The 248,647-nt window shown below is 34.6% G+C and overlaps 7 protein-coding genes across 7 annotated transcripts; 2 read left to right on the top strand and 5 right to left on the bottom strand.

The window, feature by feature from the left end:
- Positions 1-42,417: 42,417 nt before the first annotated feature.
- LOC133328072 (protein SGT1 homolog) lies at positions 42,418-42,988 on the bottom strand. Its single transcript, XM_061536618.1, has one exon. The coding sequence runs from the start codon at positions 42,968-42,970 to the stop codon at positions 42,422-42,424; it is 549 nt and encodes a 182-aa protein (XP_061392602.1). The 5' UTR covers positions 42,971-42,988; the 3' UTR covers positions 42,418-42,421.
- A 710-nt stretch (positions 42,989-43,698) lies between these two features.
- LOC133328075 (deoxyribonuclease TATDN1) lies at positions 43,699-45,350 on the top strand. The gene is made up of 3 exons (XM_061536623.1): positions 43,699-43,867; positions 44,572-45,181; positions 45,245-45,350. Exons 1-3 carry the CDS (start codon positions 43,714-43,716, stop codon positions 45,348-45,350), a joined length of 870 nt encoding a protein of 289 aa, XP_061392607.1. The 5' UTR covers positions 43,699-43,713.
- A 1,559-nt stretch (positions 45,351-46,909) lies between these two features.
- LOC133328071 (U3 small nucleolar RNA-associated protein 25 homolog) lies at positions 46,910-49,150 on the bottom strand. Its single transcript, XM_061536617.1, has 3 exons — positions 48,883-49,150; positions 48,121-48,825; positions 46,910-48,048 (listed from the first exon to the last, which is right to left on the bottom strand). The coding sequence occupies exons 1-3, from the start codon at positions 49,148-49,150 to the stop codon at positions 46,910-46,912; spliced, it is 2,112 nt and encodes a 703-aa protein (XP_061392601.1).
- A 3,414-nt stretch (positions 49,151-52,564) lies between these two features.
- Positions 52,565-187,730, bottom strand: LOC133328069 (serine-rich adhesin for platelets). Its single transcript, XM_061536616.1, has 17 exons — positions 187,649-187,730; positions 94,040-94,101; positions 88,533-88,606; positions 79,935-80,053; positions 79,528-79,863; positions 77,956-78,225; positions 77,765-77,845; positions 77,310-77,603; positions 74,560-74,674; positions 72,663-73,886; positions 68,392-69,372; positions 64,553-64,656; positions 63,918-64,247; positions 62,972-63,301; positions 59,603-61,583; positions 57,525-57,673; positions 52,565-52,674 (listed from the first exon to the last, which is right to left on the bottom strand). The coding sequence occupies exons 1-17, from the start codon at positions 187,718-187,720 to the stop codon at positions 52,567-52,569; spliced, it is 6,630 nt and encodes a 2,209-aa protein (XP_061392600.1). The 5' UTR covers positions 187,721-187,730; the 3' UTR covers positions 52,565-52,566.
- A 46,712-nt stretch (positions 187,731-234,442) lies between these two features.
- Positions 234,443-234,676, top strand: LOC133328076 (probable protein BRICK1-B). The gene has a single exon (XM_061536624.1). The coding sequence runs from the start codon at positions 234,443-234,445 to the stop codon at positions 234,671-234,673; it is 231 nt and encodes a 76-aa protein (XP_061392608.1). The 3' UTR covers positions 234,674-234,676.
- Positions 234,677-237,998: 3,322 nt separating this feature from the next.
- Positions 237,999-240,342, bottom strand: LOC133328074 (probable cytochrome P450 6u1). The gene is made up of 2 exons (XM_061536622.1): positions 239,248-240,342; positions 237,999-238,414 (listed from the first exon to the last, which is right to left on the bottom strand). The coding sequence occupies exons 1-2, from the start codon at positions 240,338-240,340 to the stop codon at positions 237,999-238,001; spliced, it is 1,509 nt and encodes a 502-aa protein (XP_061392606.1). The 5' UTR covers positions 240,341-240,342.
- A 699-nt stretch (positions 240,343-241,041) lies between these two features.
- Positions 241,042-244,844, bottom strand: LOC133328068 (probable Ufm1-specific protease 1). The gene is made up of 2 exons (XM_061536615.1): positions 244,317-244,844; positions 241,042-241,170 (listed from the first exon to the last, which is right to left on the bottom strand). The coding sequence occupies exons 1-2, from the start codon at positions 244,842-244,844 to the stop codon at positions 241,042-241,044; spliced, it is 657 nt and encodes a 218-aa protein (XP_061392599.1).
- Between the last annotated feature and the right edge of the window lie 3,803 nt (positions 244,845-248,647).

The raw sequence follows: 248,647 nt of genomic DNA, 5'->3' as shown, positions 1-248,647 counted from the left end.
AAGTCTTTAAAACAAAAAATCCACGCCTTGTCTAGGTCCCAAAAATATTTTTTAATAAATCCACACCTTGTATAGATCCTTGAGAATATTTATACCCTACACAACTATGTTGTCAGGGTATTATAGCTTTGTGCAACCCTAAGAGTTTGTAACGCCGCGAAATATTGGTGCTAGACCCACCTTTAAGTATACCGATCGTCATATCTTGACTAGATGAGTCGATATAGACATGTGTGTCCGTCCGTACGTCCGTCTGTCCATTATAATTTGTAAAAACGATACAGGCCATAGTTATGGGCCAATCTTCACGAAATTTTGCATGTAGGATGGGTTCTGGCCAATGAAGACCCCTATTGTTTTTGGAAAAGATCGGTTAATATTTAGGGGATGAAATGGACCAAAAACTTTACTTTTGTCGGTTTTTCTGGTCGCTCCAGAGGCCGCAATTATGGCCCAAACACCGCGAATTTTTGCATGGAGAAGCGGATCGGGCCAGAGAATAAGCATGCCTGTTTTGATAAAGATCGGTCAATATTTAGCAGGTCAAATGGACCCTAACTTTTGTGTGAAAAATTACAACATTTGTATTCTATAGCGTAAATATTTACCACTGAAGGACGTAGACCCGAGAAGTTGATAGTATATCCAAGAGGAGTGGTTAATCTTTTAATTGATACCAATTATATTGTCGTAGGTACTCGGATGCGGGAGTTACACTTAAATATTTACAGGTGCTTACGTATTCTGATATTATTTAATAACCTATTACCACACTGGAGGGCGGAAACATGGCGCGAATCGCTTTGAAATGTTCCATGAGGTTCCAGTTATGGTCAAGGACAACGCCTAAAATGTTAGGTGATGATCAGATAATACTTTTTCGGATGAAATGGACCGAAAACTTAATTGTTTGTACTTCTCGAGTCGAAAGCCGAACATCACAACACAACCCACGGTGAAGGGAATCTGGACAAGTATGTAGAGGGACTGTATTAATTATTAGTAACATTTGCTGACCACTAGCCAGTCAAAAGTGTGCAAATATCGCGAAATATTGCCCAATCTCAGAATATGGAACCACAGAAAGTTAGATTTTCATGGAAGTTGCGTAGTGTATCGTATGGTCGGCCCCGTCCGACTATACTGCTCCGCTCATTGGTTTTTTTATAAATCCATGCATTGTCTAAACCCTTAAAATATTTTTTTAAAGAAATCCCTGCGTTGAGGTGACCCTTGTGGTCTTCTTAATGTTTCCCAAATAACTTTCCCAGCACTTTAGACCATCCTCCTTGGCATAGTGACCGTTACCATGGAAATAGTTAAGTAATAGCAAACAATCATTGGCAAGTGATGGTAATAGAGCTTGGTGGTCCATGGAAATTGTTTGCAAAAATTGTTAACACATTTTTATTTTAATTTGTTTTTCTGTTCTTTTTTTAAAACTTTGGTTGTTTGTTGTTGACACAGGACTCGATGAAGTTCTTCGGCAAAGTTTTTCCCAACTACTGCTATGAATATGAAATAAGGTAAACGTAAAAAATATCAAAGTAAGAGAGTGAGCATAAAATGGAGAAAGTGAGAGAGGAGAGAAAAGAGAAAGGATAGACTACGATTGGTATATGCTTGGAATAATAATTAGCATATTATATTTGAAGGATATTGAAGTGGGGAAAATTATGTGAAAATTTGATTGTGATTATTTTTTTCAGATGTAGAAGGGTTCGAATATGGGCACAGTGCCTTACACCCCATGGACCCAGCACCTTTGTTATTTTTCTTATAGAAATTACTCAAAGGATTCGCGAAGATCAAAAGGAACATAAATCCCATTGAAATTGTTATACTATTTTGTTAAATAAAATTTTAATAACGCAACCCCTTACTACCCTCCAACCATCGCCTAACCCTTACCATTTATTTAACCACACACACAATTCAAAATCGTACTCTGCCAGTGCTTGGTTATTAAATGAAAGAATTGTCGTTATTTCCACAACCGCCACTTGTCGTTGTGGCGTTCCGTCGTCTTTCTTGTTTCATATTCTTGCATGAACAAGACCACCAGAATTGGTGACCCACTAAAAAAAAATAACACAAAAGACGTTGTTCGGAGGTTGTGCCATGCGAAAATAAATGCATAAATGGAAATTATGCTATTTCAAGGATTCGCGTTCGTTTTTACTTTGTGGTTAACATACCCTACTGCTCTACAAGAAATACATTTAGAAGCTGTGGAGAATTTGTATCCCTTGAAAAAATATTTTTTTAATAAATCCACTGCATTTAGAGATCCTGGGAAAATATTTGTATACCCTTCACCACACTGTGGTACAGGGTATTATGTCTTTGCATATGTTTGTAACAGGCAAAAATAATCGAGATAGACACATGGTTCCTTTTGAGAATATGCATAGAATCACTTTCTGAGTCGATTTATGCATGTCCGTCTGTCCGTCCGTCTGTCCGTCCATGTATTTTTGTTAACAAAATACAGATCGCATTTATGATTCGATTTGGATGAAATTTGGCACAGCTCATTTGTTTGGCCCAAGGACGAACCCTATTGAAATTGGGAAAAATCGGTTCATATTTAGATATAGATCCCATATATAATTTCGGCCGATTTAAGATAAATGGTGTAACAAAGTCCCTATATATATTTCGATTTACACGAAATTTTGCATAGAATTCTGAATTAGGTCCAGAATGATGTGTGCCAAGTTTCGAGAAAATCGGACCAAATTTAGATATAGCTCCCATATATATTTTCGTCCGATTTTCAGTAAATGGTGTACCAAAGTCCCTATATATTTTTCGATTTGCACGAAATTTGGCATAGAGTACTGAATTAGGTCCAGAATGATGCCAAGTTTCGAGAAAATCGGTTCAGATTTAGATATAGCTCCCATATATAATTTCGACCGATTAAAGGTAAATTGTGTACCAAAGTCCATATATATTTTTCGATTTGCACGAAATTCGGCACTGAATTAGGTCCAGAATGATGTGTGCTAAGTTTCGAGAAAATCGGTCAATATTTAGATATAGCTCCCATATATAGTTTCGTCCGATTTAAGTTAAATGGTGTACCAAAGTCCCTATATATTTTTCGATTTGCACGAAATTTGGCATAGCGTACTAAATTAGGTCTAGAATGATATGTGCAAAGTTTCGTGAAAATCCGTTCAGATTTAGATATAGCTCCCATATATTTTTTCATCCGATTTAAGGTAATTGGTGCACCAAAGACCCTATATATCTTTCGATTTGCCCGAAATTTGGCATAGAGTACTGGAATAGGTCCAGAATGATGTGTGCCAAGTTTTGAGAAAATCGGTTCAGATTTAGATATAGCTCCCATAAATACTTTCGTCCGATTTAAGGTAAATGGTGCACCAAAGTCCCTATATATCTTTCGATTTGCACGAAATTCGGCACAGAGTACTGAATTAGGTCCAGAATGATGTGTGCCAAGTTTTGAGAAAATCGGTTCAGATTTAGATATAGCTCCCATATATAGTTTCGTCCGATTTAAGGTAAATGGTGCACCAAAGTCACTATATATTTCTATTTGCACGAAATTTGGCACAGAGTACTAAATTAGGTCTAGAATGATATGTGCAAGATTTCGCGAAAATCGGTTCAGATTTAGATATAGCTCCCATATATATCTTGGTCCGATTTAAGGTAAATTGTGTACCAAAGTCCCTATATATCTTTCGATTTGCACGAAATTTGGCATAGCGTACTAAATTAAGTCTAAAATTATATGTGCAAGATTTCGTGAAAATCGGTTCAGATTTAGATATAGCTCCCATATATAATTTCGCCCGATTTTAGGTAAATCGTCCACTAAAGTCCCTAGAAATTTTTTTAATTTGCACGAAATTTGGCGCAGCGTAATGAATGAGGTCTAGAATGATGTCTGCCAAGTTTCGTGACAATCTGTTCAGATTTAGATATAGCTCCCATATATATTTTCATCCGATTTAAGGTAATTGGTGCACCAAAGTCCCAATATATATTTCGATTTGCAAGAATTTTGATATAGGGTACTGAATTAAGTATAAAATGATGTTGCTAAGCTTCGTGAAAAGATCCATAGCTAGGCCGTACATAGACACAACGTACTGATGTAATATAAATTAGTCTCTGGCAAGTTTCCCTGAAATCGGTTCAGATGTAGATATAAAACAAATACGCGTCGTCTGTTAGGATATATATATATAGAATATACCCAAAGTGGTGAAGGGTATTATATAGTCGGCCCAGTCCGACTTTACTACTTTCCTTACTGGTTTTTAAAGAATCCGTCCTGTATAGATCCTTTAATTTATTTTTTTTTTCAAAGTCCCTGGTGTAGGGCTATAGTGGCCTTTTCTGACTTCCTGTTGTTACGTTTTTAGTTTATCTTGTTGTTGTCGTTATTTGTACCGCAACAAAATAGCCTTTAACAAGTTCCTAATGTTAATTTGTACAAGTATAAGTCTTTTTGTGCGTGCGTGTGTGTGGGTGTGCGCTGGTGGTTGGCTTTCCTTCTCTGATTTTCTTTTAAATTTAACACACAATCCGCAATTTTGTTGTTTTATGCTCCAATAAATTTGTATTGCCGCTACGACAAACTGTGGGCAATATTGAAAAAAAATTCAATTGTCCTTTTCTTTAGTTTGACGAAAGGAAAGAAACATGAAAAATCATGAACAAATCTGCAACCTTTTAATTTATATTTTGTTAAAATAATTATTAAGCAGTTTTTTTTGTTTTTTTTTCTTTTTTTTTTAAGGCGAAAAAATTCACCAAAAAGGCATTACTCGGGGAAATGTCAAGCGGTTTTTGTTAGTTCGCGAGAATAATGGCTGGGGTGTTTTTGAATGGAGGGGAATTTTTTTCTTTTGTGAATTTCCAAATTTAACGAAGTGGTTGCAGAACAAATGGGACATTGCTTACAGGAGGAAAATGGAGCATGAAGAATGAGCAAACAATTTTAAATTAAATCTTAAAAAATCGAAAAATATGTCGTTGACTTTATATTTCAGAGTGAATTTCACAATAGTAATTGTCCAGTTTTTTTATTTAAAAATATTCCTCGATATTTTTCAATTTATTACAAATTACATATGTGTTGCTCTATCACATGATATCCTTTTTTCTTATTTGATTTTGCCTTTTCATAGCATCATTACATTAAAATTACCGGTCACCTCCTCCATTGTGCATTTTTCCATTAATTATTATCCGAATTGATTTGCATGTCAATCCCGCACCTAAAGAAGCTTTTAATTATGTGGACAGATAATATTGTATGCACAAAGACATAATATGTAATAAAAGAGGATACAAGCAAAAGGAGGAACATTAAATACCCTACAAAAAAACACAGGAACCTCAATTCACCCGAGGGCAATTTTTTCAAATATTTTCGGAAGCATTGCGGATAAATTTTTCTATGTAGTTTTTCTACATAGACATCACACAGGAACCTCAATTCACCCGAGGGCAATTTTTCAAATATTTTCGGAAGCATTGCGGACAAATTTTTCTATGTATTTTTTTTATATAGAAAACCAGTAAGGAAAGTAGTAAAGTCGGACGGGGCCGACTATATGATACCCTTCACCATTTTGGGTATATCCAACAGATGGAATCCGAACAGACGTCGCATTTTTGGAAGACCATTAACATGAAATTAAACATGTCATACCTACACTAAATTAAGGTCAAATATAGAGTTGCTTCTTACATTGGGACAAAATTATGTAAATAAATTTAAAGCAAAATATCGAAATCTAAAGCGACTTCATCGAAACTTGTCACATGTTTGGTTACACTTATTTCAGTATGTTTTTACATTCGGCCATATTTTGAGGGCTTCATTTACTTATATATCCAAATTTCGGGCAAATCGATATATAGGGACTTTGGTGCACCATTTATATAAAATCGGACGAAACTATATATGGGAGCAATAACTAAATCTGGACCGATTTTCACGAGACTTCACACAAATCTTTCTAGACTTAATTCAGAACGCTATGCCAAATTTCGTGCAAATCGAAGAATATATAGGGACTTTGGTGCACTATTTACCTAAAATCGGACGAAAATATATATGGGGGCTATATCTAAATCTGAACCGATTTTCACGAAGTTTAACACACTTCGTTCTATACTTAATTCAGTACGCTGTGCCAAATTTCGTGCAAATCGAAGGATATATAGGGACTTTGGTGCACCATTTACATAAAATCGGACGAAAATATATATGGGAGCTATATCTAAATCTGAACCGATTTTCACGAAATTTAACACACTTCGTTCTATACATAATTCAGTACGCTGTGCCAAATTTCGTGCAAATCGAAGGATATATAGGAACTTTGGTGCACTATTTACCTGAAATCGGACGAAAATATATATGGGATCTATATCTAAATCTAAACCGATTTTCACGAAATTTAACTCACATCTTTCTAGACTTAATTAAGTACGCTACGCTAAATTTCGTGCAAATCGAAGGATATATAGGGAACTTGGTGCACTATTTACCTAAAATCGGACGAAAATATATATGGGAGCTATATCGAAATCTGAACCAATTTTCAGGAAATTTAACACACGTCGTTATATGCTTAATTCTGAATGCTATACCAAATTTCGTGCAAATCGGAGGATATATAGGGACTTTGGTGTACCATTTACCTTAAATCGGACGAAAATTTATATGGGAGCTATATCTAAATCTGAACCGATTTTTCCCAATTTCAATAGGGTTCGTCCTTGGGACAATGAAGTGAACTGTGCTAAATTTCATCCAAATCGGATCACAAATGCGACCTGTACTTTGTTAACAAAAATATGTGGACGGACGGACATGCATAAATCTGCTTAAAAAGTGATGCATATTCTCAAAAGGAACCATGTGTCTATCTCGTTTCCTTTTGCATGTTACAAACATATGCACAAATACATAATACCCTGTACCACAGTGTGGTGAAGGGTATAAAAATCGGAAGACTTCATTTACCACTATAGAAAAAGTTCTCACTGAGGCGAATTTTTGTTCGTATTCGCAAAACCTCAATTCACCTGAGATCTATTTTTTGGTATAGAAAAAAAATTCGCAAGACCACAGTTCACATAACAAAAATTTGGGGGACCTCAGTTCCCACTGAGAGCAATTTTTTCTATAGCAAAAAATTCGGAGGACCTTAGTTTCCACTGAGGGATTTTTTTTCTATATAGAAAAATATTCTAAAGTCCTCAGTATCCACTGGACATCAGTTCCCACTGAGGGTAATTTTTTTCTGTAGAAAAAAATTTGGAGGACCTTAATTTCTACTGAGGGCAATTTTTTTTCTATAGAAAAAAATTCGGAGTTCCTCAGTTCCCAATGAGGGAAATTTTTTTCTATAGAGAACAATTCGGAGAACCTCAGTTCCCACTGAGGGTAATTTTTTTCTATAGAAAAAAATTCGGAGGACCTCAGTTCCCACTGAGGGTAATTTTTTCTATAGAAAAAAATTCGGAGGACCTTAGTTTTCACTGAGGGCAATTTTTTTCTTTAGAAACAAATCTGAGGACCTCATTTCCCACATCTTTTTATCCTCATTGTAGGGTATAAAAATAAATTCTCCCACGAACTTCATTTAATATATGTATGCACACAAAGACCTCAAGATATAATTATGCCAACAACAACAACAAAATAAATCTGTTCATTTTTTTTATTGCATTACACAAACCTACAACAGCAACATCAGGAATCGTTGCAGGAATCTTTCCACGAAGCATGCATGAATTGTTTGCTCAATTTTCAGAGGAAACTTCCCAAATAACCCAGAATCGGAAAAATTTTAATTTCTTTACTCAAAACCAACAACAAAAATGGAAAAACGAACAAAAAAAGTTCTCAGTTCTTAAAAAATCATTTCCATGTGTCGAGCTGTTGCACACAGCTCGTCGGCGGATTTCGAATCTTCTGCTTTGCTTTCATCTGCCAGCTACCACCATTACTTAATCAAAGTAATGAAATTGCAAAAATTATAACCATAATGCAATTTTTTATCTTTGGTGGTAAAATATCATTGATGGCTGGCAGCTGGTTCACAAAGGCGGATGTGTGCAGATGTAAAGGGAATGTGTGAGTGTGTGCGTGCGTGGGTGGGTTTTACAGATTATATATTGACAACATTGTAAATTTAAAATAATATTATATTGAAATTAAATATATAAAAATGTAATGAATTTAAAATTAAAGGAAAATAAAAATGGACCGATTTTTTTAAAGAACAAAAGGCCTCAGTAGTAACATGGGTCTTTCTTTTTTCCGAAAAAAAAATTCTATAGAAAAAAATTGCTCCAGTGAAAAAGTTTTCCTCAGTGGTACCTGATGTATTGCGAATTTTTGACAATAGTTACTGAGGCCTACGAAAAAAGATACCTCAATAGGATATGAGGTCTTACAAATTTTTTTCTATACGAAAAAAATTGACCTCAGGTGAACTAAGTACTTCCGAATGTTATATTGGAAACAATGCCCCCTGTGGGAACTGAGGTCTTCTGCGATTTGTTTTTCTATACGAAAAAATTTACATCGGAGATACAAAAAATAGGCCTCAGCGGTAATTGAGGTCTTGTTAATTGTGTCCAGACGAAAAATATACCTCAATGGGAACTGAGGTCTTCCGTTTTTTATATATACACAAATTGCAATTTTTTCTATACGAAAACAATGCCCTCAATGGGAATCGAGGCCTTCCGATATTTTTTTCTATGCGCAAAAATTGACCTCAGTTGGAACTGAGATCTTGTGAATTTCTTTCTATATGAAAAAATTGACCTCAGGTGAGGTTGTCCATTTTTTTCTACAAAAAAAACCTTCAGCGGGAACTGAGGTCATTCTATTTTTTTCTATTCAGAAAAGAATAAACCTCAGATGATCTGAAACTTCAAAAAGTACATTCCTGACCAGAATAATAGTCGATCTCTGTCCGTGTGTTTAAATCAAGCAAGAAGAGGGTAGTCCCCTCTAATAGACCCCTCTATATTCGCTTTTTTTAAGATTTGGAGCACGTTTTTCAACAGGATTGATTGTAATTTGATATTAGGATTTTTATCGAGCACGTTTTTTAAACCTAATCAATTGTAATTTGGTATTTTGGGTTCTCACAGGGTAGAAAATCTTCCTACCAAAAATGATAAATATTGTTCGAATTTTTAGGGTGGACCTCATATAACGCTACATCCCAAACTTCGGTATTTTGAGGAGTTTGGAGCTTTAAATTGATATTTTGTACTCTCATCGGGTAGTAAGTCATCCAACCAAAAATCATCAATATTGGCCTATATTTCGGGGTAGCCTTCATATATCGGAACGCCTGAATATTCGATATTTTAAGTGGCTTGGGCACCTTTTTCATCATAATCAGCTGAAATTTGGTATTTTGGGTTCTCAAAGGGTAGAAAAACTTCCTACCAACAATTATAAATATCTATTAAAGTTTTGGTATAGTTCCCATATAACCGCACCGACCTATTTTCGGTACATTGAGAGTTTTAGCCTTTTTCAACCGAAATGACTGTACTTTGGCCTTAAGGAGTTTTTGGAGAAAGGTATACATTTTCGTAGAAAATGATTATTATATGTCCATGTACTCGACCAATTTTCGATATTTTGAGGCCTTCAACTGTATTTTTCAACCGAAAAGTCTGTAATTAGGTATTTCAGGTTCTCGTGGAATATGAAATGTTCCAATCAAAAAATTATTTATATAGGATTAAATTTTTTTATAGCTCCCATATAACCGCACCGAACCATTTTCGGTACTTCGAGGCTTTTAGCTGCATTATCCCAACGGCGTCGCTGGTATAGAGGGTTCTTGAAGGTTGACTTACATATGTACAGAAAACCAGTAAAGAATGTAGTAAAGTCGGACGGGGCCGACTATATGATACCCTTTACCACTTTGGCCTTTTTCAAGAAATACATCCTTATAGACCTTAAAGACCATTGACATGAAATTTGAGTAAGTTAAATATGTGATCTGTGTCTATATGTAAACCGACTTAACCCAACGATTCTTGATCAGCCTAAAATTCTATAACAATTAATGCAGGTCCGTCTTTCTGTTGCAATCACTCTAGCGTCTAAACAAATTGAGAATGATCGCCAAAATTCTGCATAAAGTTGTCTCTTGTCTGCAGGTCCGCATTTCGGGTAGCCCCCATATAACGGTTAACCCAGACCCATTTCGATACGTTGCGCGTAATGTTGTGTCTATCGGAAACACTTTAAATTTTTGGTGCACCATTGGCAAAAAATCGCACGAACATATATATGGGAGCTATATCTAAATCAGTACCGATTTCAATAAAAGTTGGTACACGTTAGTCTATCCTAACTTCGGTACGTTGTGCAAAATTTCATGCCAATCGGCCAACATTTGACTCTTTGGTGCGCCATTTTCTAAAAATCGGACGAACGTATGTATGGGATGTATATCTAAATCTGAACCGATTTCAACAAAACTTGGCACACGTACCTTGTGCAAAATTTCGTACCAATCGGTCTAAATTTGACTCTTTGGTGCACCATTTGCTAAAAATCGGACGAAAATATATATGGGAGCTATATTTAAATCTGAACCGATTTCAATAAAACTTGGTACACGTTAGTCTATCCTAACTTCAGTGCGTTGTGAAAAATTTCATGCCAATCCGCTTAAATTTGACTCTTTGGTGCACCAATTGCTAAAAATCGGACGAAAATATATATGGGAACTATATCTAAATCTGAACCGATTTTTCCCAAATTCAATAGGACCAAATAAATGATCTGTGCCAAATTTTATCTCATTCGGATAATAAATGCGACCTGCTCTTTGTTTACAATATAACATGGACAGACAGATGGACGGACAGACGGACATGAATAAATCGACTCAGAAAGTGATTCAATGCATATTCTCAAAAGGAACCATGTGTCTATCTCGTTTCCTTTTGCCTGTTACAAGCATATGCACAAAGACATAATATCCTGTACCACTGTGTGGTAAAGGGTATAAAAATGTAGGTTCATGTTTTGACATAGCCCCCCTATAAAGGTTCCGATCGATTTTCGATATTTAAAGGGCTTTTGCCGTATTTCCCAACCGAAATGACTGTAATTTAGTATTTTGAGGTTTCGGGAGGTTGGTGTACATCTGCCCAGAAAAAAATCATTGGAGGTCCATATTTTTACATAGCTCTCATATAATGATCCGGCACGATTTTCGGAATTTTGAGGGCTTTAACCGCATTTTCCAACCGGAAAGGCTGTAATTTGGAATGACGGGATATTTTGAAGGCTGGTATACAAATGCGCAGAAAATTGTCATTACAGATCTGTGTGTTTGGCATAGCCCCACATAGAAAGGTCTAGCCTAAATCTCGGCAGTTTGAGGGATTTAACCGCATAGTGCTTGAGCCGCATAGTGCCCCTCATAGAAAGGTACCACCTAACTTTCGGTATTTTGAGGGATTTGCCCGCATTTTTTATTTCGCTGCTCAAAGGAGGAATGGAGGCTGGAAGTGAGCGCGGGGATTTGTTTGGGTATAATTAAAAATCAACATCCATCAATGGGCCAATGTAATGAAGATGAGAATGATTATTTCGCAATTTGAAATTTCGAGAGTTTGGTATACATCAGACCCGAAAATAATAATTGGAATTGGAGATAGACGCCCATGTAAAGGCCCCACAAAATTTTCTATATTTTTTTGGTTTTAGCCGCATTTTCCAACTGTAAAGGCTGTAATTTGGAATGTCGGGGATTTTGGAGGCTGGTATACATCTGCGCAGAAAATTATTATTGTATATATGTGCTTTGGCATAGCTCCACATATAAAGGTTCCACCTAATTTTCGGGATTTTGAGGGATTTGGCCGCACTTTTGTAACATAAATGGCTTTAATTTCGCAATTCGAAGTTTCCGTAGGTTGGTATACATCTGCGCCGAAAATAATCATAGGAGATCCCTGTTATGACATAGACGTACATATAAAGACCAATTTTCTATATTTTGATGGTTTTGGCCGCATTTTCCAACTGAAATGGCTGTAATTTGGAATGTCGGGGATTTTGGATACATCTGCGCAGATAATCATTAATAGGTCCATGTTTTGACATAGCCCTCCATATAAATATTCCGTCCTATTTTCGGGATTTTGGTTTTAGCCGCATTTTTCCATTATAGCCTCTGTAATTTGGCATTCCGGGATATTGGAGGTTTGACACATTTTTGGGGAAAATTGTCGATATAGGTCCAAGTTCTGAGCTAGACCCCTCATAAAAGTTTCGCCTCATTTTCGGAATTTGTTCAATTTTTTTTTTTTTTTAATTAGTTCCTTTGTTAACGTAGCCTCCATATTAAGGTCCCGGAATTTTAGCCGAATTTTCCATAGAAGTTGCAGTAATTTGGTATTCTGGGTTCTTGGATAGCGAAAAAAGCCTATCTAGTACATTCTTAGATATCAGTCGATATTTTGACATAGACAGCCTCATTTTGAGTATCATTAAAGTTTTTTTAGGCGAATTTTCTCATCGAAGATGCTTTAATTTGGCATATCGGATCCCTGCTGAATATCAAAACTTCTTTCACTTTCTTCTTTCAATTATTTCAATTTATTGTCCTTTATTTAATTAAATCTAATAATTAATTTTAATTTTTTTCAATTGCAGACAAAAATCGCAATGCCAGTCCATCCATTTCAAGTGATAAGAAATCCAGCCTTGTAGATGCCGTCGATCCAGCCACAGCCAGTAGTAGTGATGCCAAATTGAAGCCAAGATCAAGGTAATTAATCGAAAAAGAAAAAAAAAAACAAACGGAATGATTGCCAGACTAGCATATCGTTCTGATATGCTTGACCAGATGTCATGCTAATTAATTTTCAAAACAAAAATTATTTCTAATTATTATTTTAAATTTTCCAACAAACAAAATTTTGTAGGTCTCTGATACGACGGGCCTCACGTAAAACAAAACAACAAATTAATAATGCTTCGGAGGATTGTAATTTGCAGTAGGCTGCGCATGGATTGATGATGGCGAGGATAATTAGCAACAAAAATATGAAGAGTGGTAATGGAGAGCTACGTGTACTGCTGCTCAAAGGAGACTTGGAGGCTGGAAGTGAGCGCGGGGATTTGTTTGGGTATAATTAAAAATCAACATCCATCAATGGGCCAATGTAATGAAGATGAGAATGATGGTGATGCTGATGATGATTCCAGCAAACAAAAGATATTATAAACGTGCTTTTGTAATTTTGAAAACTTCCCCCTCGATGTACTATCCAAAAACCCCCTCCGCACACACACTAGACCACACATCCTCTTCTCTCCCTCTTCCAAAAAAAGAAAACAAAATTACTGATGATTAGCACAACAACAATTAAAAGAATGAACAAAGAAAAACAAAATGTCGGCCGTTGCAAAGCAACAGCAACCAAAGACAGACAGACAGACAACTAGACAAACAAATACACACACAACCACAAAAACACACACTCTCTCAAAACGTTTATATTTATCTTTGCATACTCGTATTTATATATACATACATATATAAGATAACAACAACAAGAAACCAAAATAAATAAAACAAGAAAAATATTTAATTGTATTTGTTAAAAAAGAAGAAGAAGCAGAAAGTAAATAAAAAATAAGAAGAAGAATGGGGAACGAAATTTAACCTCTAAAACCCGGGGAGCCCAATTAAAGGAAATATTTTTAAAATCGAACTGGGGCCATATACTAGGGTCCTTTGAATGACAATCCTAATTTCAGTATGGATTTCCCTTGGAATAGAAATATTCCCTTTAAGATGACCCATATTTGAAAATAAAACTCCCAAGGTCTCCTGAAGTGGGTTCCCGTGTTTTAAGGGTTAATTATTCATGTCCATGAAAAAATAAATTTAATGAAAAATATAAAAACAAACTTTTTTTAATTGCTTACCTAGGTTAATTAAATGAAAATATAAAAAACAAAAACAACAAGAACAAAAAATCAAATAAGAGCGACCAACAAACAAACAACCAAACAATTTTGTAAAGTTTAGCCAGAGTCTAGGATCAAAAATTAATTATGCTAAGGTAACTATGGAATATTCAAAAAAATTGTATTACAAAATTAGAAAAAAAATTTATTTATTTTTTAATTAGTAAAAATTGCCATTAATAAAAACGATACATTACACACAAATATTTTTTATAGTAATTTCATTTTTAGTTAGTTTTTAAAAATATTTTTTTGAATACTCAATACTTTTTTTCTTTTGCTTCTGAAAAACTCCTGGTAATCGGAGAACTGTTCTTTACCAAAAATTTTGTAAAGTTTTGCCAAAGTAATGGGTCTTTTCACGAAGCTCAGCGACATCATTCTGGACGTAATTCAGTACCCTATACCAAAATTCGTGCAAATCGAATGATTTTCAGAGATTTTGGTGCACCAATTACTTAAAATCGGATGAAAATATATATGGGAGCTATATCTAAATCTGAACCGATTTTCGCGAAACTTTGCACACATTATTATAGACGCAATTCATTACGCTTTGCCCAATTTCGTGCAAATCGAAGGATATATAGAGACTTTGGTGCACCATTTACATAAAATCGGACGAAAATATATATGGGAGCTATATCTAAATCTGAACCGATTTTCAGGAAACTTAACACACATCATTGTAGACCTAATTAATTACGCTGTGCCAAATTTCGTGCAAATCGAAGGATATATAGAGACTTTGGTGCACCATTTACATAACATCGGACGAAAATATATATGGGAGCTATATCTAAACCTGATCCGATTTTCAGGAAACTTAACACACATCATTTAAGACCTAATCAATTACGCTGTGCCAAATTTCGTGCAGATCGAAAGATATTTAGGGACTTTGGCGCACCATTTACCTTAAATCGGACGAAAATATATATGGGAGCTATATTTAAATCTGGACCGATTTCCAGGAAACTTAACACACATCATTCTAGACATAATGCATTACGCTATGCCAAATTTCGTGCAAATCAAAAGATATGTAGGGACATTGGTACACCATTTACCTTAAATCGGACGAAAATATGTATGGGATCTATATCTAAATCTGGACCAATTTTCAGGAAACCTAACACACTTCATTCTTAACCTAATTCAGTACACTGTGCCACATTTCGTGCAAATCGAAAAATATATAGGGACTTTGGTACCCCATTTAAGTTAAATCGGACGAAAATATATATGGGAGCTATATCTAAATCTAAACCGATTTTCAGGAAACTTAACACACATCATTCTAGACCTAGTTCAGTACACTGTGCCAAATTTCGTGCAGATCGAAAGATGTTAAGGGACTTTGGCGCACCATTTACCTTAAATCGGACGAAAATATATATACGAGCTATATCTAAATCTGGACCGATTTCCAGAAAACTTAACACACACCATTCTAGACATAATTCATTAAGCTATGACAAATTTCGTGCAAATCGAACGATATATAGGGACATTGGTACACCATTTACCATAAATCGGACGAAAATATATATAGGAGCTATATCTAAATCTGGACCGATTTTTCCCAATTTCAAAAGGATTCGTCCTTGGGCCAAATAAGTGACCTATGACAAATTTCATCGAATTCGGATCATAAATACGACCTGTACTTTGTTTACAATTTAATATGGACAGACAGACGGACGGACGGACTTGCATAAATCAACTTAAAAAGTGATTCTATGCATATTCTAAAAAGGAACCATGTGTCTATCTTGCCTGTTGCCAAACATATGCACAAAGACATAATACCCTGTACCACAGTGTTGTGTAGGGTATAAAAACAATGTTTTTTTTCAAACGAATAAAAAAGTCGTTAAATTCACCCGGGCCGAACTGTTTATACCCTTCACCATGAGGTGGACATTTAAACTACCAGTAATTGTTCGGGACATTCATAAATGGCGGGCTATGCATTGGCTAATCTTTGATATGAAAATTTGGCCCTCAATTCGGTTCTAAAAATGATCAAAAAACCCTAAATACCGAATAATGGATGTATTATACAGCGCTATATTAAAAAGTGGACCTCAAAATATCAAATTACAGACAATTCGTTGTAGTAACCGTACCCAAACTACCAAAAATACCTAATTATGGCGGGCTATCTTAAAAAGTGGACCAATATTGATCATTTTTGGTGGGATGTCCAATACTTAAAAAAACAATTTACAGCTAATTCGGTGTGGAAACGTATCCAAAACCTCTGAATACCGAAAAATGGCGTTCCGTTATGTGGGGGCTATCCCCCAATGAATGAATTCTGTCCAATGATTTTTTTCTATTCAAAAAGTAGATCAAGTGACTCCGTAGAATTTCTTTCTATTGATGTAATAGGACACGAGGGTCCCGATATATATTTTTTAATAACATTGGGGTTCCAAAAGTTTTTGTATAACAAAAATGGAAAAAATAGGACCTAAGGGTCCCGATTTTTTTTTTATAGAAAAAGTAGACCCTAAGGATCCCAATATTTTCTTCCTATTGAAATGGCACCCTGAGGTTCCCAAATAAATTTTTTCTATTGAAAAAAAAAATTATTGAAAAATTGGCCCGAAGAAAACAATGGAACCTGTGTATCCCAAAACTTGTTGTATAGAAAAATTGTAAAAAATAGGAACCTGAGCTTCCCATTTTTTATAGAAAAAGTAGAAGCTATTGGAACCTGATGGTGTCGAAACTTGTTTTTGCACAAATTTAGAACCTGAGGGCCGAAATGTATCTAGAGAAACAATTGGAACCTGAAGGTCCCAAAGTGTTTCTCTATATAAAAAAATGGAACTTAAGGGTCACGAGATTTTTTTCTATAAGAAAATAGGACCTGAGGGCCACGAAAATTTTTTCTATAGAAATAAAAAATGAAACCTTAGAAAAATAGGACCTGAGGGTTTCGAGAATTTTTTTCTATAGGAGCAAATTTTAACCTGAGGGTCACAAAGGCTTCGACAATTTTTGCTATAGAAAAAAAAAGGATCTGCGGACTCCCAAAATTAATACATGGGGCTCCCAAAATTTATTTCTCTAAAGTATATTTTTCTAAAGTATATTTTCTATAGATAAAAAATAGGACTTTAGGGTCCCGAGAATCTAGAGGTTCCCAAAATTTTTCTGTATAGAAAAAATTTGAACCTGAGGGCCTGAGAATTATTTCTATAGAAAAAATTTGGAACCTGAGGGTCCCGAGATTTTTTTCTATAGAAAAAATTGGAACCTGAGCGTCCCGAGATTCGTTTCTATAGAAAAAATTGGAACCTGAGGGTTTCGAGATTTTTTTCTATAGAAAAACCAGTAAGGAAAGTAGTAAAGTCGGACTGGGCCGACTATATAATACCTTTCACCACTTTGGGGAACCTGAGGGTCTCCAAACTTGTTTCTGCACAAAATTAGAACTTGAGGGCCCGAAATGTTTTCTAGAGAAACAATTGGAACCTGAAGCTCCCAAAGTCTTTCTCTATATAAAAAAAATTGGAACTTAAGGGTCACGAGAGTTTTTTCAATAGAAAAATAGGACCTTAAGGCCACGAAAATTTTTTCTATAGAAATAAAAAATGAAACCTTAGCAAAATAGGACCTGAGGGTTTCTAGAATTTATTCTATTGGAAAAAATTGTAACCTGAGGGTCACAACGGCTTCGACAATTTTTGCTATAGAAAAAAAGGATCTGCGGACCCCCAGAATTAATACATGGGGCTCCCAAAATTTATTTCTCTAAAGTATATTTTTTCTAAATTATATTTTCTGTAGATAAAAAAATAGGACTTTAGGATCCCGAGAATCTAGAGGTTCCCAACATTTTTCTGTATAGAAAAAATTTGAACCTGAGGGCCTGAGAATTATTTCTATAGAAAAAATGAGGGTCCCGAACTTTTTTTTATAGAAAAAAAATTGGAACCTGAGCGTCCCGAGATTCGTTTCTATAGAAAAAAATGGAACCTGAGGGTTTCGAGATTTTTTTCTATAGAAAAACCAGTAAGGAAAGTAGTAAAATCGGACTAAAGTAGTAAAGTCCGACTATATAATACCCTTCACCACTTTGGGGATATTTTACATATGTATCCTAACAGTACGTTTTGTCAATCGGCCTAGGTATGGGTCTTTAGTGCACCATTTACATAAAATCAGACGAAAGAATATATATAAGCTGCAGTAAATCTGAAACTTGACCCACGAAAGGTTAGAGTAACTTCAGTACATTGTAAAAAAAATTGTCTGCTGATCGGTCAATCTTTGAGTCTTTAGTGCACAATTTAAATTAAATCTGTCGAAAATCTATATAGGAGTTATATCTAAATCTGAACCGATTTTCACGAAACTTGTCACAGATCATTCTGGACCTAATTCCGTACCCTATGTTAAATTTCGTGAAAATCGAAAGATATATAGGGACTTTGGAGACCCATTTATCTTAGATCGGCCGAAAATGTATATGGAAGCTATATATAAATCTGAACCGATTTTCTCGAAACTTGGCACACATCATTCTGGACCTAATTCAGTATTTTATGCCAAATTTCTTGCAAATCGAAAGATATATAGGAACTTTGGTGTCCCATTTACCTCAAATCGAACGAAAATATATATGGGAGCTATATATAAATCTGAAGCGATTTTCTCGAAACTTGTCACACGCCATTCTAGACTCAATGCAGTACACTGTGCAAAATTTCGTGCAAATCGAAAGATATATAAGTACTTTGGTGCACCATTTACAGAAAATCGGTCAAAAGTATAAAATTGTTGTCTGTAGAAAAAGTTGGAACCTTAGGGACCAAGAATACTTTTTTATGGAAAAATAGGACCTAAGGGTCCCAATAAGTTTTTCAAGTAGGGCTTGAGGCTCTGTAGGGCTTGAGGCTCCCAAGAATTTTTCCAGGGATACCAATAACTTTGTTACATAGAAAATTGTAGCTGGAGAGTCCCAAGAATTTTTGTTATAGATAGAAAATGGAACAAGATGGATTTCTGGTATTTTGAATGTCCACCTAATGGTGTTTTTAAGGATGTAAGAATTTTCCGGTATTTTTGCCGATTTAATTTTGTCAGCAAATTTCTTGCAACTTAAAATTTGTTCCACTACAAAAAGTTTTCCTGAACTAAATTTAAAAATTTATAATTGTTTGCTTTCATCTGAGTTATTTTCCTAAAGATATATTTACACCTACGTCCACCAACACACATACACGTACATGCACGCATTGAATATAATTTATGCAGAGGTATGTGTGCACAGGTTTATTTTTATACTCTGTGATTTCTTTCCTTAGGGCTGGATTTACTCAATCCTCCCAGCATCTTATACTCGGTGGTGGTGTTGGGGGATCCGGATGATGGGCGGTGACATGCATATATAAATTATCATTTAAGCAGCAGCAGGAGTGGCAGCAGCTGTTGTTAACATGTTAAATTTCCGTTAAAATCATTGTAAGGAAATCGCTCATGTGTAACCGGATGGCGGTGTGGGCCACATGACAAAAAAAAACTGAACAGAAAAACAAAGTGCCGCGCTCCGACCAGAGTCTGAGGGTATTGACTTAATGTTATAGCTATTTTAGCCATGGTTTACCTCTTAACGATGACGATGACAACAATAACAAAAGATATTTGGAGCATGACAACATCATAGCCAGAAATAAATAGAGAATGTTTTTTTTTTCTAAAATCAGGGTGTCACCCTCCAATGATGTTAGAGTGCCCCGCTTAAGAGGCTAATCTGTAGGTATTATTGGTTAGGGTGTTATGATTTGATTGCCTGCAAAAAGGAAAATAAAATTATCAATACACCCTAATGTTATTAAATACTAATATTTTTAAAGCTTCTTCCTAAATAGACTTCCTTTCAGTTTATTAAATATATCTCTCTCTCTCCCTCCCTGGAAGCATTGAAACAGAAAATAACAACGTCGGTCCATTCTTTGCTTTTGCATGGATGTTAATTTTTCTGTGATAAATTAATTTGTTTTCACATATCGTCTTCTGTGCAGAGCTTTCGGATTCCATATTGCTCCTCGAAACTCAAGCCATGACAAATAACACAAAATTCCTTTTTTGAAAGAAAAAAACCGAGGAAAAATGGAAACAATTTCAAAACGACCAAAAATAGATTCACAACCCAAACCATGGAAACCCCATTGTGTGGGGCGTCGTGGGTTGCAGTCATGCTTGATTTACCAAATGTGGAGTATATTGTCGCTAATATACTTGTGGATAACAGCAATAACAAAAAAAGGAAATAAAGGGAGGGGAGCATGTACGGCATGTATGAAAATTAAATATGGTCCCCAATGTAAAATTTATTTTTTTTTTTAAAAAAGACGTTAAGGAATGGCTGAAGTTGAAGCACAAAAATACATTGTTAATGAATAGGAAAGATGTGGCGTGCAAAGCGAGGGGGATGGATGGAGTAGCTATCCACATCAAAACAATTTCCTTTAAATATGAAAATTCACATAAAAGATCTGTGAGGGTTGGAGTGATGCAGAATATTTTTTTGATTTTTTTTCATTAATATTTAAATCCCGACTTTAAAAAGAAAGTTGAATAATTTTTTTTTTTTCTAATAAATTTTTATAGAAAAATGTCATTAACGATTTTTTTCCTATGGAAAAAGGTTTCCTCAAAAAAAAAAATCAAAACTCAACTACGAAGGATTTTTTATAGGAAAAAGCCTTCGATTTTTAAACAGAGTTTTAATTTTTTCTATAGTTTTCAATGCCCTCAGAGGAACTTACGTCTTCGATGCCTTTAGATGATCTGAGGTCTTTCGAATTTTTTTCTATACGAAAAAAAATTTTTTCTATACGAAAAAAATTGACCTCAGTGTGATCTCAGGTCTTTCGAATTTTTTTCTATACGAAAAAAATTGACCTCAGTGTGAACTGAGGTCTACCGAACTTTTTTGCTATACGAAAAAAATTGAATTTTTTTGCTATACGAAAAAAATTGACCTCAGTGTGAACTGAGGTCTTTCGAATTTTTTTCTATACGAAAAAAATTGACCTCAGTGTGAACTGAGGTCTTTCGAATTTTTTTCTATACGAAAAAAATTGACCTCAGTGTGAACTGAGGTCTTTCGAATTTTTTTCTATACGAAAAAAATTGACCTCAGTGTGAACTGAGGTCTTTCGAATTTTTTTCTATACGAAAAAAATTGACCTCAGTGTGAACTGAGGTCTTTCGAATTTTTTTCTATACGAAAAAAATTGACCTCAGTGTGAACTGAGGTCTTTCGAATTTTTTTCTATACGAAAAAAATTGACCTCAGTGTGAACTGAGGTCTTTCGAATTTTTTTCTATACGAAAAAAATTGACCTCAGTGTGAACTGAGGTCTTTCGAATTTTTTTCTATACGAAAAAAATTGACCTCAGTGTGAACTGAGGTCTTTCGAATTTTTTTCTATACGAAAAAAATTGACCTCAGTGAACTGTGTGAACTGAGGTCTTTCGAATTTTTTTCTATACGAAAAAAATTGACCTCAGTGTGAACTGAGGTCTTTCGAATTTTTTTCTATACGAAAAAAATTGACCTCAGATGAACCGAGGTCTTCCGAATTTTTTTCTATGCGAAAAAAAATACCCTTTTTTCTCTCTTCGATTTTTATACACCACACTGTGAACAGGGTATTATGTCTTTGTGCATATGTTTGTAACAGGCAAAAGGAAACGAGATACACATTTCCTTTTGATTTAATGCATAGAATCACTTTCTAAGTCGATTTATGCATGTCCGTCCGTCCGTATGTCCGTCTGTAAATTGTAAACAAAGTACAGGCCGCATTTATGATCCGATTTGGATGAAATTTGGCACAAGTCACTCATCTGGCCCAAGGAAGAATCCAATTGAAATCGGTTCAGATTTAGATACAGCTGCCATATATATTTTTTCGTCGAATTAAGGTAAATGGGACATCAAAGTCCCTATATATCTTTCGATTTGCACGAAATTTGGCGTAGAGTACTGAATTACGTCCGGAATGCTATGTGTCATGTTTCGGGAAAATCGGTTCAGATTTAGATATAGCTCCCATATATATTTTCGTCCGATTTAAGGTAAATGGTGCACCAAAGTCCCTATATATCTTTCGATTTGCACGACATTTGGCATAGCGTAATGAATTAGGTCTAGAATGATGTGGGTTAAGTTTCGAGAAAATCGGGCCAGATTTAGATATAGCTCCCATATATATTTTCGTCCGATTGTATGTAAATGGTGTGCAAAAGTCCCTATATATCTTTCGATTTTCATGAAATTTGGCATAGGGTACTGAATTAAGTCTAGAATGATGTGTGCAAAGTTTCTTGAAAATCGGTTCAGGTTTAGATATAGCTTTCATATACATATTTATCCGATTTTAGGTAATTGGTGCACCAAAGTCTCTGAAAATCATTCGATTTGCACGAAATTTGGTATAGCGTACTAAATTAAGTATAGAATGATGTGTGCTAAGTTTCATGAAAATCGGTTCAAATTTAGATATATCTCCCATATATAGCTTCGTTCGATTTTACGTAAATTGTGCACCAAAGCCCCATATATCTTTCGATTTACACGAAATTTGGCATAAAGTACTCAATTAAGACCAGAATGATGTGGGCTAAGTTACGCGAAAATTCGGTCAGATTTAGATATAGCTCCAATATACATTTTCGTCCGATTTAAGGTAAATGGTTTGATTTGCACAAAATTTGGCACAGCGTAAACAATTAGGTCTAGAATGATGTGTGTTAAGTTTCCTGAAAATCGGTTCAAATTTAGATATAGCTCCCATATATATTTTCGTGCTATTAAATGTAAATGGGACATCAAAGTCCCTATATATATGTCGATTTACAAGAAATTTGGTATAGCGTAATGAATTAGGTCTAGAATGATGTGTGTTAAGTTTCCTGAAAATCTGTTCAGATTTATATATAGCTTCTATATCTGAGCAAATCAAAAATTTAGTATCGGTTGCAGAATGACATGTTTATGGATCCAATTTCATTTTACTGGAAAATTTTTTTGTTAAATATACCCAAAGTGGTGAAGGGTATCATATAATCTACCCCGTCCTACTTTACTACGTTCCTTACTGGTTTATCTATAGTAAAATGCCAAGATTCTCTGAGTTCCTCATATATTTTCCTATACAAAAAATGTCGTTGCGTCTGTCCTCTGTCCCAATTTTATTCCGCAGATGTTTCATAGGAGTTCAAAAACATATACATTTTTTAATCCAAAATTTTTAATAGCTTTTGAAAAAAAAATATTTTTTGCTGTAAAAATCTTCATTACTGAGGGCAATGTTTTTTATAGCTTAATTTTATATCACTGTATAATTATTCTTTAAAACTTATATAAATAAAATCATAATTTTACTTGTTTTATATTTCTTCATTGCTTACTTATTTATTTTCTCTTTAGTATTAAGTCGAGAAGAAAAAAACACCAACTAATTGTTATTAATTAAAAAGTACATTTGTTGTTATGAATAAAAATAGACTACTTTTTTACATTTTTAAAGAACAAATTAAAAAAAAATCAAGAAAATAAATTTCTCTTAATTCCTAACAAAGCACAAAGAAATAATTTTTTCTAGGCACTCACACACACACATTTATGTTCTAACACAACTGTACTACTTTACTACAACAAGAATAGTCCAATAAGGTAAATATATTTATAATTATAAAAAAATGTTTATATATGTATTAAAAATAAAATTTAAATAAAAAAATTATAAAAAAAAAAAAAAAAACATATTGAATGAAAAAATATAAATAAGATATAATGTATTATTTACAATTCGAAATATTACCGTATTCGAAAACGAAACTCTGAAACAGTCCCCCCTTCCATTATCATGTTGTCGAATTTTATTATTTTATTTATTTATTATTTTTTACTTCATTAATTATTATTTTTTCCTTTTAAAAAATATCGTTTGTTTTTTACTAAAAATCGATCTTCACAAATTTTTCTATTTATATAGACTCTGCACTTTACTTCTCTCTACTCTTAGAAAAATATTTACCAATTTAAAAAAAAGTACTATTTACTTTTAGTCTTACATATTTATATATAGATTGTGTTTAACTATATAAAAATATAAAAATTAAGCTAAAAAAATGGAAAACTGTATCTAATAGATACGTTATAAATTATACTATAACAAATATATATTTAAACTATATATAAGATTCGATTTTTGAAAAAAATAAAAATAAAATCATATACAGGGCTTATTTTAAATAAAAAAGCTTTAATTAATAACAATTAAAATTAAACAATAAAAATTATGTATGGAATGTTTTAGATCGGCTGAGTCGATCATGGAAAGATTTTTTTTCAAAATAAATTGCAAAAAGCTTTTCCGAATTTAGTTGCTTACGGTGGTTTCAGCTCCAGAGGACAGTTTTTTTAACAAAAACCAAAAACATTACTCAGTCCTGAAGATTGTTATCCAGTCCTGAACATGCTATCCTACGAATATATATATATATATATTTTATTATACCCTACACAACTATGTTGTCAGCTTTGTTATAGCTTTGTGCAGCCCCAAAAGTTTGTAACGCCGCGAAATATTGGTCCTAGACCCACCTGTAAGTATACCGATCGTCATATGTCGTCTAGCTGAGTCGATCTAGATATGTGTATCCGTCCGTCTGTACATTATAATTTGTAAACACAATACATGCCACAGTTATGGACCAATCTTCACGAAATTTTGCATGTAGGATGGGTACTGGCCAATAAAGACCCCTATTGTTTTTAGAAAAGATCAGTTAATATTTAGGTGATGAAATGAACCAAAAACTTTATTCTTGTCTGATTTTCTGGTTGCTCCAGAGGCCGCAATTATGGTCCAAACATCGCGTATTTTTGCATGGAGAAGGGGATCGGACCAAAGAATAAGCATGCCTGTTTTGATAAAGATCGGTCAATATTTAGCGGGTCAAATTTGTATTCTATGGCATATATATTTACTCCTGAAGGACATAGACCCGAGAAATTGATAGTATATCCAAGAGGAGTTGTTGGCCTTTAAATTGATACCAACTATATTGTCGTATGTGTTCGGATATGAGAGTTACCCTTAAATTTTTACAGTTGCTTACGTATTCAGATATTATTTAGCAACCTATTACCACACTGTAGGGCGGAAATATAGCGCTGATCGCTTTTAAAATTTCCATGAGGTTCCAGACAACGCCTATAATTTGCGGTGATGATCAGATAATAATTTTGGGATGAAGTGGTCCGAAACTTATTTTTATTGTGTCTTTTTTTTCAAGTCGATCTATATGCCACAATTATAGGCAGAATATTACACTGGAGAATGAATCTGGCCAACTAATTTGATGGGCTTTTGTAATGATTTGTCACTATTCAGCGGGTCATGTCAACCAAGACCTTTCTGTGTAAAATGAAAAAAAAATGGATATTATGAAATAAAACATAATTCGAAATAGATGTCATGGCAAGAAATGGGAGCTATTGACCTCTAATTGGTTAAGAGGGTGCAAATATCGCGAAATATTGCCCATTCTTGGAATAAAGATCTGCAGAAAGTTACAGTTCCTTGGTAGTTGTGTAGGGTATCAAATGGTCGGCTCCGTCCGACTATACTGCATCAATTTTTACATCAATTTCCGTAATGAGTAGACCGATATTAATATATATATATATATAAAGGCCCGTCTTCAATCAGTATACCGATTTGATCAAAATATTTAATGTTGCAAAATTTGGACTCAATTCTCATACTCCGTTCGCATTATATTTAAAAATCTACTTTCATCAAAGTTTTGACAATTTTGCGGTTGATGTAACAGAAGCAGTGAACCGAATATGGTATAAGTTTGGAAGTAATATTATGGTTTGTAAAGTTTGAATGAAATCGGTATTCTATTCTATAAAACTATAGCCAGGAAACTAGCACTGTCTTTGTACAGACTGCGTATTATAGGACAAATTTATGAAAAACGATTTATAGCAAAATCGATACACGCTTTTCAGTCGCCGGACTGTTAAAAACTTAATTTCAATCAGACACCCGTTGGGAATACATATGGAAGCTATGGAAGCATTTACATCAATTTCAACAGGGACTTTGGTACACCATTTACATAAAATCGGACGAAAAAATATATGGGAGCTATATCGGAATCTGAACCGATTTTCCCAAAATTCGCCACTCATCATTCTAGACTCAATTCAGTACGCTATGCTAAATTTCGTGCAAATCGAAGGATATAAAGGGACTTTGGTGCACTATTTACCTAAAATCGGACGAAAATATATATGGAAGCTATATCTAAATCTGAACCGATTTCTACGAAATTTAACATACGTCGTTCTAGACTTAATTCAGTACGCTGTGCCAAATTTCGTGCAAATCGAAGGATATAACGGACGAAAATATATATGGGAGCTATATCTAAATCTGAACCGATTTTTCCCAATTTCAAAAGGATTCGTCCTTGGGCCAAATAAATGAGCTGTGTCATGTTTCATTGTAACCTTTTGCCAGTTACAAACATATGCACAAAGACATAATACCACAGTGTGGTACATATAGGTTCTCGAAAATATTGTTTAAAAATCCATGTCCTATATTGGGTCCTTGAAAATATTCTTTAGAAAATCCAAGCTCTAATTTGGGTCTTTGAAAATATTCTTTAGAAAATCCAAGCCCTGATACTTACTTACTTACTTAGCTGGCTTGTTACAGAACGGTTGTTCCATAAGCCGAGCTTAAAAAAGATTTCCAAGCGCGCCGGTCTTGTGCGCAAGTCCACCAATTTGGAAGACCACGTTCCAAGATGTTGTTTTCTACTTGGTCTTTCCATCTAATTCGTGGCCTTCCCCTTCTACGGGAACCATCCGTAGGCTCATTTTTATATGCCTTTTGAGCTGGGGCTTCTTCATTCATCCGCACAACATGGCCTAGCCACCGTAGTCGCTGCAGCTCAATACGACTGACTATGTCGATGTCTGCGTATAAATTGTAGAGCTCGTGGTTCATTCGACGCCGATATTCACCGTCGACGCAGATCGGCCCGTAGATCTTTCGGAGAATTTTTCTCTCAAACACCCCAAGCGCTGCCTCATCTGCTTGCGCAAGTACCCATGCTTCTGATCCATATAATAGCACGGGTAGTATCAGCGTCTTGTAAAGTGTGAGTTTGGTCTGGCGAGAGGTGGCCTTGTTTCTAAACTGCTTACTTAGACCATAGTAGCATCTGTTGGCCATCACAATCCTTCTCCGAATTTCAAAACTGATATCATTCGTTTTATTTATGGCGGTACCAAGGTATATAAAGTCTTTAACTACCTCGAAGCTGTAGTTCTCAAGTTCCACAGTTGGTCCGAGTCTACTGGACGTCTTGCGCGTTGATACCATCAGCTTGGTCTTCTCGCCGTTTACTGCCAAGCCCTGATATGGGTTCGTGAAAATATTGCTTAGGAAATTCAAAGCCCCATTTTGGTTCCTTGAAAAAATATAGGTTCTTCAAAAAATATTCTTTAAAAAATCCACGCCTTTTATAGGTTCTTCAAAAAATATTATTTAAAAAATCCACGCCTTTTATAGGTTCTTCAAAAAATATTCTTTAAAAAATCCACGCCTTTTGTAGGTTCTTCAAAAAATATTCTTTAAAAAATCCACGCCTTTTATAGGTTCTTCAAAAAATATTCTTTAAAAAATCCACGCCTTTTATAGGTTCTTCAAAAAATATTCTTTAAAAAATCCACGCCTTTTATAGGTTCTTCAAAAAATATTATTTAAAAAATCCACGCCTTTTATAGGTTCTTCAAAAAATATTCTTTAAAAAATCCACGCCTTTTATAGGCTTTAAAATATTCTTTAAAAAATCCGCGCAGACCCTTGAGAAAATATTCTTTAAAAAATCCACGCCTTTTATAGGTTCTTCAACAAATATTCTTTAAAAAATCCACGCCTTTTGTAGGTCCTTGAAAAAATATTCTTTAAGAAATCCACGCCTTTTATAGGTCCTTGAAAAAATATTCTTTAAAAAAATCACGCCTTTTATAGGACCTTGAAAAAGTATTCTGTAAAAAATCCACGCCTTTTATAGATCCTTGAAAAAATATTCTTTAAAAAATCCACGCCTTTTATAGGACCTTGAAAAAGTATTCTTTAAAAAATCCACGTCTTTTATAGGTCCTTGAAAAAATATTCTTTAAAAAATCCACGCCTTTTATAGGTCCTTGAAAAAATATTCTTTAAAAAATCCACGCCTTTTATAGGTCCTTGAAAAAATATTCTTTAAAAAATCCACGCCTTTTATAGGTCCTTGAAAAAATATTCTTTAAAAAATCCACGCCTTTTATAGGTCCTTGAAAAAATATTCTTTAAAAAATCCACCCCTTTTATAGGTCCTTGAAAAATATTCTTTAAAAAATCCACGCCTTTTATAGGTCCTTGAAAAAATATTCTTTAAAAAATCCACGCCTTGTGTAGATCCTTGAAAAAATATTCTTTAAAAAATCCACGCCTTTTGTAGGTCCTTGAAAAAATATTCTTTAAAAAATCCACGCCTTTTATAGGTCCTTGACAAAATATTCTTTAAAAAATCCACGCCTTGTGTAGATCCTTGAAAAAATATTCTTTAAAAAATCCACGCCTTTTATAGGTCCTTGAAAAAATATTCTATAAAAAATCCACGCCTTTTATAGGTCCTTGAAAAAATATTCTTTAAAAAATCCACGCCTTCTATAGATCCCTGAAAAAATATTCTTTAAAAAATACACGCCTTTTATAGGTCCTTGAAAAAATATTCTTTAAAAAATCCACGCCTTGTGTAGATCCTTGAAAAAATATTCTTTAAAAAATCCACGCCTTTTGTAGGTCCTTGAAAAAATATTCTTTAAAAAATCCACGCCTTTTATAGGTCCTTGACAAAATATTCTTTAAAAAATCCACGCCTTGTGTAGATCCTTGAAAAAATATTCTTTAAAAAATCGACGCCTTTTATAGGTCCTTGAAAAAATATTCTATAAAAAATCCACGCCTTTTATAGGTCCTTGAAAAAATATTCTTTAAAAAATCCACGCCTTCTATAGATCCCTGAAAAAATATTCTTTAAAAAATCCACTCCTTTTATAGGTCCTTGAAAAAATATTCTTTAAAAAATCCACGCCTTTTATAGGTCTATGAAAAAATATTCTTTAAAAAATTCACGCCTATTTTAGGTCCTTGAAAAAATATTCTTTAAAAAATACACGCCTTTTATAGGTCCTTGAAAAAATATTCTTTAAAAAATCCACGCCTATTTTAGGTCCTTGAAAAAATATTCTTTAAAAAATCCACGACTTTTATAGGTCCTTGAAAAAATATTCTTTAAAAAATCCACGACTTTTATAGGTCCTTAAAAAAATATTCTTTAAAAAATCCACGCCTTTTATAGGTCCTTGAAAAAATATTCTTTAAAAAATCCACGCCTTTTGTAGGTCCTTGAAAAAATATTCTTTAAAAAATACACGCCTTTTGTAGGTCCTTGAAAAAATATTCTTTAAAAAATCCACGCCTTTTATAGGTCCTTGAAAAAATATTCTTTAAAAAATCCACGCCTTTTATAGGTCCTTGAAAAAATATTCTTTAAAAAATCCACGCCTTTTATAGAACCTTGAAAAAATATTCTTTAAAAAATCCACGCCTTTTATAGGTCCTTGAAAAAATATTCTTTAAAAAATCCACGCCTTTTATAGGTCCTTGAGAAAATATTCTTTAAAAAATCCACGCCTTTTATAGGTCCTTGAAAAAACAATCTTTAAAAAATCCACGCCTTTTTTTAAATTTTAACCACATTTATATTATTATTTTATTATTATTATTATTGCATTATATTTTTAAATACAAATTTGAATTAAAACAAATAGTTGTAAATTATCGTCCATTTATGAAAAATTGTCCGTTAATGACTACAAAATGTTCTTAACTCTTAGCGATATTAATTTTCAGCTATACTTAATTAAAACAGCAAATTAAATTAAACAGCAAATATTAAAAAAAAACACAAAACAACAACTTTCTATGTGTACAAAAGTATTACTTACTGTCTGTTTGTATGTATGTGTATGCGTGCAACTCTACAGAGATAATAAAACATTCATTGTCTATAAAAACAAAAACAAATATTTAAATTTGAAAAAAAAATATAACAAGCAACATTCTGTACGTGATATTTATATAAGTGTATGTGTCTGTTCATGTATGTTTGTATTTATTAAATACATACCTACATAAGTATATAAGTATTTATAGATATGTATTTGTTACATTAGTTAGACGAAGAGCGTTTAAATTCGAATTAAGCAACAAAAACCCGAAACTAAAAACCACAATTTATAAAGCTATTAAATAAATATTGATGATGATGGTATTATATACTTAAAAACAACATACATATATACATACATATAATTTAAATTATTTATTAAAAAATATGAAACAAAAACTATGGATTTATATTACACAAATAAATCCATAAACAAAAGCGAAAAAACAACAAAAACCAATGCAAAAGTGAATTGTGATGTATTATTATTATGTTTAGAATCAAAATAATGAAGTTGACAAAAAAGCAGAAATAAATCAAAATAAAAATAAATTGTATTTAATAAATTATCTCTAGAGATTAAATAAAAAACAAATCAAATTAGTTTTATTTTCATAATTGGATATTGGCAATAAAATGAAATGTTACAAAAAAAGGTATTGTGGCGGACTTGAATACTTTAAAGAATATTTTTTCAATGACCTGGATTTTTAAAATAATATTTTTCAAGACCTGGATTTTTTAAAGAATATTTTTTCAAGGATCCACACAAGGCGTGGATTTTTTAAAGAATATTTTTTCAAGGATCTACACAAGGCGTGGATTTTTTAAAGAATATTTTTTCAAGGATCTACACAAGGCGTGGATTTTTTAAAGAATATTTTTTCAAGGATCTACACAAGGCGTGGATTTTTTAAAGAATATTTTTTCAAGGATCTACACAAGGCGTGGATTTTTTAAAGAATATTTTTTCAAGGATCTACACAAGGCGTGGATTTTTTAAAGAATATTTTTTCAAGGATCTACACAAGGCGTGGATTTTTTAAAGAATATTTTTTCAAGGATCTACACAAGGCGTGGATTTTTTAAAGAATATTTTTTCAAGGATCTACACAAGGCGTGGATTTTTTAAAGAATATTTTTTCAAGGATCTACACAAGGCGTGGATTTTTTAAAGAATATTTTTTCAAGGATCTACACAAGGCGTGGATTTTTTAAAGAATATTTTTTCAAGGATCTACACAAGGCGTGGATTTTTTAAAGAATATTTTTTCAAGGATCTACACAAGGCGTGGATTTTTTAAAGAATATTTTTTCAAGGATCTACACAAGGCGTGGATTTTTTAAAGAATATTTTTTCAAGGATCTACACAAGGCGTGGATTTTTTAAAGAATATTTTTTCAAGGATCTACACAAGGCGTGGATTTTTTAAAGAATATTTTTTCAAGGATCTACACAAGGCGTGGATTTTTTAAAGAATATTTTTTCAAGGATCTACACAAGGCGTGGATTTTTTAAAGAATATTTTTTCAAGGATCTACACAAGGCGTGGATTTTTTAAAGAATATTTTTTCAAGGATCTACACAAGGCGTGGATTTTTTAAAGAATATTTTTTCAAGGATCTACACAAGGCGTGGATTTTTTAAAGAATATTTTTTCAAGGATCTACACAAGGCGTGGATTTTTTAAAGAATATTTTTTCAAGGATCTACACAAGGCGTGGATTTTTTAAGAATTTTTTTTTTCAAGGATCTACACAAGGCGTGGATTTTTTAAGAATTTTTTTTTCAAGGACCTATAAAAGGCGTGGATTTTTTTTCAAGGACCTATAAAAGGCGTGGATTTTTTTTCAAGGACCTGTAAAAGGCGTTGATTTTTTAAGGATTTTTTTTTCAAGGACCTATAAAAGGCGTGGATTTTTTTTCAAGGACCTATAAAAGGCGTGGATTTTTTTTCAAGGACCTATAAAAGGCGTGGATTTTTTAAGGATTTTTTTTTCAAGGACCTATAAAAGGTGTGGATTTTCAAGGACCTTTAAAAGGTGTGGATTTTTTAAAAAATATATTTTCAAGAACCTTTAAAAGGTGTGGATTTTTTAAATAATATTTTTTCAAGGACCTATACAAGGCGTGGATTTTTTAAAGAATATTTTTTCAAGGACCTATAAAAGGCGTGGATTTTTTAAAGAATATTTTTTCAAGGACCTATAAAAGGCGTGGATTTTTTTAAGGATTTTTTTTCAAGGACCTATAAAAGGCGTGGATTTTTTAAATAATATTTTTTCAAGGACCTATAAAAAACGTGGATTTTTTTAAGGATTTTTTTTCAAGGACCTATAAAAGGCGTGGATTTTTTAAAAAAATGTTTTTTTTCAAGGACTCATAAAAGGTGTGGATTTTTTAAATAATATTTTTTCAAGAACCTATAAAAGACGTGGATTTGTTAATGAATATTTTTTCAAGGGCCATCTATACAAGATGTGGACTTTATTAGACTATTTTTCATTCGTTCCACTACCTTAATTTTAAAAATATGTATATAGTATTTAAAAGAAACCATCATCCACACACACACTCTAGTCAAGAATAGCTTACCGACAATCCAATCAACTCTCTGCCATACATATTTGTGTATATCATGAATATTGTGAATTATTCATTCGTTTATTATTTCTTATTTTTATTGTTGTTAGTTTTACAAAAAAAAATACATAAAAAAATAAAAACATTTTTATGGTTCTATTCTTTCAATTGTGTATTTCAATGACAGGATTAATTTTTCACTTTTGTGCAACGAACGCCAATGGTGGCAATTATTCTTGTCAAGAGTTTGGCAAATAACAAACATCAATTTTCAATTGAAATATTTCGTTCAATTCAATGATTTTTTATTTTATTTCCACAATAAATTATTATTTAATTCAGTAAATATTTAATTTATACTCTTTGTATCTATCATTGATGGGATTTATGAAACCAGAATTGTAAATGGGAAAAATAATGAGTAAATAAATAAAAATGAAACAGGATTATGATTTGATATATTTTTAACTTAAAAATAGTCATTATATGGGATTTTGATGAAAAGAAAAAATAGTCAATGAAAGATAGAATCAAAGAAAAATTCAAATTATTTTATGGGAATTAGTAAAAAGCTGGATTAAACGAAAATTTTAATTAACACAAATATTTTGCAACTTTTCAATTAAAAAACTAATTGGAATTTTTTAATGGATTTTAAGGGCCTTGCATCAGATCTTAAAAAATATCTTTTAATAAATCATCGTCTTGTATAGATCCTTGAAAACAATTTTTTATAAATCCACGCCTTGTATAGATCCTTGAAAACAATTTTTTATAAATCCACTCCTTGTATAGATCCTTGAAAACTACTTTTAATAAATCCACGCCTGGTAGGGATCCTTGAAAACTACTTTTAACAAATCCACGCCTTGTATAGATCCTTGAAACATATTTTTTAATAAATCCACGTCTTTTATAGATCCTTGAAACACATTTTTTAATAAATCCACGTCTTTTATAGATCCTTGAAACACATTTTTTAATAAATCCACGCCTTGTATAGATCCTTGAAACACATTTTTTAATAAATTCACGCCTTGTATAGATCCTGGAAACATATTTTTTAATAAATCCACGCCTTGTATAGATCCTTGAATCAAAATATTTTTTAATAAATCCACGCCCTGTATAGATCCTGGAAAAAATATTTTCCCCTTCACCGGGGATTATGTTGTTCGGCTTTTAATTGTCATCTATAAATCGACTCGAAAATGATCACCAAAAATTATAGGCGTCGTCAGGGTCTATTTGACTCGCTAAATATTGACCAATCCTGATCAAAACATAATTGCTTATTCTCTGGCCCGATCCCCCTTTCCATGTAAAATTTCACAATGTTCGCGATGTTGGTCCTTTTCACTCTCTAAATATTAACCTTCTTTAACAAAAACAATAGGCGTCTTCATTGTCCCGAACCATCCTACCTGTAAAATTGGTCCATAACTGTGACCTGTATCGTGTTAACAATTTATAATGGACAGACCGACGGACACACATGTCTAGATCTACTTATTTAGTTGAAATATGACGATCGGTATACTTAAAGGTGGGTCTAGGACCAATATTTCACGACGTAACAAACTCTTGGTACTATCTTTAAAAAAGGTTCATTATTTTTTTTAATAAAACGTCCATCATGGTAGTTTTTGAAAAAATAATATCCTTTAAAAACCCCTACTTAAGGGTCATTTGAAAAAATATTATTTAATACTAGCATATGCCCGCTACTTCGTTAGCGAATGTACCAACCTCAACCATCCAACAAAACTTCATACATACCCAACTCTGTCGGTTCATCCACAATTCAAATAGTACCAAATTCTGTACACAGTAGTACTAATTTCCAAAATTTTCTATATTCACCAATCCTACTCTCCCACAGTGATCCTAAATCCAAATTCCAAGATTCCAACTCTATCGCTTCACCCACAATTCAAATTGTACCGAATTTAGTACACGGTAGTACCAATTTCCAAAATGTTCTACATACCCAATCGTGTGATCCTAAATCCAAGTTTCAGGATTCCAATTCTATCGGTTCACTCACAATTCAAATTATACCAAATTTAGTACCAATTTCCAAAATTTTCTACATACCCAATCCTGTGATCCTAAATCCAAGTTTCAGGACTCAAATTCTATCGGTTCACCCACAATTCAAATTGGACCAAATTTAGTACATAGTAGTACCAATTTCCAAAACTTCCTACATACCCCAAACCTTCACCCCCACAGTGATCTTAAATCCAAGTTTCAGGATTCCAACTCTATCTGTCCACCCACAATTCAAATTGTACCAAATTTAGTACACAGTAGTAAAAATTCTTAAAACTTCCTACATATCTCGATCATACACCTCAACAGTGATCATGATTCCAAATTTCATGATTCTAGCTCTATTGGTTCGCCTAAAATTCAAATTGTACTAAATTTAGTACCCATGAATATAAATTGCTTAAACTGAATCCTGACCACAACTCCTACACCTCTACAGTGATCCTGACTCCAAATTTCATTGTTTCTGCTCTATCGATTCAACCAAATCCAAATTGTACCAATTATAGTACGATTTAGTACTTTTCGTACACATCAGTAAAAAATTTCCAAAACTACGTACATATTTCATTCCTACACTTCATTTTTATACCTTCACACAACTATGTTGTCAGGGTGTTATAGCTTTGTTCAGCCCCAAGAGTTTGTAACGCCGCGAAATATTGTTCAGCCCACCTTTAAGTATATCAATCATAACATATCTCGACTAGCTGAGTAGATCTCCGTCCGTCTGTCCATTATAATTTGCAAACAGGCCACAGATACAGGCCACAGTTATGGACCAATCTTCACGAAATTTTGCATGTAGGATGGGTTCGGCCCAATGAAGATTGTTGTTTTTTGGTAAAGATCGGTTAATATTTAGGGTATGAAATGGACCAAATACTTAATTTTTGTCGGTTTTTCTGGTCGCTCCAGAGGCCGTAATTATGGTCCCACCATCTCGAATTTTTACATGAAGAAAGGGATTGGGCCAAAGAATAAGCATGCCTGTCTGACTTTTGTGTGAAAAATTACAAAATTTGTATTCTATAGCGTATATATGTACTCCTGAAGGACATAGGGCCGGCAAATTGATAGTATATCCAAGATGAGTGGTTGGCCTTTAAATTTGGTACAATTTGAATACCAATTATATTGTCATATGTGGGAGTTATACGTAAATATATACACGTGCTTACGTATTCAGATATTATTTAGTAACCCATTACCACACTAGAGGGCGAAAATATAGCGCTGATCGCTTTGACATTTTTAATGAGGATCCTGGAATGGTCAAGGACAACGCCTATAATTTTAGTTGATGATCAGATAATAATATTGGGATAAAGTGGACCGAAAATTTAATTTTTTTGGTGTCGATCTAAAGGTTACAATTGAAAGCCGAACATCACAACACAACTCACGATGAAGGGAATCTGGACAAGTAATTAGAAGGGCTGTACAGAATATAAGTAATATTTGTCAAGAGGATGAAAATATCGCGAAATATTGCCCAAGCTCAGAATATAGAACCACACAATGTAAGATTTTCGTGGATGCAGTGGGGTATCTGCAACTTCCACAACTTCCACGAAAATCTTACGACTCGAAAATCTTGTCGGCCCGTCCGACTATACTGCTCCGCCCACTGGTTTTTAATAATTACTAACATTCTTTGACAGTTCGTTGTCCCCTTTGGGAATAGTTGATGATTATCACACACACACGTCAATTATATACAAAATATATATTTCCATTCATCTACCATTAAATATAACCACATATGGTTGGTTGGATTATAGGCGGAATTTAATGGATTATTTGCATTACCTTTGGGAAAAAACATTGTTGGTAATTCTAGCCCAGTCATATGGAGTGATAAATGGTTTTAAATTATAAACCAGAAATGAAAGGACAAAAATCGAACTTTGCCGACTATATGGTACCCTATATCACTTTGAATATATACAAATAAAATTTTCAGCAGCATTTTGAACATTTTTGTCAGGGGGGTAACAGAAGAAGTGCAAGCAATTTGCAAGAAATATGATGATGTGCATAGTTTGGATGAAATCAATTACTCCCTTTGAGAGCTACAGGGAGCACCAGACAGCCAAACATGCAGATGGATCAGACATTGGTATATGGATTCCAAATTGTCCGAAACGATTTACATCATTCATTCTGAACCTGAGGTAAAAAAAATTAAATTTTCAATATCCTACCCTGCCAAAGGATAAAAGACATCATAGCAACTTATCAGAACCACATTAATTAAAATCCCTAATGTTGCATAGGACTAACCTTTTATGCCATACGATAATTAAATACCAAGTAAAATATTCATAAAATTCTTTACAATATGCAACCTATTCATATTTTCAAATTCAATTCGAATGACATCGTTTTAATATCTGCTTGTGTGGTTTTAAGTTTTTAATTACCGTTAATTTATTTGTTTATACATTTTGATTACATATTTACATACTTACATATATTTACACAATGTAATTGTTTGTACAAATGTATGTCAGTATATGTTTCCTTAATACAAATGGAATTTACCGCGTTCTGGAAATTACAATTTAAACCGAATTACATATATGTATATTTTTAAGCATTTAATTAGTTGCAAATGAACAGCAAATAAACAAAACAATTTTAGCGGTTACACCCCCAAAAAAGCAATAGCATAATAATTATTTAGATAATAATTACAATTTAATTGAAATTTATTTTATTTTATGGCTCGTTGTTTGTGTGGACACCGAAATCCACGTGCCCTTTGTTTTTATTATTTTTAAGGTTGCATATTTTATTATCAACCATATTTAATTGTATTAATGCTTAGGATTATTGGAAAAGGTCATTTCTAAATGTCGATTATTCGGTGTATAGCCGTTGTATGTTAATAAATAGTTTTCAAAATGATTTCGTAACCCAGCAGGGATTAAATGAAGGAAATGAAGGAAATAATAAGGATAAATATGCAACAAGGAATGATGAATAATGATATAAAAGGTTCACTTTCTATACCTACCACGTAATATGAGCTTTCAAACTGCCTAAATTAATCAAATTAAAGCTAAGTTAAAATTTAGACCTATATTGAAAATTTTCTGCAATGATAATTATCTCAGCCCAAGCAAAGAAAGAGCCAAACTACATCGACTTCGCTTAGCAACTGTGCTTGACAGTCATCTAAAATAGCACAGTACCTACCAACTTCATACGTCAAAACATGGTTCTACGCTGTTGATTTTCTGCGAAGAGATTTTTCCGGGGTGCTTGACAAACAGTCGGTTAAAATAAATTACTCGCCTCTTCCAGTCAGTCGCAGAGAGGTTGTTAATCGTTACTGAGATCCTATCATCCTTCTCTCCACGGTTATAGTCTACAATTCGCTCGTTCCGATGTTGCAACCAGTGTTCGCAAAAAAACGGTACACTATCGTTGCAAATGAACAGCAACACAAACAAAAAAATTTTTAGTGTTACTGTTCCGGAGCACAACGAAATTCGTAGTGTACCGCAGTCGGAGCACTAAAAATCGTATTGTACCGCGGTAGGAGCATAAAGTCGTAGTTAATTGAACACTAAAAAAACGTAGCGTACCGCGGTCGGAACACTAAAAACCGTAGTGTTCCACTTGCCGGAACACTAAAAACCGTAGTGTTCCACTTGCCGGAACACTAAAAATCGTAGTGTTCCACTGGCCGGAACACTAAAAATCGTAGTGTTCCATTTGGCGGAACACTAAAAATCATAGTGTTCCATTTGTCGGAACACAAAAAGATGTATTTATTATATTTTATTTTTTGTATCAATAAAATTTATATTTTTATTCTTTTTCAATAGTTTCAATAAATATAAAACTTTTTAAATTTGTATTTGTTTATATTTTATTAAAAATTAGTAATATTTTATTAAAACATCAACAGTTTAACATAAATATTTTATAACTAAAAAAGGTCGTAATAGTGAAAATTCAATCTGATGCCAACTCGCAACTGAAAATTCCATTGGATTACATTTTGGCTGATAATCGATTGCGCTGATCGGAAAAATGTATTGCATAAGACTACCTGTGCAAAAATCATAAAGAATCTGTGGTTTTGTAATATTTATCCCAAAATCATAAAAATGTTTTTTATATCCGCATAATTCGTAAGTTTCTTTTAATGAATAAGCAGGTACAAATTATGTTGATTGTGTGACAATCACAAAATTTTGAATATTTTTGCTAAAATTTCCTAAAAGTATGAATCAAAGATGGATGCAGGTATAATTGTTTTAAGAAAACATTTTTCGTACTAACATTTTACAAGGAGATCTCCCAATATTATGGAAAAATCATGTTCGTTGTGTAAATTAATGAAAATTGTATCCAAAGGTGTATAATTTTGTCACAAAAACTGGCCAAAATACCTATTTCAAATAGAGATTTTCACTTTTGTAATTGCAAATAAAGTTATATTAAGTTTTATTTTTTATTATTTGATCTCATTTTACTTAAAAAAAGACACATGTATGGTACACTACCAGTACAGTTCAAGTAAGTGGAACGCATGATTTTTATTGTTCACTGTTGATTTTCTGTACCACTGCCGGAAGTGGAAGAGATTTTTAGTGTTCCGACCAGCGGAACACTGTGTTCCGTCCAGTGGAACACAACATGTACCGCAGTCGGTACACTACGATTTTTAGTGTACCACTGCCGGTACACTATGATTTTTAGTGTACCGCTTCGGTACAGTCATTTTTTAGTGTACCGCAGAGAGGTTGTTAATCGCTAAAAATATTTTTAGTGTTTGTGTACCGGTACAGTACGTTATTTTAGTGTACCTATCCACCTTGGTACGGTACAGAACACTATGGAACGGTACCATAATGTTTATTTTCGAACGCTGGTTGCAACACATCAAATGTTTTTATCATTTATTCCGCTTAAGCTTCGCTGTGAAACTGCTGACCAACATATTCTAATTTCTTACTCTATGACAAAATTCATCACGATCATTAGGTAGTCCTACTGCCTTTGCTTGGAAATTAGGTTTCTTCACTACTCTATGACAGGTCTCTTACTCTATGACAAAATTCATCACGATCATTAGGTAGTCCTACTGCCTTTGCTTGGAAATTAGGTCTCATCAGGTATAAAACTAGAAACTTGCAGCAGTAACGATGTTCTTTTCTTTTAATCAACATCATAAATTCCCTTGAATATTTGGTTAATAAACTCTCTGCAACTTTGGTAACACGATGGTTATACGAATATATGGCGATCTCTGGCACACTTCCCTTATTCTAATGAGTGCATCCTATAGTGCAGAAAGTATCACTCCATACGGTGTGTCTCTGTTGATTGTTTCCGCTTTCAAGCATTTCATTAATCCACTCAATCAGAGTCGAGTATACACCTGTCTCTTTAAGTGCGGATAGATTCCAGCTGTACATTGTTGGAAGCTCCTTGAATGTCTAAGAAATCTGCTAAGGTGAAGCTGTGAATGTGTATACAATTATCTACCTTGACTGTAGTGGTGTTGTGATCTGCTGAACCTTTACAAATCAAATAATTTTCTTATATGTCTTAAGAAAGGTAGGGTATACGATCTGGAGTCTTGTGGTAAGATTTGTCCTAACTTCCCAGCTGTAGGGATACAGGTCACATTTACCCCTTTAAATAGAATTGGTGCAATAGATAAACGCAAAAACTTCTTAAAAGTGTATATCTGTGAAGTTAATACTCGTTCAGTCGCATCTTACAGCATAGCTGGTATTATACCACCTGATATTGCACATTTGGATAGGTCTTCACTCACTGCTTTCTTAACATCCTCAGCCGCTTTGAGGTTATATTTATGAATGATATATTTATCACTTGATATTGGACATTTGGGTAGCTAATCAGGTCTATTAGGTCTATTCCATACATTGTTTTGATAGTACCTATGGATCCTCAGCTCGCTTAGCCTTCTTAATTTCGCTTTTGTACTCATTGAAATATTCTTCTTGATCATCCGAAGCCGTACAAAGGTTTAGTTAGCTTTATTATAGGATGCAGTTTTTTTCACAAAGCTGCAAGTTCTCTTTTCCACCATATCACTTCTTATATCATCTCAGGAGATTACCACTTCACTCACTGCTTTCTCAACATCCTCAGCCGCTTTGAGGTTATAATTATCAATGGATACGGATGCCATTTTAATTCTGAACATTTCCCAGTTCGTCTTTATGCGATTTATCTAAGGGTGCTGCTCAACTCCGTTAGTAAGAAACTGGAAAAATTTCATCTTGAGATCCAAAAAAAAAACATTTTTCTGATTCCATCCAGTTCCTAACCACAAAATCGTCCATACTTGTGAGTAATTTTAACATAATTACGAATATGCGATTAAATTTAGTACAGCTGATTAATTTGATCCATGTACGTAATTATTTCATTAATGTGAGTCATTCGTATGTTGTTTCCAAAGTCAATTATTCCATCCGCCTTAAAGTTCAGAACGATGCATTACAAATAGTTTATTGTAATCATATTTCAATACACCTCTCATATATTATATGAAACTTTCTCCCTATACACAAACGGGTCTTGGATATCATATAACATAGGCCATATTAGCTACCTTCCTCTCTAGTTGTTATTGTTGTTGCAGACTTATTGCTTTTACACAATGGGCTGAGTTGACAGACGTTAACCGAGAAAGACTCTGGAAGTTTCGAATCGTAGACCCCTCTGTCGTGGAAACGTTCCTCACCAGTTGCTCGTTTTATTGTAAATGTATATAAAACCCCCCATGCAATTTTAAATACACCGGAATGACTAAAGTTTATGACCCAGAGTTCCAGTTCATTTTACATGTGGTCGCATTATCACAAATACTCTGCAGGTCCTGATTACAACTATATATTTGATTTCTTTGGGAAGTTTGTACTTTCAGAGATATGACCCTTTAATGCTCCGTTGAGACCCTTAGATTTTCGCATTTGTTTTCAAATTTATTAAAGTAATATTGGTATCATTTTGAAGCGGTGGAGTTTCTAATAACAACAACTTTTTATTTGGTAAGGTACCTGATTCGAGAGGAATTGGTTTTGCAGCTATTCTTTTATATTATAGTAGTTAATACAATATATTCCGCAATTTTATATAAAACAGTTATAATTTGTGGCCAACCATCAGGTAAGGATTTGGGACTTTATCCTATAGAAAGTCTCCTTCCAAATGTCCACCGCTTCAAAATGACGACCCTATTGTCATTGCCAATTTTGAAACCGGAAATACATTGGTTCCAGAGTACATTTGAAAATCCATATTACAGGAAGTATAGGCATCTGCTACAATATATCGTAATCAGGTTTTCAGGGCCTTACACATAATCCACCTTCTAAAATAAAAACAAAATCACCATTTTAAATAACTTTTTTTGTTAATTTATTAGCAAGTGTTTTAGGTGAGTATTACTAAAAAATATATAAGTATATGTATGAATGTATGGATAAGTAAAAACAATAAACATAATAAAGAATAATTTTTGTTTAATATTAACATTCATTTGTGTGTATAAGACTAAAATTATTAGAAATCTAAACTTATACTGCAATTGTTGTCCAAAAAATAATATTAGCAGTCAACTATTCCCATTTACGGAATTCACAACCCTCTGGTGGTTTCACCTCCACTTTATCTTTACCAACTTCATTCCAATTTGTGCTCAGCACGGTGCCACCCGATTCCATGAATGACTTGTTCATTGCCTTTTGTACTTCCGGCGATGATGTACTGTAGATTTTCTTGAACAGACGCTGTAGAGCCTCTTCACTTTGGGCATCGGCCTCCTCCGCCTTCTCGACTTCTTTGGCCAAGCTATCCCAATTCTTTTTGTGAATTGGTGGTGGAGCTGCAACGGCAGGTTTTTGTTTTACCGCCTCCTCTAGACCATCCCAACGGATTCCAGTCTCTTTAGCCAGAGTGATTTCAACTTTGGACGGGAAGTCTTTATATGAACTACGTTCCACCACTATGGGGGCGAACAGCTTCAAATCCAATTCATAGCCCTCAGCTGTCATATGGACCCGTTGTTTTTCGATTTCCACTTTGTAATTTTTCTCTTTGGCATTTTTGAGCATCACTGTAATGACCACCTTGGTCTCGGATTGATACCAATCATGACGTACCGACATTTTGGAAGTTGATTCTTTTTCTGTTTTTATTTTTTCGGATTCGAGATTTGAGGTTTTGTATGAATTTTTATACTCTATTTTTAAATGTTGTTGCAGTCTTATGAGCAATCAGAATTTCCTCCTTTGGAGCCTTTGTTGTTTTTGTTCGACTGGTTGTTTTTGTTTGGATAATTTCTAGAAATTAGGAAGTGTTTCGAAATAAACAGCAAGCAATTACAGGGTGTATATTTTGACATATGGTAATAGGGTGACCATGACAAGAGAAATGGTAACAAATCATGTTTCAGTTAATTATTTGTTATGCGTATCAGCTGTTGGGCATAGTTAAGGCCAAGGAATAAAATCCTAATTATTGACATAGAAAAATACAAAATTTACAGGCAAATTTGCACACATTTCATTAAAAATTAATATAAATATTGATGGTATGTGATCCGCATGAATATCCAAGAACAGCTGATTCAAAAATTTCGAACTAAAAGTCCCTTTCGCTTTTTGTCCAATTGTCGAGCTTTTTGTTTTGATTCTCAATTTTCTGCCATATCGTGCTGCGTATATCTGCCACATTTGCCGGTGTGCCTTTCTCCATTCTAGTTCGTGGATTTTATGAAAACTCTTTGGAACGGTTTAAAGATGTCCTTGAAATATATTGGTAAGCAACTTTTTCCACAATTCCATCCATAGGCTTCATATAATAAAAAAAATTGTACCTTTCAGATATTGGAGCCAACCTGACAGATCCTATGTTCCGTGGGGTTTACGGAGGCTCACAAAAACATCAAGATGATTTACAAATCGTATTGGATAGATCTTGGAAGCAGGGCTTGCAAAAGATGATCATCACTGTGGGTACATTAAATGAGGCAGACGAGGCATTGGAAATGGCGCACAAAGATGGTAAGTGGATATAAATGTTATTACCACCTGTCGGAACCTATTCTTCAATAAATCTACGCCTTGTATAGGTCCTTAAAAATATTCATTAATAACACTACGCCTTGTATAGGTCCCTAAAAATATTCTTTAATAACACTACGCCTTGTATAGGTCTTTAAAAATATTCTTTAATAACAATACGCCTTGTATAGGTCCTTAAAAATATTCTTTAATAACAATACGCCTTGTATAGGTCCTTAAAAATATTCTTTAATAACACTACGCCTTGTATAGGTCCTTAAATATATTATTTAATAAATCTACGCCTTGTAAATGCCCTTAAAAATATTCTTTAATAACACTACGCCTTGTATAGGTCATTGAAAAAATATTCTTTAATAACACTACGCCTTGTATAGGTCATTGAAAAAATATTCTTCAATAAATCTACGCCTTGTATATGTCCTTAAAAATATTCTTTAATAACACTACGCCTTGTATATGTCCTTAAAAATATTCTTTAATAACACTACGCCTTGTATAGGTCCTTAAAAATATTTTTTAATAAATCCACGCCTTGTATAGGTCCTTGAAAAAATATTATTTAATAAATCCACGCCTTGCTATAGGTCCTTGAAAGAATATTCTTTAAATATCCACGTATTACGTATTATATTTTTTTTAAATCCTACTATATCGCTACCCCATATTTTTATCCTTTGCAGATAGACTCTTTGTATCCATGGGTTGTCATCCCACACGTTGTGGTGAATTTCTACCCAACCCCGAAGAATATTATCAAGGACTGCGAAATAAAATTGCCAACAATCTGAATAAAGTTATTGCCATTGGTGAATGTGGTCTGGACTATGATCGCCTGCATTTCTGTGAAAAAGATACACAAAAAGTGTATTTCGAAAAGCAACTATCTTTGGCAGAAGAATTCAAATTACCACTCTTTCTACATTGTCGTAATTCTCATGAAGATTTTATAGAAATCTTAAAATGCAATAAAGATAAATTAGATGTGTGTGGTGGTGGTGTTGTGCATAGCTTTACGGGGACATTGGAAGAGGCACAAAGTGTTATCGATTTTCATCCAAATTTATATATTGGCATTAATGGTTGTTCCCTGAAGACGGAGGAAAATTTGCAAGTCATTAAACAGCTGCCCAACGATCGTATTATGTTGGAAACCGATTGCCCATGGTGTGGCATCCGGCCATCTCACGCTGGACAAAAATATGTGCAAACGAAATTTCCAACCGTCAAGAAGAAGGAGAAATGGACGGCTGAATCATTGATTGATGGTCGATGTGAACCGTGTCAAATAAGGTAAGTAGGACAAATTTTAATTTCTATAGGCTGAATAAATGTGATGTGTATTTTCGTTTGCAGCCAAGTTTTGGAAGTTATTGCTGGTGTTAAAAACGAACCTGTTGACAAATTAGCCGATATTTATTATGAAAATACAATTAAATTGTTTTTCTCAAAGGAAAAATAAATGCTATACTTTTATAAAAAGCAAATAATTTATTTCTTCATGAAAATGAAATATGCCTTATAAAAAATATCCTTAAAAACAGCCTTTCTGTAGTTCCTTGAAAAAAAAAACTTTGAAAAATCAAGTCTGTGTTGGTCCTTGAATAAAAATTCTTTAAAAATCCACTCTTTGATAGTCCTAGCAAAAATATTATTTAAAAAAATCAAGTATGTGTTGCAAAGTTTGGAAAAATCGGTTACACGTGTAGATCCTTAAAGGATACATTATCGTACGCATCAGCCTGACATACGGACGGACATTTGTAAATCGAATTCAAATTGTTACAGGTCCTTGAAAATCCACGCCTTTTAGAAGTCCTTGAAAAATCCATGTCTTTTATAGGTCCTTAAAAAATTCGCGACTTTTATAGGTCTTTGAAAATCCACGCCTTTTAGAAGTCCTTGAAAAATCCATGTCTTTTATAGGTCCTTAAAAAATTCGCGACTTTTATAGGTCCTTGAAAAATTATTCTTTAAAAATCCGCGCCTTTTATAGGTCCTTGAAAAATTATTCTTTAAAAATCACGCCTTTTATAGGTCCTTCAAAAATTATTCTTCAAAAATCCACGCCTTTTATAGGTCCTTGAAAAATTATTTTTTAAAAATCCACGCCTTTTATAGGTCCTTGAAAAATTATTCTTTAAAAATCCACGCCTTTTATAGGATGAAATCGCTTACTCTCTTCTTTAGTTATCGCATACTCATCAGCCAGACATACGGACGGACATTTGTAAATCGACTTCAAATTGTTCAAAAACCCATATTTCGAAGAGGCACATTTTTACCGTAGCTAGGTGTATATACATCCTTATTAACCGTAAGGCTGAGGGTAGAGAAACATAAACCAGATACGTCATTCTAGACTCAATGCAATACACTAGACAAAATTTTGTGTAATTCGAACAAAGTTAGTGTCTACTTTGTGTAAATTTCACATAAAATTTGCGGTTATTTAAAAATATAATTGACCTTTCAAATAACGCCAATTTTCTCTTATATAACATAAGTTTATATATGTATGATGAATATGTAATGAAACTTTAGAATTCCCTCGAACCATTTGTGCAAAATTTATAAAAATCCGTTAAGTAGTCGCTGAGTTATTTACATTTGAACTCAACGATGATCCGCAGTATACTTACTGTTCGGTGCTGGGCGCCTATTACCTGAAAATGAAAAACACACAAAAATTGACTTTGTAAAAACGGCAATTTTTCTGTCATAGTGGCTGCTGGTGGTTTCTAAAGAAAAATATTGCATACTTTTAGGCGATTTTTAAATTGATAGGTAATTGATTCTGTGATTTTTTTATTTTAGGGGGATATGGGTCCAAAACAGAACTTCGAAAAAATATTAATTAAAAAAATCCACGTCTAGTATTGGTCCTTTACAAAAATTACGCTCTGTCAACTTACGAGACTCTCTTTCCCAATGGAATTTAAACAATCAATTAAAAAATAAAAACTATTTTTATTTATTTTTAAAAAAAATATTTTATTCACACATTATTTACACGCGATCTCATTGAGCTGCATAGACATGTATCGTCTTATCCGATTCCAATAGATTTGTAGCATTCTCCGTACCCAATATACCGTTCAGCTGTAGACTATCATATTTGGTATATAACACAGTTATACTCATTGAATTCTCCAAACCATCACGACTGTTTTGATTTGACGAATGCATTAGATTAATCATTTCCGAATAGAAATTCGGCCATTGGGGTGGTTGATACATAATCAAATGACGTATACCCTTAATGCGTGTACGTTTAAAAAAATGCGAACGCTCCGAATAAAGCATGAAGTGGGCACCACTATGGAAGAACATATCACGAGCTCGAGCCATTTTCTCTTTCTTGGTATATTCACAAATTTGTACAAAATTCACCGTCTCCGCTTTAAAATAATTTCTCAACTGGACATAATCAAAATAATTCGGTACATAAATCATACAATGGGCAAATATGGTACTTTTAAATTGTGGCAGAATTTTCTCAACAAAATATTTGAAACGTTTCTCAAACACCTGTTCAATATCGGAGCATTCTATGCGATGGAAGACTTGTGATATTGGGACAATTACATTTCGAATATCGCCATTTATAATGGGATTTGAAAAACGTATACTGCCCTCATAATTAAAACATTTATTATTGAAAACTCCTCTGAACTCGGGAAGCTCGTGGCTAGTGAACAGCAACGTTTGGCGATAGAATTTCGAATAACCATTTAAACACCATGAACGCACACGATTTATGTCCGTGGCACGCATTGTTTTTGGTTGTAAATGTAAATGATCCACAACATGGAGAAGATTTTCCCAATTTTGTGCCAAAAATAATTCCGCCTGATCCAAAATCAACAATTCAATGGAGGAAAGGAAATCAGCTTCAACATCATTATCACTGGTGCCACCCATGGAAAGACGTAAACCCAAGGGAGATGCTATCAAGATATCCGATGAAAAGAAATCTGTATAGAGTTTTAAGGTCTTCTTTGTCAATGAGATGCCAATGCGAAAATTATCATCGGTATTCCCACTAAATGTCTTCTCATAATCTTCTGGCTTGGGATTGGTTTTTGGAAAATAAATTGTGTCACCGGTAAACTCGTTGATAAATCTCTCCATGTTCATGACCGATTTTGCATCATTGTCTGAAAAGAGGAAAATAAAGGATGTATTATTAAAACCTGGGGCCATTAAGGAACGTAAACAATGGAACTCACCCTTTTCCTTTTTCTTAATAATCTCCGCCATTATGTTAACAATACGATAGGCCGAATCACGGAAGGGTGTGACAATCAAAACCTTTGGCCTAGCCAAACCTTGATCACGATAAATATCATCTATTACCAGACCCTTATTTTTCGCCTCCTCCTCTTCGATTTTTTTATTGTTCAGCATAACACAGGCACGCGTCTTAAATATATGATTCAAAGCATGAATTGTATAAACCTGACGGATTTCTTCAGCATTATCGAAATTACGATATGGATAGTAGACATCTTTATAGGTGCTAACTAGCGTTAAAAGTTCACTTTGGAAATTACTCATTGGCAGATTAATGCGATTAGCTAAGAATGGTTGTAAACCTAGTGATTCTAAATCGCCCGAATTTTCCAAAGCCGGTGGTGGATGTTCATCGATTAGATCCTTATGGCGATTAATTGTAATTTCCGGTGTTGTTATATAGCCATGACCCATTTCTGGCCATTCTATGGCAGTTTTTGTTTTGTCAGCTGTACCATTGATAAGTAACTCCACATCTTCTGCCGAAATTTCTGTTTGCAGATGATTTTTAAATTGTTGCAATTTGGGCAGAACATATTGCATTCTCACTTTCTTGGCCTTGGGGGTCGACTTTGGTTCGGGTTTTTTCTTGGCACCCAGTAGTTGTAGGGGAGCTTCCTTAAAGGCTGGTTTCTTTTTGACTACAACAACAAAGATATTAATGAAATTCATTTGCATTTAGTAGTGGGTCTACTTACCACTGGAACTTAAATCCTGCACCAAATCATCAAATGGATTCACTTCCTCCTCCTCTTCTTCGGACAGACCACCACCCAGTAGCTCATTTTCAAACTCTTCCTTTGTCTGCAAATGTGACTTTTCCAATTCGATTTGTTTTTTCAGCCGCTCAACAGTTGTACTGCCACGATGTTTAAATTTACTATTAACATGATTTTTGGGTATTGGTTTTGATTTTTTGTACTGCTTTTTGTGTTTGGTATGTCGTTTAGCTTTTTGGGCCCCCATTGGAAAGGGTTTTCAAGTTCCTAGGTTTTTCAGTGATAAATATTGAAGTGGATACGTAGATTCTTCAATGAAATGTATGAATGAAGTAAACAAAACAAAAAAACGTGCAACGGTAGTTCAATGTTGTGTTCACTGAAATGAACCATTTGGGTACTAGTAGCAGCTCGTTCCTCTGTTTCCTTTTGAATAACTTGTTCGTTTAGTTAAAAGATGCCAAGGTAGAATGTTAAAAATAGATGCGTCAGTTGTTCTTTTTGGGAAAGGGGACCTTTGCTTGCTATTTTTTTTTTATAGAAGGAGGGACTGAGAATATTATAATAAACAAAACCATAAATAATCTAATGTGATTATTATCCATGCTTTTCAAGGTTGTAGAGACTTCTACTAAGAAAAATAATCGAATAACTTCCAGCAAAATTTAGCAACGATAACAGTTAATCTGTAAAATGTATGTTTCAGTTTTTGAAGATTTCTGTAACATATCGAAACAAAGATTTTAGTCAATTCCAAAGCTAGACAGCGTATCATTTTTAAAATTTCACTTTAAATAGAAATATATCCATTTGTTTTAAAATTAGCTATGATAACATGGATCTAATTTGAAGCGGTTTGGACGGACATTCTAGTATAATATACAGTATTATTCTCAATAACCATAAAGTTGAAGATATAATAAAAAAGGGAAATTCAATTCCATTCATTTCATTTCATAAACCATAACTTAGCCCAAAGGGCCATAAGCGATTCCAAAACCTTCATTACATGGACTATTCCAAAAGCTTAAAATTAACAGTAAATCACTTAATCATACCATAAACAACGATACATGAACAACTCAAAAAAAAAAAAAAAAAGGAATGCCTTTTCGAAACAACACTGACATGAAATTCAACGAAATATATATAAGCACTTTAGTGCGCCCTTTCAATTAAATCGGACAAGCATATATATGGGATCTATATCAAAATCTGAACCGCTATTCACGAAACTTAGCACGCATCATTATAGACTCAATTCAGTACGCTAATATATATATATATATATAAGAACTTTGGTGCACCATTTCAATTAAAACGAAAATATATATGGGAGCTATATCTAAATCTGAACCGATATTCACGAAACTTAACCCACATCATTCTAAACTTAATTTAGTATGCAATGGCAAATTTCGTCCAAATCGAAAGATATATAGGGACCTTGGAGCACAATTTACATTAAATCGGACGAATATATATGGGAGCTATATCTAAATCTGAACCGATTTTTCCCAATTTCAATAGGGTTCGTGCTTGTGCCAAATAAACGAGCTGTGCCAAATTTCATTCAAATTTGATGATAAATGCGACCTGTACTCTGTTTGCAATTTAACATGAACAGACGGACGGAAATGCATAAATCGATTCACAAGGAACTGTTACAAACATATGCAAAAATACATAATACCATGTACCACAGTGTGGTGAAGGGTATAAAAACTATTATTACTTGTAAAAAAATAACCGGTTCGGGCGTCTAAGAACGTGTGCCTGAGAACCCAAAATTGATTGGAAAATACGTTTAGAATCTTTAAATGTCTGAAATTGGTCGGGACCTTTATATATATAGGCGGGTCCTCTATGAATCCTTTGGATTGCTGTTGTATAAAAACGAGATCTTCTTATAAACAATTCTCGCTCAAATTTGTATTCGATGATAAACGATTTTTCATTTAGTTCGGTAGATAAAACACGTGACAAGTTAAGCGAAAGCTTAACACAGCGCCATTTTGTAATTTTTTAAGCTCGTAGGCGTGATTAATTCTTTAAAATGCGTCTTTCTTGTGAGCCGTCCCAAGACGAACTGTCAGATGATTTTGAAAATTGTGAAGTGATTTCCCCATAACAAAATAAAACAACAATAATGTGTATATATATTTTTTTTTTAAATTCATATTTAATTAATGTTTATTATTTTTATTGATTAATTCATTTGAAAAAAGCATATATTGTTTCGTATGATATATATATGTATGGATTATATATAGATAAATGGTTGTTGTGTTTTACTTTTCGTTTAAGCATAGTTAATGGGGGCTGGCTTGTTGGTTAACTCGTTTCATTTTTTATATCGAAAACAGAAAAAAAATAAACACTAAATTAGATTAGGTAATTCAATAAATTATTAAATTTATATACAACGATTTTATATAGTACTTTTCTATAAAAAGAAAGCAAAACAAGGAGTAAAGTAATTATAATAATAATTGTTAGGGAGGGCATTAAATATAATTAACATAATAATATTATTAACAAAACAAAAAAAGAAAGAAAATGTAATAAAGAAGAAAATTACTTAAAATTAGGAAAAAAAAAAAATAAACAAAAAAGAGCAAAAAATAAATATAAAGTTCATAAAGAAAATAAAGAAAACAATAATTAAATTCGAGTTATATTTAGTATAAAGAAAATATTAAAATATATAAAAAACAATTTGGTAATTACGATGATTTTTTTTTAGTTTTTAAAAAACTTAAAAAGTTAAACTAATTGTTTTTTAGCTTAAAGATATTTTTCCAATCTCCACATTTGTTTGTTGTTTATGTTTGCAAAGTATCATTTAATAAGTTAGTAATTATTTCGAATTGTTGTTAAACTTGGTTTATGATACTCTGTGTATGTACGTATTATTTATTATATATAATGTAGACAAATAACTTTGAGGTTATGTTAAAAAACAAATTAATGATTTTCTTTTGTTGAAATTAATACAGAGTATAATTTTTACGAAAGTGTTTTTGTTTTTCTTTTTTTTTAATTCTATTAATTGTGTATGTATATGTATAATAGTAGTATTTTTCATGTATTGATTATATTTAAAATTATTATTTTATTTTCGCTTTTTTGAGTTTAATTGTAAAATAGTTTCAAACTTTTCGAATTCAAACTCTTTTTTAGCAAATTAAATTTAGTTCATATGTTTTGTGTTGTTTTTTCTTCATTAGAGAGGATATATGTTTAGTTCTTTTGTTTTTGTTTTTTTTTGCGTTAATCTTATTATTGTTTTGCTCGTATTGTTTGTTTTTGCTTTTTTTTTTTTGTTTTTGTAAAATGTTAATTCTATAGCTAAGAAATATATATATATATAGGTAATTGTATAATATGTAAATGTATATATATAAAAAATTGAACCGCATGGCGGTATATTGTTTAGAATTGGAGAGGAGAGACTAATTATGACTTCCTTTACAAAAACACATACACACATAAATATATATAAAGAGTAGTTTTCTTTTTGTTGTATAAATTAAATAATAATATTACGATTTTTTGGGGATATGGTTATTTAGTTTTTTTTAGTTAATTCCAAGACATTGGGAGTGTTGTTGGCTTCTTCTTCATTTTTTTCTTATAGAGACGGTTGGTTGTGTTGAACTTTTAATAGATTTTCGGAGCACTGCGATCATTGATTTTTTGGTTGCGTTTTAATGTTGCCCCACGTTTTATTTGATCCATCAAGGATTCATGACAGATACGGGGATCCGGCTAAAGAAATGTTTTTTTAATATAAAAAATAATTGAAAAAAGAAAGAAAAAAGAGATTATTGTTTAGTAAATGTTTATTGAAAATAATATATACCACAAGGCAACGATGCAATCATAAATATACACAAACTTTACAAATTATTTATGAACAAAATTAAAACAGATGATATATTGTTTATAGAGGTTATATGCTGCTATGAAGGGGGAATGATGATAATAATTTCAAAATAAAGAAACGATAATATAAAACAAAATACATGAATTGTTACATATATAGATTAAAAACAAGCTGTAAGGAGAAGAAATATAAACAAAACATATATCGAGGAGGAAATATTTTACAAATACTTTAAGGTGTTCTAAAAAATGAAAACGAGTACACATACATGTATAATTTTAACACTAGGTAGCCGAAGGCAGTCATTTTGACCGTTTTTCAATTTCAAGTACAAAAACAAATGTGTATATTAAGACCCAGCTTTTTAAAATTTGGTGACTTTTTCTACCACATAGAACTACGTTTATTAATCATAGTAGCTGCTTCCTCCCCCCTTTCATTCCCCGTATTCACATGTGCTATACCTATATTGCCTAAAAGCGGTCATTTTGACCTTTTTGAAATATTAAATAATCAAACCACTTTTATTATTGTATAAAGTGCTTTTCTTATATTACCAGATCAGTACAACAACACCGAAACCCATTTGATACTCTAGAAACACAAACGAACACACAAATCGGGAAAAATAAATTTTATATTTCCAGTCGATTTCACTCTTAGAGTAAAGACTTCCTCTTTTTTTAACCTTTTGTCCGCGTCCTTATTTTTTATAAAGGGAAACTCGAGAGCCCTCCCGCATAAAACAAATTATAACAACGTTTTGTATGATTGTAAATAATGTAAAAAATATTAATAAATAAGTTAAAAAAAATTTCTTTACAAAATAAAAATTCTTTCAGAATGAAGTCATTTTGACCGATTTTAGGCAGTATAGGTATATACAAAATTCCCGTCTTTCTAGTGTTAAAGTTTACATTATATGTTTATATGTGCGTTTAATTGTTGCAAGATAAAAATTCCGATAATTTGACAAATATCTGATATTTGTATAGTCGGATGGGACCGACTAAATAATACTAAATACTAGTATGGGTATGTGAATTAGGTGATCATATAATCAATAATACTATGAAAAAAATCGAGCTCATGGTCTGGGGCGAAAAATTCCTTTTGGGGGTATATCAAAATCCCAGAAAGGGATTGCGGCAGGATTTATTTATCTAAATTCCTACATGTACACAAAGCCTTATTTGGCCAATTATTATGAATAAATTATGCGAAATCGTTGATACATGACACTACTTTTTGATATGAGACGTCTTAAATAAAATCAAATGAAAATTTTGTATTGTGAAACATATCATCTTTATATTTCGAGTCATTGCGCCTCTTTTTCGTCGTTATGTTTTCAGGGTATTATAGCTTTGTGTGACCCTAAGAGTTTGTAACACAGAGAAATATCGGTCACAGACCCACCATTTAGTATGTCGATCGTTGTATCTCGACTAGCTGAGTCGATATAGACAAGTGTGTCCTTCCGTCCACACAGGCCACAGTTATGGACCAATTGTCACGAAATTTGCAAGTAGGGGAATACCTTGGCGAGAACCCGCCAAGGTATTCCCCTATTGTTTTTGGTAATGATAGGTTAACATTCAGTTGATGAAATGGACCAAAAACTTTATTTTTTCTGTTTTTAAATCTCCCATAGAATCAGCATAACTGTTTTGATGGAGATGGGTCAATATTTAGCGGGTCAGACTTTTTTGTGAAAAATGATAAAATGTTCATTCGATGGCGTATATATTTAGTCCTGGAGGACGTTGGTCCGAGAAGCTGATAGTGTATTCCAGAGAAGTTGTTGACCTTTAAATTGGTACCATTTGTATTGGGGTATGTCGTTGGATGTGTGAGTTGTACTAATATAAATACATGTGTATAATTATTTTGATATGATTTACCGTTTACCATTACCAGACTAGAAGGTGAAAATGTTTCGCGGATCGCTATGAAGTTTACCTTATCATAAAGGACGACACCTACAACATTTTTGTGTTTATCAGATGATATTTGGGGAATGAAATGATCCTAAAGCTTTATTATTGTTAAGTCTCCTAGTCGCTCTAGCGGCCTTTATTGTATGCCGAGCATCACAAATTATACACGGATAAGGAATTTGGCCAATAATTTAGAATTGCTTTTTTAAAAAGAGTCGGGAAATATGTAGAGGGTCAACTGAACCAAGACTCTTGTGTGTAAAATAGCGAAATTTTAATCGTATGGCTTAAATTTTTACTCTGGAAAAAATTATTCGGAACAAATGACATAGCAGCAAAAATGAGCTGTGAATCGATCAAGAGTGTACTGCCCAGGGTATCATATGGTCGGTCCTGTCCAACTATTCTGCCCCGCTCACTGGTTTACAGTTCTAATCTAAGCCTTCAAAATACCGAAAATGAGACTGTACCGTTATATGGGAGCTATACCAAAAAGTAAACCGATATTAAACATTTTGGTTAGGAAGATTTGATGGTATCAATGCGCAAGACGTCCAGTAGACTCAGACCAACTGTGGAACTTAAAAACCACAGCTTCGAGGTAGTCGAAGATTTTATATACCTTGGTACCGCCATAAACAAAACGAATGACATCAGTTTTGAAATTTGGAGAAGGATGGTGGTGGCCAACAGATGCTACTATGGTCTGAGCAAACAACTCAAAAGCAAGACCACCTCCCGCCAGACCAAACTCACACTCTACAAGACGCTGATACTACCCGTGCTGTTATATGGATCTAAAGCATGGGTACTTGCGCAAGCAGATGAGGCAGCTCTTGGAGTGTTTGAGAGAAAAATTCTCCGAAAGATCTATGGGCCGATCTGCGTTGACGGTGACTATCGCCGACGAATAAACCATAAGTTGTACCAGCTATTCTCGGACATCGCCATTGTTAGACGTATTGAGCTGCAGCGACTACGTTGGTTAGGTCATGTTGTGAGTATGGATGAAGATGCCCCAGCCCGGAAGGCATATAAAAGCAAAACAGCTGATGGTTCACGCAGAAGGGGAAGGGCACGAAAAAGATGGAAAGATCAAGTGGAAGATAACATTGCCGAATATGGTCTTTCAAATTAGAAAATCTGCACAAAAGAAAAGACCGAAGCTCGGCTTATGGAACGAAAGTTCTGTCACAAGCCAGCTAAGTAAGAAGGTAAGTAAGTTAGGAAGATTTTACAGCCCCTGATAACCCAAAAAATCAAATTAGAGCAAATTCTGTTGAAAACGTATCCAAATTCCCCTTAATATCAAAAAATGAAGGCATCATTAAAAGGAGGCCGACCGTAAACATAGGGGACCGAGCTCTATCGTGATTTAAACAGGCAGACATGAAATTTTATTTTTTATGGGGTGTTCGGTTGGGTTGCAAAGGGAATGATAAATTTAATGTAAGCTCCATCTTATGTTAGAGGTAATAATAATAGGACTGTTTCCTACAGAAGGTCAGTTGTTAAGGTCAAAAATATGTTTGTACAATATTGGCGTTGACACGTTTAAATTGACGGAATTTGAACAAATTCTTCGAACATTAATAAAAAGTAATCCAAAAGTTGTAAGCCGTTTGGCAAGTCTTACAAAATAGGTCGGGACAATTATATGGGACATATGTATATTGAAAACTCTCTGGACTGACTTTTACATTATCAGAATCCATTATGCCAGATTTTAATCATGAATTGAAAGTTTTTTTTATATATTTTCATAAATGCAATTTGAAGTCATAAAAGGCGATTTTAATTAAAATTCCAGCTTCTGAAACTACAAACAATTTTATTCTTCGTCAGATGTTTCACAGGGATATACCAAACAAATTTATTACCTATATTGTTTAAGATGTGATGACCGATTTATTTTCATAATGGTATACAATAATAACACTCTAATGTGTTAACAAATCCCTAATAATAAATGAAGGAAATAATTACATGTTTTAATTATGATTTTCAGTTTAGTTGTTTAAAATTATATTTACATATCTGGTGGATTGTTATGGTATCAAAAAATGATTGTAGTGGGATTATAGATTATTAAATAGCATAATTTGCATGAAATGGATATATTGTTGAAGGTGTGGTGGTGTGATAATACAAATCACACCTTTCTAATAAATCTAAAATGATATTAAATTATGAATATTTTCGGGTTTAGAATTGAATGATGTAAAAACCTTTGTGAGAGAGAGGAAGTGAGAACGAGTTAATGAAAAGCCGCAAGCAAGCTATAAACCATGAAAAACAAAAATCAGAAAATAAAAATACCTTTACTTTATATTTATTTTTTACTCTACAATGCTTCATCGGAGATAGTGGCCGAAGATGAATTTGTATCGGCAATTAAAGGTAAATTGCGATATTGTGCACTTGGACGTTTAAGATGTTGTGTATTTTGATACATCTACAATTTCAATTTACATTACAATCACAACGTATAGTAATATACACACGCACGCACACACACAAGAAATCATAGAAAAATACATTTCAGATTTGATGTTGAGGATAAGAGGGGTGGTGGTAGAAGAGATTCAATAATACCGAAAAATATTAAAAAAAGAAAACAAAAATAAAATATTAAAAAATATATAGAATTACAAAGAGGTGGGGAAAAATTACAAGAAAAAATATTTTAAACGTGCTCTCTTCTAATGGCAACCAATTAGAGTTTTTTTTTAACTAATTTTGCTTCTATTATTTTACGTTTTTTTTTAATCCTTAGGTGTTTTATTACTTACCAATGCTTTGCTATTAATTAAATTACGTACAGCAAAGGCTCGACCTGAAAGACTTTGTTTAGCCAATTTTTGATTGAGATTTTCTAAGAATTCAGCTTTTGCTTTCGCTCGTGTCATACCAGATTTATCAATATTTGTGCTGGTATAATCTAAAATATATCGTTTGGTTGTTTTTTTGTTGGAGGTGAAGAAACAAAAACAAATATTGAGTTTAGAATGTGGTTTTTGAGAGATATAAAAAACAAGCGTGTTAAATAACTCAATTGACAATCAAAAAATTTTAAAATATCAAATCATAACATAACAAAAACCCAAAATTATTGTGTGCTTTTTTAGGAAATAAAAATAAAATGTTAGGAATCAACGAACAAAATTTATGTACAGTTGGTAATATAATAATTCCAAAAGTAGAGAAGTAGATATTAAAAAATAATTAATCAAAATTATGGAGGTCAACTGACAAAAAATACAAAAAACGTAAACAGATATTTAATATTTCGATTTTGGCAATTATGAGGTATTTGGCTATTCAAAATCATTGATATTGACTTTATATACACTTTAATGGTATGGAATAACCATAAACAATGATTTTCCAGGTATGGTGAGTTCCAAAAAAAAATTCACCACACCCCAAAATTGGTGGCAAATGAAAGCAGGCGATATGTGCATAACATAAATTAATCTTTAAGGAAGTTAGCAATTTTCAATTCGCCATAAAGGCAACATAATTAAAGATTTCTAACCTGAAACGAATTAATAATATTTTATATCATAAACGATTTTTATGCAAATCCGATCGTTTTCGAGGTGTGGTGAGTTCCAAAAGAAATTCACCACACCCCAAAATTGGTGGCAAATGAAAGCAAGCCATATGTACATAACATAAATGAACATTTAACGAAATGGTCAATTTTCAATTCGCCGCAAAGGCATCATATTTAACGAAATTGAACTCAAAACGAATAAATGACATTTTACATGTAATCGTAAATGATTATTTATGCCAACCCCACATTTTTTGAGAGGTGGTGAATTATATATGAAATTCACCACACTTCAGAAATGGTGGCAAATGAAAGCAGACGTTCTGCGCATAACATAAATAAACATTAAAAGTCATATGCAATTTTCAATTCGCCGTAAAGGTGTCATAATTAATGAATATAAATTCTAAAAGAATTAAAAATATTTTTTAAAGAATCGTAAATGATTTTTATGTCATTCCAATACTTTTTAAGGTGTGGTGAGTTTCATATGAAATTCACCACACTCAAATAATTATGGCGAATGAAAGCAGGAGTTCTGTACATAGTATCTATAAACATGTAAATTCATTTTCAAATTTCAAATCACCATAAAGGTGGTATAGATTCACAATTTGAAGTCAAATAAAGTTTGATATGTGATCGCAAACGACTTTTTTATCATATTCCGTTATTTGCAAGGTATGATGAATTTCGAAAGAAACTCACCACACTCAGAAAATGATGGCAAATGAAAGAAAATTTTTTATAGAAGAACATAAATGCAAATTTTGGACACTTGTAGTACAGGGAAGTGCATTAAATAATTAAAATTTTAAATACAATATACAATTTTTCTAAAATTGTGCTAATGTCAAATGATTGATGAATGAATGAAAATATTACTACAATAATTATGACAAAGTTTGAAAGGGGAGCATGAAATTAGGAAATGCGAAGTTAGGTCAGAGATTTCACAGGTTGGTATATTTTCTTTTTTGTACAAAATGCAGCGGCAGTTTTTAATTTGTGGTGGCCCAAATTTGTTGGCCTAGTGGTTTTGGCAGCGTCATAAGAAATGTTTTTTAAATTTTTTAAAAAATAATTTATAACAAAACTGAACAAGAAAACCAAAGCAGCATGCAGAAAAAATCAACAAAAATGTTTCTCTCCTGATGATAATGATAACGAGGTGGAAAGAAACGTAATTCACAAAAATTAAACTCAAATGAAAATAAAATCTCATTTTGTTGAAGAAAAATTCAAAACAAACTGAGAACAAACGTCAAACTCAAAACAAAATTGCAGGCATAACAAACGTCGTTATCTCACTTGTATTGGCCGTGGTAAATGTCGTCTGTGGCTGATGATGATTATGATGATGATTGTAATATATGGAGGATCCACCATTACCAGAATCATAGTGGCCACCGCTGTTGCCGCCTCCACCACTCATGGCGGCTGCACTGCCACCACCACTACTACGTCGACCACTGGTACCATATATACTGGCTATGGACGAGGGTGTGGGGGAATTACAAATCGGCGATGCCGGCTGAGAATGGACGGATGATGCACCACCCGCACCGGGTGACTGGCAGTGTATTGTGGTGGTTTGTATGAACGGATTGGTGGCTACAAATATTTTCTGTTGAACACTGGAATGGCGTGAGGGTATTGGTGGTTGTTGTGGTGGCTGTTGTTGCTTGTTTGTTGCCACCGAAGAGCTAGAAATTGTCCTTTGCCTATTGCCACCGGCAGCAGAGGATGGTGGTGTTGGTTGTTGATATTGTTGTGTCTGTTGTTGTTGTTGCTGGTTTGAGTGATGTGGCAGTGGCATTGGTGGCCTTTGGCTAATATTCTGTGGCGCCTGATATTGCTGCTGCTGTTGCTGACGCTGTTGATCCTGTTGATGGCCTGCGGATATGGCGGCCGGGGCGTGATATTGTTGCTGTTGGGCTCCTTGGGTAGTACCATAGTGGCTTTGCTGTTGTTGCTGCTGCAGATGTAAACGTTGTTGTTGTTGCATCATATTTCTGGGCAAAGTGGCCGATGAAGAAGCCGCAGCATATGAAGCCAAATTTGTGGTGGCATGGGCTTGCTGCTGCTGCTGATTATGGTGATGATGATGATTGATACCACGTTTAGGCATGGTAGCTGAATTGTTATTGCCATGAATTGGTGGTGGAGGTGGATCTTCAAGCGGTGGGGGACACGTATAATGTGGCTGTTGCTGCTGCTGCTGCGATTGATGGCCACCACTTTGGTAATGTGATATCGACTGATGGGCTGGCAATTGAGGGGACTGAGACAAAGGCGGCTGCTGTCGCTGTTGTTGCTGATGATGTTGCTGCTGCTGATTATTGGCAGTGGGATGATGGTGGCCAGCAGCTGTTATATGTTTAGGCGCATAATATTGAGAAGAATTATATGAATTCGGATTCGTTTGATACAATGGATTATTGGCATTGGCGTTTGTTTCAGCGGCTGCATTTTGTTTTGAGGAATTATTGATAGGAGGATGATAGTGAGAAGCGGTAGAAGAAGAGTTTACAGTATTTACAGTTGAAGAAGAAGAAGACGCATTGGAAGAATTATGGGAAGAGCTACTACTAGCAGTACTATGATGATGATGTTTGGCCTTCACTGAAATACCAGACGAATTGGATTCTTTGGCAAAGGACGATACTTTGGATAATAACGATGATGTCGATGAGGAGAGTGGAAAATGTGGTGAAGCATTAAAACTAGCCGAGGCTGTGAGATGTGTTGTGGCGGTGGAATTGGTATGAGAAGTAGATGAAGAAGATGATGTCTGATGTTGCTGATTTTGTTTGTGTACTAATGTTTTGGATGAAGATGATGTTGTTGTTGCCGACGATGAAGATGATGCTGATGACAATTGTTGTGTTGATGATGAAGTGCTAAAACTACCATATAATTTTATTTTAGAATTTTCAATAAATTTACCGTCGTAGGTTTGCTGCTGTTGCTGTGATACATGAGGCGACATTTGTTGCTGCTGCTGTTGTCCATAATTGCGCATATAAATATCATCCGATCGTTCCCTGCTACTCTGCTGCGAGACTCCATAGATGCCATCACTGTTGCTGTTCTGTTGTTTACTATTTAGTCGGGCATTTAATTGAGCTATTAGATTAGGATTGGTTTTTGGTTGAGCTGGTACATGCGACTGTGTTGTTGGCGTCTGATGACCATTGTTCGGACCGGGGCTATTTGTACGAAAACTCGACATATTATTTAGAATTTTCGGTTGTGCATAGATGCCGCCGGGTGATGAAGTGCGAAATGACTGGAAATGCAAGAGAGAAAGATAAAGAAAGAATAAAGCGAATTAAAAATATTTGTGAAATGGAATTGTAATCAACATAAAAACAAATGTTATTTTCAATATGTAACAGATTGGTTATTGTGACAATGTTAAGCTGGGTAAGCGTAATAAAAATATTCATTCCAAAACTTTCGTGTTAAAAATGGGTGTGTAGTTTTAAAAATTGTTGTGTAGTTTTTAGTGTTAGTTGCAGGATAAAAAAAGTTAGTCGTATCAATAAATTTACCACTTGATACAGGGGGTTCGTTTCAATATTATCACATTATTGTTTAACAGTCAACATTCAGAAAAGCACTCAGACCGACTCAGAGGAAGACTTTTTTATATCACGGAAATAAAATTGTTATCCTCTAGGCAGCTGTGACCTTCAGGTATTGTAAACAAGAATGTCAAGTGTACAGATATGGAAACTTCGATACCGACATTGGCATCACCCGATAAACCGTTTCTGCAGAGGAAAACATCTACTGAGGAGAAATGGAATTGGAAATCCCCGCTGCCAAAGAGGAACCGTACAGAAAGGTATATGGGAGGACAATCTGTTGACGAAGACACAAATTTAATAAGCAAGCATGTTCCATCACCCCTTCTATAGACTATCCACCTCATGTAAAGGGACAGTTTGTCTATAAAAATCAAATCAGTCTCAAAGACATGTGTCAGTGAAGAGATTGAGATCAAAGAAGAAGCAGGAATCCGCTTCAATGGAACTGTCGTTGCTGCAAACTGTTCTACATTCTGTCTAGTATGCATGAGTAGCACCTGTCGCCTAAAAGTATGCTATATATTTGGACTATAAGAACTATAAAGACTCCTCTAAAGGACTCCCTTCAGCTCGTCTATAAACCTCTCTTTTACTTCCCTCAGCTCGTCTATGGAGCCTTCCATCACCCCTTCTATAGACATCCGTCAGCTTTTCTATAAAAATTCATTTCAGTTTGCCTATGAAAGACTCACTTCAGCTCCTCTATGAAAGATTCCCTTCAGATCGTGTATGAAAGACTCCCTTAGCTCGTCTATAAAGACTCCCTTTAGCTCGCCTATAAAGACTCGTCTATAAGGACTCCCTTCAGCTCGTCTACAAAGACCCACTACAACTCGTCTATAAATATCTCTGCTACTTGTCTCTGAAGACTCCTTTCAGATTCTTTTCCTTCCCTTCTTTAAGAACATGTTGGTTTTTTAAATTGGTTTGATTTTTTTGGTGAACAGGATTAGTTAACAAATATGGTATGACTGGTTAGTTTTGAGGTTAATTTTTTTGCTGACAAACATGAACTCAATTCTATTTTTTGTTTTTCTGATGGAATGCAACATGTGTAGCAATTTTCTACTAGCACTTGACTTACAGTTGGTGATTTGGAACCATAAACGATGGCATCACCATTATTATCATAATAATTTTGATGCTGCATTTGTTGTTGTTGTTGGTGGCTATAATTCGATGACAACTGTTGCTGTTGATAGCGTAACTGTTGTTGATTTGTGGAATAGTGTTGCTGTTGGCTGGGATTGGGTGGTGGCAAAGGTGGTGGTGTTTCATCCAAATCGGTTATAATTAAAGAACGATTTATGGGTGGTGGTGTTGGGGGTGTAGGCGTACGAGATTTTTTACTCAATATTGGAGATAAAAGCACCGGAGAAGATTTGGTATATTGATGGTGATATTGTCTCGGTTGCTGTGGATAAATTTTGGGAATTGTATTATTGTTGTGGTTGTTGGAGGACGAAATGATTGGATTATGTATTATAGCAGTGGCGGGACTAGGACTAGGACTAGCTTCTAGATCATATGGTTGTACTTCAACATAAGTGTCATAATAAGCATCATAGTCGGGCTCGTCATGCATTGGCAAGATAATGGGTGAAGCAGGTGCGGTTAGGATGGGTGAATATAGATCATGATGATAGTGATTTAAAGGAGTCTGTGCGTTTATAGGGTAGGTAGGTGGTAAATATATAGATAATGGTTACAGGTGTGGTGGTGTATTGTGGTGATGGTGAAGATGATGATGATGGTGTATTTAGGTGAAGATCAAAAAGCCATAAAAGAAAGAAAGAAAAAAGAAATTAAAAATACAAAATAAAATAATATAGAAAGAAATAAAGTTAAAAATGAAATGATATATAATGAATTATATAGAAGAAAAGCTCCAACTAATGTAAAGAAAGAAACATTATTTTGTTACAACATTTCACCAGATTTTCTAATGGCGAAACAAAGCTCAAAATCCATTTCCAAATGAAGATGAAGATATTTTTGTTTTGGATATAAGCGTGACCACCTCTCCTCACCTGTAACATGGATTGTGTTGCACTTGGCAACATTGGTGGTGGCGATGTTACCATTTGTTGTTGTTGCTGCTGTTGTTGTTGCAGACGTCTTAAAGTTTGTGGTGAAGCTGGTTGATGTCTCAGGCCAGCTGATAAAGCTTTTACCGTATCCGAAACCTTTAACGAAGAACTAGGCATACCAACCGGTGGTGGAGGTGGTTGTTGTTGCTGTTGATTATTTGGTGTCGTTTGACGTCCATCCAAGAGATAGGCCGGTGGTGGTGGTAAATTTTCAGTAGAAGTATTCAACGAATGGGCTTGTAATAAATTTGTGTTGCTTGCATTCGTTGGCTATAATTGTGGTGGTTTTTATTTTAAAGGGAAAATAACGAAAAAAATTAAAAAGAAACACAACAAAATTAAAACAAATAAAAAGTAATTATTAAAAATAAAACAAAGATATTTGAGTGTGTAAATGTGTGTTTTAGAGAATAAAGAGATTAGAGTTGTGTTTTTGTGAGTTTATTTTTGGTTTTGGAAAGTTTGGAATTTTTTCTTCTATCGTATTTACACCAATCCAAAGGGCAGATTTCAAATCTCTCATTCCACATATTGAGCTTTAAAATTTAAAATTTTCTTATCAATAATAAACTTACCGTTGTTGGTGTATTTGGACTAGGTGTTACTGATGAACTGCGTCTAATTGGCGGTGGTGGTTTGGCAGTATTAACCGAAGATCTTCGTGCAATGCGTGTCGATCCTGTTTGGTAATATAAATTTAAGAATTAGTAAAAAGATTTTTTTATATTAATTTAAAGAAATTTATATTAGTTGTTTTAATTTGTGGTAAATAACAGCGTTGACTGTTAGAGATTTTGTTATGCAAATATACATGTTAGACAAGACACCATAATTACTTCATTCTCATAGTTATTGAGTTATACAGATTTACTTTGCCATTTGATATGTGGAACAGAAGACGAAAAACAAACAAAAACATTAAAAGATTTTGAAATTTTTTATATAAGTTTGTGGAGCATTTTTTTTAAAAGTTTAGCAAAAACCTTTTTAAAGGAAAAGTTTGGTTTAATTCCCAAAAATCTGATAAATCGTAATATAACTTAATAAAAATAATACATCCAAAAATATAACACCTAAAAGTATGCTACATCTTTAGTCTATATAAAGACTCATGTATGTTAGGACTTTTACCTTCAGATTATATTTAGCTCGAGTATGTTTTTTTTTTTCAAAAAATCTAAGTTTTTAGTTTCAAATCTATAAGTACTACCATCAGTCCCTCAATATATCCTTTTATTAGAGTTGGATTTCATTGTGGTGCTTTGTGGAATACTGTTGCTGTGGGCTAGGATTGAGTGGAGGCCATTGTGGTGGTGTTTCATCCAAATCAGTTATAATTAGAGACGATTGTTGTAGGCATACGAGATTTTTTATTAGATATTGACGATAAAGGAGTTGACCTATAAAAAAAGTTCCTTCCCTTCAGCTAGTCTTCAGCGAGTCTTTATAAAAGAACAGCTATTTGGGAATTCTTTAAAACGAGCTGGTTTGGATCTTTAAAAGATCACTGTCCAATCAGTTCATCTATAGGCTTCCTGAATTACAACTAATCTACAGAGAAAACTTCCTTTAGTTCGCCTAAATACACTCCTTCAATTCAACTATTGAATCTTCTTCAGTTAGTCTCTAAAGACTCATACGACTAATTTATAAAGACACATCTGCTTCCGTTCGTTTACATAGACTTCCTAAGCTTCTCACTCTCATTCGTCGTCTAAATATTCCCTGAGGTTCAGCTTAACCAGTATCGTCATATTCTAGGTCGTCTTCACAAAATCCCCTCAGCTCGTCTACAAAGACTGCCTTCAGCTCGTCTATAAAGACTGCCTTCTGTTTGTTTATAAAGACTGCCTTCAGCTCGTCTATAAAGATTCACTTCAGCTCATCTATAAAGACTCACTCCAGCTCGTCTATAAAGACTCACTCCAGCTCGTCTATAAAGACTCACTCCAGCTCCCTTCCCTTCAGTCAGTCTTTAAAGCCTCTTTCAGCCCGTCTATAAAGACTCCCTTCAGATTGTCTATAAAGACTCACTTCAACTCGTCTATAAAGACTCACTTCAACTCGTCTATAAAAACTCCCTCAGCTCGTCTATAAATACTTTCTTAGCTCGTTTATAAAGGCTCTCTCTTTAGCTTGTCTACGAATGAATTCTACTCCAGCTCATCTATAGACTCCTCATTTAAGTGCTGCATAGATTTTGCCCCTAAAAGTATGTAATAATTTTAATTAATACAAGATTTTGAAATTTCCTAAAAGTATGCTATAATTTCGATATCAATTTTAATTAACCATGACACAATTAGATGGGAAATTTTCTCATAATCCTTTAATGTTTTTTTTTGTTTTTCTTGTTCTTGTTCCGTCTCATTGCTTATGGTTTTAATATCATGATAATGCTGGTGTTATTATTTTGTTTTAGATTAGATTAAACACAGGCTGCTATTTGAAATAAGGCTTATTTGAGAGGAGAGATTATTTATTTTGATATGCACACATAATCATTCTTGCTTGCAGTTTGTTTAAATTATTCCGTTTATAAATTACACTTGACAACATCATACACACACATATAATTATTTATTGGTATGTATGTATACGTTTGATGATTTATTGATTTTTGTTTTATTATACAAATGTGTGAGTGTGTGTGTAGTGTATTTTAATTTGTTTTAATTAAAATATTCATTGTGTATAGGGATAGGGGGAAAATGAAATGATTCTGTCTGTATGTATTTCAATTGTGTAAAAAAGTGTAATTGATGAATGATATACAAAATAGCTGATACGATCTGAAAACAGTTTTTTATAATGTACACATATATAAAAGGTTATATAGTTGGGGGAATAGTTAGAAGAAACAACGGGGGTATGAAAAGTTAGACATTTCACCAGGTTAGACAAAGCTTTGGTTAGGACAAAACGAACACACAATACATTCTGGGGGAGAGGGGGGTGGTTAAGGAAGCCAAACACCAGGTTTGAAAGAGCAGAGACCAGGTTAAGAGCAGAGGTGAGACAGGTGTATTTTATTTCAAAAAATATTGATACCTTGTCTCAAAACCCATTTTTAGAATATTATTAGCCCAAAATCCAAATTAAAGCAAAATTGTAACTCAATAAAGTAAATGAGAATTATTTAATACAAAAAAATCCAAAAAACCAAATACAATAATTTTTATATTTTAGTATAAACACAACATTTTAGACCAACACAAACAAATATCAAACAAACCCAAATTGAAATTTTTTAAAACAAAAACCAAAAATTATTGACAAAAAATTGAGGAACACAAACCCGACGATAATGAAGCTGGTCTGGGCGTAATGCTCGGCTTGGCAATATTGGATGGAAGTACAGGGGATGTATTGTTATTATTACACAACATAGAAGTAGAAGAAGATGATGACGACACACTATCTTGTTGCTGGTTGTGGGATGATGCTGTTGGTGGCTGTGGTATAGGAGGTGGTAATGGTGGTGTAACAACATTTAATGATGATAATGGCGTTGGACGAGCCGATTTTGTAGATGATGATGATGGCATTGGTGGTACAGACGAGGCTTTCGACGACGAAGAAGCTGTTAAGGGCGATTTGGAATAAATGTGAGTAGAGCTATTTGAGGTATTCAAATTTAAATGGTGATGATGATGATTGTTTTGAGAAGAAGGATGATGGTGAGCATGGTTATGATTTGTAGGTGTCACTACAGATGATATTGATGATGATGATAAAGTTTCTCTATTGCTAGCATACACAGATGAGGATGATATTGATGTTGACACTATGGAGGATGAAGAACATGATATTGATGATGATGATGCGGACACATCCATGGATAATGATTTTAGGCTATTTTTTATAGTTGTTGTTGTGGTATTGGGACAATTGGAATTACAATTAATACTGTGGTGGTGTTGTTGATGATGATTGTTGTTGTTGCTGCTGCTATTACCAGCCACACAATTTGTGGTTTGCAGATTGTTGTGTGGAGGTGATGAGGATGTTGTTGTTGTAGTGTTTGTTTGTTGTTGCTGCTTCTTTAATTTTTCTTTTTGTTTCAATATTTTAGCCTCTAAATCACTTTTAAAATCTAATTTCACTGCACTCGGTGGTGCTACCATTTTTAAGCTACGACGATTGTTGTTGTTATTGATGTTGTTGTTACTGGTGATTATATGACCATTTTTGTCATTACCTTGAAACACTGATAGACTTGGAGGTTTTGGTGGTAATTTCTTACGTATTATAGAGCCATCATTTGGTGTCATTGTCGTTGCATTTGAGGCCGCTGTTGTTGTTGTTCCTGTTACATCATGAACAACATTATCACCATGGCTCAAATGTTTCAAATCGATGCTGCTGTTGTTGTCACAACTATTACCATTATGAAATTTATTTGAATTCATACCTTTTGTTGATGTCGGTGTCGAGGGGCTATTCAATAGCTGCAACTGTTCACTGGATGCCCGAAACGAGGAGAGACGCTGTTTGGCCGGCTGCACCGTGGCCACATGCTGATGATGATCGGGTGAGTCGGTTGGCGATAACGGCAACTCTGTCAAATTGCTGGGCAGCTGCTGTAACTCTCTCATTTCTTGCTGATCGTATTGTCCCAATGCGTAAGGCTGTGGTTTCGTGCGAAGCATAACTATTTCCGAATTTTGCTTGGCATAATCTATGTCCGGTGTCATGGGTGGTTGATGATCATAGATCACCACCACATTACTACCACTATCACTGAGATTGTCGGCATAAATACCATGACGTTGCAGCGATATGGTATCCGAACGATTGTCATCATAACACTGTGAACCCGATGTGGAGGACACAGCAAAATGGGCAAATGTGGGATTTTCATAACCATCACCGGCACCGCCCATTATCGAGCTAGTCTCACTCACATAACAACGACTCAATTCCGAATCTGAGTTATAGGCACCGCCTGATAAACTTTTCAAATTTGTCTTCAACACCACACCACCAGTTTGACTGGTCAGGGAACGGGTATCGGCATTACAATCCTCTGAGGTTGTATCGGAAATATCTGTACCACAACCGCTGCTGTTGGTTTGATTGCTGGCCGTACAGAAATCCTTATCGGCCATTTGTTGGTGTAATTGATGTTGGTGTTGTTGGGATTCACAGATTATGGTGGTAGTGGTATCATCAGTTATTATTGTCATTGTTTCGTTGCAATTGTAGGCATCGTCCAGGCCATCATAGAGGTTCTTGACATTTTTCACGAGGTGTTGCTGGTGCTGCTGTTGGGGTGAGGATGCCGCCTGCTGCTGCTTTTGTTGTTCCTTGCTGGCATCTATTTCACGTTGAAAAGAATCTAATTCGCCAATTAAATTATTTAATTCTTGTAAAGAATCTTCGAAACATTTGTCTAAGAGAGGTTTTGTTTTTTCAAAGGGTGTTTTGGTTTGCCATTGCATTTTATAATTTGGCAAAAGGGTGTTTGGTGTATGTATATATTTTTATATAGTATATGGAAGGAAGAAGTATGTTGGTTTTGTATAGTTGATAGGGTAGGGGACATTTGTGCATTGTTTTTTTATTTATATATTTAATTGTTGTTGTAATATATTCGTAGTGTTGGTGCCATATTTACAACAAGGTGATGTTGATACAATATTCGGTATGGGGCGGGTGGTTTTATATATATAAAATAAATGTTTGTTGTAGATTTGCAGAGTATTGTTGTATATAGTTGTTGTTTGTTGATGGTTGTTGTTGTTGTAGCAAACAAATAACATAAAAAGGGGGTTTTGTGGAAACATATGGGGTTTTTGTTGGGGTAAAAAGAAAGACGAAAGAAAAATAAAAAAGAAAAACAAAATCGTTTAGTCAAAAAACAAAACATAAGAAAAACATAAGTGGGGAGTATCATTTTCTGTGGTAAATTATGAAATAATGGATGGGGGTATGGAGGGATGTGGGGGATATTTATATTAAAAATTAAATGAAAATAACCGAAAAATTTAAAAATTTTAAAAAACTGAAACTAAATTCATTTTCCCTTTTAAATGGAAAACTAATAATTAATTTTCATAGAAATCAGGTATGGTGAGTTTTCTCCAAAATTCGAACTAATCAAAAATCTTAGTTTTTGATAATGATTGGGCACGATTGGTGGCCAATATGAAAGCTACCTTTATAAAGAATTTTAGAAATGTCAGTGAATGTTTTTTTCTGCATGTTTGGTGAGTTTTTTGTAAAGTTCACATTTTCAAGTTGTAAGTCGAACAAAGCGCAAAAGGATTCATCCTGACCCGGTCAAGAAACTCAGACTCTGTTCTAATATTATGAACCAAAAATTGACAATGACCCTCAAAGAGTGGACTATATTTTCAACCATTTTCCCTAGGCATCTGCTGCTAGAAGTAAATATACATATCGCAGATAAAGGACAGACCTTCTTGTATGTAATACATCCGGTACAATGCAAATGCAAGAGTGTCTAAGTCGAACAAAGCGCAAATGATTTATTCGCATCCTTACGAGAAACTCAGACTCTTACATCGTTTCTAATATTATGAACGAAAAATACGACCCCAAAAATAGGACTATATTTTTTATCTATATATTTCCCAGCTGTTAGAGGCAAATATGTCGCAGATAAAGGTCAGACCTTAATACACACATCGACCACTTTCCTGGACATAGACGACTCTTTTAATAAACTACAAAAAATGGGACAAACCAATATTAAAATTTGTAATTCTCTTCAATCAAATATACCCTGAAAATGGGGTCTATGACAAAAAAATCTACGAGGAAATATTCCACACTCTAAAAAGAATCCGTTTCAAGTTACAGGTACTTAGGCCTGCAAAATGCTGTTAGGATTTTCAAAATACCTTTAAGGGTTGTGAATTGTGATATGGAGGCTATCCTAAAATATGAATCTCAAAAAATTTAATTCTGTTTAAATTCAAAACACCAAGGCAAGCCTTGAATCTGGGTTCTACTACAAAAAATCTATGAGGAGATTTTTCACACTCTAAGAAATAAGAAATGAAGGTAGGACCTTTAAAATGTGCAAAAAGGTCTGAATTATTATACTGAGGCAATTATTTATATACTGAGGCAATGACGACAATATGTGGACCTACATTGATCATTTTCTGTCAGAAGGTATTTTATCCTCTGAGTCCTAATTGAAGACATTAAATCTCAAAAATGCTGCAGGAAGCGAGATATGAATTTCAATATATACAAAAGGTGTCGGAATAGTTTTATGAATTTCAATATATTGGCCTATGTTGAGCCTTCTCTGCTAGAAGTTATTTTATCCTCTCAAAACGAAATACAGCAAGAATGATCGGAATCGAGAATGGAGGTAAATATATGGACCTATATTGAAAATTGTTTTGGTATAATATATTTTATATTTTGAAAATCCGATTACAGCCACGAAATCCAAATCCCGGAATCGTTATATGGATGTCAAAATATGGACCAATGATGAGCATTTTTGCTAAAAGGTTTTCTATCCTCCAAGAATCCGATTGCAGCCACGAAACCTAAAGAATACTGCAAGTAGGAAGGTAGTACCTTCAAAATAACAAAAATGTGTCGGAATCGTTATATGGAGGCTTAGTCAAAATATAGAGATATATTGATCGGAATCGTTACATGGAGGCTAAGTCAAAATATATAGATATATTGAGCAGCTTCTGCATGGATGATTTTCATTATACAAAAGGAAGATTTGCCACTCAATGAGAACCCAACATATTAAAATCATATTTGAAATTCTTAAAATACCGACAATTGGAGGTAACTTCGAAAAGAGTGAAGATATTGATAATTTATTATTGATAATTTATTAGCCACCCAAACATAACATAAATAGAAACAAAATACCGAAAATTTGTGTACTGTTATATGGGGGTTACTCCGAAACGTGGGCCGATATTGGCAGAAAGATTCAACAATAAACTTTACACTTTTTACTAAAAAATTACACCGTTGAAGCAGCGAGCGTAGGGGTGCTGAAGGATCTGTTGAATAACTCAGTTATAATTGTCCTCCATAAATACGATGTACAATAGAATGTCTTGTCGTAAAAAGGAGCCAAATTAAGTTTTTGGTTCCATTACAAAATAATCTTACCATAGAAACTTTCGCTAAAATTTAAAGGGTCGGCAGTTATATATGTTTATATACTAATAGGAATACAAAAAACATCCCGTTCCATTTCTTATTCTATTCGATCAATTTCTTTTTTACAATATTTAGAAGGGTGAGCGAATCTAAACCTAACCTCAAAATGAGAAATGAATTTAAAAAACAGGAATGGTATAAACAAAATGAATACCGAAATCAAAGTAAAAATAATTCAACAGAGTTTTTATATAACAATATGTATCTAGTAGATCCATCTATAACAATCTAACAAACAGGATAATATAATAGTGTATTAATATCTATATCACAAAGGGGATCAATAGATGATGATGATAACTAGTTAGTGTGGGGAGGAAAGGTCTTTGTGGACCAAATGAAAGTTATATTCAATAGAAGGGGAAATAATAAAAGTGAAATAGTTGCATATGTTCTACTTACCCACATCCTGAGGATCAATTGGCTGTGATTGTTGTGCTGAGTGCTGTTGGCTGTGATGATTATTTGTGTTGATGGCGGTGCGTGTACCATAAATACCACCGCCGCCGCCTTCAACAACAACAACTGGTGAATGGCGTGCCCCGCCACCAGCAGCAGATGCTGACGACGAAGACGAGGAGGATGAAGGTATTGGTGCATTTTTGGCAGCTGCCGCCTGTTTTTCAAACATGGAGGCTTTTTGTAATACCGATGCCCGGGAACGTTCATCATTTTCAACAACAGCCCCGGATGATGACGAAGTGGAGGTGTTGTCTGCCTCTGCTGATGTAGTATTGGAATTAGAATTATCTTGAATTGAATTTGTTGTATTGGACATGGAACTACTACTGTTAATGGTGTTAGCATTTAATGGTGGTGGCTGAATTTCACTATTAATACTACTACTATTATTATTAGTTGTTGTTCCGGGTGGGGATGCGGTTTCCTGCTGTTGCTGCATATTGACAACACCATTATTGCCGCCGTCATTTTCGGTGATTTTCAAAATATCGCTAGCCTGAGAGGAATTGGCGCTAAGCGGTGGTGTGGGCGAGCAGACATTATAGACAAAACTATTATTACCCGAACCATTGCCGCCGGCAATGATGCCACCAGATGCGGGGGCACCACCACTCAGGGACATATTACCGCTGGCAATACTGGAACCACTGGGTGTACCAGCGGCCGTTGACGATAGGGAATTGTTGAGCAATGGTGAATAGTGGTTTTGGGGTGTTGAACTGCCACTCGAATGGGTGGGAGTTTGTCCAATGGATGGTGTGGCCAACGATGTGGAATCAATGGATGGATGTGAGTGTAGCGATGGTGTCATCGAGCTAGAGGAATGGGAACGTTGTGTTGTTGTTGGATGTTGGTGTATGGGTGTTGATGATGTTTGACTGTTGTGTTGTGGTGTATTCGGTTGTTGTTGTTGTTGATTAGGGTGTGGTTGTTGTTGCAGGCCCGAGGATGCCACCGATTGATTTGAATCATTTGAGTGTAGGGATGATATTGAATCAATGGAGTGTTGTTGCTGTAATACAGCCTGTTGTTGTTGCTGCTGTTGATTTTGGTGTACTGTCGAGGTTGGGGGTGATGATGATGATGATGATTGTTGTTGTTGCTTCATTGCTGCCATATTGGCCAATTCCGACATATTAACATAGGTAGGCGGGGAACATTGTTGTTGTTGTAGCTGTTGTTGATTGTGCACAGCTGAAGCCTGCTGCTGAGCTGATTGTTGCTGCTGCTGTTGCAAATGTTGTTGCTGAGCAAGATGGGCTGCTAGCTCTACTCTCAAAAGCAATATATGTATATATATGCACGCACACATTCACATAACGTGATTGTGTTGCAATTTTTTAGGTGAGTAAATCCAAACAAAAAATAATTGTAAAAGGAAAAACACACAAAAAAGACGTGCAGAGGAGGACGGGGGAACAAAAAAAGTTGTTGGCAATTTTTTTGTTTGTGTTTTCAATACAAAAAAAATGTAAATTTTTATATAAGAAATAACAATAAAGTAGTAAAAAGAATTACACCATAACATGTTTCATTTTATTGTAGCATTGTTTTGGTTGCCAGTTTTGATTGGTTTGTTGGTTAATTGAACACAAACACACACACAGAAAATTCAGCAGCAGCAGTAGGAGTTGGTGATGGGTGGCAGTTTGTGTTTTTTTTTTATTTTGATGGGATAGAAAAGAAAATAAAAAAGCATATTAAGTAAAAAATTAGCACAATTAGTTCAATGTTGAGCTTAATTAAATAAAAAAGAAGAGACTTTCATTTCTCAGCAGGTGGAAATTATTTTGTTTTATTAAAGTGGGTGGGTGTGGTGTGTTGGGTGTGGGTGATAGACAAAAGGAACAAGGACTAAGGACAAATAGGCTAAGGTGTGGGTTGAGGTTTCATTTTTTTAATTAGTTTAGTGACGCCATCGCGTTTACCGTTGACAACATACCTTTGGTTACATGAGCCGGTATCGGTGATGGACACTGACGTTGCATAATATTTGGACCATTGCCACCACGTGTATTGCCGCTGGCAATCAATGGACGTTCCAATGATGAACAACGCTGTAAAAAAGAAAGGGAACTTTTAGTTTACATTATTATATTACATGGGAAACTGTGTCAACGAGAAGGTGAAAGGATTTCAATGATTTTTTAAGAGAAGAGAAATAAATTTTAATGAATATAGTGCAATAATATTTATAGGAAAAAAGATTCCACTGATTATTAAGAGAGCAAATTTAAATACTTCAATTTTAAATTTATTTTAAATGAGTCTTTGCGATAATTATTAAAAATATTTAAAAATAAAATATAACGAATAAAAATTGCATATTTTATTTATTATAATGTACATGATGATATAAATTTTGAAAAACAGACAACTTGTCAAAATGTTCGCCTAAAACTTTAAAGGTAGCAGATATAAACAGATTCATCAGAAAATGTCAATATAAGTGTGTAGCTCTGTCAAAACATCGGTCAGTCAAAATCAAAACCAAAATATTAGGTTGGGGAAAAATACATCCATTAGGCCGGTCGTCGAAAAAGTCGATAAAATCGGAGAAATGATCGAAGTTGATCGGCATGTTAGCAGTCGAAACATCGCCCAGGAGCTACAAATCGATCATAAAACTGTGTTAAACCATTTAAACAAAGCTGGATTCAAAAAAAGCTCTATGTTTTGGTGCCACAACAATTAACAGAAAAAATAGGATGGATCGAATTTCCATCTGCGAAGCCTTGGCCAAACGGAATGAAATAGACCCATTTGATGGTGATGGTGACTGGAGATGAGAAATAGATCGCACAGGATAACCCTGTGTGAAGAGCGGTAAAGCACGGTGGCCAAACCAGGACTAACGGCCAGGAAGGTTGTGCTATGCATTTAGTAGGACTGGAAGGGGATTAATTATAATGAGTTGCTTCCATATGGCCAAACGCTAAATTCTCATCTCTACTCCCAACAACTGGACTGTTTGAAGATATCAATTGACCAGGAACGGGCAGAATTGGCTTCGTGTTGCACCAGGACAGCGCTAGGACACACACATCTACAGTGAATCGCCAGAAACATCCGGAACTTGGTTGGGAAGTTTTAATGGATCCGCCATACAGTCCGGACTTGGCACCAAGCGATTATCAATATTTTTCCTGCATTGCAAAATTTTCCCCCACCCAATATATTACAGATGTCTTTAATAAAATTATTTAGTATTATTGGAATATAACCATTCATGAAAAATGTTCTTGCCGACCAAAAGCATATACGATACAATAGAAAAGGTTCTCAGGATCTTCTAAATTTGCTATCTTCTCACAAAGAATCCTTTCTATTAGAAGTCTGCCTTCTGATAGAATCAGTCTGCCTTCTGTGAAGAATAACTGCCGAAGGCTTCCATTCATAGAGGATATGTGTTCTGGAGTCTTGCTCATAAAAAGAGATGACTGCCTTCTCCTGAGGTTCTCAGAAAGATGTCGAAGAATAATTTGCAGTCTAGACTTATAATAGGGCCGAAAAAGATCTTCTTATATAGCAGCTGCCGAATAACTTGTTATAGAAGACATGAAGAAGGTAATTTCATTTCAAATAAAAGAACCAGAAAGTGTCATCTTTTAAAATACCTAAAGATGAACCTTTCATAAGAAAAAAAATCGAAATGCTATGTTCAAAATATTTGGAACCATATCATAATCTTCAAAGAGATATATTTACCCCTGTACCTGAACGAAGACAATTGAGTTGTCTTTCCATTTATTTTACAAAAAAAGCGGAGCTGTATAGTCGGACGGCTCCGTTTTTTCCCGGCCCCCCGAAATGATTTTTTTTTCACAGTAAATTTATGTTTTCAACAGCGAATTTTTTCATTTTGTACTACCGATGGCCCGATCCCCTTCTCCACGTAAAAATTTGCGATGTTTGGGCCATAATTGCAACCTCTGGATAAAATTTGAACCAAATAAAGTTTTGGTCCATTTCATTGGCCAGAACCCATCCTACATTCAAAATATCGTGAATTGTGGCCTATATCGTGTTTACTTACTATAATGGACAGACGGACACACATGTCTAGATCGGCTCAGCTAGTCTCAAAGCTATTATTTTAACCAGTCGAAAAATTGTATTTTTAATTCCAAAAACAACACAATAGTGTTATATGGTTTTCATGAACCTCTTCTAGCATACATAAGTAATCTGAATTTTTATTAAAATGTAAGGATATTGAAATGTATTTTGAAAAGGGGATTAAAAGTTGTTAGGGAACAATCCAATCGAATGACGTGAGAAAACTAGCAAACATTACTACTGGATATGGAGAAGAATGAAATTGAATTTTGTTCAGAAAAGGGAAATCTAAGAAAATCGAGAGAAACCAGGGAGCATAACATTTTGAAGGATTAACACTTACCACATGAGCTGGTTTCTTTTTTTCAAAGACACACAAAAAACAATGTTATCGAGAACATTAAAATACAAGACAAACAGAAGCATATTTACAAAACAACAACAAAGACAGCATTTAGAAACACAAAAACAATAAAACACCTCTTTAAATATTATTGTAAATGGTTATAATGAACAACATTACAATATGGCCTACTTTAAGGAGTCTCAAAATAGATTCCATTATTTGTAAATCCTTTTCCTCTAGTTCCTTATAACCATTTACGACAATAGAAATGGCTTCATCCAACTTACCACTGGCAGTGGAGGACGATTTAATGCACCACCTGGTGACTTCTGTGTCGATGGTGTATTTTGACCGGAATTGCTACCGGCAGCACTACCATTACCATTTGCATTACCACCCTCGTGTATAGTTTCAGGATTTTGAAAGGTGTAGACAGTTAAGGGAGGCCGTTGATGGCCCTTTTCATAGGCTGATGAAATTGTGTGTGGTCGATCTGTGGCATTGGGTGCTAAGTCAACAGCATCCTGTGAATGTGTGGGCCATGTAGTGACAGCGTGTGAAGGATTGGCAATAGAGGAGGCCTAGAAGAGGAAAAGTAAAGGATAAGTGAATAATTTACATAAAATCAATATGAAAATGAAATGTGATAAGGGGTGATAATGATGAGCAAAGAATGCAAAGCCAAAAATAAAGAAATCATAAAAGAAAGAAAAATAAAAGTGGTAAACAAAAAAATAAAAACCTGTGTTGTCAAGGCTGGCGATGAACAAAAGCCACTATCACTGGATTCACCAGGTTTTAAGCGCATTGATGGTGAAATATACTATAAAAAATAAATAAAAATTTGAATTGAAATAAAAAAATATGGAAATAATATTGCCATGATGTCTCAAAAGAAAAATCTGTGGGCCAACAAAAAATCCCTTTACTTACCTGCGACAATGACCTCTGATAGTGTGGATGGCCGGGTGAATTACTGGAACCACTGCTATTCATGGAACTTATGGAACACACCGATGACTTACGTGACCCCAATGAATTGGAACAACCTCCCTGTGACAGTGAACCGCCACCACCACCACTGGTACTTGGCGATTCGGGATATAGTGTTATCGATGCCTTGGCATCGTGTATTAATTCCTCACTGGCAGGTGGTAAAACGTGTGGTTCTTTGGTAACCAAAGCAATTGATTGCATTGCTTCCTGTGATGGGTGGAAAGAAAGAGATATTGTGTAAGTGGAAAAGTATACAAGTCAGCATGGACAAATGTTTCACTGCGTTGTCTGGTAAAGCTTCGAAAATATGAGATGTTTTCTACAGGGAAAATATTGTCCAAAGGAGCTGAGACATTTCCTTTTTATAGAAAAAATCAGTCCTTAGAGTCATTGATACTTTTTATATAAACAACAGAGTTCTCTGGGATTTTTTCCTCCGTTCTCCGGAACAAAGAAATAATTTTCTATGAAAAATTAATCATCGGGTAATGAGGTATTTTTCTATAGAAAAAAGTCTTCAGTGACAAGGGACCATAAATACTCCCTGGCCTTCTGCGCTATTTAAAGACTTCATGGCTTTCACCTCCTTTGTAAAGACTTCCTGCTTGAGTTCATCTAAAAAACTGCCTTCTTCAGATTATCGATGAAGAATCACTCGACTTTCAACTGCCTATAAAGGCTCCTTGACTTACAGCGCTCTTTTCAAGAATCCTCATAATATAAAGGTCCCCTGGAATTCAGCTTCCCATTAAATACTCTCAGACTCTTCAGCTCGTCTATAAACATTCCCTTCAGCTTGTCTAAAAATACTCCCTTCAGCTCGTCTATAAATACTCCCTGCTACAGCTCGTCTATGAAAGACTCTCTGCTACAGCTCGTCTGTAAAGACTCCCTGCAACAGGTCGTGTATGAAAGACTCCCCGCTTCAGCTCGTCTATGAACGACTCCCTGCTTCAGCTCGTCTATGAAAGACTCCCTGCTTCAGCTCGTCTATGAAAGACTCCCTGCTTCAGCTCGTCTATGAAAGACTCCCTGCTTCAGCTCGTCTATGATAGACTCCCTTCAGCTCGTCTATGATAGACTCCCTTCAGCTCGTCTATGATAGACTCCCTTCAGCTCGTCTATGATAGACTCCCTTCAGCTCGTCTATGATAGACTCCCTTCAGCTCGTCTATGATAGACTCCCTTCAGCTCGTCTATGATAGACTCCCTTCAGCTCGTCTATGAAAGACTCCCTTCAGCTCGTCTATGAAAGACTCCCTTCAGCTCGTCTATGAAAGACTCCATTCAGCTCGTCTATGAAAGACTCCCTTCAGCTCGTCTATAAAGACTCTTCAGCCTTCAGCTAGCCTATAATTATTTCCTTCAAATGTGTAAGACTCCCTCCAGATCGCCCTCCAGCTAGTCTATAAAGAATCCCTTAAGTTCGTTTAAAGAGACTCCCTTAAGCTATAAAGCCTTCAGTCCCTTCGATTAATTATTTTTTCATTCTGAGCTCTTCCAACTCACCTGCAAATGACCCAATTCCGACATCACCTCACATTCCTCCTTAACGACCGGTTGTAGTAAATGTACAAAATTACAATAGCGCATACGCTCCTCAATCATTGCCGAGCGTAAAGATTTCTTTTCAACCTCTTCCAATTCGGCACGTCGCAGAGTGACATCTTGCATATGCGAATCCATCAACGATTGTAAATTATCCGATTGACCTTTACGGGCTTTCTTTTGTAGACGCAGAGTATCTGTAGAACGTTTTTTGAGTTCGGTGCGACAGCGTTTATATTCTTTGGCATGTTCTTTATCGATCATAGCAACAGAACGTTTCCAGTCTTCTAATTTTTCCTGCAAGACGAGGAGATGAAAATAGAAAGGTTAGTATGAGAACTTCGGGAAATATTTCACAATGGTCTTACTTGTAATGGTTGTACCAGACAGTCCATAATTGCGGCTGTAAATGTTTTCAGGCGTGTCTCAACCGCCTTATGTCGTAGGCATACTCGGGTCAGAGCGGTGCCGATTTCTTTTGAAGCTCCTGTACGATAAATAAACAGAAAATTAATTAAAAAGTTTGATCAGAAATATTAAGGAATTTTTTGGAATGTTTCAATATTTTGACCTAGTTTAATGACTAGAATAGGTATATAAAAAATATGTTTTCCCCAATTTTCTGTACTCCCTTTTGGGAAATCTGAATCATCATAAACCAGTCTTGTCCCAATACAAGCCAGTGCATGGAAGGAACAATAGCAACCTTATCATGTTGGGAAGAGGGGACAGCGCTGCCTCCGTCAAATGTGTCGTCTAAGCTTTGTAATGGTGTTGGTCGGTTCGTTGATTATGTAGAACAAATATTTTTCTTCTTTCTGGAAACAAGTTTCAAAGTTTTTTTTCTTTTCGTTGTCGTAAGAGTTCATATGAAAGAAAGTACAAGGAACCAAACAACCAACCAAAGCCCCTCCAGAGATGTTCATTTTTGTCTTTTCTGCTAAAAGCCAATTAGCATGGGCATTTGGGAGGAAGAGGTTAGGGAAGGAAGAATTTAGAAAAAGAAAATAATAATTATTATTATACAGGCCGACGGCGGCGGCGGAGGACCGTATGTAAAATAGTGAATATGTTCAAGTGCTGAACCTGTTTGAGGGGCCGACCAACTAACCAACCATTATCTATTTTTTAGGTCAAGTATAGTTTGTCCTCTTTTTTTTGCCTTTTCGAAGCTGGTTTTCCTGGCTTGTGTCGTTGTTGTTGCTTTTGTTGTTCACAACACGTTATTGACTGGAGGCAATCCTTTTAATGCTAATGTCCGCAACATATCTGGGCCAAGTGAAGAACAAAAAAAAAAACATACAAATCTTGTAGTGTGGGAAAAGTGTCTGAAGGAAAAATATGTGTATGCTAATTTTTCTAAAAGGCAATAAGGAAACCGGATATGGGAGGGGAAATCAGAACCAGAATTAGTTGGAGGGCTGGGAGTCATTAATAGGCGAGCTGAAGATAAGGAAGTCTTTATTGACGAAGTGAATAGCAGGAAGTTTTTATAAACGAGCTGAAGCAGGGAGTCTTTCATAGACGAGCTGAAGCAGGGAGTCTTTTCATAGACGAGCTGAAGCAGGGAGTCTTTCATAGACGAGCTGAAGCTGGGAGTCTTTCATAGACGAGCTGAAGCTGGGAGTCTTTCATAGACGAGCTGAAGCAGGGAGTCTTTCATAGACGAGCTGAAGCAGGGAGTCTTTCATAGACGAGCTGAATCAGTGAGTCTCTTTCATAGACGAGCTGAATCAGTGAGTCTCTTTCATAGACGAGCTGAAGCAGTGAGTATCTTTCATAGACGAGCTGAAGCAGTGAGTCTCTTTCATAGACGAGCTGAAGCAGTGAGTCTCTTTCATAGACGAGCTGAAGAATGGGGTCTCTTTCATAGACGAGCTGAAGAAGGGAGTCTCTTTCATAGACGAGCTGAAGGGAGTCTTTAATAAACGACCTGAAGGGAGTCTTTAATAGACGAGCTGAAGGGAGTCTTTCATAGACAAGCTGAAGGGAGTCTTTCATAGACGAGCTGAAAGGAGTCTTTCATAGACGAGCTGAAGGGAGTCTTTCATAGACGAACTCTAGTTCAGGGAGCCTTTAAAGACGAGCTGAAGGGAGTCTTTCGTAGACGAGCTAAAGTGAGTCTTTATAGGCGAAATGAGGGGATGAGGTGAAGAGATATATATGAGCTGAAGGAAGGTGTCTTTGTAGACGAGCTGAAGGCCATGGAGTCGGTATAGACGAGCTGATGTTCAGGGAGTCTTTATAGACGAGAGAGTCAAGAGAGACTGTATAAACGAGCTGAAGGCCAGAGAGTCTGTATAGACGAGTTGAAGGCCAGGTAGTCGGTACAGACGAGCTGAAGACCAGGCAGTCAGAGAGTCTTCATAGTCAAGACGAGCCGAAGCCCAAGGGGGTTTCATAGCCAAGACGAGCTGAAGTCCAGGGAGTCTTTGTAGACAAGCTGAAGAACAGGGAGTCTTCATAGACGAACTGAATGCAGGGAGTCTTTTTTAGAGGGCTGAAGGCCAGGTATTCTTTATAGGCTGAAGGAAGTTTTTAAAGGGAGTGTCAATGGACGAGCTGAAGTAGGAAGTTCTATAGACTTTATAGAGCATATTTATAGGCTAGTTGAAGGGAGTCTTTATAAATATTTGTAGGTCTGTTGAATCTTAGTTTTTTTCGAGGACTACTAAAGCTTAGATTTTTCCCAAGGTTATTGGATCGTAGAATTATTAGAGTGCTGTTAGAGCGTAGATTTCTTTAAAAAATGTTTGAGGGTTTTTCGATTTTTGTTTTTTTTTTTTAGGAAAACAAATTTTTTGACTTAGGCCATTTCTCCTCTCAACCCATAACATACTCGCGTATGTGTATATTATGTATAATTTTCATTGTCTAATGATTTCGCGTTTGGCGGTTTCTTTTCGCATACATATTGTTTACGATATTGTTTTCATGATTTTAATTTACCATCGTGTAGCAGTAACGGTAGTGGGGTGGGGGCTTGTGGCTAGCTGCCTCATTTTGTGGCAATAGTTTTGTGGAGGAGATGATTAGCTAGCTATTGCCAGTGAATGGAAAAAAAAATTATGTAATAGATTTTTTATTTGCTTTCTGCTGCTTCGACGTTCGTTTTGTTTATTTTTTTGTTTTGATCAAGAAGAAAATCATTTGAAGCCATACATTTGTCAGATTTGTTGTTGTTATTGTTGCTCATTGTAGAATGGCAACATGTTGTTGCCCAGTATTGGCAAAAGTTCTTTTGCTGCCATCACCATCAACTCCTCTTCAATGACTTCCATGTTGTTGATGTTTTCCTTTTGCTTCTTTGTGGTGGAATTTCTTTGTATTTTTTGCTTAGGAAAACACCGACCCCCCAATGGATTTATAAATGAAAAGGAATTTGTGGTTATATTGTGGCCTAATGTTTCATTTTTTTGAAATATTTTTTTCTTTTGAAATCCCTTCTTAGTTTTGTTTATTTGTTTGTATTTTGTTGTTTGCTTTTCATTCATCGTTATTTGGGAAAATAGTTTCATTTGGAAATGTGGAACACAATTTTACAAAGAAAGATCGAAACTACATCCAAGAGGTCATGAGATTTCTTGCCAAAGGTCGTGTGAAACTGTCATGGTAATCAATGGTCTATTAGGCCTTGTCCTAATAAATTGGAACTTATTTGAGTGATTTTAATTGGAAATGTTTTAAAGAAGGGTAGTTAGTTGGGTTGGATTTCTATAAAGTAAAAATATGGAGTTATTTGGGACTATTTGGGAGCTTTACAGTATTAAAAAATATTTATTTCAAGTGCTAATAGAGCATAGATTTAAAAAATATTTATTTTTTTTGACAGCTATTAGAGCGTTTATTAAAAAATATATATATTTCGAGTGGTATTAGAGTGTAGATTAAAAAAAATATTTATAAAATATATTAACGCATCGAATTGTTAAAACGATTTTTCGAGAAAAATCAGATTGTAATTTCATTTAAAAAATATTGTTTTTCAAGATCGATCATAGCCTAAATTTAAACCAGTGAGCGGAGCAGTATAGTCGGACGGGGCCGGCTATGTGATACCCTACACAACTACCACGAAAATCAAACTTTCTGAGGTTCTATATTGTGAGCCTGGGCAATATTTCGAGATATTTGCACCCTCTTGATCGATTATAGGTCAACAGCTCCACTTTTTAACCCTGGTATATTTTTCCAATTTTGTTTTCTTGAAGTGAATTTTTACGCCGTAAAATAAAAAAAAAATGTCACTTTAGGTTTTGGTTGATATTGACCGATCATCATCTAAACAGCCGCTCTAAGTATTTGGTCAGATCCCCTTCACCTTGTAAAATATATGATGTTCTGCATATAATAATTGCCTCTAGAGCGACTAGAAAATCTGACAAAATTAAGGTTATCGGTTCATTACACCCCCTGAATGAAATCACAACTTCACCGAAAACTATGGGGCGTCGTCCTTGACCATAATCGGAAGTTCATGTACAATTTCAAAGCTATCAGCGCGACATTTCCGTCCTCTAATGGAGTAATAGTAATACTATGCACATAGTCACCTTCACCTAATTACGTATAACTCCCACATCAGAGTACATATGGAGCCATAAGTTTGGTATTAATTTGAAGGTCAATAAATTCTCTTGGATATACTATCAAATTCTCGGCAATGTGTAAAAACTTTGTAATTTTTCACACAAAAGTTTGGGTTCATTTGACCCGCTATATATTGATCGATCATCATCAAAACAGGCATGCTAATTCTTTGGCACGATCCTCTTCTCCATGTAAAATGTCACGATGTTCGTACCAGATAAACCGACAAAAATTATGTATTTGGTCCATTTCTTCCCTTAAATATTAACCGATCTTTACCAAAAACAATAGCGTTCTTCTTTGGGACGAACCTATCCTCCATGTAAAATTTGGTGAAGATTGGTCCATAACTGTGCCCTGTATCGTGTTTACAAATAATAATGGACAGACGGACGGACACACATGTCTAGATCGATCGATAGTCGAGATATGACGATCGGAATACTTAATGATGGGTCTAGGACTAATATTTCGCGGCGTTACAAACTCTTGGGGCTGCATAAAGCTATAATACCCTGACGACATAGTTGTGTAGGGTATAAAAATATTTTATTAGAGGGCTAATGGATTCTGAATTTTGTAAAGATTATTTTTTTGAGAACTTTTTAAAAAATATATTTTTTACAGTTATATTTTTTTGGAAAACTTATTTCTATGGAAAAATTTGCATTCGCCCAAGGCTAATTATTTTATATATATAAAAATTAGGTCTTATTAACAAATATGTTTTGGAACGGCTATAAGAAATGTATTATTTTAAAAAGAAATGTATTTTTTTCGATGGCTACTAGAGTCTAAATTTTTTTAACAATATATTTCTCACTCGGGACGGATTTATTTCTATAGATACAAACTCACAGTCCCTTGAGACTTTCTACAGAGAAAATTGGGTATTATTGCATATGCGGAAGCTTTACATCCACCTCGAAGTAGGTATATGTAGTAACGAAGAACAGAAAAAATATGCACCCAACATAGAAAAAAAATTGCAAAGAATCACGTAAGAAGAATAAGAATTTCTAACATACATATTTCGTGTATATGTTTAAGGAAATGGCAAATAAAGCCAACAACAACAAAGCAGAAAAAAAACGAAATGAAAACTTAAATAAAAAGGCATCGCGCGCTTCAAGTCGTTGAAGATACATATAAAAATCAGATCACTGACCGCAAATGACTTATGTAAATTTGCACACACAGAAACAGACAAAAGAAAAACACTGAGGAAGAAAGAAAAATAATACATAACAACAACAATAGCAAGAAAAGTAGCTAGTTGTCTAGTAATAGCAGTAGCTGCAGTGGATGTGGCAGTGTCTGTGGCAGCTGTTAGTTTTTGCGGCTCGGCTCATTTTACTGCCCTGCCGTATGCAGCAGGCAGTCAGTCCAAGTATTTATTCTAAATAGCAACATTGGTCTTTTATGGTTTGTTTAAATGGTCATTAGGAAGGATGTTGGTAGGGTGGTGGCGGAGATTTGATTAGAAAAGAGATGTATTTGCCGGAAAAAAGAAAAGAAAAGAAGGGTCATTGATGGAGTGTAGGATATGTGTACCAAAGGAAATTCGAACTATAAGTATCCGAAAAGTACTAAAATGTTATTACAATGTGTACTAAATAGTACCAAATGTGCATTTGAGTGAACCAATAGAGCTAGAACACTGAAATTGGAAAATAACATGGCTGTTGAAATGTAGGATTGTGGTATGGATGTAGTTTTGGAAATTCGTACTTATGGGCACTAAATGGTACTAACATTGGTACAATTTGGATTTTAGGTGAATCGATAGAGCTGGAATCCTGAAATTTAATGTTCGGGTACTGTTAAGGAGTGGGATTGTAGGAAGTTTTGAAAATTTGTTCTAATGTGTACTTAATAGTACCAAATGTGTATTTGGGTGAACCGGAATACTGATATTTAGAAATAAGGTTACTGTTGGAGGGTAGGATTGGGGTATGGATGATGTTTTGGAAATTCATATTTAGGGTACTATCTTTGGCACAATTTAAATTTTGGGTGAACCGAAAGTCCAAGATTGGGCTATGTAAGAAGTTTTGTAAATTCATACTAATGTGTTGAGGGTAGTATTGGAAATACTTTCTTTAAGATAACAAAAGAATATTGGTGTGTATATTGATTAGCTTCAGACATGTTTAAATAATTCTCACATCCGCTAACGAAGTAGCGGGCATTTGCTAGTATCTTACACATTAAAAATGAGGACAATGGCATACCCTACACAACTATGTTGTCAGGGTATTATAGCATTGTGCAGCCCCAAGATTTTGTAACGTCGCGAAATATTGGTCCTACACCCACCTTTAAGTATAACGATGGTAATATCTCGGCTAGCTGAGTCGATCTAGACATGTGTTTCCGTTCGTCTGTCCATTGTATTTTGTAAACACAATACAGGCCACAGGCCAATCTTCACAAAATTTTGTATGTAGGATGGGTTCTGGCCAAAGAAGACCCCTATTGTTTTTGGAAAAGATCGATTAATATTTAGGGGATGAAATGGACCAAATACTTAATTTTTGTCGCTTTTTTCTGGACGCATTAGAGGCCGCAATTATGGTCTGAACATAGCGAAATTTTACATGGAGAAGGGGATTACGCCAAAGAAAAAGCATGACTGTTTTAATAAAGATCGGTAAATATTTAGCGGGTCAAATGGACCCTGACGTTTGTGTGAAAAATGACAAAATTTGCATTCTATGGCGTATATATTTACTCCTAAAGGACATAGACCCAAAAACTCGACTGTATATCAAAAAGGAGTGATTGACCTTTAAATTGTATTGTCGTATGTACTCGGATGAGGGAGTTAAACTTAAATATTTATAGGTGCTTACGTATTCAGATATTATTTAGTAACCCATTAACATAGAGGTCAGAAATATAGCGCTGATCGCCTTAAAATTTTCCAAGAGGCCCCAGTTATGGTCAAGGACAACGCCTTTAATTTTCGGTGATGATCACATAAAAAATTTGGGATGACGTGGACCGAAAACTTAATTTTTTGTGAGTTTTTCGAGTAGATCTATATGCCAAGTGCCGAACCTAACAACACAACCCACGGTGAAGGGAATCTGGACAAGCAATTAGAAGGGCTGTAGTACTGAATATTGGGAATATTCGGAAAATATGTCAGTGTAAGGAAGAGGTGCCCATGCTCGAAATAAGATCCACAGATAGTTCGTGTTCCTTGGTAGTTGTGTAGGGTATCTTATGATTTTTTAAAGTTTTTTTTCAAGGGCTATTGGTGTCTTGAATGCTTAAAGCGTATTTGTTGGGCTATTAGGGGTAAACATTTAAGCATATTTTTCGGTGGGTCTACATTTTTTAAGAATATTTCTTTCAAAGGCTTTTATGTAGTCGATTTTTTAAATAATTTTTTTTGAAAGTGATTAGAGGATATAATTTTAAAGACTATTTTCTAAGGCTATTGTTTTTGAGGGATATTTCTTGTGTGAATTTTTAAATAAAATTTTTTTGAAAGCTATTAGAAGGTTTTTTTTTTAACGATTTTTTGAGGGCTGTTAGAGATTTTATAAAAAAAGAATATAAGATAATTGATATCTTAACTGTTTTAAACCATTAACAATTGACCAGAAACGGTCAAAATTGAGCAACATGAGAGGTGTCGTGTTCCACCAGGACAACGCTAGGCCACGCACATCTCTAGTGACTCGCCATGCATCCGTCATACAATTCGGACTTGCCACCAAGCGATTATCATTTTTTTCTTGGATTGAAAAATTTCTTTAATGATAAAAATTGGTATCTAGGGAGGATTTTGAAAATCGACTACCAGGAAGAGGTGCAAATAGAGAGCAGTACTTCTGTGAAAGAGGCATTATGAGCATAGACGTTTTTAAGGGTTATTTTTTCATTGGCTATAGAACATTGACTATTTGAAGAATATTTTTTCAAAGTCTATAAGAGGCTAGAGACTGGGTTGGTTTTAGACATTATCATTTTTTAAATCGTCTACTAGAGAGTATCAAATGTTTTTGTACCTTCTAAAGCTATTATAGCAACTTATCAGAATCTCCTTTTCTTTGTTCATTTAGGTATTCCAAAAAATTGACTAAATTGCGTTTTTAATAATAGACCTAATCGGTTCCAATCAAAATTCCAATAAAATTATCCTCTCAGCTAAAAAAAAACACATTTGCGGAGTTTTGACCCCCTCTGTATCCCATATAATAAATACACGTCTATATTAGATTAAATTCTTCTAAATTAAAAGATTTATGCCCAAAGAATGCCAATTATTTTTAGTTACCCAGATTTTCATTTCATTTTTTTTTTCGAATTTTGTTTTTCTGGTTCAGATTTCCACAACCACGACACACAATATTTGAACTTACCTCTTGAATTTGTTGCTGCGTCTGCAATTTTTTGGAAGGCATCCAAATACGATGCGATTGCTTGGATGGCCGCTCTGAAAAAAAGCACAAAAAAAAACAACAACATTATCATAACATTAGAAACCAAATAAACAATAACATCGCCATCTGGGGAGATGATGACAAGAAGTACAAGCAAAATACAAAAAAAAAAAAAGATTGCCATAAAAAATATGTTTAAAGAAAATTTACAAAAAAGAAAGAAAACAATAAAACTTTTTCTCCCCAAAATAAAAAACAACAACTCTCTCGCGCCAGGCAATCTCATGAAAAATCAAGGAAATAATTTAAATTCATATGGTTTGGCGATCGTTCGGTTGGTTGACTTGACTTGGGGGGACGACTGCATTGTTGAACTTTGTAAAAATATTTTCAAACATAAGGAAAATTGTTTAGATGATTTTATGTTTTTATTTATTTTTTTATTATTTTATGTTGGGAGAGGAAACTCCCTGTTAAACAAGGCATGTTTTATTGTGAAGAATGAGGGTGGTGAGTGTTGGCGGGTGCTAATAAATGTTGTAACAACATTATTTTATGTGGTCATTTTGGATAGAATTGTTTGCGCTCGTGTTTTTTATTGCTTGACCACACATTGGGGGCCCCTATGTATATGAGGTAATAACTAACCGATAATCATTAACACTAAAATAGAGCAATGATGGAACTAATAAAACTATGCGGAGTAGGGATTTACAAAATTAATATTTAGAAATGAGAGCGCAGGTTTTCTTTAAAACTGTTTTTTCGAGGCTATTAGTTTGGAAATTTTTAAATTATATTTTTTTGGAGGCTATGCAAGCGTAAAATTTTTAAATAAAATTTTGTTGGACTATACAGGGTGACGTAGATCAGATGATGAATACTTTTCAAGGTCTATATGGTGCATAGATCTTTAAAATAATATTTTTCAGGGACTATAGGGGTCGCTGACTTATTAAGTAAAATTTCGGGAGGGATATTAGAGCGTAGATTTAAAAAATTGAAGGCTTAAAAACCCAACAGCTTTAAAGTGTAGAATTTTTAAAGACTATTTTTTTACTATATTTTAAAAAAATATACATTAGTTTTCGAAAGTTATTAGAGTGTATTTTTTAAATAATATATACCCGAGGGCTATTACACAGAAGATTTTGTAATGCATTTAATTGATGTAAAATTGTACAGGTCGGATTTATGATCCGATTTTGGATGAAATTCAGCACAAGTCACTTATTTGGCCCAAGGACGAACCCTACTGAAATTGGAGAAAATCGTTTCGGATTTAGATATAGCTGCAATATATATGTTTGTCCGATTTTATGTAAATGGTGCACCAAAGTTCCTGTATATCCTCTGATTTGCACAAAATTTAGCACAGCGTACTGAATTGTGTCTAGAACGTTATGTTTTGTGAAAATCGGTTCAGATTTAGTTATAGCTCCCATATATAACTTCGTCCGATTTTATGTAAATTGTGCACCCAAGTGGCATAGTGTATTAAATTAAGTCTAGAATGATGCGTGCCAAGTTTCGTGAAAATATTTTAATATTCCAATTTTTTAATATTTCATTTTCAAAAAATCGTTTTTTTAAACCCTTCACCACACTCTGGTACAGGGTATTATGTCTTTGTGCATATATTTGCAACAGGCAAAAGGAAACGAGATAGACACATGGTTCCTTTTGAGAATATGCATAGAATCACTTTTTAAGTCGATTTAAGCTTATCCGTCCGTCCGTCCGTCTGTCCATGTTAAATTTTAAACAAAGTACAGGTCGCATTTATGATCCGATTGGGATGAAATTTGGCATAGGTCACTTATTGGGCCCAAGGACGAACCCCATTGAAATTGGTAAAAATCGGCTCAGATTTAGATATAGCTCCCATATATATTTTCCTCCGATTTAAAGTAAATGGTGTACCAAAGTCCCTATATATCTTTCGATTTGCACGAAATTTGGCACATCGCACTGAATTAGGCCTAGAATGATGTGTGTTAAGTTTCCTTTCAAAATTGTTGGTGTTGCATAACTATAGACGCACTTTTACAAAATTAGAAAAATTTATTTTTTAAATTTGGAAGACAAATTATTGCAATTTTGGGAAAGCAGCAACAATCAAGGACTCGTTTTTTAGCAGGACAACGCACAAGTTCATAAAAGTTGCCATACTCAAGTATGGTTAAAATCGAAAAATATTAAAATTTCCGACCAGAATCCAATCGAGAACATGTGTGGAATCTTGACTCATCGTGTCTATGCAGAAAACCTCCAATACCAAACTGTATTTTACCTCCAAGAAGTGATTATCGATGAATGGCGGTCAATCGATGAAGACTTGCGAATACTTTTGATCAACAGTGTGATGGATAACATTTTTGAACTTATTCAAAATAAGGGAGGCCCTACCCATTAATTATAAAAGTTATTTTATTTTAAGTTTTAAAAAATAAATTTTTCTAATTTTGTAAAAGTGCGTCTATAGTTATGCAACACCAGCAATTTTGAAAGTGCAGAATTCGGCGAAACCATAAAGAATAAATTAATTATTTTTGTTGAATAATATGTGTTTTTGATCGTTTTATTGTGAACAATAACTTAATGGGTCCATTTTATTTGTCAACTAACATACCAATTGAATTAAAGGTGCGTCTATAGTTATGATACGCAGTGTATTTTCGTCCGATTTAATGTAAATGGTGTGCCAAAGTCCCTATATATCTTTCGATTTGCACGAAATTTGGCACAGCGTAATGAATTAGGTCTAGAATGATGTGTGTTAAGTTTCCTGAAATAGGTTCAGATTTAGATATAGCTTCTATATCTGACCAAATGAACAATTTAGTATCGGTTGCAGAATGACATGTTTATGGATCCAATTTCATTTTACTGGTCCTTTAAAAATGCGACCCAAAATGGTGAAGGGTATCATAGAGTCGGCCCCGTTCGACTTTACTACTTTCCTTACTGTTTTTTTTTTGCTTTGTTTTCGTGGTACACATATAGAGAAAAATGTCCTGACTCCGAATCCGTTCGCGATCAAATTTTTGGTTGGTGCGCGCAAAAGTTATCGAGGTTTTAATTTTGAGCATAAGAAAAAAATCTTAAAATTACGTCGTTTATTATAAAGACCGAAAACATATATATATATATATGACTTCTATACCGGTCAGCGGAGCAGTATAGTTGGACGAGGCCGTCCATATGATACCCTACACAACTACCACGGAACTCCAACTTTCTGCGGATTTTTATTCCGAGCCTGGACAATATTTCGTGATAGTTGCACCCTCTTGGCCGATTAGAGGTCAACAGCAGCTCTTCCTTACACTGACATATTTTTCGAATATTACTAATATTCAGTACAGTCCTTCTAATTACTTGTACATATTACTTTCACCGTGGATTGTGTTGTGATGTTCGGCTTACAATTGTGCCCTGTAGAGGGAATCGAAAAAAAAAGAAATTAATTTTTCGGTCCACTTCATTCCAAAATTATTATCTAATCATCACCGAAAATTATAGGCTTTGTCCTTGACCATACCTCGATCGTTATGGAAAATTTCAAAGCGATCAGCACTATATTTCCGCCCTCCAGTGTGGTAATTGGTTACTAAATAATATATGAACACGTAAGTATCTGTAAATATTTATGTGTAACTCCCACATCCGAGTACATACGACAATATAATTGGAATCAATTTAAAGGCCAAAACGCGAAGGCTTATTCTTTGGCCCAATCCCCTTCTCTATGTAAAAATTCGCGATGTTTGGGCCATAATTGCGGCCTTTGGAGCAACCAAAAATGAAGTATTTAGTCCATTTGATCCCTTAAATATTAACCGATCTTTACCAAAAACAACAAACAATAGGGGTCTTCATTGGCTAGAATCCATTTTACATGCAAAATATCTTTAATATTGGTCCATAACTGTGGCCTGTATCGCGTTTACAAATTATAATGGATGGGCTCACAAGTCTAGATCGGCTCAGCTAGTCGAGATAGGACTATCGGTATACTTAAAGGTGAGTCTAGGACAAATATTTCGCGGCGTTGCAAACTCTTGGGGCTGCACAAAGCTATAATACCCTGACAAGATGGGTGTGTAGGGTATAAAAAAAACTCTGCAATACGATTTTGATGGGCGGAAATTTTCTCATGGGGACGAAAGCCCCGCTGAACATTCCATCCATCTATCTCGAGTCCTTGTGCTTCTTTTCGTCCTTAATTTTTGAACCATAAAGTAAATACTACAAGACGAACTTTTTAATCTCCAAATAATCTACAAAGATGTCACTCATAGAAATGTAGCTAGGGTCTCCAAAAAGATAAAAAATCAGGGTGCGGAGAATGATTAAAATACGCCCATTCTAACGAATACTTGCTGTGAGAATTCGAATGTTTTCAATTTATCGCGAATGATAGTCACAATGAATGAACAAGCATTTGCAATCTCTCGCGAATGTTCGCATTGTACTAATAAATAGTTGTTTTTTTTATAAAAACTACAGCCTGACTATTTTGTAAAAACATTGTAAAAAAAAATTACGAACGACAACGAATATTTTTTTGCTGAAGAACGTTCTTTTGAAAAACTCAAAAAAACAAATATTCGCGAATAGCCAATGAATGTGTATGTAGCAGAAAATGATGAGAATGTGTGGAAAAAACATGCCCATGAGTTCACGAACGTTTGTTGTTATTATTTTTGCTGTTTTGATCATTCGCGAATGTTTGTTATCATTCGTGAGCGAATGTCGGAGAGAATTTCAACCACCAAACGAAACGAACTATCGTTGTTGTATGCTCTCACTCGTTTGTTATGTGTGTGCGAACATTCGTTTGGCGAATGATCGTTTATTCGCGAGAGAATTTTTGCTCACCCTGTAAAAAATTGAAATTCGTGATTAGCAATGTTGTTAGCTTTCAAATTTTTGTATGTCCCTGCTTTTCACCTTTTATTTGTATTGTAATGATGAAAATCTATTTTTCTATACCGCCAACATATTTGCAGTCGCTTAGGATTGATCTTTTTTTCTCGATTTTAAATTTTATCTGTCTAGTCGTGCTGCTTAATTTCATTACAATATCCTGTGAGAATTCTATAGAAGTTTAATGAGTCTACAATTAATAAACCTTTTCAAGTGTCTGGTTAATTTTATTTTTATTAATGTATCCTAACAACAGGTTTATTTTCCTGTCTATCTCCGGCGCCATTAAGCTTTTATGTATCTAAAGGAATTAATTTGACTATTAACAGAATAGCTCACAGTTAACAAAACATTAACATTAACATTAACAATCATCATTAAGTCCAGTCCTTTACTATTGTTGCGGAACAATTAACAAATTGCCAAGCAATTATCAATTAATTGTCATTACAATTAAACGGAGGAATTTGCATAATAATGAAACGCTTGATAAGAAAATAAAAAATGCGAAATAAAATAAAAAAGCGAAATAAGAAAAATCAATAATTACTTACTTTAAACAAGCGTGTAATTTACTGGCCTTGGCAACAAAATCCTCCCATAATGGTGATGTGTTCTGTAAAGAGAAGGAAGAGAAGAAAAAATATTAAATATGAGAGAAAATAAAATTACAAGAGATGATTATGATAACAATAATAATTATATCATCTGACAATAATAGAATAATAATAATATTTGTATATAAAAACCACCTGACCCTCAGTTTATGTATAAAGACTCCCTCTTCACTTCAGCTCTTGTATAAGGACTTCTGTCTGGATTCTCTCTTCATGTTGTCTATAAGAACACCCTTCACTTTCCCATAGATAATTTCAAATATATTTTAATTTACGTAATCTTTAAAAAACTACTTACATTATATTATCATATCATATTAATTAGGAATCCTTATTTTTAACCTATTTAAATTTCCATTACACTCATAAAGTACCCTACCACACCTCTGCTGGTGTTGATGATAAGAACAATTATTACAAGCTCTGCTGGATGATTATGAAAAATATCATAAATTTGTTGGCATTTCACATTCTCTCTCTTTCCATGTATGTATATAATAATTGATGTGGAAATCTTGATTTGCAAATGCTACAATTAGCCGATTTAAAGGGAGGTGGTGCAGAAGCCAGTGCTGCCAGAAGAGACGATATTCATAGGACATGAAGGGCTGCCTGTCGGTTCTACCAATAATTTTTACAAGTGACTAGATAATAACTAGTGACATACAAGCAGAATATTATTCACATCAACAGCATTCATTCATGATGGGTTCTTCTTCTTCACTCATCTGACACCAATTTAGCTTGAGTGTATGTACGTGTGTTTGTGTGAAAAATGTCACTGTATCTTAATACAGATTATATTGAACAATGTTGCATAATAATCATGTATTGTATGTATGTTTGTAAAATTCTATGCAAATGACAGCCGAGCCAATGAGAAGAGACTGACGTCTGATTTGCATCACCATCTCCATCGTCATGTCTGTCAGTGAGAGATTGCATTACCAGGCAACAATACTCGTAATCACATCAAAGGCAAAGAGCTGTTAAGCTGTTGAGTTTTCGATTTTTTATTTTTTTTTATTTTGCATAAAAATCAAAGACAATGTTAAACCAGTGAGCAGAGCAGTATAGTCGGAGGGGACCGACCATATGATACCCTCCACAACTATCACGGAACTCTAACTTTCTGCGGATTTTTATTCCGAGATATTTTATTAGTCGAGATAGTCATATCTCGACTAGCAGAGTTGATCTAGACATGTGTGTCCCTCTGTCCGTCCGTCCGTATGTCCATTATAATTTGTAAACACGCTACAGACGACAGTTATGGTCCAATCTTCACGAAATGTTGCATGTAGGACAGGTTCTGGTTAATGAATCCCCTACTGTTTTTGGTAAAGATCGGTTAATATTTAGGGGATGAAATGGATCAAATACTTAATTTTTGTCGGTTATTCTGGACGCTCTAGAGGCCACAAATATGACCCAAACATCACGAAATTTTACACAGACAAGGGGATCTGGCCAACGAATAGACATGACTGTTTTGATCAAATGGGCCATGACATTTGTGTGAAAAAAGTCAACATTTGCATTCTATGGCGTAAACATTTCCTCATAAAGGATATAGACCGGAGAAGTTGACAGTACATCCAAGAATAGTGGTTCGCCTTTAAATTGATACTAATTATATGGCTGTATGTAATCGGATAATTGACTGACTGACTGACTTAACGATTCATAAACGCCCAGACGAAACGTTTGAAGCTAGAATCTTGAAATTTTGGGTGAGGGTCACTCTTGGTGAAATGTGACAGATAAGGCTGGGTTTTTGGAAATTCGTACTTGAACGGTACGAAAAGTACTAAATGGGATAACATTTGCATTTGGCGAACACGTAGAGCTAGAACTCTTCAATTTTAAATGAGCGTCACCGATGGAGTGTAAAATATATATAGCAAAGGGTTTTTTGGGCATTCGAACTATAATTATCCGAATAGTACTAAAATGTACTAAAGTTGGTACAATTTCATAGCATGTGAATGGATAGAGCTAAAAACATGAAATTTGGAATCCGAATTAAGGCTGAGAGTAGTGTTGCTATAAGGAGGTGGTTTTGAAAGCGTGTACTCATTTATACGAAAAGTACTAAACTGTACTAAATATGGTACAATTTGAATTTGAAAAAAAACGGATGATGCTGGAATCATCCGTCGGAATATAGGATAGCGATATGTAGATAGTTTTTTTTTAATTTTTACCTATGTGTACGAAAGGTACTAAATGGTACTTTTTTTAGTACAATTCGGATTTGAGTGAACCGATAAAGCTGGAATAATGAAATTTGGGCATAAGGTTACTATTGCATTGCAGAAATGAGGTATTTTTGGTAGTTTAAGAAATTCGAACTTATGTGTACTAAATTTTGTACAATTTGAATTTCGGGCGAACCAACAGAGCTGGAATCCTGAAGTTTGGAGTTAGGATTTCTGTTGGGGTGTGCGATTGGGGTACGTAGGAAGTTTTGGAAATTTCTACTAATGTGTACTAAATTTGGTACAATTTGGATTTAGGTGAATCAGTAGAGCTGTAGCATTGAAATTTGGAAATAAAATTATTGTTGGAGTTTAGAATTGTCGAATAGAGGTGTTTTGGTATCCGGAATTTTAGAGTTAGGGATTATTGAAATTTGGAAATAAGATTATTGTTGGGGTGATGTAGTATTGGGGGTATGGTTATAGTTTTGGTAATTTGTACTTATGGATACTAAATGGTACCTGATACAATTTGGATTTACAGCTGAAATAGTAAAAGTTTGAAATTATTATTGCTGTTGGAGTGTAGAATTGATGTATGTAGATAGTTAATGACACTAAATTTGTAATCCTGAATTTGGAAAATAAGATTTTTATAGGATTGTATAATGTAGGTAGTAGTGGAAATTTGCATTCAGGTATACTAAATGGTATTAAATTTGATACAATTTCGGTTTAGGTGAACCGATAGAGCTGGAATTCTGGCATAGAATAGTTGATTTTTTTTTATTGGCCAGCTAACTTATACTTTTCCGGATCCCTTAAACCATTAAAAATTATCCTCAAAATGTGGAAATCTTAAATGTCTCATTTAATGTACTTAAATATTATGTTTTGGAAAAAGAAATCCATTATTTTTATATGAACTATAAGACTTTATTTAACATGCTTCGGAATGTCCGATTTGGGACCAAATATTTTGTTGTATGATTTGAAGGTAACTTCATAATGCCTCTCTCATAGAAGTCCTGTTCTCTATTTGCAAAAAACTCCAGTAGTCGATCTTCATTAAATAAATTTTGCTATGTAGAAAAAGATAATAATAAAATTAAAACTTCCCAACCAAGCACCCAAGTCATTGTAGATGTGTGAGGCCTAGCGTTGTCCTGGTGGAACATGACACCTCTCCTGTTGAGAAACACTGACCGGCGCTACCTTCAAGCGGTCCTGTTCTTGACACTATAGATCAGAAGAAACTCATAATAAATAATCCCCTTGCCAGTCCCACCAAATGGATAGCAGAACCTTCCTGGCCGTTAGTCCTGTTACAAAGACTCCCTATAGCTGATTACAAAGACTCCCTTCAGCTCGTCTATAAAGACTCCCTTCAGTTCGTCATAAAGACTCCCTTCAGCTCGTCTATGAAAGACCCTGCTAAGCTCGTCCATAAAGACTCCCTCCAGTTGGTCTATAAAGTCTACCTTCAGCACGCGTGGAAAGGCTACCTTCAGAATCCCTATTAAGGTTTCCTTCGTCAAAAGAAAATCCCTTTGTATAGAAAACCCCTTTTCCTATAGAGAATCCCATCAGCTTACCAATAGAGGGCCCTACAGCTCGTCTTTAGGGTCTCCCCAGGCCTTTATTTTTTGCGAATTTTCTTAATTGCCTCACTGTCTATTCTTCCATTCATAAATTACGATTCTTTCCTTTCACTCTTTTGGTCCGCCCATTCTAAAGTTTATTTTTTTTCTTTAAGACTTTTTCGTTGCGATTTTGTTTTCATTTCTGTTGTCAAGGTTAATTTTCGTTAATTGAAATGTATGAGTCTTGAGCAAAAACAATGGGCAATGTCATACAACAAGAGAAAAACAACTAAAATTGAAATAATTAAAAATGATAGTTTCTATTCTCAACTGGCTGTTATTCTATTTCGAATGTTTTGTTGTGTTCTTTTTTTTCAAAACCAACTAATAATAAAAATGAGAACATTTTCAAATATCACAATTACCACGAGAGCTATATACAAAACAATTAACGCATTTAGCTATCGTTACTGTTGTTGTTGGTGTATTTTTCATTTTTTTTTTCTTTTTTTCAGACACCATTTGAACTGCGATCTTTATGAGCTTGACTCGATGCTGGTGTTGGTCAATGTTTAAAGGTTGTTGATATTCTAAACAGATAAAGAAAGAAAGAAAAAAACGTAATGATACCCCCTTTGGTAATTAAATACCGTCTCGAATAAATATGATTTCATAGTTATTATTAGCTGTTGCAGCAGCAATAACAACATCAGTATCTTGTTGTTGTTGTTTTTTATTTCATTATTTTGCATATTAATTTGGTTTCATTTTTTTTTATCACAACTGCTACATAAAAAATTGGAACAGCAGCAGTTTATGCACAATACGGTTCAATGTGCATGTGAGCGGAACAAGAACAATGACAACAAGAACAAAAAATTGGCATTGCAAACTGAAGATAATTACAGAATAAAGGTTTTGCGATAAACCCCGGAAGTGGAGTGCAAAAAATTAATTATTTTTTAGTAAATAACCTTGGAGTACATTTGAAAAAATAAAATTAGGTTTTTATTAGTTCCAAGTTAATTAATTTTTAAAAATGTTAATAAACCTGTTAGACTCCTTTCAGCTCGTCTATAGAAACTCCCTTCAGTTTATTTATAAAGCTTCCCTTCAGCTCGCACCCTATTCAGCTCGCATATAAAGGTCTATAAAGGCTCCATTCAGAGCACGTCTACAAAGGCTCGTTTCAGCTCGTCTATGAAAGACTCCCCTCAGCTCTTCTATAGACTCCCTTCAGTTCGTCTATGAAGACACCCTTCAGCTCGTTTCAGCTCACCTATAAAGGCTACCCTCAACTCGTCTATGAAAGACTCCCCTCAGCTCGTCTATGAAAGACTCCCTTCAGCTCGTCTATGAAAGACTCCCCTCAGCTCTTCTATAAAGACTCCCTTCAACTCGTCTATGAAAGACTCCCTTCAACTCGTCTATGAAAGACTCCCCTCAGCTTGTCTATGAAAGACTCCCCTCAGCTCGTCTATGAAAGACTCCCCTCAGCTCGTCTATGAAAGACTCCCCTCAGCTCTTCTTTAAAGACTCCCTTCAGTTCGTCTATAAAGACTCCCTTCAGCTTGTCTATGAAGACTCCCTTCAGCTCGTCTATGAAGACTCCCTTCAGCTCGTCTATGAAGACTCCTTTCAGCTCGTCTATGAAAGACTCCTTTCAGCTCGTCTATGAAAGACTCCCTTCAGCTCGTCTATGAAAGACTCCCTTCAGCTCGTCTATGAATGGCCCCCTTCAGCTCGTCTATAAAAGACTCCCTTCAGCTCGTCTATGAAAGACTCCCTTCAGCTCGTCTATGAAAGACTCCCTTCAGCTCGTCTATTAAAGACTCCCTTCAGCTCGTCTATAAAAGACTCCCTTCAGCTCGTCTATGAAAGACTCCCTTCAGCTCGTCTATGAAAGACTCCCTTCAGCTCGTCTATGAAAGACTCCCTTCAGCTCGTCTATGAAAGACTCCCTTCAGCTCGTCTATGAATGGCCCCCTTCAGCTCGTCTATAAAAGACTCCCTTCAGCTCGTCTATGAAAGACTCCCTTCAGCTCGTCTATGAAAGACTCCCTTCAGCTCGTCTATGAAAGACTCCCTTCAGCTCGTCTATGAATGGCCCCCTTCAGCTCGTCTATAAAAGACTCCCTTCAGCTCGTCTATGAAAGACTCCCTTCAGCTCGTCTATGAAAGACTCCCTGCTTCAGCTCGTCTATGAAAGACTCCCTGCTTCAGCTCGTCTATGAAAGACTCCCTGCTTCAGCTCGTCTATGAAAGACTCCCTGCTTCAGCTCGTCTATGAAAGACTCCCTGCTTCAGCTCGTCTATGAAAGACTCCCTGCTTCAGCTCGTCTATGAAAGACTCCCTGCTTCAGCTCGTCTATGAAAGACTCCCTGCTTCAGCTCGTCTATGAAAGACTCCCTGCTTCAGCTCGTCTATGAAAGACTCCCTGCTTCAGCTCGTCTATGAAAGACTCCCTGCTTCAGCTCGTCTATGAAAGACTCCCTGCTTCAGCTCGTCTATGAAAGACTCCCTGCTTCAGCTCGTCTATGAAAGACTCCCTGCTTCAGCTCGTCTATGAAAGACTCCCTGCTTCAGCTCGTCTATGAAAGACTCACTTCAGCTCGTCTATGAAAGACTCCATTCAGCTCGTCTATGAAAGACTCCCTTCAGCTCGTCTATAAGTTAAGTTATATTTTATTGAGTCTTTTTTTTATCAATAAGATTAGAATTAAAAACAATATAAAGTAATCCTTAAGACTATAATGTATTATCCTAATGTCAAGAAAAGTTATACAGCATCATGCTTCATGTAATAAAAAGACAATAAAATGTAGACATCTTGTGTGTTAATGGACGCCCTTGCTCCCGGGACTTTTACATAAAAGAGAAAATCTTAAATCTAGGGTTTAAAACTTAAAACTAAAACTTAAATCTAGAAATTAAAAAAAAAACATATGAAAAGAATAAAAAAAAATAACAATACAATAAAATAAAAAAAAAAATAATAATAATAATAAAAAGGTACGCAATAGCTACCCACGATGAGTCCCGGCGAGCGCCTTTTCATAAAAGCAGGTAATGCCTGCCTGATCCTCATTTGAAAACCCCAAAGGAGAGAGATACTGTGTGTTTGACAACCCAAAGTTTCTCTGACTATTAATTGCCTCTATCATATGAGCATTTTCATGAAATTCCAATCTTAAATTAAACTTATCCAAAATATCAAAAACGTAGGCGGAAAAACGCTTTAACTTTGATTTGGAATAAATATAGTCATTTGAATATCTTTTATTTATACTGCTAAAATTTTTCCCTATACACAACCTTAAAATTTTTCTCTCCAGCATCTCAAGTTCCTTCATTATCGTCGGTGATATATTGAACCAAATTGGAAATGCATAACTAATTATTGGTCTTATGCAGGTTTTGTACAAAAGAATTTTGGTGTTGGATGGTAAAAATTTATTACAAAAAAGTTTTAGAAAAGAATTAAAGATTATTTGAGCTTTATTTCGAACTTTTCTCGCGTGAACATTAAATTTAAAAAGTTTATTAAACTCAATACCTAAATATGTGACAGAGTCTTTGAATGGAATTTCTGTGCCATTCAAAACAAGTTTTAATGCCTTACTTTCGGGAACAACAAACCGTTTGCATTTCCCAGAAGCATTCCTTATGCAAATGGCTTCACATTTTGAAGGGTTTATCTTGATACCCCATTTATCAAAATATTGATTTACTACGCGGAGATGTTGCGAGACATCTGCCAAAGCAACAACAGGCGATTCGTGGTGCGAATATAGCAAGGAATCGTCAGCATACAAAATACTTTTGGAGTGTTCACGATCGTGGGGGAAATCACTCATAAAAATATTGTACAGATGGGGAGCTAAAACCGAACCCTGAGGGACACCACAGTTCACATCTGAAAGCTCTGACAACTTGTGTTTAAACTGCACGCAAAACTGTCTTCTTGTGAAAAAACTTTTAATCAGCTTTATGATCTGAGGATTAAATCCAATGTTTATCATTTTCGTCAATATTCCATAATGAGAAGCATGGTCAAAAGCTTTTTCTACGTCAAGAAAAACAGCGACAGTACATTTTTTATCCCTTAAATTTAGAACAATATCATTATGAAATTTTGTCATTGCATCAACTGTTGAATGGCCCCTCTGAAAACCGAATTGTGAATTTGGAATATATGGCAACGATATTCCGTTATCCATTTTTTTCCGAATAACTATCTCGAAAAGTTTGCCCAAATTTGAAAGTAAAGATATAGGTCTAAGATTTGAAATTTCTTCACTGTTGGCTTTTTTCTTAATGGGAATAATCTTGGAAATTTTCCAAGAATCAGGGAAATACCCATTAGAAATGCAATTATTAAATATAATGGTTAAATACTCGAAAGCTTTGACGGGAAGTTTGCGAATAATAAAATTCGAAAGACCATCGAGTCCGGAAGACTTTTTATTCTTGATAGCTGCTGAAATGGCCATCACTTCATCTAAGGTTGTAAGACTTTCGCATCCTTCTCTATTTCTGGAATCCACGTCATTTGAAAATGAAACACTATGTTGAGGAAGGTTGGCAATGAAGCCGTTAATGAGTTGTTCTTCAGAAGGTTGGTGTACTGGCATATTATAAATACTTGAAAAGAACAATCTTAAACGGTTGAGACATTCAGCCTCATTAGTAAGCGTTACTCCATCAATTGATAGTTTTTGCAAGGGAGGCGTCTTATGATGTCCAATGATCTTAAAAACTTGTCTATGTGCTTTCGGTCCAGGCTTAATTCCACGGAGTTTTTCCCTGAAAATTGAGACCTGTTCCAGTTCAACTTGTTTCTTAATCATAAAACCTAGCAATTGAATCTGCTTAGATAACAATCGATATTGCGGACTATGTCTATCACTTGAGAGTTGATAAATTCGTTTAAGTTCCTTTTGCCAACTATATTTCAGTTTGTACAGATTCTTAATTCTATCAGAAATCAAAAACTTCCGTCTTCCTAATACGACTTTTTCAGAATGAGATTCAGAAACTGTGCATATAACAGAAGTAAAATGTTGTATATATTGATCAATTTCTCCGTTTGTTAAATTATTAACGGAATTAGGATAATTGGTCAGAACACCCTGCGTTACATCATGTTTAAAATCGCTCCAATTCGTGTTTTGGTGACTCACAAAGAAGGATGGAGGATGTAGAAAAATTTCAACATTTGGAAGCTTAATATTAAGTTTTAAAGGGAAGTGGTCTGAAAATGTGGGCAAGGATGTGGTGGAATATGAAGGGTTTGGTAGATCCGAAGAATTAGAATTTACGATGAAATGGTCCAGGAATGATGAACCATTTGGAAAGGTGGGTTCAGTCGAAGAAATTTTTGTGAACATAAAGGGGTGTTGTTGAAGAAAGTCGAAGAAGCAAGTGCCGTTAGGGTTATTTATAGAATCCCCCCATGAAACATGTTTAGCATTGAAATCACCGCCAACAAAGGTGAAATCGAAACCTCTTGAATAATTTCCTAAACTAGTTAAAGAACTGTTTATTTGTGTATGACTAGAATTCCCAGGGATATAAATGGAGCCTAGTAAAATTTTCCTAGGAACCCCATTAATTGAAACATCTATTGAGATAAATATACAAGGAAAACAGAAATCAGGAATATCTTCAATTTTATACTTGTAATTTAGCCTGAGCAATATGGCAACCCCTTGCGCACTATTGTCCCGAATAAAATTGCATCCCTCGAAACTAACTCTTACACCTGGGCGCAAGTGAGTTTCCTGAAGGAATGCAATGTCAACATCAAACTTGTTGATTAGATTATATAGTTCGAATCTACGGCCATACTCAATAAGTGACCTGACGTTAAATGTAATTAGGTTTAGGAAGCTACGGACCATAAACTTCATTCACCTCGCGTAAAAGACTTATACATTGCTGTATAGCCTCATCCTTTGAAATCGATTTTAACTCTCTTAGAAATGTAGCTATTTTATTTTCAAGCGCAATCGTTTTTGGAGGGCAAATTTCGTTTGCGATCTTTAAGAATTCCTCAATAATCTTGGGTTTGGGAGATGGAATTTGACTACGAGCATTAATAACACCTCGAGATGCATCTGAAAATGAAACATTCGGTCTAATAATTGAGTTAAAGGCATTTAGGACATTAGTATTAGCTTTTTCTTTTCCCTCTTTCGCAACTTTTCTAGCTCTATTCTTTAACTCAACATATTTTTTATACTCAGAGCAACCCCTGAAGCTTGCTGGATGACCGTGATTACCACAATTTACACAATATGGCAAATTACTCTCAGTCTGCACAAATTGGCATTCCCCTCTAGCATGGATTTGATCGCACTTTACGCAGGCGGACTCTCTGTTGCAATTTTTTGACATATGTCCCCATTTCTGGCATCGCCAGCATCGTACGTCACCCAAATTCCTTCGTGGCAACTCCCAAGTTATTAGTTGCTTCAATATATACCTGTGACATTTTAATTCGGACACCGATTTACCAGGAAGCAAAGTTACAAGGAAAAGACCCGTGTCAACATTGTTTTTCCTCGAGAATGAAGTAGTGAACTTGGAGACATTATCAATTGTATCAGGAACTAACCTATCAATATCCGCTTTAATATCTTCAACGTTTGACTCATACAAGAGGCCACGCAAAACCATGGATTGTCGTTTCATCTCCTTTGGTGTAAAAGAGTAAGAATCTAATTTTTTTTCGCGAAGGAGGCTCATTAATTCTGTGTGAACTTGTGTATCTTGTAAATAGAGTTTACTTTTAAGTCTGCTTTTGTTCACTATCTTAAAAACAATATTTCGGGCTTCTAAATCTTTAATTAGACTCTGCATATCTACACCAAAAAGAAAGATTGGGGGACAAAAAGATTTCTTATTACCATTAGGCTTTTCTACATTTGCCGTGTCTTTCAATGGGACTGTCTTATACAACGAGCTATTAGATTTAACATCAATGTCACCTAACAGTGCAAATCTATTAGATGTCGAGGTCAATGTATGAGGTACGTTTTTAGGAATGCTAAATTCAACATTTGACAAATCTACTTTTGCTTTTATATTGCTACTTGCGATTTTCCTTTTCTTCTGCACGAGTTGAAAATCTTCATCAGACAATTCTTCATGATCCATATTGCTATTAGAGTCTAGTACCGAAATTCTTGCGGAATGGTCTTGCATGGGATTTGGGTTTTGCAAATTCTTGACGTCTATTGATGGCAAGTCTTCAACACTTAAAATCATATTCATATTTTTGTGTAATTTACACATTGAAGATGTAGCTTGACGGTTTGAATTCGATATTTCATCATTGTTAGAATCAGGTCTTGGCGATACATGTTCATTGAAACAAGCAGCATGCAAAAGCGTTCCGATTCTTGATTTTGTGGTCTGTCTGCCTTTATCTGGAGGTATGTTCTCAGCAGGATCGCGGACATCTCCGCCCAAAGAGTTCAAATCCATTTCAAAATTTGACAGAAAAGTTTGTTCAGAAAAAAAAAAAAAAATTAAATAATTTTTATTTTTCCGTAAATTTAAAAACACGTCTACTTCGTTCAAAGGCTTTCAGCAAACTCTTCAGCTCGTCTATGAAAGACTCCTTTCAGCTCGTCTATAAAGACTCCCTTCCTCCCTTCAACTCGTCTATAAAGACTCCCTTCCTCCCTTCAACTCGTCTATAAAGACTCCCTTCCTCCCTTCAACTCGTCTATAAAGACTCCCTGCTTCAGCTCGTCTATGAAAGACTCCCTGCTTCAGCTCGTCTATGAAAGACTCCCTGCTTCAGCTCGTCTATGAAAGACTCCCTTCAGCTCGTCTATGAAAGACTCCCTTCAGCTCGTCTATGAAAGACTCCCTTCAGCTCGTCTATGAAGGACTCCCTTCAGCTCGTCTATGGACGACCCCCTTCAGCTCGTCTATGAAAGACTCCCTTCACCTCGTCTATGAAAGACTCCCTTCAGCTCGTCTATGAAAGACTCCCTTCAGCTCGTCTATGAACGACTCCCTTCAGCTCGTCTATGAACGACTCCCTTCAGCTCGTCTATAAATGTTCCCTTTTAGCTGGCCTATAAAAGCTCCCCTCATCTTGTCTATAGAGACTCTTCCTTTCAGTTCGTACACAGAGATTCCCTCCAGGTCTATAAAGACGTCCTTCAATTCTTCTATAGAGACTCCCTCCAGGTAGTCTCTCAGCTTGTCTATTAAGTCGTCCTCCAATTCTACCCTTCAGCTCATCCTTAGGTTCGCCTTTATTTTACTATTTCTATTTCCTTGCCATACGCACACCCACATTCTCGTGTAAAATAAATTAAATAACTTTTGAACTTCTCTCCTTGAAGCTGCTCATTAATTTATTTCAATTTAAGTTTGTGTTTTAAGCCAACTAATGCTCCACAAAGTTCTATGTAATTAGCGAATTTGTTAGCATACTTTTCGGCGTTCCTATCAAAATAGATGACTTGGGATAAAGTTTTGCTCTTAAACTTGTCATTTGCAGCAAGGACTTTTTAAGAGAAAACAAAAATAAATTTAAAATCGATTTGAAGTGGCTCGGGACTAATATTAATTAAAAGTCAGTAAGTTGCAAAAATTAAGAGCATACTTACAGGGGCTTAACTATGGAACATATATGAAGCATATATGACATCTACTGAAAATACGTTTTTTAAAATAAAATGCCATAAAACCTGATTTGGGGTTGATATTCCCACAACTAGAAACTTCACATAAAATGTATTCAAATTCCATTCCCATCGATTTTCAAAAATTAAAAATTTGTAATGTATTTATTTTTTCAATTAATTTTTATATTTCAAGATCACCATCCGCATTCTATAGATTACCAAATAAATAACATACATGAATTATAATAGATATGTATGTATGCATAATCAACTGTGTCAATTAATGACCCTGCCATATTTTATTCATTCAATCAATCAAAATTGAATTTACTTCTTGTCTCAATCACTTGGCATAAAATAGTTGATTATTTTGATTGGCCAGCTAATACAGACACACACAAACACATCTTCCACATTGCTTTATTGCGACGCTCTATAAATAAAAAAAATTAATAAGAGAATCATAAAATATTCACACACAGCATCACTCACATCACAGACAATAAATATTGGCTAATAAAAAAAATTATTAATATTTTTTATTATTGATGGCGTCATATTGATTGACATAAAAGGGGTTTTTATTGATTAAAAACTATGAAAAGTTTATTTTCTTCGAATCGAAAAAGTTCGTTAAATTTTGAAATTTATAAAAGAGATGGAGGTGAAGTCCCTATAGACGAGATGAAGGCGAGATAGTCTTTATAGACGAGCTGAAGCAGGAAGTCTTTCATAGACGAGCTGAAGCAGGGAGTCTTTCATAGACGAGCTGAAGCAGGGAGTCTTTCATAGACGAGCTGAAGCAGGGAGTCTTTCATAGACGAGCTGAAGCAGGGAGTCTTTCATAGACGAGCTGAAGCAGGGAGTCTTTCATAGACGAGCTGAAGCAGGGAGTCTTTCATAGACGAGCCGAAGCAGGGAGTCTTTCATAGACGAGCTGAAGCAGGGAGTCTTTCATAGACGAGCCGAAGCAGGGAGTCTTTCATAGACGAACTGAAGCAGGGAGTCTTTCATAGACGAACTGAAGCAGGGAGTCTTTCATAGACGAACTGAAGCAGGGAGTCTTTCATAGACGAACTGAAGCAGGGAGTCTTTCATTGACGAACTGAAGCAGGGAGTCTTTCATAGACGAGCTGAAACAGGGAGTATTTTATAGACGAGCTGAAGCAGGGAGTCTTTCATAGACGTGCTGAAGCAGGAAGTCTTTCATAGACGAGCTGAAGCAGGGAGTCTTTCATAGACGAGCTGAAGCAGGGAGTCTTTCATAGACGAGCTGAAGGCAGACTTTCATAGACGAGCTGAAGGCAGTCTTTCATAGACGAGCTGAAGCAGGGAGTCTTTCATAGACGAGCTGAAGCAGGGAGTCTTTCATAGACGAACTGAAGCAGGGAGTCTTTCATAGACGAGCTGAAGCAGGGAGTCTTTCATAGACGAACTGAAGCAGGGAGTCTTTATATACGAGCTGAAGCAGGGAGTCTTTCATAGACGAGCTGAAGCAGGGAGTCTTTCATAGACGAGCTGAAGCAGGGAGTCTTTCATAGACGAGCTGAAGCAGGGAGTCTTTCATAGACGAGCTGAAGCAGGGAGTCTTTCATAGACGAGCTGAAGCAGGGAGTCTTTCATAGACGAGCTGAAGCAGGGAGTCTTTCATAGACGAGATGAAGGGAGTCTTTATAGACGAGCTGAAGGGAGTCTTTATAGACGAGCTGAAGTGAGTCTTTCATAGACGAGCTGAAGGGAGTCTTTATAGACGAGGTAAAGGGAACTGAAGGAGTATTTTTGGACAAGCTAAAGGTAGTCTCTATAATAATGCTGAAGGGTGTCTCCTGAAAGGAGTCTTTATAGACGAGCTGAAGGGATTCTCATAGACGACCTGAAGGTGGTCTCATAGATGAGCTACAGGAGTATTTATACACGAACTAAAGGGAACTGAATGAGACTTTATAGACGAGCTGAAGGGTGTCTTTATAAACGAGCTAAAGGGAACTGAAGGAGTCTTTTTGGAAAATCATGATAATCGTGCTGAAGGGTGTCGCTATAGACGAGCTGAAGCGAATCTTTATAGACAAGCTCAAGCTGAAGGCGCATTTACAGGTGAGCTGAAGGGAGTCTTTATAAACGAGCGGAAAGGAAAAAACTGAAGGGTGTTCTTAAATTTGAGCTTAATGGAGTCTTCACAGACAAGCTTTAACAATGAACTGAATTGTGCCTTCAGCATAAAATCGGGCAGCGTTATTAAACGAGATTAAGATCGTGAAGTCTCTAGATGTGGCCGGAAATTCGGGGAGTCTTCGTAGAAGAGCTAAAGCTCAAGTATTCATTTTAGACGGGCTCATTGGAATATTACCGGTCGTGGTAAAGGACACCGTTTCTTACATGACCAGAAGTAGGGAGGGACTATTTACAGATGAACCATGGAGTCTTAATAAACGATCGAATGCTCAGGCCGTCTTTTATAACGAGCTGAATCTCAGGCAGATTTTTTAGACAAGCTGAAGATCAAGGAATCATTATTGACAAGAATAAGACCAGTTAGACTTTATGGAAGAGCTGAAGTTCAGGGAGTCTTAATAGAGTTCTTCGCAAGGGCTTCCATAGGGAGGCCCTTAAAATAGCAATTATAGATTGAAGAGCTTCAAGTGGTCTTCTATAGGAAGAATATATTCAATAGTTTTTCTATATACAAAATATCTTCATGAGATTTTTCATAGACTGAAAAGTTTCAAAATGCCTTGAATAGGAAGATGTACTTCGGTAGACGGAAAATCTACTAGGGTTCTTCTATAGATTGATGAGCTTTTATAGCCAAAAACCTTATTTTAGAATATGGATAGAAGAACCTCAAAAAATTTGAAAGGTATTCTGTAGACAGAATAAATTTGTCACTTACAAAAAAAAAAAAAAAAAAAAAAAAATTCCGATTTTCCATAGGAAAATAGTATCTATATAATTTAAAGGCCAAGAATCTTTAAAAGGTTTCTAAATATTGGTGGCCGTCCAAATGTCTTCTATATTTTGAAGACCTCTCTACTTTGAGATATTATTAAGGTCTACTACATTCAGTAGAGATACAATTTCCCATAGGTTTTCTTTAAATATCAGATTTATATTAAGCCTACTATAAGATTTTCCATTCGTAACCCCTCTTCCCCACTAATCCCATATTTACTATCCTATAATATCTTCCTTTCTTTTATTGACTAAAAAACCCAAACTTGTTTTTATTGACCTTGACTTTGATAGAGAGATTTATATCCGTTTCCTGTAGTCATGGCAGACAGCACACACACATAGAAGCAAACAAATTTGTTTGCTGTTTTTCAATCTATATACCATGAAAATATTATTTTTGTATCCGGAGAGTTATCTTTTAATCTTCCTTCTGTTCTCTTTGTTCCATAACTTTTGTTTTTACAAATTTATTTGTCTTCCATTTTGATGAGGGTCCAATTTCATGGCAAATAAACATGAAATGGATACTGGAAATAAATAATTTAAGTTCATTTGATTCGATTTGTTTATGTTTTTTTTCGGAACACGGGAGTGAGGGGATTAACCTCACAATAAAAATAAAAGTGTGCTTTCAATCAGCAAACATTTAAATGGCAAATGTTGAGGATTTGCGGATTTAATGCAAAAATGAAAAAAAGAAGAAGAACAAGAGCAGTGGTTTTTGTTTTGATATGCAGGGCAAAAAAAATACAGTGAAACCATGTCGAAAGGGACTTTAGTGAATTTTCGAAAAGGTGGAAATATTAAGCAGGAATATTCCAAATGGATATAAACATACTAATAGAACAACATTTAGAATATTTTCTTCACAATTTTCCACATTCGGAAAATTTTTCAAACCATACACCATTTTAAAAAATACAGTGAAAAATACACAATATTTCAATAATATGCGATGGAGAATTGTTATTTTAGCCAAGTTTCAATATAACGATTGTCCAAAATGTTCATGATAACATATGCTATCGATCTCTAACTGTTGTGTTATAGATAAGTTCAACTTCCCGAGGTTTCACTGTAATTTCAATTTTTATTTGCAATTACTTTTTGTTTAAGCTTTGCACTAAAATACCCAAAACAAAAGACACAAGCGGAAATTGAAAACAATTGTTTTTTTTTTTTTTTTTTGTGTCCATTACACGATTTACAAAGCACGCACAATGGTGATTTGGACAATAATGCATATTGACCGAGGACCACATATGTAGTAAACCGATCAGTAGCAGCAACAAAAAAAAAAAAAAAGACAACAAAAAATAAGGTTAAATGCAAAAATTGCCAACCAAATATAGAAATCGTTAAAACAAATAATGACCAGAAAACGCCATACAAACAAAAATGAATTGTCGATAAAACTCCATGACAACAATTGCCTTTTTTTGTCTGGCTATTCATTATTATTATGTTTCGCAATTGGGTAGGGGCTTAGGCGAACACGGGGGAGTTTTCGGCAAATACACATAAAATATAACAACATGCAATTTTATCTAGATTGAGAACACGAGCTACAACATAATTTGCACTGAACTACAAAGAATTTTTAGGTTCTTGTGGAGAATCTTTAAAAAAAAATCTTTAAAAAAATCCACACCTTTTGGAGGATCCTAAAAAAATATTCTTTAAACAAAAACCACACCTTGTGGAGGATCCTAAAAAAATGTACTTTTAAAAATAAGCGTCTTGGATGGACCTTGAAAAAATATACTTTAAAAAACCCACGCCTTGGATAGACCTTGAAAAAATCCACGCCTTGGATCAGGGATGTACGCAGGGGGGCGGCCCTGGGGGACCCGCCCCCCCCCCCCCCGAAATGAATTTTTTTCACAGTAAATTTATGTTTGCGACAGCGAATTTTTTCATTTTGTACTACCGGGCCCCACCGAAATGAAATCCTGTGTACGTTACTGCCTTGGATAGACCTTGAAAAAATCCACGCCTTGGATAGACCTTGAAAAAATCCACGCCTTGGATAGACCTTGAAAAAATATACTTTAAAAAATCCACACCTTGGTTAGACCTTGAAAAAATATTCATTAAAAAATCCACGCCTTGGATAGACCTTGAAAAAATCCACGCCTTGGATAGACCTTGAAAAAATCAACGCCTTGGATAGACCTTGAAAAAATCTACGCCTTGGATAGACCTTGAAAAAATCCACGCCTTGGATAGACCTTGAAAAAATCTACGCCTTGGATAGACCTTGAAAAAATTCACGCCTTGGATAGACCTTGAAAAAATCTATGCTTTGGATAGACCATGAAAAAATATTTTTTAAAAATCCACGCCTTGTGGCCTTAAGACGAAACTAAAATATATTCTTTTAAAAATACACGTCTTTTGAAGGACCCTTAAAAAATAATTTTTTTTTTAAATCCACGAATTGGAGGTCTCAAAAAATATTTTTTTTTAAAAAATCCACGACTTGGAGGTCTCAAAAATATTTTTTTTTAAAAAATCCACGAATTGAAGGACCCATAAAATATTTTTTTTGTTTAAAATCGACGACTTGGAGGTCCCAAAAAATATATTTTTTTTAAATCCACGACTTGAAGGTCCCAAAAATATTTTTTAACAATCCACGCCTTGGAGGTCTCAAAAAATATTTTAAAAAAATCCACGCCTTAGAGGTCTCAAAAAATGTTTTTTTTTTTTAAATCCAAGCCTTGGAGGTCTCAAAAAATATTTTTTTAAAAATCCACGCCTTGGAGGTTTCAAAAATATTTTTAAAAAATCCACTCCTTGGAGGTTTCAAAAAATATTTTTTTAAAAATCCATGCCTTGGAGGTCTCAAAAAATATTTTTTAAAAATTCACGCCTTGGAGTTCTCAAAAATATTTTTTAAAAATTCACGCCTTGGAAGACTCAAAAAATATTTTTTTTAAAAATCCACGCCTTGGAAGACTCAAAAAATATTTTTTTAAAAATCCACGCCTTGCAGGTCTCAAAAAATATTTTTTTTAAAAATCCACGGTCCACTTCATTTAATTTTGAACCGCTAAATATTGACCGATCTTTATCAAAACAAGTATCCTTATTCTTTGGTCCGATCCCCTTCTCCATGTAATAATTAGAGATGTTTGGTTCATAATTGCGGTCTCTGGACCGGCCAGAAAAACCGACAAAAATTAAGTATTTGGTCTATTTCATCGCCAAAATATTAACCGATCTTTACCAAAAACAATAGGGGTCTTCATTGGCCAGAACTATCCTACATGCAAAAATTCGTGTATACTTAGAGGTGGGTCTAGGAAAAATATTTCGCGGTGTTACAAATTCTTGGGGCTGCACAAAGCTATAATACCCTGACAACATAGTTGTGTAGGGTATAAAAATCCATGCCTATTGTAGCCCTTGAAAAAATCCACGCCTATGAAACGTCGTTAAAATATATTTGCCTTTTTTAATCCAAGCCAAAATTCACGCCTATGAAGGTTCGTAAAAACTAATTTTTAAAAAATCCACGCCTATGAAGGGTTTAAATGTTTTTGTTTTTTTTTCTGTTGCCCAGTGTAACGACACATAAATGCATTGTTTATGCTGATTACTTACCGTTACAATACAATAAAAAAAACAAACATCAACATAACCTCAGTGAGTTACTCAATCCCCTCCCATTAATCAGACCACCGGTTATGGTTGTCAATTGTGCTGCTTTGTTTGTTAATTAAACCCCTCCCCCCACACACATTGTGTCTTGTTTACCCCTCTCCTCTTCCCATCATAATTTTAGCCAACTCGTTTAATGATGACGACAACGACCACAAATTGACCATTCCGTTTGTCCCGCTTGTCACTCGATAATGATAATGATAAAAATCGACAGGCAACGACGTTCACATCAAATTCATTATTACGGTGTTTTATATCAATTTGATATGTTTTTTGTTTGTTTTTATTCCATCATACATTCGTTGAATACATAATTACCGGCTAAGAAGAAAAAATTAATTACAAAACCACCAACAAAAAGGAGTTAGATCACTGCATCATAAAATAGCCATAAATAATAAGAAATTGACGGCGATAGTGCTTAGAACACGCTAAGGGAACTCTTCCCCAGTGCAGGAACATACCTTATGTGTCAATGTGTTTATAATGTGTACTTGTACTTGTTCTGTCTGTTGTTTGACAAATGTACCGCCACAAAGCCACTGCAAGAAGTGTGATCCGAATATTTGTGCTATTCGCCACAACAAAGTTATGACCAAGGCGTTTATTTTTGTCACTTCACAAATATTGTCGTCCGGCCGGCCGGTCGGTCGGCAGAAATGAAAGTATAGAAAAAAATAGTTTTTATTACTTGTCACCGAATATTTGCAACTGACCTAAGACAAAAGTATGTAATCGATTTTTATGACGGTCTAGATACATCTTTAGATAGAAGGTAAACCTTAACCACTGAGCGGAACAGTATAGTCGGATGGGGCCGACCATACGATACCCTACACAACTACCACAGAACTCTATCATTCTGCAGATTTTTATTCCGAGCCTGGGTAATATTTCGTGATAGTTGCACCCTCTTGTCCGATTAGAGGTCAATAGCACCTCTTCCATACACTAACATATTTTCCGAATATTGCCAATGTTCAGTACAGCCCTTCTAATTACTTATCCAGATTCCCTTCACCGTGGGTTGTGTTGTTGTAGCAGTTTATAAGAATTGTATATTTTTTCTGTTTAAATTTCCTCCAGTTCTGTCTCCAGATTTAGAAATGCAGCTACCTCCATTGGCTGTAACCACAGACCTTCCGGAGTAAGGTGAGTAGATTTGGCTGGGCAATTGAATAAATGCAGTGTGGTATGAGGGCCAGTACCACATGCTGGGCAGACATCCTGCACCCGGCCATCAATCCGTACCAATACGAAATGAGCCGACTGCACCATTCAGAACGTAACTGGGCCAAAACTACACTGGTTTGTCTGGGCGGCTGACGTTCTTCAGCTGCTATGGATGGGGGGTGAGCTTCGAGGACGGCATTTACTTTGTATCCGTTATGTTATACCGTTGGTTGTGTTGTGATGTTCGGCTTATAATTGCAGAATCAAAAAAAAAAAAAAAGTTTTCGGTCCACTTCATCCAAAAATTATTATCTGATCATCAACGAAAATGGTCAAGTTATGGTCAAGGACAACGCCTATGTTCCTGACCATAACTGGAACCTCATGGAACATTTCAAAGCGATGAGCGTTATATTTCCGCCCTCTAGTGTGGTAATGATTTATTAAATAATATCTGAATGCGTAAGCATCTGTAAATATTTAAGTGTAACTCCCGCATCCGAGTACCTACGACAATATAATTGGTATCAATTTAAAGGTCAAGCACTCCTCATGGATATACTATCAATACTAGCTCGGGTCTATGTCCTTCAGGAGTAAATATATACGCCATACAATACAAATTTTGTAATTTTTCACACAAAAGTAAGGGTCTATTTGAGCGGCTAAATATTGACCGATCTTTATCAAAACAAGTATCCTTATTCTTTGGTCCGATCCCCTTCTCCATGTAATAATTCGAGATGTTTGGGTCATAATTGCGGCCTCTGGAGCGACCAGAAAAACCAACAAAAATTTAGTATTTGGTCCATTTCATCCCCTAAATATTAACCGATCTTTTCCAAAAACAATAGGGGTCATCATTGGTCAGGACCCATCATACATGCAACATTTCGTGAAGATTGGTCCATAACTGTGGCCTGTATCGTGTTTACAAATTATAATGGACAGACGGACGGACGATCGACTCAGCTAGTCGAGTTATGACGATCGGTATACTTAAAGGTGGGTGTAGGACCTATATTTCGCAGCGTTACAAACTCTTGGGGCTGCACAAAGCTATAATACCCTGACAACATAGTAGGGTAGAAAAATATTATATTAAAAAAAATCTATGCCTTGTGGAGGACATTAAAAAAATATTTTTAAAAAAATAAGCCTTGTGGAGGATGGATCTCCAAGCCTTATGGAGGACTTAACAAAATAATGTTAAAAATCCAAGCCTTATGGAGGACCTAAAAAAATAATGTTAAAAATCCAAGCCTTATGGAGGACCTAAAAAAATATTCTTTAAAAATCCACGCCTTGCGGAGGATCTTAAAAGATATACTTTAAAAATTCACGCCTTGCCGAGGCTCTTCGATTGCGAAGGATCTTCTTTATTTCGGTCTGTTTAAAATCAAATTTCTTTGCATAAAGGCCAACGACGGTTCTATATATTGGTCTGATTAAAATCACTTTTCTTTGAATAAAGGCCCAAGGCAGCTCTTTTTTATTTCGATTAGTTTCAAATCGTTTTTCCTTGGATTAAGACCCACGACGGTTCTATATAATTTGAAATATATATTGAAATCACTTGTCCTTGGATAATGGTTCACGATGGCTTTATATATCGGGTTGTTTTGATAAAGGCCCACGACAGCTCCTTACTTCGGTTTGGGTGAAATCACTTTTCTTTAAATAAAATTTTTTTAATCCACGCCTTGTATTGGCCTTTAAATATATATATATATATATTTTTTTTTTTAAATTCACGCCTTATGTTGGTCCCTAAAAATATTTTTTTTTTTTAAATCCACACCGTATTCTTTAAAAAATTAACACCCTATTGTGGTCCTTAATTTTTTATCACAGTTTTCCGAAACTAAAAGTACAACTACCACACCTTGTCATTGACCACATTATATATAAAGTTTGTTTCGAAAAGTCATCTTAATAAAAACAATGTCGTCGATTGTGGAATTACCTCTTGTCACACAACACCCTGCCTCACTTCTTCACTCCCTACACCCCAGCCCGTGCCTACAAAACGTTGTTCCCCTATACAAAATGCAATTCAACATTTTCAATAAAAGTTGGAAATCCGCATGTACACATACATGCATGTTGGTGCATGCAACCCGTATATAATTCGTATTGTGTGGAAGGAACTAAAACATTGTTGCAGAAAAAAATGTTATGCCAACAAAAGTTGTTACTTCTTGTTCGAACGTACGAATTCTGCAAGCAAAAAAGTTGAAATCCATTTATGGACAATGTGTGGACATTTATTCTGCCTTGTTTCAGAAGACATCCTCTGACAGGTTTTTTCTGTCCTGTTTTTTTTTTTAACAACCGGTGTGTGCGTCTCTGAGTGCGGAACATGACATTGAAATCATGAAAATTATCTTGTTATGTAATCATTACAAAGAAAAAAAAAGAAAAAAAAACTAAGTTATTGAAATACAATAAACTGTTATTCTGAAATCGTGTGTTAAGAAGGTCAGGGACAATATTTTGTAAAAAATATGTGATTTCGATTCAATATCGAAGGACCATCCATCCATTGAAATAAAGTTCGAATATGAGTTATGAGACGAGCTAAAAATGACCAGATAATGAATCTCTAAAAGGTCTAAAGACAATTTATAGTTGATCGACCTATGCCAGAACTTCTCTTGTCTCCATTGATAGAGATATTTGGAGTCATATGAGTTATAGACAACCTAAAATCCATTAGGTCATTATCTTCAGATATTTATTTAAAAGTCCAACTATTTTCGATTTTATTTTTATTTTTTAATTTCTTTCCCACATTTTCCACTTACACTGCCAGGTGTCATTTGTCTTTATTCTGCCTTTTCTTAGTCTCCACGCTCTTACTTACATAATATCTGTAGTAATACTCTCCAAACATCTTCATCTTGTTTCCTAACATGTCGCGATGTGGAAAGTGGTTTTAACCAAATAAAGACATCATAATCATCCGTAGCAAATCACTCCACTCCCAAACAGGCTAGTTAATAAATCTTTGGAAATGGATTTCATGTGTACCTTAAGACCGGAGGATGAATCCATCCAACCTACCTACTTCATTACAAACATCCAACCCACTCTCACAGCCTTTAGCTTAGCTTAGAGAGATTACATATTAAAATGATAAATGATGTTATTTGCGGAATGAGGAAAGAAAATAAAACTTAGACACAACTTGTTTGTATTGTGGTCCAGCAAAGTGAGCCGAAGAACGTAGATTTTCAAATGAAATTGTTGTGAAAAAAAAACTACCAAAGAAGGTTGGTTCTATGGGCGACAGAATCATTGAATTAACAAGAGTGGAACGACACTTGACTGGTGTACAGATACTGACAGATGATTTTATTTCTTGTGTTTATATTCAATTGAATGGTCTGTGCCAACATGATGACCATTGGATGGATAAACGATGGCGAACGCGACAGGTAGAGTTGATGTATGCGATTTTCATCATAAAAGTGAAAACAAGTTCTATGATATTTTTATTATTCTGTTCGGATTAAATTGGAGAAATGTACATAACAGTTATGGGAGTTTTACTTATTTTATAATTTCAAAATATTTATTTTCCATAATCTTCGTTTTAAAATCACTGTATTATGAACTTCATATTTTTATAAAGAAATTACGGATGATATGACATTTGGGTTCAATATCAACTTCGCCTAAAAGTATGCACCACACATGGATTTATTTTGTTATTTAACAGCTGTCCAATTTATTTTAAGATTCGGTTTAGGATAATTGTAGTTTATATTTGTATAATCGTATTTTTATAAAAAAAATACGGTGGACATGACATTTAGGTTAAAGGTCAACACTAAAAGTATGCACCACACATAAAATTCTTCTTTTTATTATTTAACAGCTGTTCAATTAATTTGGTTAAAAGAAAATTAAGAAGGTTAACGGATGAATATAACCATTGACTAAAAGTATGCACCACACATGAAATATTAGAGAAAATAAATTATTTTCATTATTTTTATATGAACTATAGGATTTTATTTAACATGCTTCGAAATGTCCGATTTCACTTCATAATGCCCTTCTCATAGAAGTCCTGTTCTCTATTTGCAAAAACTTTAGTAGTCGATTTTCACAATCCTCACTAGATACCAATTTTTGGCCAATTCTAGACGTTTCTGGTCAATGGTAAATGGTTTAAAACAGTTTTATGGTCGATTTTTAGCTCCTGGGCGATTTTATGACTGCTAATATGCTGTTCAACTTCGATCATTTATCAGATTTGATCGACATATTTAACATCAAAAATTCCTGAACGTAATCTTCGAAACCAATATTGCACATAATTGGCTGTTGCAGTATCGGAACCATAAACACCATTCACAATTTTAGCCGCTTGACTTACATTTTCGCTTTTGTCAAAGAAAACCTGTAAAATGTACCAAATTTTCTCTTAGTTCACCTCCATGTTTAACACCCTGTAACTCACAACTGAATGCACCAAACAAAAAATAGCAAAATATTTTTTTACTGCGAAATGTCACCCTTCCAATGAGCATAAATCTGAAATTGGATCGATAATATACGATAAATCTATCAATACAGCCTTCTGCCGAAAAAAATCATGCATTTCTTTTTCCCCAACCTAATATTTTAATTCTTGTTTGCAATATGGAAGTGCTCATGTTATAAAATTTGCCTTAAGGTATGCACCACACATTGAATAGTTTTTCAATTCAGGTTTGAAATATTTATATTGAAGTGACCGAGAGTGAAATGGTGTGGTTTTAGTTTTCAAATTCAGAATACTTCGCTTCGTTTAGAAACTTAAACTGATATACAAATTCCATATACTTAAATTCGTAAAGTCTGCAACATCTGGCTCTGTTCTGCTCCGGTACGACTGTTGGTATTACAAATAACTGAAGACACAAGAAGAAGGAATTGCTAGTTGTGGCGATCCGGAGGTTTCGGTCCCAGCTGCTGCTTTCGATATAAGCCACGCTTTTCAAGATTTAAACACTTTTCCATAAAGGCCCACGATGGCCCTTTATTTCGATTCTGCTATAAATACTTTTTAAATAAAGGCCGACGACGGATCCTTACTTCGGTTTGGTTAAAATAAATTTTCTTTCAATAAAGGCCCACGACGGATCTTTTCCGCCGGTTTTAAGGGAACCCCACCCATTATCCATTTTAATTTTTCAAGATTTTCAATGGGCTGGTAAATCAATACCAATGCTTGTTAAGGTTTGTAACTTTGCACATATATATTTGAAGATTTAAAAGAGAAGAAAAATAATTTACAAAAAAATTTTGTTATTGTTATTGTTGTTGTTTTTTGTAATTAAAAAAAGTCCTTATTTTTGATGGCGGACATGATAACTCCTCACTGGAACATCGGAATCCGAAAATTCCAACGGTGTTAGAAATAGTACATGTCTGGCTCTCGTATGAACTAGGATTATTGACTTCGCCCTAAAATTAACAAAATGGTGGAACTTTGAAAGAATATTTTTGGAAAATCCCCGATTTTTTACCAAAAACCAAGTTAATTAATAAGGAAGATCTTCACCGATTGGCTTTATCCTAGTTCATACGAGAGCTATACACTCCCAGAGAAGCGCTGCAAAATTTGGAACCGATTGGATTATTAGTTTTTGAGTTATCGAGTTTAGAGAAAAACGCGTTTAAAGTTTGAGAAGCCCTTTAGCCGTCACTTGGTGCTGACACAATAAATGGGCTATATCTTCAAGAGTTCTTGAGATTTTCACTTGAAATTTTGTAGGGACATTCTAGATTCGAATTAAATCAAAAAAATTTTTGACCCCGAGAATGGGGGGGTCCCCTTAAATCACTTTTCTTTGGATAAAGGCCCACGACCGCTCTTTATTCGATTCTACTATAAATACGATAGCTCCTTGCTTCGGATCACTTTCCCTTGGATAAAGGGCCACGACGGCTATTTATTTTGGTCTGTTTTAAATCACTTTTCTTTGCATAAAGGCCCACGACGGTTATTTATTCCGGTTTGCTTAAAATCAATTTTCCTTGGATAAAGGCTCACGACGGCTCTTCATTTTGGTCTGATTAAAATCACTTTTCTTTGGAAGAAGGCCCATGAGGATTCTTTATTTCTTCTTGTTTAAAATCACTTTTTCTTGGATAAAGGTCCACGACGGCTTTTTATTATGGTTTGGCTAAAATCACTTTTCCCTGGATAAAGGCTCACGACATGTCTTCACTTTGGTTTGTTTAAAATCACTTTTCTTTGAATAAATTCCCACGACGGTTCTTTATTTCGCATTGGTTAAAACCACTTTCATTTGAATAAAGCCCCACGACGGCTTTTTATTTTGCATTGGTTAAAATCACTTTCATTTGAATAAAGGTCCACGATGGCTCTTCATTTCGGTTTGGTTAATCACTGATAATTATAAATCACTTTCTTAACCAATTGTACTTTATTTCGCCTTGTTTAAAATCACTTTTTTGGACAAAGACCCATGACGGCTCTTTATTTCGGGAACATGTTTACATCATCATTAGAATTTACTTTTCAACTAAAAATTTTGGGCACAACTGTACTAATTTTATTTGGTTCAATTCATCAATTAGTAACTTTCAATTAGTTACTCAATTAGTAAATTTACATTAGAACTTTTTACCGCATTAACCTACATTATGAGAATTTATTTGAAATATATATAATGGAATTGACAATTATAACCCGCTGGGTTAACGAAATCCCTAAACGTACTATAAACAAATATTTTAATTTTTAGGTTATTATAATAAATTTTAACAAAAATATATTTTCACAAGTTATGAATTTAATTTTTATTACTTAAATAAAACGATTTTTGTCCTTAAAAAAGAATTTATGAAAAGGATAGACATCCGGACATGGCTATATTGACATAGAATTGTATTGTGATCAAGAAAATACATATTTTATGTGGTCTTAGAGATTGACATTAAACAGCTGTTATATGGATAAATAGTTTATGTGTGCTGCATACTTTTAGGTCATAGAGAAATAAAAAGTAAATATGTGTTATGTATATATTAAATAAGAATCATAAATAAATATAAAAGTAATAGTTTAATATTTCAAAAATAAATTAAAAATATAAATACAATGCGTGTAGTATTGTAGGCAACGATCACGATCGCCGTGTATATTTCAATATCTCAAAAATAAATTAAAAATAATTACATGTGTGGTGCATACTTTTAGGCAACGTTGACGATTACGACCGAATATGACAGCTGATTTTATAAAAATCACCAGAAATTCGAAACGATATGTGTTTTGTATTAAGATATCATTATACCCTACACAACTATGTTGTCAGGGTATTATAGCTTTGTGCAGCCCCAAAAGTTTGTAACGCCGCGAAATATTGGTCCTAGACCCACCTTTAAGTATACCGATCGTCATATCTCGACTAGTTGAGTCGATCTAGACATGTGTGTCCGTCCTTCCGTCCGTCTGTCCATTATAATTTGTAAACACGATATAGGCCACAGTTATGGACCAATCTTCACGAAATTTTGCATGTAGGATAGGTTCTGGCCAATGAAGACCCCTATTGTTTTTGGTAAAGATCGGTTAATATTTAGGGGATAGAATGGACCAAAAACTTTATTTTTGTCTGCTTTTCTGGTCGCTCCAGACGCCGCAATTATGGTCCAAACATCGCGAAAATTTACATGGAGAAGGCTATCGAGCCAAAGAATAAGCATGCCTGTTTTGATGAAGATCGGTCAAAATTTAGCGGACCAAATGGACCCCGACTTTTGTGTGACAAATTACAAAAATTGTATTCTATAGCGTATTAATTTACTCCTGAAGGACATAGACCCGAAAAGTTGATAGTATATCTAAGAGGAGTGATTGGCCTTTAAATTGATACCAATTATATTGTCGTATGTACTCGTATGTGGGAGTTACACTTAAATATTTATAGGTGCTTACGTACTGAGATATTATATAATAACCAATTTTCACACTGGAAGGCGAAAATATTGCGCTGATCGGTTTGAAATTTTCCACGAGGGTCCAGGTATGGTCAAAGACGACGCCTATAATTTTCGGTGATTATAATTTTGGGATGAAGTGGACCGAAAAGTTATTTTTTGTGTGTTTTTCGAGTCGATCTATAGACCACAATTATAACCCGAACATCACAACACAGCCCACGGTGAAGGGAATCTGGACAAGTAATTAGAGGGGCTGTACTGAATATTAGTAATATTCGGAATATATGTCTGTGTAGGAAGAGGTGCTGTTATAGCCTAGACAGACGACAGCCTTAATTTGCATTAACTGCCTTAATTCAAATTAACTTGTACATTATCCTCATTTTTATGTGTTGTTAATGCACAAAATCAAACTGAATTTATACTGAATTAAGCAATTTCAGTATGGCAATGCTGTAGAAAATAAATTGATTGTTCTCAAATTTGTTTACGTTTACGAAAATAAAAATTAAAAATAAAGGCAAAATTCAACATTTCTTCAAATTTGGAGCTGTTTTATCCTCATTATAGCTGTTAGTTTTCCTTCCTGCCATGTATCAATTTCAAAAAGATGTAATCCTAAAAAATATTGTAAAGAAATGTCAATATTTTCTTCCTACACACAGACAAACAATAGTTTTGAAACAAAAAACTGGTTCATAAATGCAGAAACTCTCGTCTGTCAGGGGTAAATTTTTATTCAAATTAAGAACTTTTTAATGCAAATTAAGGCTGTCGTCTGTCTATGGTATTAACCTCTAATCGGGCAATAGGGGGCAAATATCGTGAATATAATATTGCCCAGGCCCAGAATAAACTTCCGCAGAAAGTTAGAGTTCCGTGGAAGTTGTGTTTTTTTGGCCCCGTTTTTAATTTTTAGGATTTAAAAACCATATCTATATAAAATTTTTAAAGTCAACAACATATCTTTAATTAAAACTTAAAATCTTCCTGCCTTTCTATGTTAAATCATAATTTAAGTTTTTGGTTAAACTTTCTTTAAAAAAAAGGCGCAATAAAACCAAAAAAAAAAAAATTATAACACGCAATCTTGTCATTATATAGAAAAAGTCATTATAGAACCCCAACCATCAACACAACGTAAAATTGTTGTTGTTGTTGCTAAATTGAAAATTGTTGTCATTGTGGTCGTCAAGCTTTCTTCTTCCAATGGCCAAAACAAAACAAAAACAGATGAGTTAAATTTTTTGGAGGGGATAGTTTACTTAGCTATTTATCTGAGTATTTCCGCGCTGGCGGCTAATTTTAGCCAAAAACAAAAAATGAAAAATAAGAAAATGAAATCAAAACGCCAACATCCACACAAAAACATATTCATTGGGGTTGGCTTGTTTGCTCCATATATATGTACGTCTGTATCTGGTTGGGACTGGCGTCAACCACCACACAATTTATTTGAAATGACTTTGAAAATATTATTTAAAAAAACGGCTAAAATTTGTCAAATTTATTTTGTACACTTTATCATGTCTTTTGTCTTTCTTAGCTTTTTTTCAAGCACAAAAAATATAAAAATGATTTACCTTATTTTACAAAAAAAATCTGAAATGAAAACTATAACTTATGTTCACCTTTACCACTTGTCTTCGTAGATGTCATAAAACAAAAAAAGAATTTGACAAAAATGGCCGAAGAGCACACTTCATCATTTCTGTTAGGGATTTTTTCTTATTGTTGTTCTATTTGTGATCTATATAAGTTATAGATATATATTTTTTATGGATATAATGAAGTCAATATATTATCATATTTTGTGCCATGGTACAGTATTTGGGGAATGATCTCTTGTTAGAATATCGCATTGGAGTTCTCTTCAATTGTGAGAAGGGATGGGTCTTGTTGTGAGAATAATAGGGTCGACTTGTTTGTTCGATTGTCAGTTCGATTCTGATTTTATTGAAAATTTTTCTGACTTAAGAACTACCTAAACTTTCTAAATTCTAGAGGTTTTTTTATGGTCAGGCAAACTTCTAAGGGTCTAGAGACGAAAAATCATCGAGGGTTTTACAGATCCTCTAGATTTCCTCTAAATGAAGAATACGTTCGAAGTGTATTTTATATATAGAAAAAGCTTTACATAGGAATTTAATGAACCTTAGATTGTAGATCAAGTGTACACTCATACTAAGTTCGTACTAAATTTGGTACAGTTTAAATTTGGGTAGGAAGAATTTGAATTTGGAGCTGGGATCCTGAAATTTGGAATTAATATTACCGTTGGAGTGTAGGATTGTGATATGTTGGTTGTTTTGAAAATGTGTACTTATGTATACATAAAGTACTAAATGGTACCAAATTTGGTGCAATTTGAATTTTGGGTTAAACCGATAAAGTTGGAATCCTGAAAGTTGGAGTTAGGATTGCTGTTGGGATGAAGGATTGGTGTATGTAGGAAGTTTTGGAAATTCGTACTAAATTTGGTACAATTTGGGTTTGGGGGAACCGATAAATCTAGAATCCTGAAATTGAGAAACTATGTGTCTATTGGTTGAATGCTATAGGTAGTGGAACAATATTTGTTACAATATGGATTTGGTTTAACCCAGCGGGGTTGAAACACTGAAATTTGAATATAAGATTACTACTACATTGTGTTATAAACGAATGTAGATAGTTTTGGAAATTCGTACTTATGTGTACTAAATGGTGCTAAATTTGTCATTGGGATCAGGGTATACAGGAAGAAATTCAGAAATTCGTACTGAGATTTGGGTGAATCGACCGGGGTGGAATCTTGAAATTAAAAAATATGATTTATGTCGGATTGTTGAGGTAGGTAGTTATGGAAATTTGAAACCAGTGAGCGGAGCAGTATAGTCGGACGGGGCCGACCATGGGCTCAACCACAACTACCACAGAACTCTATCATTCTGTAGATTTTTATTCCGAGCCTGAGTAATATTTCGTGATAGTTGCACCCTATTGCCCGATTAGAGGTCAATAGCACCTCCTCAATACACTGACATATTTTCCGAATATTACTAATGTTCAGTACAAACCTTCCAATTATTTATCCAGATTCCCTTCACCGTGGGTTGTGTTGTGATGTTCGGCTTATAATTGTAGAATAATAAAATAAAATAAGTTTTCGGTCCATTTCATCCAAAAATTATTATCTGATCATCACCGAAAATTATAAGCGTTGTCGTTGACCATATCTGGAACCTCATGGAACATTTCAAAGCGATCAGCGCTATATTTCCGCCCTCTAGTGTGGTAATGGTTTATTAAATAATATCTGAATACGTAAGGACCTGTAAATATGTACGTGTAATTCCTATATCCGAGTGCATACGGCAATATAATTGGTATCAATTTAAAGGCCAACCACTCCTCTTGGATATACTATCAACTTTTCGGTTCTATGTCCTTCAGGAGTAAATGTATACACACAAGTCAGGGTCCATTTGACCCGTTAAATATTGACCGATCTTTATCAAAACAGGCATGCTTATTCTTTGATCCAATCCCCTTCTCCATGTAAATGAGATGTTTGGGCCTCTGGAGCGACCAGAAAAACCGACAAAAATTAAGTATTTGGTCCATTTCATCCCCTAAATATTAACTGATCCTTACCAAAAACAATAGGGGTCTTCATTGGGCCGAACCCTTCTTACATGAAAAATTTCGTGAAGATTGGTCCATAACTGTGGCCTGTATAGTGTTTACAAATTATAATGGTCAGACGGACGGACACATATGTCTAGATCGACTCAGTTAGTTGAGATATGACTTAAAGATGGGTCTGCTGGGCATCGAATATTTTTATAGGATCCTCCAGAAGTCCAGCAGAAGTTTTTCTATCTATAAAAGACATGTGGAAAGTCTTCTAGCCATCGAAGATCTGAATAGGGTTTCTATACATTGAAGAAAATCTGTAGATGGTTTTCTAGGATTTTCATACAATGTCTTCCAGTCATTTGAAGGCTTACAAAATGTCGTTTAGCTACAGATGACTTTTAATGGGTCTTTTAGCAATTATATGTGTGTTTATGGTATTCAAGGAATCCAACATAGGAGATCTGGATAAGGCCTTCTGCCATAAAATAACCTGTAGAAGCTCTTTAAGTTATAGAATAATTTGTCTCTTATAGTTATAGGATAAAGGCCTTCAAAATGGCTTCTTGTGATCGAAGATCTGTATAGGGCTTCCATATATGAACAGGTTTTCTAGCTATAGAAGATATGTAAACGGTCTTCCGGCTACTGATGTTCTGTTCAAAGTCTTCTGGCTATAGAGAACTTGAAGGCATTTTAACAATTCTATATGAGTGTTTAAGGCATTCAAAATATAGAAGTCTTGGAACAGGCCTTCTTCCAATAGAAGACATAGTGAACCTCTTCTACTTATAGAAAACACTATTCTATGAAGATTAGAACCATCTTAAAAAATTGTCAACAGACTTTTTTCAATTTCCAAAAAAAAACTTTCCTTCTTCTTTGCAAATTTCGGAACACTGTGCCTCTTGTTTCCAAATATATTTAATTTTTTGGCCAACCTAATTTAACATCTGTCAACTTATTGTGAACGAATTTAAATATTCTGATTCATATGAATCACAACAGACAAAATATACATATCGTTCGGCAGAAGTGTGGGAAGTTCCTTCCAACAAATGGGTGACATTTCAGAAAAACAAAAATTAAAAATTCCAGTTTTGACCTAAAATGATCTGTACAAAAACTATTTGCACATAATTAATTAGAAATTAATCAAAGAGATTCTAAAAAAAACAGCTTCGTAAAATGAGATTATGAGTGGTAAGAGCATTTCCAATAATTGTTATTGGCAAAGGTCGAAAGAAAAAAAAATCGAGATTTCAACTGGGTATAGACCTAGAAGGATTAATTGATCTGGGTTAAGGGAACTATAGAAGGTGCGGATTTATTAAAAAAGGGGCGTGAATTTATTAAAAAAAATTTTAAGGCCTATAAGGGTCGTGGACCAAGAAGGATTAATTGATCTTCATAATTCTTGGTATAGAAGGTGTGGATTTATTAAAAAATATTTTTCAAGGATCATAGAAGGTGTGGATTTATTGTAAAATATTTTTTTATATCCTATAAGGGGAATGAATCTATAAAAAATATGTTTTAAGGTTTATAAGGGGCGTAAATTTATTAAAAAATATTTTCCAAGGCCTTGAAAGGGCGCGGATTTATTAAAGAAATATAATTCATTAACAAAATTTTTCGAAGGACTATTAAAACATATTTTTCAAAGGACTTTAGAAGACTTCGATTCCTTACAATTTCTGGTTAACTAAACCATCAAAAATAATTACTCAAACCACACACCGACGCAAAGATATAGCCACTGGTCAAAAAGGAGCCATAATATTTTTACAACAGAAATAACTATTTTTATAAAAAAAAAAACAAACAAATCTATTTTTAATAAAAAAATATGCGTGGACACAGTTAACAATTTTTTTCACCTCACATAACTGGTCTGGTTTCCCAAAAAAAAAAATAACAAAACAAAAAATAAAATTCAAAAATTTGTTTTTACTCCATTTCAGGTAAAATAAAAACTGCGAAATTGATAGGAAAAAGCCTACGCAGAAATTGATAGGTGTTTTTGATGTTGGCTATTCTCGTTGTTCGTCGTTATTAGCTATGGCGACACTAAAGCTACACATTTGAAAATATAACACCTAATATTGGTGCTGACAATAACAACCATCCAGCTTGCTAGCTATTCCCTAGACAAATCGAAAACAAACAGCTACACGAATTTTGTTGTTTTTGTTATTGGTATTGCAACATTTTCGCAACTAACCAATATGTTTTATGTTCGGTTAGTTGGTTTCTGTATTCTGCGCGTTTCAAATGAAATTAAATTGGAATTTTTTGGAATGAAATGCCAAACCAACAGAATATCCGTAGCAGTAGCAGAATACCGAATAAGACTAGGAGGGAATAAAAGAAGAATAAAAAATTCGAACAAACATCTTTACATGCAAAAAAAAAAACGATAGATAAAAAAATGACGGAGATAAGAGTAGCTCCTCCAGTTAAGGCGGTCGTTCTTCTATATACAAAAGTCCCATAAACGATCTTCTAGAAATAAAAGACATGTAAATAGGGTTTCCAGCAATCGAAGGCCTGTGGAGTATCTGCTTTCTATAAAATAGCTTTAGGAGGTCCTTTAACGTCAGAAGACCATCTACAGCTAATGAAAATCGGTATGAGATATTCTAGCCATTAATACCTGTAGAAGGGCTTCTGCCCGTAAAAAATTTATATTGCTGTAGAATACCTTTTAATTGTTCAAGACCTGTAAGAGGTCTTCTATCCTTTGATCTGCAGAAGGTGTTCTATCCATGGAAGAACTACAGAAAGTTTTCTAGCTATGAAAGACCGGTTGAATATCTTCTAGAAAGGAAGAAAGTTTGAACATCATCTGGGCAAAGTAGATCTGCGGTCTTCTATCCACAGAAATCCTGTTGAAGGCTCTCTAGCCATTAAAGGCCTGTAGAAGAACTCCTAGCCACAGAATACCTGTAGAAGGTTTTTTTATCCATAGATGAAGTGTTGAAGGTTTTCTATCCATGGAAGCAGACATGTTTACGTCCTTTTAGACATAGAATACCATTTGCTGGTCTTTTAGCAAATAAATATCTACCACTAGAGGTCTTCTAGTTAAATAAAATCTCCAGAAAGCGTTTTAGGTATAGAAAACCCTTTTAGCTGAAGAAACCATTTAGGAAGTCTTCTGACTTCAGAAGAATACCTAACTTTAAAAGACCTGTATAATTTCTTGAAGTTATCGAATATCTTTTGGGCGTCTTCCAGTTATAGAAGAACTATAAAAGGTCTACTGGCAATTGAAGACCTCTGTAAAGACTTCCAACCATCGAAGTTCTTCTCTAGCCATGAAATATCATTAGAGGATCTTAAAGCTATAGAATACGTGACAATTGAGGACCAGGTACCAGAACTTCTATATATACAGGACCTCTAAATTTTAAAAATTATATATATGTTGAAGTTATTCAAGGTATAGAATATCTGGAGAAGGCCTTTTTTCATATAGAATATCTGTGGAAGCTTATCTAGGTATAGAAAAAACTTTTCCGTCCATGGAAGGCCAGTAGAAGATGTTCTAGTCTCAGGGGGTCCGAAAAGGTATAGAAGTTCCTTTTTTTTTGCTTGGAAGCTCGATCTTTGACTACCAAAGACCTAACGGAAATCTTCCCACTATCGAAGATCTGCAGAGGGTCTCTTGGTAATAGAAGTCCTGGTATAGAAAAAACTTTTCCGTCCATAGAAGGCCAGTAGAAGATGTTCTAGTCTCAGGGGGTCCGAAAAGGTATAGAAGTCCCTTTTTTTTTTTTTTTGCTTGGAAGCTCGATCTTTGACTACCAAAGACCTAACGGAAATCTTCCCACTATCGAAGATCTGCAGAGGGTCTCTTGGCTATAGAAGTCCTGTAAAAGATTCCCTGCCTAGTGAGTCCTGTATAAGGATTTCTGGTTATTGAAGACCTATTCAAAGTTTGTCTCTAAATACAAAAAACCTGAAGTAGGTCCTTTAGCTATCGAAGATCTATAAAGGTCTTGTAAAATGGATTTATAGCAATACTATACGATTGGAAGATATACAAAATATAGGAGACATGGAGAAGGAAGAATTATTTGTATAAAAAACTTGTGGATGATATTTTTGTTATACATTTCATTCATAGCTGAATGTAGAAGCCTTCTACCAACAGAAGGTATGAAATAGGTACAGAATATGTTCTATAGAAGTTCCACTATTCGTTAGTCAAACGAAGAACACCTCGGTGTCGATTTAGCCATGTCCGTCTTTTGAAATAACTATACAGTTCGCAATATTTAAAATGAAGATGATGTTTGGTATTGCAAATGGAATATATGGGTCCATGTTTTGATATGACCTTCCTTATAATGGTACCAGGCATTAGTCGGTATTTTTTGGGATTTCGAGGCCGGATTTCAATCAAATGAGCAGACATTTGGTACTTTGGGTTCTTATTGTATTGCGAATCTCCCTGACAAAAATTGACGCAATTTTCGAGATAGCCACCATATAAAGGTATGGGGATTTGGGGAAGATTTTTAGACCGATTGGCTGTAATTTTATAATTATACATTGCCATTGAGTGTCAAATCACCGTACCAAAAATTATCAATATTGAACCCCTTTTGCTATATCCTAGTCCAATCTGAGTGCCTGTAGTTCGGGGTATTTCGATTTTTCTCCCAGAAGATCCGATTTCAACATTTTAAATATCCACCTTATTGTGAAGTGTATAAAAAGTTCGGCAACGGAACTTAACGACTTGTTTTTAAAAAGTTTTCTAGCTATACCATAAAAGTTATACAAGGAACCTAAAAATTGAGGACCGTACAATTCCTTGTTTTCTGTTTTATGCCTATCATTGTTAGTGTGTTAAAAACCGTTAATAAAAATTACCAAATTTTCTTGTTGTACACGTGTGTGTGGGTGTACGTAAATATATATCAAATTTTGGTTACAAAATAAAATTATCACGTCGATGTATATGTGTGTGCTCTACTACCTCTGCATGTTGTTTCCATATTTAATAAAATTTTATTATAATTACGATATTCGGGTAAGTTAATTTGCATTGTTGTGTTATCTGAAGAGTTTTGTGGTATTTTAATGTTAAAAAGAGATCCTCCCAATTTTCGAATTATTTATTTATCAGGGTAATTAACATAGAACGAAGAAAATAACGGTTTGTCAAGTAATTTTCGCTGTTAATGATAATTATAGTTTATGCGAGTTTTATGTGAGGGTTTTTGGTAAAAAAAAATTTGAGGTTAGGTGGAAGAGGTCATTGTTATAGGGAAAAATAGAAACAAAGTTTTTTCGATAATTTTCCAGATAAATACGAAATTAAAGGGAAATAATGATAGGAAGTTTTTATGTGAGGGTTCCGGAAAAGACAAGAGTTTATTTTCCAATACTTATCGATTATTATCTTTCAATCCCCAATGGAATTTGTTGACTTTTTCAGACTAGAAAACGACATACCTGAAAATATAGGAAATAAAATAAAAAATTAAAATGGGAAAAATCAATGTTATTTTAACTATCAAAGATATTGGACAAAATATCGAAATTCATATTGAAATAAAAATGTATCCATAAAGGTCCTTATCAAAGATTATTTTACAGAACGAATTAAAACATGTATTAAATAAATTATTGTTATCGATAAATATTGAACAATTCGATAAGAAGACATTTAAATTCTTTACTGTTATCGGTAATTATCGTTATCAAAAAATCGATTATTTGATTCAGTGGTATCGAAAAAACACTTTGTAGAAGGGCAAAAATCTGGTAACCTATTATTATTTAATATTATTTTTTACTAATACCGAAAAATTTATATCGATAATAAAAATTTCGATAAAAAAAATATCTGACCATGGGAATACAGTATATTTGAAATGGATAATTTTTAGTTTTCGATAAAACAACAATAAATTGAGCACGGCTGGGATTTGAACCCTGGTTCCCATGGCATCTGTTGATGTCCGGCGCCTTAGCGTTCAAAACCACCTCCTTATCTTCCTAAGGTTGCACAATACCATTGTAGAAAAATATTGTAGTCTGTATGGAAAAAAAGTCCGTCACTACAAGAAAAATCTGCTCTGAAAAGGAATGTTCTGGTGTGATGCCAAATGTCCGAACCTTGACACGGTTGAATTTAATTCGTAGATGCAATTTCGCAACAATAGTCGACATAAATACAACTTTTCAAGTAAAGACATTTGTAAGCCACATTGCCAACGGCGAAATGTAGTATATGTGATGGGAATATAGTATCTATCCGGCTTTCCTTTTCATTGCAACTTCGATCATGTAGCTCCTCTCGAAAGAGAATTTAATAAAAAATAAATTTTCAAATTTCAAAAGATGTCCAATAAATTTACAGGTTTATCGATAACAATGGGTATCGTGTATTTCACCAACAAAAAAAAAAATTATATGTCTATGCAAAATTCCAAACAAATGAAAATTTAAAAATTCTAGATTTTAGAATATATTTTTTTAAACCCTCCACCTTAGTATGGAGGGTATATTAGTTTTGTTTTTCCGTTTGTAACGCATCGAAATAATCATTTTCGACCCTATAAAGTACATATATTCTTGATCAGCGTAAAATTCTATGACGATTTATACATTTTGCATAGAGTCGTCTTTTGTCTGCAGGCAGGTCAAGTTCGAAGATCAGTCCACCTTTAGGCATAGCTCCCATATAAGGGTACCCCCCAAATTTTCGGTATTTTTAGGTTCTTGAGCTCGTTTTTCAACGGAATTCGCTGAAATTTGGTACTTTGAGTTCTTTTTGGGTAGCGAATCTCTTCACTAAACATTATAAATACAGGTCCATTTTTTCGGATAGCACCCATATAAGTGTACCCACAATTTTGCGGTATTTTGGGGGTTATGATCGCATTTTTTCGACCGAATTCCCTTAAATTGGGCATTTTGAGTTCTTATTGGGTAGAAAATCTCCCTACTAAAAAGTATAAATATAGGTCCATTTTTTCAAATAGCCCCCATATAAGGATACTCCCAATTTTCGGTATTTTGGGGTTCTTGGGCGCGTTTTAAAACTTCGCTGAAATTTAGTACATTACGTTATTATTGGGTACCAAATTACTCCACTAAAAATTATAAATATAGATCTACTTTTTCTGGTAGTCTCCATATAACAGTACCCCCAAATTGTCTGTATTTTGGGGGTTCTGATCGTATTTTTCAACCGAATTGGCTGTAATTAAGTACTTCGAGTTCTTGTTGGGTATCAAATCTCTTAACTAAAAATTATAAATATAGGTCAATTTTTTCGGGTAGCCTCCATGTAAGGAGGTACCCCCCAATTTTCGGTATTTTGGGGTTCTTGAATGCGTTTTTCAATCAAATTCTTTGTAATTTTGTTTTTTGTTGTCGTATATGGTAACAAATTTCCCTCCCAAAAATTATTAATATTCGCCCCCCTTTTACGAGTAGTCCCCATATAACCACCTTTTTATACCCTACACAACTATGTTGTCAGGGTATTATATTTTTGTGCAGCCCCAAAAGTTTGTAACGCCGAGAAATATTGGTCCTAGACCCACCTTTAAGTATACCGATCGTCATATCTCGACTAGCTGAGTCGATCTAGACATGTGTGTCCGTCCGTCCGTCTGTCCATTATAATTTGTAAACACGATACAGGCCACAGTTATGGACCAATCTTCACGAAATTTTGCATGTAGGATGGGTTCTGGCCAATGAAGACCCCTATTGTTTTTGGGAAAGATCGGTTAATATTTAGGGGATGAAATGGACCAAATACTAAATTTTTGTCGGTTTTTCTGGTCGCTCCAGAGGCCGCAATAATGGCTCAAACATCTTGAAATTTTGCATGGAGAAGGGGATCAGGCCAAAGAATAAGCATGCATGTTTTGATAAAGATCGGTCAATATTTAGCGGGTCAAATGGACCCTGACTTTTGTGTGAAAAATGACAAAATTTGTATTCTATAGCGTATATATTTGTCCCTGATGGACATAGACCCGAGAAGTTGATATTATATCCAAGAGGAGTGGTTGACCTTTAAATTAAGACCAATTATATTGTTGTATGTGCTCGGATGTGGGAGTTACACCCAAATATTTACAGGTATCTCCGTATACGTATATTATTGAGTAACCCATTACCATACTGGAGGGCGGAAATATAGCGCTGATCGCTTTGAAATGTACCATGAGGTTTCAGTTATGGTCAAGGACAACGCCTATAATTTTCGATGATGATCAGATAATAATTTTGGAATGAAGTCGACCGAAAACTTAATTTTTTGTGTTATTTTCGAGTCGATCTATAGACCACAAATGAAAGTCGAAGGAATCTGGAATCTGGACAATAGCTGTACTGAATACTCGAAATATTCGGAAAATATGTCACTGTGAGGTGCTGTTTACTTCTTATCGGGCAAGAGGGGGAAAATATCACGAAATATTGCCCAGGCTCGGAATAAACATCCGCAACAAATTTGAGTTCCGTGGTAGTTGTGTAGGGTATCGTATGGTCGGCCCCGTCCGACTATACTGCTCCGCTCACTGGTTTTATATTAAAATAGTTATCTGATTTGTTCGGCGTTTTGGGTTGGATTCTAAGACTTTGTTGTAATCATTCTACCTGCGTTGTAATCATTCTATCGAGTTAAAAATTAGAACATGCTATTCAAGAATGAATTATATAAAACCTCATGGTTATGGCCTTATATAACTGTAACCTCGAAATTGCAGAATTTTGGGGATGCTCCATCCTACCATGCGTCGTCAATATCGGTCCACTTGTTGGGGTTTTTAGGGAAATATCTATAAATATTGCTGAATTTTATATTTTATTTATATCGGCAGGCATTCGGGCACCTCCTCCATATAATGATAATTCGTGAAGGGCAGAAATGAGATACATAACTAAAATATTGGGTTCGAAATTGGTATATATCGGTCATTAATTAGGCATAGCCCACATATAATGATAACCCCAAATATTCGGTAATTCCTACACTATTTAATCAATATTGGTCCCCCTTTTAGGCATATTCTCATATAACTTTGCAATCTAAATTGCAGTACCTTGGGGATTTTATACTCTACCATACGTTATTAGTATCAGTCCACGCTTTGGGGGTTTCAGATTTTTGGAAAAATTTTGAAATTTTTATTTTACAAGAAGAATTCCCTTTTGTAGACTATTTTTTTTTTAAATATGAAATAAAAAATTTTAAAAACAAACAAAATAAATAAATAAACAAATTCGATAACAATGACAAACAACAAGAACATAAAAATTTTGTAATTAACAACTAATTTTGAAGATCAATTAATTAGAGTGAGAACAGTAAAGGGGGAAAGTATTAAAAAAAAATACCCATGATTTGATCTAAACAACAAACAAGAAAATTACATGTCACACAACCAGAATCCAATTACCAAACGTCAGAGAAAAATCCAATAAAACCCCGAAATCTGAAAAACCAAAAATTCAGTCATTTACCGAAAGTGTCTCAATATTAAAAAAAAAATTAATAAAATGTTCGGAAAATTTAAAACATTTTGGCGAAAATCAATTATTTTCTTCATAATAATTTCTAATATCTGTTCGCACTGCAATGGAACTATACACATTTTCCTACCCGAAGATGCGGATATTTTCTCCAATTGTGATGATAAATCAGATGTTTTGGGTCTGGATAGTTTCATGGATATGTCCAATATAAATGTGGAAATTCTGGAGGATAGTGTCAATTTAGAGGGTTACGCTCAAATGATTTGGGATGTTGAGCCAACGGATCGTATAGATTTTCGAGCGGATCTACTGAAATCGGCCCGTGGTGGTTGGCAGCCAACGGTTTTTGCAGTGGTCCAAAAGGATTACTGTTCGACGCTATTTGACGAGGATGGATTTTGGTATAAAGCCTGGGGACAATTTGTCGATGAGGACGATCGTAAATGTATCAACCACAAGGGGGTAAGTTGGAAAAAGGAGGAGGTTCGGTTCCTGTTTTCCATCTTTTTCGTTTTGGGGAAATGTGAAATTTTGAAATATCTGTATGTTTTTAGGTTACATATCATCACGTTCCATTTAATTTGGAACTTGCCGTTGACATTGAGGGCGAAAGGATATCGGGCCTTCATAAAGCCGTTTTCCAATTTGAGGCCTACGATGGCCACGACAATTTACGCAGTGAAGTTTGTATTCAAATGCTTTTGGATATTATAGTTCAGTGAGGTGAATGTAATATTTTGGAATTTATGAAAATGAAAAAAATAATAATTGGAGTAAATAAAAAAATAAATATATTTTCGAAGGCCTAATTAAAGGACTGAATATTCCAAAGAGTATTTATTTAAGGATCATCGAAAGACGTGGACTTTTTTACATTACAAGACGTGTATTTTTAAAAGAATATTTTTTAGAGGCCATTACAAGGCGTGGATTTTTTAAAGAAGAATATTTTTTCAAGGGTCACCACAGCGTGGATTTTTTAAAGAAGAATATTTTTTAGAGGCCATTACAAGGCGTGGATTTTTTAAAGAAGAATATTTTTTCAAGGGTCACCACAGCGTGGATTTTTTAAAGAAGAATATTTTCAAGGTTCACCACAAGGCGTGGATTTTTTAATGAAGAATATTTTTTAGAGGCCATTACAAGGCGTGGATTTTTTAAAGAAGAATATTTTTTCAAGGGTCACCACAGCGTGGATTTTTTAAAGAAGAATATTTTTTAGAGGCCATTACAAGGCGTGGATTTTTTAAAGAAGAATATTTTTTCAAGGGTCACCACAGCGTGGATTTTTTAAAGAAGAATATTTTCAAGGTTCACCACAAGGCGTGGATTTTTTAAAGAAGAATATTTTCAAGGTTCACCACAAGGCGTGGATTTTTTAAAGAATATTTTTAAGAGGCCATCACAAGGCGTGCATTTAAAAAATATTTTTAAGAGGCCATCACAAGGCGTGCATTTAAAAAAAATATTTTTAAGAGGCCATCACAAGGGGTGCATTTAAAAAAATATTTTTAAGAGGCCATCACAAGGCGTGGATTTAAAGGTACAAAAGTCCTGGTTTAAAAAAATGTAAGGTCTCACACAAGGCGTGGATTTAGCAGGACAGAAGTCCTGGTTAAAAAATGTAAGGTCTCACACAAGGCGTGGATTTAACAGGACAGAAGTTCTGGTTAAAAAAAATGTAAGGTCTCACACAAGGCGTGAATTTAACAGGACAGAAGTCCTGGTTAAAAAAAATGTAAGGTCTCACACAAGGCGTGGATTTAAAGGGACAAAAGTCCTGGTTTAAAAAAATGTAAGGTCTCACACAAGGCGTGGATTTAACAGGGCAGAAACAAAAGTGTCACAAAAGGCCTGTATTTAAAATTAAAATAAGGATCAAATGATAATTTTTCAGGAACCTAAACAAGTCATTTTAAAGATTTTTGTTTTCAAGTATTAAATTATAATTTTTTAGGAACCTGAACAAGGCGTGAATTTGAAACCAGTAAAGATACCCTTCACCACTTTGGGTATATTGTACATATGTACCCTTACAATTCCAATATTGTTAATGTTCCTTCGATGGAGTACAACCTATGCTAAATGTAATTACATTCGGGCAGATTTAGAGTCGTCTGCGTACCATGGGACAAATTTATGGAAAACGATTTATAGCAAAACTGATATACGATATTCGGTACGTCGCACTATTAAAAATTTAATATCAATCAGAAACCCCTTCGAAATACTTATAGAAGCTATGGCTACATCTCCACCAATTTCAACAAAACGCAATCATTTCATTCAAGTCTCAATCGAAATCTGAATCAATTTTCCCGAAACGTAGCACACATCATTCTAGACTCAATTCAGTACGGTATGCCAAATTTCTTGCAGGATAGGATATATTGGGTGCACCCTTCACATAAAATCGGATGAAATTATATATACAAGATTCGTGGAATTCTGACTTGTCACGAATCTTAACACTCACCGTTTTAGATTTAATTCAGTACGCTTTGCCAAATTTCATGCAAATCGAAAGTTATATAGGGATTTGGTGCTCCATTTAGATAAAATCGGACCAAAAAAATATATATGGGAGTATAAATATAAATCTGAACCGATTGCCAGGAATCTTAGCACACATCATACTAGGCTCAATTCAGCACGTCGTGCAAAATTCCGTGCAAATCGGAGGATATATTGGGACATTGGGGCCTTAAATCGGACGAAAATATATATATGAGAGCTATATCTAAATCTGAACCGATTTTCACGAAACTTGGCAAACATCAGTCTAGGCTTAATTCAGTAACATATGCCGAATTTCGTACAAATCGAAAGTTATATAGGGATTTGGTGCTCCATTTAGATAAAATCAGACGAGAATATATATGGGAGTATAAATATAAATCTGAACCGATTGCCAAGAATCTTAGCACACATCATACTAGGCTCAATTCAGCACGCCGTGCAAAATTCCGTGCAAATCGGAGGATATATTGGGACATTGGTGCACCATTTACCTTAAATCGGACGAAAATATATATATGGGAGCTATATCTAAATCTGAGCCGATTTTCACGAAACTTGGCAAACATTATTCTAGGCTTAATTCAGTACGTTGTGCCAAATGTCGTGCAAATCGAACGATATATAGGGACTTTGGTGCACCATTTACCTTAAATCGGACGAAAATATATATATGGGAGCTATATCTAAATCTGAACCGATTGCCAAGAATCTTAGCACACATCATACTAGGCTCAATTCAGCACGCCGTGCAAAATTCCGTGCAAATCGGAGGATATATTGGGACATTGATGCACCATTTACCTTAAATCGGACGAAAATATATATGGGAGCTATATCGAAATCTGAGCCGATTTTCACGAAACTTGGCAAACATCATTCTACGCTTAATTCAGTACGTTGTGCCAAATGTCGTGCAAATCGAACGATATATAGGGACTTTGGTGCACCATTTACCTTAAATCGGACGAAAATATATATATGGGAGCTATATCTAAATCTGAACCGATTTTCACGAAACTTAGCACACATCTGTCTAGGCTTAATCCAGTACCATATGCCAAATTTCATCGAAATCGGATAATAAAAGCGACCTGTACTTTGTTTACAATTTAAAATCTGCAGACGGACGGATAGACGGACATGCATAAAACGACTCATATTCTCAAAAGGAACCATGGGTATATCTCGTTTCCTTTTGCCTGTTACAAACATATGCACAAAGACATAATACCCTGTACCACATTGTGGTGAAGGGTTTAAATATATATATATATATATATATATATTTTAGAACCATTACAAACCGTGAAAATATCCATTTAAGTTTTCTTCGTCTTAATAAATGACCTTTAGAAACTCTCCTATGTAATATTACGTATTAGATTCGAATAGAGTCAAGTCATTGCCTTTAATTGCAGAAACAAAGAGGTCTTTAAACTTGTCTCAAATGCAACGATAAGCATATTTTCAAAACAAGCCAAAAATTCATGTTTTTTTTTTTTGTTTTTTTGTTAGTTGTTACACTTTTTGTAAAATGAATGCGAACAATTGGAGGACCGAGGGAAGTTGTCAGCTACGGTTTTTTGCATTGCCATTTATTGTTTAATGTTTCCTTTACGCCTTTCTATTTGCTCGAGTTTGTTTTTTCGCTGGTAGCCCCCCATTTGCACACCTCCCACCACCATCACCACCACCCATATGATTGCCAATATATTGCAATTGTATGCTGGTCGTGGTGTTGGGTTAAAAATTGTGATACCACCCTAGCTCCCTCCTCCCAAGCAACAATGAGACCAACAAACAAAATGTTATTGAGACCCCGAACCAAAAACGTTGATGACAAACAATAGCAACAATAACAACAAAAACACAAGGCAATGAAACCTCCCAAACGCAGTAAACGAACGAACGAATGGGTGGCTCTAAGTGAGCGGTGCTGGTGGTGGCCTGGGTTGGCTTGTTTTATTTTACATTTGACGCGTGCTGAGACCACAGAATAGCGTCTAAAGTTTAAGTTGCCGTTTTTGTTGCTGCTATTGTTGCTATTGTAGTTTTACTTCAATTTCAGCTTCATTCGATTCCATTGAAGCCATTTATAGTTGGTTGTTGCTTGGCTCTGTTTAACTTCTGCCCAAAAAAATAAAACACAAAATTGTAATACCAACCAGCCAGCCAACCAACCCACCAACCCGACAAGCCAGGAATGGGGACAACTGTGACAGTATTTTGTGTGTGTGACATCCATATAGTTTATAGATTCGCTTTATTATACCCTACACAACTATGTTGTCAGGGTATTATAGCTTTGTGCAGCCCCAAAAGTTTGTAACGGCGCGAAATATTGGTCCTAGACCCTCCTTTAAGTATACCGATCGTCATATCTTGACTAGCTGAGTCGATCTAGACATGTGTCCGTCCGTCCGTCTGTCCATTATAATTTGTAAACACGATACAGGCCACAGTTATGAACCAATCATCACGAAATTTTGCATGTAGGATGGGTTCTGGCCAATGAAGACCCCTATTGTTTTTGGGAAAGATCGGTTAATATTTAGGGGATGAAATGGACCAAATACTAAATTTTTGTCGGTTTTTCTGGTCGCTCCAGAGGCCGCCACAATGGTCCGAAAATCTTGAAATTTTGCATGGAGAAGGGGATCGGGCCAAAAAATAAGCATGCCTGTTTGGAGAAAGATCGGTCAATATTTAGCGGGTCAAATGGACCCTGATTTTTGTGTGAAAAATGACAAAATTTGTATTCTATGGCGTATATGTTTACCCCTGAAGGACATATACCCGAGAAGTTGATATTATATCCAAGAGGAGTGGTTGACCTTTAAATTAAGACCAATTATATTGTTGTATGTGCTCGGATGTGGGAGTTACACCTAAATATTTACAGGTATCTCCGTATTCGTATATTTGTTAGTAACCCATTATCACTCTGGAGAGCGGAACTATAGCGCTGATCGCTTTGAAATGTTCCATGAGGTTCCAGTTATGGTCAAGGACAACGCCTATAATTTTCGGTGATTATAAAATAATAATTTTGGAATGAAGTGGACCGAAAACTTGATTTTTTGTGTTATTTTCGAGTCGATCTATAGACATCAAATGAAAGCCGAACATCACAACACAACCCACGGTGAAAGGAATCTGGGCAATAGCTGTGCTGAATACTCGTAATATTCCGAAAATATGTCAGTGTGAGGAAGAGGTGCTGTTTACCTCTAATCGGGCAAGAGGGTGCAAATATCACGAAATATTGCCCAGTCTCGGAATAAACATCCGCAGAAAATTTGAGTTCCGTGGTAGTTGTGTAGGGTAGCGTATGGTCGGCCCCGTCCGACTATACTGCTCCGATCACTGGTTTTTTATTTAATTTTAAATGCTATATAATAAAAATCCAACACAACACATCACACTGGAAAAATAATTATCCGCCACCAAAGAAGAAACTGCAGAAGAAATGTCTAAATGCTGCAGCTTTATTTGTGGAAAATTCATTTATTGTGCGGAGTTCTCCACCATAAAATTGCCACTTAAATGTCATTTTTATGGTCGATTAGAAGACACGATGTGGCTAGACACAAATTACATAGATTGATTTGGATGGGTCTACCAACGTGCCAGCCGAACAACCAACCAGCCTGCCTGCTGTTTATATTTATTGTCTGGTTTTTTTTTTATTTACATAAGAACGTACCACATTGGTTGAGCTTTTTTTGGCCGAGAAACATAACCTAAAAGTTTATTATCGAAATGACACCATAGCTCCGTAACTAAGTATGGGCCATTAATTAGGTAAACAAATGGTTTAAAATAAAATAAGCATATTGATTGTGAAGTCAGATTTCCTATGCAGCTTCGATAATATAATCAATATTGATCTATAAAACCAATAGCCATTGGTTCAGAAATATGTTGTTAAAGCTAACCGCAATTATTATAGACAAATGTTTTGTCCGAAGCTGTCAATAAAGTGAAAGACTTGCATAGATCTTCTATAGGCACAAAGATTCTCAGAAGTATTCATAAATGGAAGACAATAGTAGACAGTAATTTTCACATTGGCATAATACCCTTTAAATGTCCTCAATGGCCTGTTAGATTGATTGTCCGAAGTATTTATTTTCTTTCACAAGTCCTTCTACAAACAGAGGACCTTCCGGAGATTCATAACAAACACATGACATTATAGAAGGGAGATCTTTCAAAGGTCTTCAATACATAGAATAAACCAGTGATCGGAGCAGTATAGTCGGACGGGGCCGACCATACGATACCCTACACAACTACCACGGAACTCAAATTTTCTGCGGATGTTTATTCCGAGACTGGGCAATATTTCGTGATATTTGCACCCTCTTGCCCGATTAGAGGTAAACAGCACCTCTTCCTCACACTGACATATTTTCGAAATATTACGAGTATTCAGCACAGCTATTGTCCAGATTCCCTTCACCGTGGGTTGTGTTGTGATGTTCGGCTTTCATTTGATGTCTATAGATCGACTCGAAAATAACACAAAAAATTAAGTTTTCGGTCCACTTCATTCCAAAATTATTATTTTATAATCACCGAAAATTATAGGCGTTGTCCTTGACCATAACTGGAACCTCATGGAACATTTCAAAGCGATCAGCGCTATAGTTCCGCTCTCCAGAGTGATAATGGGTTACTAACAAATATACGAATACGGAGATACCTGTAAATATTTAGGTGTAACTCCCACATCCGAGCACATACAACAATATAATTGGTCTTAATTTAAAGGTCAACCACTCCTCTTGGATATAATATCAACTTCTCGGGTATATGTCCTTCAGGGGTAAACATATACGCCATAGAATACAAATTTTGTCATTTTTCACACAAAAGTCAGAGTCCATTTGACCCGCTAAATACTGACCGATCTTTCTCCAAAAGAGGCATGCTTATTCTTTGGCCCGATCCCCTTCTCCATGCAAAATTTCAAGATTTTCGGACCATTGTTGCGGCCTCTGGAGCGACCAGAATGTCAGACTACAATAAAGTTTTTGGTCCATTTCATCCCCGATCTTTACTAAAAATAATAGGGGCCTTCATTGGCCCGAACCCATCCTACATGCAAAATTTCGTGAAGATTGGTTCATAACTGTGGCCTGTATCGTGTTTACAAATTATAATGGACAGACGGACGGACGGACGGACACACATGTCTAGATCGACTCAGCTAGTCGAGATATGACGATCGGTATACTTAAAGGTGGGTCTAGGACCAATATTTCGCGGCGTTACAAACTTTTGGGGCTGCACAAAGCTATAATACCCTGACAACATAGTTGTGTAGGGTATAAAAATCCACGCCTTGTTTGGTACCCTGAAAAAATATTTTTTTGAAAAAAATCCATGCCTTGTTTGGTACCCTGAAAAAATATTTTTTTGAAAAAAATCCATGCCTTATTTTGGACCCTGAAAAAATATTTTTAAAAAAATCCACGCCATGTTTGTCCTAAACATGAAAAAAATTCTTTAAACAATCCACGCCTTCTGTTGGGCAACGAAATATATTCTAAACAAATCCACGACTTGTTTTGGTCCCTGAAAAAAATATTTGTCAAAAATCCACGCCTTTTTTAGGTTCCGGAAAAATATTTGTCAAAAATTCACGCTTGTTTAGGTTCCGGAAAAATATCTTTAAAAAATCCACGCCTTGTTTAGATCCCTGAAAACATATTAAAATATGCAGGCCTTGTTTAGGTCCCTGAAATAAATATTTGAAAAATCCACGCCTTGTTCCGGAACCTTAAAATTTTTTTTTTAAATCCACGCCTTGTTCCGGAACCTTAAAATTTTTTTTTTTTTAAATCCACGCCTTGTTTCGGAACCTTAAAATTTTTCTTTAAAAAATCCACGCCTTGTTCCGGAACCTTAAAATTTTTCTTTACAAAATCCACGCCTTTTTTCGGAACCTTAAAATTTTTCTTGAAAAAATCCAGGCCTGGTTTAGGTCCATGAAAAACGTTTTTAAAAAGTCCACACCTTATTTAAGCCCATGAAAAAATATTCTTTGAAATATCCTCGCCTTGTTTGGATGCTTAAAATATTCTTTACAAATTGGCTAATAAACATATTCTTTAAAAAAAAATCCACACCTTACAGGCACCAGAAAAAAATTCTTTAAAAACCCCATTCCTCGTTTAGGAATCTGTAAAATTATTCCTTGAAAAATCCACGCCTTACTGAGGTTCCTGTAATTTTTTTCTTTAAGAAGCCACGTCTTGTTTTGGTCTTGGAAAATATTTTTTTTATCTACACCTTGTGTTGGTCTATATTTTTTTAATCCACTAATATTGTTCAATCGTGTTCGGTATCCCACAAATTTATTTTTTTCACCTCATTTTGCTCACCCAATAAATTTAGATCTCGGCAGCTCTCGAATCGTTTATGCAAATTCCAATTTAAAAAAAAATGTTGCGTGAGAAGATTTAATGACGAACAAAAAGCCACAACACCCCCTTCCCCTGACAGTACATATCTGTCGTTTTTTTTTCAGAGGTTACATTTTTAAAGGAAATATCAATTCAAATCAAATCAAAGATCTAGAAAATAGACCTTGATCTATAAAATGTAACTCGTTTAAAGCTATGCTATGTGTGGCCAGAATCGAAGAAATTACAGGAAACTTGCAACAACTATTTGACGTCCCGTATTATACGTACGTACGCTTTGGTACGTAAACACCTTAATTTGATGCCATAAATCATTTGATCATTATTTAAATAAAGAAAAATAACAAAAATAAAAACGAGAAAACACTCCTATGTATTTAAATCACTTCTCGGCAGCAATCTTTGGTCCGAGGGATAAGATTTGTTGTAATGCGTGTCGGATAATAATAGTTACGATGTGTGTTTGAGTGTGAGATCACTTGTTGCTGCTGCTGTTGAGCCCCATTTGTATTCATTGAAGCCAGCAGTTATGTCAAGTTTTCACTTACTTGCCGGGCAGGCAGGCGAACCGGCAGCCGGACAGACTGACTACTTCGTTCGTTTGGTTGTTCGTCTCATCAACAATTGTTTCAATTACAATTGTGTGTAGCTTTTTTTTTAATTTTCCATTCATTCAACAAATAGACACTTGGATGGACAGACCACAATTTGAATAGATTTTTTGAAAGAGCAAGCGGGATTCTGGTTTTTAAGATTTTTTACTTTAATTCTACTACTGCTACTTGTTGTTGTAATAACAATAATAAAAAAAATTAAATGACTTTGACGCTATTTTTTCTCTGTGAAGGCTAAGCTGAAATGTGCCGACGACACTGATTCTGATTTTCATGACAACTTTAAAAAGTTGTCATTTATTTTTATTATGGAGAAAAACCACCATCCATCCGCACCACACCACCACCATCGTCGTTGTGGACGACGACAGCGACGACCACACAATAGTTTAAATGCAACTTGATTTAAAACTATAAAACAAAACAATTAAATGTCAACAAAAAAAGAAGAAGAACAATAAAACCAATAACAAAAGAAAGGGTCCTCCACAAAGAATGAATTTTCCACCACAAGGCGTGGATTTTTTAAAGAATATTTTTCAGGGTCCACCACAAGGCGTGGATTTTTTAAAGAATATTTTTCAGGGTCCACCACAAGGCGTGGATTTTTTAAAGAATATTTTTCAGGGTCCACCACAAGGCGTGGATTTTTTAAAGAATATTTTTCAGGGTCCACCACAAGGCGTGGATTTTTAAATGAATAATTTTCAGGGTCTATCAAAGGCGTGGATTTTTTAAATGAATATTTTTCAGGGTCTATCAAAGACGTGGATTTTTTAATGAATATTTTTCAGGGTCTATCAAAGGCGTGGAGTTTCTAATGAATATTTTTCAGGGTCTATCAAAGACGTGGATTTTTTAATGAATATTTTTCAGGGTCTATCGAAGGCGTGGATTTTTTAAATGAATAATTTTCAGGGTCTATCAAAGGCGTGGATTTTTTAATGAATATTTTTCAGGGTCTATCAAAGGCGTGGATTTTTTAATGAATATTTTGTAGGCCTTGTATAAGGTCTGGATTTTTTGAAGAATAGTTTTTAGGGTCTACGTAAGGCGTGTATTTTTTAAATGGATATTTTCAGGGTATATCGAAGGTATTTTTAAAGAATCTTTTCCAGAACAAGACGTTTATTTTGTATCATAGGGGTGATTTTTTTTTTTTTTGGAATATTTAGAATATTATTTATTTTTCATAATTTTTTTCCTACACACCTTTTTCTCCCATACCGAAGCAACTAAGTGAGTGATTAAGTGACGGATTGATTGATGTGATGCGTTTCAAATAAATGTTATCCGAACATTATTTTTTTATATTCCTCATTATTAGTTGACAGTTTACTATTCTGCTATCGCTTCAGAACAACACTTTTGATGTTCGAAACGTTGTATTGAATATCAAAAATTAAGAAATGTTAAGAGAATCATTCTCAAACGTGATCGCCATAAATTTTGCTTTGTGACCAGAAGAAACTGAAATTTTTGTGAGAAATTGAAATTGCGCATTTAAACATGGCTTATATCGAGTAGCAGAAAAAAAAAATAATCGTAAATAAATTAAAACTTAAAATAACTATAAAATCCAGAGCCTATATCGAAAAAATGTGGGTGACCTGATTTATAATTGTTCGTTTACAAATTAATGCGATGATGTCAGTGTTTATAAATAATGGAAAATACTGCCGTTTGAATCGGCAATTGTTTGCGATGTTGTTTTCGAAATAATAAATCAGCAAATTTTTGTATACAATGGAAATGAATTTAACGGATTGTGATAATTTACATGGGTACGATATAGGCCAGAAATGATTATCTTAATAAAATCAGAAAAATAATGAGACCTGGGGTGTCCAAGATTTTTTTTCCACAGAAAACAGATAGAGACCTGGAAGCTCCCTGGTTTTTTAATATAGGAAAAAGTGTGTCGGCCTCCATGTTTTATAGGGAAAAATGGAGATCTAATGAATTATGTCTATAGAAAAAACCATCGATCCTTTTTTATTTTTGTTATTTTTAATCCGTGATTTCATCGCGTAAGGACTTAAAGACATGTGTATTTTTTTCAGCAACTACATTTTTGTCAGTATACAATCTAATAAAAACAACGACAAGGTTAATAACATTTCCTGTAACATACCCTACCAACAATTGCCGCCATTATGATTCAAATCAAATTGCGTATTACTCTGACGACAATGTGGTTAACATGGTTTTAATTGCCCTGCAATATTTTAGTTCGGTAATTGACATGATTTGAAATAATTAATAAAAAAATGATTATTAATAGTTTCGAAATTAATTATTTGTGGTTTGTTAATTAAACAATTTGGGCCCAGAGTGTAGCAAAAGCGGGTTATATTTCCAAATAATATTTACTGGGGACTGCACTGTCTATGTGGTTGACAATTGTGATATAAACGAGATTTATTTTCATCTGAAATATAATGAAATGGAAAGTGTGTTGAATGGGCCTTAAAATAGTTTTCAAAAATCCACGGCATACAGTGGACCCTGAAAAAATATTTTTTAAAAATCCACACCTTGTGTTGGCCCCTAAAAATAGTCCTTAAAAATCAACGCCTTGTGGTGGCCTCTGAAAAAAATATTTTTTTTTATAAAATATACGCCTTATTTTTTAATAAATATGGAAATCTCCCCCTCCCCAATAAACTTTTAAAAAATATCCAAGAAGAATTTTATTTTCCTGATTACATGCTCTAGTGATTCGCTTAATTGGTCCGGTCTTCTAGTGTTTAAAATGGTGTTGGTTTATTATACGATTTTTTGTATAAATTTTCTATTTTTATATAAACCAAAATTTACAATTCAGAAAAAAACCAAAACGGAGAATAAAAAAATGGAAATGCTGCAATGCATGTGATGCAGTCATCCGTGGCTTAATTCAACACAACCTCCATGGGCTGGTATAAATGAAGTGGGGTGAGAAAAAAGATATGAACAACAAAAATATAAACGCTGTGTTATGACTTCTTAGTTCATTTACATATCAAAAAAAGGTGAAGATAGAGGGGTGTGAATAGAATTTTTTTTAATATGGAAAAATAAAAACCCTTAAAAATATTCTTAAAAAAATCTGTAAACCCATAAAAAAATATTCCTTAACAACTTTACAACTCGTATTTGTCTCTAAATAAAATATTCTTTAAAAAATCGTGGCTTTCAGATTGTTTCCGAAAAAAAATATTTAAAAAATCTTTGCTTTCAAGTGGTCTCTAAAACCATTCTTAAATAAATCGTTCGACGCCTTATTTAGCTCCCTGAAAACATTAGTTTGAAAATTCAAGCCTTTTATGGGTCCCTGAAAATATTTTTAAAAATATAGACCTTATTAAGGGCCCGGAAATATTTTTTAGAAAATCGATGCTTTATTTAGGCCCATGAAAAAGATCAATGCCTTTCACAGGCTCTTTAAAAATATGTTTTTAAAAAGCCAAGCTTATTATAGGCCTTAAAAATACTCTTAAAAATCCACGCAAAAAATATTATTTACACGTCCACAAATCCTTCTATAGATCCACGATTTTTTTTTTTTTTTTTAAACAGGTCCCTGAAAAAATATTCTTATAGGTCTATCAAAATATATTTTTTAAAACCCATGCTTTTTATACGACCCTACATAAAATATTCTTTAAAAAATCCACACCTATTTTAGGCTCTAAAAATACTTATTTTACTTACATAGCTAGCTTGTTACAGAAAAGTTGTTCCATAAGCCGAGCTTAAAAAAGATTTCCAAGCGCGTCGGTCTTGTGCGCATATCCTCCAATTGGAAAGACCACGTTCCAAGATGTTATTTTCTACTTGGTCTTTCCATTTAATTCGTGGCTTTCCCCTTCTACGAGAACCATCACTATGCTCGATTTTATATGCCTTTTGAGCTGGGGCATTCTCATCCATTCGCACAACATGGCCACCGTAGTCACTGCAGCTCAATACGACTGACTATAAATTGTAAAGTTGTGGTTCATTCGACGCCGATCTGCGTCGACGCAGATCGTAGATCTTTCGGAGAATTTTTCTTTCAAACACCCCAAGAGCTGCCTCACCTGCTTGCGCAAGTATCCATGCTTCATATCCATATAACAGCACGGGTAGTATCAGCGACTTGTAAAGTGTGAGTTTGGTCTGGCGGGAGGTGACCTTGTTTCTAAAATGCTTACATAGACCATAGTAGCATCTGTGGGCCATCACAATCCTTCTCCGAATTTCAAAACTGATGACATTCGTTTTATTTATGGCGGTACGAAGGTATATACAATCTTTAACTACCTCGAAGCTGTAGTTCTCAAGTTCCACAGTTGGTTCGAGTCTACTGGACTTACGGTCTTACGCGTTGATACCATCAGCTTGGTATTCTTGGCGTTTACTGCCAGACCCACTTTGGCGGACTCTTTCTCAATTTGTTCAAAGGTGGCTGTTACCGCTCGCAATGTTCGACCCAATATATCGATGTCATCGGCATAGGCGATTAACATGTGTTGTTTGGTGTACAGAGTGCCATTTCTGTTCACCTTTGCGTCTCGTATGACCTTTTCCAGCAGGAAGTTAAAAAGATCAGACGACAAACTGTCAGCTAGTCTGAATCCTCGTTTGGTATTGGTCCTTTCCGACTTTAACTGCTGATCTTGTGCCAGTTAAAGTTATCCTACATAGCCGTCTTAATTTTGCAGGAATGCCAAACGCAGACATGACTTTAAACACCTCTGAACGGATAGGGCTGTCGAATGCGGCTTTATAGTCCACGAATAGGTGGTATGTGTCCATGTATTTTTCGTGTGTCTTTTCCAGGATTTGGCGCAGAGTGAAAATCTGGTCAATGGTGGATTTGCCAGGTCTGAAGCCGCATTGGTATGGTCCAATAACGCCATTGACCATTGGCTTCAATCGTTCACACAACACACTGGATATCACTTTATATGCGTCTTGCCTCCTTTTTTGTGCACGGGACACAGGATGCTGAGATTCCAATCATTGGGTATGCATTCCTCTAGCCAAACTGTACTAATCAGCTGGTGCATGCTCCTGACCAGCATCTGACCACCAGTCTTGAATAGTTCGGCTGGTAACCCATCAAAGATATTTTCCCTTTCGATTTTTGCATTAAAATCTCCTAGCAGAATTTTAATGTCATGGCCAGGTCAGCGATCATATGCTGTTTCTAGGCGCTCGTAAAATATGTCTTTGGTCTGTTGATCTTTAAATGAGACTGATGTAGAAGAACTTCGCTTTTATACGGATTATAGCAATTCGCTAACCTACTGGAGTGAATCTGGAGACAAGGTCTTTTATTCTCCTGTTAACCATAAATCCGCAGCCAAATTCACGTCTCGTTTCATGACAGCTATAACATAGGGCGTAATCTTCTGATTTACTTACGCCAGTCCCTATCCAACGCATTTTCTGTAAGGCAATAATATCGTCTTTGTATTTCTTGGGTACATCCGCCAAAGCGAATACTGGGCCTGTTCTGTACAACATGCGCACATTCCAAGTGCAGATTCGCAGATCGGTCTCTCCTTAATTTTCCCTTCCTTATCATCCCACCCTCCCTCTCTATCTAACAGCATTAAACCTTTTAACAAATATTGCATATAATAATCTAACAAAAAACAACAACAACTACAATTGTGAGTGATGTAATTTTGAAGTATAACTTTTTTTAAATAACAAACTATAAAAAACCTCATATAATGTAACAAATATACATACTTCGACACATACATACATCTATGTGAGTACAATGTGATATCACGACAATTGAATTATTATGCTAATGATTTTGAGATCACCGAATAACAATCGAATCGGATGGAATTGAATGGATGGATGAATGAAATCACCAGGTATGGTATTAATAATTGAAACTGCTGTCTATATAGACAGGCTAATTCAATTGCCAATACCATTTTCAGAATAAAATTGACTCAAGAAAAAAATATTTAAAAAATAATCACTTACGTCTTCGATATGATACTTATGATCTCATTGAGGTAGAGAGATTGCATTTAAAAGATATTTGTCATCGCAAAATTGAATTGTGAATTGCTTACCTGTAAATAGAAAAAATTGGAAATATTTGATTTAATTAAATATTCAATGGAAATGTATTAGGAACAATTAAATTAATTAAATAGAAGGAAATAACATTTAAGTGAATTGATATTTAAGGGAATTAATTTTGAAGGAAATAATTATTAAATTCCAAATATTTCAAATTGTTAGAAGAAAATATTAACACAATATTTCCATAAGTACCCTCTTCAACCATCTAACAAATCTTCATGAATAGCCCGATCCACAATGATTCTAAATTCAAATTTCAGGATTCCAACTCTATTGGCTCACCCACAATTCAAATTGTACCAAATTTTGTACATAGTAGTACCAATTACAAAACTTCTTATATACCCCAATCCTAAACACCGACAGTGATTCTAAATCCATGTTTCAGGATTTCAAATCCATAGGTTCACCCACAATTTAAATTGTACTAAATTTTGTACACAGTAGTACCAATTACAAAACCGCCATAGTGATCCTAAATCCAAGTTTCAGGATTCTAACTCTATCGGTTCGCCCTCAATTCAAATTTTACCAAATTTAGTACACAGTAGTACTTATTTCCAAGACCTCCTTCCTACCCCAAACCTACACTCCCAGAGTCCTCCTAAATCAAAGTTTAAGGATTCCAACTCTATTGGTGCACCCGCAATTCAAATTGTACCAAATTGAGTACACAGTAGTACGAATTTCCAATACTTCCTACATACCCCGATCCTACACCCCTACAGTCATCCTAAATGCAAGTTCCAGGATTCCAACTTTATCGGTTGACCCACAATTTAAATTGCACCAAATTTAGTACACATTAGTACAAATTTCTAAAACTTCCTACATATTTCAATCTTACACCTCCTCAGTGATCCTGACTCCAAATTTCATGATTCTAGCTCTATTGGTTCACCTAAAATTCGAATTGTACCAAATTTAGTACCATTTAGTAACCATAACTATTAATGTTAAACTGAATCCTGACCCTGAATCCTATATCCCTTCAATGATCCTAACTCCAAATTTCATTGTTCCAGCTCTATAGGTTCACCCCAATCCAAATTGTACCAATTATAGTACGATTTAGTACTTTTCGTACACATAAGTAAAAAAAATCCAAAACTACGTACATATCCCAATCCTACACTCCGACGGTAATGTTACTTTCAATTTTCAGGATTCCAGCTCGGTTTGTACATCCAAATCGAATTTGTACCAAATATAGTACCATATAGGACTTTTTGTACACTTTCCCAACTCTCTTCATATTGACCCCACTTCTCAGCCTTAATTTGCATTCCAAAATTCAAGTTTTTAGCTCAATCCATTCACATGCTACGAAATTGTATCAAATTTAGTACATTTCTGTACTTTTCGGATACTTGTAGTTCGAATTTTCAAAAAGCCCTTTGCTGCATCTATTCTACACTCTATTAGTGACCCTCAATCTAAATTTCAGAGTTCTAGCTCTACTGGTTCGCCAAATACAAATGATACCCTATTTAGTATTTTTCGTACCGTTCTTATACGAATTTCCAAAAACCCAGCCTTATCTGTCACCTTTGGACCAAGAGTGACCCTCACCCAAAATTTGAAGATTCTAAATTCCGATTTTTTTTTTGTACTAAAATATTTAAAATTTATTTTTTTAACATCAATTATTTTTTTATAAATTAAATTGTCCTCCGTTGTTCCTATTAAATTATGTGCCTTAATTAAGGACTTCCCCACATGCCCACAAATCATGATGTTCCGATTTTGTGTTCCTTTGCTCCACATGCCATAGTCATTCAGCCTGGTTGGAGAGGAAAGTGTGTCGTACATTATAGCGAAATGACAGTTAATGTTGCAACCATGCATCCGTTCCGATTTTTTTTCTATTTTTTATGTACTCGTATATGTATGTGGTGTATGTGTTACACTCACACATCCTTTCGAGTGCTCTTATCCTTCTCAGTATTATTTTTTTCTGTTCGCCTCCTACTACCCTTTCCTCATTACCTCCCTACATTTTTCCCATCGTTGAATGTCCTTTAAAAAACGATGTCATTTGCTTTTGGTGCTCCCCTTGCCTTTCTTATACCCTATCGATGGGTGGTATAGCGAAACATAAAAATCAGAGTAAACATCCTTTCAATAGTTTTTGTATTTTATTCTTCTTTTTTTTCCAATAATTTTAAATATTATTATGATGGGGGGTGAGTAGGTAGGGGGTGGTTGATTTCTCCAACTGTTCTTTCCCATTGTAGTTTTCATTTCGATTTCTGTTTTGCAATGAACACTGAACAGCAAATGACATGAATGAAAAAGGGAAAGTGAAAATCGTATTTATTTGGGACAAGGTTAGTGTTCTTATTATTATTGTATTGATGATTTTCAAACACACACACACACATATATTTATTTATCAATTGGTTCCAATAAAGGGACTGAGGCTTTTTCAAAGGAAAATTGTCTGCAAAGACCTGGAGGGATTTTTTATAGAAAACATTTCTTTCATAGAAGAGCCTGGGTTTTTTGAAAAACTCTCCGCATGGCAACTCAGGATTTTTTCAAATACAAAATTGTGCTCACGAGGCCTAAGGAATTTTTTCTATAGAAAAAGAGTCCCTTCTCGCCCCTATTTTTCAGTACACCTTTTGGAAGAATCCCTTGGGCCAAAAAGTGTACTGGAATCCCTTCCAAAAAGTGTACTGAAAAATAGGGGCGAGAATTGAAAAATTGTTCTCAGGAAGGCTGAGGAATTTTTCCTTAAAAATCTGAGGGACCTGAGAATTTTTTTGCCTCAAATGATCTAAGGGATATTTTCTATCAAAAAAAATTTTTGGAGTGACATAAGTGATTTTTCCTGTGTCTTCAGAATTTGTTTAAGGACATTTTCCTTAAGAAGTGTTCTCTTTGAACTGAGGAATTTTTCTGCCTAAGTGACAAGTGAAGAGAATTTTCCTAAAGAAAAAAATATTTTTCTATAGAAAATGTGTTCTCAAAACCGTAACTTTAGAAAGTGTTTTTAGTGGCCCTGAGAAGTTTTTTTACGGGAAAGTGACCTCAATGACCTTTTTAAAATGTAGTACGGAGCCAGAGGATTTTCTCGGGGCTTTTTTGTTTGCAATATTTCTACAGAATAATATGCCAGAATTTTTTTACCTTTTGGAATCTTAATATATATGTATATATATATATATATTAAGAAATACTGTCAATAGTGATCCTGAGAATTTTTTATTTTTTTGTATAGAAAACGTGTTCTAATGTGGCCTGAGGAATTTTTTCTATATACAAAGTGGCTTCGTGTCCTACGAATTTTTCTACAAGAATGTTTTCTATAAAATCAGTCAGATGATTTTTAACACGTTGACGGACAGTTGCGTCTATAGCCGTCAAGTTCAAGTGTTGTTCACTTGTTTCTACTGTCCGTCAACGTGTTAATAGAAAGTGTCCTGTTGAAGAAGTGTCCTCAAGGACTTGAAAATGTTGTCAAGAATCAGAGAATCGGAAGAGTTCGGGGGTACATCAGGGAGCCTTGCAATTATTTTAATGGGAAAATATGACCTCTATTGGAACTAAACACCTCAGGGGACATGACGTATTTTTTTTCTATAGGAAAAAATATCCTCAGGAGACTAACGAAAACTTTTCTAAGGAAAAAACACCTCCGGAGGTCTGCCGAATTTTTTTCTATGGAAAAAACACATGAGGGGACCTCATGATTTTTTTTCAATAGAAAAACCAATTCCTTAGTGGACTTGACAAATTTCTTTCTATGAAAAAAATAACACCTCAGAAACCTGATGTAATTTTGTTCTATGGAAAAAATTCGTACAAATTACAAAAATACATCAGTGGACCTGCCGATTTTTTTCTATAGAAAAAAAAATCATTAGTGGGCCTGACAAATTTTTTTCTATGAAAAAAACCTCAGAGACCTGACGCAATTTCGTACAAAATACAAAAAGACATCAGTGGACCTGCCGATTTTTTTCTATAGAAAAAAAAAATCATTAGTGGGCCTGACAAATTTTTTTCTATGAAAAAAACCTCAGAGACCTGACGCAATTTTGTTCTACGGAAAAAATTCTGACAAATTTTTTTCTATGAAACAAAAAAAATATCCTCAGGGGACCAGACTTCTTTTTTCTATGGATTTTTGAAAAACTATAGAAATTTTTTTTCTATCGAAAAAACACGTCAGAGGATCTGATGATTTTTGTTTTTTTTTTTTCTATGGAAAAAAATATTCTCAGGGGACCTGCCAATTTTTTTCTATGGAGAAAGAGCATCCACAGGGAAACTGACAGGGGACCTGACCAATTTTTTTCAATGCAAAAAAAAAATATCCTGAGGGGACCTGACAACTTTTTTCTGTGGAGAAAAAACACCACAGGAGGACTGACGATTTTTTTTCTATTTAAAAAAAAGACATCAGTGGACCTGCCGATTTTTTTCTATAGAAAAACAATTCATCAGTGGGCCTGACAAATTTCATTCTATGAAAAAAAAACCTCAGAGACCTGACGCAATTTTGTTCTATGGAAAAAATCCTGACAATTTTTTTTTCTATGAAAAAAAAATATCCTCAGGGGACCAAACTTCTTTTTTCTATGGATTTTTGAAAAACTATAGAATTTTTTCTATCAAAAAAAACACGTCAGGGGATCTGATGATTTTTTGGATTTTTTTCTATGGAAAAAATATTCTCCGGGGACCTGACAATTTTTTTCTATGGAAAAAAGCATCCACAGGGAAACTGACGATTGCAAAAAAAAGCACCTCAGGGGACCTGACGATTTTTTTCTATTGCAAAAAAACACTTCAGGGGACCTGACGATTGCTTTTTCTGTGAAAAAAAACACACCTCAGGGCACATGACGATTTTTTTTCTATGGATTTAAAAAAAAAATGTTGTCAGCCATCAAAAACATTTTTTTCTGTTGCGAAAAAGACGTTTATGGAAAAATGCACCCTCAGGGGACCTGTCCATTTTTTTCCATGAAAAAACATCCTCAGGTGGCCTGACGCGATTTTTTTTCTATTGAAAAATGCATCCTAAGGGGAACTGACGTGATTTTTTTCTATGGAAAAATATCCTCAACTATTTTTTATGGAAGATAATATCATCAGGTTCGGAAATTTATTTTCAATTGAAAAAAATGTAATTTTTATATAAAAAATATATAATGTATCTGAAGTATATCAATGATCGCCTCTCTCTCCTCTTTCCAGTTTCTAAGTCTATATTTAAGATATTTTTATAAAAAAAATATATATTGTATCTGAAGTATATCAATGATCACCTCTCTCTCCTCTTTCCAGTCTCTAAGTCTATATTTAAGATATCAACACCATCAAAGTTCATAATGACCATCGAAGCTCATCAATTACCTCAGGCATTTGTTCCCAACAACCACTAAAAAAAGAGGAAATCACAAAAAAAGAACTTGAAATCCCATGCCGGATTGGGGTACACAGTCGGACGGACAAATTACCAAAATCATTGAATCTTCAGAAAAAAATGTATTTTGTTGTTATTTTCTAAAATTTGTTTCGAAGTTCTTTTCGCAAGCACTTCATCATAGGATATTATTTATGAGTTGCCAAAAAAATAGAATGGAGGTGTAATCCGAAAAGTTTTTATAAATAGAAAACAAATAGGAACTTAGAAGCCATGGTAGATGAGATAATCCTCTCATCATCAATTACTAGAATTAATTTTTTGAGGAACAGTGGTTTGGGTTGATGGAAAATATTATTACAACAGAAAATGGACCAAGGTGGTTTCGAGGATGTAGGCTCGAAGTTGCGTCCTATTCCATTCAAAATTTTGATTCCTTTTTTGGTACAATGATAGTACAAAATGAGGCAGAAATAAAAATGGTTTCTCGGTAATTTAAAAATATGTTTCTTAGGAAGCCTTCTTCTAATGTATAATAGATCTCTCACACTGTACCCGTAGTATCAGAATTATAACCCCATAATTTGCAATTTTGCCAATTTTTTTGATATGAAAATTATATTTTTTTTTTTTGTTCTCATCATCTCAGACGGTGATTTTTGGGCTTTGGGATGTTTCTGTATTTTTTTTTTTTTTTTTTTTGTAATTTTTTGTTGTTGTTCATCATATTTCTTATTCAGCTTTACAATGACCTACAAAGAGGTCATAATCGCATTATTTGGCACAACAGACATAACAACAACTAAAACAAAAACAAGACACATACAACAAAAATAAAAACAAAAACAGACAATAATAAAGCTACAAATCAGATATAAGCAACGCCAACAACATTGGCTTTATGATGGTCCCCGCACACACTCACGTACCATAAAGTGACGAAACGTAGAGAAGAGATGATCACCATCATCATCATCATCGACACAACAATGGACGGAGGGTGCGGAGGATAAACAGAAACCTCATTCATGCCGACTCATCATCAAACAAACCAACCAATCATTTATCTATTCAAAGGCGGCGAGGGGCGGGCTGGCTGGCACACAAAATCAGCACGTGAAATTTTGATAGTGTTTTTTTGCGGACCCAAGGAGGGGGCGTGAGGAAGGGGTTGGTCGTGCGTGTGTGTGTTTTTATTATTTTGTTGTATAAATAATACGTCCGCAAACAGCCGAGTCTATTAAACATAAATATTTCACGCAAAAACTTTATGATTAGCAAAGAGCGTGTCTTGTTCTTCTTCATCTTCCACAGCAGATCGGATCTTCTTTCCTTGATGAATGCCGAAGTGATTAAAGTCATAAATAATTGGCTAAATGATAGATAATTAACGAAAAAAGGAAAAATAAAAACAACAGACCCTGAGATCGGTTCTTGAATAGAACAAAATACGCGATTTTTCCCATAGAAAAAAAACTAAGGTCCCTGAGAAAAAAATGCACGCCAGATCCCCTGAGGTGTTTTTTCCTATAGAAAAAAATGGACAGATCCTCTGAGATTCGTCAGGTCCCCGAGGTATTATTTTCCTATAGGAAAAAATACGTCAGGTCCCCTGAGGTGTTTCTTTTCCTATAGGAAAAAATTCGTCAGGTCCCCTGAGGTATTATTTTCCTATAGGAAAAAATTCGTCAGGTCCCCTGAGGTATTATTTTCCTATAGGAAAAAATTCGTCAGGTCCCCTGAGGTATTATTTTCCTATAGGAAAAAATTCGTCAGGTCCTATAGGAAAAAATTCGTCAGGTCCGATGAGGCATTATTTTCCTATAGGAAAAAATTTGTCAGGTCACCTGAGGTATTATTTTCCTATAGGAAAAAATTCGTCAGGTCCCCTGAGGTATTATTTTCCTATAGGAAAAAATTCGTCAGGTCACCTGAGGTATTATTTTCCTATAGGAAAAAATTCACGTCAGGTCCCCTGAGGTATTATTTTCTTATAGGAAAAAATTCACGTCAGGTCCCCTGAGGTATTATTTTCCTATAGGAAAAAATTTACGTCAGGTCCCCTGAGGTATTATTTTTCTATAGGAAAAAATTCACGTCAGGTCCCCTGAGGTATTATTTTCCTATAGGAACAAAATTCACGTCAGGTCCCCTGAGGTATTATTTTCCTATAGGAAAAAAATTCACGTCAGGTCCCCTGAGGTATTATTTTCCTATAGGAAAAAAATTTACGTCAGGTCCCCTGAGGTATTATTTTCCTATAGGAAAAAATTCACGTCAGGTCCCCTGAGGTATTATTATCCTATAGAAAAAAATTCGTCAGGTCCCCTGAGGTGTTTCTTTTCCTACAGGAAAAAATTCGTCAGGTCCCCTGAGGTGTTTCTTTTCCTATAGGAAAAAATTCGACAGGTCCCCTGAGGTGTTTCTTTTCCTATAGGAAAAAAATCGTCAGGTCCCTTGAGGCGTTTCTTTTCCTATAGAAAAAAATTCGTCAGGCCACCTGAGGTGTTTTTTTCCCATAGAAAAAAAATCCGTCAGGTCCCCGAGGTGTTTTTTTCCCATAGAAAAAAAATTCGTCAGGTCCCCGAGGTGTTTTTTTCTTAGAAAAAAAACCAGAGGTATTTTTTCCTATAGAAAAAAATTCGTCAGGTCCCCTGAGGTGTTTCTTTTCCTATAGGAAAAAATTCGTCAGGTCCCCTCAGTTGTTTCTTTTCCTATAGGAAAAAATTCGTCAGGTCCCCTGAGTAGTTTCTTTTCCTATAGGAAAAAATTCGTCAGGTCCCCCGAGTAGTTTCTTTTCCTATAGAAAAAAATTCGTCAGGTCCCCTGAGGTGTTTTTTCCTATAGAAAAAAATTCGTCAGGTCCCCTGAGGTGTTTTTTCCTATAGAAAAAAATTCGTCAGGTCCCCTGAGGTGTTTTTTCCTATAGAAAAAAATTCGTCAGGTCCCCTGAGGTGTTTTTTCCTATAGAAAAAAATTCGTCAGGTCCCCTGAGGTGTTTTGAGTTTTTTTCTATAGAAAACTGTTTTTTTATAGAAAAATATCGTAAGGTTCCCAAAGGCCTTGATTTTTTCGGTAAAAATATTTCAAATTTATTTGTAAACGTTGTTTATTTTCAATGTGATTTAGAAAAATTCGTTTTAGATTAGCATAACTCGTTTGGGTTGGCCTAAAGAATTGTGATTTAAATTGCAATTTGTGGCTTTCAATGTTACTCTTTTTTTTTAGCACGTCATAAAACGTATAACAAATTAAATTAATGTTGTTGTTTATTTTTCGCCAATAAAATTGATTAATAAATTTATAAATTCAAATCGTATATCGAAGATTTGCATTATAAAGAAATTAAAAAAACAGCTAAAGATTTTTTTCTAAAACTTGGCGCCAGTCTCCGCTGGGGATTTGAAATTCCCTTGTATGAAATCGCAAAACAAATTAACATACATTGTTAATAATGAGCTTGTTATGGTGTTTTTTAAAACCAAGAAGAAAAAGAAGCTGAAGCAGAATAAACAACAGATATTAATTTATATTGTCGAATTTTCTGAAGTCCGGTTATCATAATAGCCTGACCTGCTGTTGACGTTACAAATCAATATTTTTTGTTTCTTGGGTGTGCGTTTTAATTTATCAATTGATTAAAGATTCAAATTGTGGTGACTGGCTTTACGACGAGATAAGCGAAGGTGTGAAAACAATTTTGCATATTTTGAAAATTTATTTTGTTCGAAATTTTGAATAACAAAATTTCTTTTCAATTCTCATTAAGTCCACATTTGAGACTTGTTAAATTAATCCCCTCTCCTGACTGGCGCCATAATTTGCATAAATATTAAATTTCGAACAATAATCGTATTTACTACCTTATTATTAATTGTCTCTGTCAAGCATGTGATTTATTAAAAAAAATTGAGATCCAAAAAAAAAAAAAAAAAAAAAAAAAAATCCACAAAAATCTCCATAATTCAATAGAAAAAATCCCCAGTTCACTAGCCATTCAATAGGAAAAAAATAAATTGCTCATAATTGTAGCATATTTTTAGGCAATTTTTGTTTTTAAACTTAAAGTCAGCTGATATTTTATTTGCCAATCAAATATGAGTCCATAGTTTCCAAATTCTTTCAAATTTAATTAAATTGAAAATGCCATGGCATTTGTATATTTAAATAACCTCAGCGGGGTCCAATATTGTTCTTGTGTTCATGCCAGCTGGAGCCATGCAATATTTTTCACGGCAGGCAAAACAAAGATAATGGAATTTAATTTAATATAATTTAAAGGTCTTTATTTCGTTTTCTTACAGTTCGTTTATTTTGTTTGCATAATTTTGAGGGCGAAACGGAGCAAATTTATATATGAATTGAGAAAAAAGTAGGAGGACATAGCTTTAGGCGAGAAATAAAATTAAATTAATAAAAAAAGAAGTCATGCCTCAGAGGACATGACTTCTTTTTGGTTCCGAAAAATTACGATTTATTTTGACGAATCTTTTTCTATGGAAAAAAATACCTCAGGGAACCTGACGAATTTTTTTCTATAGAAAAAGAAACACCTCGGGGGACCTGACGAATTTTTTTCTATAGAAAAAGAAACACCTCAGTGGACCTGACGAATTTTTTTCTATAGAAAAAGAAACACCTCAGGGGACCTGACGAATTTTTTTCTATAGAAAAACAAACACCTCAGGGGACCTGACGAATTTTTTTCTATAGAAAAAGAAACAGCTCAGGGGACCTGACGAATTTTTTTCTATAGAAAAAGAAACAGCTCAGGGGACCTGACGAATTTTTTTCTATAGAAAAAGAAACACCTCAGGGGACCTGACGAATTTTTTTCTATAGAAAAAGAAACACCTCAGGGGACCTGACGAATTTTTTTCTACAGAAAATGAAACACCTCAGGGGACCTGACGATTTTTTTTTATAGCAAAAAATCTCCTCAGGGGACCTGACGAATTTTTTCCTATAGGAAAAGAAACACCTCAGGGGACCTGACGAATTTTTTTCTATGGAAAAAATCAGGAATTTTTTTCTATGGAAAAAAATCTCTTCAGGGGACCTGACGAATTTTTTTCTATGGAAAAAAATACCTCAGGGAACCTGAAAAATTTTCTTCTATAGGAAAAAAACACCTCAGGGGACCTGACGAACTTTTTTCCTATAGGAAAAAAAACACCTCAGGGGACCTGACGCGATTTTTTTCTATAGGAAAAAAACACCTCAGGGGACCTGCCCCATTTTTTTCTATAGGAAAAAAACATTTCAGGGGACCTGACGAATTTTTTTCTATAGGAAAAAACACCTCAGGGGACCTGACGAATTTTTTTCTATAGGAAAAAAATACATCAGGGGACCTGACGAATTTTTTTCTATAGGAAAAAAATACATCAGGGGACCTGACGAATTTTTTTCTATAGGAAAAAACACTTAATGCGAGAAAAAACACCCCAAACACCTCATGAAAATCGTCAGGTCAACTGAGGATATAAACAAAATTAATATACAAAATTTAAAGCATACTTTTAGGCACTTGGATTGTGAAATGAAATCTAAACATCTGTTACATAATGTTGTTGAAATTACATAATAAATATTTTCCTCAATTATGTGGCTTATTGAATCAATCTACTTCCAGGTCAATGAACATTGTTTTATGACTTTTTAAAATGCAGTGCATACTTTTAGGCAATAATTGTGAAATTAATGTAAAGCATATAAATTAGCACAATAATGTCGGACAATGCGGCCTGCTGGTCATATCAATATTTACAAATATTAAAAATGTATGCTCTCATGCAATTTTCATGTCAGAGAAGATGGCACATGTTATGGCATTTTAATTAACTTCCCCTCCAGCTCCCCCTTTCAAAAAATTCCTACTAGGATCCCAATGTTAGGAAACAATAAAATTCAATTATTTCAAAAAAATCCCCAAGGGCAAAACAGAAAACAACAACTATGGCAACTGGTCATCCGGATAATGGCAATTCATTTTCGAAAGCAATTCGAACAGTTAGCTGCTGTCCATCGTCAATATGAAATGTAATGAATATGTTCGCAAAACATTGGGTGAATCGAGTATCCATGGCTTCCCATATTTGGTTAAACGGGAGCTACACTGGATGGAGAAGTTATTTTGGATTTTAATGATTGCCCTGGCCGCCTACACCTCCATCGATATTTGCCTAAATCAATGGAAACGTTTCCGAGACAACCCAATTGTTTATGCCATGGAATTGGCTTGGGGTAAATCGAATTTCCCCTTTGTTGGCATAACCTTGTGTTCCGATTATGTGGATCATCATGAATTTGAACATTTAATTGAGGATATGTGGCATGTGGAAAAGGAAGCAAACGAGAGTGCCTACAATTATTATTGGGATTTCCTGAAAGTTCTGAATAGTTTACATCTTACGAATATGGGGAATTTGAAGCCGTATGAAAACGATTCGAGGCTAAATGATTTGAATTTTTTGCAAATGTTAGTGAGGGTAAGTAGATGTGGAAAAAAATGTATTCTCCCTTCTTAACGAATTTAAATCTCTCAGCTGCGTCAACAAATCCTGCCCGAAAAGGTCTTGGCCAACACTGAAGAAGCGACAACATCGTCAGATACTGAAGTTCGTGAAATGGCCTATGCAGCTGCGGTAACTGAGGCTGGTCTTTGTCGTACCACGTCACAATTGACCAAATATACAAATCCCTTTGGAGATTTGTGAGTATGAGCCCCCCTATGGATGTTTTTTTTTCCTATAAGCAAAAATCGGCAGATTCTCCGAGGTGTTTTTTTCCAATAGAAAAAAATCGTCGTTTTTTTCCTATAGAAGAAAATTTGTCAGGTCCTCTGAGGTGTTTTTTTTTCCTATAGAAAAAAATCGTCAGCTCCCCTGAGGTGTTTTTTCCTACAAAAAAAAATCGTCAGGTCCCCTGAGGTGTTTCTTTTCCTATAGGAAAAAATTCGTAAGATTCCCTGAGGTGTTTTTTCCTATAAAAAAATCGTCAGGTCCCTGAGGTGTTTTTTCCTATAGAAAAAAAATCGTCAGGACCCCTGAGGTGTTTTTTCCTATAGAAAAATGTCGTCCCTGGGGTATTTTTTCCCATAGAAAAAAATTCGTCAGGTATTTTTTCCCCATAGAAAAAAATTCGTCAGGTATTTTTTTCCCATAGAAAAAAATTCGTCAAGTATTTTTTCCCCATAGAAAAAAATTCGTCAGGTATTTTTTTTCCATAGAAAAAATTCGTCAGGTATTTTTTTTCCATAGAAAAAAAATCGTCAGGTCCCCTGAGTTATTTTTTCCTATAGAAAAAAATTCACGTCAGGTCCCCTGGGGTGTTTTTTCCTATAGAAAAAATTCACGTCAGGTCCCCTGAGGTGTTTTTTCCTATAGAAAAAAATCCACATCAGGTCCCCTGAGGTGTTTTTTGCTATAGAAAAAAAATCGTAAGGCTCCCTAGGGACATTTTATATATTATTCTTTTTTCAGAAAAGCTTTGAAGGTCTCAAATCGCCGTTACTGTGACATTATGAATGAATGCAATACGAAGATATATCCCAAAGTGTCGGATGATACTAATTTATATATAGTAAGGATAATGAAATATTGAAAAGTAAAATCTGATCAAAATCCTTCTTTCAAGTACCTCCATAATGTGGAAGATGTATTGGTCCCCCTGGATCCTGGCACCATATTAAGGCGTGCCAGCATGGATGGCTCACTGACCATTGAGTTACTGCTCTCCTTAACCACTTCAGAGACGGAAGTTCGCAATCTACCCATAGCCTATAGAAAATGCCGTTATAAGGATGAAAATATCTTGAAATATTTTGAGGTAAAACATTTTTTTGGGAATTCCCTTTTTAAAGAAGTTATTCCCTCTTTAAGATCTATCGCCCTGGCCTTTGCCGTATTGAGTGCCGCATCAATGCCGCCTTTGCAAAATGTGGCTGTAAACCATTCTTTTATGTGGTGGCCCCACACATACCCGTTTGCGCCATCAAAGGCATGTTGTGTCTGAGCAAAGAAAATTGGCCCCATTCGGTTAAATGTAATTGCCTCAAGCTGTGTCAGGAGGCCGAGTATATTGGTGTGCAAACTACCTTGCAAAAAGATGTAATTATAACAGAAAGAAGTTGGCCTGAGGCTAAGAAGACAAAGAAATAACCTTGAAATGAAATTTGCTTTGTTTGTTTACTCCTCCCCCCTTCATGCTGCCCCTTCGATAGGACTCAACGAAATTTGAACGAACCATTATTGTGAAATTATTTCTGCCACGTATGGCCATGAAACGCCGTGTGGTGTTTAGTACCGATCAACTGATGATGTCCTTTGGCGGAGCGATTGGTTTATTTTTGGGTGCCAGTTTTATTAGCATATATGGTTTGGTTTTTGTCCTGAGCGAATTTGTATTCTCCAATTGTGTATCGTTGGTGAAACGGGAGAAGAAGGAGGAAAGAAAGCGTAGGAAAATTGAGGAGGCGGTGGTTCATAGCCACATAACTGTGGTTGGCCAGCGATATTAAATTTCCCAAAATTAGAAATGAGAAAATTAAATTTAGAAAGTTAATTGGTGGCATAAAACAGGTATATAAAAATAAACATAGCCTACATTTAGGCGTTTCAAATGTCTAACACATATTAAGACATACTTTTAGGCGTTATGTGTAAAAATAAATATCTAAAAATAGCTTGCTTGTTTCGAAATAAATGCGCAGAACTTGCTATCATTTAATTATTTCTTTCGAGAAAAACTTCGTCGGGATGCTTTTTTGCTATATCAGGTCCCCTGAGGTGTTTTTTCCTATAGAAAAAAATTCGTCAGGTCCCCTGAAGTGTTTTTTCCAATAGAAAAAATTCGTCAGTTCCGCTGATGATATTTTTTCCATAGAAAAAAATACGTCAGGTCCCCTGATGATATTTTTTCCATAGAAAAAATACTTCAGGTCCCCTGATGATATTTTTTTTCCATAGAAAATAATTCGTCAGGTCCCCTGAGGAGATTTTTTTCCATAGAAAAAAATTCGTCAGGTCCCCTGAGGAGATTTTTTTCCATAGAAAAAAATTCGTAAGGTCCCCTGAGGTGTTTTTTCCTAAAGAAAAAAATTCGTCAGGTCCCCTGAGGTGTTTTTTCCTATAGAAAAAAATTCGTCAGGTCCCCTGAGGTGTTTTTTCCTATAGAAAAAAAAATCGTCAGGTCCCCTGAGGTGTTTTTTCCTATAGAAAAAAAAATCGTCAGGTCCCCTGAGGTGTTTTTTCCTATAGAAAAAAATTCGTCAGGTCCCCTGAGGTATTTTTTTCCTATAGAAAAAAATTCGTCAGGTCCCCTGAGGTATTTTTTTCCTATAGAAAAAAATTCGTCAGGTCCCCTGAGGTGTTTTTTCCTATAGAAAAAAAATCGTCAGGTACCCTGAGGAGATTTTTTTCAATAGAAAAAAATCGTCAGGTCCCCTGAGGTATTTTTTTCCATAGAAAAAAATTCGTCAGGTCCCCTGAGGTATTTTTTTCCATAGAAAAAAATTCGTCAGGTCCCCTGAGGTATTTTTTTCCATAGAAAAAAATTCGTCAGGTCCCCTGAGGTATTTTTTTCCTATAGAAAAAAATTCGTCAGGTCCCCTGAGGTGTTTTTTCCTATAGAAAAAAATTCGTCAGGTCCCCTGAGGAGATTTTTTTCCATAGAAAAAAATTCGTCAGGTCCCCTGAGGAGATTTTTTTCCATAGAAAAAAATTCGTCAGGTCCCCTGAGGAGATTTTTTTCCATAGAAAAAAATTCGTCAGGTCACCTGATGTGTTTTTTCCTATAGAAAAAAAATCGTCAGGTGGCCTGAGGTGTTTTTTCCTATAGAAAAAAATTCGTCAGGTCCCCTGAGGTGTTTTTTTCCTGTGAAGATGTTTTTTGCTATAGAAAAAAATTGAAATTGTCTGGAAAATTAATTGTCTGGATTTTCTATCATAAATTGTCGTTTTCCATTTTCTTTTCTTTATTTTGTTTGACCAATTTGTTATAACAAATGAAAAATTTAAGCCTGTCTGGCATTAGAGAGCTATGTCTTACATACATATATCCATCATCATAAAGCTTAGGAAGTTGTTGTTGTTGTTTTTTCGAACTGCAGAATTTGTCTTTCTTTTGTCGTTAGAGCTGGTTAAGCTCTGCTTATGTGATTAATTATGTACGACAACAAGATATTTGCTTTTATTGTTGCTTTCATTTGGAGGGAAAACGTGAAAGGCAACATAATTTTCCACCTCACATACATTCCATGTCTTCACACACACATACATATGTTTGTTGGGTTATGAAAAGTGAAAATGTGAGACAAGTACTTCGAACAGGTTGGCGAAAAAAAATAAAGTTGTCATAATTGTCATTAATTTGTCAAAATGAAGTTGTAATTTGGGGAAATATTTTCAGAGAAAAATAATGAAAATCTAGAAAAAGAAGGGGGCTGGAAAAATGTTTTCAAAAAAATTTAAAAATTTTTTTTTTGGTCCTTCGACTGAAATAAAAATCCAGATTTGTGTCTGACAGCTTTAAATTTTTTAGAAGAAGAATCAGGTCCTTCCTCATTTAAATTTTATAATACAAATGTGGGATCTTTATTTGGTCCTTCGACTTGGAGTGACTTTGAATTCTAAAGGATAGACACCTCTTGCAGATATTTTCTTTAAAAAAAATCGAACTTATGGCCCGGATAGCCGTTGAAAATATATTTTTATTTAAAGAAAAAATCGCTACTTTAAAAATTTTATGCTTTTTTAATGTAGAGGTTAAGCAGAGCTACAAGTCTGTTGCTACAATCACATGCACATACATATTTTCCATTTCCATGTAGTACATACATATTTATTTTACACCTTTCTCTTTGCATTAGGTTTAGACTATTTGCGTTTTCTGCCCCTTTCCTTCCTCTATACATATAAGTATGTTCTGCTCTAATAGAATTCTCTCAAGTGTAATGGAAATAGATGATGACGACGACGATGCTGATGGTGATGACGATTGGTGAGAGAAAATTCAAATAGAAAAAAAAAAGAAAAAAAAATGAAATACAACAAACTATGTTAAATACGCTTCGTTGATTTTTGTTCACATTATAAAGTGAATTGAAAATTTCATTACACCTTCTAATGCCTGCCTGGTTGTCGCAGGTTCAGCTATTTGTTTTGAGGGTGTGGGAGGCGGAAAGAACATTTTGAAAGAATGCTTAGAGAAAAACGGAAAACTAAGAATGGGATTAAGGAATAGAAAAAGGGATATTTCTATGTACTTTAGAAAAATGGAATGCCATTAACTCGGCTACCCATTCCCAAATTGATATAGGAAAATATCCGGAACAGGGCAGTAAAAGCCATAAAATATGTGCCTAAAAAACGAATCCTCAGGGAGGCCTGAGGAATTTTTTCTATAGAAAAAGAATCCTCAGAGGGACCTGAGGAATTTTTTCTATAGAAAAAGAGTCTCAGAGGGACCTGAGGAATTTTTTCTATAGAAAAAGAGTCTCAGATGGACCTGAGGAATTTTTTCTATAGAAAAAGAGTCTCAGAGGGACCTGAGGAATTTTTTCTATAGGAAAAGAGTCTCAGATGGACCTGAGGAATTTTTTCTATAGAAAAAGAGTCTCAGAGGGACCTGTGGAATTTTTTCTATGGAAATAGAGGTCTGAAGATTTTTTCTATAGAAAAAGAATCCTAAGGTAGGCCTGAGGAATTTTTCTATAGAAAAAAAATCCTCAGGGAGGCCTGTGGAATTTTTTTCTATAGAAAAAGAATCCTCAGGGAGGCCTGAGGAATTTTTTTCTATAGAAAAAGAATTCTCAGGGAGGCCTGAGGAATTTTTTTCTATAGAAAAAGAATCCTCAGGGAGGCCTGAGGAATTTTTTCTATAGAAAAAGAATCCTCAGGGAGGCCTGAGGAATTTTTTCTATAGAAAAAGAATCCTCAGGGAGGCCTGAGGAATTTTTTCTATAGAAAAAGAATCATCAGGGAGGCCTGAGGAATTTTTTTCTATAGAAAAAGAATCATCAAGGAGGCCTGAGGAATTTTTTTCTATAGAAAAAGAATCCTCAGGGAGGCCTGAGGAATTTTTTTCTATAGAAAAAGAATCCTCAGGGAGGCCTGAGGAATTTTTTTCTATAGAAAAAGAATCCTCAGGGAGGCCTGAGGAATTTTTTTCTATAGAAAAAGAATCCTCAGGGAGGCCTGAGGAATTTTTTTCTATAGAAAAAGAATCCTCAGGGAGGCCTGAGGAATTTTTTTCTATAGAAAAAGAATCCTCAGGGAGGCCTGAGGAATTTTTTTCTATAGAAAAAGAATCCTCAGGGAGGCCTGAGGAATTTTTTTCTATAGAAAAAGAATCCTCAGGGAGGCCTGAGGAATTTTTTTCTATAGAAAAAGAATCCTCAGGGAGGCCTGAGGAATTTTTTTCTATAGAAAAAGAATCCTCAGGGAGGCCTGAGGAATTTTTTTCTATAGAAAAAGAATCCTCAGGGAGGCCTGAGGAATTTTTTTCTATAGAAAAAGAATCCTCAGGGAGGCCTGAGGAATTTTTTTCTATAGAAAAAGAATCCTCAGGGAGGCCTGAGGAATTTTTTTCTATAGAAAAAGAATCCTCAGGGAGGCCTGAGGAATTTTTTTTTCTATAGAAAAAGAATCCTCAGGGAGGCCTGAGGAATTTTTTTCTATAGAAAAAGAATCCTCAGGGAGGCCTGAGGAATTTTTTTTTCTATAGAAAAAGAATCCTCAGGGAGGCCAGACGAAATTTTATTCCAATAGAAAAACAATCATCAGGGAGGCCAGACGAAATTTTATTCTATAGAAAAAGAATTATCAGGGAGGCCTGAGGAATTTTTTTCTATAGAAAAAGAATCCTCAGGGAGGCCTGAGGAATTTTTTTCTATAGAAAAAGAATCCTCAGGGAGGCCTGAGGAATCCTCAGGGAGGCCTGAGGAATTTTTTTCTATAGAAAAAGAATCCTCAGGGAGGCCTGAGGAATTTTTTTCTATAGAAAAAGAATTCTCAGGGAGGCCTGAGGAATTTTTTTCTATAGAAAAAGAATCCTCAGGGAGGCCTGAGGAATTTTTTTCTATAGAAAAAGAATCCTCAGGGAGGCCTGAGGAATTTTTTTCTATAGAAAAAGAATCCTCAGGGAGGCCTGAGGAATTTTTTTCTATAGAAAAAGAATCCTCAGGGAGGCCTGAGGAATTTTTTTTCTATAGAAAAAGAATCCTCAGGTAGGCCAGACGAAATTTTATTCCAATAGAAAAAGAATCCTCAGGGAGGCCAGACGAAATTTTATTCCAATAGAAAAAGAATCCTCAGGGAGGCGTGAGGAATTTTTTCTATAGAAAAAGAATCCTCAGGGAGGCGTGAGGATTTTTTTCAATAGAAAAAGAATCCTCAGGGAGGCCTTTTTTTTTTTTTTTGAAAAAATCCTCGCCCTGTAAAATGTTTATAAAACATTTTTTTCTGATCCGCCTTTGTTTAGAACTCAGAACTCTCAATCCTATTGCAACCCTTTACTGTTGAAACTACCACTTTGTTGCACATTTTTGTTAGCCTTCTATTTAATTGTTTGCTTTTTACCATGTTCCGCCACTCCACGCTTCACTCTGCCACACATATCGTACAACACCTCTAATAAGGGCGGAAACTTCTTTGAGAGCTTCAATGTATTGGGGCGGGAAGACTGCCTGCTACACATTTGCGTATCGCTTTATTTTCCATTTTCAAAAGAGGAAATAACAAAAAGAGTTCTGCCAGCCAGAGAGTCGTCAAATGAATCGAGTCGAAATGAAATTAAATGACAAGTGAATATTTAATGAACATATGTCTGGATTCTCGAAATAATGTCGACGACGACATTCATACATCATAGAATTCAAATGAACTAAATAATAGAAAAATAAAGCAACAACAACAACAAAATAATAGTTCTTAGAAATAAGAAAATCTTTGAAAGGGTGGGGAGTGGAAAAAAAAGGAAATTCAAATTTTCAATGATTGAAATACAAATGGGGTTTGGTAAAATTTATTATTTTGGTCCTTCGAGCAGGAAAAAACATTTTTCTGAACACTATTTCAATGCAGATTAAATTTGGGTAAAAGAAATAAAATACACACCTCAGTTCCAATTAAATAAATAACAAATACAAGTTAATAATAAATTAATTAAAACATTTGGTCCTTCGAGCATGAAAAAATATTTTTTTTCGAAATTTTTGGTATTAAAAAATCCCGCCTCAAGTGCATTTTAGAATTTATTAATAAAATATAATAATAAATTGCCATGATTTATACAAATCTCCCCCAAAAGAACCCGTTAATCTTAAGTGGCCCAGCAATAATGAAATTAAGTCGAGCATGGCGATAATGTTGCACGAAAAAGAAAGATCAGCATAGAATTTGTTTTTTTTTATGAAATTCTAATGAAATGGACTTTCCACCACAAATGGCTATGAATTAAATTTGTTACAAATATTTCATGAAGAGAAACGAATACTTCCTAGAATGATGATGAAGTGGAAATGCTCCAGCGGAATATACGAATAAATTTGTTATGGTCTGGTGGTCGGACAAGAAGTAAATTTTCAACTAATTAGCCAATGGAGACGCCACCAACATAGTTGGCCTTAACAGAAAATTAATGTAGTGAAGAAAAAAGAATATCAGAAAGAAATTTCAAATTGGAAACACAAATAAAAAGCTATTCAAAATAAGTTCTTAAAAAATATTTTTTAAAAAAATTCACATCTTAGTTTGGACCCTGAAAAAGTATATTTTTTCGAATCCAAACCTTGGTTTGGACCTTGAAAAATATTAGGAAAAAAAATCCACGCATTATTTTAGGCACTGGTTTGATCTCTGAAAAAAAATATTTAAAAAAATCGACCCCAACTTAGGTACCCTAGAAATATTATTTTTATAAAAAATCTTTGAACTCTTTCAAAATGTGGGTAAACTATTTTTTTACCTACAACCCATAACGGTTCCCATCACCCCCTCTTTTGAAATTGCCTAACAAGGCTAGGAAAGATGTTGGCTGATGATATTGCATCAAGACGACCACAACACGATCACTGGGTTAACACAATTCATTATTGTAATCACGACGATGTGAAACAAAACTTCACGATTTCCATTATTGTTGTACAATAATTTGCATTTCATGTTGTTGTAGTTGCTGTTGATCTTGTTATTGTTTCATAGCGGATTTAGGCCAAAAATAATAAAACATAATTCTCAAAACAATAACCTCGTAACAGAAAAAAATATTCTAGAACCAACCAAAGGTTTGGATTTTTTAAAGAAAAAAATTTTTTAAGGTCTGAAAGAGGATTTTTTAGAATTTTTTACAACCTATACAAGGCGTGGATTTTTTAAAGAATATTTTTTCCAGGACCTAAAAAATATTTTTCCAGGACCTACACAAGGCGTGGATTTTTTAAAGAATATTTTTTCCAGGACCTAAAAAATATTTTTCCAGGACCTATACAAGGCGTGGATTTTTTAAAGAATATTTTTTCCAGGACCTAAAAAATATTTTTCCAGGACCTATACAAGGCGTGGATTTTTTAAAGAATATTTTTTCCAGGACCTATACAAGGCGTGAATTTTTTAAAGAATATTTTTTCCAGGTCCTATACAAGGCGTGGATTATTTAAAGTAGGTCCCTCTGAGGACTCTTTTTCTATAGAAAAAAATTTTGTAAAAAAAAATTCTATAGAAAAAAATTCCTCAGTATTCTGAGGACTCTTTTTCTATAGAAAAAAAATTCCTCAGTATTCTGAGGACTCTTTTTGTATAGAAAAAAATTCCTCAGGTCCCTCTTAAGACTCTTTTTCTATAGAAAAAAATTCCTCAGGTCCCTCTGAGGACTCTTTTTCTATAGAAAAAAATCCTCAGGCCCCTCTGAGGACTCTTTTTCTATAGAAAAAATTCCTCAGGCCCCTCTGAGGACTCTTTTTCTATAGAAAAAAATTCCTCAGGCCCCTCTGAGGACTCTTTTTCTATAGAAAAAATTCCTCAGGCCCCTCTGAGGACTCTTTTTCTATAGAAAAAATTCCTCAGGCCCCTCTGAGGACTCTTTTTCTATAGAAAAAATTCCTCAGGCCCCTCTGAGGACTCTTTTTCTATAGAAAAAATTCCTCAGGCCCCTCTGAGGACTCTTTTTCTATAGAAAAAATTCCTCAGGCCCCTCTGAGGACTCTTTTTCTATAGAAAAAATTCCTCAGGCCCCTCTGAGGACTCTTTTTCTATAGAAAAAATTCCTCAGGCCCCTCTGAGGACTCTTTTTTCTCTAGAAAAAAAAAATTCCTCAGGCCCTCTGAGGACTCTTTTTTCTATAGAAAAAAATTCCTCAGGCCCCTCTGAGGACTCTTTTTCTATAGAAAAAATTCCTCAGGCCCCTCTGAGGACTCTTTTTCTATAGAAAAAATTCCTCAGGCCCCTCTGAGGACTCTTTTTCTATAGAAAAAATTCCTCAGGCCCCTCTGAGGACTCTTTTTCTATAGAAAAAATTCCTCAGGCCCCTCTGAGGACTCTTTTTCTATAGAAAAAATTCCTCAGGCCCCTCTGAGGACTCTTTTTCTATAGAAAAAATTCCTCAGGTCCCTCTGAGGACTCTTTTTCTATAGAAAAAATTCATCAGGTCCCTCTGAGGACTCTTTTTCTATAGAAAAAATTCATCAGGTCCCTCTGAGGACTCTTTTTCTATAGAAAAAATTCCTCAGGTCCCTCTGAGGACTCTTTTTCTATAGAAAAAATTCCTCAGGTCCCTCTGAGGACTCTTTTTCTATAGAAAAAATTCATCAGGTCCCTCTGAGGACTCTTTTTCTATAGAAAAAATTCCTCAGGTCCCTCTGAGGACTCTTTTTCTATAGAAAAAATTCCTCAGGTCCCTCTGAGGACTCTTTTTCTATACAAAAAATTCCTCAGGTCCCTCTGAGGACTCTTTTTCTATAGAAAAAATTCCTCAGGTCCCTCTGAGGACTCTTTTTCTATAGAAAAAATTCCTCAGGTCCCTCTGAGGACTCTTTTCCTATAGAAAAAATTCCTCAGGTCCCTCTGAGGACTCTTTTCCTATAGAAAAAATTCCTCAGGTCCCTCTGAGGACTCTTTTCCTATAGAAAAAATTCCTCAGGTCCCTCTGAGGACTCTTTTCCTATAGAAAAAATTCCTCAGGTCCCTCTGAGGACTCTTTTTCTATAGAAAAAATTCCTCAGGTCCCTCTGAGGACTCTTTTTCTATAGAAAAAATTCCTCAGGTCCCTCTGAGGACTCTTTTTCTATAGAAAAAATTCCTCAGGTCCCTCTGAGGACTCTTTTTCTATAGAAAAAATTCCTCAGGTCCCTCTGAGGACTCTTTTTCTATAGAAAAAATTCCTCAGGTCCCTCTGAGGACTCTTTTTCTATAGAAAAAATTCCTCAGGTCCCTCTGAGGACTCTTTTTCTATAGAAAAAATTCCTCAGGTCCCTCTGAGGACTCTTTTTCTATAGAAAAAATTCCTCAGGTCCCACTGAGGACTCTTTTTCTATAGAAAAAATTCCTCAGGTCCCTCTGAGGACTCTTTTTCTATAGAAAAAATTCCTCAGGTCCCTCTGAGGACTCTTTTTCTATAGAAAAAATTCCTCAGGTCCCTCTGAGGAAAAAATTCTCTTTTGAGGACTCTTTTTCTATAGAAAAAATTCCTCAGGTCCCTCTGAGGACTCTTTTTCTATAGAAAAAATTCCTCAGGTCCCTCTGAGGACTCTTTTTCTATAGAAAAAAATCCTCAGGTACCTCTGAGGACTATTTTTCTATAGAAAAAATTCCTCAGGTCCCTCTGAGGACTCTTTTTCTATAGAAAAAAATCCTCAGACCACCCTGAGGACTCTTTTTCTATAGAAAGAAATTCCTCAGATCCCTCTGCGGACTCTTTTTCTATAGAAACAAATTCCTCAGGTCCCTCTGAGGACTCTTTTGCTATAGAAAAAAATTCCTTAGTTCTATAGTTTTAGTTCTTAGTTCTTTTTTCTATAGAAAAAAATGACTCAGTAGTCTGAGGACTCTTTTTTCTATAGAAAAAAATTTCTCAGTAGTCTGAGGACTCTTTTTTCTACAGAAAAAAATTTCTCAGTAGTCTGAGGACTGTTTTTTTTCTATAGAAAAAAAACCTCAGTAGTCTGAGGACTGTTTTTTCTATAGAAAAAAGTCCTCAGGTGGGCCTCTTTTTGCTATAAAAAAATCCTCCTGAGGACTCTTTTTTCTATAGAAAAAATCCTCGGGCCCCCCTGAGGACTCTTTTTTTCTATAGAAAAAATATTAAACCTCCCTGAGGACTCTGTTTTTATAGAAAAAATTCCCTAGGTGCCTCTGAGCGCTTTTTTTTAATATTATTCTCGATCCATGTTAAACGTCAATTTGCGGTTTCAGTATTGAGTTAAATGATCTAACCCAGTTAATTGAGTTTCGTATTTATTATGTAGTTCTGCTATTTTTGGGGTTTCAATATATATATATGTGTTGTTATTGTTGTATTGCCAATTCGAATGAAAACTAATACCATCAGTAGTTATCGGCGACAGCGGGGCCATTGGCAGTCTAAGCTGAAACTGAAGCGTTTCGCTTTGCTCTGATTCACAACACTTTGGGGGGCGCTTTCAGCTAGACAACAACACTTTTTAGTTGCAATGTTGTTGTTGTACTTCTAAAACAAAGTTCCTTCATTGAATGAATGTTAGTATTGTTATTGCTGTTCGTTTTTCTTGCAACGCTCCATTGTTGCAGCGAGAATAAAATTGAGCTTCTGTGTAACCACCAATTCATCGGGGCCACGACAATAGAATAATGAAATGCTGGCTGACGGTTTATTCGTTGTTGTTGCTGTTAGTAGTGCTAATATTCAAAAGCAGCCAGACATCTGAAATCAAGCAACAATTGTTGCTTGAATGCGCTTTTGTTCAAGCATTAACTACTACTAGCGGAGTAGAGTAGCAGCCTATCAACGAAGTCGTTCGCCATCCTCATCACCATCCACGTTCACTGGGCTTGCCACAATTTTTTTATGAAATATATATTTGTTGCACAGTTTTCTTTATAAAGTAAACTTTTCCTGCAACAAAGAAGTGATGCTGCGGGCAAATAGTGATGGAGGAGGAGAATAGTAGTTGAATTTTTCTTTTAGAGTTTTTCTTGCAGTTTCCTAACTTGCCACACTGTCGAAAAGTTTTTAATAAAGATTTATGATTTTTAAATCTACAAAAATTAGCAACAACAACAAGATGAAGGAATTTTATGATAAATACTGCGATTGTCAAATGTCACTGAATTTTAAATCTGTTTGCGCAAAAAGTTGCTAAAATGATTAATGCAACTTTTTAATATCACACAATGACAACACACTCAATGGAATCGTGGTAAGGGTCACTACAGAAAATGCCCTTCTTCAAATGACATACTTACCACCCATAACAATTTCACAAGACAACCAATATCCAATATAAAAATGGAATATTACCTGTAAAGAAAGAAAATAGAAGGACATTAGAAAGCTTCAGAATTTTTTTTTTCTATCGAAAAAAGAGCCCTCAGAGAGGTCTCAGATTTTTTCTATCACAAATAGAGCTCTGCGTTTTTTTTTTCATTAGAAAAAGAATACTCAGGAGGCCTGAGAATTTTTTCAATAGAAAAAGAATCCTCAGGGAGGCCTGAGGATTTTTTTCTGTAGAAAAAAGATCATCAGGGATGCATGAGGAAGTTTTTCTATAGAAAAAGAATCCTCAGGGAAGTCTGAGGAATTTTTTCTATAGAAAAATAATCTCAGGGAGGTCTGAGGAATTTTTTTCTGTAGAAAAAGAATCCTCAGGTAGGTCTGAGGAATTCTTTCTATAGAAAAATAATCCTCAGGGAGGCCTGACGATTTTTTTTTCTATAGAAAAATAATCCTCAGGGAGGCCTGACGAATTTCTTTCTATAGAAAAAAATTCCTCAGTTCCATGAAGACATTTTTTTCTATAGAATAAATTTCTCAGGTCCCTGAGGACACCTTTTCTATAGAAAAAAATTCCTCAGTTCCATGAAGACATTTTTTTCTATAGAATAAATTTCTCAGGTCCCTGAGGAATTTTTTTCTGAGAAAAAGAATCCTCAGGGAGCCCTGACGATTTTTTTTCTATAGAAAAAGAATCCTCAGGGAGCCCTGACGATTTTTTTTCTATAGAAAAAGAATCCTCAGGGAGCCCTGACGATTTTTTTTTCTATAGAAAAAGAATCCTCAGGGAGCCCTGACGATTTTTTTTTCTATAGAAAAAGAATCCTCAGGGAGCCCTGACGAATTTTTTTCTATAGAAAAAAGTGTCCACAGGGAGGCCTGACGAATTTTTTTCTATAGAAAAAAATGTCCGCAGGGAGGCCTGACGAATTTTTTTCTATAGAAAAAAATGCCCACAGGGAGGCCTGACGAATTTTTTTCTATAGAAAAAGGTGTCCTCAGGGTGGCCTGACGAATTTTTTTTTCTATAGAAAAAAGTGTAATCAGGGAGGCCTGACGAATTTTTTTCTATAGAAAAAAGTGTCCTCAGGGAGGCATGACGAATTTTTTTCTATAGAAAAAAGTGTCCTCAGGGATGCCTGACGAATTTTTTTCTATAGAAAAAAGTGTCCTCAGGGAGGCCTGACGATTTTTTTTCTATAGAAAAAAGTGTCCTCAGGGAGGCCTGACGAATTTTTTTCCATAGAAAAAAGTGTCCTCAGGGAGGCCTGACGAATTTTTTTCTATAGAAAAAAGAGTCCTCAGGGAGGCCTGAGGAATTGTTTTCTATAGAAAAAGAATCCTCAGGGAGGTCTGAGGATTTTTTTTACAGAAAAAAGAATTCTCCGGGAGGCCTGAGGATTTTTTTTATAGAAAAAATGTACTCGGGAACCTGAGGAATTTTTTTCTATAGAAAAAGTGCCCTCAGGGACCTGAGGATTTTTTTATTCTATAGAAAGAAGTTCCCTCAGGGACCTGTGGGATTTTTTTCTATAGAAAAAGTGTTCTCAGGGACCCGAGGCATTTTTTCCTATAGAAAACAGTGCCATCAGGGACATGAGGATTTTTTTTCCTATAATAAAATCCCCTGGTCCCTTTGCGGGCTTTTTGTTCTATAAAAAAGATCGCTCAAAAAAATCTTTTGGACTCCTTAATATAAATTTATTTTATTTAAATTGAATAATTCCCATTTCCCCAAAAAAATCCGAATCAAAGTCCATTCAAATTTGCCACTTGCAACACAACGCAATGAAAGTGATTTTGCAATTTTCATTCGACTGACGACACCGCCACTTAAGTGCTGGTGTCTCAATTGGCGTTTCAGTGTGCCATTGTCGTCGTCTTCGCCTCCTTATTCAAAGCTATTCAATTACGACCCAATGCAAACAAAATCTCAATTGAAATTGAAAGAATGAACCAATTTTTTGTTTTGTTTTCGAGGCAAAACAATCTGCCAACCATACAGTAGAGGCAAAGAGAACACAACCGCGTAACAGCAGCCAACAGTCAATCAGATCCCCCCCAAAGTCCATCAATCCGACATTCGTCAACGGAGTCTAAAATGAATTAACACCGGCTGTGGTGTTACAATTTAAATAACAACAACAAAAAACAATTCTAGTCACTTTATTTTTGTTAATAGATTGCCAATTGACAGAGACAAACAGACAGACAAGGTGGTTGGATTTTGTTGTTTTCTCAAGGCAGCAGAACACCGCCACAACTGATCTGAAACGCCACCATATAAGGGTAAACTGGTGGTAGAGTTGTCGGTGGATTCGTTGGCTGCCTGGCTGATGGGTTGGAGGGGTCTCAATAACACCGAATCAAAACCAAAATATAACCTCAATTGCCACCATTTAATGGCTTGCAATGGGTTGTGTGCCGCACAATCATTAGTCAAGACAAGTCATGATTTGTTGCCACCAACAATTGCTGCTGGGCTCTGTGTTTTCGGGGTATGAGACAAAGACAAATGATGTGCGATTATTTGGGGAGGAGTAGTGTGGGATGGGGGAAATGGGATCACTGAAAATGCCAATATTCATTCATGGTTTTGAAATCATGATTTGATTTTTGCACCGACTGTTTTGAAATGTCAAATCTCTGTTAACATTTAAAATTGTTCATTTTTTACGATGACATATTGCAAAGAATCTGTTTACTTTGGGCCTTAAGCAACAACAACAACAAAATTTTAAACCTACAACAACAAGCAATTTGAATCTAAATACTTAAAACAATATTGAAAGGAAAATGGATGACATTAAATATGCAGGTAACACTTGTGTAAATAGAACGAGCACTGAGGAAGTACTTCTATACCAGGTGGATTGTTTTCACATTGGAACCCTTATTCAGCCAAGCTGAATTGAAGATTTACTATTGGAAACCTTATTCAACCATTCTTAATTGAAGTTTTCCTATAGAAAACCTTATTCAGCCAGGCTGAATTGAAGATTTCTTATTGGAAACCTAATTCAGCCAGGCTGAATTGAAGATTTCATATTGGAAACCTAATTCAGCCAGGCTGAATTAAAGATTTCCTATTGGAAACCTTATTCAGTCAGGCTGAATTGAAGATTTCCTATTGAAAACCTTATTCAGCCAGGTTGAATTGAAGATTTCCTATAGAAAACCATATTCAGCCAGGCTGAATTGAAGACTACCTATTAGAAAAATTATTCAGCCAGGCTGAATAGAAGATTTCCTATTGGAAACTTTATTCAGCCAGGCTGAATAGAAGATTTCCTACAGGAAACCTTATTCAGCCAGGCTGAATAGAAGATTTCCTACAGGAAACCTTATTCAGCCAGGCTGAATTGAAGATTTCCTACAGGAAACCTTATTCAGCCAGGCTGAATTGAAGATTTCCTATAGGAAACCTTATTCAGCCAGGCTGAATTGAAGATTTCCTATTGGAAACCTTATTCAGCCAGGCTGAATTGAAGATTTCCTATTGGAAACCTTATTCAGCCAGGCTGAATTGAAGATTTCCTATTGGAAACCTTATTCAGCAAGGCTGAATTGAAAAATTTCCATTGTAAACCTTATTCAGCAAAGCTAGATTTGAAATTTCCAATAAGAAATTCAGTGAATTAAAGTTTTCCTGATTTCCAATCATCATTATTGTCAATTTAGCTAATTTGAGGTTATATCCACCAAAATTGCAATTGTCGTTGCACAAATACATTCACACAACAGACACACACCCAATAACCGCATGTGTATGTTATTCCGCTGTCAGTTTGTTTTTGTGTCATTAGATTTGTGCTACTTTCAAGCCAAAAAGGAAAATGATACTTAGCGCAATGAAAATGAAAAGAGGTGGAAAGCAAGAAGCAGCAGAGGAAAACCGTGACACACACACACAAACTTTTCAACATAAATTATCGACACCGAACTAAAAAAAGCTTCACATAAATTTGGGGTGGTGGTGTTGAGTGTCTGTTTGTTTGCCTGTGGTATTTCTATTTCGAATTTGTCTCTGGGTTTGGTTCTTCACCTGGTCTAGAGGTTGGGAGACGTAATGTTTTTTCTTTCGTTGTATTTTTTTGTAGTGCAGTAGATTGTTTTCCGTCTTACCTTTAAGATAAGATGGGTAAAAATAATTTGTTTAAAATGTCAAAAAGACACTGCCGCCAGCAGTCCTGCCTGATACCACCTTCGAGAGACAACAAAAAAAAATTGTCGATGATATCCGATGCGGCGATAAATTGTCACAATGTTCGACAATTTTGTTTCTGTATTGAATAATTTGTGTAAGCAATGTAAGGGCCATGTTTTGCTACAAATTAGTTTTATACAATATGTCAAAAATGTCGTAAAATCGTACAAAAATATTGCGGTATGTATAGAAGCGGATTCTTCAGTCGATGATTCTTCAATCAGTCCTAACAATGCATTTAATAATATAACCATATTTTTTCATACATTTTCTGTAGGTTTGATACATTTACGACATTTTTGACAAATGTTAGTTCCGGCCCTGGAACTTAGGTATATGTAGCAGCACCAGCTTTTTTTAACTCATGAACGCAAACAATCTCTACAATCTTAGAAAATTTTGTAAAATGTCAACAACAGTCGGTGGCAGTGGCAGACAGACGACGGCAAAAACCCACTTGCTGTTGGTGGGCCACCGCCATTCATCCATATCTTCGGTGACGTCGATAAATTGTGATTGTTCGAATTTTAGAATGTCGTCGTAGTCGGCAATTGTTTGTTGGGCACATAAAATACAGTTGTGAAACTAAAAGAGCACACTGAATACAAACATCTTCAATTCAGCCTGGCTGAATAAGGTTTCCTATAGGAAATCTTCAATTCAGCCTGGCTGAATAAGGTTTTCTATTGGAAATCTTCAATTCAGCCTGGCTGAATAAGGTTTTCTATTGGAAATCTTCAATTCAGCCTGGCAGAATACGATTTTCTATAGGAAATCTTCAATTCAGCCTGGCTGAATAAGGTTTCCATTAGTAAATCTTCAATTCAGTCTGGCAGAATACGATTTTCTATACGAAATCTTCAATTCAGCCTTGCAAAATACGATTTTCTATAGGAAATCTTCAATTCAGTCTGGCTGAATAAGGTTTTCTATAGGAAATCTTCAATTCAGCCTGGCTGAGTAAGGTTTTCTATAGGAAATCTTCAATTCAGCCTGGCTGAATAAGTTTTTATATAGGAAATCTTCAATTCAGGTTTTCTATAGGAAATCTTCAATTCAGCCTGGCTGAATAAGGTCTTCTATAGGAAATCTTCAATTCAGCCTGGCTGAATAAGGTCTTCTATAGGGAATCTTCAATTCAGCCTGGCTGAATAAAGTCTTCTATAGGAAATCTTCAATTCAGCCTGGCTGAATAAGGTCTTCTATAGGAAATCTTAAATTTAGTCTAGCTGAATATGATTTCCTACAGGAGATCTTCAATTCAGGCTGGCTGAGTATGATTTTCTATAGGAAATCTTCAATTCAGCAGGCCTGAATAAGGTTTTCTATAGGAAATCTACAAGTCAGCAGAGCTTTTAATGGGAAATATTCAATTAAATATGATTTCCTATATGAAAATGTTCAATTCAGCTTATCTGAATGAAAATGTTCTGGCAATAATTAAGCCATAACCTATATCTTATTATATTCTACCAATAAAAATATTATTTTATTAATTGGTTGGAAACCAAACAACTGCCTTGTTTTAATCAAAATATTTAATAACAAAATAATTTGTTTACTCTGGAGGGATGGTGGCCAGCATGAAACAAAAAAGATAAATTACTACAAGGGCAGCAAAGAGGCTAACAAAATAATGAATCCTTCCTTCTTCATCTTCCCCACTTCTTCGACGTATTCCACAAAGTACCCCCGACACTTCGCAATAAATTGAGAATATAAATAACAAAAATTCGTACAAGCTGAAGAAACTCACTTGTCGCCCCTCACCAAACAAATCGTAAATGTCAGAGTAAACAATTAATTAGATCAGAAGATATGCCAGATACTCACACACACACACGTACACATACGTATGCTCATATGTTTTCATACAATCACCAATCAGCATGGAAGGAATGGTAGTGGTCATCTTCACCCTCATCATCGCTGACGAGCAACACATTAGCACACAACCACATAATGTTGCCACAAGTCGTTACGCGCCTGTTAAAGTCCAAGAAGATGAAGAGGAGGAACCAGAATGGCCAGCATAAAATTCAAACTGCGTAATAAATACCGGAGTGAAATAAGAAATGGGGGGAATGGCTTGAAATCGCAATGCGAAATATAATTTAGAAGCTGTGAGAAAATCTGTTCGCAAATGATTTGTAAATAATGAGGGGGGTAGAATGGAAATTGAAGAAAAGTAATCTTTAATACAACATGGCTGATTATGGTTTCCAGTAAAAAATGTTCAATTCAGCTTGGCTGAATATGGTTTTCTATAGGAAATCTTCAATTCAGACCGGCTGAATAAGGTTTTCTATAGGAAATCTTCAATTCAGACCGGCTGAATAAGGTTTTCTATAGGAAATCTTTAATTCAGACCGGCTGAATAAGGTTTTCTATAGGAAATCTTTAATTCAGCCTGGCTGAATAAGATTTTCTATATGAAATCTTTAATTCAGCCTAGCTGAATAAGGTTTTCTATAAGAAAATCTTTAATTCAGCCTGGCTGAATAAGGTTTTCTATAGGGAATCTTCAATTCAGCCTGGCTGAATAAGGTTTTCTTCTGGAAATCTTTAATTCCGCCTGGCTAAATAAGGTTTCCAATAGGAAATCTTAAATTCAGCCTGGCTGAATAAGGTTTTCTACAGGAAATCTTCAATTCAGCCTGGCTTAATAAGGTTTTCTATACGAAATCTTCAATTTAACCCATCTGATAAAGGTTCCCAATAAAAAATTTTCAATTTTGCTTGGCTAAATTAATGTTTCCCATTTGAAAACTTTTATTTTACCATCCTTACTTGAATATCATTAACCAAAAAAAATTCCCCCGACCCATCTTGATAACACATCTGAGTAGCAATCAATTTAAATCAGAGTAATGAATTGGTCACACTGGGATGTTTGCACCAGTAATTTGCTGCTAAGCTCAGCAAAACAGCCGCAAAATGTCGCCACCCGTAGCTGTTGTGCTGTGGCAAGCCAACAAGGATAAAAGCAAAAAAAAACCGGACAATTCCATGAATTCAAATCCCATAAAAATCCTCAACTTTGTAGCGCGGTTTGGAGATTTAATTTTTCTCTCTCTCTCCAGCAATTTGGATAATAATAAATCAATGGCTATTTTGTTGTTGTTATTGTTGGCAGCATGCAATCGGACAAATTTATTTGTTTGTTTATTTATTTTGTTTGTAACCACTTACAAAACCCAGCTTGCCGGCTCGTTAGCTGGTAAGTTGCATGACAGCCACCACCACCATCAGTACTTAAGATTATGAACAAATATGGCTTTGAAAATTGAATTAAAAAAATAAACGTGAGTGTCATTTTACCCGTTGACCTTGTCAAAACTGTGTTATGTTATTACAACGAGCGCACACACACACATGGTCATCGAATGTGTGGTGCGAGGGCTGAACAATTACAGGTGATATGATAAACAGATGCAATGTTTTTATAGAAGAGATTTTTATTTGCAGGCTTTTTTTCTATATTAAACCTTATTCAGCCAGGCTGAAGTGCAGATTTTCTATAGAAAATCATATTCAGCTAAGCTGATTTGAAGATTTTCTATGGGAAACCTTATTCAGCCAGTCTAAATTGAAGATTTCCTATGGAAAACCTTATTCAGCAAGGCTGAATTGAAGATTTACTATTCACCCATGCTGAATTGAAGATTTCCCATAGAAAACCATTTTCCGCCAGGCTAAATTGAAGATTTCTTATGTGAAACCTTATTCAGCCAGGCTGAATTGAAGATTTCCTATGGAAACCATATTCTGCCAGGCTGAATTAAAGATTTCCTGTATTGAATTGGAAATTTCGTATGGGAAACCTTATTCAGCCAGGCTGAATTGAAGATTTCGTATAGAAAACCTTATTCAGCTAGGCTGAATTGAAGATATTCTACAGAAAACCTTATCAAGCCAAGCTGAATTGAAGATTTCCTATAGAAAACCTTATTCAGCCAGGCTGAATTGAAGATTTCCTATAGAAAACCTTATTCAGCCAGGCTGAATTGAAGATTTCCTATTGGAAACCTTATTCAGCCAGGCTGTATTGAAGATTTCTTATTGGAAACCTTATCCAGCCAGGCTGAATTGAAGATTTCCTATTGGAAACCTTATTCAGCCAGGCTGAATTGAAGATTTCCTATGGGAAACCTTATTCAGCCAGGATGAATTGAAGATTTTCTATTGGAAACCTTATTCAGCCAGGCTGAATTGAAGATTTCCTATTGGAAACCTTATTCAACCAGGCTGAATTGATGATTTCCTATGGAAAATGTTATTCAGCCAAGCTGAATAGAAGATTTACTATGGGAAACCTAATTCAGCCATGCTGAATTGAAGATTTTCTATAGATAACCTTATTTATTCAGGCTGAATTGAAAATTTCTTATAGAAAATTCAATATTTTTTCTATGCGGAACAAAATATTTACTCCTAATGCCCAAAACTAATTGCAAGTCATGTTTTAAACATTAGGAGGTTTTATTTATTTTATTATTTAATTGTCCCCCAAGGCAAATCATTGTGAGATATCAAATAATAACCCACACACACACACTCACATACGAAATGTACATTGTGCAAACAAATAAACAAACGATCTGATCTGCTGCTGTCAGTTACACCATTCAATTCGATTCAATTACTGACAATTCCAATTCCAAATAAAAGTCAATGACATTTATCTACGACGATACGACGGTCGTCAACGTCAATCATCGGAGCCTAGCCACCAACGCTGCTGGTGCGGCGAAGAAACGAACCGAAACCTATATTGCCGGCAGCCACACCACCCGCACTTCAAAGTAAGTGGCAGTTAGTTGGAGAATCCAAACAAAAACAAAAAATTGGATTGAAATCTTAGTAAATAAAATCATAAAGAAAGAGAAGAGATAAACAGATGGATGAATGGCAGGCAACCAACACACAGCAGAGCGAACAAAAACAAAAGATTTTTGAATGAAGAAAACTAATCTGAAGCAGTGATATTTAAAATAAAACCCCACTCCACCCGAATCGGGTGGGATATATGACGGCTCGAAGTGGGGGTTTGTAATTTGAGATTTTTAACTGGATTTCCTCCAACGGCGGTTATTCCTCCCTATCACCGGCATAGATTTCTTTCTTCATTCAAAAGTAGTTTATGGAAAAAATAAAAACAATAATTTCATACTTGACTTGGATTACAAAAAAAACGAAAAAAAAAAACGAAGAAGAAGACAAATTAAGAGATATACTTTTTATTTGAAACCTCCGTCACGAGGTGGGCATACCTAAACACCTGTTCTCCACATACCAAAGAAGAGGAGAATAATTTAACATTTTAAAATGTTGTTTACAAGTTGTCTCCAATATTATTTTAAATCTTGGTGTGTACCCTTCTGAAATATTTCAATCTTGTCATTCGACAGATGAGGCATTCGGTCGTCCGGCCAGCCACCTTAGGTATTTGCTGCAACCGTTTTTTGCTTTGCTCAATTTAGATGACAAAAAGTATCCGATTTCATTCTTGAAAATTATACAGAATCTGTTACCACAAAAATTCCCAAACAACAGCAGTTCCAAAACAAAACTAAGAATAGGAACTACAGTTTGTATTATAACAACAACAGCAAAATGTCTGTACTTCAAAAATCTGAAACCAAGAACTCTTTGGAGTATGTCAAGTACATTGTAATATGATAATAAAAATGTTAATTTTTTGTGGTTAAACTATGGCTGAATATGATATTCTATAAGAAATCTTCAATTCAGACTGGATGAATACGATTTTCTATAGGAAATCTGCAATTCAGCCTAGCTGAATATGATTTCCGATACGAAATCTTCCATTCCGCCTAACTGAATATGATTTCCGATACGAAATCTTCTATTACCCCTGGCTGAATAAGGTTTCCCTTAGGAAATCTTCAATTCAGCCTGGCTGAATAAGGTTTCCCTTAGGAAATCTTCAATTCAGCATGGCTGAATAAGTTTTCCCTTAGGAAAACTTCATTTCAACCAAGCTGAATAAGGTTTCCTTTAGGAAATCTTCAATTCAGCCTGGCTGAATAAGGTTGCCCATAGGACATCTTCAATTCAGCCTGGCTGAATAAGTTTTCCCACAGGACATCTTCAATTCAACCAAGCTAAATAAGGTTCCCATACGAATTATTTAATTCAGCCTGGCTGAATAAGGTTTCCCTTAGGAAATCTTCAATTCAACCAGGCTGAATAAGGTTTCCCTTAGGAAATCTTCAATTCAGCCTGGCTGAATAAGGTTTCCCATAGGAAATCTTCAATTCAGCCTGGCTGAATAAGGTTTCCCATAGGAAATCTTCAATTCAGCCTGGCTGAATAAGGTTTCCCATAGGAAATCTTCAATTCAGCCTGGCTGAATAAGGTTTCCCATAGGAAATCTTCAATTCAGCCTGGCTGAATAAGGTTTCCCATAGGAAATCTTCAATTCAGCCTGGCTGAATAAGGTTTCCCATAGGAAATCTTCAATTCAGCCTGGCTGAATAAGGTTTCCCATAGGAAATCTTCAATTCAGCCTGGCTGAATAAGGTTTCCCATATGAAATCTTCAATTCAGCCTGGCTGAATAAGGTTTCCCATATGAAATCTTCAATTCAGCCTGGCTGAATAAGGTTTCCCATAGGAAATCATCAATTCAGCCTGGCTGGATAGGGTTTTCTAGAGGAAATCTTCAATTCAGCATGGCTGAATAGGGTTTCCTATAGGAAATCTTCAATTCAGTCTGGCTAAATAGGGTTTCCCATAGGATATTTTCAATTCAACCAGGCTGAATAGGGTTTCACAGAGAAAATCTTTTATTTAACTTGGCTGAATAAGGTTTCCCATAGGAAATCTTGAATTCAGCTTGGCTGGATAAGGGTTCCAATAGGAAATCTGAATAAGGTTTTCTATAGGAAATCTTCAACTCAGCCTGGCTGAATAAGGTTTCCCTTAATAAATTTTGGACACCGGGGCCACTGTGCTTTTTCTATAGACAAAAATCTGAGACCTCTTGGTCACAATTGTTATATTTTATAGGGTCATTTGGTCATTGTTCTTTTTATAGAAAAAATCGGAGACCTCTGGTTCTTAGTATTTCTGTATAGAAAAAATCTGAGACCTCAGAGTCACAGATTTCTTCTATAGAAAAATGCTTAAATCTTATGATCTGCTGTGGAAAATATAACAGTGAAGTATTCAGTAAACACTGGAACAAAGCCACTGGGATTATTTTGAAGTACCCCTATAGGTAATAAGTTGTCCTTACATGGTAATCAATAAGGTAAGGTCATGTGAAACGTCGTGGAATATCATATTTTGATGTCCTATGTACCTATCTGAAGGATTCCATGGTTTAGAATTAAAATAATACATTGTGTAAGTGTTTGCAGCAGATGCGTAAGCACTTTTGCATCACAAAATAATACATAAAGTAATGAGTTATCATTAAATGGCAATAATTCAATATTTTCTACGTTTCTATATTTAATTTTTCTAAACGATTCGTTAAAAACTTACCTTCATATCATTAATTATCTGCTGGAATAGACTCCCCAAAGCGGAGCTATCACGTTCCATGCTCATATCCATTGTGAAGCCGGGTTCAATTTCGTAGTTTTTTCCCTTAATTTCAATTTATGCGAAAGTTTTCTTTGATGATTTCTTTAATTGCTTTTTCAACTTTTCGATATCTTTCGTTATATTTCTCAGTTAATTGACATTTATGACAGACTTTTTTGGTTAAATTTTAGATTGAAGAACTGAAAATAATTTTGAAAAATTAAGAAAGATCGATCAATCGATCTTGTTAGTATCGAAACGAAAACAAAAAGTGATGAATTGACACTTTTTGTCGGTTGTTACTTTGTTACGATTTCTTTCAGAATTTCACTTATGTCGTTTGAATATTGCAAAATTTCAGCAATATGAATAACAATTGACGAGACATTTTTAATTGATTTCAGTTTGGTAGGAGATACAGTCTTGAATTTATTTTTTTTTCTTCTGCTTTCAATTCTAATGAAAGTCGTTGGTTATTGGGGAATTCTTTTTTTTCAATTCAATTTATTTATTTGCGAGTTTCAATTTTTTTCCTTAAGTGAATGTAAGCTGGGTGAATGATTGTTGGCTGAGATGTTGTTGGTCGCGTTGGTTTCGTTTAGCTTGCCGTTGCTTGAAAGAAAAAAATCTACAAAGAGAAAGGAAGACATAAAGACAATGATTAATAAATAATAATGAAATAAAGTAGTCATAAAAATTGTCATAAATTAAACTCGACAGCGAGCGCCAATTGAGAAGGAGACATTTTTCTTAAACGAAACGAAAATGCCGCTTAAATAAATACAAAATTTTGAAAGAAAAAAGTGTCAAACATCAATTACACAGAAATATTGAATATAATGGCCAGAAAGTTAAATGGGAAAGTATTTTCTTGCTGTTTGTCAATTTGAGCGGGAAAAAGAAAATTGGAAGGATAAATTAATTAGGACCTAACGGCCTCAGTTCTGAATTTGATTGATTAACGGGAAGGGAAAAGATTGAATGCAAAGTCAGCTTTACCTGTTGGAGCTGTCAAAAGCACTTTTATTAAAGTCAGATCGGAACCTGGGGTACTATTGAGCCTTTTATTAACTGTTAGATAAATAGCCGATATTAATCTACTTTTCCCAACACCTGTACTACCACCTACAAATTCATAAAATGTTGTTACACATTTTATATTATGGAAAATATGTGTTAAGTACAACTTCTGTTTTGTATTCAAGGTACGAACCATATTCAGTCGATCGGAATCAGATATTAAAGGAAGAAGTTTAATTATGCGGACAGACGCTTCAGAATTTTCATTTGATATGCCATCACCCTACGTAAGTAATATATTTACATTCGGATCTATGTCTGGCACCCAAAGAACTCTGAATTCATCATCAATATTTCCTATTTCTTCTTCCTCGGTAAAGACTTCTATTCTATCTTCATCTCTTAAACGCTGAGGAACATTCTCGAGTTCTCGGTTCTCAAATACATCGTATTTTTTCTGTTCAACTCAATACGTTCTTTTAAAGCATTACAGGAAGCTTCATTATCATTTTGAAGTAAGTCAACATCCTCATTTCTCCAAGGATGGAACAGCATCATAAGCTCTCTAAAATAGTCACTTATGTGAGTGTTAACGTTATATCGTCTGTAACGATAACATGAGGTTTAACTTTTTCGTGGATGAATCCACTATTATCCTTCAAGTGGAAAAAGCGTTAAGTTTGCTAAGAATTTTCTTCGTGATCCTCATGCTCTTCATAGTCCCCTGCAATGGCATTGTTTCTGCAGGTTCTGGAATATTTATAATTGGCTGCGAAGTCGACCAAACATAAATCTTCTAGTTCATCACTTCTGTGAGTGTTAACGTTATATCGTCTGTAACGAATAACATGAGGTTTAACTTTTTCTTGGATGAATCCAATATTATCCTTCAATTGGAAAATGCGTAAAGTATGCTCAAAAATTTCTTCGTAATCCTCATGCTCTTCGTTGTCCCCTGTACTGCCAATGTTTCTGTGGGTTCTGGAATATTTATAATTTTCTGCGAATTCGACCAAACATAAATCTTCTAGTTCATCAGGTCTTTGAATATAGTGTTTCAAAATGCCGACAGTATAAATATCAGAGTAATCGGGAGGTAAGTTCAGTAACTGTTCTCGAGGTATCAAAATAAATACTCGTTCCTCAGTACCCGAGATAAACTTATGAGCAATGTGCTGTAACTTTTGCTTTATAGAATAATTATCTCGTCGACAGCATTTCGAAGTATTCTGGATACACCACGATTTGATTTGTTAATGTAGTTAATGATATAACTACAGCACGCATACGGATCTAGGATATATTGAATATCCATTTTTGCTCTGTGCAGTGACAATATTGTTGGATTGTATGTATTGACCATTTTATATTCGAACCTTCTTTTCAGGAAAATTTTAGGGTTTTTTAACTAACCCTAATAAATTATTATCTTATGTTAGACCTATATTTTCGTGTGCCAGAAAATGTTGAGATTCCAAATTAGCATTTAAAATACTTTGAATTTTATCATAGTTATCTTTATGCTGCAGAAAATTCTCAAAGTTATCTGGAAGCGGCAAAAAATATGGAAGCATCTGTCTTTTTTAATCAAATTTCTAACCTCCAAAGATGAACTTCCCATAACCCGTTCTCATAATTTTTCTTATCTTAAAGTTCCCCTCCAAAGAAAAGAAAATTAAAAACAAATTAAACTATTAAAAATAAATATTACATCATTTAACAAAAACAATTACAACAACAATATTATTATCACACATATTTGTCTTTGAAATATATCTTCCCGCCCATTGACAGGCAGGCAATCCAAACAAAAAATACTTTGTTTCTTCATATTTATTTAATTTAATAGTTATTCACACTAAAGGAGATAGCGCAGTCCCGGCATTATGCAGCGCTCAACTGCAATCAACAAGTGTCTCGAGCACATATATTGATTTTGTTTTACAAAAGAAAAAAAGAGCTAAAGAGATTAAACACCCAAGCCATAGTGCAAGTGTAACAACTAAAAGTGAAGAGCTGCGAAGACTATAATACTGGGGCACACAGAGAAGAGTTCGCTCACTCGTCGACAACAACGACAAAGAAAATAAATAAAACGATAAGTGCTGCACTCTCAACATTCAGAGTGTAAACACTGCTGGTGCTGCTGCTTGCTGCACATTCATATCAATTCAATTTTGGGTCATGCAACTGCAGTGAACTGCAATGATTTTATGGGAGGCAAACAGTCGGACGGACGAGCAGGCATACTCATGGGGATGGTGAAAAATGCAATAAAGGAACAGTGGCACAAAAATATCGAAAATAAGAATGTCTTTGGATTCTCTGAGTTATTCTTTAAAACAAGTTCTCCACAATTCTACGAGATGCCCTCTTGCTCTACAAAGCTAAGCTAATCTGTGATGAAAACCTCCGCAGCTCTCCAATGGAAGGAATACCTTGAACTCTTTTTTTTAAAGTAAACCTCCAACTGTTCAAAAAGGATACCCCTTGCTATTCCATTAAAAAGAAGACCTTCTATATATTCTATGAAGAAGACCTCAAGCTCACCTATAAAGAAGACCTGCAACACTTCTATGATGAAGAATCGCTTCAGCCCTTTTATGAATAAGACCTCCAGCTCTTCTTTGAGGAAGACTTTCAGCTCGTCTATGAAGGAGACCTTCAGTTCGTCCATGAAGACCTTCAGTTCGTCCATGAAGACCTTCAGTTCGTCCATGAAGACCTTCAGTTCTTCTATAAACAGAGAATACCTATAGCTCTTCTATGGACGGAGAAGATCCACCGCTCTTCTACGAAAACCAAAACGACCATCAGGTCTTATATGACGAAGATGAAGACCTCAAGTTCTTCTATGAAGAAGAAGAACTCCAGTCCTTCTATGAAGAAGAAACCCTTCAGCTCTATTATGAAGAAGACTTTCAGTTCCTCAAATAGGAAGAAGACCTGAAGGTCATCTACTAAAAAGAATACGAACTTCAGATATGTAATGGAAAAGGTGTCATTGAGCACTTCTATGAAGAAGGCCTTCAGAAATTCTTCTTCAGAGAATCTCAAGCTCTTCTATGAAGACCTCCAGTTGTTCTATGAAGAAGATCTGAAGATCTTCTATGGGAGTAGGCCCGAAGTTCTTCTATGGAAGAAGACCTCAAGCTCTTCTATGAAGAAGAACTCAAGTTATTTTCATGGAAGAAGACCTTGAGCTCTTCTATGAAGAAGACCTTGAGTTCTTCTATGAAGAAGACCTTGAGCTCTTCTATGAAGAAGACATTGAGCTCTTCTATGAAGAAGAAGACCTTGAGCTCTTCTATGAAGAAGAAGACCTTGAGCTCTTCTATGAAGAAAAAGACCTTGAGCTCTTGTATGAAGAAGAAGACCTTGAGCTCTTGTATGAAGAAGACCTTGAGCTCTTCTATGAAGAAGAAGACCTTGAGCTCTTCTATGAAGAAGAAGACCTTGAGCTCTTCTATGTAGAAGAAGACCTTGAGCTCTTCTATGAAGAAGAAGACCTTGAGCTCTTCTATGAAGAAGAATACCTTGAGCTCTTCTATGAAGAAGAAGACCTTGAGCTCTTCTATGAAGAAGAAGAACTTGAGCTCTTCTATGAAGAAGAAGACCTTGAGCTCTTCTATGAAGAAGAATACCTTGAGCTCTTCTATGAAGAAGAAAACCTTGAGCTCTTCTATGAAGAAGAATACCTTGAGCTCTTCTATGAAGAAGACCTTGAGCTCTTCTATGAAGAAGAAGAAGACCTTGAGCTCTTCTGTGGAATAAGGCCTTGAGCTCTTCTATGGAAGAAGACCTTGAGCTCTTCTATGGAAGAAGACCTTGAGCTCTTCTATGAAGAAGACCATCAGCACTTCTACGAAAGAAGACCTCCTTGAGCTCTTCTGTGAAAGAAGAAGACATTCAGCTCTTCTTTTATTAGAAGCCCTGGGAGCCACTGTAAAATATTATTTTTTATTTTTTCCTCTGCAAAAAAAAAAACAAAAATCTTGTTCCGTTTTTTATGAATATTTTTGTTGTTCTTCTTCTTGTTATTGTTTAATGCTCTTGTTATTTGTAACAAATTATATTTTTTGTTGTAGATTTCCTTGTGTTTCCTTTTCTTTAAAACAAAAATGCGTGACTAAGTCATGAACAGAACAACGAAAAATAATGAATAGCGAAAACATTGATGTCGACTGGGGGCCAGCCACGCAGCACCCCAGCATTCAAATACAATAAAAATTTCAAACAAAAATCTCCAATGTTGAATGCAACGGCTTTGTGGCAGGGTAGCAGCAACTTCGAACAATAACCGCATTTCATTAGAGAAGTGTTAAAGAGTTTTCTTTTTCTTCACAGCTTAGAGAACAAACGATCGAACAAAAGCGCACGCATTTATTTAAAACCTTGAATAAAAGAATCGAGAAGAATTGGTGCAGGGCAGTGGAGAAAATCTCAAAAGAATGCAGGGCAGGGCAAGTTGAGCCAAGCTTTCGACAAAGAAAGCTCCACAAACAAACAATAAAATCCAATAATTTTTGTTTCTAATTAATGTCGAGTTTAAACACCTAATTAAAAATCCATATAAATACCCAAATATAGGCGCCCCACTGGCAGCAGCAACAAAACCTACAACAAGAGGCAGACAAAACGTTTAACACCCGAACGAACAAACATCGTCTCCACGACAACAATGCAAGGGAGGGGGCGACGACATTAATTTACATTATTTTTTTGAGAAATGCATTTTTGGACACAAGCATAAATTTGTTGACATTATTAAAGCCGAACAAAAACGAAATAAGTTGATGGTGGCCCTTCTCCTCCAGATGATTACCGCTCATGACCGTTTGAAATGTTGTCTGGGCGAAAAAATAAACGACCGAACGAACAAGTTCCTGTGTTTCGTTATTTGATATTTCTTTTCTTTTTGATAATAAAAAAAGGGAAAGTGCTTTGGGGAATATTTGTTCGAGATTTTGTAAATTGCCGACTTTAAATGGGAAAATAAAAAATGATTGACTAATAAATTCCCTACAAGGTGGTTCAATGGTTATTACAATGTATTATAGGTAATTAAAATAAGAAATCTTCAGCAAAGTGTGGGTGGTTTCTCAATAGCCAACCTTGGTCTTAAAGATGGCCAAGAGTTTGTCTTGTAGAAGATTAATGGTTGGTAATCTAAAAGATCAGGATAATGTCTCATAGAAGACCAACAATAAGGTCAAAAATTGAAGAGTTTAAAGACTAAAAAGTTGTCTTGATCTTATATCTTAAACAAGAAGTCCTCCTCCTCCAATTAGAAAGACACCTGGTTTCTAACAAGAAGATATCCAGGCCTTCTATCAGAAGGTATATAAGTAGACCTTCTGGCCTTCTATCAAAAAACTCCTGGTCTACTATAAGAATACCTCCTGGCATTCTGTAGTCTATAAGAAGACCCCATAATATTTTATAAGAAGACCTCATGGTCTCCTGCAAGAAAAATATCTTCTATAAGAAATACCCCTGGTTCTCCATGAGAAGACGTCAGGTCTTCTGTAAGAAGGTTTTCTGGTTTTCTATAAGATGGACTGGTCTTCAATAAGATAACCTCCTCTGAACTTTTATGAGAAGAACATGCAGTCTTAAATACAAAGACTACCTGCATTTCTGTAAGATGTTCTCCTGATTTCTATAATAAGACCCACAAGTCTTCTATAAGAACGCCTCTTGAACTTATTCTTTGATAGACCCTCTTCTTTGATAGACCCTCCGAACCTTCTGAAGTGCTAAGAGAAGATCAGGTCTTCCATATGAAGAAGACTTTTCCATCTCCAATGAGAAAACGCCCGAAGCTTCAATAATAAGGCAATCGGATGTCAAAGGCGAGATCTGCTGATCTATAGCTCCAATGAATAAACCTCCCTGGCTTTTAAGAATCTGGAGGTCTATGAAAACGTCCTGAGCTTCTATGATAAGACCACTATGAGTTTTTTTGATCTTCATACCTTCTATGTAAGTTTTCGATAATGAAGATAAACACCAGCTCTTCTATGAAGCATACCATCCGCTCTTCTCTATGAGGAACATCTGGAACTCTTCTATGAAGCAGATCTTGAGCTCTTCTATGAGAAATATGACCTTGAGCTGTCCCAAGAAAAAAAACCTTGCGCTCTTCCATGAGAAAGAAGACCTAGAGCCTTTCTATGAGGAAGAATATCTTCAGATCTTCTATGAAGAAGACCTTCAGCTCATCTAAGAGGAAGAGGGCATTCATTATATGACAAAGAAGACCTCCTGCTATTCTGTGAGGAAGTAGATCTTCATTGTAGATCTCCTATCTTCGATTAGGAAGAAGAAGAAGATGATCCTCAGCTATTCTATGACAAAGAAGACCTTCAGCTATTCTGTGAAGAAGTAGACCTTCAATTCTTGTTTGAAGAAAACCTTAAATTTATAGAGGTGGACTTCAGCTCTTCTATGAAGGAGAAAAAGACATTCGTTTATAAAGAATACATTCAACATATGAAAGACATCCAGGTCACCTCTGAAGAAGATCTCAAACTTTCCTTTTCGATGAAGAAAACCTCGAGCTCCTCTATGAAAAGCAAGAGGACCTTCAAGATCTGCTATGAAAAAGGCCTTCTTCATAGAAATACTGCATTTCTATGAAGAATACCATCCGATCCCCAGTTTTCCTATTAATAGAACTTCCAGCTGTTCTATGAAAAATGGCCTCCGGGAGACTTCCTTATCCTTACCTAGGGAGATTTGATTGTTATCCTTCCTTGTTTTTTGTTTTCTTAGAAACATAATAACAAACCAAGGTATATTTAATAAGGTAGCCGCATCGGCCCAGCTGTTGGACAAATAAATGTCAAAAATGTTGTTGTAATGTTGAATCAAAAAATTAAAAAACAAAATTATGAATGAAAATCTCCGAATTTCGAAGAGCTTTTTTGGCAATACTTTTATTAATATTTTCTACAAGAATTTGTGTAAAAAAATCTTGTCAATCTGTTTGTTTTGGCAAAATATTTTTGACATATCAAAATACAACAACCGATGTTTGTTGTAGAAATTCGCCGATGCGGCTACCTTGTATATCTACCTTGTAACAAACCATTTATCTCCTTCACGATTTTCTTCTTCTCAAGGATAATTACCATCATTACGAATGAAATTTTCCCCATTCGACATATTTTAGCCGTCTTAAATGGTCTCTTTACGCACATTCCGACATAGAAAATAAAACAAAAAAACACCAACAACAAAATACTTTACCACATTTCAATGTCATTCATTTCACAGAGACCAAAATGAGAAGAAGAAGCAGAAACGAAATAACGCACAGCTGTCAACAGACGACATGTCAACACCCGATGTAAGACAGCGAACCTGCTGCTGCATGCCTACATCTGACGGTCGCTAAGCTTAGCTGTTGTACCAACAAACAAAAAAATGTGCTTAGCTGAGGCTGGTCACAGATTTCCCATTGTCAGCGTAATTTTCTGTTTTTTGTTGTTGTTGTGCTGGTGTTGTAGTTGTTGTTGCCCATCTTCAAAAAAAGCCCATTTACAGTTTGGAGTGTGTTAATGGATATTTAAACACCGTGTCATTACAACAAGAGCATCAGGCAGCCAGCAAGCAGCAGCATGACTGCTGGTTAACTACCCGAGCCAGTTGACAAGATTTAAAAGCGGAGCAAATTCATCCCGACATAACACCATGTCAACACAATAAAATACAACAGCAACAATAGCTGTGCCAACAATGTGCCTGGGTGCGGAATCTTTAAAACCACAAATAATTCACATTGCTGTGTTGTTTAGAGTAGTTGACCGGTTCACGACGACGACAAGGTGCTGTTGTTGTACCGCCATTCGGAAAACCAGGCCATTTAAATTAACAATTGTTCAATTAGATGGGACAGCAAACTGTGTTTGGTGGGGATGAGGCATTCACTGTGGTGACGAGTATTCTCGGTTGCTCTAAATATGTTAACCAACAAAAGACCTTGATGCCGGTCGGTCGGCTGGTCAGTGGATGTGGAATTTAATGGAAATTTTAAAATCACACAATAGCATTGAGATTGAAATCACAAATCAAGTTAAGCTTCTTGACTAATGGCCTATGATTTTGGGGGATTATCAGGGATTTAAGTCTCAGGATTACAAGGATATTAGAATTGAAATATGAACAGATACCCTTAAGTCTAGATATCTGCTATTAAAGGAAGATTGTGAATGAGTTATTTTCAATTATAGGAGAAACATGTTACAGATCTTCTTCTTCATAGGAAAGTTGGAGGTATTCTTCATAGAATAGCTGAAGGTTTTACTCCTCATAGAAAAGCTGGAGGTCTTCTTCATAAACCTTGACGCCTTCTTTATTGCAGATCTAAATCCTTTTTGAAGTAGAATTCTATCTATTTTAGTAATTCATGCCTCTGCAGGCCTCTACAGATCCTTTAAAAATATTATTTTATGAAACCATACCTCCAAAGGCCTCTATAGGTCTAATAAATATATTCTTTAATAAATCCACACCTTTAAAGGCCTCTACAGATGTTTTAAAAATATTCCTTAATAAATCCGCGCCTCTAGAGGCTTCTAAAGGTCTATTAAAAATATGATGTAATAAATCCACGCCTCTGGAGGTCGCTACAGGTCTATTAAAAATAATCTTTAATAAATCCACGACTCAGTTGGCCCTTTAAAAATATTCTTTAATAAATCCACGCCTCTGGAGGTCGCTACAGGTCTATTAAAAATATGATGTAATAACTCCACGCCTCTAGAGGCCTCTATAGGTCTATTAAAAATAATCTTCAATAAATCCACGACGCCTCTGGAGGTCTAAATCAACTCTATAATCTCAATTACATGCAAATAGTACCAAATTTAGTACCACTTTGTACTATAGTACCAAATTTGGTACCATTTAGTACCATTCATATACCCCGGATTAAGGGGACCCCCGATTAAGGGTCATTGACCCCGGATTAAGGGTCATTGATCCCGGATTAAGGGTCATTGACCCCGGATTAAGGGTCATTGACCCCGGATTAAGGTTTAATCCGGATTAAGGGTCATTGACCCCGGATTAAGGCTTAATCCGGATCAAAGGTCATTGATCCCGGATTAAGGCTTAATTCGCGGATTAAAGGTCATTGATCCCGGATTAAGGCTTAATCCGGAGTATAGTTCATTGACCCCGGATTAAAGTTTAATCCGGCTTGAAGTTCATTGACCCCGGATTAAGGCCTAATCCGGATTGAAGGACCCCGAAGTAAGGGTCATTGAATAGTACTAAATGGTACTAAATTTGGTACTATAGTACTAAATTTGGTACTATAGTACTAAATTTGGTACTATAGTACTAAATGGTACTAAATTTGGTACTATAGTACTAAATGGTACTACATTTGATACTATAGTACTAAATTTGGTACTATAGTACTAAATTTGATACTATAGTACTAAATTTGATACTATAGTACTAAATGATCCGGGATTATGGTTCATTGAACCCGTATTAAAGGTCATTGACCCCCGATTAAGGGTCATTGACCCCGGATTAAGGGTCAATGACCCCGGATTAAGGGTCATTGGCCCCGGATTAAGGGTCATCGACTATTCGCTTTTATGTATATGAATAGTACTAAACGGTACTAAATTTGGTAGGCCTCAATAGGCTATTAAAAATATTCTTTAATAAATCCACGCCTCAGTTGGCCCTTGAAAAATATTCTTTAATAAATCCACGCCTCAGTTGGCCCTTGAAAGATATTCTTTAATAAATCCACGCTCTATTATATTCAGATTTAATAAAAACAATCTGTAGTGCATCCACCCCTCTAGAGCCCTTTACAGGTTTAATAAAAATTATCTGTAGTACATCCACCCCTCTAGAGGCCTCTACAGGTCTATTAAAAATATTCTTTAATAAATCCACGCCTTTAAACGACTCCTCACGACTATTAAATATATTATTTAATAAATCCACGCCTTTAGAGGCCCATATAGGTTTTTAATGAAGCTACCCTTAAGGTTCAAATGTGTTATTTCATTTCCCATATATGGAGCAACTTAATTGACCAATTGCAACTACCGACACACTCGGTCGGCCTACCGTAAATATCAATATTTTTATAATTTGTCTCCATTACCTAACCATTAAAGCAAATTAAATAACTTCTAATATATCCGCATACCAAAAAGCAGAAAGAAATGCATTCAAATCCATTTTAAGAAGAAGACATTCCGAAAGGGTCATAAAGGAAATTGTCTGGAGCTTTCAAATATGGCAAGGTGGCCGGTCGGCCTTTCGGTGGGCGAACAACTTCGTTGGCATTTTGCTAAAAATAAATTGTCTAGCATTGCTTCAAATTAGATTGAAAGAAAATATACAAATAATGACAACAACAGCGGCAGCAGTAGCAGCAGAAAATCGGATATTCATGCCATGCATTTAAAATAGATTTTCATTCTCCACAAATACGAAAAAATTATCAACATTTTTATATAAAAGGTATAAAATGACGACGACGATGACGACGAAATAGAGAGAAACCCCAAATGTGAAATGTGGAAAAACAACATAACTCCAGTCGATTCCAAATCGTTTGCGCTTCTGCTCTGCTCAGTCACACTGCACTGGCACTGTCAAAATGTATTTGTCATTATGGGGCAAATGTGACATGACAGACAAATGGCAACCGGCTGGCTGGTCGTTCCTCTCCACCAGTCGTTCGTTAGCAAGTTGGTTCACTCACTTACCTCCACAACTGAACAGCTTGAATGGGTCCCATTAATGCACCACCGCCAACCTCACATCACCACCACCACTTCGCAAATGAAATACAAAACGTGCTGACCCATTTTAAAGGCTACTTATTGGGGATTTCTTGTTGTTATTGCCGGTCGCAGTTGTGTAGCCTGCATTGACCCTTTGCCTTTACCTACCATTCGATATTTTTCGTTGAACAAATTCAATTAACAGAAAGAAATTGTAGAAATTCTTCTTCGGTGTAGTCGTCATCATCCTTGTTGTTGTCCCTTCAGTGATTTTTCGATATAATTCGCAATGACATTTGGACACATAAATCCACATGGAAAATGGGATGAAGGGTTATGTGTATATATGGACTTATAATGGAAGTGAAATTAATACTGCACAGCTTAATGGAGGAACAGCTGTAAATTTGATGAGGAATTTAGAAAAAAAATCTTGAGTCTTGGGATTTTTTTTAAAAAAAATGTTCAGAAATAACTCCTCAGAATTGGGGAATTATTTTCTATACAGAAATGGGTTCTCTTTGCTCTAGAGTTCTATTAAAAATATTCTTTAATAAATCCACGCCTCAGTTGGCCCTTGAAAAATATTCTTTAATAAATGCACGCCTCAGTTGGCCCTTGAAAAATATTCTGTAATAAATCCACGCCTCAGTTGGCCCTTGAAAAATATTCTTTAATAAATCAACGCCTCAGTTGGCCCTTGAAAAATATTCAATAAATCCACGTTGGCCCTTGAAAAATATTCTTTCATAAATCCACGCCTCAGTTGAGCCCTTTAAAAATATTCTTTAATAAATCCACACCTCTAGAGGTATCTACAGGTCTATTAAAAATATTCTTTCATAAATCCACACCTCTAGAGGTATCTACAGGTCTATTAAAAATATTATTTAATAAATTCACCCCTCTAGAGGCCTCTACAGGTCTATTAAATATATTCTTTAAAAAATCCACGCCTCAAGACGACTCTACAGGTCTATTAAAAAAAATATTTAATAAATCCACACCTCAAAAAAATATTCCCACGCCTCAGTTGGCCCTTTAAAAATATTCTTTAATAAATCCACGCCTCAGTTGGCCCTTGAAAAATATTATTTAATAAATCCACGCCTCAGTTGGCCCTTTGAAAAATATTCTTTAATAAATCCACGCCTCAGTTGGCCATTTAAAAATATTATTTAATAAATCCACGCCTCTAGAGGCCTCTACAGGCCAATTAAAAATAATATTTAATAAATCCACGCCTCAGTTGGCCCTTTAAAAATATTATTTAATAAATCCACGCCTCAGTTGGCCCTTTAAAAATATTCTTTAATAAATCCACGCCTCAGTTGGCCCTTGAAAAATATTCTTTAATAAATCCACGCCTCAGTTGGCCCTTGAAAAATATTATTTAATAAATCCACGCCTCAGTTGGCCCTTGAAAAATATTCCTTAATAAATCCACGCCTCAGTTGGCCCTTTAAAAATATTCTTTAATAAATCCAAACCTCTAGAGGCATCTACAGGTTTATTAAAAATATTCGTTAATATACTCACGCCTGTTCTCAGCTATACTGATGATTTTTCTATAAAAGTCAGTCCTCAGGACTAAGGCTTTTTTTTCATACATTACCTAATAAATCCTCAGACGTGAGTAATGTGTCCTCAGACATGATTAATAAGTTTTCATGACTAACAAATTATGGTTTTCCAGAATAAAAACCTATTCAGACTGTCCTCAAGTTTTTCTATAGAAAACCCTCTTCTAAACCTAATACTATGGTCCATATTATTATTACTCCTAAATGTATGCTACAATTTGCTTGTTTAATGAAAATTAATTAGATTTCAATAACAAACATAACTTTTCTTTCAAGGATTCTTGAAGGAAAAACAAGAAGAATCCTTTAAGTCAATATCATTAATTTGTATGCCAAACTACATCTTATCACATTCTGTGGAACAAAAATCAACTTATAAATGGTCACGTCGTTGTGCAGGAAAATACACAAATGGTACTCAACATAGGAAACGAGGGTGGAATGAGAAACATTTTTGGAAAATTCAGCTACCATTAAATGACGGTCACATTTGCAATTGACATTTATCCATGGACAGAACTTACAGCTGGTACTTATTTTTTACTCTGACTCCTAATTATTATACCAATATAATTTGTTGCCTCTTTTTTTTCCTTAGAATTGCTAAAACTAATTATCGAAAACAAAAGTCAAGTACGAGGTAAAGCAGCAGACACTTGAGCTAAACTTTGTCTAAGCGGCATTCCGGCAACTGTGCCGTCTTATTTATTTATGCGGGACGGACCAAAAAGTTTGTTGAACTTTTTCTCTTTGTTCAGCTGCTGATAACTTGGAAACGAAGTTATTATCACCGGCTGTGTGTGAATAAAAAAAATGGAAACAATTAGGAAGGAAAACATGGGAAAATACAATTAGAAGTTTTGCAAAAACAAAACCTTTAACGAAGAAACAAGTACCAGGTTTAGACCTTCAAAGCTGCAAATACTAATAAATCAAATTAAGATTTTTCAACAATATTCATAATCTGATCTATGTCCATATTTAGAAATTATGTAAGAATCCTAAGTGATTTGAGAAATTCCATGCAATTTGCCTAAGTGGTTTAAGGGTTAACTTTGTAAAAGGCCTAAAAGCGTTGCAGCAAAAAACTTTTCGACATGAAATGCAAAGAAAAAGTTATTTTTGTTGTAAAAATAACAAAGTTAACCAGAAAATATGTACATTGCCTTGTTGTCTTAAGACAATCAAACCAATGGGGTACAAATAAACAAGAAAATGGAATGGAGAAGATGTGGCGCCCAACCTGTAATCAAATGGTACTTCGATCACAATAAAAGTAACAGATGTGGATGAAGAGGGGCCCATTTATGGCAAGGAGGATTTTTACCATTTTAGAGCTTCGAATAACAGGAAAATTTTTCCTAAACAGAAAATAAAAATTACATGGAGAAGAAGTGGCGCCCAAGCTGTAGTAATTAAATGGTCCTTCGATCGCAATAAAAGTAACAGATTCGGGAGAAAATTAATATTTTTTGCAAGGATAATCTCAACTAAATTCAGTCACAGGATTATTTATCCTAAACAGCAAATAAAAATAATATAAAATGTAAAGTGAAATGGAGAAATGGCGCCCAAGCTGCAGCATATAAATGGTCCTTCGATCACAATAAAATTAACAGATTCGGGAGAAGGGAATATTTTTTTCATAAGCAGAGAAGAAAAGTTTTAAAACCTATTATGAAGGACAGCTATATATCTTTGTAAAGTAATTTCAAAACGGAGAATTATATCTGGTCTAAGAAAAATATTGAATTGGATTTTACATGGGCTACCTTGAAGTACTGTCCGAAGCTACTATAACAAAACGTTATTAAACTGTTTGAAGGACGAACATTCTTTAATAAATCCTCTCCTATAAAGGCCTCTACAGGTTTTTTTAAAAACACTCTTTAATAAATCCTCTACAGGTCTCTACAGGTTTTTTAAAGACACTCTTTAATAAATTCGCCCCTCTAGAGGCCTCTACAGGTTCATCAAAAATGTTCTTTAAAAAATCCACGCCTCTAGAGGCCTGTATAGGTCTATTACAAATATATATATTTTTAAATTCATGCCTCAAGAAGCCTGTATAGGTCTATTAAAAATATATATTTTTTTTAAATTCACGCTTCTAGAGGCCTGTATAGGTCTATTAAAAATATTCTTTTAAAAATACACACCTCTAGAGGCCTGTATAGGTCTATTAAAATATTTTTTTTAAAAAATGCATACCTCTAGTGGCCTGTAAAGGTCTATTAAAGATATTCTTTTAAAAATCCACGTCTCTAGAGGCCTGTATATGTCTATTAAAAATATTCTTTTAAAAATCCACGGCTCGAGAGGCCTGTATAGGTCTATTATATATATTCTTTTAAAAATCAACGACTTTAGAGGCCTTTATAGGTCTATTAAAAATTTTATTTTAAAAATCCACGCCTTTAGAGGCATCTACAGGTCTATTAAAAATACTCTATAATAAATCCACTCCACTAGAGGCCTCTACAGGTTTATTACAAATATTTTATAATAAATCCACGCCTCTAGAGGCCTCTACAGGCCTATTAAAAATATTCTTTAATAAATCCACGCTTCTAGAAGCATCTACAGGTCGGTTCTGGCCAAAGGTGACTCTACAAGTCTATCAAAAATATTCTTTAATAAATCCACACCACTAGAAGCGTCTACAGGTCGGTTCTGACCAAAGGTGACTCTACAAGTCTATTAAAAATATTCTTTAAGAAATCCACGCCTCTCGGTCGTTTCTGGCCAATGTTGACATCAATAGTTTTTGGTAATGATCTAGAGGTCACGATTATGGATTCGATTCGGAAAAAACAAAGACCGGTTAAGTTGTATATCCAATAGGAGTGGTTGACCACAAAATTTACAGCTCTGCCGTCAGACTATACTGCTCCGCTCATTTATGAAGATATTTAAAATGTTCATATAAAATCGAAAGTGTTTCAGAAACCCCAGTCACACCATGGTAAGATGTAGTGAACATCTACAAATCTTAATTATATTTACCCTCATTAGATAGACAGGAAATTGGGAAATTTTCCTGAACCGTTGTGGTCTTCAAAGAGAGATCTCTGGATGAAGTGCCTTATAGTTTATTGCAATCGTTCACTGGTACCCATCAGTTAATTCGGTCAATGGATGAGAAGAACTAGATGTACGATCGACGGAACAAAAGGAACTAGGTGATCGATGAATGGAATTGATAATTTGAACTAGCTCATTCCGAACGACCTAATCTTATTCAGTATATTGCCTCATTATTCCTCCATATTTTAAGAAAAGTAAAACCAATTTGGAACGTGGTGCCAAAGTTAGCACCACCTCGCTTGTACCTTCCGTTTACCAAGTAATACAAAGAATATCAAACATGCTAGGAAAGAAAAATAACTATTTTTTTTAAACAAAACAAAGAAGAAGGAAAATCTTTTGCAGTTCTTTTTCCTTCTGGCATTTTCTTCTTGTCATGTGGCCGGAGAACCGGGAAACTAAGGCGCGGAACATGGGGAACTGAGAGGAAAAAAACTAGTTCCACTATTTTAAAAGCAAAAAGGAGAAAGAGAAGTAAATTTAATAGGAAAAAACTAGAAGAAGAAAACAAACTTTACAATGAGATGTGATGGCAAATGCGTGAGCGAGTAAACACATGAATGAAAATGCGGTTGAAAGAAAAAAAAATGAACAAACGGTATGGAGGCACGTACGATATCATGAAGTAGGCCTATCCGTACAACCTATCATCTTCGTCAGCCTATGAGCCAGTCAGCCAGCCTGCATGACTGCAACAACTGGGAATAGGTGATGGTGTTTGGGTTGCTGCTGCCGCTGACGAAGAAGATGATGATGACGACGACTACGTTTGTCATCATCCACACACATCACCCATGGTATCAGTTTTTTTGCACAGCGTCAAATGGCGCGGACATGATGATTTGCACTAACTGTGGGTTTATCTGCTCTGCTCACAAGGAAGGCAAAATATAAACATGACAGCAAGATGGGGGGGGAAGAAGAAGGAATGGAAAACAACAAAATACGTGTTCGAGTTAAGATGACTGACTTCTGCATATGAATATGCATAGCAGTTTTCCCCTCCTGCCATCCATTTGGTATGATATGATGATTTGCTTAAGCAAAACAGAAAATGTTATAAAAAATAACAACAACAATAATGCTAATGTGTTGTTGTTGTTAGTTTTTCTTTTTAAGTCAAAATGTTAGTGCGGTTTTGTGAAGAGCTAAGAGCCAACGTTAAATGGCAAATTATTTTGTGGTTGTTATTGTAGCTGGAAAATTCGTTATATTTTTAAAGCAAGAAAAACTAAAAATCCAGAGGTGGGCAGGAACGCGGCTGGATTTTTTTTAAAATTAATTTTCGTAGGAAACATTAAAAGTGGATTTTTAAGGATCCTGAAAATATTTTTTTATAAACCCAAGCCTCTTAAGGCTCCCGAAAAATATTTTTTAATAAATCAAAGCCTCTTAAGGCTCCCGAAAAATATTTTTTTAATAAATCCAAGCCTCTTAAAGTTCCCGAATAATATTTTTTAATAAATCCAAGCCTCTTAAGGCTCCCGAAAAATATTTTTTTTAATAAATCCAAGCCTGTTAAGGCTCCCGAAAAATATTTTTTTTTTTAATAAATCCAAGCCTGTTAAGGCTCCCGAAAAATATTTTTTAATAAATCCAAGCCTCTTAAGGCTCCCGAAAAATATTTTTTAATAAATCCAAGCCTCTTAAGGCTCCCGAAAAATATTTTTTAATAAATCCAAGCCTCTTAAGGCTCCCGAAAAATATTTTTTAATAAATCCAAGCCTCTTAAGGCTCCCGAAAAATATTTTTTAATAAATCCAAGCCTCTTGAGGCTCCCGAAAAATATTTGGTAGTAAATCCACGCCTCTAGAGGCCTCTATAGGTCTATTAAAAATAATCTTTAATAAATCCACGCCTCTAGAGGCCTCTATAGGTCTATTAAAAATAATCTTTAATAAATCCACGCCTCTAGAGGCCTCTATAGGTCTATTAAAATTAAACTTTAATAAATCCACGCCTCTAGAGGCCTCTATAGGTCTATTAAAAATAATCTTTAATAAATCCACGCCTCTAGAGGCCTCTATAGGTCTATTAAAACTAATCTTTAATAAATCCACGCCTTTAGAGGCCTCTATAGGTCTATTAAAACTAATCTTTAATAAATCCACGCCACTAGAGGCCTCTATAGGTGTATTAAAAATAATCTTTAATAAATCCATGCCTCTAGAGGCCTCTATAGGTCTATTAAAAATAATCTTTAATAAATCCACGCCTCTAGAGGCCTCCATAGGTCTATTAAAAATAATCTTTAATAAATCAACGCCTCTAGAGGCCTCTATAGGTCTATTAAAAATAATCTTTAATAAATCCACGCCTCAGTTGGCCCTTGAAAAAATATTCTTTAATAAATCCACGCCTCAGTTGGCCCTTGAAAAATAATCTTTAATAAATCCACGCCTCTAGAGGCCTCTGCAGGGTTCCTGAAAATAAAAATCTGCCTCACAATATACCCTCGAAGGACCAACAAATTGACTGAAAATGATTTCTGTCTTCAAATGCACCAAAAATTAATTTTGCCCATCCCTGTCCAATTATTTAAGTTGTGACGACGTCGTTTTTTGAGCCATAGCTTCAATTTAAAGACAAAAATAAAACTCAAGACGTGTTGGTTTTATTTTTTGAGAAAAAACACCAAAAAACAACTGCAACAATAACAACAACAACCCGGTGGTGTTTGACTGGCTGGTAAAAGTAGGTTATATTTTTAGCTGCAGTTAACAATTTGAGGCAAAAGAAACTAACTGTGGCAGGCAGTTAGGCAGGCAGCAAACAAAAAAGAGGAGGGCTTAAAAGAGAAGACAAGCCAAAGAAAAATTACATGATTTCCATGGAAATGGCAAAGAAGGTAAACCTAAAAAACCAACAAATTTAACTTTCAAAAAAGAAAAACTAAAGCAGTTTGCCAAATTTTACAAATACCATAGTAACCAAATACTTGGCAAAAAACAAAAAAAAAAAAACTAAAAAAAACTCAACAAGAAAGTCAAGACCAAGATCAAACTAATAAAAAGAATCTCTTGAGGATAATTTGGATCAGATCAGACTTTTAAAGTCAATGCCATTTGAGGAAATGGCAATTTTATGGCCAACCCAAAGAAATGCAAATGAAATACAAAAACAAAGAACTACTCCTCTAGCTGGCAAGCTTCAATAAAAATCAACAACATCCGGAGTTGTTGTAGTTGAATCTGGAAAAAGAAAAATTAGCCGGAAAAATAAATAAAGGCAAAACGAGGAAAACTCAAGACATATTCTGCTACATGGCAAATTACCGCCATAGCGGACAACACCCTCCACCCAGTATGGCAAAAATGAAATAGAAAGAAGAAAAAAATATGAGGAAAAATAGAATAGAATTCTCATAATAAATAATGAAATATAAAAAAAAATTAACCAACAATTGTTTTCCCATTCAATTCAATGCCTGTGATTATAGTGATTTTTATCTCGTATCTCTCTTGCGAGAGACTTCCACCGGAAATTTGTTCAACGGCAAAGAACAAAACACACAACAGCTAGAGGAGGGAGCATGATTCTATAGAAGAAGCTGGCATTTATCTAGCAAAAGAATAAATAAACCCAGCAAGCAACAGCATGTTCATTCCGCCAAGAATATATATACGAGTAACATCCACTTACTAGAGTTTGCCTATTTTCCCTGATAACAACTCTCATTGCCAATGAACTGTGAATTTGCTTGGTCTCCTCCTTAGGTTCGCTCCGCTCCATCATCAATGATTCAGGGGAAATCTTATTTGCACATTTGTCGGATTCTATGAATTGGATTTGAAATGAAGTATGGAATGATCATAATAATAACGATGACCTTAAGCATCTAACCTCCGCCAAGGCATAATCATAAAAATAAAAATGATGATAAACAGCGACAGATTCTGGCATGAAGACATGGAGAATCATGGAGACCAACAATGACCTTTAAATGTCAAAATAAATGGAGAAAAAATATAGAATACTTTTATATACTTTAAATCCACACCTATTGGTACTTCAGGAAATTGCACCATTTACTTAAAATCGGACGAAAATATATATGGAAGCTATATCCAAACATGAACCGATTTCAACGAAACTTGTCACAGGTTAAGTTATACTAATTTCAGAACGTTTAGTTCCTATCTGCCATATATTGGATCCTTGGTGCGTCAATTACTAAAAATCCATCGATAATATATAAGGGAGCTATATCTAAATTTCGACCGATTTTCACGAAACTTGGCACACATCATTCTGGATTAAATTCAGTACGCTATGCAATATAAGAACTTTGGTACATTATTTACATTAAATCGGACGAAAATATATAGATCTGAACCTATTTTCACGAAACTCAGCACACGTCATTGATACGATTTTCACGAAACTTGGCAGACATCACTCTAGGCTCAATTCAGTACGCTATAGCAAATTTCGTGCAAATCGAAAGATATGCGGGGACTTTGGCGCACCATTTAAATTAAATTAGACGAAAATATATATGGGAGCTATATCTAAATCTTAACCGATTTTCATGAAACTTGTCCGACATCACTCTAGGCTCAATTCAGTAAGTTATGCCAAATTTCGTGGAAATCGAAAGTTATATAGGGGCTTTGGTGCACCGTTTACATAAAATCTGACGAAACTATATATGGGAGCTATATCTAAACCTGGACCAATTTTCACGAAACTTGGCAGACCTCACTCCAGGATTAATTCAGTAGGTTATGGCAAATTTCGTGGAAATCGAAAGATATATAGGGACTTTAGTGCACCATTTACATTAAATCGGACGAAACAATATATGGGAGCAATATCTAAATCTGGACCGATTTTCCCGAAACTTTGCAGACATTACTCTAGGTTCACTTCAGTACGTTATACCAAATTTCGTGCAAATCGAAAGATATATAGGGACTTTGGTGCACCATTTACATAAAATCGGACGAAAATATATATATGGGAGCTATATCTAAGTCTAAACCGATTTTCACGAAACTCAGCACACGTCATTCTAGACCTAATTCAGTACGCTATGACAAAATTCGTGCAAATCGAAAGATATGAAGGGACTTTGGTGCACCATTTACATTAAATCGGACGAAAATATATATGGGAGCTATATATATATATATATATATATATAAATCTGAACCAATTTTCAGGAAACTTAGTACACATCAATCTAGGCTCAATTCAGTAGTTTGTGCCAATTCAGTAGTTTGTGCCAATCCACGCCTCCTCATCAGGGAATTTTTCGCAATTATCCCATTTTATCGGGCCACCCCTTCATGGCAAACAAAAGTCCGCTCTAATCAATCTTCAATTGTCCGCTCTAATCAACCTTCAATTGTTCGTTTCTCGATGACCATACAATTCATTGCCGTTCAACCCCAAAAAAATGTGTAAAATTATCCATCCAAAAACAAAGCAGAACTACCCTGAATTATCCATCCATCTTTCAATAAATTAGATTACCCAAATAGCATATTTCGAGAATAATTTCATTACAATTTCACTACAATTCAAAATTTCTATTTTACTTCATTTAATTTTCTTATTCTTCTCCATAAATCCCATTTGGATTACAACAGGTGTTAACTTTTGACGAATTATAAAATATAAACATTAATGTTTATGACAACAATAACAACAACAGAGGTTGGAGGAAAAGTTCAAACAAATAAACAAAATATTAAAGGTTATAGGGTGGCTTGTAGTAAATTCTTCCCTTTGTCCCCCTCCCCCACCCTCCTTTCCCTTTCAGATGTTTTAATTACTTGCATTTGTAATTTTTTTTCTTGAAAAGAAAATATATTTTTTTTTCAAATAAAGTTTTCCTTTTCCAAAGAAAACATGAAGTAGATAAACTACAGAGGTGACAGACCTCCATTTAAAATGTCAACAAACTTTTTTTATCGTCTTCTTCTTCGTTGGTTCTCTTAATTCTTTTTTTAATTAGATGATAGCGGTGTGTAAGAAACTCAAGAGACCATGAAGGAAATTTAAATGCAAGCAGTGTTTACATAGGGTGCAGGAGGGTCAGCCATGGCAGGGTAGCAATGAATGTTACTATGGTAGCAGAGGTGGTGGAGTGGTGATAATAGTTTTTGAGGGAGGGAGGGTGTTAGTTGATGCTACTTTCTTTGTAACAGCAAGGTGTTTAAAGGTGTTAAATTTCGTAGAAACTACTTTTTGAGATAGACAGGTCACAAGGTGGTAGGGGTATAAGAGGGTTGCTTGCTGTTTTATTATTTAAATAAAACTGGATCAATCTATAAAATATATTCTTTAGTCAAAAGAGAAAAAGGTTTTAATATAGGTAAGTATTTTTTTTTAAGTGCCACGGATTGAAAAAATATAGTTTTATTTAAATTTATAAAAAATTAACAAAATAATTCACAGTAAATCTTTCCAATTGAAAAAAAAAATTCTCTCTGCTCTAAATAAAATATTTTTTTTTTGTTTATGGTCCATTCGAAAAAAAAGTACCACATCACGTCTCAAGTAAATATGTTTTGGATAATTTCCGTTTCTACTTCTTCTTCCTTTAATTCAATTCAATACAACACAACAGATATTAGGTCAGTAAAAATGTGCCCCCCGAAAGGTCGACCACCATAAAAATAACACAGACAATATTGAAACCAAAACAAACCAGAAATAATGTATCATAAACTGTTTATGTTCGGATTCGTATTGGGGCTCTCCTGCGGGTACCAACACAATATGTCTTTTTCTTCTTCTTCGAGTAATTTGGACAAAATGGCACGTAATAGCTTTAGATAGATGGCGGCAGGCAACATAACACAATTTTTGTTGCCCTTTTCCCAACGATGATGATGATCATCATCATCATCGACGATGATTATTCGTCATGAGGATGAGAAAGATGTTGTAAATGTAAAATAATTTGGTACATTAGGGTGGGGGAGGTTAAACGACAAATATTGGCAATTACTTTGCCATCATCATAAAAGTCAATGTAAAATTGCATTTGATATTGAAAAAGTTTTGGGATTTTTTTCTATTTTATATGTGTTATAAAGTAATTAAAATTTAGCACATTTTTTCTCACTACCCTGTGATACCAATAAACCAAATGTTTTTTTCTGTCATTTCATTCTAAAGACCAGATTGAAAAAAAAAATTAATTCGTGATTTTTTCAATCTGTTTACAAAATTGTTGTTAGTTTGGTTTCAAATATATATATATATATATATATATTTGCAATTGTATTGAACTTTAATGCCCAAAAAAGGCATGGATTTATTAAAAATTAATTTTCTAAAGTAACAATAGTAACAATCAATTTTCTTTAGTATAAAAGAAGTCTCTCATCCAAAAACGACATCTGGAAGGTCCTCTCTCTGGTAGGACTTCTAACAATAGAATATCTCAGGAAATTGTCTAACTATGTAAGAACTCTGGAAGGTCTTATACCTCTGGAAGTTCTTCTATCAATAAATGACCATGGAAAGGCCTTCCACATATAGAAGACCTCAGTAGGTCTTCTACTTATAGGAAGGTCTTCTAACAATAGAAAGGTCTTCTAACAATAGAATACCTCTGGAAGATCAACTAACTATAGAAGATCGGAAGATCAACTAACTACAGAAAACTGCTGGAAGGTCTTCTAACAATAGAGAACGCCCAAATGGTCTTCAAAAAATATAGAAGACCTCTGGATGTTGTACTAACTATGGAAAACCTCTGGAAGGTATACACACTGTAGAAGACAATTGGAAGATCTTCTAGTTATAGAAGAAGATATACAGAAGATATTCTTTAAATATAATTACTCTATAAAGGATACCCTTTCCAAAAAAACATCCTCTTTTTCGATCTCGGTTCCCTCCTCTGTAGAATACACAAAGAAGGTCAATAACCTCGTCCACTTTTTGTAACTCTTCAAAAAAAATGAAAAAAAAATATTTCCTGTAATAGGAAACCAATGTCGGATGGCATTGCCTACTATCAAATGATGGTAGCATCTTCATCCATACAAAGTTACAATGTTATGTAATGACTTACCTGGCAATTTATGGCGGAAAAAGGGGTCGGAATCGTATCTGCAAAAGAAAAGTGAAAAGAAAAATTAATTTTTGTAATGTTAAGAAAGAGTAAAATATAAGAAAAGAAAGATATTGAAAGACATAAACGGCAAAAATAGAAATGGAAACAAAAGTAACACCAAAGAAGAAAAATGGAAGTCGTATTGTGTTCGGAACACCGCAAAACATAACACATGAATTGCAGATAAATTGAAGGTAAAATTGTGAATGAATGGGTCACCAAAAAAATTTAAAGTGTCTCTTAAGAAGTAATCTTTAAAAGAACAAAGAATTGAGATGGTCCCTTGTGATGACCCCTAAAAAATAGCCTTTAAAAAATCCACGCCTTGTGATGACCCCTAAAAAATAGCCTTTAAAAAATCCACGCCTTGTGATGACCCCTAAAAAATAGCCTTTAAAAAATCCACGCCTTGTGATGACTCTTGAAAAAATATTTTTTATACAGAATCACGTCTTGCGATGGCTTCTAAAAAATATTCTTAAAAAAAATACACGCCTTGGTCACTAAAACCTCTTTAACAAATCCACGCCTTTGAAAAGAAAAATCACGACTTGAGATGTTGTCTAAAAAAATATTCTTTAAAAAGTCCACGCCTTGTTTGAAACCCAAAAAAATAAACCAAAAACCATTTTTTTTTAACTTAGAATTATTTGAAACAATTACAGGTCCTTGGACCTACACCTCCAAATCTATTTTGAAATCAAGATTTTTTCAACACATTTTTTTGTTATTTTCCCCCTCCTCCCTCATAAATGCAATCAAACAATAATTATTACTGAAAATTTCATATCGCTCGGCATTTGGCTACTTTCCATTTCAATACGTTTTTTTTTTTTTTTTTTTTTTTTTTTTGTTTATTCAAATTACAATGTTTCATTTTTTTTTGCTGCCGCTGTTGAAAAAGGGTGCGTTGAAAACATATCACAGACCACAGATCAACGTTTGTTATGCAAGTAAAAAAAATAGAAAAATACACTTTTGGCGTTTCAAAGTTTCGATTTTATTTTTAAATCAAAAAAATAGCCAAACAATTTCCAACGATAACACACGATACGATACGATACAATACGATATTGCGAAATGCGGTGTACTCGGGTTGCCCACCTCTCGGCTGTTGTTCTATTTACTTGTGTTTACAACAATTAGCCATGTTTACTTAGAGAGCAGCTATCTATCTGCTAGCTGTGCGATAAACGTGTTAAAGCCAAAAAAATACTCAAATGCTGAAATGAAATACAATCGCATTTACAAAAAGAATGCGAGATACGACGACCACAAACTATTGGGAAAGCAGATAAGATAAATACAACGAAAAATAGGTTTCGTTCATTTCAATGGTTAGGAGAGAGAGAGGGGAAGTGGGTGGGAAGGGGAAAAATAGTTGCAAATTGGCCAAAGTAATAGTTCATTCAGAATAAGAATAGTTTTTAATTTCAAAAATAGATTTAATTTTTAAAAATATATAACTATTAACAATTTTGGTCCTTCGAGTAAAAAAAAATATTTTTTTAGGGATCAACAACCGACACAAGGCGTGGCATTTTAAAAATATTTTTTCATAGACCAAAAGAATGCGAAGATTTTAAGGTCCCTTCACAAGACGTGCGTTTTTTACATTCTAGGATTCAAGGATTTTTTATGAAATATATATTTTCAGGATTCATCACAATGCGTGGATTGAAAAAATAATTCAGGGGTCATCACAAGGCGGGGATTTAAAAAAAATATTTTTCTGAGGTTATCACAAGGCGTGGATAAAAAAAATTCAGTGGTCTTCGCAAGGCGTGGATTTGTTTAAAAATATATTTTATAAGGGTCATCACACGACGTGCTTTTTTTACATATATTTTTAAAAGAGTCAACCAACACAAGGCGTGGATTTTTTTAAAGAATATTTTTTTCAAGGCGTGGATTTTTTAAAGAATATTTTTTCCAGGGGTCAGCACAAGGCGTGGATTTTTTAAAGAATATTTTTCAAGGGCCTAATGCAAGGCGTGGAATTTTTAAAGAATATTTTTTTCAGGGGTCAGCAAAGGCGTGGATTTTTTAAAGAATATTTTTTTCAGGGGTCAGCACAAGGCGTGGAATTTTTTTTCAAAGAATATTTTTTTTTTTCAGGGGTCAGCACAAGGCGTGGAATTTTTAAAGAATATTTTTTTCAGGGGTCAGCACAAGGCGTGGAATTTTTAAAGAATATTTTTTTCAGGGGTCAGCACAAGGCGTGGAATTTTTAAAGAATATTTTTTTCAGGGGTCAGCACAAGGCGTGGAATTTTTAAAGAATATTTTTTTTCAGGGGTCAGCACAAGGCGTGGAATTTTTAAAGAATATTTTTTTCAGGGGTCAGCACAAGGCGTGGAATTTTTAAAGAATATTTTTTTCAGGGGTCAGCACAAGGCGTGGATTTTTTAAAGAATATTTTTTCAGGGGTCAGCACAAGGAGTGGATTTTTTAAATAATATTTTTTTCAGGGGTCAGCACAAGGCGTGGATTTTTTAAAGAATATTTTTTTCAGGGGTCAGCACAAGGCGTGGATTTTTCAAAGAACATTTTTTTCAGGGGTCTGCACAAGACGTGGATTTTTTAAAGAATATTTTTTTCAGGGGTCAGCACAAGGCGTGGATTTTTTTAAAGAATATTTTTTTCAGGGGTCAGCACAAGGCGTGGATTTTTTAAAGAATATTTTTTTTCAGGGGTCAGCACAAGGCGTGGATTTTTTAAAGAATATTTTTTTTCAGGGGTCAGCACAAGGCGTGGAATTTTTAAAGAATATTTTTTTCAGGGGTCAGCACAAGGCGTGGAATTTTTAAAGAATATTTTTTTCAGGGGTCAGCACAAGGCGTGGAATTTTTAAAGAATATTTTTTTCAGGGGTCAGCACAAGGCGTGGAATTTTTAAAGAATATTTTTTCAGGCGTGGATTTTTTAAAAAATATTTCTTCAGGGGTCAGCACAAGGCGTAAATTTTTTAATGAATATTTTTTCAGGATTTTTTTAATATTCAATGTATCCCTTCTCCTTATTCATAAATATGGTCCTTCGACTTAAAAAATGGTCCCTCGATCAAAGTATTTTTTCTGTTTTTCCAAAAATTATTGCTTTGCCTTTCCAATTTCTCAACTTCGAATTTTTATAAGCAACCAATTTATTTCTCATTAACTCAAAATATTTTCCTCACACTCTCATGAACGAAAAAAAAAACAAAATTTGATAAATATTTTGACACATGGCTAAAAGAAATACTTTGCGATGAGGAAATTTCATAATAGATTTCAGAGCCATAAATCTATTTGGAAATCTAATTAATAGATTTCATTTTCAATTGTTATCAATGGCAGCAACAACAACAAAAACAACACCTACAACAAACCAAGTAATCACAGAAAATCTGAATAGCTTAACCTGCCCCACAAAAAAAAAAAAACGCACGCACCAACATATCAGAAATTTATTGCTATTGATGCTCTTGAATTAATTTCCCGCTGATCGTTAATTGCAATATTTTATGTTACGAATCGGTCGGTCGGTATTTCGGTCTCGATACTCTCCATGATAAGATAAGAGATATACGATTTTTTCGGAAAAAAAAATTTTAGGCGTGAGTGTTAAGAGGTATTTAATGCGCCATATGTGGTTAATGACGTCGACGTCGCAGTATTTACCTGGTTTAAAGCGTGAGAGGTGTTAAATAGGCGATGAAACAAAACAAAAGAGAATAAGAATCATTTTTTTGTTTTGTTTTACCACCACTTCCTAATTGTATTTCCTAAAAAAGTATTTCGTTATGATTGCCTTATCATCCATTGCATTCGAACCGAACAACCGACCACCTAGAGTCCGCCGTCCTCATTAATAAAAGTAGGTTGGGAAATGTTAATACTTTTTTATCAATGAAAATTTGACAAATTTGGTATTTTGTTTTTGGGAGAATAAGAGATTGGAATTCGGAAGTAATGACAGTAAATATGAAATAAATATTTCGTGGATTTTCTAAGAAGGGCGGCCAAGGCGTGGATTTAAAAGAAAATCATTTTAGAGGTCTTATCAAAGCGTGGATTAAAAAAAATATTTTTTAAGAGGAGTTATCACAAGGCAAGCATTAAAAAAAATATTTTAGAAGGGTTATCACAAGGCGTGAATTAAAACAAATATTTTAAAGACAGATTTTTTAAGAAAAAATTTTTCATAGACCAATACAAGCGAGGATTTTTCACAGATTATTTTTTTGAGGACCAGTGGATTTTTAAAGAATATTTTTTTCAGGGATCCAAAAAAGGCCTGGATTTTTAAAGGATATTTTTTCAGGGATCCAAACAAGGCCTGGATTTTTAAAGAATATTTTTTTTCAGGGATCCAAACAAGGCCTGGATTTTTAAAGAATATTTTTTCAGGGATCCAAACAAGGCGTGGATTTTAAAAGAATATTTTTTCAGGGATCCAAACAAGGCCTGGATTTTTAAAGAAAATTTTTTCAGGGATCCAAACAAGGCCTGGATTTTTAAAGAATATTTTTTTCAGGGATCCAAACAAGGCCTGGATTTTTAAAGAATATTTTTTTTTCAGGGATCCAAACAAGGCCTGGATTTTTAAAGAATATTTTTTCAGGGATCCAAACAAGTCTTGGATTTTTAAAAAATGTTTTTTTCAGGGATCCAAACAAGGCCTGGATTTTTAAAGAATAATTTTTTTAGGGATCTAAACAAGGTCTGGATTTTTAAAAAATATTTTTTTCAGGGATCCAAACAAGGCCTGGATTTTTAAAAAATATTTTTTTCAGGGATCCAAACAAGGGCTGGATTTTTAAAGAATATTTTTAGGGATCATCTTAAGAATACCTTTTTCAGAGGCAGAAAAGCCGTGTAAATTTAAAAAATATATCTTTGTAAAAAATCGCCCAGAATAGGGGTCGGATTTTTTGATAATTTTTTCAATAAATATACATTCTCATGTTGTGAATTTTTTTAAGAATATTTTCAAAAATGAGGCAATTTTTTTTTTCGTTACAATGTATTTTTCACACATTCCTATTTCCGTTCACAAGGGAGGCGGCTTGCAGGCAGGCATCCACGACCCGTCAACATTACCTCAGCCTACATTCTTCTACCACATGTACATATAACAGCCCGTCTGTCCACAAGTCATCTAATTATATGCTTAAAGTTTTACAGTTTTTTTTTTGTGTTTCTTGTTCTCTTTCTCGTTTTGCGGCAGCAGCCACAGGCAGCTTAGCACCCACTTAAAAAGTGTGTTTTGATGAAATTATGAATGAAATCGTGTTTTGGGTTTTCATTCACCCAGTCTGTCACTCTGTCTGCCAGTTGTTTTTAGTGTACGTTAATTTTTGCTACGAAATTGCAGGCGGCGACGGTGTGTCTTACGATGTGTGGCAAGAGAGTTGGATGAATGGTGGCGACCACAATATTGTGGGGGCACAACCACAACTCGTTTGTAATTTCCATTTCAGCTGAGATATGTTTCTTTTTTCTTATTTTTCTTATCTATGTAACTGGGTGTAGTTGTTATTTTGACGCAGAATTTTGTTATGATTTTAAGTGTTGTGATTTCGTGAAAAAATGAAACAAATCATAAAAATCCAATCAACTTTTTCATTGCAGCCATTATCATCTTCGCCATACCCTAGACATCTTCATCATTAATCGTTCGTTCGGCTAAACTTCCAAGAAGAAAAGTGACTTGTATTCATTATCTCTCAAATGGCTTTGAAGTGTCTTGCCATGATTTCCAACTTCAATTTGGTTGTTGTTTTTTCGGTTCGGTCTGTTTTGTTTGATTCTTTAACACTTTCCATTTCGTAAAAAAGGGGGGGATTTTTCATTTGTTTTTGTTTTTTTGCTTTTCTTAACCATTACCATTTGTTGATTTTGTTGTTGTTGTTTTGCACAAATATCATTTGTGTTTCCATTATCATTGACGCTTTGTGTTTCTTTTTTCTTTTGTTTTCACCATTTTTTCGGATAAATATCTTCATCACGTTTTTATCTTTTCGTTTTTTTTTCAAAAGAAATTCATTGAGGAAGTATTTTATTAACATGGAACTTAACAAATTGCCAATTAGGTGTTAGATTATTTCGAAGCAATGATTATCATTTGACGTTTTTTTCTTTAATGGATAAAATTATTATTTTTTAAATTTAAAATTTTTAAATTTAATTTTTTTTTTAATTTTTTAAGAGCAATAATAGACGCAAATTTTTTCAACAGAAGGTGTGGATTTTTAAAAAAATAGTTTTTTAAGACCAACACAAGGCTGGGATTATTTAGTATTATTTAGATTTTTTCATGATTTTATAAATAGAAAAGTATTAAATTTAAAAAAAATATATATTAAAAAAAATTATCAATTCAACACAGAAATGTTGTGAATTTATATCTGAAAATTTGATGTTCCCACATATGCAAAAAAATTTCGAGTGAAAATCCGGTTGTGTCAGATTTTATATAGCTCCCATATATATCTTCGTCCGATTTAAGGTAAATTGTATACCAAAGTCCCTATATATCTTTCGATTTGCACGAAATTTGTCATAGCGTACTAAATTAAGTCTAGAATGATGTGTGCAAAGTTTCGTGAAAATCGGTTCAGCTTTAGGTTTAGCTCCCATATATAGCTTCATCCGATTTTAGGTAATTGATGCACCAAAGTCTCTGAAAATCATTCGATTTGCACGAAATTTGTCATAGCGTACTGAATTAAGGCTAGAATGACTTGTGCTAAGTTTCGTGAAAATCGGTTCCGATTTAGATTTAGCTCCCGTAAATAGTTTCGTCCGAATTTAGGTAATTGGTGCACCAAAGTCCCTGGAAATCTTTTCATTTGCACGAATTTTGACATAGCGTGTTGAATTGCGTCTATAATAATGTGTGCTAAGTTTCATGAAAATCGCTTCAGATTTAGATATAGCTCCCATATATAGTTTCGCCCGATTTTAGGTAATTGGTGCACCAAAGTCCCTGGAAATCTTTTCATTTGCACGAATTTTGGCATAGCGTACTGATTTTTTTATACCCTACACAACTATGTTGTCATGGTATTATAGCTTTGTGCAGCCCCAAAAGTTTGTAACGCCACGAAATATTGGTCCTAGACCCACCTTTAAGTATACCGATCGTCATATCTCGGCTAGCTGAGTCGATCTAGACATGTGTGTCCGTCCGTCTGTCCATTATAATTTGTAAACACGATACAGGCCACAGTTATGGACCAATCGTCACGAAATTTTGCATGTAGGATGGGTTCTGGCCAATAAAGACCCTTTTTGTTTTTTTTTTTTTGGGAAAGATCGGTATATATTTAGGGGATGAAATGGACCAAATACTAAATTTTTGTCGGTTTTCTGGTCGCTCCAGAGGCCACAATAATGACCAGAACATCGTGAAATTTTCCATGGAAAGGGGGATCGGGTTCGACGAATAACCATGCCGGTTTTGATAAAGATCGGTCAATATTTAGCGGGTCAAATGGGCCCTGACGTATTCTATAGCGTATATATTTACCCCTTATTATATCCAAGAGAAGGTGGCTGAACTTTTAATTTATTTATAGGTATCTCCATATTTGCATATTATTTAGTAACCCATTACCACTCTAGAGAGCGGAACTATAGCGCAGATCGCTTTGAAATGTTCCATGAGGTTCCAGTTATGGTCAAGGACAACGCCTATAATTTTCGATGATGATCAGATAATAATTTTGGAATAAAGTGGGCCGAAAACTTAATTTTTTGTGTTATTTTCGAGTCGATCTATTGAACAAAAATGAAAGCTCAACATAACAACACAACCCATGGTGAATGGAATCTGAACAATAGATGTACTGAATACTCGTAATATTCGAAAAATATGTCAGTGTGAGGAAGAGGTGCTGTTTACCTCTAATCGGGCAAGAGGGTGCAACTTTCACGAAATATTGCCCAGGCTCGGAATAAACATCCGCAGAAAATTTGAGTTCCGTGTTAGTTGTGTAGGGTATCGTATGGTCGGCCCCGTCCGAACAGAAGGCGTGCTTTTTTTACAAAAAATATTTTCTAAAACTTTAAAAAAAAAATTAAGGGCAACACATGGTTCAATTTAAAAAAAATATTTTTTTTATTTTTTTTTTCAAATAATAATTGGACTCAACAGTTTTTTCCTGATTTTTTCAATAGGAAAAAATATTTTTTTTAGAAATTCAACACAGAAATGTTGTTATTTTGTATCTAAATTGTTTGTGTGGCGACAAGTTCCTTACATGCATATGTAGCTAAACAAAAATAGTTCCAGTGACACTAAAGCTGCCGCCATCGTAATTTCAGCGATGCTGTGTCGTCTGTCTCAAATACCGGCTGGCTGGATGGCTGTCTGTCTGCAAACATTTGTCGGCCAGTTAATATGACTTTTTTTTTAAGATTTAGCCATTTATCAGCCGGCAGGTAAATATGCAGCTGGATTTAATTCGTACATATCATCGTAAAATAGACGTGGGTGGATGCATATGAGATTAGATTGGTTATTATTGTTGTTGTATATTTAAATATTTACTACAATGACACTCATTGAAAACTAATAATTTAAATGGTAAGAAATATAAACAAAAAAATAGATTCATAACCAGATAATTATCCAATGCAAAGATTTTACTCTCGAAGAATCGGAATAGTGTCGAAGAAAAAAATGTTAGAGTTCCAATTTCCAAAAGTGTTAATTCAACTGAGATCGATGACGAAATTACCCATAAATTGGGTTCGAACTTTTATTTGTTTTTATTTTAAATAAACTAATTTTTTCTCGAGTGTATTTTGTTTAAAATCACTAATCGAAAATATTGTGCAATAGAGTTATGCCAAATTTTTTGAAATTAAAAAATTGTGTTCATTTATTCACTACTAACTTGATGATAGACAAGAAATAAAACTAAATTTTCAACAACAACAAAAAAAGCATTTAGTTTAAACAACAACTCGAACTGCAATTGTGCTGAAGCAACAACAAAAATGAAACACCAAATAAACTAAATTTTTTTCGGTAGGCATTCAAAGTTCTTAAGAGGAGTCCTCCATAGAGTTACCTGTAACGAAGTACTTTAACCGAAAACACCGACAAAGGTGATGATGATGATGGCGAAGAAGCAGAAGAAGAACCATGGAAAAAAGAATAACAAAAGAAAACCAAATACTTCTTGGCAATAAATTGAGAATGATGATCTTGATGATGGACGACAGAATGAAGAAATTTTGCGGCTAAACAGAAACTTGTGTGTATTTGTAGTAGTTTTTTTGTTAGAGTCTACTTCTTAAACTAAACAGGTGCAGCGGAGATTATGGGGTGAAAAAAAGGTAACAACAACTTCCCAAAAAAGGAAGATTAGGAAAGACTATTTTTTGGTATGTAATCTAATATGGCATTCCTTCCATGCCATTGTTGGAAGGCAACTGCCGCAAAAGCAGCAGGTGTTAGTCAAGTACTGCTGCCATGAGCGATTCTGCACATTTGAAGTACTACCAGAACTTCAAAGGGAATTTACGAAATTTGTTTTGAATTGTTTGTTTGGATGGATGGATGGATGGATGGATGCATGGATGGATGGCGGGGGCACCACTCTACAATCAAACTAAAAAATATTTACAAAGCAATTAAAAATTTTCGGCATACACTTTTTTTAAAGATGTGGAATTGACACAAAAAAAATACGATTTTGTTAAGGTTATTGATGTGGCAAATATTTGCAGAAAAATAGATTTCGAAGAGAGGTTGGGATATATTTATTTTCTTTCATTAAAAAAAAATCCTCGCTAAAAATTGAAAAATAATATTTTTAATGAAACAAATATTTTTATACCCTCCATCATAGTATGGAGGGTATATTAATTTTGTCATTCCGTTTGTAACTCATCGAAATATTCATTTCCGACCCTATCAAGAATATATATACTTTATATTCTTGATCAGGGTAAAATTCTAAGGCGATCTACCAATGTCCGTCCATCCGTCTGTCGTAGTCTTCTGAAGGAATTCAGATAGGGTGCTGAAATTTTGCATAGAGTTGACTTTTGTCTGCAGGCAGGTCAAGCTCGAAGATGGGATATATCGGTATACGTTTAGGCATAGCTCCCATATAAGGGTACCGACAATTTTCGGTATTTTGGGGTTCTTGAGCGTGATTTTTAACCGAATTCGCTGAAATTTAGTACATTGGGTTCTTTTTGGGTACTAATTGTCTCCACAAAAAAAAAAAAAAAATATAAGTCCACTTTTTCTGGTAGACACCCCATATACGGTACCTCTCAATTTTCAGTATTTTGGGGGTCTTGTTCGTATTTTTCCACCGAATTGGCTGTAATTTAATATTTTGAGTTGCTAATAGGTTCCAAATCTCTCCTCAAAAAATTATGAATATAGGTCAATTTTTTCGGGTACCCCCAATTTTCGGTATTTTGGAGTTCTTGAGCGCGTTTTTCAACCGAATTCTCTGCAATTTGGTATTTTATAGTCGTATATGGTAACAAATATCCCTACAAAAAATTAATAATATTCGCCCCTTTTTGACGTAGTCCCTTTTTTATAACCCTTTTTTATAACAAAATAGTTATCCGATTTGTTCCGCGTTTTGGGTTCGGTTCTAAGACTCTGTTGTAATCATTTCACCTGTGGAGGATATCGAGATAAAAAATAGAACGTAAGGTTCGATAATGAACTATATATGAACTAGGACTAGCCCCTATGTTGGACGTACCAGAAGGAGTGGACCGATATTTCCCATCTTCGAACTTGAACTAAGTTTGGAAGAAATAATAAGATAGGCAAAGTTTGGATGAAATGTTTCGGTTAATTAGGAAGTTTTGGAAATTCGTACTAATGTGTACTAAATTTGGTACAATTTGAATTGTGGGTGAAGCGAGTTTTGAAAATTCGTACTACTGTGTACTAAATTCGGTACAATTTGAATTGTGGGTGAACCAATAGTGTTGGACTCTTGTAACTTGGATTTAGGATGACAGTGGTGGTGTAGGATTGGGGTGTGTAGGAAATTTTGGAAATTGGTACTACTGTGTACTAAATTTGGTACACTTTGAATTGTGGGTGAACCTATAGAGTTGGAATCCTGAAACTTGGATTTAGGATCACTGTGGGGGTGTAGGATTGGGGTAAGAAGGTGGTTTTAGAAATCCGTACTATTGTGTACAAAATTTGGTACAATTTGAATTATGGGTGAACCGATAGAGTTGGACCCTTGAAATTTGGATTTAGGATCACTGTGGGGGTGTTGGTTTGGGTTAAGTTGGAAGTTTTTGAAATTCGTACTACTGTGTACTAAATTTGGTGCAATTTGAATTGTGGGTCAACCGATAAAGTTGGAATCCTGAAACTTGGATTAAGGATCACTGTGGGGGTGTAGGATTGGGGTAAGAAGGTGGTTTTAGAAATCCGTACTATTGTGTACTAAATTTGGTACAATTTCAATTGTGGGTACTACTGTGTACTAAATTTGGTACAATTTAAATTGTGGGTGAAGCGATAGAGTTGGAATCCTGAAACTTGGATTCAGGATGACTGTGTGGTGTAGACTTGGGGTATGTATGAAGTTTTGGAAATCGGTACAACTGTGTACTAAATTTGGTACAATTTAAATTGTGGGTGAAGCGATCGAGTTGGAATCCTGAAACTTGGATTCAGGATGACTGTGTGGTGTAGAATTGGGGTATGTATGAAGTTTTGGAAATCGGTACTACAGTGTACTAAATTTGGTACAATTTGAATTGTGGGTGAACCAATAGAGTTGGAATCCTGAAATTTGAATTTGGAATCATTGTGGGGTTGTAGGATCGGGGTATGCATGAAGTTTTGTTGGATGGTTGAAGTGGGTACTTATGGAAATAATGTGTGCAAAATGGAAAATTTGGATTTGGGTGAACCTTTAGAGCTCAAATCATGAAATTTGGTACTATATGGTATGGTATGGTCGATATTAATGTGTGGATTGTTTTTTCTGATATATGCAGTTTGCTGTGAAAATAATTTAATATGTTAATACATGTTTACATATTTCCTACATTCGCTAATGAAGTTGCGAGCATATGCTAGTGAAAATATATCTTTTTAAATCCACGTTTTGTGTTGGTCCTTGAAATGTTTTTTATGCAGATTTCAGATCTAAATTTCCTACAGCTTGTGACTTTTTACCAAAAACTGAGGTCCGATTAAAGGAAACGAGAAGTGTGATTATTTCACATTTAAAAATTTGGGCATGTCTGTGCACTACTTTCTCGACGATGATGATTGCCAGTGGCAAAAAATAGTAGTTTCTGTAACGCCAACTTAAAGAAATTGAGGCCACAAAGGAAAACAATCAGAAAGAGAGCAACAACAAAAGGCTGGAATATTAACATAAAAGTGACATATGTTTTACAAGAATTTATTTGTGTTGTGTGTCGGTACGTCTGTCTGTCAGAAGTCTGTCAGAAGTGAGGATTTCTTCAAAGGTATTAAACGGCGTTCATTCATGCAATCCGTCCGTAGAATCTGAATGAAATGGCATAAAAAGGGAGTTCCCTCCTTATGTTCCAAAAAATATATATGAAAATGTGAATGCTTATGCCTTAAATGATTTCTGGAATTGTTGTTGTTGTTGGTGGTGGTGCTGTTGTTTTAGGAGATGTAATAAACATAATTTATTTCATTTGCCTTTTGGCTGGCCATCAACTGAGAAGAAGCAGAAGAAAGGAAACTATGAACATGTTAAAATACGACTAGCTCTGAACCACCTCCCCCTACTCCTGCTGTCATTTTGCCCATTTGTGCCACAACTACTGGCCATTCCCAGTTTCCTACACAAACAGAACAGCAAACAAAAACTATGTTTGCTTTAGTTGTTGTTATTTTTAGAATTCCTCTATTCACAGTTTAGTTTTCAGGGAATACACAAATCAAAAACACATGTTAGCCCTGGCCGACAGTGTATTATACCAGCAGTCTGTTAGTTTTTCTTTAATTTAGTGATTTTTTTTTGGTTTTTTGCTTTTAGGTGTTTGCATTCTTATCCCCAATTTGAATTTTGTTAAAGCTTTAATATTCCGGACCATAAATATTTGGAATTTTTATTGAGTTCATTAAGAGGAAGAAAAAAAATATAGGTGTGTTGCAGTTTTCTTTTTTTAGATATTCACTCTTATCATATTTTTTTTCAATTTTTTATCAAAATATGTATGCTTGTGCAGAGCAGAGTAAATATTAATAATAAATATTTACCCGACGACAGTGACGACCATGTTCAGGGTTAAAACACTTGTTTTGCATTTTTAAGAGAAACGCTTATCTTTCAGATAAATAATTTAAATATTTTGAAAAAAGTTTCAAGTGGAATTTTCACTGAGAAAAATAAAATGAAGACCTTAGGATGTGAGGAATTTTTTTCCAATAGAAAAAATTAGATCTCAGTTCTGAGTTTTTATACCCTACTCAGGGTATTATAGCTTTGTGCAGCCCCAAGAGTTTGTAACGCCGCGAAATATTGATCCTAGTTCCACCTTTAAGTATACCGATCGTCATATCTCGACTAACTGACTCGTTCGAGACATGTGTGTCCATCCGCCCGTCTGTCCATTATAATTTGTAAACACGATACAGGCCACAGTTATGGACTAATCTTCACGAAAATTTGAATGTAGGGTGGGTTCTGGCCAATGAAGACCCCTATTGTTTTTGGTAAAGACCTGTTAATATTTAGGGAATGAATTGGACCAAAAACTTTATTTTTGTCTGATTTTTTGGTCGCTCTAGTGGCCGCAGTTTTTACATGGAGAAGGAGATCGGCCCAAAGAATAAGCATAGCGGTATTGATAAAGATCGGTCAATATTTAGCGTTTCAAATTGACCCTGATTTTTGTGTGAAAAATTACAAAATTTGTATTCTATGGCGTATATATTTATTTCTGAAGGGCATAGACCCGAGAAGTTGATAGTATATCCAAGATGAGTGTTTGGCCTTTAAATTGATACCAATTATATTGTCGTACGTACTCGGATGTGGGAGTTACACTTAAATAATTACACTCCATTACCACACAGGAGGGCGAAATATAGCGGTGATCGCTTTTCCATGAGGTTTCAGTTATGGTCAAGGACAACGCCTATAATTTACGGCGATGATCGGATAATAATTTTGGGTTGAAGTCGACCGAAAACTTAATTTTTTTTTTGTTTTTTTTTTTAGGTCACAATTATAAGCCGAACATCACAACAAAACTGACGGTGAAAGGAATCTGGACAAGTAATTAGAAGGGATGTACTGAATATTAATAATATTCGGAATATATGTCAATGTAAGGAATAGGTGCTGTTGACCTCTAATCGGGAAATATCACGACTCGGAATAAACATCAGCAGAAAGTTAGAGTTTCGTGGTAGTTTTGTATGGTATCGTATGGTCGGTCCCGTCCGACTTTACTGCTCCGCTCACTGGTTTAAAGAATATTTTTCAGAAACTACCTGAAGGCGAGTTTTTTTAGAGAATATTTTTTCAGGGACCTTCACAAGGCGTAGTTATAAAAAAAATATTTTTAAAGAGACAATACAGGGCCTTGATTTGTTTTTTAAATATTTTAAAATGACAATAAAGGGCCTTAATTTTTTTGGGACTGGAACATTTTTCAAGACCAATACAAATCGTAGATTTAGTAAAAAATATTTTTTCAGGACCATATATTTGTTAAAAATATATTTCCCGGCGAGTTGTGTTTCTTTTTTAAATATTTGTAGGGGGTGAATTTTTTAGCAAATTTTCTTTCAATGAGCAACACTCGGATTTTTTAAAAGATTATTTTTTGAAGCCGGAGCACACTGATTTTCCAAAGAATATTTATTTAGGTTCAAAACTTATGCATGGTTTTTTCGAATATTTTTCTGGTGCAGAACTAGGCGTTGGTTTTATTAAAAATATTTTTTGGACCAAAACAAGGCGTGGTTTTGGTGAAGAATATTTTTTTATTGCGCGGATTTCGAACGACTAATTTTTTAATTCCACAAAAAGCGTAATTTTTTTTTTAATTTCTTCGATTTTTAAAAATATATATTTATTTTTAAGAAATTGCAATCGACGATTTTATACCTTAGTTCTCATATAACATAAAAAAAAATATATAGAAAAAATTATACATCACCTTATAGGTGTATATTTTCTAAAGGAAATATTTAGACCAGTGCTGAATTTTACACTTCTTTTGTTATATTATTTCTATAAGGCAAAATATTAGACCTCAGCCATGAGAATTTTTTTCTATAGACAAAATGTAAGTTTTTTTTCTATTTAAAAAAATTAGACCTCAAGACCCCAGTTGAGTGATTTTGTTTTATACACACAAAAAATAACCCGCAGTTTTGAGCAATATTTTGTTTATAAAAAAATATACCTCTGAAGGATTTTTTTATAAATTTTGATGTCTCATTCATAACTGAAAACATCACTTCACCAACATTTGTGTTCATAAAAATTATGTTTATCCTTAAACATTGTTGGCCTAAGGCATTCAGATTTCAACAAAGTAGAGTAAAGCTAAGGGGAACAAAAAAACTGAGTCCCAGCAACCTTGATTTATAAAAAAATCCCCTCCAAAAACAAAAACTCAGCCTAAAAAACACGACTGCGGCCAAAAGGGAAGTTGTATTACCACAACATATATTATCTTAATGTATTATGGTTGTTTGGAGATGGGAAAAGGAAGGGGGATTTCTGTCACCCGGAGGATATGTATAAAAATAAAACAATTGCAGAACTTCATAACAGCAAAAAATTGTGTAGCAAAAAACAGGGCGTAATAACAAAATATACACACACAGCAGTTACCCCAACAATATAATGTTTGTTGTTGTTTTTATTTTAATGGAGTTTTGTTGTTGTTATTTTGCTCTTATCAGACAACATAACTTGTTATGTTGCCTATTCAAAAGAATCCTTCTTTTTCGTTTTATCATTTAATTCCTTGAGAAACAAAAACATTTCACAGTCACGCAAATTAAAAACCGAGTATTTTGAATAGCTTCGTCGTAGATTTGTTTTGGAAAACCTGTTTATTTGTATCTTTAATTTAGGAACGACAACAACAAACGAACAAATATACAAAGAACGCAAATACTCCAAAAAATTATCTACAGCGCGAAACTCTGCGCAAGTTCAAAACTCCAAAAAAAACCAACTGAAGCGTAATGAGTTTTATACTGGAGTTTCATATTTGTTTGTTGCTTCTCTATTATGTGCGTGCAATATAACCATAGGGTGAATGTGTACGTTTAAATGCTTTGGTGAGTACTTCGATGTCTGGTATTGCAATTTTTGGAGATTTTCCCAGTTCTCAGCTAAACGACTGTTGATATGTCGTCCTTACATAGAAATATGGAGGAAATCTGAAATTAAATGGAATTTCAAAGTAAAACTTACTTTTAAAATTAATTTTTAAAAATAATAAGAATGAAGGCAATTGAATTTTCGCACCTGAAAAAATATTTAGTAAAATATTTTAAAATATTTTATGTTGCAGACAAAATCGATGGCCTCATATTCACGCATATCTTTACAAGTATTGGCAAAAAAAAATTTTCATATTTAAGTTAAAAACGGGTCAATCGATGTTGCCCTCAGTCTATCCTAGTATATACCTATCTGGACTTTTGTATGGTATTTTTGATAGCGAAAGTCTACAAAACCGCTTTCTAGTGCCGAGCTGGAGCAAATATTTCAATTAACCATAAAATTTTCAAAACTTTGACTGTCTGTGGTGTAAGTACCCGGAGAATTTTCTCTATATAACAAATTTTCGGATAGAATGTTCATGATGTTCGGTTACAGCTTCTTATGAAATTGCTATTTCTTAAAATTGTTTGAAGCTATGACAAATTTTCAAAATGTTCAAGTGAGGTGTGGACCGAAAAAAAAAACAATATTCAAACATTATACAGGCTTTGTTAAAATATTAGATTTTGTATGTTTTTGACAATTTTGGGCAGAGGGAGTTACCCTGACCAATATTTGCCATCTTCAAACTTAATAGATAGTTTAGAAGAAATATTACGACTCGCAATGTTCGAGTAATCGAACAAAAGTTTTTGTGCGAAACATCCTGGGGAGGTACCCTGAAGAACTGGGCCGATATTTGCCATCTTCGAACTTAATATAAGTTTAGAATTATTACCACTCACAATGTTTGATTACTCCCTTCAAAAGCTTTTGTGCGCATCAGCCAGCCAGCCACAGGCGCGGAAATTTGTAAATCGATTTCAAATTGTTTAAAACTAATTTGATTCAAAGAAGCTTTTCGTATTAAAAATTTCAAAATTCAGAATTACATATTTTGATTCCCCTAGATAAAAATTAAGTGCAGTCATAATTGAATTTCAGAATTCATAATTTTACCAAACCGGAGTAAAGCCGAATGTCGGTCGCCTTTTCGATTACGTTTACGCTTAGAAAACGGATTTAACTATTCAATACAATAAGTGGATAAATTAAAAGTTAACTTTTATATATCCCTAATATCTTCTAAAGTCTAGCATTTTTCAGCTCCTCTTTAATATATATTTCATGTAATTTATATGATTTTCTTGGAATACTGATGTCAACTGTCCAGTATCTAAAAAGATTTTCGGAAATATTTTCGTGTCTACCTTATAGATTTGGATTTATTTTTTTTTTTTGTCACTGAATCTTAAACATTGGACTCATCTTCTTCTACTCCTTATTTCTTGTAATTTTTATCATTTCCTTGAAATATTGACTGTGAACTGTCCAGCTTCTAAAGAGATTTTCGATTTAATGGGCCTGAAGGCTTTGAATTACAAGTTAAATAAAATTGAATAGAAATTGAAAATATGTATTTTCGTTTCTATTGTGGGCTTTTAACCTCTTAGTTTTGTATTTATTTTTATACAGGGCTGTTGTGCTTTATTATCCTTTTATATGGAGTTATAATTCAATTAATAATTTACCTAAAAATAAATATTTATGAAAAAATATTATTTTGGTGCAGACTACTATTTTAAATGTAATATTCAACCGAGGCTTTAAATCCAATAACATTTGAAAACAAAATGTATTTTTCATAGAGCGCGTTCTTTACATCCTTCGTTCATATTTATTCTGTTTTGGAATAATTCCTTATAAATCACTGGCATTTCTAACATTTTAACAACAAACTCCACAGGAAATTAAAATCCTCTTCAGCTAATTTTTAAACATCGATTTTTGCCATTTTTCCAAAATCGCAATTTGCCTCTCAATATGTTAGACAAAAGATTGTCGTAAAATTTCAAAAAAAAGGAATCCCTTCGAATGCATTTTTATTTACAATGGATTCCAAAAATGCATGCATGCAATTGTTTTGTTTGGTAGACAATCAGAAGGGCGGTCTGATGAACGGACGGACGATGAACGACATTCGTTGTTAATGCATTATAATTAGCTCACTTTGCAGAATTGCAGGCAGTCGTCGAACAATCACACAAAATTAGGACGACAAAGGATAATGACAAGGAAGCAACCCTGATGCATGCAGCAGCACCTTTTGTTGCATCTTACTTGCATTTAGTATTAAAATGTTTTTGAGTTGATTACAAAAACAATACGAGCAACTTCTTGTTTCGCTGTGTGTTTGTTGTTGTTGGGGTAAAAATCTAAAATTACTTGAAATGTTTTTGAGTTTATCCTTTACACATATGCCGTGCCTCAAGTGGTACTTACATGCACTTTTTGACAATTGCTGTCAAATACCCATTGAAGATGTTTTGTTGCTCTTGTTGTAGATTTCACGCAAAGTTTTTAAAGGTTTGCCGCGACAAAAAAAATTGGGAAATTATAAGACGGCACAAAAGAGAGAGAACACACTTTTGTTTTTGTGATACTTCAACTGGTTTTGTTGTTGTTGTATTGCAAAAACAACAACTGCATAAATTAAGCGTTTCCTCCCTTAATTTCCTACGGGTGCTGTTGTGTGTTCCACAGTCACATGAAAAACAATGATGACAATTCTATTGTGATAGACGGGCGATAACTTTCATGTGAATGTATGTGTGGGGGTTTATTTCTCCAGAAAACATACAAAAACTTTTCTATTGGATGAAGAAAAAATGCAAGCAAACTGGTCAAGGTGGTTGTTCTTAAAAAAATGGCGGGCTTTTTGCTAATCAATTGACAGAAATTCTTCTTCTTTTTTATAACTTCAATTTTACAGTTTACTAATCATATGAAATTGACACTTTGCTCCAAAAGAGAGGCTTAATTTGAAGTTTACAATTTGTCAAATACTCATTAGGTTGTTTTATGCATAAACGTTATGTTTGATGTTGTTGTTGTTATTTTTGTTTTCATTTGAAATTATGTTTCCTTGTTTTGTCTGGCACGAGGAGAAGGCGGGCAGACAGCACAACAAAAACAACCCCCAATAAGTGAGTGGAGTTAACAAACAACGATTATTCCATTTAGGGGAGAGAGAAAGAGAGCAAACTCCATTTGTGTTGTCAAAAGGACAAAGAGTCTCTCTCTCCGTCTGTGAAGTTGGTCGTTTTGTTTATGTTTGCCAAAAAAACGAAGAATCCACCAACACAACGAAGAATGCAGAATTTCGTATGAAGTTTTGTTGGGAGAACACACAAAAAGGGGAAGATGGAAATTGGAGTTTCCTTATTTTTCTGTTTCGTACTTCGTTTTTAAATGTTTTTGTTATTGTTGTTATTGTATACACACTGGAAATTTTGTTTGGATTCCATGCACTGACTGGACTATTGAGGGCTGCACTACTACTCACTTTTTTTGTTTAACTATATTTGGTAGGTATAACTTCGATGGCGGTGGCGGTCATCGCACATAGGACAAACAGGGAACAAACAAACACACATGGGATAAACGTACACCTTCCTAGTTGTTTGTTTGATTTATTGTTGCTGCTCCTGCTGTTGTTGTTTGTTTTTTATGCTGACTGCTTGAAGTATAAGTGAAAACAGGATTTCAATGTCTGACCCACTCCACTACTACACCACTGACAATGGTACTCATTCACAAAACTCTTTAAAATTGGCAAACAAGAAATGTTTCCCTTTTCTAATAAATCTCTTTAAGAATTTTCCGATTTTCTTTTAGTAAGTTAGATATATATTTTTTTCTTATAAGAAAATCACTTTTCTTTAAGGCAATTTTTCAAAGATTTCATTTCATCTCTCGTTTTGTTTTCTATGATTTTTCTTTTTTGTCGTTTGAAATTTACAGTTATTCCGTTTTTGAAGCACAAAATAAAACAGAAAATTTGCAAAAATTTTCTTCTTTTGATTTTCACACAATAGATTTTTTATTGAGAAACTTACATTCACACTTTTTTTACATTTAAAATTCGTTAGATTTTTATATCTATTATTTTACTTTTATAAATTCCATTTGTTTTGCAATTTATTTGTTAAATTATTAAAACAAAAAAGAAACAGAATATTTTTGGTTGTTGTTTTTGTTGTTATTACTTTATAAATTGGTTTGATTTTTGTTGATTTGTTTCGACGGGCGCTTGTTCGTTTTACATTGACGCGACGCGTTTCACAGTCCGGTCCGCTTTATTTCTCATTCTGCATTCATATTTTTCTACCCATTAGGCATCAGGTATCTATAGGTCGTTATTTGGCCAATCGAGTGATCGAGTTTTTGGAGTTGCAAAAAATAAAATCGATTTTTTTTCGTTATCGATTTGAAGAATAATAATAGGTTTGTATTTTAATTGTGATGTTTTGAAAGAATTTTTGCAAATTTTCAACGCGGGGGATGTTCCAATAAATTCTTTGACAGAGAGGTAACAGTCTGGACTTATTATGAGTTTTTTGTAATGAAGTCAGGTATTTTTTTTATATTTTTTACTATTGGTCTGTTCTCGTAATCAAAAAATTATAAAGGCAAAAATTAAAACAATTTCAATTAAAAGATGATTCTTGCATGTTCTGGAACAAATCTGTTTCGGAACCTGTATGAATGCACATTTTTTAATACGATAACAATTTTTCTTTTATGATATCGAAGTAATAGTAAAAATTAGTAGATCTTTGCAGTACGGAAACATTCCAATACTGGGTGCTCAAAGCATTTATTTTTAATGACGCTTTTGTAGAATATTCAGAGGACTCAATACGTCGGTTTTTAATCAATGTTAAGGCGTGGGCTACTACTACTACTTTTTCCTTTATTATATCAAAGAAAATAATAAAATCTTGTAGATGTTTGCAGTACGGGAACAGACCACTATTAAATTTTGGTTTTTATTAAATTTTACAATTTTCTTCGATATCATAAAGGAAAATTCGTTATCGTAGTAAAAAGTAGTAGTACGGGAACAGACCATTTATTTTTATTAAATTGCATTTTTTATGAAGTTTTGGTCTATTCCCGTACTGCAAAAATCTACTAATTTGTACTATTTTCATTGATATCATAAAGAAAAATTTGTTATCGTAGTAAACACTAATAGATTCTTGAAGTTCTGGAGCGGACCATTTATGTAGAATATTCAGAAAACTCAAGTCGGGGAGGTTTGATTTATTTTTATAGAATATTCGAGGACTCAATACGTGGGGTTTCAGTGAATGTTGTGTAGAATATTCAAGGAACTCTTGGAATGTATTTTGGTATGGCCGTAGCGGATTGCACGGTGGATAGCACGATGGGTAACCATTTTACAGTGGACAGCAATACGGATTTAGTTCTGTCGGTATTTTCTGTAAATCGTTCAATTGAAAAGTTTAACGTAATGCCTCTCATCTTTATTCACAGTTTCTCCCAAGCGATATCCATCATATCGCATCCGTAAATATTGTCAAGGCGATTTCCTTTTTTATCAGCAATTCCTTCGTTCTCTCCCTATTTGTTTTGGAGCAGGTGGAGCGGTTTTAATATAGGTATGTAAAAAAGGACAACCAAGGATTTAGTTCTGTAGCTCTTTTCTGTGAATCATTCAATTGAACAATTTAACGTCTCACTCTCAAGCGATATTCATCACATCCCATTCGTAAATATTTGTCTGTTCGCTTTGACTTTCTTCTTTATCAGGCATTCTTACTTTTTTCTCTTCTCATTTCTTTTGTAGCAGATGGAACGTTTTTAATTTTGATCGGTTAAAAAGGGCAAAGTAAAGAATCACTCGCACCACAAGAAAAATTCGGGCGATTTTATTTTGCAGAAATAAAAATAATTAAACAATCTCCTTGATCATGAGTGGCGCTCACCGGGAAGCTGTACAAAAACAAATCCATCAGGATTGGGCAAATCGTGAATATATCGAAGTGATAACAGCCAGTATTAAGAGAATTACAGATTTCCTCAATTCTTTTGATATGTCTTGCCGTTCACGCCTAGCTGTTCTAAACGAAAAATTGACCACTTTGGAAAGACGTATCGACTATTTGGAGGCATGTGTGACCACAGGCGAGACACTGACATAGATTGTGTGGAAATAAATGGGACGGAGAGCAACGTATAACACGGGAAGTATTGACTGGTGGAGAGGAGAAACATGGGCTATGTACGTCATGGATGAAATCATTTGTGTCTTTTCTTCAAGTACACCACCACCTTTTATTTCAAATCAATTTTTACCCTAATGCATAAGTATAATAAATATATATTCTAATAATTTGTTTTAAGCTAAAAATATGCTTTAAACACAACACACAAACATAAACAATAATACTTATAATAATTCCCTAGAAATGCATTTTTCTACAAATAAGAGTTTACAATAATATAATAAAACCACAACAACAACAATAAGCGCAAATACATTCAAAACAAAATATTGCAGTTTTTGATCGAACTTAGTCATCATTTTGGGCGAAAGCATAATGGTGAGGTAGGTAATTGTTTGTATTAAATTATTATTAGTATTAATGTATAGTCACACCCGGAAGTTTGTCTATGCAGTTTTTTGAAAGGATGAAGTTTAGTACCCAAGTTTTAAAAACAATAACGATGGGAGCTGGATTTTTCTACATACCTAGTCCGTGTAGATAAGAGAGCCAAGCCACACTTTGCCTAATGACTACAGACCGATTAGTATCTCGTCCTCTCTATTAAAGACAATGGAAAGGTTACTGGACCTAGACATTAGAAACTCTTAAGACTTCAAACTGGAATCTATCTTAGTACAAACATATATAACTGGAGTGGCAGCTGTTGGCCGAGATGAATCGCGTCAATTCGGTATCGTAGAACTCGATGCCGTACAGTGGATAAGAAATCCGGCTCTCTCTACTCTAGTGAATTGGGTTAATGCAATGCTGAAAATCAGAATAATAAATGCAAAAATTGGGGATAGTTCCATAGGGGTATACCGCAGGTGGGATTAATCACCCCTGTTCTGGCTCCTGGTGATAAATAGAATTATCGTGGTGTATTCGTGTTGATAAGTATTAAGTTTCTATCCAGGATATCCGATATCATGCAAGGTGGACTAGAGCTATTGTCAAAATGGTCATGGGGTAAACTCCGCGAATACAAGAAACGAACTATTCCAGGGTTAATTGTGTCAAAATTGGAACTTTTTCTGATCCTGGAAAAAACCCACGAAAAACACATTCCACCTATTCGACGACCATAAAGTCGATTAAAGTCTGAAAGTATTTATCGGAGCCCTTCAATACCGAGTGGAGTTTTTTAGAGAAAAATCTCCGGAAAATCTATGGGCCTATCTGCGTAGATGGTGAATATGGCCGTCGAATAAACTACGTTGGCTATGCCATCTTGTGAGAATGGATGAAGATGCCCCAGCGCAAAAGGCATATAAAAACGAACCACCTGATGGTTCACGCAGAAGGGAAAGACCACGAATCCGATGTAAAGATCAAGTAGAAGACAACATCTCTAAAAATAGTCTTTCAAATTGGATGAGATGCGCACAAGACCGACGCGCATGGAAATCTTTTTTTAACTCGGCTTATGGAACAATCGCCCTATCATAAGCCAGCTAAGTAAGTAAGGATTTGCTTCACAATAAGTATGCAATACACTAAATTGCAGCCAATTTGCTAAATTGCAATCCTTATATGGGGGCTATTACAAAAAGTGGAACAATATCTATCATTTCTGCAAAACATTTGTTACACAAGATAATCCAAAAAACTAAACTACAGCTAATTTATGGTTATTCTAAAAATTGAACCAATACTTTTCTATCTTATGAGAACTTAAAATACTAAGTTACAGCCAATTCTGCGGAACAACGTACCCAAACTCCCCAAAATATCGAAATAACGCAGGTAGCGTTATATGAGGTAACCCTAAAAAGTGAACCAATATTTATAATTTTTGGTAGGACAATTTGCTATCCTATGAGAAGCTAAAATAAGAAGTTACAGCGAATTAAGACCCAAGAATTTCGGAATTCGGAAAGTACCGTTATACGGAGGCAAGCCTAAAAAGGTGAACTAATATTGATAATATTGCTTGGAAGATTTGCTACCCTGTGAGAACCTAAAATATCAAATTGCAGCTAATTCTGCGGAACAACGTACCCAAACTCCTAAAACCGAATTTGGGGAGATAAGGATTTATTAAAACTTTGTATCCATCACAACACTGAAGACTGCAGGTGTTATTCAGCTTTGTTTCCTGTAGCGCCGCAACCATTACATACATATCTGTAATTCATAAAATTCAAAATATCGTAGATTTTCCGTAGATGTCAAACAGCAACTAACAGAGTAAGATGGCGATGCTTTGTGGAAACCTCCCTATGCTCCCAAAAGGAGTAACAGGGAAAAATGTTAATATTGAATAAAGAAAAATTAGTTTTTTTTTTTTTAAATTTACATATATCGTTTTATTTACAATTAAAATGTATAAGCTATTGTATTCTTTCTTACAATAATATTTAAATATATATTCTTAGAAAATATATATATTTCTATTCATATATTTGAATAGATGGTATATAAATTAGTCCCCAGCAATACAGACGATATAAAGCGAATTAAAATAATAAAATAAGCAAACAACATAATGAATAAAACAAAACACTATAACAATTGGTAAAGCGCAAAACAATACATAAAGTAAGTAAATGAATGAATTATTTCAAATATGTTTTTTTATCACAAGCTATATAAAGCGAAACAAATACATAACATATATTGTGTTTTAATTAAACTATGGCCAATACGATTTCTATCGATAAAAAAAGACTGTGGTTGAATCCACGATTTAATGACTTACAACAAAACTCCAAAATAGGTCGTTCAAACATAAACATAGTGTAGTTACTACCACTAAAGTTTAATACTTTTTTAACGAATTGTTTGGAATAATTTTTTTTGTTATACAACAAAATTAAATAATTAATTTATATAAAAAATACAGTGGAATATGTTTACAAACCTTAAAGGTTGGTATGAGCTGATTTAGATTAGCTTTGTTATTTCCTATCTTTCAAAACATTTATTACAAAACATGGGTTTGTAATTACCACAATTATTTACTGCAAAAGCGTTCATCGTTCATGGAAGGCATTTATAACTAGCTTATATGATTTTATAAATAAAAAAGCAGACATATAAAAGTTTACAACAATTTGCGTTTTACACTAATACAAATACACACGCATAAAGCACACAGCTATTGGATAGAAAAAAATAAAAACAAAACGTACATTAAAACAAAATAAATAAAAAAACTCTTGTTGATCCAATTTCTTTGCAATGAATCCCCCAATTGAGCCGAGTGCGAACACACGCACGCACATAAACGTATATAGTCACTACCGCCGCACCGCCATTAAAGCTTTTCCATTGCTAACCAAATGTCATTTTTAGGTTTCTTCAACAATTTGGCATTGTCATAGGTCAGAGGTATTGTGGTTTCCTCACACGTTGTAAATGCATAACGTTGCAGCAACGTAACAAGGCACAACAACATTTGTTGTTGTATAAAATACTGTGCGATACATGCCCGTGGCCCCATGCCATAGGGTAAAAATGCACACGCCGGCCTCTTTTCAACTGCTGTGGAATGAAAATGTTCTGGATCAAATTTATCCGGATTGGGATAATAGGTTGAATCGTTATGTATGGCTGAGATGGGGATAATTAAATGATTACCCTGTTGTAGCATAAATACTGAATTGGGTAGCTCGTAATCTTTGGTGGTGAGCCGCAATAGAAATGGATAGGGTGAGTGTTTGCGAAGCGTTTCTGAAAAAGAGGAAAAGAAAAAAGAAGAAATGTTAAATTTGAGCAAATAAATAAAACAAAAACGTTAATAACCTAACATAAGTGGAAGTGTATGTATAAAAATTCACCTAGGCCCGTCACAATACCAAAAAAAAATGTTGGAACTATATTCCGGACCCAACGACGTAGTGAGAGGGGAGCCCTGCCCCCCCTGAAATAAAATTTTTCCCCATAGAATGTATGTTTGCTTATGAGAACCTAAAATACCAAGTTTGGTTGAAAAACAACACAAAGAACCAAAATTCGGAAAGTACCGTCATAGAGGTTTAACCCTAAAAAGTGGACCAATATTGATAATTGTTGGTAGGAAGATTTTCTATCCTATGAGAAAGGAAAATACCATGTTAATGCCAATTTGGTGGAACGACGTTCCTAAACTCCCTAAAATAACGAATTTGGGGAGATAACGTTATATAGTGGCTACCCTAAAATGTGGACCAATATTGTTAATTTTTGGTTGAATATCGTGGCCATAATACCAAAATTGGGGATATAACGTTATATGGGAGGTACCCTAAAACGGGGACTAATATTGAGAATTTTTCGAAGGAAGATTTGCCACCTAATGAGAATCCAAAATACTAAATTACAGTCAGTTGCGTTGAAAAATAAAATGCTTCAATACCCAAAAATATCGAAATTCGAGGGGAGCCGTTATTTGGTGGCTACCCTAAAAAGTGTAACAATATTGCTAATTTTTGGTTAGGATATTTGCTATCCTATGATAACCTAAAATACCTAATAGTGCCTAATAATAATTTCTACATTAGATAAAAAAAATCTCCTTCACTTACCATTTAATATCTGCTTCAGGTATATCAAATCCTTTAGGGTATCCTCATTTATTTTTCCATTATTCGCACCCAAGACCTCCTGAATTTCTTTACGTGCCTTGTTTTGTATTTCCGGTTGTAGAGCCATTTCATAGAGGCAACATGCCAACGTTGATGTTGAGGATTCCAGACCAGCCAAAATAAAACTAAATGCCTGACCGACAATTTCTTGATTTTCAAATTTCTTAAACATCTGATTGCGTTGACTTATTTTACGCGAATCACACCATAATTGTAAAAAGTCATATTGCAACGATTGCGTATGTTGATATTCACGTTCATTCAATTTATCCGATATGAGTTTTTGAAAATATTGTGTAGCCTCCGGTGAGTACATATAGTATTGCAGTAGTCTAGCCAATGAGGGAAAACAGAAGGCCAAATATGCTTTGAAAATATTGAAATTCCTTTTCGTATACGCTTTAGACATATTATGAAACTGGGTATTACGATAACGCAGTGAATCGCCCTCCAATCCAAATGCCAACGAAGAAATGCAATCAATGTTAAAACCCTCTACCAATTCGGTGATGTTTTGTTTGACTTGAGAGCTGGGTATTTGATCCTTGAGGGAATTGGCAAATGTCTGTTGAACTTTAAGCAAGGCTGGTAACATTTTTTGTATTTTCTCTTGCCATTGTAGAGATTTTAATTTTAGATTCATGTGCTGCCAATCGGGACCATCCATTTGTAGTTGATTTTGTGAGAGTATGTCATCTTGTATGTTGTAGTATAGTCCACGATCCATAAAATATTTGGAATCTTTAAGCAGTATATAATGTATAGATTCGAGATCTAATATCAGTAGCATTGGTTTCAGTACAGCATAGAAACCCACAAATGGTGCCTGACCTTTGTATTTGTCATATAACGATTGTAGAACTTCGCTTATATGGCGTTTACGCCCGACGCCTTTTAAGTGGCCCCAGGGTTTTTTCGGCTTCTCATGTAGTATGCCACGACGTTTCCAATAGCCCAAGGCCACATTGATTGCAAAATAACACAGTGATGCTGTACCCAATAGTGTCCAAAATAAGCGTGGAAAGAAGTCCATTTTTTGGAGGAGGAGGTTACACTTCTATGTTTTTTTAATATTATCGATAATTACTTATTTGTATTGAGTTATTGCACTTTTGTTGAGGTTTCTCGTTTCCATTCGTCTAAGGACATGTCTTGTAACTGGGTTTTGTAGTCCACTTTTGTTTAATTGCCACTACATTCTTGTGAAGAATATTGAATTCTAATTACATACACATAATTCATAGGCCGCTTATCGGGACTATATTTATTGCTTTATTGCGTTGACTGTTCAGCATGCTCGTAGACTTGTTATTGTTAGCAGCTGAATGATTGTTTATCAATTTCTTTTTCAGCGTTTTTTCTCCTATTTTCTTTTGGCCGTAACTGTTGCCCGTGCTGCTGCTGTGGCTGCGGTTGTTTGGCGTCGCTGTTGTTATTGTCGTTAGAGTATTAACGTTTGTTGTTTTTGTTATTAATTATTATGATATAACTTGTTGTATTTGTACATTACACTTTGGTTTTAATATTGCGTTCGTTTGTTATTCGCTTCTGTCTGTAATTATTTTTGTTGCATATCTAAAAATATAATTTAAAATATTATTTATTTTTTTTTATTGTTGGCTACTTAGCCTTTGCTAGGCACAATCCGAAGAATTTGTTAACAGTTCCCCACAATGAAAATAAAATTAGATATATATTCTTTTTTGTCTATTTCAAATAGAAATATATTTTGTTTTATTTAAGATATGGTAGACAAAGATTATAAAAGGAACTATCGACAAATTCTTTAGTATTTTGCCAACGTATATAGCCCTTTTTAATTAATTCATCGATTGTGGATGGTATGCCAGAATAATGGGGATCCTGAAAATAAAGGAAACGATATAGAAGTTCTATTAGCTTATTTTGAAATAAAAAAGGCATTTAAAAAAAATACATAAATCATAAGTTAACAAGCATATATCAATAAAGATTATAATAATTTATATCGAACGTAATTTTTTTCGGACTCAAAATAGGGTTTTACCCTTTTTGGCAAAACATGAAAAAAGTAAAATAAAAAATATCGGACATTCAAAACACCTAAAATCAATATGGACTTTTATATGGCGACTATGATATCTTTAATTTTTGGTAGGAAGATGTGACACCCAATGAGATTCCAAAAATATCAAATTTGAGCCAATTCGGTACAGAATTTTTTGAGTTTCATGCCTTTCTAGGGCGAAGGTTCATGTAAATGTTCTTTATTAATTTCTCTTTCGAGATGAGCTACATGATCGGAGTTGCAATGAAAAGGAAAGCCAGAGAGATACTACATTCCCACCATTATGCGACGCGTTTCGCCGCTGGTTAAGCGGCTCATCTGGCATATATTGCAATGTGTCTTACAAATGTCGTTACTTGCATCTACGAATTAAATTCAACCGTGTCAAGGTTCGGACATTTGGCATCACACCAGAACATTTCTTTTCAAAGCAGATTTTTCTTGTAGTGACGGACTTTCTTTCCATACTGACTACAACCTTAGGAAGATAAGGAGGTGGCTTTGAACGCTAAGGCGGCGGAGAACATTCAAGAGATGCCAAATCCCGGGCGGGCTTACGCTGAATTTTTGAGTTCTATGCATTTTTAGGGTGGGATCATTCATGTAAATGTTTTTATTAATATTTTTTTAGAGATGAGTCGCTCATGGCCCTTTCGGCTAGATTCGCTTTAATGAATCAATAGAAAATCGAATATTTATGATTTTTGGCCCAATGTAAGTCCAAAATATTAAATTCCATTCAATTTGGTTGCGAAACGTGCCACAATTTCACAAAATTCTGAAATTTGGAAGGTGGTGCCGTTATATGGGGCTAAACAAAAAGTGGACCAATATCGATAATATTAATTTTTGGTATGAAGACAATAATAATCCAAAATACTAATTTACAGCCAATTTGGTGATCAAACTTCTCAAAATAATATTTCAAAAAAAGGACTATTTTTGTTACGAAAATTTGTTACAATGAGAATCAAAAATTCTAAACTACAGTAAATATTATGAACAAAATAATAATCCACTAAATTACACCCAATTTGGTGATCAAACTTCTCAAAATATCGAAAATTGGGAAGATCCCATATAGGGGAGCTATATCAAAAAGTGGACCAATATCTATTATTTTTTTACAATCCAAAATTCTGAACTACAGCCATTTTGATGCTACAATTTTGCAAAATTCCGAAATTTGATAAGTACCGTTATATGAGGCTATCCTAAAAATTGGACCAATATTGATACTTTTAGGAGGTAGGAAGATTTTCAAACCTATGAGAACCTAAAATATCAAATTACAACAAATTCAGTTGAAAAACATACCGAAAGACACCAAAATATCGAAATTCGGAAAGTACCGTTATGTGGGGGCAACTCTTAAGAAGATTTTCTATCTTCAGAAGGTTCTTCAGGTTCATCAGGTTCTTCAGAGAACCTAAAATACCAAGGTATAGCGTATTTGGTTGAAAAACATACCCAAAGACCCAAAAATATTGAAATTCGGAAAGTATGGGGGCAACCCTAAAAAGTGAACCAATATTGATCATTTTTGGTATGAAGATTTGTTTCCTTTGAGAACATAAATTAACATGTTACAGCGAAATTGTTTGAAAAACATACTCAAAGACCCAAAAATATAGAAAGTCGGAAAGTAACGTTATATGGAGGCGACCTTAAAAATTTAACCAATGTTTACAATTTTTGGTAGGAAGATTTACTATCCTATGAGAACATAGGACACAAAGGTATCGAAATTCGGAAATTACCATTATAGGGTGCTACCTTAAAAATGAACCCAAATTGATCATTTTTGGGAGGAGAATTTGCTACCCAATTATAATCCAAAATAATAAATTACAACCAAATTGGTTAAAAAAACGGCACCAAACTGCCCAAAATATCCAAATTTGGAAGATACTTTTATATGAGGAATATTCCAAAAAGTACATCAATAATAAATATTATGCGTAGGAAGATTTGCTAATCATGACCTAAAGTTGCAAATCGATGAGGTCGTCATCGGTTTTCATTGGGGCGGTACCCACGGCCGGCCTTATATGGCTGTGCGGCCGCCAACAATGAGAACTTAAAATATGAAATTATAATCAAAATATCATGAAATGGAAGGACACCGTTAATTGGGGGATATACTAAAAAATGGACCAATACATACATAATATAATCTCTTTCTTAAGAATTGCGAGTTGCGAGTCTTTTAAAATCACGACGTGCCTAAATTATAAGACATATGCTCAATATGCTTTAAATGCGATCTTAAATGCAATGAGGCTCAATGCCCTCCATATTAAGTTTTAAGGATGCAAATATGATTCCGAGCAGAGAATCCAGGACAAGTGGTAATTTTCCTCAATATGATCTGTCATCTGGAAATATATTTGCGTTGCCGGATTCATACAGGCATTGTTGTAATTTTTTTTTTCGTATTTTGCGCTACACATCTTGAATTCCGAATTAGAATCGTTGACAAAGTCATTAATAATGTTTAAATTACCTAAAAAAATACAAGTACATTTAGTGTTGAAAATTTTAAGTGGGTATCATACAATTCTTACGCTTGACTTTGAACTCTACCGAATTCTAATACACCTATCAGTGAATTTCTATCAACCATGAACTTCAAAAGTGTCAGTGTTTGGATAGACGATACAAAACTTGATATTAAGCCATTGTGAGTGAACTAAGCTAATTTGCATAATATTTCTTAACAGAAAAAAAACGTCAACGACTTGTTGGCTTGTTCACATACGATACATATAAAACGTACTACTTTTAGAAGATCTATATTGAAAAATGTTTATAACATTTGTTGTGGTTGTACTTAAATGGCTGTTGACATTCAAGTTAAAATCTTGGAAACTTTTCAGTAGGGAATACATTAACTAGAAGGAAATTGTTTTTTTTTATGAATAAATAAATTACAATAGTACTTAGGTTAACAGCTACTTACCACAATAAGCAAATATGAATCCCGGCCATTAGTGTGAACACCCGCTATCCCTTTGGAAGCTGCATCCATATCACCACCCATCATAACAAAACCACCATAATCACGAAAGTAGCGCACAAGTTCCGGAATATGTTGATTTAAATCTTCCGAACGGGTTATGTGTAAAATTTTACATGGAACATCGTACAGAGTATCGACAGTGTAGAATACCTCTAAGGCACCAATCCAATCACGAGAACCCACAAAACGGGCAGGTTTATCTTCGATACGAACTAAAGTTTCTTGTATTTCCCGTAATGATGGTACACTCAACACGGACTGCCATTGACGTTTGTGCAGTATCCATGATATCATTGATTGTAATGTACGATAGGCACAACCCCAACCATGATCATGGAAACCATCGCAACCATAGTGGAAGTAGAGGAAATCTCCACGTGTTAAATGTGTCTCAGAGTCATCTTGGGAACAGAGCAACGCTGGTGGTGGCAGTAAATCTGGTATGACCTCGTCGATGATATTGTGCATCAACGCCTATTCATATGTTTTACGCGTTACAGCCTTGGCTACGTCCTTGACGTCACATTGAGCCATTATTACAAGGTAAGGTGGTTTATTGTTGTTGTTATTCGGGTTGTTTTATTTTGATATACAACAACAATATAGCTTGGAATTGTTTTATATTGTATTTTTTGTTGAACTTTATTCAAAGAAGCTACACAGCAGTTCACAGTACATAACACTTTTTTTTATTTGACAACTTAATCATTCTCTCGCACACACAAACACACACGAATATCTATCTCTCTCTTCAATGTAATGAAATCAAAACACAACAATTACCCTTTATAATAAAAACAATTGCAAAATTATTAACATTAAATGTCGTTCGATTGTTGGTATTTGGACTGCGCGTCTGTCTCTTGATAGTAAACAACTGATGGCGCGCCCTATACACAACCAGGTGAAATAAAAAGCAAATAAAAACAACAACAACAATCCATACACTGTCATGTAGTTATGGCAAAACATATGATTTGCCGAAGAGAGGCAATACTAATACAATGTTCACATGAGATGAAATTGTTGATATGAAAACAAATGAAATACAATCCAAAAAATAAAACTTGTTGTTAGTTATTGGAAATAAAATGAAAATATTAAAAAAATAAGTTAAAATAGTTATTAGAATTTATATAATATTTGCAAAAATCCAATAACATATGCAAAAAAAAAACATTAAAATAATTTAAAAAAGTTATTAAGAAAATCCAAAAAATATTTATTAAAAATAAAAAATAATTTTAAAAATTTAAAAAGGTCAATAGTCTTTAAATAGTCCTTAAGAAATTGTTTTAAAAATTCCTTGCCAATTAATAGTAGGGGAGAGGGGGGCACCTTTGAACAGCGCCCATAAAATATTAATTTTTGTTTTTAAGTCATTTTATGTTTTAATAAATTTTGATCTAATTTTTTTAAATTTTGAACATTTTTTATATATTTTTTAATGAATTCATGTATTTCTGATATGTATGAATAAAATACATACATATTTGAGCATAAGCACTGTAAAAAACCATGTCGTTCTAAAATGTCAACCCCTGTTCAAAGCTGCCCCCCTGGGGGGGTAGTTTTGAACACTTTGAGTTCGTCCATTAAAACAGTAATAAAATATATTTATAAAGCTTATAGTATGTCATATGTATATTCATTTTAAAGGTTACATATGTACCTATTAGTTAAAATTTATAAAAAACCAAAAATTATAAAATAAAAAAATTTATAAGGCTATTTAAAAAATCCCCGCCTGTCAATAGTCTTCAAAAAAATATGTTAAAATATCCGCGCAAGCCACGCCTGGTAATAGACCCGGAAAACAAATATTTTAAAAAAAGTCACACCTGTCAATAGTCCATGAAAAAACTATTTTAAAAAATCCCGCAAGCCACCCCTGTTAATAGCCCCGGAAAAATTATTTTAAAAATTCACAACTGCCAATAATCACTGAAAAATTATTTTAAAAAGTGTACGCCAGTGAATAGTTCATAAAAAGTTATTTAAAAAGACGCCTAAAAAGTGTATTCATATAGAGTCCTTGAAAAATATGTTTAACAAATCCAAGCGAGCCTATAGCCATATTTTTTTTAAAATCTATTATGATGCTAGTTTTTATATTATTAAAGGCCATTAAAAACGTGGATAAAAAAATATATCCATAATATACTCACCTTCGTAACTTAACTTCAACGTTAAAAAAAAATACACATTTTGAATACATTTGATATTCAGTTTATTTGCTTTTTTATTTTTCGTTTCGTTTAAATTTCAATAGGAGTTCTATGCTAACATTTATTTAAATGTAGATCTGTTGTTGTTTTTAATTTCTATGAAAAAATAGCTTTGTTTTTTTTATTTTTCTTTTTTAAAGTACCATTTAAAAAAAAGAGTTATGTTTGTATCTCGTTTGTTAGACTTTATATATTGTTTATATATTATTGTTATCATTTTTTTATTTTATAAATTGTAGACTTAATTCGAAAAGAAAATATTGGTAGGGAACTTTTGGAGGTGTTAAGGAGTGTCAGGGAGTTTAGGAATGTGTGTGTGTTTGTTGGCGGCGGTGTTTTTTTTTTATTGGAAGGAAATTAATTTAACTTATTCGGTGTTCATTAAATAGAAAATTGCAAATTTGTTTTGTATAGAATTAATAGATGTGTGTGTATTTTTTTAATGTTTTATTTTCTTTTGTTTCATTTGTGTGTAAATATTCAGTTATTTTGTGTAAGTTTTCTGTTTAGTGGTTTCGAAGAGTATTTTATAGAAACGTAATAATAAACACCCCAGTCTATAGTCCTATTAAAAAATATACATGTCTGTCAATAGCTATCGCCTGTCCGTAGTCATTGAAAAAAATTATTTGAAAAATCCACGTGAAAAGTATAATATAATTTTAGTAACTACAAAGTATAGTTTTTCTAAAAACAGCTGAAGTTGTGGTTTTTTGTAAATATTTTTTCTAAAACCAACAAAGGTTGTGAATTTGTTTACTTTTTTCAATGGCCATATAAATGCGTGGCCAAAAAAAGAGATTTGTGGATTAATTTTTAAAACCAAATTTTAATGAAGAAAAGAATTATCGACAATTTTGAATTTAAAAATAATTTCTATAAAATACTTTTCAAAAAGTTGTCGCTTTTTGTTTGCTTGCAGAATCTTTTCTAGCTTTGGCGGCGTCTCGTTGTATTTGTTCGACTTTACATTTGGCATTTGTTGCCTTTTCAATGTCATTGAATCTTGGAGAAAAGAAGAAAGGATTAATTATGGAAAACAAATATACGATTTAAATTTAATATGGGTTTGTAAACTAAATAATAAAATATATATAAATGAATTTTGGGGACTTTGTGGTGGATTGGGATTTACAGATTTTTTTCAACACCAAAGGACTATAGACAGGCGTGGATTCTTAAAATATTTTTTTCAAGGACTATAGACAGGCGTGGATTCTTAAAATAATTTCTTTAAGGACTATAGACAGGCGTGGATTCTTAAAATAATTTCTTTAAATTTGAATTTGTTTACTTTTTTCAATGGCCATATAAATGCGTGGCCAAAAAAAGAGATTTGTGGATTAATTTTTAAAACCAAATTTTAATGAAGAAAAGAATTATCGACAATTTTGAATTTAAAAATAATTTCTATAAAATACTTTTCAAAAAGTTGTCGCTTTTTGTTTGCTTAGTATTACTGTGTGTGTTTTTGTTTGGTATTATTTATATATAAATATAAGATATTTTTGCATTTTAATAATGTGGTTTTGTGTTTGCAAATTTTTATTTTTGTAATACTAACGAACTAAAAAATGTGTGGTTGTTGTGTCTGTTGTTATTAACAATAATAATAATATTGAGGGTGTTTTTTGTTTTTATTTGCTGTTGTATACGATATATTATCCTTACTTTGCCCTTCATATTAAAAATTAAAAAGGGGGATTATTGTTGTTGCTGTTTTCTATTCCCTTAAATTAATTTATTTATATTGTTGTTGGTGTAATTTGTTGCTTTCGTTTTATTTTGTTTTAGTTAATGTTTTTTTGTATATATAATATTTAACAATATAATTCAAATGTTTGTATGTATGTTGTGTGTGGTTGTTCTATAATAGTGTTATTAATAATAATAATGATGACATGTCTTTTGTTGTTGTAGGCTTTGTTTTGTTTCTTCTTCTTCTTTTTTAATACATAAAATTTGTAGTAGTTTCGAGGTTATGTGTTTATGTGTGTTTGAAGACTTTTTTGAAAAATAAACATATTATTTAATTTTTTTACA

This window comes from Musca vetustissima, unplaced genomic scaffold, assembly GCF_032173495.1.
Source record: "Musca vetustissima isolate MV318-11 ecotype Yass unplaced genomic scaffold, APGP_CSIRO_Mvet_v1 utg16224, whole genome shotgun sequence".
NCBI lineage: Eukaryota > Metazoa > Arthropoda > Insecta > Diptera > Muscidae > Musca > Musca vetustissima.
Note: the sequence above shows the minus strand (reverse complement) of the source record. Positions and strands in the feature narration are given on the sequence as shown.

Excerpts from the sequence above, each read along its gene's own strand:
- LOC133328072 (XM_061536618.1), bottom strand. The coding sequence starts at position 42,970 with ATGTCGGTACGTCATGATTGGTATCAATCCGAGACCAAGGTGGTCATT.
- LOC133328075 (XM_061536623.1), top strand. The coding sequence starts at position 43,714 with ATGTTCCGTGGGGTTTACGGAGGCTCACAAAAACATCAAGATGATTTA. Across the intron at positions 43,868-44,571 it reads GGAAATGGCGCACAAAGATG|ATAGACTCTTTGTATCCATG; the intron begins GTAAGTGGATAT and ends TATCCTTTGCAG. Across the intron at positions 45,182-45,244 it reads TGTGAACCGTGTCAAATAAG|CCAAGTTTTGGAAGTTATTG; the intron begins GTAAGTAGGACA and ends TTTCGTTTGCAG.
- LOC133328071 (XM_061536617.1), bottom strand. The coding sequence starts at position 49,150 with ATGGGGGCCCAAAAAGCTAAACGACATACCAAACACAAAAAGCAGTAC. Across the intron at positions 48,826-48,882 it reads GCAGGATTTAAGTTCCAGTG|TCAAAAAGAAACCAGCCTTT; the intron begins GTAAGTAGACCC and ends TTGTTGTTGTAG. Across the intron at positions 48,049-48,120 it reads TATTAAGAAAAAGGAAAAGG|ACAATGATGCAAAATCGGTC; the intron begins GTGAGTTCCATT and ends TCCTCTTTTCAG.
- LOC133328069 (XM_061536616.1), bottom strand. The coding sequence starts at position 187,720 with ATGGATATGAGCATGGAACGTGATAGCTCCGCTTTGGGGAGTCTATTC. Across the intron at positions 80,054-88,532 it reads CGCAGCAACAAATTCAAGAG|GAGCTTCAAAAGAAATCGGC; the intron begins GTAAGTTCAAAT and ends TTTATCGTACAG. Across the intron at positions 77,846-77,955 it reads ATCAGAGGTCATTGTCGCAG|TATATTTCACCATCAATGCG; the intron begins GTAAGTAAAGGG and ends TATTTTTTATAG.
- LOC133328076 (XM_061536624.1), top strand. The coding sequence starts at position 234,443 with ATGAGTGGCGCTCACCGGGAAGCTGTACAAAAACAAATCCATCAGGAT.
- LOC133328074 (XM_061536622.1), bottom strand. The coding sequence starts at position 240,340 with ATGGACTTCTTTCCACGCTTATTTTGGACACTATTGGGTACAGCATCA. Across the intron at positions 238,415-239,247 it reads CCTGAAGCAGATATTAAATG|AAACGCTTCGCAAACACTCA; the intron begins GTAAGTGAAGGA and ends CCTCTTTTTCAG.
- LOC133328068 (XM_061536615.1), bottom strand. The coding sequence starts at position 244,844 with ATGCACAATATCATCGACGAGGTCATACCAGATTTACTGCCACCACCA. Across the intron at positions 241,171-244,316 it reads ATTCATATTTGCTTATTGTG|GATCCCCATTATTCTGGCAT; the intron begins GTAAGTAGCTGT and ends CTTTATTTTCAG.